Here is a 288358-nt window from a genome sequence, read left to right as displayed (position 1 = left end):
AAAATAATATTTTAATGGAAGGGCCCGACAAAGGGTCCCGAGTCTATGCGTTATAAGAATAAGTTTTAATGCACTGCAACCAGGCCCTGAAAAATACGAACCCGAGAAGTGAAGAAAGGTATAAAAAATCCCTCCACCGCAAAAATCTTTTGGTTTTGGAATGATTGATCGATCTATAACGTTATTCTCGTAATGTTGAAAGATTCGCATTGATATTCATCGCCATATGGGCGACGTGCAAACGATTCAGCATTATGTACATTTTAGCGGAAAAATATATAGGTGATGTTATAAAATTTCTTCATGACAATCGATCTGTATTTCATAGTTTACAGATTATCTATTTTTAATGAAAGTTTAAAAAAAATTTCACAAGTTTTACTAATAAAATAAAATAATTATTTTGTATAGGTATTAGGGTGTCATTTTGGAGCAACTTTTTTTTTATTTCACGAATAGCATATATACTTGCAGGAAGGTAAAATAAGATATCTGTTAAAATTTTAGCCCTTAATATTAATATTAACAAGTCGCTCATTGCAATTTTTTATTTTTTATTTAGTAAGATAGAAAAAATTGTATAACTATCTAACAAACAGTAATACAGCATTGCGCCACATAGATTTTCTGTAGTAAATTTACCGCTCTACAAAAAAGATCTCTTATCATTTTTTCATAAATTCAACTGTTCAAAAGATATTCAAAGTTAAAGTTTGATAAATTTTATAAAACTTGTTTTTGCTTCTTATGAATTTTGTATCATATCGACTATCAAAAATTATGAAATAATCAATACATATTTTTGTAGAAAATTTAACAATCTACAAAAAAGGTCTCTTATATTTTTTTATAAATATAAGGTTTAAGTTTAAATCTTAATATCGTCTAAATGGTTATATTTATCAAACTTTAACTTTGAATATCTTTTGAACGGTTGAATTTATGAAAAAATGATAAGAGATCTTTTTTGTAGAGCGGTTAATTTACTACAAAAATCTATGTGAGGCAATGCTGTATTACTGTTTGTTAGATAGTTATAAAATTTTTTCTATATATCTTACTAAACGGAAAATAAAAAAATCGCGATGAACGACCTGTTAATATTAATATTAAAGGGCTCAAACTTTAACAGGTATCTTATTTTATCTTCCTGCAAGTATATATGCTATTCGTGAAATAAAAAAAAAAGTTGCTCCAAAATGACACCCTAGTAGGTATATATAAATATATTATTAGTACGCAGAATGTTTAAGTTATCTAAACTATACAATCTATATGCTATATTTATGCATTTCATTACACTTGATTATTGTTAAATCTTTATGATCACAAACTTAAATCTAATTAAAAACAAGAAAAATAAACAAATAGTAAAATGTCTTTTGATATCAACTATATCTTTTATTATAATTCTATTATTTTATTGTTATTATATTATACCTTATTGGTTTATCAATTGTTAATAATTTTCCCTTTTACACCACAACATTGATTATAATATAAACAGTGAGAAATAACTTACTGATCCACGTTAAACGGCGGATGAAACGATTAACAAAGTCGTATATTACCCATACACACACAGGACACGATTTAAAGTGAAGGGTAACTTCGAATACCGACCCCTTCCCGAATGGATGCAACCTGTTGAATGTGAAGAGGGGTTTAAATTTTTTTATGCGCTCATATTACCAGCCACTCATATAATAGATATCAACCTGTCGAGAGAAGGGGAGTTTTTTCTCGTGTCGATCCTATTAGGTACGGCCTTGTTCGCGGAGGGGAAGAGTGTCAAGTACCATTTTTTTCTTTGATCGGCTTTAATTCGTTTGAAAGAGCTCCCTACCTCGAATTTCGAGGAACAAGTGCAATTACTTACATGATCATGGAAGAACGATAGCTTAATATCTTTATTGTCCCACTTATAACCACTTTTTTCCGCTTGTATTTTATATTACTTTTCAAACACGATCTTGTTACATAGGACAAATTGAATTTATCAAGACGGTTTTAATATTGTGCGGAGTTGTTTCTTTAAATACATTGTTAACTAAAAGTAAGTTAAAATAATGGCCTTTGACGCAAAAAATATTTTGTTTACTATATCCTCGAATATCCCTTTTTATATAATTACATATATGTAAAAAGTCCAATTTAAAGGAGTTTCTCCTGCATTTTTTGTATATCAGCAAAAAATTTCCAGCGAGAACTATTTTTTTTTCTGTCGCCACATCAATCCTAAACACAATATAAGTCTAAATAACCAAGTGTTAAGTTTTTACTATCAAAAAAAATGTATTTAATCATAATTTCGGAGAAAGTATTCCTTGATTTCACATTCTCACGCTACACTTCAAAGTTTATTTTTCAGCTTAAAGGATTACCTATACCAAGATGAATAAGCAAATAAAGAGTTGTCCTACCTTGATCAGCCCGAAAAGTGAAAGCTTTTTAACACTGCGCAAGCACCATGTTTTTGGAGCACTCATGCGGACACCCTGGGACTTTTTAATCTCAAAAGGTTTTTGAAAGCGTTTCTGTATTATCAAAAAATCTATAAAAATTCATGTATTATCTTTAAGATTTCAAAAAGTGATTTCTATACTAACATAAGGCTGAAGTAAAAATGCGATTTATTTCATGTTTGACAGTTTATCAACACATATTTTAAGCTATCTAAAATTTAAAACTTTATTTAAAAATATTAATATTTGAGCAAGATATAACAAATTACATAAAATCGTGTTTTTCTGTGCACGGATGGACGGTGTACACGATTCCGTCATTTTAGTTTTCCCGAAACAGAAAAACCAATTTTTTTCACTAATTATATTCTACTACCTTTCGCCTGACCGAGCTTTATTTTATTTCTTTTCAAATTGACGGGGAAAAAATGTTTGAATATTTTTCACAATTTTTTGCGATATCACCGTTTGGAAAAGCATATAGTTTCGAGAAACACGCAAATTTAAAATTTGAATTGTTTTTTAGTTACATATATCATGAATTTTTTTCATCTTACAACTAATCAACTATATACCTGCTCTATATAATGGACCCTTTCTCCTTAATGCCGATCATCCTCAAAGGCTAATCTAGTCCAAAAAGAGATAATCCGACTACCTTTAAACTTCAGTGATCAACGGAACAAGGTATAATGATGCATCATGTGCACCATGCATGAAACGCACAGAATGCACCTTAGGTACACAAGTCCGAACTCGAAGAATATTTTAAATATCCACTTAGGACACCTTTTGCACATTAATTTTAAAACTTTAAACTATTTTTTGAAGCAAAAAAAGTTTTCGATTTTTTTAAATGTCAAAGTAGGATAACGTCTTAAAAAATAAAGACAAACGCTGTGTGTGTGTTTCAGAGAAAAATATCACAAAGATAGTTTTCAATTGTGCTAATCCTCATTCTCGATCATTTTCTGTTATTACCCCGCTATCGAGATTTTTCATTACAATTTCTAAGCTGCTTCTCTAGACTATTTTTATCAAAATCATTGTCAATAAGATTGTGCCTGCTTGACATGTCAATATTTTTGTGCGCACTTTAACCCTTTAAAACTTAATATAAGAAAATGTTTTTTTTTTAAATGTATTTATTATACATACAAATAAAAAAAATATTATCTATAAATAAAAATTAAAAGTTAAAAAATAAAAAGACCTCACCAAATATCTCACTAGAGTGCTCGACAAGTCAAAAAACTAAAAACGGTTTAGTTTTAAAACCGGAAAGCTACTAGTAAAAGTATGAAATAGTGATTTTATAGTGAAACCACTGGAACACGAAGGGTTAAGAATCCGTAAAGTGACAAAGGGTTAAGATTCTTGAATGCTCGAATGTGACAATGGATGATCAGTTTTAATAAAAGTACCATAACATTAAAAAGCCTGGACAGGTAGTATAGAACTTTTTCGGAATGAATTCCAGTCGGAATTGTTTAGTTATTTCCTAGATTTCTATTGTGTTTTTAGGGAAGACGGAATAAGGGCCGATATCACAATCTCCGATTAAAGTGATCCTCCAATTAAACCCACTCTTCGTCTCTGTCTAGAGAGACAGTTAGAAAGAGATGCAGAGTGAGTTTAATCGGAGGATCACGTTCATCAGAGACTGTGATATCGGCCCTAATTCTCGGAATCCATTCCGAAAAGTTTCATAATACGTGTCCTGTTCTTTTTAGCTAAACTTGGTTCATCTTTCCTCTTTTTTTTTTCACGTTGGAGAGAAAAAGAGAAAAAATAAACTCATGCAAAAAGTTGAACTAAAATAGTGAGAGACAGAATAGACATTATTTTTCTCACAAATACCAATCAATTAAATTTTACATATATTTTAATTTTTTTCTTTTACAAAGTTTATCGTCCTCAATTGTACCTATATATACTATATAGTAATCACACGCCCTGCGTAACAATTTTTATGTATATCAGCAGTAACATTCTAATGGAGCGAAGAGGATGGGACATGAAAGGGTAACAAATACTACTACGTGGATACGTAAGTAAATAATATTTATTGTTATCGTTATTGCTAAGGCACTTGTTATCGATATAAAAATGTATCTCACAAATTACATTGCCAATGAGCATATTTAAATACTGACATTAAACAACTAATTGCTTTTGTGTATAATCTCAGATATTATCGAGGCGAATGCGCAGCCTAAGCGGGGAGTTCTCGATCTAAAAATCTATCTTACGCATCAGCGTGGATCGCAGAACTTATTGTGTTTTCGTCTCGAAAACGTGAAGGCACTTACGTAAGTTTCCGCGTCGCAACGCTCCCCAAAACGTAATCTACACTGAGTTTAGACTAAAAGCAAGATACAATATGGTAAATATTAATCGTTAAATTGTAATTAAAATAATACATCAAACGCGCTTGATTTGCATGACGTTCCTGGAAGACTGTCGGATCGACACCTCGTGACACCGAGAAACGCTACCGATTTCGACGGTAACGCCGATCGGGAAAGGGACGTCGCCGTAAATTCATGTGGCACAGCGAAATCGAATAAAACAAAACTAAAAGGCAGCTGAATAAAATTGGAATTTTGAGATAGGATAAAGCGAATAAAAAGGAGAAACTCAAAACTGAATAAAACTGAAAACGCGTATCCTTAATCCGGCTGTTAAAAATGGCATTAAAAATGTCTCGAATACAATCAATCGTAGGATGATCGAACTTATATATGTAAAATAAGAAAAATCACGTTCTCACACCGAGCTCGACGTGCGACGTCCCGCCTTCCAGAGTGTCGGCCCCAAAAAAAATACAGCGAATGACACAAATGTCAAATCAACGTTTACACGATCGCCCGTACTTTTTACTATTTTAAAAGAAAAGAAAAAAAATCAAGTGGTCGAAGATTCGACATTCGCACGGCCAACCAGTTGAATTAAAGAGACATCAACGCAGGAGCGTGCGAATAACGAAAATTTCTCTCGTTTCTCCGAGGCTTTTCCCGGCGGCGGGGAAAGGCGGGAGAGCCAATATTACAAAAAGTTTTACATGATAAGATTGTCGATGTCCTTAATATACAAAAAGGTGAGAAATTTACGTAACTATTTCGATCTCGTAGCAAGCGCGCCTATATTAAGGTAATACAAAATATTAATCTAATATTCATATTCAATGGACACATTTCATGTAAATTTCCATTGTTTATGAATTTAATTATATATTATTCAATTACGTAATTTTTTATTTACGTAATTTATTTACGTAATTTATTTTTATTACGTATCAATCAAGATGGATATTGTCACTTGTTAAGTGATGAAAATAGTTGCGTAAATTTCTTTCCATATATTCTCAGCTGCCTCTAATTGCATACACACGTTATCTTCTTTATCGGAAACGTTATGATTTCCGATAATAAATAGGCCGTGAGTTAATCCTCGATAACGAAAAAGTTCAATGTTAGCGGCCTCTTTTCTTTCGCACCACTCCAGTACCCTTCGCTAGAGACATGAAGGGCGAAAATCCTTATAGATAAAAAATATATAGATAAATCTATAAATACCAGATATTGTTCTCGCTCTGGTAATCTTCGTTACATAATTGTATGATAGTATAAAACGCATATGAGAATTTTACAATCTAACAGCATTTCTCGAAAAATATCAATATAATTGCAATTTGTAACAAGAGTATAGACTTTACATATAAAAAAAATATATATATTCTCATTTTGCATTTATCCACGGCAGAAATATTCAGCCGACAATCTAAAACGTTGCTCACTTTTAATAACTACTTCACATAATGTTTTATATGGACGGTTAATGCAGCAAAAAACGATGAGTAAAGTTGTCACATTAATTGATTATAAAGACAAGGCACTCTGCTTTAAAGCATATCGTTCGTAAAAAATTATACTAGAAACAGGATCGCAGACAATATATATGTTTCCAACATATGTATGCCAATACATATATGTATACATATATATATATACATATACATATCATCGGGATATGTATATGTATATATATATATCCCGCGACTTAAAAGGCTGATTGAACATTATACAATTCCGTATGTCATATTCGAAATATTGATAAACATTTATGAATCTACTGTATTAAAAACTCTTCGATCTTCGTCCAGTAAACATTACTATTGCTCCGCAACTTCGAAGATCGATGATCTTCGAGATAGTAATACGATGACGAACTTGGTCAGAATTCACAATTTAAAACCCCAGGTTGCCACCATATCTATAATTTAAACTATAATGTATTAGTATCTCTCTCAAGAATTAAAGAGCCAATTATAGCAAATAATTTTCAAATAATAATTATAGCAAATAATAATTTACTATAATTGATAACATTTGTAATAATAACAATTTTCAATTACATGCACCCAAGATAAGAATAGCACCATATCCCTCGCGCGAAAACATGCAGCAAATCGGTTCGCGTTAGAAAACTTGAAATTTTTTATAATCCATTCATAGACCGGTACTCATATAGCATCTTTAAGATCGTCTTAAGTAATGTCTTAAGATGCTAATATGGTCATTGGTTGGATGGGTTGGATGGAGTCTTAAGACTGTCTTTGACCAGACTTAAGACGAGCTTAAATATATCTGACTATGAATACCGGCCATAATTTCTTTATATTAGCTTTTACAACTAAATCGCATTCTGCGTGCAAAAACCACATAAAGATACAATTACAAACTGGGAGCATAAATATTGTACGATCTCTTGATACCATCATATGCAACAAAAATCAATGATCTGACAAGGCGCGATCGTCAAAGTTCAACGAATATGAATACGGAATAGAAATTTTCGTTGCATATATAAAATATAATATTGTTTAACAAAGAAAGAAATAAAGGAAAAAATGAAGGACTGGAGATATTGACATTTAAAGCAAGTTCGCATATAGTCTTTCACTTCTTCCTTCTTTCTTTCCTTTCCTCAGACGGCATATAATAAGATATAAAAATCCTTCTATTTGGATTTTCACAAGAGAAATGCGGTACCACGATATATTACAAAGTTACATTGAATGTGTAATTTGACTATTTCTATCACAAGAAAATATTTTTTTTTCATTCAAAATTTCTTCTAACATGTAAGCGAAGCTTCAGAATAATCTTTCATTTGATAGGCGAATTTTCCATTAAGCTATCCAATAACTTCCAAAATATAAACTTACATTTACTACGACATGTTTATACCTACTTACATGCGCATATGAACACACGTTTAAATTTATTAGAGTTTTAGAATGTCTAGGATAACTTAATGATAAAATCATTACATATCGAGCAAAAATGGGTTTATCTCCTGATAATTTCATCATATCACTCCTTATAAAAAGTTTGAGATAAAAAAATAAATATTTCAACGATAATTGTTATCGTGTTGTCGTGGTAATGCATCCTCGCAAAAATCCAAATAGAAAAAAACAAAGAAAAAAATAGGTGTTTAGGTTTGAAGTAGAGACTTAATCCTATCCTTATAGTCTAGTATAGTCTAACCCACAGTACAGAATTATGAAAAAGTAGATTGCATCATTAATTGAAAACATTAAAAACGACGCTGATCAATGTTGCAATTAATTGACCACAGGTTAATATCTAGATTTGGATAAAGTTTCCACTTCAAGAACCTGAATACCTATCCTTTTAAATAGGCCGACATCCGCCGCAGTATCACTTCTAATCCTATAGCCAAGTCAGCACGTTCTCCGGCTTGGTTGTGTTAGGATTTATGAGTGACTGCACGTCGTCCAAAATATCGGTGCTGAACTCCTCGTTCAGCTGAAACAGTAACAATTGTGGATACAAAAGACCGTATTCAACAAGTTTTAACTAGGCTTGCAACAATTACCGACATGTCAGAGAACCTACCTGAAGTGACGGCAAGAGATCGTCTGTCGAATCGATATTATCACTCAAGGTCGAGAGATCCGGCGTGTCCATCGGCGCACCCCCGTCTGAAAAAGAATTCATCGAATTCAAAGTATGACTAAACAAAATGTGATATTGTGACAAATACGTACTTATGTATTTATGGCTTCGGTATAATCGTTTCGTAAGATCATTCAACGCACAGTGCCTTTCTGCAATCGGAACAATTGCGCAAAACAATTATTCATAAATCGAAAATTGACTTAATGGCACAGCAAAGCAAGCGAAAACATTCTCTTTAGCCTAGAGTCTCATAAGCGTGATGGTGGCGATGGATTTTGAAAATGTTGCGTAAAAAAAAGGCTTGATAATCCGAAAAAATCGAGATTTTCGAACGGGCCGCTCTTACCACTCGTGCCGTCCATGTTTTCGTCTATGTTGAGGAAGTCATCGGAGGCCTGAGGTATGGAATATGCAGAACCGAGTCCTAGGCCACTGTCAGCACTCTCCTGGCGCGCATGTTGCTCGTTAATACCCGATAGAAACGGATCCATGGCGACGTCCGTGGTGCTCTGTCGCATCATCTCTTGCTGCAACGATGGAAAAGACGCGTGAATATTGAGCATTACAAATGTCACGCGATTAAGTCTCTAGATCGAAGAGCGAACGAGTCAAGATGCTAACCTGGCGCATGATTTCCTGCTGCCGCTGTTTCAAGCGTTCACGTTCCATCTGTAACGACTGAAGACGAATCTTTTGCTGGCAGGCTGCCTGTAGACTCTGATTACTTTGGATGCCGCCGGTAGGTTGCTGCAGTTGCCAGTTCTGTGGCAGCATCGCACCAGACGCTGGAGTTCTTTGGAGATGTGATGCTGAAGGAACGATTGCTTATACGATTATTCGATAAGAAATGAACATTAGTTAACGATCGAGAAGTGTTGATAAAAGTAATTCACACTGTGGTTAGTCGAAAAAGGTTTCTCACCAAGTGAAACAAATCTTTCAACCTTTGCCAAAAGTCTCGTAAAACTGTCGAGCTTTAATAGTATCTAGAGACACCATTTTTTCGATTTTTATTCGGAAACTCTGGAACGTTACGTATTCATAATTTAATTACATTTAAATCTGAATACTCATAAACCAGAAATAAACTAGAGAAATAATTAAATTCCTAGTCTCCGCACGAAAGCTGAAAGGTTGCAGGCAATCCCAATATTACGTAATAACGAAAATTTGAGAGATGCAAAGCAGCAGAAAGATTTGAATCGTACCGATCCGGTTTGATGATTGAACAGTGAGGGATTTTTTAATTTTTGGATAAATATTTAGATTCGAAGAGCTCCATTCTATGTCTCGTTCACTCTGGGCAGCACTTATAAGGGAAGCAGGAATTCAATTCAATACTTACGGATTCGCGGATCGAACCAGGAGGTGGTACGAGTCTGATGATTGATGAAATAGATCTCGCCCTCGGCTGTACGCGCCTGTTCCCATCCATCGGGCAGTGGACCGAGCGGGTTGGATTTGCTGCTCTCGACTGCCGCGGCTACCGCGGCCACACTCGCGGCTGCGGCCGTTTTCCGCGGATCCTCCCATGTCGTGGTGCGTGTCAGGTGGCTGGAAAAAAAGTCCGATGTCAGCAGGATAGTAAAAGGATAGGTGAAACTTTAAAAGAGATTTATGGAAAGATCAAGATTTTCAATCTCTGAATCTCGAATAGCAACAAGAATTTAGATTTCGAATGAGATTACGACTTTAAATAGATCTATTTGTATAGAATTCGATTCCACAACCTTTGATCAGTTCTTTGCTTAGGTACTCTTTGATGCATTTCATCGCCATAGGACGTTAAACAAACGAATAAATAAATGTAAAAAATTTTAAGTAAATAAATCCTAAACAAATATAAAAGTATGTATTATTATTACTAACTTGATAAGTTTTCCTTTACGGAAAAATACTACTGTAAGAAAGACTACTGCAGTTGCCAAATAAAAGAAGTACACGAAACTATAAGTAAATATTACATTTTGTTTGCTTTTTTTCACAACTACAGTATCTTTTTCCATATAAGGTTGTATCTATATTGATTGAAACATGGAATCCGAAAAGATGGTATAAAGATTAAGCTTCGTCATTATACAATATTGAATACATATATGTATATGTGTATAATACATATCTCTAATATGTACAATCTGTGATATAGATATAGTCTTCTTCAATTCTGCTATGAAAAAAATCATCATATAGAATACATAATTTATCCGAAGGAATCCATTCGAAATTCTTCTTGCATGATTCTTTTCTCCACAAAACTAACGATATAAAACTAACGGTGATGCGAGATAAACGATCGGTCCAGGTGAAAATATATTTATCCGACGAATTGTGCCTCCGTCAGGATGCGATCGTGCGAAATTTGGCTTCCGTTCGATGTCACATCGAACACTTTAATGCTCGCTCAAGCCTGCTCGATCCGCGGAAACTGAATACGCGGCGCGGCACGTACAGTTATCCACATATAGTAGGCGCGTGCTAAAAATACTCCCATTCAAAAGACCGAGGCGAAGCAGCGAGACGACGTGGGCTAGAGCGTAGGTTTTAACGCCCGAAATAAAGGCGATCTTTTAATCTTATATACCGATCTTTTATTGTACGGAAAACGCCCGCGATAATTCCCAGATTGTCTACAAACTGCGTCGCATACAGTTCGGATTAATTGAAAGTGAGGAGATTAGTCTTTTTACGTGCTTCATCGCAGAGTTGAGTAGATTTGCGAATATCAAACAGCAAACAGTCCCACCATCCTTATTGAGAGGAATAATTCTTTTTCATTTGTACGAAAACGCAGAATACGTCTGTTAGGAATAAATATTGCATTATTTGAAATGGAAGCGATTTATTAATAATTCACGCAATATCTCCCGTATCTTTTAATCAGCAGGTATATCCTATAGCAGCCTCGAATGCGACTTTGCTTCCAGACCGTTTATTGATAACTTATCATTCAATTCTTAATCAAATAAGTCTTGTATTCTGATGATTTCATAATTTTTTGTCATATTTTGTGTTCAAATAAAACTGTTTTTCTTTTCTTACTCTATCGGGTTTCGAGATTAGGTGAACGTGAACGAACATGACTTATAAAGCACTCGTCGCCGCAACGGCGGATTTCGCCGCGCCATAGTCCGGACGACGGCAAAGGAACTGGAGGAAGTCTGTTTTGCACAGCACGCGCATGTGACGTCATTGCGCGATTATATTTCTGCACCTACACGCCGGATCACAGTGCCACAGACGTACCTGGCGTGACACGTACCTGCCTTGCAACGGGCACGCGTTTGTAAACACCACGGCCCAACACACTCGTTCGGGTCGATTTGTTAATCAGATCGAAGCTATTTCGATGGTACATACTTACAAGCTTATAGCGTTATTTTTAGGATAAATAAGACTGAAATTGGAATCAATTTTTCAAACAAAACCATCGAAGCTCTTATAGCGAATAGTTCATTCATTATAATCACTGTCTGTGTCTAATCATAGAATATTCATATCCTAATTTCTTTTTATAAAAATATATTTTATTTTATGAAAGAACCGCGTACCCTTTATCCTCTCTCTCTCTCTCTTCCCTTCCTCGTGCTATTCAATATAAAACATAACGTTCCGTTCATAATACCTGGCGATATTACTCCAGAAATTGAAAACAGCGAAAAGCTGAACACCCTGTACAACGACGGCGCAATTGCGCCTCGCACCCTGACCGTGCTTCTATGAGCGTGGTTCTCTGTCGCTTTCCGCCGCTCTCGGTTAGAGACGGTTGGCCGCTGTCCAATAAGAGGAGCGGAATTGCGCCGCGCCGCCCCCCCACGCTTGTTACGGGCCGCTAGAAGCACCGTGGAGGGGATGAGAGCGCCGGCGGGGGGAGGTAGGGAGGGGCGTTAAGCGACCGAGAGAGCCGAGAGAGCGCTAGCGCGTTGGAGAATTATAAGAGGCTTCTGTGGTGTGGTGTGGTGTGCGCGCGAGCACACAGCACACGAACTCTACACTCTACGCGGTGTATTTTTACTCCGGACATCACGGCGCCGGACAACTCGTAAATAGACACTCTCGTATGGACGCTCACCGCTGCTCTCTGCTCTCTTTCGCCGGTTCCCGCCGGCTCTCGCAGAATCCTTGCACCCTACCGTCTTCCCTCTTTTCTCCCTTTACCGCTAAAATGTCCGCGATCTCACCCTCTTCGCCCTTTTTGTGAGAAACGGTCACTGCGATCCACCGCGGTCCAAAGACCCAAAACTCCTAATGCTCTAACGATACAACTTCGCTGTCGTTGACCCCAGAATTTTTGCACGAATCGGCCGACGAAAGATCGGGTATCAGATTGTTTGGGACGTTCTTCGTTGTTATTGGGCAGTCCCTGGTTTAAATCCTCGTAAAATTCACAATCCCTCATCACAAGAGATCTCACAATGCACAGATCCTCGGATTATACATAGGGATTTAAGCTTACAATAGGTCAGTTCTATGGGCGATCGCTTTCGGAAAGGTTTCAATAAATAGTCAATTAAAAGTTGCTCCCGAGTGAGTCTTAATTGCAGTTTCGAATGTTTTGCATTTGGATTTTTGTTTGCGCAATGCTGAAAAAAAAACAAGTTAAATAAAAGTACAAGCAGTTTACGCGCGGATAGAAAAGTGCAGTCAGAGTTGACGATGCTTCGCAAAGACAGATTACTTATATCGACTACGAATTATCAATACGAATTGTATTGACATTAATTAGTTTCGGACAATTTAATCTTCAACGATAACACGATAGATTAATCAAACGTTTACTTTGAAGGCGACATAAGATAAGTCTTGCAAGATACGTTAGTTGAAATATCATTTCAATTTGTGCCAATATGTAATTATACATGTAATATATATATATATATATATATATATATTGCTTGTACTTCAAAAATTTAATTTATGCTCCTTTCTTAAACGATTACTATAAGAAAATTGTGCAAAATTAAGAGAAATCCTAAAGAATCGAAAATAAAGCAATTCCTTAGGAAAAATGAGGAATATTTATTCTCTTTTATATTAAAAAAAATGTTTACAAAATTTAAAATTGATATTTAAAATCTTAAGCTAATTTTTAAAAAATAATTTATGAAAAATTGTTTTGCAAGTAAAGTAAGCTTTATAATAAGATGCTCATATGGTAATATACAAATCTCGTGCACTTAAAAACGTATTTTAACTGCGAATTACAAGTTGGCGAGATTCATCTCGTAGAATACATTGCTAAGATTAGGATTAACGGAACAACATACGCGATGCGATTAAGATGTCACACGCGATATTTACGATGCTACTCTACGGAAGCACTAGCGGTACGTAAAATTTAGCGATAAAAGCATGACTCCCTCTCGACCCCATCCAGATTCACATTCCCGGATAACTATTTCCCGTTTATCTGCACGTGAAATCGCTAATGTCGCGGCGCCTTACGTTCACGAAAATGAGTAACGCGTGTTGGAACTTCACGCTTTTAGTTAATGGGATCCTTATGGGAGGATGATAATAAACGAGCTGCACGTGGAGATCGTCGAGTTAAGTGCTCGCTTGATTAGTGTTATAATAAAAGCATTTCTCACAATCGCGATATATGCGCGACATTCCTGTATTATCCTATATTAACAATCAACATCCAATTTTTCAGAACTGTTCATTATAGATTTTAATAAACAATATATTTTTAACATACCGAGTTTATTATATACCTATCCCAATTTTATTGAAATAGATAAATTGAAAATTTATACATTTATTAAGACAAATTATTATTAAACTAAATTTATTTAAAATTCTTTCATTACTTTAACTTTATTAGAAATATAAATATAACGAGATATGTATACGTCTTTTTCCGTCTCGAATTTATGTCTAAATATCGCAAACAAATACATAAAATGTAGCGTTCACAGCCAGAGAGGTAGAATGTTTTTGTCCGTTTCTCCATACGCCGAGCAAATTTCACGCAACGCGCGTTGCTCACGTCGCCTTGAACTTTCGATACGTTCGCCCTGTACTCTCGACGATCTGTCCTCGTATCTGGCATTCACATTTGTCGTCTAAGCTCTCTCGCGTACAGGTGTGTCGGGGTCTTTAGCCTCGGTGCAGCGCGGCGCGGCGCGACGATGTTTCTGCCAACGATGGCGCATCATGACGCCGTCAACGATAGATTTTGCTCGAAAACTCTATTGTCATTCAAATAATTTATTGTCGAGAGAGAACCGTCTTCGAACTGATCAAAAAATTCATGATTTGATGAAAATATTATTTAATTTGCGTCCCGTATTAATTTCTTCTATCTTATCCCGACATTTTGTTATGTTTCAGCACGGCTTTGTTAATATATCATGCATTTATTGTATTTCTTTATAGCGCGCTTTTGCAATTTCACACCGCCGCATTCTCGTATCGCGAGCAAAAGTGCGGATGCACTGAAACTAGCAAGATATACGTCCGCTGGCTGGTTGACTCGACCTTGCAACAGGTCTGATGTCGCGTATTACTTTCACCAAACAAAACGTGCGGAAATATCCGGGTAAATAAATGCACCTCTATGATTTGTGACAATAAACACGTCAGTTGTACGCGAACCCTAACGAATTTTCCATTTTTGAAGCGATCCCAAAAATGATCCCAGACTAATGGCACTGCTTAAAAGGTCCCGCTTTTACTGGCGATTTAGAGTTAGACAATGTAGCTTCTAAACATTTTCAACGGTTCGCAAGGCCAAGATAAATGCAAAAGCCGTCTTTCCTTAATCAGTCCGTTATTTTCCAAGCTCTCCTGAACAATCGACCGACCGAGGTATTGCGTATTCCACTCCGATAAGACGTGACTCGACCGTAACTGCTTCGTAAATCGGCGCGAACGTCGGGAAACCTTGAAACGAACGCTCGCGCGCGTCTCCTGCCTGACGAAAGACGAGCATCGCGATAAGAACGCGCTCGAGTGCTAATTAAGAATCATTGTCTCACCTATGTCCAACAAAATGATCAAGAAGGAAACTTCCACTGGCGTCGTTAGTTATGAATCTTTGGGAGGGACTTTGAAAACTAAAAAAAATACAATTGAAAAAAATACATAAATAAAAAGTTAAAAAAGTATACAGTTTAAAGTTTAGGGTTTTCAGGTAACATGTGTAAACATTACTTTAATTTACTCAAAATTATTATTGTGTATATATTGAGAGGACGCGTCGTCCCCCTCACCAACAGTGCCCGTAAAACCTCTGATTTCGCAATATTTAAATATTCTGTATAATTGTTTGAGATACAATAAATTTTTTTATAAAAGAGTATTCTTAAAAAATACCAATTCCTAAAATTATATTCTATAATATTTCAATCAAGTATCGTCGAGGCTATATATGTATATATAAAAAGATGCACGTTTAATTGCGACGTGTTAAAATTGCATTACAAGCAATTGCTATCGCGCATTTAAATTCCCCAATAGTTAGGTCATATTAAAAAGGATATTTTCGTATGTCAGTCGGATTGTTTAAGGTTTGCTTTCACTGATTAGTTTTCATCGTAGTTTAACGTATTACCATTACCTGCTGTAGATGCTATTGAGATTCGAACATTATATTACGTACAGAGAAAATAAATTTAGATAATCAAGTAAATGATTTACGTTAATAAACTCAGTAAAAGTCATTTTCCATAATTATCAATAGATTTCGATTGATTCCGTACGGAAAGTTTTGTCGCTTTTGCGTACTTACGAAGCGTGCAGCTGTGTTATTTTCCATTTAACGAACATGACACGAGCGCACACACACTTCAAACTCAAAATTAATGTTTTCGAATGTCCTCGACATGTTGACTCACGCGTCAAATATGTTCTTTTCTCTGAGAGATGATATCGAACGAATTTTTATCCATTTAACGTGTTTAATCCGCTTATACTTATGTGTTTTCCTTTCGTAGCACTGCATAGCACACTTTTTAAAATTTAAGAATAGATTTCTTCGTAATGTCCTGCAAGTCGATCAACAGGTACGAAAAAGCAGTACTATGCGATTTTCGCGAAGTGTTTGTCGCAGTAACGCCAGGAAATTGAGGAGAATACGTAGAAGTTGAATTGTTTGTCTGGACGCGTAATAGGAAAAAAAAGATGGATGTTTTCTTCGCGCATACGGAACGCAAGTGATACCGAAATGGAGAATCGAGTTTTTACAAGAGAGTCGGATACCTTCTCTTTTTCGTAAATACAAAAATGCGACAAACAAAGGGTTTAAAATATACGAAATGCTTTCTCTCTAATAAGGATGCGCGGATATTAAATACCTACGCAGCGGCGTGCGATTCGAAATCATCCGACAAACGCTCGGCACATTCGCGGTTGAAATCACGTTTCAATTATGCAAATTAGATTCTAATAAGCCTCAGCGCTGGACAAGATCCAAAAGCTTGGAACGGTTCGACGGTAATTGGACAAACGTGTGTGGAAAGGAAGAATGAAGAAAGGTCAGCGAGTCAGTGAGTAAGTCTTCATGGAAAATGTTCAGTGTACGGAAAAAAATTAGTATAACATTACATTTAGAGCGTTAAACTAATTTTTTCTTATTGAGAGCTTCAATTTGCCAACATTTTTTTTTAAGTGACATTTAAAAAAAATGTTGGCAAACTGAAGCTCTCAATAAGAAAAAATTAGTTTAATGCTCTAAATGTAATATTATACTAATTTTTTCCGTTTAAATGACATTTAAAAAAAATGTTGGTAAATTAAAGCTCTCAATAAGTAACATAGAAGTTCCAAAGCCAATCCTTAGAAAAATAAGCCTTTTAAAAGAGTAATTTTGGAAATAATTATTTTTCTTATCTTATTATATTTTTAAATAATACTTAAATAACGTTTTCTGCCGAAGACGGGACCGAAGAAATACTCGTGTTTCTCAATGATTTTGCAATAATATCACGATGATGAGAATAGATGCACTTGTTGCAGAAATACGAATATGCCGCATGCATATTTTTACCTAATTTATATATTCTTACGTGTCGTCTTTCTGTTCGTTTTTTTTTCGATCTACACTGGCAAGAATGATCGACTTCAAGACCAAGGATGTAGAACAATACGATAACGGCACTTAATATAAAGTATGGATAGTGCAAATATCACATAATACTTTAAACCTGATTAGACATGTCAACGAAAAATATAAAAGCAAACAGCTAAAGCGTCAATTATAATTAGCGAAATATATATAATATATATTATACGAAATATATATATATACTGAAAATAAGAGAAATAAGAGAAAAAAAGAGGCAAGATCGGACAAGCTCGCAAGAATTTTCCGTAAGAGTATGTAACGAAATATATAATGAAGACCTCCAGATATATTATACATATGTATAACAGTAATCGTCGTTGTTTACATGATAGATATGGCTGCATTGTTAGAGAGAACGAAAAGAGACGGTCTTCACGCGGTCATTACCGCATAATGCAGCGAGCGTGCAACTCGCTCCGCTGCACCTTGCATCGCGCTTTACCGACGAGCTCACGCTCGCTGAGCCTCGTATTACGCCTATCGAAAAAAAAACCGAGCTCTCTGCACTCGGCTTCTGTAAAATTCGCCAACGTTTTTCGTAGAAAAAATGGAGTGCGCGTTTGACTCCAAAAAACTGAACTTTGACGAGAAAAGAAAAAGAAGAAAGAGAGCACGTTCACGTTCTTTCCAGCACGTTTTCAGATTAGTTGCGTTAGGAAACAGCACGTGCGGAGGAATGCGAAAGGACTAATTTACTTTGACGTATATTGCAAAAAAAAAAAAAGATGCGCGTGACTTCTCGCTTCTGACATCACAATTTAATGTGGCTGCGGCGTAAAGAGCCTCGGTGTAAGTCCCCCGATAAGAGTAAAAATAGATGTAGACGCGATATCGGCAATGTTTGCCGATAGCGAAATAAATAATTAATCGTCGGCGATTAAAGTGCGATAAAGCCGGCTTCCTTCCTTTCGTGAGCCTTTGTGTTCTACTTCCCGTATTGGGAATGAGGAGGCGAACAGGAGGAAGGTACTTTCAATTCGCGCATAAATTAGCGCAGGAAAAACTGGTGGCGTAACACGCGGTAGAACTTTGACGTAATGCGCACCGAAGAACCTTCTCATTTCCTCTATGCAAATTATTCGTTTTCCAATAATCTGTTCTCCAATAATCCGTATTCTAACATCATCCATTTTCTAACAATTTTTTAATAATAATTTACGCGGCATGCTTTTGCGAATTCATTAATTTGCAAAAATATACTTTCGCTGAACGAAAATTTACCGTTTTTCAATCTTCTCGCGAAATTGATTAAAGAACGTAATATTTATCCAACGTATTTAAAAACGAGTGTCCTCGTAAAAATGACTGACTCATTTAACTCATTTGATCATTTCTCATTGATCATCCTTGCGATAATGTATCAGCAAATTTCGATAAGGAAAGATACACGCAAAAAAACGCAGCGCGTAATTAGAGCACAATTAATCCATTAGCTTCGCTTTCCCTCAAATTGCTTTGTGTCTCAATGATAAACTGCCTATGGTCAATAAGCTTTACCGTGTTCGTGGCGCTATCTAAAATAAACATATCGTTATGTAATAACACGAAATAAACCATTTCGAAATTTCCTTCTGACCCTACAGGTAAAGAGATTAACACGAACTTTGGTCCAATTGACAGAACTCGTGAAAAAAGCAAATAAAAGGGGACGAGAAAACCGAAATTAAAAATAACGTCTTACAAAAAGATCAAAGATATGCCGCTTTTTATACCATCGTTTCGCTACCAAGTGTGCTACGAAATGTTCCCCCCTTTTTTTTCTTTCTTCGAAGAAAACTGTATTAGCTTGCAGTTTTATGGGCACGGTGGAAATGTAGATGTTCTTTGAAAGAAGCACGTCCTTTTACAATTTTTCAATATCAGGTAGAAAACGAGGTGTGTATGCGCCGATGAAACAGAAATGATTGACCAGGTAAGATTTTTCTGAATGAGAAGGTCAGGTAAAGGGACTATCTCTCCTCCTGGTAATCTTGAACATGTTTCTACAAGTTACATGAAAAGAAGTGCAGCATGTACAAATATTTACAGAAAATTTCAAAAGCTGACGCAATTTAAACAGTTTAATTTATATATATAAAAATCTGAACTTTATGAAAGTTAAATGAATAATGAAGGTATTCTGTCAAATTTCAAATCGCTGTTTTAAGTAGTAAATTATCAATTAAATTAACGAATCAATAATGAGCGTACATATATAACATTCTAGAACTTCGGCATCTTAACTTTAATGATGCATTTTCCGATAAATTTAAAATCAATCTTTTTCTTTAAAGGGGCAAAATACCTAGAGAAAAAATAATCTCACAATTAATAATATAAAATATCAAGCACAAAGATAAAAAGTGATGAAGTGATAAAAGTGAAAAGTATGAAGTTTTTCAAAGTAAATATGCAAAGATCATATGATATTTATTTCTTTATTTAACAACTTTTCTGACATACCTATACTATTTTTATTTAAATAAAAAAAACGTAATTATAATAACAAATGAAAAGAGATATGCAATCTATGCAAATCTGTGAATGTAAATGTAGAAATATAAATGTTTTATCATTTAAATCTTTATTTAAAGATATATATAATTTAACAGCCGACAGAAAAAGACGTGTCTAGACAATCAAAAGTAGAAACGTGTTCCGTAGAATTTCGCCAATTTCAGAGGTAAAAGGTGATGTCCGTGAAGATAATCCCATGATTTAAAATAGCGTGTCGACCACGGTAGTCTGGGTGGATAAGAGGGGGATTATTGGAATAGGGAAGGGACGCGAAGCGAGGTACAAGTTACGGAGTTTCTCACGACAGGTGACACGTGAGGACCCGGCAGTCACGGCAGTGCAGGTGGATCAGGTTGGGAAGCGGAGATGCGTGGTGGGAGGCCCAGGCATGCCACCAGAGGCATCCGACAGCCGAGAGAGAGAGAGAGAGAGAGAGAGAGAGAGAGAGAGAGAGAGACTATATCTCAGAGGTGAACCTAAAGGGTCCCCTTCTCGGGCCCTGTCTTATAGCGCCTGGAAATAATCACCGCGTTATGAGATATAGGCAATCTGCAATGTTACTTTCAACGGCAGATTTTCCAATAAATTCACCTCTTCTTAAGGAAAAAAATATCCCGGCAATATATAGTTTCCGAGATACCAACGAAATGCTTGCGAAAGGGATTGTTCGTGAGCTTCAGAACAAGTATAGCTGATAGAATTCTTATTTTTCAATTAATTCAAATTAATTTTGCATTAAGAGAATTTTAGTCGAAAGATTTTAGTTACAAAAGGTTTGCGACGTGTTGAAAAGTATAAAATTATATGAAGAAAAATTAAGTATTTTCGCTAAGAGGTAGTCGAGTAAAAATGTTAATCAAAGAAAAAAAAAGACACACTGTGTGCTGTCTTTATTTTATCACAAGTTTACTCTTTTTCTAGAAACTTTTCTCTGATTCTCTCCAATCGTCTGTCAATAAAAAATATATAGGACAAATCGTAACGTATACCGCGCTGTTTACTCGTACCACTTATTCTCCAAAATTCTTAAAATTCCTGCATCAATAATGACGTCGTTCATTTACCCCAATATGCTAATTAGCGCATTCACGTTTGGCAGTGTACGCTGCATGACCGAGTGCCGTGACGTCCCTGCTCGGTTCCGAGGGCAAGGGACGTTGGCAGCAACGAAGAGGAGGCTTCAACGGAGAGACCGAGGACGCGTCTTTCTTTCCCGTCGCCGACTCCCCGGGGCCCCCCTCACTCCCAAGCGTGATGAGAAACGGCGGGGGTCTCGGCGAAGGCGCAGCGAGAAAGGCGAGACAGAGAGAAGACGAGCAAGCCGGCGGCGCGACGAGACGATTTCGGGATTGAGATACGTGAGACTTCGGTTCGACAAAAGGTATCATTATCGGTGGCGACGTGTCGCAAAACAATCGTCGTCTAATGGACCTCGGCAACGCGCACCCGACTGGAAATTTTCCTAATCTTAGTCTTAGGAGAACAAAAGATTCTACCTGTTCGGTGTACATGGCGTCCCTGACCAAAACTACCTGTTGCCATCCCAAAGGGGTGGCACCTATTGTTAGAAGAATGACGAGCGAGTTTGAGACCCTCTCTGTACACATATAATGCATTTTCCGTCTGTACTTTTATGCGAAGGTAGATTAGGCTGACGACAAATCCGTTTGAGTGCATTGGTTTTTTTTTTTTTTTTTTTTTTTTGTTAAGCAACCTTAAGCTACGACCCTAAGAATATTTGTTCGAAGAGAAGAGGAAAAAGGTGAGATAAAGGGAGGACGCATTTTCAGGAAAGGGTTTCGTAGAATCGTATGCTGTCTCCCTATCTGCTTTTTCCTCATTCTCTTCGACCGTCTTGAATCATGTAATAACAAGGGGGAGTAACAACGCGGTGACAGTGGTGACACACGCGACTGCTGGCCGCGGGCCGCGGGGAGTCTGCACTTACTTGAGGAAGTAGATCTGGCCCTCGGGGGTGCGCGCCTGCTCCCATCCGTGTGGCAGCGGGCCCAGGTCGTCGACCGTGCTGATGACGTCGTAGCTGCGCTGCTTCTGATGATGGTGGTGACGCGCGTGCGGCTGCGGCGCGTGTTGCGCCGCCTGCTGTGCCGACGCGTACGTCTGCTGGAGGGAGGCCGGGCTGCTGTGTGCGCGGGGATGCGAAACGGTGAGGTTGGCCGCGGCGGCCACCGCGGCGGCGGCCGCGAGCGCGCTCGCGGTGCCGTTGCTGCCGCCGCCGGTGCCGGCGCCCGCGTTGCCGCTGCCGGTACCCGCGGCACCCGCGGCGTTACCGCTGCCGCCGCCGCCGCCGGTGTTGTTGCCGTTGCCGTTCGCGCCTCCGTTAGGCGCACCGGCGCCGTTCGGCGTCACCGCGACGCCGAACGCCGAATCCGCGGAGTTCTCGCGCGAGTGCGAGATCGACGGGCTCTTGCTGCCGGTGGACGGCGGATTGAAGAAGGAATCCGGCAGATTGCGCATGCGCAGCGGCACCTGCAGCGGCCGCTTCGAGTCCGGCTTCAGGACGGTGTCGAAGAGCGCCTGGAGATCGGACTCGGAATTCTGGTCGACCCTGACGACGGGATTGCTCTTGGACAACTGGTCCACGTCTTGATTCAGCGCCATTTTGGATCACAAAACGCTCTCGCGGCTCGGCTCGCACGCTCTCTTCTCTCCTATGTCCTACGCCCCGTCGCGCTCGCGCGGTCCTCCTCGTCTGCCTTTCCCCCGTCCGTATCAGCGGCTCCTCGTCGCACCTTCTGCGCCTTTCTCGTACCTATGCGTATCCGCGCGACACGGCAGCTCTATCTCGTCCTCCGTCGGCTCCGTCTTCCTCCCGCGGCGTACTCCTACGATCGTCTCATTCCCGCGGAATCACCGTGCCCTCGTCCACCTGTGCGTTTCGTCGCGACGGAGTAATAAAACAATCGGTACGACGTCGTCTCGTCGTCGTTGCCGCCGCCGTTGCCGCTGTCGGGCACCAGCAGCGTTCCCCCGCGATACCGATGGGGATAATCCCTCGCCGCCCTCCACCACGCCGACCGTCTCCACACTGCGGCTCCACTCGATCGCTTCCCGATCTCCCCCGTGCGCGTCGTTACGGCTGGCTCGCACCGTTCGAGACTGCGAGACTCGAGCGAGCTCTTCTCTCGATCCCACCTCTCCGACGCGACGGAACGGCTCGCCGCCCTACCTGCCTGCGTGGTTGGACTCGTGACGAGTGCGAGAGCACAGGAAACGAGACCTGAGAAAAAAGAGTGAGAGAAATGGAGAACGAGCGCGAGAGAGAGAGAGAGAGGGGGGGGTGAGGAGGGGAGCGCTCTCTCGATCCTCCAGAGATCCCGCCTAGCGCTTAAGCGCACGGCTGGTAGCGCTTCGCCTAGCGGTCGGAAGTCGGAACGATAACGCACGACGTTCCCTACTTCTCCGAGGTCGTCTATGCGCGAGAACGATCGAGGACGTTGATGTCCGTCTCTTCCAGGAAGTCCCCCTGAGAATAAACGCGGCGATGCACCACCACCACCACTGCTCGGGAGAGGAGTGTGGAGACGGAAGCTCCGGGGTCACTCTCGTCGTCTCCGCGCTCCACTGTTCCCCGATACGCCACTGCGGTGTTTAACGACGGCGGCCGCGACGGCGAGGAACATGATACGCAAAACGGGACTGTTCGGGATTATGGCACCGCGCGGATCCCGCGGACGCGGTCGCGCTCGCGATCGCGATCGCGGATGGTTCTCTCCGGCACCGAGAGTGAGAGCGAGAACGCCGATCGAGGGCCGTCGGGCGTTTCGCGAGAGAGGCACTTTCGAGGAAGTCGCGATCTGCACACGAGCGCGACCCGACACCCGACGCGTTGTCGCGTTAACGCGCGCGGCGGCACACCAGAGCACCAGCGCGAGCGGCGCGGGGAGCGCGGGGAAGCGCGAGGGAAGGAGGAGGAGGAGGAAGAGGAGAAGGAGGAAACACACACGGCCGACCCGACTCCCGAACTCCCGACTCTCGGCCTCTTACCGTCCCGGTCTCCGTGCGAGAACTGCTGCTCCGAGCTCCGAGGTGCCCCGTACGGCTCCGATACCTCTCTTCGTCTCTCGTCGCCTCTTGCGTTACGTTGACTCGGCCTGGCGGTGATCTGGCAACAACCTGCGCCGCACTAATGATGCCGCAGCTTTGGCAACTCCGCGCCCCGCCGCGAGCCTCCGGTCGGGAAAAAGCCGCGTGTCTCTCTCTCTCTCTTTCTCTTTCTTTCTCTCTTTCTCTTCCCCCTGTTCCCGCTGCGCGGTGTCGGATCTCGCCCCGAGCCCCGAAGCGCCGCGGCCGAGCCAACCCAAGCCAAGGCGAGTGGCGCGTCAGCCTGTTGCTCCTTCTTGGCGAGCCACTGGCTCCGAACTACTCCGAAGTAGTTGGCGCCGATGGTGGGGATGACTCGCCGGGGGAGAGAGAGAGGAGCAGGCGAATACTCAACGCGCGCGTCGACGCTATCACGTCGCTGCTCCGTCAACAGTTTTCCCTAAGGGCAGTCTCGATTAACTTTTAATCGACGATTAATTCAACCGGCAGAATTATTGTACTTAAAACTTTCTAAATATATAATTCGTTAGCCTAATTTAATTTTCGTTTTCATATGTTAAGCAAAAAAACGTTAATGATTCTATCCATTAACCAAATAGCACGATTATTTGATAAATTAATCGGTTAATCGAAATTTTAGGAATTTTTAGATATTTTTAATGGATTTTTACTCTTTCTCATACAAATACACATTCTCACTGCATTTCAACGAGAAAGCGACTTAAAACATAGAAAAATGAGCTCGATCAATTTTGGATACACGAAAATGAATTATTATCACGATACCAATATATAAGTAATAACGCGATGCGTTAACGATTCATAATTTTGACTGATATTCGTGTAAAATTTAAGCGAGATTTAAAATTTCGTGACAATCGTTTGAAATATATCGATCTGCGATTCTCGAAATATCGAAACGCTCGAACCAGTTGAAAAGTTTTATCAGGTATTAGAAATGGTCCAAGCGATGAGTAAACTTCAATTATTCTATGTTCATTTACGAATTCTGCGATATTGTGAAATATTCACTCGCATTTTTGTGCTCAAATAGCCACAATCATTGAAAATAGGCTTAAGAAGTAATTGAGCAGAGTGCAGAGTGAAGCGTCAGCGACGCGCATCGCCCAATAACAGCTCACTATCGAACGGAGCACAGCCAATCACGGTTCAGTTGCTTACCGTTTCCATTCTATAGCCAAAATGGCGTAACCAATCATTCGGCTCAACTTTCGTAGGCCTAATTCATAGCCGGCTTATATTCAAGATTATCTTAAGTTTGGTCAGAGGCAATCTTACGACTCTATCCAATTAACGAAATTACCGTATAGCATTTCAAAATTGTTTTTTCTTTTTATTTAACTTTTCTTTCCGATATGACTTTTCTCTCTCTTTCTAATCATTCATCTTTTTTTCTCTTTCTCTCTCTTGGTTATTTGTACAGAGATACGCAACACCGAAATCACCGAATCTATCTCTCTACATATCTATGCTCCAATCAATGAATGCAAACGTCACAGTAAACAAAATTTAAACCGTACCCGTCCGTACGATTGAGGGGAAGAAAGGAGTAACCACGTGCGAAATGGCCGAAATGTCGGAGTTGTACGGTGAGAGTGCGAATGATACGAAAATCGAAGAGCATCTGGAGGAGAGCTTGATAAGTCAGGATGACTATAAAAAACTGAAGCAAGAGAACGAGAGCTATCGGCAGGAGTTGCATGTTCTACGTATGAAGCTGGAGGCCAGCGATGCGGTCAGAAGAGATCTTGAAGAGTCCAACGAGGCTTTGGAGAAAAAGCTTACGCGATACATGACGATGGTAGACGCAACGCGAAAAGAGACAACCGAAAAGTAAGGGGACCATGGGATTTTCCTGTAAAAATTAATTAACCACCTGTACAAAGTGGAAACAAGCATTTGTTTCCGGAGCTTTTATAATTTTGACGCTTACAACTTGTATATAAAATCAACTGTTCGCCGTTCAATTATTATTTAGAAAAATAATGGCCCTTTTTGAATGCCTTTGATTGTATTAAATATTAAAAAGATGAATTTTAAATACTCTTACACATATACTCTTTTTTTATTCTTTTTATTTTTTCAACTAAAATTTTATTACATATTAATTACGTTAGCCTTAATGAAAAGAAACTACATATGTTGTCTTTATACATTAGGTACACAGCTGCTGAACAAGAATATGAAAATCAGATTGCTGATCTAGAAACAAACATAGGAAAATATAAGGAAATAATTAGGAAGATGCAGGATGAGCTGAGAAAATATGTGCTAAATGAAAAACCATGTCAGGAAGAACCTGCCACGGAAGAAACTTTAGTATCATATAAACAGAGTGTTGATAAATTAACTACGCTTCTCTGCACTGAACAAAACAATGTGAAGAAATTGAAGGAAAAACTTGCGAACCTGGAGGAACAGAATGAGGAGCTTAGCAATAATTATCAGGTAAAACGAGCTATGATTTGTATTTGTTGATTGTAACGCAAAGTTAATTAGTAATATCTTAACAGATGACGCTGGCGCAGCTTTTGAAAAAAGAGGAGGCATTGGAAAACGCACAGGAAACTGCTAGAGAATTAACGGCGAGTCTTAAGGAATTGGAACTGTCAAGAGTGACTCCTGCCAGCGATACGTGTAAAGGTAAAAATGATAATTAATAAATGAAAATGCAATATTTAATTGTTTATAGATTTTTCTAAAATTGTATAATGTTTCCAGGTAATTCCCTATTTGCCGAAGTCGAAGATCGCCGGCAACTGTTGTTGGATAAAATGAAAATGCTCACGAATAAGTATAATGAAGTAAAGCGAATGCTGAATACAAAAATGTCTGAAATCAAGCTTCTGAGGGCAGAGAAGAACGCCATGGCCAGAAAATGGGAAATTGATGTAATTGATACGTTGCAAGAGAACGCAGATCTTCTGAATCAGTACAAAAGAAGAATCTTCGAACTTGAGAACAAGCTGAAGTCTGAAATAATAAAAAATAATCAGATGGAAGAAATGCAATCCACAGATGACAGCTTTAAGTAAGGCTGCGTTCCGATATTTACTGCCAGCGTTGAAAATCTATATTTTATGCCACGCATACCGTAGATTTTCGATACTGGCAGTGAATATCGGAATGCGGCCTAAGAAAACATTTCTATTTAATAAATCTGGTTTAATGTATGATATATGTAACGGTAAGATGTATCTTTTAGTTACGCTCGATCATTGTTAGTCAAGAAGGGGAAAGAGATCATGGAGTTGAATGAAAAAATCGAGAGGCAAGCTATGCAGATACTAGTGCAAGAGGAAGCGAACCATAACATCTCGAGACAGCTTCGTTGTTGGCGATCGAAAGCAATGTCTTTGGAGGCGAGTATCCATCTCTGGAAGCAAAAAAGAGATCATATTTTGCTACTTGAGATTTTTTTTTAATAGAATCTCTTTTTTCTACCTTTTCTAGACTCAAATTCTGGCAATAAAAGCGCACTTGGAAGCGGAACAGACAAATGATGATAACAAAGCCCTCCTTGAAGCTATTGAGAGTTGCAAAATTTCTGGTAACGTGAATTTTGAAGAGACCAGTGGTGATTCAGGAATTACACCCGATATATTCATGCCGGAGAATAATACACATCAAGGAGATTCAACAAAGGTGACAAAGGAGCCGGTAGTAGGGGATTCCGCGAAAGAATTTGAAAGACCTGTTTGTGTACGTTTCGCTGACGATACTAAAGACGCCGAGAGTAAAGACGTCGAGAGTAAACCTTTGAAAAAACAAGCGAAACAACGCGACTATCCCGTTATATCCTACACTGAGAATGATACATGATGATTCAATTTCAAATGTACTTTTTGCTTAGAAATAGAATTATCGAAATAAAGGGGAACAATTATGTGTATAAGATTCAGATGTATTTTTTTAAGCAGTTTAATAAGAAATATACAAGTTATTGCTTTTCACGTGTTCAACATCGTGTTTTGCTCCATTACCTCTATCAGGTTTCTCTCTGCCTCTATCAATAGAGTTAAATCTGCCGCGAATTTCACTTTCTCTCGCTAGAGGACTCGCCTGTCGGCACAACTATCGACAGTCTACGTCGTCTACGAAGTACGTAGTACGTGCACGTTGGTACACGTAAATTTTTCTGCTGCATTCAAACCAGGCTTGCTCGGTTAGCTCCTTAGCTCCGCTTGTTGTTTGTCGGCGAAGAATCGTTTTCTCTTGAATTAGTCGGTGACAGCGAGAATTATCAGGACTGTGTCCTGCAAAAAGATTACGAAGCCACGTGACAGCGTCTGAATCGAGATCTTCACACTACACCGCGAGACACCAGTGACACAGCTTTATTATGTTGTCCGCAGCCCCGATTATATATGTGAGGCGATATAATTAAGGTGTTTGTAAAACTGCTGAATGATGGAGCACTCGAAGAGGGCCAGATCTGAGGAGTTGAAAATTCTCGAGCCGGTTTTAATAAAAACTGACACGAACGACTACATACGTATTGACAAAAACGAAGTAAGAAGACATAGCCTGCCTGAACAAGGCCTGTTCTTTTCAGCTGAACTTCTTGCGCACGGTTCATCTTTTATCTTTTTCTCTCCAACATGAAAATAAAAAGAGGAAAGATGAACCGTGCAGAAGTTCAGCCGAAAAGAACAGGCCTATGTCGATACCTAAAAAAATTCAATGCATACGATCAATGTGTGTAATAAATCGTGTATCTTTTAAACGCATGTCAAAGGCTACGGTCAACGTGACGCTACAAATGCTTCGAAGCATTCCTTTTCTCTTTTCTTTCAATGAAGAAAGAAAGAGAAGAAGAACGCTCCAAAGCATTTGTAGCGTCACTTTGATAGTAGCCAAAGATAGGTATCTTTACGACTTACTTTACGATGTTGTTTTGTAAGGCTTGTTGTCAAACATCTTGATTCTGCAGAATATAATTTTTTCTCTTTTTTTGCAGTTTAAAATTGGACGCGCAAGAGACAATGACGAGATTATATTGGATATCAGTATATCTAGAAGACACTGTGTCTTTAAATGTCGAGGCGATGACGAATGGACGATTACGGATGTAAGCTCTACCTCAACATTTGTCAACGACGTTGCCATTCGTCCCGGGATAGAACAAAAAATCTACCCTGGTGACAAGATACAATTTAGTCCCAATGAAATGTTCAAATATCAATTTACTTTTGCCGAAAGAGATCATTGTGCTAAGAAGCCGCGTATAGACGAAAAGATACTCGACACTGTTCTTGTAAAGCAGAAAACGTTTGCCGAAAATCAAGAATGCCAGAGGAAGGAGCTTAAAGATAAACTTGAAACAAAGCAAAAAGAGCACATCGAATTAAAGCAACAGCTCGAAGATCTGTTGACGCAACAAACCATGGCTAAAGACGACAAGGAGAATTTATTAAAACAAATTACGGCATTGGAAGATAAAATAAAGGCGTGTAATGCTCAGGAAGGACATTTGAATAGCATGTATTCTCAGTTATTGGAGAAGTTGGAGAACGAAAGGCTGCAGTTTGAAGTGAGGCTAAACGAGGAGAAGCAGAAGTGGCAAGAAGCGTTGGACATGAGCAAACAAGAAAAAGAGATGTTAGAGGTAAAAATGAGGGATCAAATGGAGAAATGGAGAGAGGAGCAGCAAGCAGAATGGAGAAGGATGATGGAGAACAAGGTAAAGGAAGAGAAAGATATTCAGGCCCAGTTATTGAACGAGAAGATCATGTTAGAAGCGAGATTGAAAGAAACGGAGAAAGCTTTAAAGGAACAGGAAGCAAAAGCAGAAACTTCGCAGACGATATTGAATGGTATGTTCTAATAAATACAAATTTTATACAAATACACAGATTGTTTTAGATAATGCTATTGTTTAATAACGTACTTTTTGATTTGACAATTTATCATTCGCTACTGAATCGTTGGTTTTTTTTTTTCAGCAAACACAAACGAAACTATCGCAAGTACATCAGAGTGTATATTTTTAAATTTGGATCAATACGAGGTTCCGGAATATGAAATAATAGATACGATAGATCTGACTGCGATAAGTCAAAATATTCTGGAGACTAATATTAAGGAAAACGTTCTTGGAAAAGTGAGCGACATTATGGATGAGCAGTTGACGTGTACCATATGCTCGGAATTATTTGTGAAAGCTTCGACATTAGGTTGCGCGCATACGTTCTGCAATCACTGCATAAAAACGTGGAATAAAAAACGGAGAGATTGTCCCGTCTGTAGGAAGCCAGTAGTATCGATGACCAGATCGTTAGTTTTAGATAATTTTATTGAGAGTATGATCGAAAATTTGCCCCCCGAACTTAAAAATAGGAGAAAGGAGATTATACAAGAAAGAGAAGGTAAAGGATCCTTTTAATTATAATAATATTTCATGCATTCACGGCACTCTTTGATTGACTGTATTTAATTTGTCTAATCTAAATGTACTTCTGTTTCAGTATTAGTTGCAGGAAAGAAGAAACGGTTTTAAGCGCGAGTTTGATGAAACGCAAGAAGACGGATACTATAACATTGTAATTTTTAATTTTTACGTTAATTATATATTAAGAAGAATATTTGTTATTGTCTAGTTAGTCGATAATCTGTACTGTGTGTTGGTGAAGTTTTGCTCTCTAAGTGCTCTCGAAAATTTTCAGGTCCTTTTATAAAATGAAATATTTAAAACATCTTTTTTGTATTTTGCCATTTAATTTGCATTGTCATATAATAGCTAAAGTATGCCGTTGTATGTGATTAATGAAATATTTTTATAAAACATTTTTCTACTTATTATCTTACGTTCTTATAATTTGTATAGATGGAGCGTGTACATCCATACATCCCTTTTCCTCTAACGATAACCGAAGTATCTAAAAAATACTTGTCAGAAGTCTTATCAGGCTCTAAAACCTGCTTCGAGTTACATATTCGTGTAATACAAAAAAAATCAATAAAAAGTTGCATAATTCAGAGAAAAATAAATTAATAGAGCATCTAATATATAAAAATAATATAATAATTCTTCGTCCTAGATTCTAAAAATTTTTGAAATCGGAATTTTAAAATTTTCACTGATAGTACCGCTTTTTTAACTAATTCTATTCTCTTTTTGCCATTTTTGAGAATTTAAATTTCTGCGGTTCACATAACCCTTTACTGCGCGGAAATATTTTTCACAATATTTCAATATGTCCTAAAACGTATAAAATACATACATTTTGTAAGTCTTTTTCAATTGCATCAATTGCACTTTATTATCTTTCTGTCAAAAGTCAAAACCCGAATATACATATCCAATTTCATTCTAAACACATAGAAGTGCAAGAAGGTACAGTTTCAATTTGGCGTTATGTCATTAGTGTGAGCCTCCGCATAAGACTTTCGTATGGTAATTAACGTAGTGTAACGAAACGTGGGTCAACGCACAAGAAACGTATCGGAGTATCAGAGTATCATGTATCAGAGTTTCCTGGATGGTAAAGATAGAGATTTTGATTATAGGTATATGTTACTAATCAATAAATATAATATAAAGAATCTATAAATATTTATAGACCCTTTTAGAATATTTTAATATAAATTTAATTAATTTATTATCAACATAATATTTTTATAATAAATTTATATGATTAAATACTAAAATATACGTATATCTCTTAATACACAAATATAATAGATAGAAATTAAATAATAATTTTTAAAATAAATTTAAATTAAAGATATTTATACCATATGTATTGTTTTACAATTTCTGATAACAACTATAAAAGTAATGGAAAGCTATGATATTTCTCAGAAATTTAAATACAACAGTTACTTTATATTATATACTTTTATTATTTGTTTTCAGCACTGTAGATGACAATGAAGCTTATGATAATGTAGAATTACGAAATCAAGATGAAGAAGAAAAGTATTTTGATTCTGAAGCCCCTGAAACCATTCTTACGTCTAATGAGTGCAATGATCAAAATGAATCTGAAGACGAGTTGGATATATATATGAGATCACTGAAGGTTAAATAATATTTTACACTTTACAATTGCCTCGCTTTTGTGTGTTGGCATTGATTCACAGTTTCGGTTTATTATTCACTACGAGCAGACTCCTACAAATGCACACTCTTTGGATAATCAGACATAGCCCTGCATACATTGGGTTACAATAAATATATTTGTACAAAAAAAGTGGTTGCATATTTGTTATAATACCACACCTCTTCCTTTCTTGCTCCATTTTATTTTATAATATAATATATAATTTTTATTTAAAAAATTAAATTATAAAATTTTATAATATAAAATTCTTTTCATAATTTAAAGTTAAAAATAAATTGTTTAATAATTTATAAAAATTATTTCTAGTTTATTATTGCCAAGTTTTTTTGTTTCTCTTTTTTTGCATGTTTGTCTTAATATATTTATTGAATTTTACGTGTTTAAATTCTGCTTTGCATTCCAATTAAAAAAATGTTGAATTGCGTTTTATAAACGCGTGACTGCAGAAAAGCAATGCAACGGGAGTCGGGAAACGTTCGATCAGCCGGTGAGCGATTATCTGTTGGCACCAAATTAATTTAATAATTATTATCGTCTAATCACATTCGAGAGAGCATGCCTCGCATTAAAGAATACATAACAATATTAAAACAAACGTATTTCTCGCGATTCATTTAGGTATCGTATTTCGAAGCTCCGACTTTGTCGTCCAACGCTGCCCGTCGGCATTCGCCGCTACCTTTTTTCTGTTGTCTAACATTATGTAGCAGCATTTTATAATTATTTATCGTTTAATCACATTCGAGAGAGCATGCCTCGCATTAAAGAATACATAACAATATTAAAACAAACGTATTTCTCGCGATTCATTTAGGTATCGTATTTCGAAGCTCCGACTTTGTCGTCCAACGTTGCCCGTCGGCATTCGCCACTACCTTTTTTCTGTTGTCTAACATTATGCAGCAGCATTTTATAATTATTTATCATCTAATCACATTCGAGAGAGCATGCCTCGCATTAAAGAATACATAACCATATTAAAATAAACGTATTTTTCGCGATTCATTTAGTTATCGTATTTCGAAGCTCCGAATTTGTCGTCCAACGTTGCTCGTCGGCATTCGCGGCTATACCTTTTTCTCGTTGTCTAACATTATGCAGCAGCATTTAAAAACTTTTTAGTGTCTAATATTGTTCGAGAGAGCATGCCTCGCATTAAAGAATACGTTACAATGTTAAAATAAACGTATTTCTCGAGATATATCCGTGTCGTTTGTCGCATTTTAGAGCATTTACTTTTCCGCAGCGACAAGCACGAGCACTGCGATGCATTCGCAGTTTATTCATACATATATCATTTAAGAAAAAGTAATTAATATAATTACATTACTAATTTAATAAACACATATTAATTTAATATTAAATTATTAATAAGTAATAGCGAAGAATGTATTATGCATTCGTTAAAACGTTTGAAAGATCATAAAAATTATGAAAAGAATTCTAGGTTATATGAGAAAAGCGAGAATCTCGAGTTTGGAGTCCTCAGAAATCGCTCCTGTTACGCGGGAAGCATGTTGAGCGAGGAGGTTTTAGTAGATATTCGAGCAGCGGCACGTCTACCCCCACTATTACCCATCGCCATTGGAACGGCGCGCCGGGCACGCGACGAGGATGCCCAGCCTACGGCCAATCAGAGCGTTGGCAGGTATGCATAGGAGGGGCAGTAGGCTCCCACGCTCTGACCAATAACAGCGTGATTACGAGGAGGCAATGTGGGGTGACAACACCCGCGCGGCGCGGCGCGCTCGGAATACCTACTGCCACCTCCTTGCTCATCATGCTTTCCTGATACATCAGGAGTAAATTTCCGTGGTTTCGCACCGCGAAATTTACTCCTGATGTATCAGCAAAGCATGATGAGCAAGGAGGTGGCAGTAGGTATTCCGAGCGCGCCGCGCCGCGGTGACAACACCCGCGCGGCGCGGCGCGCTCGGGATACCTACTGCCACCTCCTTGCTCATCATGCTTTCCTAATACATCAGGAGTAAATTTCGCGGTGCGAAACCACGGAAATTTACTCCTGATGTATCAGGAAAGCATGATGAGCAAGGAGGTGGCAGTAGGTATTCCGAACGCGCCGCGCCGCGCCGCGCGGATGTTGCTCCCCACATTGGTCGCGTTCAGTGTAGCGGTCGAACATGATTGGCTCTTACTTTTAGAACCAACCAATCGACGCAGAGTGTTGATAAGACGAACTCAACAGTTGTGTCTGCTGAACGCGTCCATTGCCTCCCTCGTAATCACGCTGTTATTCATACGTCAGAGCGTGGGAAAATATAACGACAATGAAACTATTAAGAATTAAAGCCAAAGCACCTCTTATGTTGTACAAAAGTCTGTGCTTCGGCCTTTACAGAATAGATCCTCTAATGAGTTGTTTCTATACGCTTGAAAAGGACCGAAATCTGCGGTCGAAACGTAGCGTTTTGTGATCAATACAATTTGGCCAGTTGGATCGAGCATAATACCTTTGCAAAAAGATATAACTTTACTTATGGTCGCCATGTTACACTAAACACTAAAATGTCTCTTTTTTTCCATAATTTTCGCTGTTTCAAATAATTCGACACAAGGGCTGATTATTCTTCCTCTAGAAATATGATTAAACCAGTCGTTATCCGGATTAATGCTAGGTCTACAATGCGAATCGTAAAGTCGCGAGTCGTAAGAATTGACCAATCACAATCGAATTTGAGGAGAATAATCGACTGTGATTGGTCAATTCTTACGACTCACGACTTTACGACTCGCATTGTAGACCTAGCATAATCAATAATTCTGTTGGGGTTCCGAAAAAAATGAATATTTTTTTTATTCTTTCGAGAATCGTTTTTACACGTTTTTATTGAACACGTACTCATGATGATATGTCACAATATCACTTGGTACAACCTTAAATGTTTTGAAACTGACACTTAAAAATGGTTGCATCTGGCATCTGTCATCAGCTCAATGACGTCAATGAGCTCAATCAGCTGTAACAGCACGTAAACGTGCAAGTGTGAGTGCTGAAACCGGGCTAAATATTGTAGTGACGGTCAAAATGCAGAGTTCACGTTCTTTTATTACGTGCCTCCAAATATCCAGGTGTATCAGCTCGTCCAGCGTGTGCTCGAATATCTACAGAGAAAGTAAATTCATGAAAAAGATAATCAGTGGAAGTCGTAAATCGAAGAGGTAAGTGAGACAAATAAAAAAGATGTATGCTCCTATAAGACTTCTGTTAAATGCAACTTCGAGCAGTATTTTTACGTTACAGAAAGTGGTACGACACAAACATAGATTTACGCAGTGTGAACATCAATCCGACCGAGAAGTTGCCTTGTCTGTCTACAAGGCGCAAAATGATGATGCGAGACAAACTTTTCATGGAGCATATAACAGACATGATGTCGATGGGAGAAGTGTCCGATATTATAAGAGGAAACTTGGAGATTACTCACGTGAAAATAACTCCAGATTTTAAATACGTCAATGTGTTTTACATACCTAATAACGACGATGCCACAATTGATCAAGAGGCGTTGCAGAAGTGCGCCAGGATAATCCGGCACGAGCTGTCGCAGCTTCGTGTTATAGGCATAGTGCCGCCTATCCAGTTTGTTCAAAATAAGCAATATTTTGCAGAGAAGGAAGTCGAGAGGAGATTAGCAATGATAAATTTCGAAGAGGATAGCGACCCTTTGTGGTGCGACAAAGAATTTGGCACTTCCGGTATTAGTAGTATCGATCGGACTTCACAGGAAGAATCGGTTGCAAATCGCGATTCTGAGGCAGATGAATTTTATATACGGTTGCCAGTGATGAGACACGATGTATTAGGACTGGATCATCACAAAATCATGTCCCAGGTAATCTATCTTATGTTTCTGAATTTTCTCATTGATAAGAGATAAATGCATGAAATATAATTTACGTTTAATTAATTGTTGCAGATTACCAGTTCAGTGTCTAAGGCGAAAAAGACTGCACAAAGGCGGATGTTGGATGCGAATACTACGAATGAATGCGATAATATAGATAAAAGCCCTCGCGACCCAGTCTCAAAAGAAGTCGTCGAGTTCCTAACCCGGGAAGAGCAACGAAAGATCTTCTCTGATTTTCTAATCAAAAGACGAAGGGAAGAACAACGCAGACACAAGTTGAAACGATCGGATAAAGGGTTAAATAATTTTGAACAAGAAATAGATAACGAAGACTCTGATTACGAAGATGACGATATCGAGGCTTATATCGACGATTTCGAGGATGAGACGCGAAAATGATTTCAAAATCATTTGTCTCTCAGAACAATTTTTATTAAATATAAATATAATACTATTGCTCGACTGTATGTACAATAAATAATTTATTAATAATAAATTGTATTGTACAATATACATAAAATCTTGCTGTAAGATAATACAATTAATAACAATAACAATAAGAATTCTCACTCTTCACTAGACACTACTATGGCCTGTGTTAGTAAAGTTAAGACTGTACACAATGTACACAAACTTCCATTATAGTTATTTACACCTCACAAGCATTTGATTCCTTTCGACTTATGTAAATTTCTTACGGCATGCTTTACATACAGACTTTTAACCGATTGTATTTAATCAACGATTAAAAATGATATCTTATGACAAGATCACTATTCTTCTAACACTTTCGCGCATTTGCAGTAATACATTGTCATAATTTCCATAAAATTAAAAATGGAATATATTAACGATTTTGTCGCGCAATCTTAATATACACATATCTTAATATATCTACGGTCAATCAGCACGCGACCAACGTCCGTCAGTTTGCGCTCCTTTACGTTATTACATTTTATAAATTACATAAAGCTGATATGTGTCACGCCATGAACATACATTCGTATGTTGAATATATCTCGCACACGCGTTCTTCCATCACAATATACTTATGCTTACTATATGTTTCTTTGTACCAGGTAGCAGAACCGGAATGTCCCTTTTCATGAGAATATTCCACGCTAAATTTTAATTAAATTTTTGATTCTGTCGATGATCCTGACGTATTCAGGTTTTTTTCCTCTGACCCTCGGTCTTCGAGCGCTTCATTGGGTGAATTTACTATGACATCTATCTCTTGATCGTTTATGGGTTTAACAGAGGAACGTAAATTTGACGATGTTAAGTGAGGTATCGAATCACTTAAAGCGCATGCTTCCAGTACATATTTGTTAAAGGTTTCACTTTTGTCCGCGTAAACATGATGACCAGCTCCAGTAATCACCTGTATAATAAATTCATCTTATGTAAAGACAGTTGCAAGTTGATCCGTTTTACGTAGTACCTCGTGATTTAATTAATTCTTTACCTGAACATTAACATACGACGAAGATCGATACTGTTTAATCGTTTCACCAGCTGAATTGTCAACCCATGATCTACTGCCATAAAGCAATGTTATAGGTATATCATCGTTTAATTTGTCCATTCGTTTAACAATTGGATTTTTTGCCCATCCGAAGCCTTGCATCATCGCGTGAAATGCGCTCTCGCCTCTGTGAATCGAATACATCATAGAATTATAGCGGTTAATATTTTTAAATTACACTTAGTCGTTTAGTTTGCAACTTACGAAGGTGTCTGCACGTTGCATTGATGTATATATTGCGAAATTATAGCGGTATCATCCTTCAATAGGGGAGTAAACTTCTTCACGATATCAGGTCTCGTCTTCTCAATGAACCACTGTCCTACAGATACGAGATTTTTACTCAACAACGTGAAAACAATGAGTATGCATTATTGTGTACGTATGTTTCATGGTAATACTAACCAAATGGTCCAGCAACTCGAACTGCCCACAAAGGATTCAAAGGCCGTACCGCAAACGCTATGGCTTTAACCCAGAACGGTATGTTCGTTGTCTTCGCAACGGCATCGGGTGGCTTCTCGGGAAAGCCCCATGGATCGGCCAGTATGAGGTGTTTCACTCTTTCAGGATATTGCATAGCGTAAGATGCCGCAAGAAAGCCACCCATTGAGTGGCCCAGCAATACAAAATTCTCCAGCTGCATCTCTCTTCTCCACTCCTCCACAGCGCGTACTAACTGCTCTTCAGCTTTTTGCGCTTCATTGCTAAAAACGGGTCTGCTACTCCTGCCGAATCCTAGAAATCAAAAATATCAAGTATTACACAGCTGTATTACACAGATACACGTAGTCTTCATATAATAAATTATTAAATGTATTTGAATGTTTGTGCATCTTGATATGAGAAACTGACAGGTATCCATATATCAAGTGTTGACATATTTATATTAGGTATACAGTTACAAAGTTCAGTGATTTGATTAGTCATGCAGATGAGTCACATATTTTTCAAGTGGCTAATGATGAAATAATGGCAAAAGCAGAAAGAACTGAATAGTTAGATTACATTGTATTATAATGTCATTAATGGTACATAAATTACAGATAGAATCACAGATACAATTAGGAGGTCAATGTCTATATTTTAAATGTTTATTTCTTACCTAACAGGTCTATGGCGTACACCGGTCTCTGGGATGCAAGCGCATCCAGATTCAAACACCACAATGCTACACCAGCTCCCAAGCCGTGTAGCAAAACGATGGGCACCTTCGGCGATTCCTCGTTCAACGAAATGGTCCATATCTTGTCCGCCGGACCCACGACCGGCCCGATGTCGACGAACCATCCGCGATACGCTGTTTTCAAGCCTGCAACATTTCGATCAATGTGCGTTTTGATCGGTCCAAGTTCGAGAATGTTGATATTTATCTTGTTATTTGTCTTACTTACACGACAGAATCTTCTTCTCCGCCGAGCGTAACATAGTCGAGGATGATCCAGACCAGCTAAACCATCCCCAAATCCAGCTGCTGAAGGGACAAAATTTCAATCATTTCCTTCCTGGCATGAGCCAAGCGAGAGAGTACAAGCTCATCTCGCATTGTGCAATTACATCTCAATTATCGACGAAATTGAGATGAATCAACGTTTGATAGAGATTTGCGTCAAGTCATGCTTCCGCATCGTGGCAGGTATATACACGCGTGTATTAATAGCCGTTATATCACGGACTTGCTATTATTGCGCTCCCGTCAGTCCCGTCCGCGCGTCGGCCACGTGTACCGCGAGAGATCAAGAGCCAAGAGCAGACGGCCTTGAGACGCCTGACAGATAAACTAGACCGAAAACTAAATCTTTCAAACCGTCCAGGATATCGTTAAAACGATTCGGGTCATCTTTATCGGCGTTCAACCCGTTCTTTCTTCGCGCGGCGATCCGCCGTCATCCGTCGCATGACGTAACGCCGCGATACGATCGCGACGTTCAAAATCGCGACGTAATTGTGACGGAATCTATGACGGAGGCTGTCGGTCGCGTGAGGCTGGGTCGGTTTCTCTCTCTCTCTCACCTTTTCGCCTCGACGACTTCATGGTCTGCCATGGGTGCGACGACGACGACGACGACGACGGTGGGCACCTCCTTGCCGCTCTGCCGCCGCGCGACCGGGTTCCCCTTTGTTGTCGGTTGTAAATGCGGAAGAACTCGCGCGTGTGCTGTAACGCGCGCGATACTATACTATTATCTCAGGCGGAGGCGTCCGAATCTGAATGGACGCAGAGGACGGCTCGCCACGCTCGCTCGGGCCTCGGGCGAATGCGCGGCTTTCAGCTTTCAAGTTTCTTGACAGTGCACGCGGCGCGCGGTGGGGCCCGCTAAGCGACGGCGGGGTGGGGAGGAATCAGCTGATATCGAAACGCGTGCGTGCCCGCGCGCCGATTTCTGGAGCGTGTCCGCGCCCGCGGAGATCTTTTCAGATCTTTTCTTCGCTCGAGATCCTAATCGCGAGGTCGCTCCGACGACGATGCTCGGAAAACAGGCCGATTTAATGATTATATTTCAGCCGGAGAACGTGCGCTTCTTTCGATAGGATAGGAGACATTTTCGGGGATTGTCTTCCGCGCGATATTCGTCAGCCTTTTTTGTTCGCTCTTTTTGCAGCAGGACACGTATGGACATTTTTTGGAATAGATTCCCATCGGGATTATTTCGTTTTCCATAGAAAACGCAATAGAAATCTAGGAAATAGCAATTTTGATAAAAAATCATCCCGAAAAGTTTCATGATATGATGCCCAGGATTTTGTTGCAATTCGGTTTTAACATAAATTTTTTTTTTTAGCGGTCTGATAGATCATGGCACTTTCTTTGTAAATTTTTTGAATTTTTGCAATATCTTCAAAATTGAAGAAAATATAGTACACGAAAATGTGCTGTGACGTCATATCTTATATAAGAAATGACGTCATACCCTTTGAAGTTGCTGTCATCAAAGAAACTTTAGCAAGCTATAAAACTTTCTCAAGGTTTTTTTAAAAAATTCAAAAAGTACTAAAAATCGGCTTAGATTCTCTACATTAATTATAGATACCGCTTAATAAAAAAAAATGTTAAAACCGAATTTGAAAGAGGTAGAAACATCTGAAAATGAAGTTACCGATCCGTGCTTTAGATCTTATTGTTAGAATAATGAGAATTATCGTCAAATATATCCCGTAAGCGAAATGTTAGCGATATATTGTTAGTGGTTCTCCAGCGGATTCCAAGAGAATGTTACGGCAAATTAAAGTCATCCGCTCAACTCATCGTGTTCCGTCAAAAAGAACTTGCCGACATGCTCTGACAACAGAACTCGAGTGGAGTCTAGCATCCGTAACTATTTAATTAAATGACAAACTCTGCTCAATTTCCGTATCAGAGTTTGCCATCATGTTCAAGAGATTGTTTTTTCTTTTTTTTTGCAATGAATTCCTTGCAAGTTTCTTATTAGCGTCAATAGTTTTGTAAGTTATTATTTATTTAATAACGTGGCTCACCTTTCCAGTCTTGGCATTTTAAGATCGAATATAATAATCGACGCGTGGATGAGAACAAAATTTACGAGTTAACGATTGTTATCTGGGCTTAAGATCCCGATCGCGAAAACATCGATATTTAATCTTATACGGGCGTATATATAGATAGCTATCTATTTATTATTCTGTCATACTTCTGCCGACGTCGGCCGACATTCTGTCGACAAAATTTGTAACAGTTACTCTTTTACATAATCTATTTTCGACGAATTCGACATATGTGTCTGCGCTTTTGTTTAGCCACGTGCATCAATTGTGCGTGCAACCTGCGTGCCGTTACCCGGCAACGCAACGTTGAAGGACGCGCGAAAGTAATTGTATATTGGAGAAAGGAAGGGTCCGAAGTTACCGAGCCGAAACGCCAACCGGAGCTTCCCTGCCAAGCTTGGACTCAACCGTTTCAGTTAGAGGTGGAGCTACGTTCTGGAAAAAAAAATGCGGCGAACCGACAACTCTCTCGGACCATCCGCTTCTCCTACCTTTTCGTATTTTTGAAGGCGTACGATTAGAATAAATTCAGAGACAAGAAGAGAAAAGGAAGAGAGGGCGAAGAGGGAGAGAGCGCGGCCGAAAGAAAGAACGGATCACGGCGCGGCGTTCATCAACGTGAACTGTTTTGGAACCCAACCGGAATTGTTTAATTATTTCCTAGATTTTCATCGTGTTATCTTCGGAAAACGGAATAATTCTGATCGGAGTCTATTCCGAATATTATAGTTTCATAATGCGTACCCTGGAGTCGATATTAGGATACCGGCGGGATCTCCGCCGTATCCGGCACGGCTCGCGGCGGTAAACCGGACCGGATGCGACGCGATTCTCGAATCTGGAGCGTCAGCGAATGACGTGACCCGCCGTCGGACGCTCTCGACGCTAACAACTATAACGTGAGAACGGCGTCGCGCGGTTTCCCGTTTCCGGTATTTTCACCCACGCGCGACTCGGGCCGTCTCGTCGAATCCCTTCGGACCAGAGATTGAATTCGAGAATCTGCATTCTCGAGAGTCGCGCGCGATGCTGCGACGTCGCGATACGCGCATCTCCCCGTTTTGAGATCGTCATCGTCCGATGACGCGACGTCGTCGGGAGGAAGTATGTACAATCGGTTCAAGGGTCGCGTCTTTACGTCTTTTACGTACGCGGTATATCGATGCAGGATAAAAAAGGCAGCCCGCCGATAACGCGCCGCGCGCAATTCGACGCGCGCGGGATCTTATCGCGCCGGCAATCGAGCGCGGCGCGTGTTATTGTTAAGGTCGAAATAAAAGCCCGCGCTCTCTCTCTCTGGCTGCGAGCGATAGCGGACGGCCGGATAGAGCAGTGCGGCCGTCCTCGTGCGAAGTAGACTTTGCCTTGGTTATCGCGCCCGTTAATTGCGCGAATACTGACCAACTTAATCGTCCACTAAGCGCGCGCGCACCCGATATACGCGTCTTCCAACTCCAAACTTATAACAAGCACTCAAAGTATGGACTCCGCGAATTTCAGCCGTAATCACGCCGAACTTGAATACTCGGATGAAAAACAATCAATACAAATAACGCAAAATTCTAGGCGACAGGATCAAACGAGAGGAAAAAACCGAGGCAACTGTGCTGGCTTTTCGATGATTCTCGTTGACTTTGGCGTTTTCTGAAAGAATCGCGAGAGAAAAGATGAGTACGTCTTGTGAATGCTCTTCTCCTCGTTAAAAAACGATTCCCGGAAATATCGACGAAAAATGACTCGAACAGACGTAATAATCGCGTGCGCGCTTATTTGCGTCTTGTTTATACCGATTCGTCGTCATCGAGGCCGACGGAATTGTATCAATCTCAAGATTGATGCAAGATAGTGGCATCGTTGACGCAAATGCGAGCGAACGAGAGCAGGCTGTTGGTCAAGTCAGCGACCAGCTCGCATCGGCGAGACGTATTAATACGTATACGGTATACGCGGTATACGTCGCACCCCGCGCCCTCGCATGATTAATAATTGCACAGCAACTCCCGTAATAATTGTACGGCCTGACGATACGAGGCGGCGTGCATGCCGCTCGCATTGTCTCGGCGAGTTTGCCGTAAAGATCAATTAACACCCGATGGACTTGGTATACGCTCTATTCTCCGCTGCCGCGCCCACGCGCTAATTTTACGAAAATTACAGGAGGCGTGGAATTATGTAGGACATATGGCGAACTGACGAAAGAACGAACCGCAATGCATTAAAAAAAAAATACAAAAAAAAACAGGCGCCACGTAGCGATCGTCCGTAATCGCCATGAACGATATTTATAATAATAATTATATATTTATAATAATGTTATATATTAATAATTTAGATTTTATCTTTTAGATGTTATATAGATATTTATTATATAATATAGTGATACTAGGTATATGTCAATTGCGAATAATAAATAATATTTTAACCAAGCCTCAGCGTGAGATATTTATGATCGTTGGTTTCTCGAAAGTGACAATTGTCGCGATTAACGTTTGCGAGGAAATTAATACGTCCGCGTTTTCGCGCTGCAGATGCATTTCGGAAAAAGGAGGCGTTTCCGCGTAACGTGTCGCGCTTTCGTGTGCCCGCGCGGAGGCCTCGGCAGAAAAGCACCCGAGAGGAGCACTTTTTACCCTCCCGACAATACGAGCCATTCATCCCAATCAGCACATCCTCTCCATCGCACTCGCGCATGATTCTCATTACCCAGTCCAATTGTTTCGCGAGTTCAACCGCGCGCGTCTCGCCGCAGATCGCGACGTTCATTGTCGCGCGATAAACGCGCGCGACGCGCGGTTATTTAAACCGTGATCCTAATCGCTCGCCCCATCGTGCATTAATTATCAATAATTACGGAAACGGCATAGAAACGTGTGTGCTGTAAAAAAAAACGAGCGTGTCGCGCGGATGCGTAACGTCGTTTCTGCTAGCGCGATTCGGGGCGTTATCCGCGCGCGAAAAGCGCGCGCGGAATCCGATCGCTCCGACAAAAGCCTGCGATAATTCTCGTCGACGAGAATCGCGCTACCGTGCGGACGAGACGCGCGCGTAGCCGTGCGACGCGGCCACAACGTTGCCAAACCGCAACCGGGAAACGACACTTCGATTCGTTCCCCCCTCGAGCCTCATTCGCGGACGATACGTAACGATCATATGCGAGAAACGCAGTCGATTTCCCGAGAGCGACGCGCTCGCGGTATATCGGGAAAGGGAGGAAGGAAATATGCGGTAGAGAATCTCACGTTTGGCGAGGCGTGTTTCTCGCCGAAAGGAACGGAAGGACGGACGCACGCAGGATGCGCGCGCACGCGCGTCCATGCGTACGTACATACACGCGTGCGTGCGTTGCGTATGTAGAGAGGAGAGGACACGCACACGTGCACGCGTGGCGTAGGAATACACGCGCATTTTCGGGTGTCGTCTGCTGGGCACTACTTTCCGGCGATTGCCACTCCGTTGGCTAGATATTGTAGATATATACGACGCGACGTCGAGAAGCGAACGTCGAAGGACGAGCGAATTTTCAGGCCTGGCGAACGAATGAACGGACGGACGGACGGCGAGGCTTCGCACGAGCGATCGTGACAAATGGATCGCGCGAGCGATATCCGTCATTTCGTCGCGCGAAATGAATTTCCTACGACGACGCGGCAGTTCCTCCTCCGTTTCGCCGATCTTACTGCGACTTTTTCTGTTCTACGGCGTTTTGTGTTTATTTATTTGACGTAGGATATACGAGTTTATCCTGCTTCGAGACCAGTCGGAACGTAGTTGCGGAAGTCCCGCGATCGCTATCGCCACTTTTTATCGGCGAGTTAATCGATGGAAGATTTAAATTGATGGAATCGATTAACGCGAGATTATTTATTCGGTCACGTGATAATTATGTCAGTCTAACAATTTTTCGGCATAAGCTTAATAATAATATTAATTTATAATGTTATATTAATTAATTATTAATAATATTAATTTATTGCACACAGAAGCTCGCTAATAACGAGATAATCAGGTGCAACGTGTATGAGAGATAAAAACACGAGATTGCCTTCGTGACTGCATACCTACCTACTACCTATTTGTATAATGAACGCAGAAGACGGAATGTCTGGTCTGCACGATTTGCCTAATAGGCAAAAACTCATCGACTCGCTTTTAATATATACTAGCTAGCCCAACGACTTTTAAACGTAAAACATAAATAACATGCGATTCCAATTACCGTTATACAATGTTGTACAATATACATGGATATATATAACTACGAACGATAATTGTGTCACGGTGATACAATTCTCGGTCGTGTGCGTTTCTATACCCGCTAAAGTCGCGGGTATATTTTCACAATGACGCACGAATTTATCGGCGAGAGACGAGGGGAAAGTTCTCGATGCATCCGAGACAATGATTCATACGAAAGAGGCGTGTTTCCCCAAGAATCTGGACACCGCGCTATTGTTTTAGCTCGTCGGCTCTTTCAACCCTACCAGAAATTCCAGATAAGGATCGTCGCGACGAACGGATCGTTCTTATTATTCTACGATAGCACGGGAACGCGCTAAGTAAATTTATCGCGTCCGATCGTTTATTTTGGTAACGTCTCCAACATCTCGAGACGTTTCTAGCTAGAGAAGGCTTTCTAACGAAGGGATTAAGGGACTACGTGCTTGCGACGCCTACTGCGTGTCACACCCAAAAAGCACAATATAGATCTCGCAGCCGGTGGTGAAAACGTACGGGAAAAAAAAACATTTCGGCGTGAAAACGCTCGACGACCCGCGACTCTCTCGACGTTGGCGATCGCGACGGGACCCCATACACGCCCCGTTCTCTCCCCTTCCCTTCGATTATTCATAGGAACAATTAGACGGTCGCGTCATCAAGATCGGACATCGGACGGCGTCTCGCGGTATCGCTCCGCGCGATTTGTAATTACGGAGCGCGTGCATCCAGCCGCGTATGTACGCCGGGATCGATCGCGCGCGGTTGGAAACCGCCGCGAAATCGGGTATTTTCAAATTTTTAGGTTATAAGCACGCGGTGATCGGCAGAGAGGCGACGGGGAAGTGGTGCGGACGCCGAAAAGGAGAGATACGAGGAAACGGGACTACTTCGCCGTGGCGAAGCGGAGCGACCGTGCCTTGCGCGAGCGCGCGCGCGACAGGACGCGACGCGACGCAGCGCGTCACCTGCCGGGCTGCGCGCGCAACCAGCACGACGCGAACGAACGTGGCATTTGGCAAATGGCGGCGGGGGCCGGCGGCGCGCGATTGGCCGTCCGGCAGGGGCGCGCGGTTGCTAAGCAACGGCAACACCGCGCGCGCGTTACCGGCCGGCGCGCGGCGCGGCGTAGCCGGCACACGAACGAAGAGAGAGAAAGAGAGAGAGAGAGAGAAAAAAAAAGAGAGAGTGAGACGAGTGAGTGGCTTTCGCACAGTGGCGCAGAATTTCGCACAGAACGACGTTGGCTTTCATGGAGCGTGTACGCGGCGGATTGTAAACGTTATACCGTGCGAAGCCGAGTGGACCCACTCACACGAACGGGGCGCGCTTTCTCTCCCTCCTTTCTCTCTTTCTCTCTCTCTCTCTCTTTCTCTGTCTATCTTTCTCTATCCTTCTCTCCCTCTTTCTCTCTCTCTCTCCCTCGCCCTGTCTTCTCCGTCTGTCGCGATCGCGGACGGTACGACGCACGCTCCCTTTCTTGACGTATCCCCGCCTCGCGGCCGCCGGAGATCCTCAGTATCCTCACGTCCTCACTTCAGTCCTCAGTCTCGCGGTAAAGGACGTCGCGCGAGCTTCACAGAGTTGCAGGGCGTCTGATAGGAAGAGGACACGTACAACGCACATATAACGCGTAAAGATGGCAGAGGACAAGAACGAGACTAGCCCCGGCGCCGAGGGCGAGAAGCCGCCGCAGGAGACGGCGGCGGCGGCGTCGCCGCCGGCCAAGGAAGAGCCGACGAAGGAGCGCAAGGAGGACGAGAAGAAGGTCGAGGAGAATGGCGAGGGCGAGAAGCCGAAGGAGAACGGCGAGGAGAAGACCACGCCGGAGCCGAAGGATATGCGGGCGATCGTGCTCAACGGTTTCGGCGGCCTAAAGAGTGTCAAGGCCCTGAGGAAGCCGGAGCCCGCCCTCGGCGAGGGAGAGGTCCTCATCCGCGTCAAAGCCTGGTGAGTTCTCTTTCTCTTCTCTTTCCCCCTCCCTCCCTCGCGCGCGTTCGTCCTTCCGCCCTTTCTCCAGAGCCACGGTCCATATTCCCTTCACGCACGCTTCAGCGCTGCACCGTGCCGTTAGATGGAACGCCGATAGAAGCCATATTTTCCCCATTAAACCACTGGAGCGCGTCTCGAACTCGCGCAGTTTGACCGGCGAAATATATCTGCCTGCCTGCCTGCCTGTCTGTCCGTGAACGAGCGAGCGAGCCATTGTCCGAGTGCCATTCCGCTTTCGACGTTCTGAAATTCCCCGAGAGAGAACAACTCTCGCCGATTCGGTCGATTGATAATCCGCCGTTCTCCGTCTCGCGTTAACGTTAACGAGTCTGGATTTTCGAGTCGCGCGGAAATCGATACGCGCCGCAAACTTTCGTCCCTCTCGTGTTTTCGTCAAATTCCCCGTTCGAGAGCGGAAGGTCACGTTTGGAGCGAGAGATGCGAGCGGGGCGCCCATATGGACCTCTCTCGTCCCTTTGTCACGAAAATACGCGGCACCGGCAGGGTGCGGCAGCACGGCTCGACTTTTCGGATGCCCGTCGTTGTAACGCACGTTTCGCCGCGTTCGTCGTCCCGCAACGACGACGCGAGGGGGAAGGACGTCAAAAGAATCAGATAACTTCCTCTCTTTTGTCGCGCGAGTCGCGGCGTCGGCGTCGTCGCGTCGTCGGTGTAAATTTTCCAGATTGTTCGACTCTCCCCCCCCCCCTCGCTCTCCGCGCTTTCCCACGATAAATCACACGAAAACTCGGGTGACTGCGTTACCCGGGCGCGATATGCGGGTTCGTTGAAGCCGGCGACTAAGATAATTACGGTCCTAATCGTCTAAATGGAGCGGAATTGAGAAACATGAATGTGTAAAAGCCTGGGCTATCCACGCCTCATTACTGTCGTACGTGAAACTTTTATCAACGCCCAACGGCCCGACTGATTCGTTCGTTTTTTTTTCTTTTTCCTCTCGCAGGGCAACGTCGCGCTTCGGGCATCGATCGCGTCGAGGGACGACGCGCTAAATAGTCGAAAAATACGCTCGAGTGACACTTGATACCCGTTTAACAACAATACAGAGCGCAGGGGGGGGGGGCGTGACAAAAAGCACGCCCGAATAACGATTCAATGCAACGGCCTCATGGTTGCGTTCTCATATTAGAATTTATCGATGCACTTCGCCGTCCCGTTTCGCCTGCACGCACGCGGCTGTCGATCGACGCTCGATCGTCAATGATCGATTAATCAATTTCCGAAACGCGGGCGTTTCCGCGTGAATTCATGAATCACGACGCCTTCGATCGGATATTTATTACGTTGCGTGCGAGAAGATGCCGGCTTGATTTTTCAATTATAAAAAGAGAAGAGAGAGAGATAGAGAGCTATATATATATATATTCGACCCTGGTGTACGTGTGCATCATATCCTGAAAGAGAGCGGGCTTTATCTCGCGCGGCCAGGGCCAGTCGCGATGATGATGGTGCACGGGGGAGAGATGGCGAACACATCGGATTCGCCAAAGGCTGATGGCGCGCGGACCTTTTCACGCGTGAGTCACGTTTTATAAAAGCTATTGGGATTGATGAGAAAATAGCCCCCATAGAAAGATATCACGCTGCCAATGCCGGCGAATAAATTTGTCTGCCCCGCTGCAGACACGTTCGTTAAGCTGCGAGCACCCCCGTCGTCCTCGTCCTCGTCGTCGCTCGCGCGCGCGCGCGACAGAACTAAATAAAGTGCCGTTCAGTTTGTCGTTTCGATAAAAAACGCCGATAACTCGTATCTTTTCCCCTCTTACGTCACGCGACCGTCTTTCGAAAACTCGAACGACTCCTTCTAGAAGCACTAATAATCCTCTCGAAGACGCAGATTCACTCCAGCTCCCAAGAAGCATAAATTTATAGAAGAAGGGGAATTTAGGAGGCTTTTGTTACGTGATTTAATTACGTGGACAATGTTTACAACGGAGCGCAATCGCTCCCTTGCTTTTTTTTATTTATCCTTGCCGAAGCATTCTTTTCCATTTCAGTCCGTGCGTGCGTTCCACGCGCCTCGCATGTGAGCGTGAGTTCCATTTGGGCGCATACACGCGCCCTTTGTGGTGAAAGGGTTATTCGTCGCAGGAAATGTCGAATTTAAGATGTCGCGTCCGACAGTGGAAGCAATATTAAAAGCCGCGTATCGTTACAGGGACATTTTAGATCAATACTTTTCTTTTAATAACTGTATATTTGCGAACTAGTATTTTTTTTTATTTTGTCGTGCGGAAGGCTCGATACTTTTCTATTGTTGTAAACTCCCAATAAAAAAAAAAACATCGTTCAGCGAAAGTAAGTTTTTCGGAAATTTGACGGAAATTTAATTTATCGTCTGATTGCCTTCCAAAATAATCACCAACAAAACTTTTAAAACTGGAATTTAAATTCTATAGATTTTCTTATCCGTCTTTCTTCAACATTGAAATTTTATTACGAGCGACCGCACTCACTCGCGGGTAGCTTTCCCGTATTCTACGTATCTCGTTCTTGATTACTCATGCTGAATCTATTCGCCGAAGGAAATGGGCGATTACTCCTGAATAAAACAGTCCTTCCGCTCGTGTCTACAGTGAGACAGCATAAAGTCCAATGAACCACCTTATTTCATGTATAATAGATATCCTCGACGAAAGAAAGCGAGCTCGAAGGCGCGACTCTCTTCTGGAAAATCCTCCACGAGAGTTTTAAACTCAAGCGGTCCGGAGAACCCGATAACGTATTCTCGTTTGCACGGTCGTTTCCTTTTCTAACGGAGGAAGAGAAGCGAGGACGTATATATAAACATTTGTGTCACATTTCGGAGCGGAGTTCACCCACGGCTATTCTGTAATCTCTTTACATTCCGCGGAGTACCGTACACCCTTCTCTCTCTCTCTCTCTCTTCGAGACGTCCCTCGTAAGAAATTGGAAGCGATGGGGAAAAAAAAAGGCGTGCGCGCGATGAAAGGCGAGTGTTGGAAACGCCTTAAAGCTGCGGGAGGAGAAAGCGCGGGGGTGAAGAGGAGAGAGAGAAAGAGAAGCACGCACGCGGATCGCGGTGGCGTATCGCGCCCGTCCGCTGAATGGTATCCGTTCAGAGTTTCCCATAACGCGATATTAAGACCTCATTAGCATGATAAACTCGACGGGACAGATACACAATGGCGCCTTTCATCGAGCAGCGCTTCCACGAAAAACGCGAATGTGCGCGAGAGCTTTCGCCCGCATAAATTTCGAATACGCCGGAAATTTTACATACGTGGCGTATACGCGCGTGTCTTACCTACGCGCCGATCATCGCGCGCTATTTGCGCGTAGACAGCATCACGCGGACCTGTTTATCCGCGCAACCGTGTACCAGCTGCGCTGATAAGGCGCGAGAAAGAATTATCCGCGGCTTTCAATCGCCACTCGGGGATTTTGAGTCGGAACTTTTGCAAGTCCTGGACTATACTGGTCGTCGAATCTTGGGGAGTCTTTTTGGATTCGCGAGTCGTTAGAACCTCGAGAACTTTTTTATCTAGATTTTTGAATCTTCAGGAGCTTTAATTCTTACGTTCCGATTCCACTAAGACCTTTAACTCTTAGTATTTTTTGCCTCTACGACTTATCTCGTGTCCATTTTTATTCTATTTTATTCTAATTCTTAGAACTAGAAACAGATAAAACGTAAGTTAAACCAAGATTAAAGTTAATCTGCATTGGTGGAAATGTACATCAGTAGCGTTACGATATGTCACACGCGGAATAATCGCAAAGTGCATAAGTACCCGCTGCAACTGTCGACGTCGAGCCGAGTCCTGAAGTGGATGCGCTTTTATGGATATTATATCGTTGACAATCTGTTCGACGATCGTGACGATGACGTTTAAGAAATCTTGAAATTGTTATCCCTGGAATAATAATGCGTAATATTGTGCCTCTCCAATAATTCTTTTTCTCAGAAATAATTTTCTCTGGGCACGATTAAATTAGGGATAAATCAAAGCGTGACTCGGAGCTTTTTGGCTATACGAACGATTACGTCGATTTCTGTGCGCACGCATTTACGTTGACATCCGCGTGCGTGCCGGGGCGGCGCGGGGTGGAAGGGAGGAAGGGTGGAGAAGCGAGGTGTAGAGGGTGTAGGAAATACGGGTGTGGTTCGATCAATACGGACATCCCATAGATCTATCGGTGCGTATATACGTACCGTCGGGTGATTCACACGGAAAATTATTACTTGTGTAACATGAATCATTATTATTATGCACGAAACGAGAGAGATGTTTTGCCCGAAACTTTGAAAATAAACTGCGCGTGCCCGTTATCGTTTTTTTATCTCGACGCAGCCGCACAACACGATTAACCAGTTTCTGTTTTCGATTTCTTTGCGCGCTTTAAACGTTGAAACGCCCGCGGCGTGATATCGCAGTTGCGAGGAACCTTATAATAAAGAGAGATGCCTACATATATTTTTTACATCGATTTTTGGAAGGTGTTGCAGACGTCGTTGTAAACTCCACCCGATTTTCGCGTTTTTTCGCGCGCGCGCCGTGCAGGTTCCTCTTGTGTTGCGAGATGCATATGTCACAAAGATCTTTTTTTTTTAATCCATAAAAAATTCACAAAAATCGGGATATTGTGGAAATAATAGAATTTATAATATAAATTAATAAAATTCTAAACTCACAATTTTACTGACAGAATCTATAGGATTTTGCAGAATCACTGAAATATCTCCTAATAAGATTGTATATGTAATTTTTATTCATTTTACAATATCCCGGTTTTTGTGGATTCTCTAGAGATTTTTGGAAAAAAACGAATTACACAAAATCCCTGCGACATAGATATCTAATGATCGCATTTTCCGTTCGCGTATTTGCAAACGTGACGCGTGCGATTTCGCGGAGCAAATGGACAACAAAAAGGCGCGTACCATCTAGGGAGCTCGCGCCGCGATTGCTTGTTGACATTCGATAGAGCGAATCTTAAAATAAATATGCAAAAGCAGCCGCCACCGCAGTTTACCCGTGACGGAATTTTTCATCGCACGCAATAAGCTCCTTGCACAATGTCAGGCAACAGGCAATAGGAACAAGGAATAGAAATCAGAAATCATAAATGCAGAATAAACAGTGACACAGGCAATAGACACAGAGTTTCCATCACGTTGGAAATTCTGTGCTTATTGCCTGTTGCCAACCAATCATAGCATTCGAATTTTTTAGGTTGTAATTAACGATTTTTTGGTTATTTCCTGTTCCTATTTCCTGGCATTGTGCAAGGGGCTTTACGCTCGCCGATGCATCATACGATTCACGTATAGGTATATCGCTGGCGCGGCAAAGCGGAGAAGCCGATCGGCTAATCGTCGCGTCTTGCATGGGTTATCGTCTTGATTACAAAGTATTTTCTGTTCCTTTCCAGTCAATAAGCGTAATCAACGTGATGCGTCATCTTTGGCGTCTGTATATGAATCGCCGATATATTAGATTCGTTGAGCGCTGCATCACCGCGGCGGATCGGATTCGACATTTTCTTTTGTATCGCGTACAAAGAGACGGTTATTTTTATCCGCGGTCTAACGCGATTTATATTGTACTCAATCGGAAGACTAAGGAGTCGGTTATAACGACGCCGATGGATGTTATACGCGATGCTTATCGAATTGCGAATGCGAAGATTCACGTGACTTTAGATATCGCACTGTTAAATATTAGAGGATGAAATTAAACCAATATACCTTGAGTTAAATAACATTTTGTGATTTTTAACTACCACGTGTTTCGAAATTTATTATTAACGCAAAACAGTATTATTTTAACTCTACTGGTCTAGTTAAATTAACATTGTTTTAATTAAATTAACGATATGTTGAGCACAACATACAGGAATGGTTGAAAATGACTCAAATTGATATAAGTTTGACATTTATGAATTTAACTGCGGGATTGAGGGTCAAGTCGAATTATTTACACCGCGAGGAATTATTACACGAGGCAGCGACAGTGTCGCAGAAAGAAGTGACACTTAATGTCAATGTCACTGCCACGCTGAGTCACAAAAGCGATATATGACGATACGCGGTTGAATCCACAGCTGTTGTTGCCTTACTCAACTCTGTTTGTCGCATCTGGTCGCTCGCGTCGACCGCTAGGAAACTTCAGCCGTATACATTTCTAATCTGATTCGCGCGTTATAATTATTAACGACATTTATCGTTTTGCAGATATGTGCCTCGTGTCGAAGTAGCTCGTATTGTATTTTCGATCCCGAGCGCTTAGCATAAAACGTCAGAGGAGATCTAAATCGAACACGCCGCGTGTGTTAAGAACATAGCTGCATGAGATTAGATCTTCGCGTAGCGGATCACACTTTATCCTCGCGTGCGTAACTAATCCGTGCTTTAACCTCTCCTCGGCTAAACCGGCGTGTACGTCGGCTCCACGCGTACTTTTCTCACCGTTACATCCGCCTGATTGCGATCCGTTTCGCGCGAGTCACCGTCTACACAGAGTATAATCCGTCGCGGTTTACACGAATTCGATAGACCGTCGTCGGTCGTCATATAAAAGTGCAGCAGCCTCTCTCTCATCGGAGACGATATTAAAAAAAAATGCTACAAAGAGAAACTTCTATATCGGTGTCTCCCTCGTACTTCTCCCCCCTCCCCCATTTGAAAACAATTGATAAACTCTGTCCGACGGGGTCATCTGTCGCGTGTGTGCGTACAGTAATTGGCACCGCGCATTTTTCTCCAAGTCCGCTCGCACTCCCCGTACTTTTCCGCTCCCTTAAGCTGCGCGAGCTTAACCCTTGCTGTGTTTGTTTCTGAAAGAAACGGACCGGCGCAATTGCGCGCGGCCGTTGCCGCTGAGATGCCGACGACGGAATTTCTCGGCCGGATTCTTCTCGACATTTTATCTTAGACAGTATTCGATGACATCGCGTCTCTCTCTCTCTCTCTCTCTTTCTCTCTCTCTCTCTTTTTCTCCCTCTCCCTCTTCCTCTCCCTCTCCCTCCTGCGTTCGTTCGCTCGGTGATGCAATGATAAATAATTCACCGAGCCTGGCCCGTATCGTGTCAAATTAACTCGATAACGCTGGTATCTCGAACGACGCTGACTTCATCCTCGCGTTGACTTTATTCGCTCGCAATCGCCCATGTCTACGGGAAAGATCATCATTTTCTCTTATCCACGACGTGGCTCGCGCGCGATTTGTTTATTAACTCTCCCCGCCCCGTCTCGCCCTGTTTGCCGTCCGCCTCTCCCACGTGGAAGATTTAGGTTAATGAAATCAGAGCCCCGGCTTATCTCGAATAATGAAGTAGCCGGCGCAGGAGAGATATTGACGTCGCCGACGACGTCCTGCTCGGTCGCCCCGGTCGCCTTATCCCGCGACTGTGCGAAGTAAAATCGCGAGGCGACCGAGCGCGCGTAATATTCCCCGTCCGCTCTATTTATAGTCCCTTCCGTTCCCGTGCATAATTCATACGCGTTCGCGTCAATTCGCGCGTGCCGGCCCTTCGTAGCCTAAATTGAGGTTTAATTCGTGCCCTTTTCTTTTTTTCTCGTACGGTGAAAAGTGCTTTGCTTGCGTTTTCTTTCTTTCTTTTTTTTTTTCCAATGTAGGAAAACGAGATACGATTTGGAAAATTTTGTGCCCTTGCCATTCTTGAGATAAGGTAACGACGTCACCGATGTCGATATCAGCGTAATGACCGCGGCGCGCAAAGTCGCAAATTATCACATACCGCACGGAGCACCATGCTGCGCTCGTAATACGTACCTACATACGCCGTGCAGCGTTACTTTTCCGACACGCGCGCGTAGAAAATACCGCAGCGACCGACGACGCGACGGTTCGGGGGCACTTTCACTCGCCCGGACGTCGGCTCCGGTCCGGAGTCACGCGAGATTCGCGCATTTGATTTCGCCGTACGATTATGTAGACCCCGTAGGCGCCTCGGTGTCTTCCACGACGATCGATTGACGTGTATATCCGTGGAAAACGCGCGTTCCAGGTGAGAGACGGCGCGGGTCAAAAGGCGACGGTCTCTCCTACTTAAACATCACAGTTTTATTTTTCGCTCAATGGCACTTCTCTTTAACGATGTTAGTTATATACGCTATACGTGTTTGGGACCGCGTTTGGAAATAATTAACTGTTAATTAGTCGGCTGTTAAAACCGTCAAAATGGCCTTTCTATTCGTTAATTCGAATTTCTTCCTCCTCTTTGTACGATCGTCGATCGGAGACACCCTGTATACCGTGCGTGTCTCCGCGTCGGCTTTGTGCGGCTTTGTGTGTGACCCTGGGGTGCGTTGCATGTCGCCGCGGCCGTCCGGTCCGGTCCGCCCGTTCAATTGCCTCTTGCCAAGAATGGAGAAAATTATTCCCCTCAATTCGACGCAATTTAGAGGAATTAAGCGATCGCGGAGCCGCGAGAGCACTTCTTCGGCTCCGTAACTCCTGAACCCTTCTCCTTGTCCTTGGTACCCGCGTCCTCCCCTTTTTCGAGCGTCCGTCCCTCTGTAAGAGCGAATCGTCAAATCATGGTTACTCTTGTTCCCACGGCGAGATCCTCAGGTAAAAATTACCGGCTACCGGAGGGAACAGTAGGCCCGCATTACTCGGCAAACATATTTTTCGTCCAGTTCCACGTTGTAAAACTAGCCTGGTTTATCGTATCGGCTTCGATGTTTCAAGTAATATTTGACCAGCTTCCCTACACATCGACCGAGAATAGCTCTGAACCTCAATGTCGCGAAATTAAATTAGCAAATCCCAATCGATTAACAGCCGCTCATATTGCTTTATTACGTATAATCGATCGCTTTCCTTAATTATCGCTCGTCGCTACATTATTCGCTAATTACCCGCGCGGTGGATATTATTAGCACGCTGGATACGCCGAAAGGGTTAATGACGGTACGCAGAAATGCCGCTCTCGCGGCCGGAACGGACCGTTTTTCTCCCGGCGCGCGATCGCGCGTTCGTGTGCAGCTCCGGAGTCCGGAGTCCGGCGCGCCGGAAGGAGCGGAAACGACCCTAAGTACGGCAAATTGTGAAAGTAATGGACGGCAATATGGTGTCTTACAAGGTGAATGAAAGCGTCTCGCGTTGGCGCGGGCGATCGGCGCTAAATCACCGCGCGTTATCTACAGTTAACTGCGACGACAGCGCGACGCGTCGCGACCAGAATTTCATTACGCCGCATCAGGCTCCGCTGCCGTCCGGTGCCTGTTGTTTTATCTTTGTGGGACGGAATTTGTTTTCGCCCGCAGTTGCGTCCGCGCTTTATTACGTTTAACTGTCGCATTTGCGCTCAACGAGTTTGTATTAGCGACTGATAGAACGATGGATGGTCGCGCGCGGCGGAATGGTTAAAAGCTCGCCTCGTCGAGCGTTCGACGAGCTTATTATGTACGTGTACGCCGCGAAATATCGATGTTAGAATTTCCATGGAAATTCTACGCAAAAGCTCTACATGGAACGTCGATAAACGTGACGGGCTGTCACACACTTTATTTACATATATATATATGTATATAAAATTTTATACAATTTTCCGATTCTCTCGCGCCATTATTCCTTTCCCTCAAATTTCCAAGGTCCTCGATCTAGGCATTCTAGGCGATAATACGTGCAATTGTGAATGCACGATTTGCATGCTACAATTGCACACAGACATTGGATTGCGCGGACTGAAACCATATGTTGCAACGCGAAGAGCCCAGAAAGGAGTTCCGCGTAATTTTATATATCGCTTGGCGTTTTACTGCAGAGAGGCTCGCTACATTAATCGCGACCGCGACGACCCTCGTACTGTCGCGCGCGGCACAGCGCGACCCCGGGTACTTTTTACGGTCATTTAAAATTGCTAATTTTAGAAACGATGGATTTTTCCGCCACGCCCTGCGCGCACGCGGTGCGGGGGAATAAGTAAGTCGCGCCGCGCGTCGGCGGACGGGATTCAATAGAATCGACTTAATCCAATGCGACGTGTTTCGAATTGGCGTTTCGCGGACGCCCGTACCTGTCAATAAGCCGCGGAATAGAATCATTGTGCGCTTGTACTTCGGACTCGTTTCGCTTCAATTCGTCCTTCGGCGAAGGGGAGCGCGGAACCGCGTCCACGGTTATCCGGCGCAGCCCCGGCAAACGATACCGTAAGTCGCGCGTGTTTCCCACATATAAATCCCCCTCTGTCTCTCGCCCGTCACGTTATTGGACACGCGGGTAAAATGCGCGCTTCTCGATCCGCGCGATTTATTGCGTACACCGATACGTTAAGGCGTAATCCCCGTAAACTCGTTACTTGCGTCCGCGACGTGCGATTACACGAGTTACACGTTTCGTTTCGACGTTTCTTGTTGCTTTCCGAATCCGTCATATCGATGATGAAACGATTAAATATCGTGCACCGGTCAGCGAGAGCCCCCCCTCGTGAAAGGGGGGTTCGAAAAGGGCACAATGTGCAGCTCCGCAGTCATCGTCACGTGAATCGTGACGGAATTCTGTTCCCCGCGGTGTATCGTTCCGCGACCGCAAACTTCTTTCGTTGTGTTATCGGTGAAACGCGTGGCTATCGTGCAGCGCAGGCACCAGCTGCAACGCGTCTATAGTACGGTAAAACCCGCGGGAGGCTGAAACTATACCTCTTGGCCGCGAATGATTCATTCTCTCTTCGTCCGTCAACAGAAATACTTATCGTCAACTCTTTCTGCTTCCTTTTTCTCATTTTTTATTTAGATGCAACGTGACAAATAGGCAGTACGCGCGCACTCGCGCACACGCGTGAAAAGAGGAAAGAGCGTTTGGCGAGATAGAAAAAGTGATAATGCGTAAGCGATAAGCGGCCGCGCATGAGCATTTCTGATAGGTTCGCCAACCTTGGACGAGATTTCATCGAGTACGCGGTGATTCATCACGTGGTGCTCGGTGCTCCAGGAAATTACGTGGTGTATCGCGTGTAAATTGATAACAATTTACGACATATCTCGCGCGAGGCGCCGTGCAACCGTCGGTGCAACCCGTCGAAAACAAAAGTATTCGCACTCTCAAGATAATCGTTCCGACAGCAGCGACTTTGCCCGAAATAAATAAAACGACTAAATGGAATAAATATATACGTAATATTTCTAACACTTCTTCTTTGCTGTATATTACTAATTTATCAGATTTTCGTTATTACGTTTTATTTCATTATACCTCAGTCGTTTTACCGGCTGTATTGACAATTTTCCCCGTTACCACTTTACCAAATTTAAATTTTCTGGCCTTGCACCCCAATCGTGTGCAAAACCGCGGGATGGATACGTCGACACGCGAATTGCCGTTTATTCGACAATTTTCGGCGAAATTCGTTGGCGATTTCCGTCGAAATGCCGTCGAACTTTTCGCCGGGGAGCGCCGATGGTAAATATTTCCCGATGCCGATGAGTAACGACCGCGACGGCCGTCGCGGGCGAGTTGCGTGCGACGCCAGGCATCGGTCTAGGCGTCGTGGCGCCTTCGTATCCCCCCCCCCTCCCCATGTCAGTCCGAGCCGTTAGGCACCGGCGAAGGTAAACTACACGTGCGTTTTACGCGCGGAGCTTCTCGTTGCCATGTATCCATTTCAGCCCTTTTCCAAGCGCGAGCATACTGTATGATTCTACAGTAGAGTATTCTACGTGGTAAACGTGTAGGATTTTACGGTCAGATCCTCCCGGGACTTATCCGCGTTCCGCTGAAAACGAGCACGCCCGTTCGTCCCGCGGGACTGAAATCGTAACGAAATCCTTGGCCTACGACAGCGACGTCGGGATAGTAATTTTCGAAGAACCAGCATCGTCCGTCGCGTCACGTTAGTGACGTTAACGATGGCTATTACCCTAATGGTAGCAAATGATACTATACGGATGTTGAGGTCCAGAACAAATTGTAACTGGTTTTGGTTACAGCAATTTTCGATGATTTATCCCTACTTTGTGGCTTGAAATGAGATTTTTTTTTATTGGACGGGGACCCCGATAGATTATACCTGAATTGCGCGCGTTAGTAGCAATATCTAACAAAATTTTTTCGTTTTTTTCAGCGGATTAAACTTCCAGGATTTGATGGCCAGGCAGGGCGCGATCGACTCGCCCCCGAAGACCCCGTTCATCATGGGCTCGGAGTGCGCGGGTGACATCGAGCAAGTCGGCGAGGGGGTCGAGAATTTCAAAGTAAGCACGAAACTTTTAATGAATCTGATTACGAGTGCGCAAACTTAAATTGTAAACAAGTTTGCTTCTTCGAGTTCTATGTGTATTCGGAATTTCGTTACGAGGTATAAAAATAAAAACGCGATAGGTCGACTGGTGATCGCTCACTCTCTCTGTTCTCTTCGTATTCAAGGAATAAGATTAATGGCCGTGTCGTAAATAGCGTCGAATGTTATCGGTAAATGACGTATATCGAAATGCGCGCGCGAGCGGAAATATAGATTTGCTCGCGTCGAAAACTTTTTTGCCTGCAGCCAGAAGTACAATACGTGTAACTGATTGTGAGTTGCAAGGCGCAGTCTCTTACCAGTATATCGGCGAGGTAAAATCGCCTCCGTGGATTCGACGGAGCCCAGAGATTCGATCCGTGAACGCCTACTTGGTAATGCGCTAATTCGATTCGCTCGTACGACGCGACGGGGGGACCTTGCCTTTTTGCGCATCGAAATAATAGTAGTCCTGTATCGATTTTCAGCATTGACGTCACGTTCGGTTCAACGTCGAATTATTTTGAAAGCTCTTGAAACGCGTTCCCTCGGTCGGACTCCCGGACTCTACGACGAGTGCCGTAAATAAAACGAGAGGCTACTTTCCCCTCGCGGTCGTTTCGCTTATTAAACGTCTTTACGTCAGGGAAAAAAAAATAAACGCCGAAGTATTTCATATCTCCGGCGCGGCGTGATAAAGCGCCAGGAGGCAGTATTAATGGTCGCTTCGTAAATAACGTCAAGGCGGCACACTCCCGTTATCGTATTTAACGTTATTCGCGATACGGGGAGAATCGAGCTGGCCTCTCAAGCCCGCGGAATTTCTTCGCGGCGTGTTTTTCGCCGGCTGACGCCGTCCGCGTCGTATGGAGAAACTTGTACGCTCAGGGTGGTCTATTTTCGCGACTCGCGAAAGTCTTTTTCGGGGTCGGAAGGAGGCGAGCGAGCTTCTTCGAGGCGCTTAGGGTCAGATATTCGGCCTGCCTCGTCTTGTCAAAGAGAGAGATAGAGGGGAGAGTACGCTCCTTTCGAGCATACGGGTCGGAAGTAATGTCAGCTTGCTCCTGCCTCGCCCTGCCTATCAAGATGCTTTACAGAGGGAGACCTAATTCGATAAAACGAGCTCGCCCCGTCTTCGCGAAGGGCGCAAAGTGGAAAATAGTTGAACCTTCTGCTTATCCGGTGACGATTCGGTAAATACGCGTGGGGCACAATCCTGAAAAAATCAGTGTATCAGAGAAAATAAGGGCACTTTGTCGAATTGGTTTTTAAGCTGCTCCTCATTCTCGCATCGGTCTCGATCTTCGGGATGTATCTCGGGCGTTCGCGTCTCGAATCGAAATGCTGCGATATAAATGCTCTGGCGTTTTGACACGCATGTGATGTTTTCCTCTTTTTTTTTGTTAACAGGTGGGCGATAGAGTGGTCGCCCTTCCCGATCACAAAGCGTGGGCGGAGCTGGTCACCGTCCCGGCGACGTCCGTTTTCGCGCTACCGTCCGGGATGAGCTACCTCGACGCGGCCGCCATCACCATGAATTACACCGTGGCTTACATCCTGCTCTTCGAGCTGGCCCATCTCACGCCCGGCAAGAGCCTGCTGCTTCACAGCGCCGGCGGCGGTGTGGTAAGTCGACGGGAGAGAATCCTCCTTTTATATTTGTATTTCATCCTCGGGGGAGCGCCGTATCCCTCCTTCTCCTCTCGTTCCTCTCGGGGGAGACACGGGGAGGAAGAGATGATGAATTGGACTTTTTAATTACACCTCCTTGCTCACGCTCGCGTATTCTTTATCGCGACTTGAAGAACTCGATACGCTCATGGATGTATCATAATTGTTATGTTCGATTGTACGCGATGCGGTATCTCTCTTTCTTCCTTCTTTTTTATTAATTGCTTTTCTTCCCCTTTTATTGTAAGTGCATATCAATATTAAAGATAGTGTCTTTACATTCGATCGTGCGCATTCGATTTTTTAATATCCCCTCTACATCTGTAATTATTATAAATGATTCCGCATCGTTTCAACATATACCGAGGGATTTAAAAATTTTACGCGCGTTTAAATGCATGATGGCTCGAGCGTTTTAACAATATACGATATGTAAAAGCTATTCCCTTTACCTGTACTGGACGCACGATGTTATTATCTTCGCGTATATGAATTAATATATTCTATTGTGCGCGTGATTGTATTAAGTTTCATGGCACAACGCTCGGCACGATAATGATTTTGAATTTTGCAGCGGTTCATCGTTAAAGCGACAGAATGTAGACGGGCGGAAGCGCCTTTAGCGTGCAAAAATTCTAAAATGCTGAGCCGACAATAACGCGGGTCTGCCGAAGGGGCGCTTTTGCGAGTTTAGACAGCTTTATCGCGGTATCACGTGTATGAGCGAGTTAACGTCTCGCGCAAAGATGTTCCGCTCGTAAACGCGAACGGCCGGCGTCTTCGAGGCGTGTATACGTTACTCGGAACAGTACAAATCCGATAAGTAGCGGCGTTACGACCGCTGCATCTAAATAGCTGAGAAGCGAGCGTCATTAACATTATTGCTTATACATTGCCTAGAACCGTTTTACGGGAGGAGCAGGCGTATGTCTGTGTGCGAGAGAGAGAGAGAGAGAGAGAGACGCGGCGTTCGTACGTTTTTCCTTAAATTCATTACGCTTCGTTTTAGAACGAAAATAACGGGGACTCGACGATTACGAACGTCAATTGACCGTAAGGGATTGTCGGGGAGTGGTATCTAAAGATTTTATACGATAAATATTTGTGCGCTTCTTCCTCTGCCGAGTATACCGAAATAAAATTCTCCTCCCCCGCGGGTTACTGAAATAAAATTTGCCGAGCTTTGTTTACTCACCCGTGGAGATCAGTTTAAATCCTACGCCCACGACTTGTTAAACACCTCGCGGGGTGCGAATGAAATACAAAATTTCATGAAAGCGACGGTATAGTTGGATGGCAGTCGTTGGCACAGGCCGACGACGACGGCGACGGAGGGGATCGAGAAGGTTAAAGTACCAAGGGGTATTTCCGGGTTCTTTGGCCACGCGGGGTGGTTTCTCTCTTCTCCTCTCTCTCTCTCTCTCTCTCTCTCTCTTTCTCTGTCTTTTTCTCTTCTCGTCTCAACGGCGAAAGGAGAAGGAGAAGCGGAAGAAGGAGATAAGAGAAGATGGTAGAACCGTCGGGATCAATACGACTCAACAGGTTACACCCGAAGCCAACGGTAAGCCACCCCCGCTAACCGCCTTCCGTCCCTTACGACCCCCGACGCGACGGTTGAGACGAAAGGCGAAATCTACCGGGGAATGCCGGTGTGCGGATCGCACCGGGGTGTGAGGGTTGCCAGGCAACCTTTCGCTCTCTCATCGACCACCGTCATGGACCGCACCCGTCTGAGACCATACCACCACCGCCGCTACCATCACTATCACCGGCACGTTACTACCACGTGGCGCGGCCTTAAGCTGCTTTCACACCGGCGTCCGTCGCGGCGTGCCACGTGTACGCCCGACGACCTGATCGGTACAACGTTCTCTTTCCCCTTTCCTCCCCTCCATCTCCCGCGGCTAACGATATTTTATAGAAGGGCTTAATTACAGCCGACTTCCGCAACGACTTCCGATACTCCCTGCTTCGAATAAAAACGTTCTTGAAATTAAATGAACGAGAAACGGACTTAGAGAGATATATATATTTTTTACGTCATTGTAAAGAACACACAACTTGTGTTCCTTAGATCGCGCTCGGATTTGCACACCAAATTAAATAATCGTCATTGGGTATTTAACAACTTCCTCGCAGCATTTATTTCTTTTTATGACACGTAGACAATGTGTGTGTAGTCGAGAAGTATTGTATGATTGATGAGCTTTTCCTCGCCTCTTCAGTTTCAGTTTGAAGAAGGAATCAATTAAGCGACGATTAAGCGCCGTTTCTGAAATCGATCCGACCGTTCGTTTATTTTATGCTATAAATAGCCATTGAGTGGCAATCCTCTGCCATTCTCTCATGAAGCGGGCGCATGGCAAACTCGGGTTCTCGCTGCCTTGTGTATAACACATTCCCGCACCTCGCGCGACGTGTTGGACGCGTCTGTCTCGACCGAGGGACACATGAAAGCCCTTCCGAATACCGGGATAGCACTCAGACGTTGTTCATAGAGGAAAGACGACCGAGCGGAAGAGATATGACGCGATCCGTCTGAGAGACTCGTCGAGAGAGGGAAAGTCCTCCGACGTGATCAGAAAGCGGTGTATTTTTCATGAACCGAGTGTGGTCTCTCTCTCGGAGCTTTACCACCGTATAGTACGTGACCAGCTTTTCTCGCGGCTAATACGCGAGAAATCGCGGCACGGGAGTGCCTGCTTTTCACGCGGCCGCGTTTTTCTCGCGGCTCCTCATTGTCGTCGTTGAGCATGAATTATCGCGTCTCTACGTACACGCGGCTCTCGTTCTCCTCGATGCCTCGACGGATGGGGGTGCGAGAAGAGGAAGGCGCGAACAAGGAGCGATGGGCGACATTGTTCTTCGAGTCCGCGGATCGGTTAATATTAATTAAGTCATTGTCTCTACGCGCGAGAAGAAGGCTTCCGCTCGTCTCGGCTCGTGAAGTGATGCTGATGAAGATGTAACGTCGCTATAAAGCATCTCACGGCGATCTCGCGCATTTATTTAACGTCCCGTATGCATTTTATACAATGTAACAATTTTTAGATCAGTAAATACGATAATAACGAAATGACGGAGATCTTTGAGAGGACGAGATATAATTATTGAAGAGCTGAAATATACTTTTCATGATTATTTAAGGATTCTAAATGGTCTGTTCCGTCTTTGTCTCTTTCGCTCTCGCTCTCCCTTCCTGCTCGTCTCCTTTTTTTCTCTCATTTATGCTCTTCTTCGAGCCCGGAGCGCGCTCCGGCTCGGCATCGGCTCGGTCGCCGGGTATCGAATTCTCGACAAGGGGCGGAGAGAAATGGAAAGCAGCGAGCGCGATTCTCGGAAATAATGTATGCCGCTTCTGTTGAAAATCTCGAGCGGTTGTGCACGCGGCCGTTCTTTTTTCTCCTCTCTCTTAATCCCGTCTCATCCTTTCTCAAGGCGTAGCGTTACGAGTAGCTGCCCGACCGACGCCGCCCGTCCAATTCGGCGGGTAACTGGATTTTCTCGGCAAAAAAGTAGCGTGCGTTGCGAAAAGGGAGGAAGACCAGGGGGAAGGAGGTGGCGATGAAGTATATGTTCTCGCGTATTTTCTAGCGAAGCTTCGGAAAAAGCTTCAGAAAATATGTGAGAATGTCCGTACTGTTTCTCCACGTAGCTTCGACTGACTCTCGATCTTCGCTAAATTGATCTCGACCGTATCGATAAAGAGAAATATTATTTTCCATCCGATTTAGGGTCAAGCGGTGGTGCAGCTCGCGAAAACCGTGAAGGACGTCACCATCTTCGGAGTGTGCAGCAAATCCAAGCATGAGGCACTCAAAAACGCAGGGACTATCGACCATCTTCTGGAACGCGGCGCGGACTACAGCAACGAAGTCAGAAAGTATGTGAACCCATGTGGCGCGAATAATTAATTTTTTTTTGTTCTCTTCCCGTCGAGGGTACAGTCAATATCGAATAAGGAAATTCCGTACATTTTTCATACGTGTCTCCACTTGTTTAGAATCTCCCCGGAAGGCGTAGACATCGTCTTAGATTGCTTATGCGGCGAAGAATGTAACAAGGGCTACGCCCTCTTGAAGCCAATGGGCAAGTACATTCTTTATGGATCCAGCAACGTCGTCACCGGGGAAACTAAGAGCTTCTTTTCCGCAGCGCGATCAGTACGTAACTCAGCATTGTGGATTAACTCGATCTTTAATTCATATCTCACTGGGATTTATTCGAACAAAAGTATTTTATATCTCAATAAAGTATTATGTACCTTTTAATGCTTCGCTGTAAGATTTTGTAAACTTTTACTCTTTCTCTCGAATTATTTTATTCTCTAAAGATTTTCTTTCGGGTATTATTCTTTGTCTAGGATTATATTTCTGTTCATCTTCACGCACGTTTTATTATCTGTTGTTTAGTGGTGGCAAGTCGATAAAGTATCGCCCATAAAGCTGTTCGACGAAAACAAAACATTGTCTGGATTGAATCTACGCCACTTGATGTACCAGCACGGTAGTCACGCGTTCGTTCGACGGGCGGTGAATCAAGTGTACACGCTGTGGAGCGAGGGCAAGATCAAGCCAGTAGTGGATTCTACATGGGCGCTGGAGGATGTGCCCGAGGCTATGCAAAAAATGCACGATCGCAAGAACATCGGTAAGATCGTGCTGGATCCGAGTCTGGAGCCGAAGCCCAAACCAGCTACGCCGGCTAAGGGCAAAGCGAAAGACAAGAAGGCCGCGAATCAGGAGGAGAAAAAGGCGTCTAGCGTAGAGTCGGAAGAAGGGGAAAAGAAGAAGGAGCCCGAGTTGACAAACGGTACCTCAGAAGACAAATCTGATAGCGGTAAGAAAACAGAGTGTGGCAAATTTATAAGCGTAATCGCAATAATGTTACGTTATTTCGTACGGTCTGTCGAGAATCAAATGTCTGAACACTCGCTCGTACTTCCTGTTTCAGATTCGAAAGAGAAGGAATCTAGCTGAATTAGCGATAGTAACTAATCCTCTAAGAACAAAGAAATGATACCCGTAAACATCAAGAATTCCCAGGAAAGTACTATTGCTGAGAGATCCATCGCTGTTATCCGAGAGAACGATAAAATTTGACTTGAGTAATCCACGAATGGGTGGAATATTGCGTAGAATTTACGTGCAGATGATCCACAATGAGAGAACTGTAATTCATATCGTATGACCTAATAATATAACGGGGGAAATGTAATCTGTCTCTTCGAGCAGATAAAACAACCTGTGGAATATGGAATTAAAGTTTCAATTTAGCGAGTAATTGATCGCTTGCACTGTAAGCTATACACTGCTTTCTTTTTACGTCAAAACGGATGTTCCTCTCTTTACCGTATGTCATCTGCATGTACCTATTTTACACACATTTGCGCCGAGATTAAGAGTTCATGCGAGTTACGAGAGAAGGAGAATCAACCAGCATATTGCATAAAGGACGAGAGAATCAACCAAATAGAAATAACAATCTTGATGCGGTCCACAGTAGTTTACAGAATATAAGAATACGTTATGTTTATTTTTTCACACCGACCAAATGGTTAATTTTGCGAGGAGTTAAGTAAACAACTGTTGGATACCGGATAGTTATTAAGCAGCTTGGCTACTTTTTTTTTATTATCGTTGTCATCATTTTAGGAAATGGTAACAGCATTTCCGTACTTATCAAACAACTATGAAGATGACGTAACAGAAACGCAGTTTAATAAGCAGTTCAATAATTGTATGTTGTCCAACAGCTACCTACTTGGCTCTGTCTATTTGTATCGAATACTATCGCTGCTATTATGATATATACTAACAATCTCTTACATTAATATAATATTACCTCTATTTGTAATTTAATGGGATAAAATAACATATTGCGCTAGAGTTTCCGTGGAAAAAAGCTAAACGCGGGGCTGCATTACTTTCGTATGTAAATTTTATGTATTAAAGATGTTTTTACGCCACCTTATTATTCATCGTGATGCTTTTGTCACGATGAAATATCCTTTTAAATTTTAACGATATAGTCATGAAAGTCAAGAGTAATATTTAGCATTATATATTATGGGGCATTTCGCTGGAATTTAGATATTCTTTTTTCATACTCTTTCATATTCCGTTTTTTTTATGTAAAATTAATTGTAGCCTTCAAGATTTTTCTACGTAAAAATTGAAAAGTAAAAAAAAATTAAAATCTATATGTAACTGCCTGAACATTTATTGCAATCGGTATTTTTCTATTATTGAGATTCTGTCTCTTTCTTCAAATTATTGATATGTACTGATTTCTGCAACGATATATCAACGAGATGCTTTTAAGATATTTCGATTAAGTTTTGGAAATCCGACGTAATGCAAAACTATTTAAGGATGAATGCATTCGTTAATGTTTATCATGCGCTAAAAAGTTCGGATAGCGATCAGATTTAATATCTAATCTGAATATAAGAACTTACTGAATATATAACGTGAATTAATTAAGCGAAAATGTAATTAGACTGACTAATTATGGCTTGAAATTGTAAAAGCCTAATAGAAACATTGCTCGGCACAGAGGTGCTTTGAGAATTATCTTAGCGAATGTTGGCGTATTATTATTTCTATGTGAAAAAGAGACTTTCGAATCAGTTTTAATGAAAGAAACACCGAGCGTACGTGCCCGTACAATACGCATGTCTCGTCGTTTTTATTCAGATATACGAATCGATAATGTATTTTAAAGACTCCGAGTAACTTTTTATCGTTTAAATGAAATTTTATAAACATTTTAATGACGTTGCATCAACATATGTACATGAAGAGTAATTTAATGAATTAGCATCGTAGATTTATATCGCTTTTCTTTTCTATAAGAAGGAACGACAGTCTAAAGTACGCAAAGGCCTCATTTTTTTTATTATCGCATATTCGCGTGAATGCAGTTGTGTCGCTTGGACACCGAATGCGTGACTGCAGTCCGATAAGTTGTGTTAAGGTCCGCATTGCGGATATTTTCCTCGACTTTCGAACCTTCGAGTTATAATTTTCCGACCGGCCGTGATATATAAATTGAATATATCGTCGGCCGTTCTGCGCGATTAAACAGCGAAGGACGCGTTACTAACGATTATCTGTCGAACGAGAAGGTTTCGTAGTAATATAAACGGAAGATTAAGGATCCTCGTGAGTGTTTCGAGGAGATGAAGGAAGGAAGAGGAGAAGGGAAAAAAAAAAGATCTCGAGGGCGTGTCCTCAACGGAACGCGCCTCGGTGGAGGAACGCTCGCCGATGCAGAATAAAGTGTGCATATCTCTCCGGAACGTTGGAACAATTTTGATGTAGCCGATTTCGTTAGGATTTGATACTAGCTCTGTATACCGATATCTATATTATACAAATCACTATGCGAGATGAAAAAGGAAGTCACGCGGACGAGGGGGAAGGTATGCGTCGACGATATCCCGCGCGCCGATCTCGAGCGCGTCTCGGGAGTGGCGCGCGGTACGCGCCAAGAATTAACTGCCGTATCGAATCTCTCGGTCCAAAGGTACATAAAATACTAATCCTTACTCGTCGAGAAAAAAAAACGTATCAGTCTGAAAAAGAAAAAGACAAAAAAAAGTGTGGATAAAAAAACTGCGAAAAACATGGTAAATGTGGCTGCATATTTTGAGACATCTTTTAAACACGTAACGATAACACACGATAATCCCACACGAGGCGTACACGAGTACACGCTCACACATAAGAATACGACCGACACCACACATCATACTGTATATTTTATTGTAAGGCTTTAAATGTTTCATCAAATAACTCTATTATATTATAATATATCTATATATTTGTATCGATCGTTTCCTCCTGCCCTGATTACTTTTCTTTTTTTTACTTAGGTCCGAACGTCAGAATATAAGAGTCCGGGATCTGTGCGAGATGTTACACGTGGGATCGGGTGCGGGGGCTTTGAATTTAAAGCGTAGATTGGCGCGCGAGGGAATGCCATTTCGGGATATAATTAAGTAATATTAATCAAACAGCCAAATCTTTTACGTACAACTGCCGTAAGAAATTGCGTTTCTAGAGACGTTTTGCGCTCTCTTGGTTGAAGGACGACCTCGCGAATATGTTGCATATTCAATATTTTCTGTATAGCTAGTAATATAGCTTGTGTGTTTTCAGTTGTTTCTCCCTCGACGAAAGAGAGACGAGATATTTCAGATATACTTTGCGTGATTAGCTGCCTTTGACAAAGAGCCGGAGAACAAGGCCGCGAGCTCATTACGTTGATTTGTGTTGATTATTAACGTATTTGACCGCCGTACTCTGGAAATGTTTACCTGAAGCGAAAATCTAAAAGCGGACGAAAAATCATGCGCTATCCTCCCTATATCATAGCGCTGTCTTGTAACTGCGAAACGTAATTGTAATTTTGGGAAAACGTTTTAATTAAGAGCATGAAAGCGCTACGTAAACGTTGCGAAAATGTTTTTATCAACCGAATTTCTATTTTATAACACACATACTTAACGTGTCACATTTTTGTGACGCACGTTTAGATCGTTCGATGAAGCCATTTTTATAGTAAATTTTATGAGCAGGACTCGAAGTTTTTTAAACCATGGGACAATCGGCGAAAATTGCCACTCTGAAATATGCGTTTGATATAGTTTTAAGAATTAAAAATCATGATTTTTTGTGCTATCGTCACAAGAATCGTCAAGTGATATAATTCATTACTCATTCATTTACGCCAGAATGAATCTTTGAAGCCAATTGTGGCCAAAATATACATTATAAATCATCGTCGGGAGAATGACGAAGAGAAATTGTTCGCAGTTGCTGTCAAAAAGAAAGGGGGTTGCGCGGCGGGTAACAGTTTCCAAGCTTCAGTGACAATTTTCTGCCGTTGGAAGAATAGTTTCGCTCTCGTCTCAAGGCTACGACCATTCCGTTTGGCGCGATAGAGAGAAAGTTAGAGAAGGAAGTTAAAGAATGTTGTGCGTCTTATTAGTTATGCGAAACCGCATCGTTGGAGAGCAGGACCTACAATTTCGCAAACGTGATACATTATGATTGTGTAAAATTGTAAAATTTATCGAGGGGTCCGGGCGAAAGCGACGCGCTCTTTTCGGCTGTGAGACTCTTGGGTCGCGACCAGCCTCGCCGAAGATGCTCACGAATGAGGGGAAAGGATACCTTCGCCCGCTCCCCGTCAAGCTTGATATATAGATTGTATTTTTGGCTTATTACTGTAAGACTGACTATGTTGCTATATTAAAGATTGCTTCAAAAACAAGTAGAACTTGATTGCATCCTCTTCTTCTTAGGATTCCTTCATGTGACTCGGCGATTTATTTTCAAACATATATCAGTTGTCGTTCTCGAGACGAGTTACAATCTCACACGTACTCTCACTCACAATCTTCGATTCTACACAAAGCAGTTCTTTTATAAACTGAGGAGGCATACATGAAATGAGGGTCAATGAATCAACCATTTTCACACACAAAGACATACATTCAATCCACTCCTATCTTCGAGTAAAATTAGTTAATAAATTAACCGGGAAGGAAAAAGTACTTTAGGACACATAATAATACATATACGTTTTTTATTGTTTACTCGTATAAAGGTTATAAAACTTAAAAATATGTATAACGTGTGTTAAAAATCGATTCCGTTAATATCTAAAAAAAAGCATCTATCGCGCGATACATCGTGCAGATTTATTTCGCGATTTCAATGAATCATTACTCAAGTACTTTATATATATCTATATTTTTTAAATTTGTATTGTGAAGCAGACTTCTTCATGGACGGTATCTCGAAATGTTACGCGCACACGAATGCGTTTTAAGGGTTTGTTCATCGTAATAGTGCCTGTCTATTACGTCATGTAATAAATATTTTCTGTGTGTCCTGAATGGCTATAAAAAATTGCCGTGCGAATTGTGAATAGATGACGTTTGAAGTCCAAAGTAAAAGCCCTTAAAGCACCGGTGTGACGCGTAATTACACTAACTAAAACCTAAATTTCAATATATATTTTATACCTTGTAATATACATATTTAGTGCTATGTTATTAAAATAGATCTTTGATGTTTGTCTGAAAACAGATACATATTTATACACGTAATTGTATAACTCTCGAGGCACTATCAAGGGACGGCATAAAAATCTTTTCATACACGCAAGTATGTATATATAAACAGGACGGTATCATTGTCACTTACTCGATTTTATGAATCGAGTTGGAATACATCTGTTTCTCCTACCCTACTATTTACACATTTTGCCGATCACATTAACGTCTTGTATATCTCTTTGATTGATCTTTTTATATTCGAGGATTGAAGCGATATAAAACAGAAGTTTATCTCTAAGTCGGAAATATTAACGAGTACTACGAAGGCACGATCTTCGACTGATAACTTCGCGAAATGGAATAAAAAATAATAAGAAATGATCTTCAAGATGCGAAAAGATGGAATAATTTTTTAAAAGAAGCAATATCATGTGTAGCTTATTAAATATCTGAAACTAATTATTTTTTTCGGTATACTCTATGAACACTTTTGCCATAATTCTTTTGGTAGTTATAGTTAATAGCGTGATTGACGAAAATCGCCAGCTACAACTATTACACTTGATTTGTACTTCAGATGCTTTGTCTCCAAAAGTACGATGCCCTAGCAATGTAAAAAATACAAATTTCAGACATTCTAAGACTTAAAAAAACAGGACGGATATTTGTAAATAATAATAATCGTTAAATAATACAATAAAAATGCGCGAAATTGCGGTAATATTTTCAGAAATAATTATTTTCGATCGTGCAATCTTACGACATAATCGGTTTTGTGCGTTTTATAATTCAAAAGTATATAAATAACACTACTTTCTATAACTATATCATAAGCCTTCGAGCAAGTAATAAAATATTAATTGTTCTTATTTCACTCTTGACAAAATATGATCTAAAGTATTTACTGGTGCGAAAATATGTAAAAATAATATGAAAAGATCATGAGATTTTTATAATTGCAAAATATATCCTATGCTACACAGATTGTGTAGCAAAAAGATCCTCAACACGAGTATTGTATACAAAAATAGTAGTCAAAATTACTAAAAGTGATTATCTTCATTGGAAAAAGAAATCAACGTTAAAAACTCGTTTTTATATTGGTCATTGCGCACGCGAATCATATTTGTAAAATTATATAAAACGGTTCTTAATATTTAGAAGTGAGATTCGTGGACATGTATTATATCCTGATTACCGTATCGTTCCATATTTGTTCTCCGTTAGCAGAGGCAAATCATGGCAATGGAAATGGGTAAGGTTCGAATGCTATTACCGCTAGCCGTCGCCGAATTGCTGCGTTCGGAAGTACCTCGTTAACGTGACGACGAGCGACGTGATGAGCAGGAAACCTGCTGGCGTGGTTAAAAGCCTAGCAGCATTGTAAATTGGGCAGTAGGGACACTGGGAGCTGCCGCAAACCTCGCATATATTTAATGTGTATGTAGGCAGTGCATCAAATATAGATTCGTTGAAGCGTTCTGAAATGAGAATAACGAATATGTCTCGATACGCATATCAAGCGTAATAAGCAAGTAAATTTTATATATATAATGAGATATATTTATAAATACCTGGCGCATAGTAATCGTAAACTCGAATAGAAAGGTATCGCGACATATTTGCGACCGGATACCAACGTTCCACTGTGAAGTTCACGCACGTCTCTTCGTTGTCCAGATAATCGAAATAGAAGAGCACTTTCCTTTCTTGGAAACGTGCTCTCTGGAGATTCCTCACCCGCTTCGATAAAATGTACCTGTCCAGATTTTGCTGTTGGATTATGTAACCGGTTGGTACGGCTACATCCAATACAGCCATACCGGAACGGGCAGATTCATTGAGATTCGTCCATCTGTGTGGGAATGCAACGCGTTTTTACGAGCGCAATTACAATGGTGAAGACATTTTATTACGATTGTATCCAATCTCACCTTTGACAGCTAAGATATGAAATGTGAGACTGATTTCTGCCGTGGAAATTCGCTCTGGTGACTAGATCGAAGGCTTTAACCGGCGGCTGCGTTTGGAATCTCTTTATATCCACATTGTACTGCACGTGCATCTGCAGAATAGCGTAGCCCGCACCCTTCGCCTGCACTTTCACGGTTCCCCACGCTTCCGGGATCTGAAAAATGATAATCGTGCGATTGAGCGTCATTTTACTATGTCTCGCAGAATATAAATACCAGTCTCAAAATGTTACGTACCTCAAGAGTTTGAAGCCTCGCTAGATTCTTATCGTTAACGGTCAACGTCTTGGTCTTTCCCGGCAAAGCAGTAGCCTCTATCGTTACCGTGAGCGAACTGACGTCCCTGATTCTCGATCTCACGGTATACTCCATTAGTGCCTTCATCGCCCAAACGGTATCCTGAGTGGAGGCCCATCCGCCGTCCGTCAATCTCTGCGCGTTCAGCCACTTCACTATCGGCTCTATCATGATCTCTTGCCGAGCGACGTAAACGAGCAGCGCGTACGCAGTTGTCTCTATGTTCTCCGAGTCGTACTCGTAGGGTAAACGTGGCAGCAGGAAGGGCTTCTGATTCTCCATCTTGTACGGAGGAAGCGGCACTTGTTCTCTACCCCAGTACGTCAATCCGCCTTCTCTCCGTGCGTGTCTCGTCAGAATGTTGAAGGCTTGCTCGGCAGTCGAGGCTTTCGCCACCAAGAGTGCATAGGCCACTAATGCTATCTCATAAGGCTTACCGCGATCCTCCAACAGCTTCAGGTTCCTCTCCAACCATTTGATAGCGTTAGCCGCGCTTAGAGCCACTTGAGAACCTAGGCCGCCCGTGAGGTCCTTGACGCTCTCTAGGGTGATGAGCACATGAGCGGTGAGAGTGATGTTTCGATGGGTAATTACGTCGTTTCTATAGTTCAAGGAGCTGTTCATCTTCCGATCCGGCAGCCAGGTCACCTCGTAGAATGCGCCTTCCGGCGTCTGATGCTTCAATATCCAAGAAACTGCCTGGGCGATCACCTCAGGATCAATGTACAGGTAGTTCTCCCACTCGTAGAAGCTGGCCTCCTGGAATATCCGCGCGCAGAACGCCGTCAACCAGACACTCGGCATCGACTGGTTCCAATCGGTACGGAAAAAACTGAAAGACCCATCAAGATTCATGAAGGACAGCTGTCGCTGATAGCCAATGTTCATGTAGTAAAAGCTCTCCTTCTCCTGGGTGCGATTGCGCTGGTTGATCAAACGCATATACAGAGTGGTGTACATGTTGGCGGCGAAACTGAACATGTTCTGCTCGGCGCAGTCAATAGGCAGATTCATAAGGCTTGTCGCGTTCACCGGCATCGTTGGGAAGATAGGTCCCACCACATCGCCGACCAGACTGATGGTCGCTTTGTTAGATCCAAATACGTAGTAACGGTTCTCGTCGTATGGTATAATCGGCGTCTCGGTGATGTTCACATGCATGTATTGGAATACGTAGGCGCGATTGCTGAGATCCAGCAGGATCGACTGGTGCCGATACTGCGCCACCCCATCCGCCTCGACGTGTAGAGTGCGTGTCACCGAATCCTTGCCGATCAAAGTAGTCGCGTAGACGTGCACCTGAATGTCGCCGAGTCTCACCGGTACGATGGGCAAATAAACGATGCTGGCATCCTGAGCGGGGATCCATATGAAAAATTGATGCTCGCCAAAAGAGGTGCGCGGCTTATACGATTGCACGATGCCATTGTCTTCAACGTGGACGAACTTGTAATCTTTGGAGCCCGCCAAAACCACTGTCGCCTCGATATTATAATGCATATAATTGAAAATGGATACGCGAATACCAATTTGCTCGCCCTGTCTGCTGTGACTCGGCATCTCCACGTTTATAAAGAACGGCAGGACTCCGGTATATGGAAGTGCCTTCGGCAACATACCGAATCCGATGCTGGGCGACATACTGAACGCGGTGACCATCCAGTGTACCGGTCTTCGTGGTACGTCCAAGTTGAAGATCTGTCGGCCGTGCGGACCGATGTTGATATCCTTCCACAGCCAAACATTTTCGTATTGCCTCTGGATCCGGTTGAACCGCCACTTGCGGAACTGTGCCAAGTCAGTCGCGTTCCGATCGACGCATCGCGCCTCGTCCGTGCCGTCCTCGCAATCAAATATGCCGTCGCATCTCTTGTCCAGTCTGTAGCATCGGCCGGTCAGGCACTCACCGTATCCCTGCGTTCGGTTGCAGAGATCGTGCCGCCGATGTAACACGGCGTCCGTGAAGACGACCAGACCGATGTAATCAAACGTGCGATTGACGTCGATGCCGAAGGTGGAAGACGGGAAGTACACCATCTCGTCCGGATCACCGTCGTGATACTGCCAAGTGTGCGTGTGCGTGCCGTTGGTGTCCTCGTCGAAATGAGCCATCTTTGAGATCACGTTTGCATACGTCAGCTCGTTGCCCGCCTGCATAGAGTAGAACGACCGATCGATACCTGACAGCGCAACGTAGGCTCCGGGTTCGCCGTAGATGGCCACTTCAACGCGCTCGCCCGTCCTTGCCTTTTTATTGTTGATGAACACGGTAAAGTTGTTGCGCGAGATTCCGTTCACCGGGAAGGTCAATGAATCTGCGATGACTTCGCCGTAGCGGCCCACGTAATACACCACCGCCGTTGCGACGGGAGCCATCTCAGGGCTCAGAGGAATCGCGAAAGTCTTTATATTGTGCTGCATGTTGTCCTCGCCACTCAGAAGTATTATACCTTTGGCCATGATAAGGTAGTTGAAGGCGTCAATGTAGAAGTTGGTCTGTACGTGGAATACCATGTATTCGCCGACTTTGGGCTTTTCGGTGGACGTTGATATCTTGATGTGCTTCATATGCGGAGATTCATGAGCGAGCAACAGCAGCTCGGTTTCCGCTCTGTAACCCTCGCCGTCAGTGAAGTGCGCGTGGACTCTCATGGAGGCGATGTCGTTCAGAATTTGATTGGCGCGCTCGGCGTCGTTCTCCAGCGCGAGCTGTCTCCTGAGATCCATCTTTATACTCCATACGTCCGCGTGTTCCGGCGTCGCTCTCGGGTATTGGGTATCGATGTTACGACGTCCACCACTTCGCATCTCGATGTCCGCGCGGATTTCCATCATAGCATCCCTGAGTTGCCTGGGTTGCAGCGGCGAGTTGTCGTGAAAGGATGCGACCAGATTCAAGGTGAACGGCATCGCTGGCTTGAAGACCTGTGGAGTACCGCCAAGGAAACGGACCTTCGTGGTGGAATTGAAGATCCTCGCCGTAGAGTAGCCGACGATGACCTCGTCCAAGAATCTCTCGCCCACTGTTGCGACCACGGTGACTTCCAATCCGTCAGTCGACGGAACGAAGTTCAGCAATTCTTGCATAGGATACCGGAAATGGTACGTTCCATTGAAGAACCTCAACACTGGTATTCTCTCCTCATATATATTAAGTATTCTAAACCACGATGGATAATACTCGTTGAAGTTGAAGTATCTCTCAACTGGTTCGATCGCCATTTGGGTATTGCGTATTCTCTCCAGTGGCTTGAAACTAGCCTTCAAAGTCAGATTACCCCTCACCGGCGCGCCCGAGGTGTAATTCGCCTGAACGATACCGTAAATGTAGGGATCGTTGTTAAAGAAGAACGCCGGCATCGTGACGTTGACTTCAAAACGCGTTTGATAATACTCTTCTACGAGGAATTTATTCTCCTCCACTTGATTCTGCGCTATTACTTGCACGATCCATTCCCCGAAGACCGGTTGATCAGAAAGCTGGTACGACAGCGACACTGTGCCTAAATTGCTCTGCCTGCTGAGCCATCTTCTCATAATTCTTCTGTTCGGATCCAACATGTACACGTCCACAGGATTGTTATAGGCTTTTAACTCCGTATCTATCGGGATTGTTCTGAATCGTACTGTTTCGCCCTGCATGTACATGGGCTTGTCCAACTGTATAAAAATAGTCATAGACCGTTGCGAGAATATCAATTTGGTTTCATTCAGAAAGGCTTGGCCGCCTTTCAAATTGTTGTACATCCCTTCCACGCGCAAGTTATAGTCGCCACCCACGGAAGTAGGTGGCATACGCATCAATAAGGTTTCAGGTATGCCCTCCTTCACTTCTTGGTAGTCTGTCGCTATTTCCACACCATTTCGCTGAATGGATGTACGCACTGTCATAGGCAGCGGACTATGAAGAATGTTTACAGCAACCCTGTACACTTGACCTGGTCTAACCATGCGAGATGCAACTACAAAGTACGTGCTGAAAATAAGTGAAAAATATTCATTACGTTAAATCATCTTTACATAAGGTTCTTTTTTATCATCAGACTCAGCGATACTTACGATTCTTTAATTATGACATTCTCATTTTGGCCTTGATTCCGAAATCCAAAACCTGTATTCTGATCCCAGTCAGATCCATCGTAACGATTCCATGGAAGCCTAGGGGTAGATTCCGTCGATTCTTGGGTGAACTGGCCATTTCCAGAGGCCAGGAATAATAGGAGGATCCACAACATCTTTTCTGAAATATGTGATTCATCATTCATTTATATTCCATGAAAACGTTTGAAAATACTTTTGAGTCATCTCTCAGGTGTCAAAAACCACAACGGCCGCAACGTGTCAAAAATCAGAAGAATATAAAGATCAACTCATGGGCAACGCGAGAGCGGCGATTGTAATTGAAACAGTGTCAATTACACTTAATTGTTCCCCGGCGAGATTAAAAATCCATGACGTCGTAAATAAACACAACTTTTGACACATATACCCGTCAACGCCTTTAATTAGCTCTTTACTATTGGCGGTACGCGTGACTCTCGTTGGGCGCGGTCGATTTTCTGCGTAAATTAACGAAATGGTGAATTAACGAGTAGCTCTCCGGCCGCTGCGGCTGTCTATACGTCAAAAATCACGCGGGGAGACGCGTTAAAAGCGGGATCTCTCTCGCGGGGGGGTTAGGGCTGGGGCAGCGCGGAGCGGCGGTCAACGCCCAAACGCGCATTCCTCGAAACGCGTGTCATCGGCGCTCACCTCGGGATCCCGATATCCTGGTGGTCGAGTAGAATCCGCCGTGTCAGCGAGTACCGCGCGCGACTAGCATATCACCGCGTTCGCGCGTCTACGGACGAGGATACTCAGAACAGAGCGTCGAGCACGTCGGTTACGCACATCGCGCGGAAACTCTCGGCCGGAGAGGAGTGGCCCGTTGCGAGCGAACTTGTATTTTGTCGCTGGTGATGGTGACGCGCGAGCAACGGCAATCCGGAGTCAGTGTTGCCAGAATCAGCCTAGAGAAATTCTGTACGCTGGTTGTAATTTGTGTTTCCCCAGACCTAACCTAACAATTTTTTTTTTACAATTTGTTTTTGTTCTTTGTAGGTTTATTAACGTTGACACTTTCCGCACTTGAAACGAGATAGATATAACTCGGACATTGGAGAGAAAGAAAAAAGATAAAGAGACAGGAAAACAATCAACAATTACAAAAGCAAAAGGTGTGTTCTTTGTAGCTGCACTGTGTTCTACTTTTTTGCACCTAAAATGAGACAGAAATATGGATAGATATTGGCGAGAGAGAGAGGGGAAACAGAGATGAAGAGCACAAAGATTTCAGCTAAAGAATGGACATCGTGATGTTGCGTGATGTTGCGTGGTTGGATGCACCACGGTGTATAGGGTGACGCGAATCGACATCGATCTCGCCGCGCGATTCATCGGCGTGGATTACGTGGATATCTCATTTATTATTTGAACACTGTATACGATTTTAAATAACGTCGAGGTTGGTCGAGGTGTACCATTCATCATGCGTGTCTCGAACCACGTTTCATGCCTTTTGCAGTGCTGTCTCCCGTAGATATCTGTTTACCGTGATGGATAAACCGCCTGAGAAATTACCGTGCAAAACGCTAACGTGAGTCTACCAGTCTGGCAGCTTATGATGCCTTATTGCAATAGCTCATGAAAATAATTAACTAATTAAGATTATTAGCGATTTTACTGACACTGCCCACGTGTAAAGACAAGTCATTCTACATTTTGATTGCATTGAAAGATTTTTTTGTAACGTTAGAAAAATAAAAATTTATTTTATCGATAGATAACTCTTGAATCGAGGTAAAAATTGCGTCGTTTGTTTCATTAAAAATTTTAATTAGTTAATAATGTATACGTTTAATAATAGACTTAATTGACTGAATAAAAATTAATACTTTTTTTTTTTACAAATAGAGCCAAAGAATTGTTATGCAGCAAGGGTCTCAGTAATTGCGTACTGGAGGATTTGGAGAGATCCATGAAAGCTTTGCCCAGAAGTGGAAAGAAGCATTTTGAACCTGATAACTCTTGGCTTCAAAATGTTCAAATTGAGAAAGGGCTTAAGAATCGTAGGGACTTGTTAAATATCGAAAGGGTCGAACGTATCTCGGAATTGGCCAGTGCCGAATGGCTACCGTCTCAGAACAGAGCTCTTGTTACTAAAAGATCCGGTCAAGACTGGAGTAACTTTGGTCTGGAGAAAAACGGTTTCCTATATTTGCTACCGGAGGAAGCGTTATTTCTCATGGAAACAGTAAATTTTCTACAATCTGTATAATATCTTGAATTTTAAATGTTTCAATCATTACTACAAGTTTATTTAATTTTACTTTCTTGTATTTAATATAGAATTGTCTTGAGCTCATTTGGAATGGGTTGTCATGTTCAATCCAGCAAGCATACGAGATCTTGATTGATGACTCAGCATGTACCCTGGAAGAATATAGAGTTTATAGTCAATTAACACGCTATGGCTATCGTATACAGCGCTACTTCTATGAAGAGTCAGATAAGTGCAATAGATCAGACGAACCTACTCCCATTAAACGGAAAATTATTGTTGATCCTGAGACTGGACTGAGAATGTCCGACAACCAGCCACGGAATAAGCAAAGCGCAAAAAAATCAAAACCAACTTTAGCGAAGGATGTGCCGGAGACGTCGGATAAACCTCTTGTTAGTCTTGACATAAAAGACCGTGAAAATACCACTGTAGGAGAATCTGTAAAACAAACAGTACGTAATCTAGTAGACCAAATTGTGTGTAATATGGAAAGTCATGAAAATGAAAATAAACCAGCCACTTCCGGAGGAGCTGAAAACAACGTGACAGAAAATGATACGAGCAGCGAGGAAAAAAATCGAAATTCTAAACCAGAAATAATTTCCGACGAGACTTTGCTGGGCAATATCAAAATTCTCAGAGACACACCGTGCAAGATATCAAAGTGGCCGGGCGCTCGTATTCAGCGTAATGTTAAGCAGTTGCCTAAGAGGAACGATAAAGTATCGTCTCCGGAAATTTCTATAATCGATTCCAATTCTACGGATGAAAGTCCGAGGCGTGCAGAGAAACGGAATATGCAAAATGATGATTCACATGCGAAAAAGTTCAAGCACGAGGTAAGATAGTCTCAAGTATACGCATAGTGCCCAGTAAGCTATTTGCTAAAAATAAATATGCTTTTTTCTCTTTTCAGGTGATTGAGTTGTCTGACGATGAGATCCAGGAATTACCGCACTGTATGACAAGAATGGAAATGTTGAATCTACTACCAAATATCGCCTTTCAATCGGAAATTAACGAGAAAATTTCCAAGCGATATATACCGCATAACATAAGGCCTCAGAGGAGCGCATATCAATACAATCGGACGATGATTTTAAACATGCAGGAGAACGACAAACGAGCGCGACAGAATTGCAAAGATAATAGGACCAACGGGAGACAAAACGCCTCTCACTCTAGGAGCCCACTCGCCGTTAATAACAGAAGCTCTGTCTTTCAAAATCGACGTACACTCTTGCGTACCCCATCGCAATCGTTTTATCCTGTAGATCAAATGCACGGAACGAACATTAGCTTGCCTTATGCGTACAGATTTCCGTTCAATTACCTTCCAGACGTTTATTTACAGAATAGAGTCACGCAGAATGTATTTCACAATTTATTCGTCGCTTTTGGGAATCACGGGAATCACGCTGTTCAACAAAGAAGTCTCACCATACAGATGAACAATTTCATGATGCCGATGGAGGGGTATCGAACGAGGCAGGTCTTTACCGAGAACCAACTCCGACACGGTTTCTATCAGAATGTTTTATGGCAGCAGAGATTTTGTCAGCGGAGAACGACGGAGAACGCATTGATCCATGGCAACGTGCATTCTGCTGCAAGACGACGACACGATGATGCCAATAATCTAGTCGGTCACGAGATCATTAATCGGCCTTCCTTTACGACACGTTTAGGAGTTAACTCGTGGACAGAATTGAAGAGAAGATGGTCCGAGGAAAAAACCATCACAATCGACGATGAAGATTATAAAAACAAGAGCGAAAGCGAGGAAGATTGCACTGAAGTGCAAGTCGTGAAGCTTGTCAATCCTTTGGTCGGCCCGAGAAACGCATCCTCGATGACAGAAATCTTCAGTAAGCTCGCTATAATAAAATCAGCACCGGAAAGAATCGTTAGAAGGAAAAAAAGCAAATATAAGATATCGTACAATGTGTATTCCTGTACGCATCATTATAGAAAGGCGAATCCTGGTCAACCACTGTACAGCCTGGTAGTGATAAGGTATTATCTTTTAATAAAAAACAGATATATTTCTGTGCATGTCAATCTTTGGTAATTTCCAATTAAATTTCAGGAAGGAAGACTCGATTATCCAACCTGTCGAGTTGAATCGCCTACAACAGGATGCGAAAGGTTCCCAGATAGTATTAGCATATGTGTCAATGTCAATATCATACATTCAGCCGGGTATTATAACGATGCCAAACATAATTTAACTTTTTGTTCGAGTACACTTAATTGGAATTATTTTGGAGCAAGCGAGGTGTCTAAGTATGTCAAAGTTTATCCTGTATAAGATCCGAACTTTTTTTGCTACCTTAATAAACTTTTGTATACTTATAAAAGATGTGTGTAATACTTCTTCAATTTTAAGGAGTTACATACTTTTGACAGGCTTAAAACTAGGTAAACCCCATCCCCTAAAATTTGTTTTATACCTTCTGAAACACCCTGTAGTAAACCCTCGAGGAAAATTAGAGGCAAAACCGGCCCTTTTAAAAATAAAACAATGCCTTTCCTTAGCAGCGTATACCTGTGCGCCAGTTTCTAGTTTCTAGTTTCTACTCGACAATTCGACCGCGTTCTAGTGCCTAGCTATAACTTTGTTATTTGTGTGAATTTTTCAATGAAAATTTGAGAGAATACTCTTCAAGTATCTACTATCGAAAATAAAAGAGAAATTAAAACATCGATTTTTCTGACCCTAGCAAAGGTATGAAATCTCTTGATAAAAACGAAAGAATTGATCAAAATAAACACTGCCTACATGTATAGGGATGACAGTGTTATCATATACATCAATACATGTATCACATTACATGTATATGTATGTGTGACGCTATTTATATTTATTTCCTAGAAAAGAGATAAAATTTAGATAATAAAATTTGAGTATGTGTTTGATATATGTCGAACATTGATATGTCAATATGACATGTCACTTCAATTGCTTTGAGATATATATAGTGTCTCGATTTTTTTCAATAATCATAAACAGTCACAATAATTATTGGTTACTCGAGTATTTAAATATAAAGCATGAGCTACCTGAAGAAATATTAAAAGAAGGAATAGAACTACAATCGGTCAATTATTATATATAAAATACAGATGCATACACACACACATATCACACACACCACACACACATTTACGAATCTGCGGCATCTGCGCTGTGTTTACAATGTGCGTTGCGCAGGTTGCGCTTTCGCCACTTTGGTTTGTTGATGTATCGTGTTATGATACGTACTGTGATATTTTACAAGTAGGTTCACCGATTGAAAAGAAGTGATGGAAGGTACGGCGCGAAAGAAAATTCGGAAGGAAAAACCTAGTGTGTCCAAAAACGATGGCGCAGCACAAAGCTATGATAGAAATACATTGGATTCGAATGTCTATCTAACCTACGACATTCTAAGAATTATCTTTCAATATTTAAAGGCCAAGGACTTGGGAAGTGCCGCGATGGTTTGCAGGTACAACGTGCCTAATATTAATGATCCGCGCTCGATTTAATCTTAAACATTTATTTAATACGAGCAGAATAGTATCGTTTCTATATCATGTGTGTGTGAATGGACACGAACAAGATTTGACTTACAAATAATCTCTTTGTGGCGTTTTATGTTGTGTCTTTAAAAGTGATAATGATAGAACTATTAATGGTAATATTTAATATCATTCCATCTGCTGTACTACGAAAAGTACATGGCATTGTAAGCTGAACAAACCATAAATTTGAGGAATTATTCTTTTCAGGTCCTGGTCAGAAGCTGCAAATAATGAGAAATGGACAAGAGGTCCTTGTTGTTTGCTAAAGCGTAATGTCAATAATATAAGAATTAAACCATCGGCAGGATTCTTTTTTATTCCTTTTCTTGAAACGGCATATGATGCAGAAGGTATATATTTTGTGACTATTTTTATCGTATTTTCTTTAGTAAGTACAGATACAAATTTTGGAGTTTTATAAAAATAAATTGTAAATTAATTTATTGACGTAAAAAAGTATGTAATGTATAAAAGTATGAAATGAATATGAATGTATTAATACTATTTTGATACTAATTCTTTTATTTCTTTTTAAATTCATATAGTGAACACATATATAGATTGGCTAGCTGACCATTGCAAGGCTATACAGTTATATAGTGATAGTACTATTATGGATAATTATGAAATGGAGTGTAATCCAAGTACAGTGTGTGCGTTTTTACCACAAATCCCGAACGTGAAAATAAAATTGTTTGAATCACTTAAAGTAAGAAATTGGGCTGTACAAAAAGCACTTGGAAAAGCTGCTAATTATCAGGAGATAATTAGTACAATTGTTGAGCATGAAACATCTCAAATCATATCAAATCACGAGACATCTACATGTTTTATGTTATTCTGTAATTACAAAGCTCACAAAACAGCAAAACATTGGGCCTCAGTCGTGCAACGAAGGTATAATTTATATTTAATCCAAGCACGAATACATATTCAAATTTACTATTCAGTAGTCAAGTACGTCCAATACTGTTGTACAATAATTACTAATACTTGATAACACATGTTTATTTTTCTTTACATATGTTCAGGAAAGAAGATAAAATTGTTTCTGTATGGGGTGGTATAGTGGAAGATCTTTACGTGCAAGGTACATGTACAACGATAGAGTTTCCTAAAATAATACATGCGCCATATTGTGTTGCTGTCCTGATTACTGGTCCTATACAGACGTGGTCCACGATTTTGGACAAGGAATGCAACACAAAGGAGCAGGCCGAAGCAAAATTAAAGTTATTTAGAGATGAAGTGAAGTTAAAGAAACATTCCATAGGATTTATGTTTGCGTGTACAGCTCGCGGACGTACAATGTACAATGAATCTAATGTGGAATCAACGATATTCAAAAGATTATTCCCCAAGGTACCCTTAGCAGGTTGCTTTGGCTATGGCGAATTTGGAAAAAATACTATCGTTGATGAAGTAAACGAAGAAAGTGAGTAATCTTTTTGTTTCCTTTTTAGTGAAAATACCGTCTCCCGATAGGTCGATGTATAATTCTCCTTTTGTTTTAGAAAATGACAAAGAGGAACGTAAAAAACGTAAAAAATCTAAATCTTGGTATAATGAATTCTCTACTGTGTTTTTGATAATTACGTATGGTTGATGTTTTGAAAGAAGATATATATGAGTGCTGTGTGCTACGAATATAATTTATCATTCGTGCCGTGCTAGTTTTAGGTCTTGTATTCACTCATCTTTTTCTTTGTTAACAAGACGTGAAAGCACGTGCCTCGACATTCACAGAACAAAAACATACAGCGAACATAGTAGCAATAAATCCGAGTACACAAATTGTACATTGTACCTTGTTCTTAAATGTAATCTGCGAACGCGCGTTTTGTACGAGTCCTAAAGTGATGTTACCGAAGAATAAGAAAACAAGTTATAATTTATGACAAATATATTACGTTCGTACTACACATGTTTTTCATTTTTTATTCTTCCGCGTTTATTATACTTTTCTGAAGCGGTTGTTTTAAATGCGAATTGCATCGAGCAATCGTCGATTCACTGTGATCTGCATTGTTTAAAACACATCTATCAGAAACGCAATGCAAATAATCCATGATACTGAGTTGTTTTACAATGCTTGTAAAATTATCAGTTAACTAGCCGGTTTCAACACTGATTTAGCACTGGTCGTACGCGATACGCGCACACGAAGTCGTACATTATTCGGTTCTGTACAAACCTGCACCCTTCTGAATGTAATTATAATCCCCCCGGCTTAACAGTACTTCCGCGCGCGCGATACAACGTGCGAGATAAAACAAGAGAAACTAGGCCAAACGAAAGGTACCAGCGTCTTATCGTGATACCGCCAGTATTTAAAAAGGAGTCTCCACCCTGAGGCATCAGTGATTCAATTACCGCGATTGTCGTTTGCAGTTTTAACGTGTGGTCTGCACGACTCGCGACCGATGTCCCTTGCTTATAACGATATTAAATATCTGTAAGATGTTACCGAGTCTAGTGTCGAAACAAATCTTCGTTCTTGTTACACTGCGGTATTCCGTGCAAGGATGGGAGAGCGGTTTGCGCCAAAGATACGACGGTTACGGAGAGGATTGGATATTCATGCCTGACGGCAACGGACAGCCCCAAGTAGCAGTGTTAAAGGTCCAAGAAAGCGAAAGGAGAGGCGTATTGGACGACTCGGAAATAGCCTACGTAATCTACACTCGGTATCCAATTGCAATTAAGCCCCAATGTGCATATTATTTAGCAACATGTGCTATCGCGCCGTAATATTCTACCGTTTTTTACTCGATCTCACTTTCCGTAATGCTATGTTAAGATCTAATCCAAGAGAAGGCATAAGGATGACTCTAAATGACACCACGAATCTCGCTAGCTCCGACTTCAAGCCCTCGCGAAAAACGAAATTCATAACGCACGGATGGAAGTCGAGCGCCATGAGTACCGGACTTTTGAACATGAAAGAAGGTATAGGCCACTTGTCTTTCCAATTAATTTGCGAATTAGGTCTCGGTTCATTGGCGAGGCGCACTCGCGGATAATTTGCATTCTCTTTCGAGTAGCTTTTCTCACTCATGGCGACTACAACGTTATCCTCGTGGATTGGGAACCCTTGGCCGCGAGCACATTTTACTTGGGTCCGATGCAAAACACCGTAAGAGTCGGGACTGACGCCGCCAACTTTATAGACTTCTTAGTGAAAGAGACTGGACTGAAAACAGAAGACGTTCATTTTATCGGTATATTACTTTGTATAATACATACTATTATATTCGCAATCGCAATTTCATTGCCGTTTATTTATATTATCTATAAGGTCATTCCCTTGGGGCACATGTGGCTGGGAATGCGGGCGGTGCGACGACTTCCGGGAAATTGAGCAGAGTAACAGGTTTGGATCCAGCGCTGCCGGGATTCCACGTTCTCGCCTCCGAGAAAACTCGGTTAGATTCCACGGACGCGGCATTCGTCGACGTCATACATTCCTGCGGAGGTGTGTTAGGTTTTCTTCAACCACTGGGAAAAGCTGATTTCTATCCGAATGCTGGTACGGCGATTCAGCCTGGATGTTGTTGCGTCCCTGAGATAATGGGTAAAGTATCTCTGTCATAGATTCTTAAAATAGAAATATTCTTATAATAGAAATATTCTTATATTCGTTCCATTTATTCTAGAGGCTTGCAGTCATGGACGGTCATATGTATACTTCACAGAAAGTATAAATTCGAAAACAGGGCTGCCGGCTAGGAAATGCGACAGCTGGGATTCGTATATGAATGGCAAATGCGCCAATTCACAAACAGTGCTCATGGGAGAGCATGTTGATCGGACCGCCGAGGGTCTATTCTTTCTTAGAACGAGATCGGACCCGCCTTATGCGTACATACCGGAAGTAACTAACAATAATGTCTAAATGAAAATGATATACACGCAATCATATCCTTCCAAGATGCATATCTCGATGTAATTCCCGTCACTTTGGATCCCGTTTGCTGACGATAGCAAGAACAGCAAATATAAAATATCTGGCTTTAATAAATAGTAATTACATTATTATACACATGACTGAGGTATAATAAACGTAGCGACGAAACAATCACTTCGGGATATTATAATCTTCTACCTTGCCTCAAAGAAGCTCGTAAAAACTGTACGCACCAATGTCGCGTCACTCGGGCACCTGTTATCCCGCGATAGTTAAAAAAATGTACAGCACCAACAAACACGGGAATGACTTAACATTTAAATCGGTTTGTAAAGCAAAGTTGTGACATATTTCTTGCGATAACGATGCGTGGCTGACAGGACCATCACGCTGTCTTTGATGCTCAAAGCATAAAGATGGTTCAGCATAACGTGATTTGGCTCAGGTAGAAGAGTAGGCTCACACTAAAAACAAAGCATTCGATGGCAGAAAAAGTCTTATTGAATTTTCATCGAAATATAATATTTTTCCTTTTATTAACTTACGGATAACGGTGTGTCCTTGTTGAGGATAACTTGCAACAGGTGCGGCGGCAAGATAGGTGGGCCGGTTATCTTTTCCCAAGGTTTGTGCGGTGGTATTTCTTGCCCGTACTCCGTTTGAGTGCTACTAATAACACCCTCGCTGTCTTTCGCGAGAGCTTGAAATACCTCAAAGTCAGACTGCCTTACAGAAACTAAGTTATTCTTAGAGCCCATGCCATTGTCTACAATTTTCTGTAATATCAAACCAACAGTTTCTGTATTTAACGTATGATACAATATACAAAGTATAGATACGGTGTAAATAATATACATAGAGTTATTAATTAAGAAAATAACGCTCACCAGTCCAGGATCGTGCCTCCATTCTCCGTCGACGAAAAATTTATACTGATGTTCTCCCTCTGGCAAATCAATTATTGTGACAAAATCCCCGTGGCTCTTCACCATCGGTAATGTTTTCCATCCGGTGAACGTTCCGCTGATATATACCTGCTTTCCACCTCCTTCCCACTTGAAGACAGTTGGTAGTACCTTACTGTCCGCAACTTTTGTCCCCTCAGACACTGTGTTAGATCTTGGTCGCTGTCCAAAGTCTTCACCGTCCTGCTGGCCACCCTATTTACATATTCCATATAAAATTACAATGTGACATTTCTGCGTAAATAGGTATAGGTAAATGTAATTTTGATATCTCTTGATATCTTACTTTTGCAAAGTACGGCTCTTCCTCCTCATGGGAGGACTGAAATACAAGTTTCTGGCTGGGCTTCTTGTCGAAGACAAATGCTTGGCCTTCTTTTCCTGGCGAAGGTGGAGGATGATCTTTGCTGTGACGGTGCTCTCTGCTTACCGTGGTGCCATGATGATGGCCGACAGGTTGATTGCTTCCCGCATTACCCATTATTGCGTCCAAGTTCTTGACATGTGCGAAAAAAATTCAACTTTATTTTCTGCCTTGTGTAAACGATTTTAAAGCACAAGTAAATTGGAATATTACGCAGTAAAATGGAGTGAAACGTGGATATTTAACGTAGGTTAGCCCGAGGCTATTTAACAACGTTATTCTTTTTAAGAAGGAATAAGAAACGATCGTAATAAAAAAGCTCGATCTAGATGTTATAACGTGGTTGACGTAAAATTGATTACGTCCAACAAGTGTATTCACCGTTATTCACCTGTTTGCAACAATCTCACCTGGTGCTCCGAATATACGCGTCAACGATGAATCGAGAATGTAAACATTCGCTGGCGACGTTAAGGCTAGGTCGCGATCCGACCTCGAAAAAAATTCCGATGCAATTCTATTCTTACAAATGTGTTCGGATCGACCCAAGGGCCGTTCGCGAGACGAGAATTACAATATTCCTCGTGATTATATACAACGCAGAGTCAACGCACCTATCTTGTCACAAGACTTTTTATCACTTAAAATAGTTACCTAACATCGACATGTATAGACGAAAAGATACTGCAGAAATTCGCGTTATCGCGAGCGTTGAATGTTGATATCGTAAGTCGATAAGATTGGGAACTTCAGTCACGTTTGCCCATACGTCGTTCTTAACAACGTTGATAATGTAGATTAGCGGCGATAGAAAATCAATTCGCAATCGATCGCGAGGCAGGACAAAGTTCATTCGCGCTCAAAATTCATTTGTGTTCAATATACATAAAATATCCCGCAATAGTAGCGATGAAAGAGCGATTAATCGAGATCGAAGGGGTATCAAGTCGTTAATTGCAGGGTTTGGATTTCGCGCGCACGCGCAGTCGCCATGACAGTTTCGCGCCGCGCCGGGCCGCGACGATCACGTCCCGTCCGAGCTCCTCGCGATTTTCCCGTTTTTCGCGTGGTTTTTCGCGAGTCTCGCGTCCGTGCGAGTGCCGAAAGTGTCGAGCGAACTGCCGGATCGCCGGGGACGCCGGGTCGCGTCGTTTCGGCAAAGATCGCAGTCAGGTTTCGCCGTGGGACGGCATCGAAGGATGTCGATCGGGAATATCGGGGTCCTCCGCGAGCGACGAACGTACCGTGGGCGCGCGCGCATGCGCGGCCCGGCCGCTATTTCTACAATTTCGCGCCGCGCCGCGCCGCGATAATTCGTAATTCGGCGAGAGACTTTGATCCGAAGTGAAATTGTCGGCCATGATGTTGAGTGTGGAAATCATATATCGTGCCTGTCCTCCGTCGCTCGTGGAGAAGGACAGCCATACGATCCGTCTCCTACTCCAGCTCGTTGACCGCCATGTTGTTGAGTGTGCAACCATTTCACGGATTTTGACCCGAGTGAACATGCTACTTATACTGTGGATATACTGTGCTACTTATACTTGATTCGAGAGCGAAGTGCCAGAAGTGGAGTGAAGTGTGCCGACTGATCGTCGTGACGTTTTAATTCGCGTACGCGATTGCGATCCACCGTCGCACCGTGCCGATACTCGCGAACGAGTAGTGCGAAACGAAGCGTCGCGTCGGGAGTGAAGTGCCGGGAGTGAAGCGCCGGGACGACGAAGCGTCGCGTCGTATCGTTCTAATTCGCGTATGTACTTATTGACACTTGACATTATCGTGTCTCTTAATTGAGATCGCGTGCCGTGCCGATTTTTGTGACCGCTGGTGAGAGCTCCGCTTCGCGGCTTTGGAGGGACGAGGAAACGGAGGAGGGTTCAGCACGACTGGAGCAGCCGGAGCTGGAGCTGCTGGAGGCGCGAGGGGGTTGCAGGGCGACTGCGCAGCGGCTGGTGAGTGGAGACGAACTCTATTTTGCATGCAATTAATTAGACAATTAATTGTTTATTCGTGGTCCAACTTTTTTCGGGCGTATAAGGATATGTAGCGCGGAGGTTTGAATAATGCAAAATTTTCCATCGCGTTGCGTCGCCCGTACTCGTATCTCGCCATTGCGGCGCCAGAGCGCAGCACCGGTTGGTATCTCCCACGATATTTCCGCGTGCGCCGAAAATAAAAACTAAATTAGTGGCAGGAACCGACGGACAAATTGCGACGCTTATTCGTCTCGGCAAATTATCGCAAATCGTGTCGCCTCGCATTTTTTATGAATTTAACTGAGCCGAATTGAACTCCGCTTCTCCCCACGTTGCCTTATAAAGTTATCGAAACACGCCTTGCACCGCTTGCACGCGTGACTCGTGAGCAATGTTGTTTATGGTAAAGTTATCGGTGAATATACCACTGGCTGTCGTGCCTTTCTTCATCACACATTTTTACCATTCCCCTCTGCTTCCCTCTTTCCTCTCACTCAATTTTATCTCTTCCCCCCTTGCTCCCCACTTCTCTCTCTCTCTCTCTCGTCAACTTTTTTCGCCCGTTTCCTGATGGGCGAATTTATTATTTATAAAGGCGAAAGCACACCCCGGGCGTGTTTCGTCCTTCGTAGCCGGCGGCTACGCGCGCGAGAGAACGCTTATATATCTCGTGGCTCGTGTTACCCGCTCGTCTCTCTCTCTCTCTCTTGCGGCCGCGAGGTCGGTTCGGAGGGGTGGAACCGCGGGTAAAAACGCGCCCCCCGTGTATTAAATATCCTGCAATAACAGTAATTACGGTTACGGTGCTTTGCGAAATTGCGCGGCTACCTCATCGCGCGGCCCTGCGGCCCCGGGCCCGCGCTATGTACGCGAACGCGATCCCCTTATGGGCGGCGGATATCACGTGGACAGGGTACGCCGATTCCGAGGCGAATCGGCCGCCGCGGTCCCCGAACTCCTCGAGTAACCGCAACCTGCTCATTTAGCCTTTCCCTCTCTCCCCCCCTTCGACTCGCTTGTAATCGCGAAGGGAATAGACGCGACGCGCGAAAGTATCCTCCGTGTCCCCGCTTTCGACGTAATTATATTTAAATGCACGGTGTTATACGTTTTAAATGAGGAGGACACGTCGAAATTGTAGAGCCGGCTTTACGTGGGCATTTAAGAGGAACGCACGTAATTACGTTGTAATCGCGATTACGAATCGAATTATAAATCGAATTGTTTCGTCGCGTGATATAAAAGCGTTTGTATTATCGCGTAGGTGCCTTTTCTGGATTCGATTATTCGAGATGTGTAAAAAAGGCTTGACTGCATTGACAGAGCGATAAACGCTTTTCACCCGATAACGTCTCTGACGTTTCACTTATCGAGATAGTATGAATTTCATTTACCGCAGCATGCGGTGCATATTGATTATTAAATGTATTCCTTATTTAATGATGCTGATTAGATTAGTGTAAAAGGCCGGGATTATATCTAAAGTGGGAACATCTGTTCGTGGTTTCTGATGGCAATTGCGCGTTTGTTATATTTCGTATACGCTTTGCGTGATTAATTCTTATCTCGATGGACGTATTTACTTTAGAGGACTCGGAAAGTATATATAGGATTGCGTTAAAAGCGCGACTGGTAATTTTACTATATGCACTAGTAATTATACTTAATTACAGGAAACATTTATTTCGAAAATAATTCGCAGTCTAAATTTAAAAAGTAATTAAACGATATATTTGTGCGTGTGTCGTATCGATCATATTAAATTCTGTATAACTTTATTCCGGGATAGGCCTCGTAGCGATATTATTGCTTCGCCTCTTGCGTGTATCTTTTTTGGCGTCAAAAGCATAGCTAATATCTTTATACTATTATTCATTTATTGGTTGTATTAAAAAGTCATTATCGTCGCACGAGCTGCAAGACATCTTCGAAATTAAATTGGCTTTTATTCACTTTCGACGTATTTTAATCGCGCGTTAAACCGATCTTGTATCGAACGGGCGAGAGCGGAAAGTCGACGGAAGAGCATATAAATTCGTGACGGGGGCCCCCGAAAAGTCGTCTAGGCCAGATGTCGAGCGTTCAAGATAAAAAATACCAAAGCGTATTCGAAGAGAGAAAAAAAGGAGAACCAAAGACGCGGGAGGGTGGCGAGGGAAAAGGATCGGGCGGCGAGAGGCGGTGTGTGCATGCGCTTAATCGATAATCACCGGCAAGTGGTTTCGTCCGAAAAGGGTGCGGTGGATACATCTGCGAGGTATCATCAGCGCCGCGTACAAAAGGTCGATCCATCATCGGGCCGACAATCCAAATTCAAAATTGGCCCGGTCAGTTCCCAGCGACCGCGCGTGCAATTATAATGGAGATTAAAAACAATCCAAACAGCTTCCACACGTCCGAGTAAGTGCGGGGCGGTTCGAAGACACGTCGCGTCGTCGCCGAGATGGAAGTCTGTGGTCTGTGTCCCCCGGCATAACGGGGTCCCCGTTATTTTACTCTTTTATTTATTTTTATTTACTTTATTTCGCGGTATCGTTAGGGGTGGGGGGAGGGGGCATTGTGTAACGTGATTGTAGCGTGCCGCGGGAATGCGCCGTGTTGTAATCTCGCGCGTTATTGCTACACAGTGGCGCACGCGATTTTCTGCTTACGCGCCCGACTACTGAAATATCAATGTGAGGCTGTTCATTGAGCACGCGGTATGTCAGATTGTCCGGTCCTGATAGAAGAGTAGCCTTTGCGGTTTGAGCGTAATAATAGGTATAACGTCAACGCCGCGTTTCAACATCTTGTTAAGTTTTTGGATTAATAAGGTGGCTAAGAATCAGTGGCGCTTTTCTTCTCTTCCCCCCTCCCCGCGCATTGTAATTACGAGCGATTTGGAAATTTTAATCGCGCTTTAATAATTCAATCGCGAGCAGCAGACACTAGTATGTTAAAAAGACTTTTGGGTATAATCGGTTTCTTAAACGCTCGTATTATTACGTAATAGCGCATAAAATATACAATAGAAACCAGCCGACTGCCAAGTCTCGTTCCCGGAAAGGCGAGGCAGATTGTAGATAATCGTGATGATATAGAATGCCATTTAACATTGGCAGATTTTTTTTTAAATCGTTATCTTCCGGTGCTAAATTTCGCATAACGAAGCTTGAGAGTTTTGTCCTTAGTGCGCACTTTTCTCCAAGTTATGTTCGAATAACGTAAAGGAGATTAGGATCATTTCTTTTTTATTGTACGGAAGGAAACGAGATGTGCGAAAACTAAACGCGAAGATGCGGTGCAAAATCGAGATGAACGCCGAGCGAACGAGCAAGAGAGAAAGAGATAGAGATAGAGATAGAGAGAGAGAGAGAGAGAGAGAGAGGTGGGAAAGGATTACGGTGCGTCAACGGCGATGACTGAACGGGCCGTAATCGCTGTGCCGATCTAATATTTCGAATAGTTCGCATTTACAATGGGCTTTATTGGCGGGAAAACTGAGGGGGTATTTTGAGCAGGCGGGACATCCATCACGGGGTGTCAACGCGATTGTCTTCCGCGGCGTTTGCCACGGGAAAGTATTGACGTCGGGGGCTTGCGCGCAACCGCCGAAATACCGGTCGCGCTCATCGTCGCTCGGAAATGAATAAATGTCGTTAAAGTAATTAAAATCGGGTGCCGGCTGTCCCGCGATCTCGAATAACGACCAAGTTCCCGCCCCCTCCCTCCCTCCCCCGATGCGGCGATATCGATTCGCGCGACGCCCGTCCCGTCGAGGATGACGCGTCAGGAAACGCGATGGACAGTATTACTTCGGCCAACGAATTTATCCGGACGACACGGCGCCCGGCTTCGCCATTGTGTCGTATTTAAATGAGCTTTCTAATGTATTTAGCTTGAATACCGCGTGTGGCGAAAACTACCACCCCGTGTGTCGCAGAGGCGGCGCATTTTGTCGCCGCTGCCGTCAATATCAACAAAAAGATCATTTTCGGCATGATTCAACTTTTCGTTAAAAAAAAAAACAAAGAAAAAACGCAAAAATTTGACAAATTCACTTTGCTTTTTAGTCTAACGTAAACGTAGAAGTTTAATAGTAAAAGTCCTAAGTACCATTTATTTTCATGACAATGCTGTTCAAGTTATTTTTCCGACTGACGACTTTTTATTTTTGCATTGCTCGTAGATTTATAGAGAATCGGATTTGACAGGCATTCATTCCGGTCTCCCGCTATGTCTTATGCAGGAGATAATGCGTGCGCGAGCATGCGCGCCGCAATTTGTGTATCTATCGCAATGTGTATCTATCGCGTCTGAATGTGCTAAAATAATAACGAGAAATTGCGAGCCGCGAGTATAGCTGCGTTTGCAGGGGATGCCGACGTATAATCGAGGCGCACACCCTCTCTCCCGGCTATCTGTTTTATTTATCCGATAACACGCCATTATGGGCGAATCGTGAATGCGGCTGTGCCGGTAACGATTGGCTATTTATAATAACACGTGGCATACGGGTAATTAGTTGCGCGCAAGCCACAGTGAAAAACCGAACGCGGGTATCGGTATCGAGAAAAATTACCGTCGTTTTTCATCGCGCCTTTGTCTACTTTATTTGGACTTTCATCACCTTTTTTTCTTCCCCTCCCCCCCTCCCGCCCCACGCCAACTTGCCTGATCGAGAAACACTTTCGATCGCGGTTTCGTGCATATTCTATTGTGTCGGTGCAATTAAATTTCGCATTGCACTTTGACGATTTTATCCACGATTGATTTTTTAATCTTAACTACACGAGGGGCTTGCAAATAGGCCACTACTTATATAGCGCGCCAGATGAAGCGATCATAAAAAGATAGGCCTCTTCGATAACTTTCGCGTTCAATCTCGCCGCGTTTCTATTCGATACTTTCAGTGCGGAAAAATATCGTCAATGTTTTTTTTTTTTTAAAGCCGCCGTAAAGTTACGTTGATTAAATTTTTTTGTTTACTTTTGTAAAGGATAGATCGCGTGATTTGCGTATCGTTTCAAGTAACGTGTCGCGTTTCGATATATCGAAATTAGAAAGCGACTTTGCGGCGAGTTATGAAAAAGAAATTATGAAACCGCTTCTGTTTAATTCGGAACGGCTATTCGATCAGAGAAGATTATGCCGGGATTTCATAGGCTAGGGAGGCAGAGATATGGTGGCTCGGATAAAGGAGGGCAGGGGTGGCAGGGGCAGCTGGAAAGTCTTGTCCATTGTGCCGGACCTGTACAATGCTTATCGACGGTGATTGCTTCATTGCGGACTAGAACGGGGATGCTGGATGTAAGGGCGTGATGCATACACCGACGCAGCTCGGCGTTATCGGGTTATCGGCCGTAATGCACACGCACGCCGACCACCTTTCTACTGGGTTAACATTTCAATCTGGAAAATGTAAACCATCCCATCCTCCGCTTCGCTCGCGCTCGGTCTTCCTTTCTCTCTCTCTCTATATATCCATCTCCCGCTTTCTGTCTCTCTTCGCCGACACTCGCTCGTTTGCATATCGCCCGCTTGTTGTTCTCGCCCGGCGAACGGACAAATTTGACTACGGCGACTACCGATTGATTCTGCGATTGTGATTCCAATAGCCGCGTATGCCGATGCAAAATTAAAACGGTAGAATTGGCATTCGCACGATATTCCAGCGTGAGAGCTTCGCAACGATCGATATTCATCCGCCGCGGGAGTTATCCAACGATGAAACGCGTACCGTTAAGAGAGAAAGAGAGAGAGGAAGAGGAAGGAGGGAGGAAATACGGTGAACGCGCACACGGCGTGAACATCGAAAAGAGCAATCGCGCCTGTTCTCGATGCAGTCCTCCCGACACGGGTCTGCTCAACTGCGTCTAGATGCGCTCGTGTATATTCTCTATGCGAGATGGGCAAAAATCCGTCCGTGCGCGCTCCTCCTTTTTTTTTCCACCCGCCTTTCGTTCGTAACGGCGGCGAAACCACCCTCCGCCCTCCCTTTCTCCATATAGGCGTGTAACGACGATGCGCAAACAATGACGAGGGTTACGTAACAGCTATGCACGATGCAAACACACCGTGTTGCGCTAAGCGCGTATCTGTAGCGGGGTGGGCAACGAGCGGTAACAGGGACTACGGTGGCGACGGCGGCGACGTCCAGGACGAACAATGCGTATCACACGGTGGCCTGTCTGAAAATGCCCGGGCGCTCGTTCCCCGTCGTGCCAAACCTCGCGCCAAACGCGAGCAAGAGGCGCGATATCGGTGTGCTTTCGAAAAATAGACAGGGAGGAAGAGGGGGGGAAAGGGAGGGTGAGAAGCGGGGAGCAAAGGAGCGGTATGCGTGTGATATCGAGCGTAATATCCGAAATAAATTTCCGATAATCGAGTCTGAAACTCTCTAAAGAATAGATTAGAACTCGTCGCCGTTAGATCACCCGCGCGTCATTATTTTAGCTTGACGTTTCGTTTATTTAAATCAGTCTACCGATCGGTGACTGATTTATTTTATTTCAGGCTACATGAAATAATGAGATACATCGTACGTATCGATTACGCTTATATTATTATTGTAGTTAATTAATACGAACGTGTTTACATTGAACCCATTTTGAAATTTAATACCTCGGCGACGGCCGTTTTTCAAAGTGCATACGGACTGCGCGCGAATCTTTCCGGTGGTAGTCGAGCGAAATTAGCCAGCCAAGTTTCTTAACGATTCAGTGGAGCACCGCCCGCGCACACAGTCTGTAGACTTACGGAATTTCATCGGTAACCGCAGAACAAGAGGAGGCCGGTGATCGGCACTTCCACGAGCGAATGCATCGAGGTATAGGTACGATGACGGGATTGTCCTTCATTACGCACGAAGGAAAGTGCAGTCATCGGCGCGCATACCCGTAGGTATGCACACACAGAGGCATTAGCTCCCCCAAAGCCCAGCCGGTATTAATTCCACTAATTGGACGTGGTTTGGGTCGCGGCAAACATCGGTCCCTCTGCCGATCGCCCCCGACTTGTCCGGACCATGCGCGTCGATCTCATGATCGATCGTCCTCTCGCAAGACAAAGGACGATTCTTATTCCGTTCTGAACGAGTTGCTCGAAGCTTAGCTTTATTCCTCAACTTCAACAGATAGGGTTCACGCCACAATTTATCATATATCCGCGGTAGTTTCGAAGTTACAGGAATATCAGTTTGCAAAGTCGTCTGACATAAATCTTTCTTTTGAATTATTAGCGTAGTCAGTAGCGAATTTATTTTACCGTTATTGGATCGTTGTACGCGGTTATGCGAACGATACAATTACAATAAATCGATCGTAATGTATATATGTATATCCGAATTTTGCGAGACATTAAATGCTCCGCTCGAAATTCTCCGCAATGAGTTACGATTCTCCTAAATGTGTAATGTCAATTAACATGTGAGATGACATGTAACTGTCGAGAATGGAGTTCACATCGACACGCAGGCTAGTTTTGCGAATGTACGAATAGCGATCGGGGTTTTCGCTTGCGCGCCCGCACTCAATGAAGGATAGGCCTAGGGGGTCTCGCTTCGTTTAGGGATCTATAAGGTGACGGGATCAGCTGTTTCGAGTAAGCGTATCTACGGACCGTGGAATCTGTACGTGAGCACGAGGTACGGCCGTGTGTGCGAGTGCGTACGGTCGCACGGACGTGTCGGTATAAACACATACGACGATACTCGGTATCGCGAAGGGTCTCCCTAGCGAATCTGGGTCACCGGGCCGATGAGGGACGATGAGGGGTTGACTGGCCAAAAGAGAGGAGAGAACGCTAGACTCTTTTCCCCTCCAGTCGCTCCCAGCCACGAAGCGTCTATGAGATAATCGGAGACTGGTCGGATCTTCCCTACCATGTGATATTTTTCGCATTTTGTTTGTACGGGGCCAAGGAATGTATTTAAAATACGGATTAAAGAGCTCTTGAAAAAGAAAAATTACGTTAGTCTTTCCGCTCTCATTCAAGATGAGAGACGTCGCACATATAATATTGAGTTAGTTAGCATATGAATATGAGTACTCGACACCCCTCTTCGTCAAATCCCTTTCGAGAAGTTATATCTACACTTACGATTAAGCGTCTTGTTTGTTACATTCGCTCGTGTAATTATTCGTATCCGTGTACACGGTTACGGTTTTCATCTCTGTCTCGCGAATCGAGGCACTCGATCGCGGCAAAGTTCACCTCCAGGAACTGTCGGCGGATACGGGCGCCTTGGGTATGGCACAAAGATATTAAGCACCCATACCCTAACCGTGTCGAGCTACGGAGAGCGTAGACTATCCTATGTGCTGGACTGGTGGGGATGGAGAGGCGGAGGAAACGCGGAGGCGCGCGCGGTAGAGAGGGGGCAGGTGGACTAAGGGTGGGCGAAGGCGTAAGGGGGTGGCAGAGCAGGAGAGAGATCGCAAGGAAAGCGGAGTTACCTACAGAAGAAATAAGTGCGCGCGTGTAATGCTGATGGCGAATATGGTAGAGGAGATCTGAGGGAAGAGTAGAGAGGGTGGCGGAGAAGGTTGAGGAGGAGGAGGAGGAGGAGGAGGTGGTGAAGGAGGAGGTAGAGAAGGGAGAGGAGCAGGGGCAGATAGAGGAGTGGGCTCGCGGACGGCAGAAGGGTAAAGAAGGGAGGCAGCGCGCGCGAAAGCGAGCGATCGATTCGAACGTTGGCGACATTCTTCGTCGTAGGGACAGGGAACAGTGGGAGAAAGAGGAAGAGAGATAGAGACACGGGCAGTACGTGTGTGCGCACGTGACGCAGAGGGGGATGACGGAAGAAGGAGATAAAGCGAGGACACAGGCGGAGAGGGCTGGTCGTACGAGAGAGAGAGAGCGCGCGAACTCGGAGAACGTGAAGGGCGGGAAACGAGGAGGGGCGGAAGACGAGAATAGCATCAGAAAGATAGGAAAGAACGAGAGAAAAGTGAGAATGGTATACGACCTCAGAGGGATCGAGAATGCGAAAAGTGAGAAAATAGAGATACGGAATGAATTAAATATTAAAAGTAAAATAAAGAAGAAATTATTAAACAAAGAAGAAATCGATTGCAACGGAAGTGGGAGGATCCGCGATCGAAACACGACGATGGAAATGGATGTAAACAACCGAAGAAAGAAGCAAAAGCGAGCCGAGACTTGAGGGACCGGACAACAATCAAGACGCCTGAAAGAGGAACAGCATGCGAATTGCGAAATAAGAGACAAGAGTGAAAGATATAAAAGCGAAGAGTGGGGCGTGGAGGTACGGACGCGTGAGCGAGCGAGCGAGCGAGCAAGTCGAGGCAGGAAAGAGAACGTAAGATCTACAACGAAAGAAGACAAACCCAGTGAGATAAAAGAAGAAATCCCCCACTCGCGCGCGCCGCTCGCGTCGCCGGTACGTTCCAGTCGTACTGTCCTCAGGCTCTCTGCGCGTCTGCGTCTGGTTGTCCCTCTGTGTTGGTAGCCCCCGGAACCGTCCTCACCGGCGTAGTTCGTCGTCGTCTACCACGTCGGTGGCAGAGGTTGGCAAATAGTGGGGGACGCGGGGGGCGGGTGGCCGAGCCGCCGCCACTTGGGGGAAGGTTCGAAAGGCGTAGACAGTGCGAGCCTGCCGTCCAATAGCGAGAACAGCCGCCCTGGTGGCTCCGCCAACCGGATAGTCGGTTGCGCGCACAGAACGCCCATCCTCCCCGTTTGTCGGGCTCCCACTGATGTTTTTATTTATTACATCTGTGACTGGGTAGGGAAATACTCCCGACTCGACCGAGAGAGCGTTTGCTACTTTGAGAACGAGCGACGCGCGTCCCTGCGAGTTACCGCGGCAGCCGCCTCCGTTGTCATCGTCGCCGTCGCCGCCGCCGCCACCGTTATCGCCGTCGTCTTCGTCGTCGCCGTCGTCTTCCTCCTCGTTGTCATCTCGTCATTGACATCGTCACAGTCGTATACACGTTACGGTTCCCTCGTGCTCACGCGTTTTGTTTGGAGCCCGGTGTAGTTGTCGCGATTCGCTTTCCGTTTTTTTTTGTGATATGGAGGTATCGTCGTCGTGAGCCAGTGCTAACGTCTCGCGCTGACCAACTCAGCGCGACAACATTTGTCATCGTGTTGTCAGCCTCGTCGTTGTGTTATCGTCAAGTTAAATCTTCGCGATGGATCGGTGAAAAGCAAATACGCGCTGAAAGTGGACTGAAAGTGGACCGAAAGTTTGTTATGAACACAGAAGTTCACGTGCGTGTGAAGACTGAAGAAATCGTGCGGTCTGACTTGTGCCAAGACGCACGACTTTCATTTGCAATGATAAATAGCACATTCGATGGACGTTAGTTTGAAAGGTTAAATCGTTTTACGTGCCACTTATCGGTGCGGCTACGAGAGCTCGCAAGGAGGATCGTGGAAGAAACGGCTTTAACATGCATTGAAACGATATCCACGCTCGATTGTTCGAGTCGTACCGATATTCGCCAGCGGGCGAACACAGTGATACGGCGACGTGAACGTCAGAGGCACGGAGCGTATCGCTGGCGACAGGAACGTGCCGGAGTGTCTCGTCGTCTCTACGAGTTGTAGGAAGAACAGGGACGCGCGTTTCCGACCCTCCATGGACCACGGAGCGATGGACAGCTCTTCCGACCACAGCAGCCGTGCCAGTCCCGTAACCGGCAGTCCGAAACATCCTCATAGCCCGTCGACGCAACAGAGCCAGCAACAACAGCAACAGCTCCACGGCAATCAGCATCAACCGCCGCCGTCTCATCAGCAATCGCACGGGCGCGATCAGATACGCGATCATCAGCAGCAGCAACCGCAGCATCGCGGTGTGCCAACACCGGGATCGCCCACGAGAGGCTCGCCACCCCAGGGCCTTCCTCTGAGTCCGCCGCCGTTGTCGGCCGGGGGCGGCCCCGGGGCACCGCCGGGGATGGTGCCTCGTATGCCGGGACTGCCGCCGCCGGGACTGGGACTGCTGGGCCAGCTCGGTGGTATGCTCAGCGGACACCATGGCTCGCCGCTGGAGCTAATGGCAGCCCATCACGCGGTCCTGCCACCAAGATCCTACAACAGTCCACCGCCGATTAGCACTAGTGATCCTACCGCCAATGAGTGCAAGTTGGTCGACTACCGCGGCCAAAAGGTCGCCGCGTTCATAATCGCCGGCGACACGATGCTCTGTCTGCCTCAGGCCTTCGAGCTGTTTCTCAAACACCTCGTGGGCGGCCTCCACACAGTCTACACGAAGCTCAAGCGACTGGATATCGTGCCGTTGGTGTGTAACGTCGAGCAGGTGAGGATCCTACGCGGTCTCGGAGCCATCCAGCCCGGCGTCAATCGGTGCAAGCTGCTCAGCTGCAAGGACTTCGACATTCTTTACAGGGACTGCACCACGGCCAGGTAGGTTGACGAACTCTCGTAGGTTTCGCGACGATAGGATTTTTTCTTCTTATCTGTCAAGTTTTCGTTCGTCGGTTAGGTCCGTGCGATTCGGGAGCAGGTGTTTCTAGATTAAGAAAAACTGTGTTTGTTTAATTTCCCGAACATTAAGTTCATAGCTGACGATTGATATGCAGAATATTCAGAGCAGGAGAGAGAGAGAGAAAGAGAGCAGGGCCTTTTTAAGATCGTGAATAGTAATCTCGACGAAACCAATTTTTTTGACGTTGCCTCGTGGCGATCGTGCCATATTTCGAATGTTTTTGAAAAGGAATCCTACCCATAATAGCGAGCAGCAGATGTTTGTCGACTGTTATCCATAATTAATGCCAGTCCGTTTCGATAATATGATAAAAAGAAAAAGAAGAAGAAGATTCCGGAAATAACACTCGCGTATTGGGCGCCTCAACGCGCTTCTTAGCTGCCGTTACTACGAACAGAAGCTACGATCTTCGCATACATTAATAACGCACGGTGTCGCCGCTGGGCAGCACTTTATCTTCGCCCCGTACCTTGGCTTGGCTTTCACGCTACCAGTCCGCCAAAAAGTACTTTAATTGTGTACCACCTACCGCTCCTTAAGACTTGATCATCGTCGAAAACAGCTCCCGGTGACCCTCAGGCCTTTTTGTATAGGCAGTTCACGAGCGATTCTCATCGTGAAATTGCACTTTGGTTTAGAAGAAATGCCGTTTCGAGAATAACATTATTTGCATTCAGGATAGTCGCACTGAAATGAGAGACACTATCGCACTCGGTTGTAAAATAATATTCACGAAATCGTTATGGTGCACCGTACGACAATAGAGAATTAAGATATCCGAGTCGTGTGGCAGCGGCACGTGCTCCTCGTTTCTAGGATTGTCACCGAGTTCCCGCGCCAACAGGTGTCCCTTTCACGGCAGTTTCTCTGAATGAATCGTCCCCGAATAGGGAGAGAAAGAGAGGATGCCGGGCGAGAGGAAGAGAGCCTGGTTGTACAAGCTCTCTCGCACCCCACCCACGAGGTAGACGACAGACGAAACGGAATGGTAAACGGAACGAGGGGATTTAAGGTCGTCAGGGAAAGTGTTGTCTCGACGTCGTCTATCAATCGAGATCTCATCCCATCGATCAACGTTTCGTTTTAATCGATAGGCTCGACAATTTCGCTCGATATACTCTCGATAAATTAATCATTCGCTACGTTTAACTGTCACGATACGACCGAGGTCTTTCGGTGTTCGCGGCGGGACACGAATCTCGCGCGGCAAACGGGCAATACTTGTTCAGCATGCGATGCGCAGCGGCAGTCACAACGGAAACGGATTCAACGCGACATGGAGAGAGGGACCGAGCGAGAGGGAACCGAGGGATATCCCGAGGGACGGAGTGAAAGAGCTAGAGAGATAGTCAGAAGGAGAAAGCGAGCGCGAGAAGTAGAAGGAGGAAGCTCGTAGGGATCGCAGGGATCCAAATAATCCGGAGTCACAGTCACAGAACAGAGTTCCGCGAGCCGTCGGCTCGTGCGGGTCTCGCCTTTCTCGAGCACGTTTTTTTCGTCTCGCTAAAGCCATTCTTCCTCGCGATATCAAGTTCGAGTTGAGCTTGATTAAAAAATCGTCAGTTTTTTCGATATTCTATTATCTCTGTCCACTAGACAATCTTACGTCTCTATTATAAATAATGCTATGATATAGAAAATGAAGGATTTGCTTTCTCGAATAAATTGTAGCCAACGGTTTTGAAATTCTTTCTGTAAATTATCATGCATCTAATATCAAAAACAGTTCACGATTCGTTATCAGTATTGACGATCATATGCCTAAAAATATTTGTTATGTTTATCGCGTCGCGATGATATCAAAGACGAAGCAAGCAAGCAACCTAGTTCTTGGTTCTTCAGTTTGTCTTCAAAATCCTCGGATACTGTTTCCATCCGATTTTCTGATTGCGGAGAAACGAGATCGTATAGAAAAGCGAAATGGCGCGATTGCGAAAAACAGGATGATCAGGAGGCTGCTGCGACACGACCGTTCTGTGCGGTCCGATCGCGTGTAGCGTTGACGTCGTTACATTCTGATAATACACGGCAACAGTAGCGGCAGCAAAACGGGTACACACGGCCGTGCCACATCTACGACGAGCCAAACACACAGCCGAACGCGGACGGTGTAATACGCGCGCGCATGCACTTGCACACCTACGTTAGAGAGCTGCTGCACGTCGACCCCGCGCCGACCGCCTCTACGCTCCTATCGGACCGATGCAACAGCATGCGCCCAGAACCGCACCAATAATTCAGGGGGATTTTTCTTGCGGTTTATAGCGCGCGGCGCCGGGTGCGTTGTTCCGTCCGGGCGGCCCGTAGATACAGAACCGATTGCACCGGACGCGCCGTATTTCGTGCTCACGGGCAGTAATAGTGTTAAAAAGCGAGGTATGCAGGCGACAACGACGGATGCGAAATTATAACACCGCGAGAGAATGAGAGAGAGAAAGAGAGCTCGTTCCGCTGTTGCTCCGCACCAGTCGCGGGAGACACGCGTGTCGGGACGTCCCGTGTAACGAACGCACAATGCGTGAATCGTTACTGCGGCGTGGTGTATTTTTAAATGCCGCGTTTATTTCTTATCGCGAGACTTCCTCTCCGTAGACACCGTCGTTTGAGCACGTTCGTAAGACGTGAATCCGAGACGGGGAGATCGCTATCTGATCGAGAACGCCGACAGATATTCTTGTTACAGACTGAAAAGTAATCGACTGCAATAATTGCGCGCGTCGTATATCATGGCATATAAGTCGATGCGAGCCCTACGATAATCGGCGAGGAAATAATAACGCGGCCGCGTTGCGCACAGCTAACGAGACGAGTCAATTATACTAATTAATTTGCCTAACTCGGTCGGACGGACGAACCAACGATCGCCTCGCCTCGCCTCGCAAACTGCCTTTTCAGAATTGCGTCTCTAATTGGGAATTCGCGAAAAGAGGTCGCGTCGAGGAGACAAAGAGAAAAGAAGGAAAAAGAATCGTAGGGGAGAACGTACGGAGGGGAAAAGAGCAACGCGTGATTTTTCTTCATTCTTCCTTCTTCCTATCGCGCGCGCGAGCGCGACGCTCAGTGTACCTGGTATAACAACAGCCAGTTGGAAGTACGTGGGAGTGCGCGCGGCCCTGGACTATAATTCTATGCGCTATTAGCCGTTTAATTATAAAATTGTGCATAGATTAATTGGCTCCCGTAATGGCCCTAACAATGCACAGACATATTGTGAGAGAGCGAGAGACACAGGGGAGAGAGGCGGTAAGGGGAAGAGAGAAAGGAGGGGTATATAGAGAATAGAACCAATGAAGAGAGGGGTGAGGAGAGGGAGAGCAAAGCTTGACAGACAGAGAGAGACAGAGAGAGAGAGAGAGGGGGGGGAGGGCGAGAGAGGGTGAGAGAGAAAGAGATGGCTGCAGAAAGCCGTTATTAATATTTATTTCCTCTGCTCGCTCCTCCCAGCTCCTGGTTGTTGCCGTGCGCCGATGCGTGGTTATAGGCTACGTAAGCTTTTAATATCTATGCGCTCGTGTTAACTGCACGAATACACAAATAGGGCTCGGTAAAGTCCTCGTATGAACGCGATTGTGCTTTCTCCGCGGCTATGCGCTCTCGGGAAGCGTCGCGATATTATTTGACGGACGGACGTCTCGAAAAGGGATCGCTCGATTCTTTTGCTATAGCGACGCCGAGTGGAGAATGATCATCTCCTCTTCCCCCCTCCTTTTCGCTCTCTCACTGTCTCTCTCTCTCTCTCTCTCTCTCTCTCTCTCTCTCTCTCTCTCTTTCTCTCTCTCTTTCTCTCTCTCTCTGTATACGAACACGTATCTATCTGGTAATTGTATCGTTTACAGCAGCTGGCAGGCCTCTCGGCCTTTTTTTCCCCGTTACGTATCCTGCGCAGGGAATTGGGCCGCCAGCGTGATATTATAAAGGCTCGCATGACCCCATTGTTAGCATTACTTTTCATCGAGATATACGCGCATGTTGTTGCCACCGTCCTGCATGTACACGCGCTCGTATAGACTCACCCACGACGTGCGTGAGTGAATGCGCGCACGCGTGCGTGTCTCTCCATTAAATCTGCTTGTCGATTAATCCCATAACCGAAAACGAAGTCTGCACGTTCGCCGCTACTGTGCGTCAGTATCGTGAGAATAATTCAGGCAACTCCAATCGATGAAAACCGCGAGGCGGATAAGCCTTGAACTTTATAATATACATCAGTAACGAAACACGGCCGCGCTCTCGGGCTTTTTATTGATAAAAAGCGGGAACTGTTTCGCCTCGATTGGAAAACCCGAGTGCATCGTAACGTATCCGGATGCTGGTCGTTATTGGCTATTTCGGAGCTCGTAGTCGAGCTATTTAATGAAACGGTCATGACATCGTTATCGTTTATTTATTCATTTGTTCGTTTATTTGTCGGTTTAACAGCTTCGAGATACAGTATAGTTTATCGAGTTGTTTAATTACTCGACGCCACTCGACGGAGAAACCGAAGCGCGGAGCGGCCTTCTCCATTTATGGAATTCTCACAGTCCTCGAAGCACGCGGCCAGCGGTCACTAATCTCTTCTTACAATCGTTCTTAATTTACGGAAATTAATTGAAAACACAAATCTGAGAGGGGTGGCTTTCTTCCCAGCATCCGTCCGTCGCCTCCCCCATCCCCGTTGCCGTCCGCCATCACCACCCAGCCTACTCCCGCGCTTCGCTCGTAATTCTCGGTAATTAATAATCTGCAACAAGTAATAATAAAGCCAGTAATCCGGCTGCGCGCGGCGCCGCGGCCGGGCAGCGTTCTTAATTCTGGATAATTAATGCAAAGACAAACAAGAAGGATTAAAACCGAGCTACCCGCCCACCCACCTTACCGCTCTTTCTCTCGTTGTTTCTCCGTACTTTTCCCCCTTTTTAACGCCGCTGTCCGCTTCTACGCTTCCAAAGATGGCCGAACGATGTAGCGAGACATAAGATATCCGTATCTTTTATTCCTTCTTCTCCTCAGAAAACTTATAAAGTTTGGAATACACGCGATTATGTCATCTCTATCTTTTCTAAATTCAATGCAGAACATTCAATCGTCACTCTATCGGTATTGAATGAATCGCGAGGCGTCTGAGTAATCAGAATGGCGCGTATTCTAATTGCGCGAGTACGAAGCAATTAAGGAGAGTGTTAATTTGCATCCCAGGCAGGGAGAGGAGAATATGTGTTGGCTGCGCGTGCAACGATAAAGTCACAATATTATTATCGCGATCTCTGCATCGTCTGCCGGCCGTCTGCATGCGGTAAGATGAGATCGTTTCTCGAAGAGACGATGGGAACCCGTGTACGATACGTCCAGAAAGGAGAAGAGAGCCGGGAGAGAGAGCAGGATACGAGCGGGCCCATGGCTATAATCACGGGGCCTCTTGATGGCGAGATACAAATGCAAGTCATCGGGGCCCCGTGTATTGTATCGCAATGGCGCCAGGCTCCCGTTCCGCGTTTCCCTTTCGGCGTTCCCCGATGCGTTCTTCTATCGTGCCGTGTGCTCGACGGAACCTGAGAAAGGCTCCCAATTTAGGGCGTTAAATACGCGACTGTTGCGCCGATACGGCGCTGGTATTTTGTATTTCCTGCCGCGCCGTTAACGCGTATTCTCGCCAATCATGATGGGCCGATGGATACGGTTCGATCGAACCGCAGTTAGTTTCTCCCGTCATTTCTCATTATTTACAAGACAAATCGATTCTCTTGAAAAAAAGTCGATATTGCTAAAATTATTGCTAAAATTATATATGATATGTACGGTTTTTTGAAATAACGCGTGCGAATCGTACGCTCCGCGCATGATAAAATTATATCATTTATAATTTTAGCAGTATCAGATTTTTTAACGTTTCTGTATTATTCTGTACTTATTAGATTAAAGAGGTATAAGCAGATTCAATTATCTTTTTGAATGACATTGTACGTACAACTTTTAAATTATTTTAGCGTACATTATCTGACGGTCGAATGCAGGCTATACATCCGATCTTCATATATTTTATTTCGAAAGCAGATTTTTCTGTCGACACGCAAATCGATTCTCGAGATAGGCGCACGGCAAGATTGGCGGCGTCGCGTCGGCCGGAACGTTTCGTCGCTGACGGAAGCGCTCGGGTTGCGTAACATACTTTTAACATTGGCCCCCGCATCGCATCGCAGGAGCCAAAATCGATTGTTTCTGTGCGAGCCAGTGACCCACATTAAAACAGCTGATTGTGGCAGCGGTACCCACGAGTCCCATTTCGTCATTTCCCCTCGTTGCGAACGCCGCCACCCTCGTAAAGAACTATCCCCAAGAGCGCATCTTTCTCACTCGCCCGATAGGCCGGTGAAACCTAACAACAACTCACCGAGCGAAACAAGGGTCCTTAATCCTTCTTTGTTTTTATCGTTACCCCAGATTAGAAACGTTCCTGTCGAGCAAGTACGCGAATATTCATTACACGTAGCAATAACATAACGCACATAAATTCGCAAAAATTCAAGCGATAGATTGATTGACAGATCGACAAATCTCTTGAAAATCTCTTCTCTTTGTATCAGTAGGACGATCGTGTCTCATTATAAACGATAGGACGGACTGAAAGAGACTTTTTAAGCGAAAGGTTTACATAAAGTAATAAATATAGACCGCGATAAAGCATTTTCTTTCTCCAATCGATATTGTCTTATGGATCTCTTACGGTATCGTGTCCCCGCATTACGGAAAACATTCGACGCGGCGGGCTCTTAACCATCTCCCTCGGGAGACACGTTTAAGAATCCCGCGTTTGTACATGCAATCGCGTGTTCACGTCGAGTAAGCCGTGCCTCGATAGTAGCCGGGTCTCGTCGTGGACGTGTCGTGCTACCGGCGCGCTCGGGTCCGTAAATCCTTTACGGCAACAATTTTATGCGGCCTGAGATTTAACGGAATCGATCCGAGGGTCAGTACGAATCCTATCTCGACTATATTGCTTTCTTATTATCGTAATCGCTCATATCCGATAGTAGAGATTCGCATTAGACGATTAGTTTCTTCCGCCGTCTTTTTATTCTATATTCTTTGTGTTTGTTTGCATACCTAGACCAAGTTATTATCTTCACGATATCGTTATTTACGATGTCAGTCGTGAAAAGGTAAACCGCTTGTCTCGCCTAGTGTTGCCTTGGCCATTTGAATGTTGAAATATATCGAGTTTATATCAATTCGATTCGCAACGGTATAATAAAATATCCGTTTCACATATGTAATTTATAAGTGATTGATTGGTTGGAAATGATATGAGAGACATTCCGACGAGATACGCACCGCTCGATCATCGAATTACTATTAACTAGCAAATATCTCAACTAGATAACTATATGTTTGCTGATATATATTTTCTTGTAAGCGCAGAATTACGAAAGGTATACGCGACGTAAGAGAGCTTCTTAATCGGCGAAAACGCCGCGTTGGTCGGTGGCGTTGTGTAATTGCCACAATTATGCGTCACCCGGTAATATCGCTGTGGCATTATAATAGTCGTCGTCGTCGTCGTCGTCGTCTCACGTCGGAATGCCATAGTCCGAACGAATTTCAAGTTTTCGTCGGCGCGGCGGTGGTCGAGCGATTGTATGCAAACTGCACGAAAGGCGCCCTTTCCGTCTTTCGCGAGGCGGCCTGTCACAACGATACACCGTAATTTCGAGTGATTCGTGGACGACGTCAGCGAGCATATCGCACCCCTTTCGCGAGAGAGGAGGGGGCGCCTTCGTGTGCACGCTAGCCACTCCAACTCGTTACATACGGTAATTAAACGACGCACGAGACCACCCGGAGAAGCTAGGTGGCAGTTAGAACTTGGGCGTTTAAGAGAAATCAAGTCGTTGTTAGAACTCGTACGCTCGTCTCGAGCTATATGCTTATCCGGATCGATTGCGCAAACGTCGCGATTAGCATCATACCTGGCCTGTAATTAACGTGATTTACTTTCTTCGTTTGTTATCCACGATCGTGGATAAGAGTGTTATGATAGGATACTCGCGAGTACTACCCGGAGACGGTTTCGGAGCGCCTTCGTATCGCGTTGTAGGACGATGGCATGGCGCCGAAGTCGCGATTGTTTGCGATTTCGCCGGGGCGAAATCGGTGCCGATCGTGGAGGCAGCGCGGCAGCTCAAGTCTGTTTGGCTCGCGTGCCGCCGAGTTTGGCGCAACGTCGCGCGTCAATCAAAATCGGGCTCTCGGGTAGCTGCTCCTATAGTAATGATCCCTACACTCGATGTCGAGTCGATCTTACGTACATGGACGCCTGATAGCCCCTGTGATATACCCTTGAAGGGTGCCCAAGCTGCGAGTCGTCAGCCCAGTCAGCCCAGTCAGCCCAGTCAGCCAACTCGACCGGCGTTTGCCGGTTTGTCGGGCGAGCGGACGAGGCGAGGAGGAGCCATCTTTACACGCGTGCGGTCCGCTCGCGTGATGCACGCATGCCACCTCTCCTCCTTGGTATTCCGCTCCTTCTTCCTCCGCGGGGCTCGTCATCTCTAGTTCTTTCTCTTTCTCTCTTTCTCTGTCTTTCTCCCACCTTTTCTCTTTCTCTCACTCGTTCTTCTATGTACGTCTTCCGGCGATAGCGGATACCTCAGTTTTACGCACGACCGTTTACGCGCTTTTCCCTTTCGCGTACGAATAGTAGGCTTGCGAATGTAGGCTTACGGGATAAATACCGCGTGACTGGGAGATATCGATCGAGCAAGTTACGCGAGAATCCGCGACGAAGTTAGTGCCTTTAGGTTCTTCTTGATAGTCTTCATAGTTGTTGTTGACGAGGCAGGAGAGAGCGAGATGGAAGAGGAAGGCGAGATAACCGCCGATAACTATTATCGATCGTTACGCGCGGACCTAGATTGGACGGTGATCCATTTATCTCTAGATTACGCGATTTGCGTACAATTCTGTTTGAGATTTTGTCGTTGAAAATCGGATATCTTCTAAGTAAAGAAAAAAATGGGCGATTGCATGTTAGTTTCGAAATACAGGCGGTAATGTACGCGATTGTTATCGTGGATTGTGGTACGTTTTGCGATTTCGTGATATATCGCGTATGCCAGGATATTTATTTTAAATCAACGATGAGCTCGCCGGGCGCTATTAAGCTTGCGCAGAAATATGCATTCGACAGCCGCGACTCGAGTCCGAATCGTTTTTGGCATCAGTCGAAATTGCCCTTTCATTAACACGGCATCGCGATCTCGGCGAGCCCGGCGAAGGAAACCGGCTCTAGACCGGCACGCCATTTCTGGTGTAATCTCGTGGAGTGAATCATCCGATTCCATCTTCCTTCCTCTCTCCGCGATCTAGGCGATCTCGACGAGATCGACGAAAGAGGAGGGGCACCCTCCCGTGCATGTACTCCCAATCCAAGCATAACAGCATGCAAATAATACGAACCGATTCGGTCTACGACCTCTCCGACGATGACCGAAAAAGAAGCGAATGGCGCGATCCTCCGGCTACTCCGATCTTCGATCTCTTTTTGCTATTTAAACTTCTAATTGCGATCGGGCTTTCTTCAAAGCACCGACTAACGATTGTTAGATTACCTCTTTTTGCCACTTAAGTTAAGCCTAATTTTTAATCACGGTCGACGGACGGTGAATTTCTTGCGCGGTTGCTCACCGGAAAGTTTTTAATACGTTCGACAAAAAAGTTCCATCTTAATTTACGTTTTCCAGCGTATCGTGAATTACTTCTCATCGTCGGCCGTGCCTAGCCGGTCGTCGTGTAACGCGCAACCTTTCAATTCGCTCCGCTGTGTACGCCGCGCGTACTCGAGATAACGACGAATAATATGTAATTATATCATTGTTCGGAATTAGCTGCCAGCCGTTGTTGTTACACACAGTTCGGGGGCCCGCGAACGAGCAGCCGAGGTGTTATTAACGCTTGACATTGATACATCCGACCACGTCGTGTTCGCAATGGCGTGGATATCGCGTTATCCGCTCCGGTATATCCGATCGGCTCGTCGATCGCGTCAGCGACGATTCCGCAGGCAGGTGCTCGCCATATTTGTCGCTCTGACGAGGGGCCCGAGCGATAACGAATCGCGATGAGCGTGAGTTAATTAGGGCGGATGCAACAGAGTGAATGACACGGAGTTAAGAAAACTTTTTAATAACTCAGTCTGAAAGTAAAAAGATATTATTACATTTAAGGGATTACACATAAACCCTGAGTAAGTTTATAAAAAGAAACTTATATTAATTTCAGATTACTCTTAATTCATAGCTGTTAACGTATTAAGAATGGATGTTAATATCTCAAGAATAATCGAGGATAATTTTCGATCGAGATAGAATCGAACAAAACGATCTGTTCGCTGAGAATCTTGACTGTTGCGCACGGCGAGTATCCACGAGCGAGCATAGGCATGTAATTACGCGGGATTCTGGCTCTCGAAAGCGTTCGCTATTTATCAACGTCGCTCGTTATGGCGTCTTCTCGGGGCAGAGCTATCCGGCAAAAGCGGAGAAAATGATCGCGGGCGGCGTTTAGTTTGGTTTAATTGTCAAAATCTCGAGAGAATTCGCGAAATATCGAAATGTTTGTGCCTTCATCGATCGATGAAAAACCCGAGTCCATTAAATGATTTAATCTCCAATGGCGTTACGGCATACGATACATATATGTACCGCGACGTCGGATCCCGACAAGAAGCGAGGATCGAACCGCATCGCGCTGCGAATAAATTATAGGATGATTGTGCACGATCGTGACGTTTTGCGAGAAAAGTTATGGGCCGTAGGCCGTTGAAATTGCTTCAATTACCAACTTTACGTTTTCCGACGTGCTTTGCCGATCGCACGTTCGATCGCGATAAGAACCGCGCCGGCCGCGCCGATTTCTTTTCAATCCCGCTGACGATCCGAAACGTTGAGAGCGTGCGCGTACATACATACCGGAATGCGTTCGCGAGAAGACAGCGGCGGGGGCGGCGGATCCTCGCGCGGTGTCTTGGGCGATTATTATCGCCTGACACAGGCCATAAAGTACATTTTAATTCGCGCACATCGCGCGAGATAAGACCGGCCTAGACTAGCTAACCGAGCGCTGTGCGTGCTCGAGTACGTACCGGGAGGAGGGTGTACGATACGCCGGGCGATCGTGGGACAATCAGACTTGCAAAAACGGGACTTAATTGGGCCTTTAATCGCGGCGAAATGATGATTAATCGCAGAAGAGTCTCGGGCGTAATCTGGAGTACTATACGGGGTACTCGAAAACGGGCCGCAAGATAAATCGCAGGCGTCCCCGCGGCGGGAGTATACCGGCTACGTGTACGCCAGAAAACGATCGTAACTTAAACACCTGCGAGCCTCGCGTGTAATATCCCGCTGAATTATTTATCTATCGACAGATGATAGATACCCGAACTCCCGCGAGATGCGAGAAGAACCGTACGACGATGAAGAAGCGCGCTCGCGCGCGCGCGCTCTTAAACGCATCCGAGTGTGTTGCCGTTAACTTAATACGCGGTTTCGTCCGTAACCACACGTACGATATATGAACGCCGGCTCCTCGTTGACTCGATCGTATCTCACGCCGCCAGAGGAGTTTAGACAACCGTTGCCCGCGGAAATATCAGCATTGTGTAAACTTGATCCCGCATGTTGGGGGGATTCTATACATGAGATGTGTGTGTGTGTGTGTGTGTATTACGGGAATCTTCTGCTCGGCCAATTTCGGATATGAGAGCGAGCTAAAGAAAACGGACGCAGAAATAGGAGAGCCGGAGAATTCCGTTGCGTCCGTCCGTCCATCCGTCGTCGCTCGAGAGAGCGAGTAGTTTTGTCGGCGCGGATATTGCTTACTCTCATTCTTCTCTTCTTTTCCCTTGACCGCGGTACTCTAGGCGGACCCCACCATCTGCCCCTTTTTCCCGCGTTCCTTGCCCTTTTTTTCTCGTTTTCATTTCTCACCGCGTGCGTAGACACTTGAGCGTATCGCGCAGCGTTTCGTAAGATATTTAAGATTAATTGTATACTTGCTACTAATCGAGATGAGAGTAAATATAGCACGGGACCACTTTAATCAAATCTTTAAATCTATATTCGAAAGATGAAAAAATGTACATACATACGTTACGTTCACGTGGACACGCGTCAAATGTTTTCGGAAGTTGGCTGATTTTAGTTAAATTGATCGCTCTCGCGATCGACATTCTGCTTCCGGCGAATCCGTGGCGACGTGACGACGTCGAGCCCCGAGGACGACGCGCGGCGCGGTGCGACGCGGCCACATGTATTCCAGTCCCTTAAGAAAGTTCGCAAACGAGCTGCCGCCGTTAATGAGGCGATATTTCAGTTTTTGAATAACTGACCTAGCCCGGGAGAAAGAGAGAGCCCGGAATACACGTCGAACCGGTTCCGAGAGCAGTCTCGGCCGCGTCTACCCGTGGAAACATATGTCTCAGCGACGCGGCTTTCCCCCTCTCCCCCCTCTCATTGGGCCTTTGTTCAACGCATTGTACGCGCGACCGCTCGCGAGCGCTCGTTCCCGATTTTATCGGCTCGGCGCTCATAATTCGCGCGTTGCATGCGTATCTATTCATCTGGCTTGGAGTCTTCCGCGCACCTATGCGCAGCCTTTCCCCTTTTTTCGCCGTTGCTTTTATCGGCCGCGCGTACACCGTATACGTACACGCGCATACATCATCCGGTCGATTCGGTACCTAATGGCCGTTTCAATCTCGGACGTGTACCCTACGCTTCGATCGTCTCCTCCCTGGCCTGGCCGCGAAGTTTTCTTGTCGAATCTCGTTTTCCCCGCGCATCGCCGCGCGAGCGCGATATATATGTGCAACGAGAGCGCGCGCACGAGTGCACGCGGTTTACCGTTCTCGACGCATCGGACGCGAAACATTCTTCAAACTTTTTTTCCACCTGTATTTACGCGCCGCGCGAGATCGATTTGAGATCTGGGATCGATCTCGACGAGAGATGGCGAGGCGAGGACATGCTTTTTTTCGTTCCGTATCACTGATCGTTCCTCATGTTAATAGACGTTTCATCGGCCGGACGAGGCCGAGAGGTTGTTCCTCGCTTCGCGACGAAAGGTCCGGACAAGTGGCGGGAGGGACGAAGGTGCCAGGTCGATCGAACGAGGCTGCTTCGGGCAAACAAGAAGCCGTTGCGGCTGCCGTTCGGTGTATACGCAACATAGTAGCGTAGAGAATGAAAAGAAGAAAGGCTGGGCCGCGTCGGGTATCGAGAGAGGGAGAGAGAACGAGAAAGAGAGAAAGAGAATAAGCGAGATCGACGATCGAGGGACACGGGCGAAAGAGAATTCACTGCCGATCAGATATCGACGAATCGAAATGAAAACCAAACAAGCCCACCTCCCGCCAATCCGATCCCACCCGTCCTCGCGCCGCCGCGCCTCGCTCCATCGATAATTGATAGAATAAATTAAATCATTTGTCTTGGCGGGAAATTAAAAAGGTAATTTATATAGGGATAGTCGGGGCGTACCTGGCCGAGCCTCGATTGAGAAGAAGAGAGAGAGGCAGGAAGCGAGAGAGAAACAGGCGAGCTACACCTACACACGTGGATCCGTTTGTTTCCTCGTGGTGCATTAGACGCGCGGAGGAAACGGTCCCGGGATGCATCATTTCGGAATTACCGAGTGGACCACGTGAGAAGGTGAGGTAGATGTGAGACAGAGAGTAGATATACGCGAAGGGCGAAGAGGTGGGGGATAAGAAAAGAGCGGGAACTATACGCGGTGGGTGAATCGTTTTGTTTTTGGCTCTTTCGTCTTTCGATTTATTCCTCGCTGATGAATCAGGTGTGGCTTTTTCTCTTTCTCTCTCGACCGAGGGCGAGATTACTTTTGTGGGCGGGTCGCTTTCTGTCAGTGCCTCCGAGGTTACATCCAGGTATATTCAGAGAGGGAGCGAGAGAGAGAGAGAGAAAGAAAGAAAGGGAGAGAATCTCGCGCTACGTTCGGCCTGTCTCTCTACGTGGGCAACTCTTGCGCTCCCGAGTCCTTCTCTCAGCTTGTCTTCCTGATTTGATGTAAATTGGAACACGAGAGTAGTGATGGTACTCTGTGATATCTCCTCTCGCGTGCGAACCATCAGATACTTCCAAACGCGCGCGTATATCAATCTCTAACATTGTACTTTCGTGTCGCGAACACAATCTCACACGAAATATCAGTTCCTTCGGGCGTGTCGATCCTTCGCAAGCTGAAAGAATCTCGTATCATTATGTCGACGATTGCGCGCTATTAGTCGACGTAAAAATGTCCGTTATCATTCTAAATAGGAGGTTTGACGTAGGATGCAAATGGCGCGACGTAATCGGAAGGTTAACAAGAGGTCGAATGAATTTCTTCGGGTTTGGAGTCCGCGATACGGATCGCCTATTGCGAAGGAATAAATCCACGGTTCAACAAGGTCGTAAAACGCCCGGGCACCGGGCAGGGAACGGAGCACTGGCTCTTACGAGAGAGAGATAGAGAGGCGCTCGACGGAGGCGGTCCCGGCGCGAGCTCACGTGTTTGAAATTACAATAAATATTGAGCGCCAATTAGCAGAGATGTTTTCACAGATGATACGCGCGCCTGATATATACCAGCCGTTATGTATCTACGTCCTGCGATATCCCGCGAGGGGGAAAATCGTACCGACGCCGTGCCATAATCGTCGTCATCGTCATTACTACCGTCATCGTTCTCAACGGGCAGCCAACATCGAGCGCGGCGCCTCTGATGATATTGGTTTAGGCGCATCACTCCTCGCGATTGCTAATAAATAACGAGAGGAGCTCGCCGAGCGTCGAGACGAGCGGGCGAGAGCGAGGGAGGGCGGGAGGGGGGGGAGAGAAGCGATTGCCCGGCTTTAAGGAAGAGAAGGAAGGGCACTGCGGCGCGGCGGGTCCGGGATACGTGTAAGGAAGAGAACGAGGAGGGCCCTACTTTGACGGGCCGATGGTCGGCCATGGCCCGACCGTCTGTTTTCTCAGGCAACAACAGAAAACGAAATATATGCGCGCGAAACGCAACACGCTCTCTTCCTCTCTCGCTTCCTCCCCGCTCTCCTTCGCTCCTCTCGCATCTCTTCCTACTTTACTTCATTCTACGCTCTCTGCTCCCTGTCTATCCACCACGTCGCCGTCTCGTCTCCGTCTTACCTTCCCTACCACTCTATTGGGATGCAAAGCGCGAACAGTGTCGGTCGTTAAATTTGTTTTCAGCCGAGAATGGCTTGGAGGCGATAGGCCGCCGGTCGTCATGGAATGATATCTCATATGTGATTTTTCGGTATTTAATATTAATATTATCGAATAGCAAATATGTCTTGGTAACGCGATGAATGTAAAGCTTATCCGATAAATCAATTAACGTATCCATAATTAACAGACGCGATCTACGATTCTCTCAGCTGTTTGAAGAATTTTGTTGGATAGCTCTTGATATATGTGGACGATGACACGTGGACAGGTGAGAAGTGTTGGCGAAAGGTTGACGATGACTCGACGCGCGATGCCCCTCGCGCCAGTTTAAAACGAGCGAGCGAGAAAGCGATATCGCACGGAAAGCTAAAGGGCCAACAAGAGGAAAAACAAAGCCCAGTCTCGAGAAGCGGCAGCGAAGGACGATTTGTTCGCGCCGCGGGAGTTCGGCTTAACGAAAATAAGCTAACTTCTCACATAATTCACTGGGGACTTGGTCCCGGGACCCGGGGCCCTCTCCTCCGCCTCCTCCTCCCCCTTACGAAACGAGCGAAACGGACGAATACAAATAGAAATCATTAATGGTTTTGTTTCGAGAGCTCGGTCCCGGCCCCGAGCCAGGGCGGAACGATAATGATTCGTTAATGATTGCCCGTACCCACGTCGTCGCTACGAGATTCGATTCTTCCCCTCTGCAAGGTGGAAATGACTTTGTCTTGTCCGACCGAAAGTACAAACGCCTTGGCGATGGAACAATCAGGATTTCACGCGGATCGAGTAACATTTCGTCCGGGCCGTAACATTGAGACCACGGTGTATAACGGGCGCAGAGGAAGTCGGCAGGTACGGCTTCGGACCCCTTAAAAACCACCGCATCATACATCATTGGCTTTTCAGCACGAATGTTCGAAAGTGTTTTAAACTGCGTGTGTTAAGCGATGCCATAACGTCCATATCTGACCTTCGTGATAATCTTCTCATAAACAGATCCGTCCTCATTTATTATAGTCTCAATTTATTATGTCCTCGAATCCCACGTTTGTCTCGGCTGAACGGCTGCTAAAGTTTGAGCCTCGTGAGCGTTGTAATTTGTAAAAGAGCCTTTTGAAATTCGAAGGAAGAAAGTAGAGAGTGCTTCGAAGCATTATTTCGCACGATAGCTACACGCGATAGCTTCCCACTTTGACTTCTCGGTTTTTCGAATCGGAAAATGATCGCTGGATATCCGACATACGGGTTCGTCTCTCGGCGTTAGGGTCCACAGAGTACATACGTGAAAGCATTTCTTCCCAGCAGCCAGTCGGAACGCGTCGTATCGATCAATGACAAAAATGTTTCGAACAATACGACCCCGTTTCTTTATTATAGTCATCAGTCATTCGGTATAAATATTAAATTCGCTAAAAAACTCGCCTCGACGGCTACGGGAGGTGGGGTCGAAATTGCACCGTCAGCCTGCGGCACAAAGAATACATGAGAGAGCAGCTGACCGATATCGTCGATCGAGGAGGGGTGTGCCGATCTCGGTGGATTCTGTACGATCTGAAATCGACTTTTGCGATTGCTATCTGATAAAAAGGGATTACGCGCTGTCACGACGATGGAAACTTAGCCCTATAACTCAACTCAATTTTTATCCAATACACTTGCTGAGTAATTCAGGATTAAATTACAAGCATCGCATTCAGCTTAAACTAACTCCACATATGCCACTGTTCTCTGAAAGCACATCTCTTTCACACACCATTATTAGAAGAAGCGAGTTCGTTGAGCATCTTGAAGAGCGTACTTGTGCCGTGAGTTAATGCTTTATTGTCGCCTATAATTGCACTCGCGTGTAACCAACTTGCGCTTTCGCGAATATGCCAATTACCGGATGGCCTGGATACGACGACCGAATCTCGGTGGCGAGGAGAACCCCATAAATATCCAGAAGCAACGGTCGCGTCTCCTTCGCGCCGAGTTCTCTCGAGGCAGGGGAATCATTGTGGCTGCTAGGAACAAAAGGAATTTCAAAAGAAGTAGCCGAGGGAGCCCATTGTCGTGGGAAGCGGCCGTTTAGCGCTCGATAATGAAGAACATTTGAGATGGAGAGAGAGAGAGAGAGAGAGCGCAAAGGCACGGAGAGTGCCTCGGGAGGAACAACGAACGTGTCCGGGCCGCAACTAAACGCGCGCCTCGTTCGAGCACCTACGAGAAGAGCACTTCGGCATCCAGGAAGGATAGCAGGATACCGGCTGTTCTCTCTCGTCTCGACTAGACAATGCGTTCGATCCTCGTAATAGCTTTATAATTATGAACGCGACAGAATGGATCGTGCCGTTGGAACGAAGAATTTTTCTTCTCAGCTTTGTACAGAACGAACGGTCCGGATGTACGCTCGTGTTGCGAGATATAGTCGAACTGATTTCTATCACTTATTTTGTCATAATGTGAAGAACGTTCTCAACGACTATAAATTCACTCAGCCTATTTTGATCGCAAGAAAAATGCGAGTTTCAGTTCTACAGAAGCACATAACGCGTATTAAGATTTCTACATTCTACTCGATTAAGGAGAGAAGAAATTTCCGGCGCGAGCGACGGCGCGCTTCTTCCGCGACGCGATGCACGTACACGTGTTTGCGTCCTCGATAACCAGGATTTCACGGCGGCCGATGATGGCGGGAACACATTGAACCGACCTCGCTCGAGAAACGGCGCGCCGTAATCGTTTCAGATAGAAAACAGGAAGCGCGAGCGAGTTGATCGACGAGCGAGCGAGTGAGCGAGCGAGCGGACGAATGCGCCTAGTGTCTAACGCTAGGCAACGCGCTAAATAATCGCTTCTGTAGGCATAAGCGAGCACAATGGTACTCGGCATTAATTAACGTACAAATTAGCATCACCGGGGTTAGCGAACAGCAGTGATTACATTTTAATGATACCAACCGGCGCGGCGGCGGCGGCGGCGACGGCGGCGATGGCAGCGGTTACGATTCCTTGGGTTGTTGGCAGCGCGTTGAGCTGGATAGGTAGTCGAGGATCGCCTGTCCCACTCCTTTTTTCATATCCATCCAACGTAACTTCTATTGTCTCCCTTTCTCCGTCTGTCTCTCGTGCGCGCGCGCTTTTCCTCATTCCACGCAGGAGAAACGGCGATAGCAACTTGAAAGTATCGAAGCCATAAAAACGGTTCTATATATTAAATTCTTTCGAAAGATGGCGAGTCCACGGTATTGCGAACCGACCCCCCTCAGCTGTTCTTTTATATCCTTTCGCGTTGCAGCTACTATGTTGTCGTGTGCACTTCTGGTGTATTTCTTATCTGACATTATTTTATTTTCACAATGCCTTCTCGAAACAGTGGAAAATTTATCATTATTAGAAGAGGATTGTTAATTCTTTTTCTTCCTTTCACCGAATTGAATTTATATCTTTGCGCGAGTTGATGGTTTTTTTTACGGTTGTGAAATATCGCGGAAATTCGCGGTTACTCGTTTCGGTTTCACCGTAGACGCCGTCGATGTGAACGCTAATTGCGCTAATTCGCATGTAGCGCAATCGTAACATTATTTTGAACCGCCACGCCGGTGAATGCACACGCCGCGCGCGACTCTTTTTTTCCCTTCTTTTATATTAATGTCGTTGCGTAATTTCTTAACTTTTCCGCGAGACCACGCGGAAATACTGCGCCCAGTTTTACCTAGATCCTGTGTTCGTGCGAGAACGTTACATTGTGATAATCTAACAATAAGGCGCGTCCTGCCTGTTTCTTCGGTCACGCTCTCGCGCGCGTAACATACCGATGCGTTCGCGGCACGTGGTGCACGCAAGACGTTTCAAGTCACCAGAAGCATGGCTGAATGCGTGCAATTGACGCGAGTGAGACTTCGTGAGACTCATTTAATTTCTAATTACGTACATACAGCTTCAAGTCAGAATTTTTTGCACACTTGTCGATTTTTACACCGATATCAAATTGACATGGGAAATGTTATTTTAGAGACAAATGATTAACGCTGCGCTTCGTAATTATTTTCGTGAGATACATTATGCCAATTTATTTCTGCAGGGTGTTAGAAATTTCTAATAAAGCCATCACATAATAACTTCACGCTAATGCCGTTGATAATCATAGTAGCGTGTGAGTAACGTTAAATTTTCTTGCATTTAATACTCGTTTAACTGATAACATGCGCTGCAACCGTGCGAGTTTGCTTCTTTCCGGAATCCCCGTGCGTTCTTAATTAGTTTCCTCGCCCTCGACATTGTAATGCACCTAGCGAGGTCGTTAATACGCGAGTCGTTAATACGGCCAGTCCAGAGCGCATTAGCGTTACGCGTGCACTCTTTAAGCTTTCGTGCGTTTAGGCATTTGCATATGTTCATATATAACGATGCGTTCTGGAAACTTCAAATGAACGACGGCACGGGCGATGTACAAGATGAAATGAAAAAAAATGAAACTTTATCAAATTTTATTCTTCGTATAATTATCCCGCAACTCTTATGTTTATTTCTATTAATGTAGATTAACTTTAAACTCGGTTTAACTTATTTTTTATCTTTTTCTAACTCTTACAGAACTAGAAAAAGATGAAAAATAAATTAAACCAGGATTAAAATTAACTTGCGTTGGTAGAAATAGACATTAAGAGTTTCATTTATGAGATACCGTTGCTCGTATCATCATAATGTCGATTGTGTTATAATGTCACGAAATGTTGCAACACAGAATTCACCTTTACGAAAGTATCGATCGAGTCTCTGGTAAGTCTGGGAGCGCCATATAGACAAGAACTTCCGTTTTTACCGTCCACGTCGACGGCGGCGGTCTCGCCGCGTACGAGGCACCTTAATTATTAAAGAACCCGATCCTAGATGCTGAGAATCGCGAGGCGTTACGCGACGTGCCTCCCTCCGACCGCGCGCTCCGAACTCGTTTCCTCCTCTCGAAGCTCTTCTCGACGCGGACAGCTCGTGCAACCCGCGATCTCCCCGCCTTTTACGTCCGAGAGGATCCTCGCACGATAATTAACGGTCGCATTATTTTCTCGTCCCCCGTGCCTCATTCCAGCTTCAGCTTTTAGCGATGCGACTTCTCGCGCAACTCGGGCGCGTAATGAACGGAGAATCAGATTGTCATCGAAACGACGGAAATGTGTCTCTACGCGGAATAGCGTGTCAATGATATTACACATTAGGTATACATTATGTATGGATCTTCTCTGTAACGTTTGATGTGCATAAGACAACGTACGACGCGACGTCGGCGTTTACGCGCGCGATTCCATCACCTCTTCGGAAAACAATTAGGGTTTTATTATCGCTGTGTTGTTTATTACATAATATGTTCACTGCATAATATTTAATAGTGTATTCTAAAGAATAATGAAAGTCAAGATTTTTCATATAAAGTCCTACCTAAATATCATCTGTTATTGGTTTTCACAGACTAAGTGATATCGATTTTTGCTGCATGCTCAACTGATTTTACCGTTGACGTTATTACGTACAATAGAAAAATCAGCTGAGATTCGCAAATCGATTTTATTAATAGTAGATATTAACTGATCCTACAAATTACGTAATTTTTTCTCTTATTTCAAATTTGAATAATTTATTAATTATTCTATATTTAAGAAGAATCAATAATTTTAATATTGAACTTAATATCAAATTTAAGTTTAAGTAATCAAGTTTATCTTAGTTTTACATGATTACAACATATTAAAATTAATTTATTATTATTACTTAGAAATTTTTACGTTACGGGAAAAATTAAATCATATGATATTTTAATCAATTAAAAAATTAAGCCGTATTTTTTTATGATTTAATTTTATTGACCTGATTTATTAAAATCTCACGAAACTCCTCTAATTAATGTACATAAATATTTTCTCGATCAAAATAAGGTAAATTTTATGCGTCAAGCAAACGTATTTAATTTAATTTATCTTACAATTTCTAATGCATAGAATAGAAAAGTTGGCATTTATCTTATATACATGTTAATTATTTCGTGGCGGTAACGATTTGACTGGCAGCCGTACAGTTTACACCACATCGGTGTATACACAAGGTCACGTTGTTGTCACTCACGTGGCGAGACTCGAGTGTGTAGGCAGAACTCGTGAGTCCTCCGCATTTCTCACTGCTTCTTGAAATGCAACGAGTATTAAGAGATATCACACATGATTTTTTCCTTATATTACACTGTTATTAAGATTATCAGTTATCGATCTACAGGAGTAATTGACTTGTATGTTTGAAAATGTTTTTGTAACGATATTTATATTAAGATTTTCTGCTCTAATTCACCAAAATACGTTATTATAAGTGTAGTACGGTGATTGTAAAACATTCTGTATATTGCATTATAATTTAAAAAAATTGTAGACATTCTGGGGAGTGGGTCGCAGTGTGAACAAGGCTAAGGAAATTATAATACTTTATAAATTAGCGTCGCAAAAATCGCGTCGCTAATGATGATTAGCCGTGTAATTTCATCAACGCGATACTCGCGCGTCCTTCGCGCGGAGGAAAGTCCCGAGCTCAGCCGGCACGAATAAATCGTTCGTGGTTACACGCGCTTTTTCCATTTGCGCGTGTCCGCGTACGTATATGTGCACGGGCCTCTTAAGATCTTAAGCGCGACGGAGCCTGGGAGTTATGGTAACCGTAAATAATCCCACGGGCACGGTAATGGCAATACCTGAGCGCGCGGGCATCGTGATTGTGCGCGACGCGCGGTTATTTGCCCGCGCCGCGCGACGGTTCGACTCGGGGATTTCAGATAGACACTGTGTTATTATAGACGGTCTTTTTTATCAAACGCACGGCGCCGGATGCTTATCGGCCGGTGCATTTTTCGCCGACCGTGGTAAACGGGCTGCCGGCCGCGGGGATCGAGAATACGCGTCGCGGGTACCGTATGTGCTCCACGTTAATAACACACGCCCCCTTCGATTCCGTTCGTCTCGATTGCCAACGCGCTCCTCTAGAAATTGGAGTCATCCTTCGTACTTGCGCTGTTAAATTCTACTTCGAGCAACGCGAATCTGTCGGACTTGTCATAAATTCGAAGCTGAAATTGCTCTGCAAGATAGAATTTCAGCCCTACAAGATTTCCGCGCGATCTTTAACGGCAAACATCCTTCGTACGCACGTTTCTTTCGATGCCCCTCTCAACTTACAGCCATTTAATTTTCTCCCGGTATTTCCGCTAGGTCGCCCACAACGTGACCTACATTAAACTAATGAGTTTCTCTACGGTTGATATTAAAATATACCGTCGCTCGCGTCCTCGATGAACGAGGGTGCGATGGTTTTGTTCGGGTTAACGCGCCGCATAGTCCACGGTGCAACCGGGTTTCGGGTTCAGATCGAGGTGCCTGCCCTGTCGCAATATCTCACGCGCTGCACTCTCTCGCTCGGCACGCTTGACCGTGTCTGAAAGGGCACCGCGCTCTATTTTCATGCTCCTGTCGTCGCCGTCGTCGTCGTTGTCGCATAATCGCCCCGCGGGTGTCACCTCGCGTTTAAAGAGGCGACCGATTTCACGCCCCCGTCGATCGCCACGGGTGGCCGACATTCGGTTGCGCGACAGTCCTCGCCCGGGCGATGGCTAAATGCATTCTGAATACCCTCTAAAACCTCCTCGGACCGCCTCTAGAGATAGATGGAAAGAACGAGAGAAAGAGAGGGACAAAGAGAGCTGACGCAGGCAGAGATTCTCGCCGCTGCTTACACGCTACTGTCTCCGGCCTCGTTGTCTCTATCGTCGTTCCATCTGCCCTCCTCTTTCTCTCTCCCTCCACTTTTCTCTTTCTCTTGCAAATATCGCTCACGCCCCGTTTATCGCGGTAAATAGCGGGATTTACGCATCCCCGAATTATCTCGGATACGCGCCGAAAAAAAGGAGACATCGACAGGAGGGTAGCTACCGGGTGTACGGACATGGCTTCTGTTGCTGGTACTTATTGATATATTGTGTCATCCTGACATTTATTACTTCTTTATTTACTTTATAGATGAAGATAAAAATTACATAAAACGTTGAATAAAAAAACATATAAGACCTTTTGGTCTCAATATGTGCTCGATTTATATCGGTTGCGAGCGATATTTTTTTTCTCTGCACCCAAGAATTGTTCTAGCCTTCGGATTTCACGATCCGAGTCCTTCCGCCGTGAGATATGTTTCATCAATCATGTCGTAGCGGCTCCCGCAACATTGTTCAGCGGAATCACGCGTGCGCATCGAAGAGTGCGTGTGTTCGGCCGGCCGATCCGTCCCGCGGAGAGGTGGGGGGGATACGCGTTATATCTTTCGCTCCGACAAATTGCCCTTAGCGCTATCTCATCGTAGCTTCCGGTAGCGTTGAAACTTCTGGTGCACGATGCTCCTCGTCTACACGTCTATCGCGTGCCGCGGGGTGGGGGAGAAGAAAGTAAAGAGCGCGAGAAAAAGAATCGTACGTGTGTTTGAGTGTACGTGTGTTTGTCCAAGATTAACTCAATAAATAATAGCAACGTGACGTGGCGGGGGTTCCGCCTCTTCATTTTATTATCTCGAGATACGAAGGCGTAACGGTCGCCCGAATCATCGATCGTACGTATTTTCGCGTAGATGCAGATGGTTACAGAAGAATACGAATGTGGAATTAAAGTCCTACGCTCTGTTGTGCCACGAATCACCGCTCCTTTATTTCGATATTACTATAGCTGCATCTACACGTTTATAATTGCGTCTGTAGATCACTGAAGATAGTTTACTTGTAAAATTACTTCGCAATGGTTCAAATTACTGTCGCAACATTTTCGTGACGTGATGCGCGTCGCAGACGTATATCACGAACGTTCGCTTTCCCCCCGGGGTCTGTCCGAGACTTGGCGCAATAATCGCGTTTAAAACGCATTCGTTTCAATCTCACTCCGGTGCCCGGTCGCTCGCGAGAGAGTTTCCACTCCTTGCTCGGCTGGGCGAGAGATGAAATGGAAATGCAATAAAAAGTTGTAATCGAGAGTCGGCGTCGGGGGTATACTCGGGGGATCAGGCGAGCCGGATAAAAGCCGGCGCGGCGCTTGCAGATAGAACTCGCTCCTCTTCTCCCCCGGCTTTTTTTCTTTCTCTCCCCGCGGGAGAGAGTGAAAACGCATTCGATACGGAATAATGCCGGAGCTTTATTATTTCGACGCGAGCTGTACAACGTCTAAAGAGGTCCAATTTCGCGGAGTTAATCCTTGCAAATGGATCTCGTTGACTCGCCAACGAGGTCTCGCTTTTCACTTCTCGACTCTTATTATCATTCTAAAAAAAACGGGCGATTGCTTCCTCCTCCGAATCGTACTTGGACTTTCCAAACTACAAATCTTCCTAAGATTTCTTTCGCTAGAGAATCGAGGCGTGTTGAAAAAGTTAACTGAAATATAGCATTTGATATTCGAGATATTTATCGCGTTTTAATTTGTCTCATTCTAACACTTTAGAAAAAAAATTATTTTATCTGCGTGGTGGAAAGAGAAGCTGGACCTTCGATGATCTCGTCGGCGTTCCGCTCGATTCAATTTGTCGGGTCGACGGATCAGTCGCGGTGAGTCCGGAATTGAAAAGTCCGAAATCCGACGACGAAACATCTCGCGCAGATATTGGGAAATAAAATACCTCGCATAGTCCGTACACGAACACGCACGCTACACATACATGCTAAAAGGTCGAGCTGTTTGGTCGCTTTTCGACCAAGCCGAGGACGTAGAGGTCCCCGCTTGTATTCCTTGGATTATCGTTTTCCTGGCCGTGGCGAGGACGACGCCGTGGAATTATAATACGCCGGTATACAAACGAGTTGGCGTTTTCGGTTGTAATTTATTCGAGGCCACCCCGTAATTAGCGGGACGACCCGACGGGCATACTATTCCCACTCCTGTCGCGTTCCCCGGATTCCATTTATCACAAATCAGCAGCTGCCTCGGATACCCGTGGCCCCGCTTGCGGTGTGCTGTCATGGTGTCGGACATGACATTCTGATAAAGCTCATAACCGAAATTAGAGACTACGTTTTATTTTTTACGTTTCTGATATTTTCGCCCGCTAATTGGAAGCATCAACTTCACTCCCGGTCGAAGCTTTCGGAACGTATACGAAATCGCGGATACGGATATTTTATCTTTGAAAATATACGCGCGAGAAACAATTATGCGAAATTACGGGAAACAATACTACAAATGAAACTTTATAAACAACCGTGTATTTTAATTCAATTATACGTATGAAAGAGAAGTTATAGAACAAGAGCTCTTAATTAAACAAGAACGTATATTCTATACCGTTCTACCGCACTTCACACCAACCTGTAGAACCGTATTCTCACCGGTGCATTCACGTTGCGATAAACTTAAGCGGAGTGATATATGATACGGAGAGCCGGAAAGAGCGCACGCGAAAATACCCAAAGCGAATGGCAGACGCAGGGACATTATTCACGGCGTCACGCTCACCTCTTTCCGTTTCGAGCGCCACGGGTTCGTCGAGGGTGGCTCAGTGGCATGTTGCAGGATCACGCGCGATCGCGCCTGGTCCGACACTCGGTGGAGAGTGACGAGGAATCAGGACGCCGAGAATACCTCCAATTTCCTCTCCTCTTCCCCTTCCGTCGCTTCTCGCTCGCGCTTCCGCCGATCGAGATTCCCGTTTCTACATTTCTCTCTTTGTCGTTGCCGCGCGGAGAGCAACAGCAACAGGTGTCCGCGGGGACATTCGCAGAAACTGCGAGGGATGCGAGAGGGTGGAAACGTCGAGGGCAACTGGGCGCTTCGAGAGAGCAAGGGAGAATTCCTCCTCTTTATTTATGAGCTTTTTATTCGACTTGTTGAGCTCTCGCTTTTGCCCTCCTCTCTCTCTCTCTTTCTCTCTTTGTCCCTTCCACTTCCTATCTCGTCCTCTCGACGAACGCGAGTACAAATCCGGAGAGAAAAAAAGACGGAGAGAATGGGAAAAAGGGCGGAAAGTACGCGTGGCGGCACTCCTTCGCCCCGAGAGGGTGCCGGAAATCTCTCGTTTGCCAAGGGCGGAAAAAATGCGACATTTTTTCCGCGTAGCTGGTAGGGTCGCGCTTCCTGATTTTTCGCGTAAAAAGGCAGAGCGACAAAGTCACAGCTTAAAGCCGAATATATCCACTGAGAATGATGCCGAGTAAAAATCCAGCCGTTAAGCGCAATTGTATATTAATTGTTATTAATTATTAATTCAAAACAGTAGCCTTATTTTTAGTATTTTTACTGTCACTTCATTTAATGTTGAATGTAATTTGTCGATTCTGTACTTTATTTGTCTAATACAAATATCGTGCTGACGAATGGATCCGTTCGAATAAAAAATTGATGAATGCTTCTGAAAATTGTATAGAATAGCTGCGGCCAAACCATTCGTTGACCCAGTTTTCTGAATATCAACGCACGTTTTTAATACGTTATAGCTCTCCACCGAGTTAAAGATAATGAAATAGCCGATCTTTGCACAATATTCGCCAACGATCTGCGCATAATAAATGTCGGTAGAGAGAATCTTTACAGGCGGGAGAGAGAGATTAAATCTGCCTCTAAACGAAGTGCGGATCTTTTAACGATCTCCCCTTCCTTCTTCTCCCCTCGATCGCGCTATCGCGCGCAGGTGTAATAAAATTTTCAACTCCGTTATCCGGAATCGCCGCGTGGATCTCCGGAGAAATCAAGCGCTTTGCGCGTCGATGCACGTTTGCGGCGATGCGGCCGCCGACCAACGCGATGCTGCATCCAGGAGTCTGGCAGATCGTGACAACGATACCGATCCAAACGCCACCGACAAAAGCCAGTCGGGAGGGTAAGAGGCGAGGGGGAGAGGAAGAGCAGGGGAACACCTTGGAATCCCGTCGGTTGCCTCGAAGAATACTTTCTCGCACAGTAGTGAGGGAGCCTCTCCTCCCCCTCGCTCTCGTCGGTTTTTCTACCTTCTTTCCTCTCTTCCCCTCCCAGTAAGTCCATCGGGGTTTCAGGTATTATAACACTTAGCCTCGGCTACCCGCCGATCCTTCGCTGCTGCTGCTGCTGCTGCGAGATCCTCCAGGTATATACAATTTCTCTCGGCGGCACGGGGACGCGAGAGGAGATAGATACGATTTAGGCGTAATCCGTCAAAGAGTTCTTTCAACGTCCGCCAGAACGTTTTATCTATGATCTCCATTAAAGTTCAGTTAACGCCCTCTTGGCCCTCTTTCACTTTCCGTCCAGAACCCCCTTCTTCTTCTTCTTCTTCATCTGCGTCTGCTCGCTACGCGCACGCCCAAGCACCACTCTTCATGAGAACGGATACGGATTTCGACCGGAGCGTCTCTTTTCCCTCGGCGATTCCTTTCAGAACGCATTTTTCGCACCTACGCCGCTATTATCACTCTGTTATAGAATTCAACGTATTCAATGCGTGACCACTTTATTTTTTTCACATTCTCGTTTCTTTCTCGCACTCATTTGAAAAAGTACGTGATAAATACAAAATTATAGAGTCCTTTTCTTCTCCCGAGCTTCTTTACAGTATAATAGGAATTTATTGTGATGGATGAAAGTTTGCAGAGGTATGATCCAGCAGAAAACCGAACAATTAATTAACCGCATCCGTACACTTAATTGACGTCGGAAGAGTTAAACTTTAGATACAACGAGAGATTTTTAAAGCCTCCATTCATTCGATTCCACTTGGTTCTGCTGAATCGTTCTCGTATACACACGATAGCACATTACAATAGAGTGGTAAAATTAAACGTTATCTCTGTAAACTGTCTCGTAACGTGGCGCCTCGGTGTTTTAAAGTTTATTAGATCCTCGCCACGTTTTGTTTTTTCCGCGAAAGATGTTAACGATGGACGTGCATTTCTCCGGCGTCACGCTGCCCGTTCTTCAACCCGCAACCGTTTCGACTTCTCAAAGTGTCTCGAAACAGAGCGTGGAGGAGCGATATTCGGCCGCCGATGCCGAGGCATTGTAATTAAAATCTCCTGAATAAAGCAAACGCAATCTCCCGGCTCGCGCGAGCGCGGAGGCGCGTCGTTTAATTTCACGTTCATTACGTCGCGAATGCGTGCGTGCGTGCGTGCGTGCGTGCATGCGTGCGTGTATACACGCTCTTGTAGCTGGGGGCGCGTCTCTCGACGCGCAACCCTTCCTTCTTAGACGTAGCCCCCTCGAAAGCCCCGTCTCTCTTTGCCATCTCGTCCCTCGACTCGCTACTCCACTCGCGATCCCCTTCCGCGCGCTACTCGAAAACGTATCGGGTTACCTCCGACATAATTCCGTTAATTATGATTTCGTAGTATGATTTTCCGTCGACTCGAACGAGAGCGCACGAGTTGCGACTATCCCTAGGAGAATTATTATTTGACGCGCCGCCTGTAACTTGTCGTTATGTAACACGAGTAGAATAAACGTACCTATGAATGCGTCGGTACGTCAGTCGCACTTTTCCTGTAGGTTTTATAATATCATTGTTTTAAAATTCATCACGCATTTTGTTTCCTAGTATAATCTCAAACAAATGCGAAGAAAAATTGAAGCAAATTTATTCAAACATTTCTGCCTCTTTTTATTTCTTCTTTTTTCATATTATTACTATTTGATGCTAGTTAAGAATTGTTTTCTCTAAAATTTCTTGTAATTACGGTGATTTGTATTATTTTCGGCGTTTTAAACTGCTCGTATTAGCAGTTTAAAACGACCGAGGCGATATGGAAAACCGGGAACGGATTGATCGTAACAGGCGGGGCAGGCGACGGTAGGTGGCACCAATTTAAACCTCATAAATGCAAAATCGCGCGATGATTGCGTTCATAAAGGTCTCCGTTAGTCCGCCTGGCATCTTGGCGACCTCCTTCCGCGGGTCGCCTCTTGCCGGGATAATTTACATTGATATTTATGCCGTGTCATAACCGAGCCTCCGCCGGGGGGTTGCGAAACGGATTCGTACAGCTAATCCCCGCCTTGCCGGGGGGTTGTTTTAATTGAAATCTTACTCGGTTCCTCGGATTCGCGAGCGAGGGCAGAAGACGATGCACTCCACCGAAAGGGGTTAACGAGGGAGTGTTACGCGTGCCGGGGTCGCTACGCCGGTTTACTTTACACCGTGCTCAGATACGAGGCTGGCAAATCTAATTTCGCATTAACCAAAGATATATTTGAATAAATATCAAGACATATCTAAAAATAACGTCAATAACAGCGCTGATATGAAAATTTTTGCTGTTTATCTTAAATATTTAATTAAGTATCTCGTCTTTATAACGTACCATGTAGGACTTGAATACCGCGATACGACTTCAAAAATTACATTAATAGAATATTGGATCTTTCCTTTGATAATCTGGCAACGCGACGCGTTGTACATGACTAATTCAGAATGCTCTTGGCGAATATTCGCGGGTCGCCGCGCTCACTTTTTCTCGAAACGACGAAAGTTGAGCAATTCCGCGAGATCATGCCGCACACCGAAATGTCAACCGCGAGACCACTAAAGCGAGAGAAACTTTTAATTCGTTCATTTCGTCGGGCTCAAAGGGTCGGCGAATGAGACTTATTAAAATTTATACGATCCGCCCCCCGCGTACAAGCAGCCCGTCTCTTCTCCCTCAATCGTATCGTCTACCGTTCTGTGTACAGATCTCCGGAAAATTCTCTTATTTGACGGGAGACAAGATGACCGAAGTTCCTGCGCGAGAAGGCTTCTTTTGTGGGCGAAATTTGGCCAAGAGGACTGTCGTTCTCCATAATACAATACAATACAAATTTCGCATCTTTATTATGTCTGTCTTTATTACAAACAAAAGTGCGCATAAAATTACGCAGTCATAGAAATATTTTTTCTTCGGATATATAAAACAACAATTTGTAGAACAGAAAACTGAATGCAGGGGATAAACGTTTTTTTTCTCCGGTGTAGTAGAGTATAATGTCGAGCATAAAGGAAAAAGAGGTTAGAAGATAAGGTATAAAAGCGGTCTTCGTCCTGGAGAAATTACACTTTTACTTTAATCCGCGAGACAATACCGCGGGCGGCTGTGGCCGGGAGCAAAGGGTTGCGTTCGCATCGACCTACCGCTCTTTCGCCCCTCTCCCTTGTCTTCTATACTTTCTCTTTCTTTCTCCGGGGGTCTCTCTTCTCGACCGTGCTAATACTTTTCAAGGGGTTAAAATCTAATTCCTGCAACGCAGCCCCTAACGGCAACCCTTCTATACGCAGTCTCGCGGCGTGATCCTCTGCCTTTCTCCTCTTTTTTTTTCCGTGTATCGTCGACGGCGAGAAGGCTTCGCTCCCAATAGACATAATAAAAACGCCATCTGAAATATGCATCCCTTAATAAAACTGTCCAATTAGCCAAGAATGGAATTAAGTATTTAGGGGGTGTCGGAGAAGACTTTTGCCTGGGTTCTCAGGTGCTTTCTCGCGAAAACCCTTTCGCGAAAAGATTAGATTCCCCTTTTGACCGTCGCGTAGCGAGGGAGAACGGGGGGGGGGAGAGGAACGGAGGAAGTGCGAGGGGAAACTATATTTTGTTCCTGGACAGGAACTGAATTATTTATGACGTTGAGATTTCTTCGGTCGGTTTTTCCCGTGTTTTTCGACGTCGATTTATTTATTGCCGGCTCATGATTCGTATTGTCAAGATTTTTCATCGGATTAAACATTTTTCTCGCATTTATGTGCGCGATTGATTAACTTTTTCCATGGTGAAGCTAAAAAATTAAACGAGCAAAAAAAAAAGAACGGAATTTATATTCCCCCACCAAGTGTCGCGTATCATCGGATAACGTCCCTTCGTGTCTCGTGCGAAACGTAAAAGGCAGGAAACAGCCGAAGCCGAGGTGATCGATTGAGCAAGGATCGTCAGTAGGGCTGCGGCAGGGACAGGATGGTCATTTATAAAATTAAATCCCTGGAATATTTCAGTCGTACAAATCCCACCCCCGGTGGCGTAGGGCAGGGAGGGCGGCGGTCAGGCAATCGTAAAAATTCCACGGGGTCTGGATGCATTGGAAATCCACGTAATTAACCGAAGGAATTTCAGAGTGTACGCCGGGGAGTCGATTAAAAACGCGAGCAACGCCTACAGTTAAACGGCAGGGAAATTTTTCGCGCACTCTCTCTCCCTCTTTTCCTCTTTCTCTTTCTCTCTCCCTTCTTCCGGCGCACTCGCCGGCCCATCCTCTTGCAGCTTCACCCTCGATCCGTCCGCGCGCGTTTCTCGCTTTTTTTTTTTCGTAGTCGTTGCTTCTGCTCTATACCGCTGTGCCGCCGTGTACATTTTTTCGGCTCCGATTAAAAATACTTCGGACCAATTATTCCGCAACACCCGTCCGCCGGCCTTTCGCACCGCCACTCGTTCGCGCTTTCTCTGGTTTTATTACAACTTACACTTTTTCTCCCCTCTCGTTCAGCCTTCGTATTTCCCGCGCATCGTTTTGCCTCGACGATCGTCCGTTGTCATCGTAAAATCGGACCACCTTTAGACCCATCATTTTCTCTACTTTGCAACGCGCGTTTTTCAGCCAATTTTCTTCTGGTATTCCGAGATTTTTTTTCCGACCAAATTGACGAATGGCGATTCGCTGACGCGCGAGAGAAGGCCAATTATGTAAATAATCGAGCGGCTTATTTGTACACGCCCGCGCGGTGCACCGACGTCATTAATCGTCGGCCTCGAGTATTTCGCGAAGTGACTGTAATTAATACAAATCGTCGTTATACAGCGTGCTTGAGAAACGTACACGGAGTGGCGGAAGGAACGAAAAGAAGAGAAAGAGAGGGAAAGAGAAAGAGAAAGAGAGAAGTTCGAGGGGCGTTGTGTGTACCGTGCTGCGGAGAACGAGAATCCAACGTCATTCGAAGTAAATTTATACGACTAATACACCGCTGCCGGAGGTCTTAATATCCAGCGGGGCGCGCGATGAAAGCAGGCGAGTTTAAAAAGTGCAATATCACGGAATACATAAATGCGAGATGAGGCCATTTGAATGAAGAACAAATAAATTCCGTCCGGCGACTCCGGTTCCCGCCGGATCGTGTATCCAATTTCGTTTTCACGCCGGTTTCATTTATTTTAGCCGCGCAGCCACGCGTTTCCGTCGCTCATTCGGATTTATCATGTAATTATGGGTGCACCATATAATTATATACCGCCCGTAGAAATCGCCGCGATTTGCGATTCGACATCGTGACCGTTTTTTTTTTTTTTCGATCGTTTATAAGTATAAGACGGAGTCACGTAGATACGATCGAATTCGAGAAGTGAACGCACTCATGCGGTTATCAGTCTAATATCTCCGTGCTTCCGCCTATCCGCAGGCGACAGGAAGTCGACGATCGATCGGTAATCGAATATCGTTAGCGCATTTTTTCCTTTCGCGCCCCCGTGTGCGCGCGCTGATGCACGCGTGTGCGAACGCGCGTTGCCGTATTGTATCCCGGTAGATTTCGTATTACGATGAACCCCTCCGTGTGCGCGGGCGAGAGAGCGTGCTACTTTCGATGGATGCTCACTCGATATGACACGATACGAAGTATTCTGGGGATCGAGATAAAAGAATCGAGTGGGCAGAACGTGACGAGACAATGGATCGCCGATCCACTAGCCGTAATACAATCGCATCAGCATCTCGCTGTATTGTTTGCCTCGCTTTGATATCAGCCCCGAGCTCTCGATTCTTTTCCTCACTGGCCGCGGGTTCTTTCTTTCCCAAAGATCATCTCCGACCGCGCCTCCTCCCCTTCCTCCTTCTCCCTTCCGTCTCTTCTCTCTCTCTCTCTCTCTCTCTCTCTCTCTCTCTCTCTCTCTCTCTCTCTCTCTCTCTCTCCCTGGAGCACGCCGCAGGCGGAATCCTCCTCGTAATTAACCTCGCAAAAGTAACGCTAATTACGGCCGAGTTCTACTTATCTCGCCTCGCGTCAACCTCGCGGAATCGCACTCCCGCGAATTTTTCTTTCCTCGCTCTTTCTCGTCTTTCGCTTTATTAACGAGAGGAAAAACTTCAAAGTGAGAAAGATGGCAGTGCGCAAGTAGCGGGGAATTGTAATAATACATTCGGCGTATCTTTCATATCGCGAAGAATGCATGAGCAGAGCTTATTGTTACAAGTATAACGCGTATATAAAAATACGCTCGTGTGCACTCAGCGCGCTGCCTCGTATACCTTCGTCTATCCGATTGTTGACAGTCTTTTAATTTTTTTTTCGATACAGAATACAAGTGACTTCTTGACGAATATATGACACGCATTGTATCATTGACGAGGAAAGACGACCATTAAGCGAGGAAAGAGTGAAGGCGGACGAACCCGAGAAGGAGATCGATGATCCGTGAGAGGGATAAAGAGAGAAAGAGGGAGCGAAGACGAGGCGAACATGAGCTCCAGTGAGTTCGTATAGATAGTAAGACGCGATAAATTCGTAACATTACCACATGAATATCCTCGATGTAGGCGGAGTAGGCACGGCCTCGCCACTGGCACAGAAACGCAGAGTGCATCAATTAAAAACAGCGCGAGATTATATACAAGCTTGTGAATGTGGCATCTAATTCGCGCACTCTCACGCACGTTTTCTAATGAAGTTGCGATTGCGGCTTGAGAATGTCCGGAAGACCGATTTCGAATTGCCACGCTGTCATTTCAGTAAAATGCAAATGAAAATTTCACGTCGCAGGTTTTTTTTTTCCATTTCCGCGGCGATCGATATTAATTAAAATGCGCGAAGGGTTGTTCCGTAAAATTAATTATACGATTTATTTTTCTCGACCCGCTGCGTATCCGCGTCCGGCCGTGTTTAACGCGGGACGAAGTTTCCTTCGAGTGGAAAGTCGGTAGCTCTTCGAGGAGAAGATCGGAGATCGATGATTTCGAAGATGAAACCGGCAAACCCATTTCATTCACGGTAGACTGAATCAGCATTCCGCCGAGGGCTGAAGGTGAGGAGAGATGCGTCTTGGGATATCGTACATAGCGTGTACACGAGCGTCTCTCGCGCTTTCGGAGGGGCAGGGCGGGGGGAGGCGGGCTGGAAAGAGAGCGATCTTGGAGATTAAACGATCGGATTCCGTCGTATCGTTTCCCCCTCGATGGCGGCGGATCCGCGAAGCCGGTGGTGTACCCTCCTCCGAGACCAACAAATTAGTACAATTAGAATCCCTTCAAAGAAAATTGATAAATTCCACCGGAACAATTTCGCGACTCATTTCACTAGGGCGCCCTTTGTTGTGCGACTATCGGGAAGGCGACGGAGAGTTAGGTAGCGCGGGATCCACGACAGTGAAAACTTATCGCGACAAATGGCCGCGAAATTAGCGGCAAATTGAGAGCTCATTTTTATCCCGACCCTAATTTCGTTTTTCTTTCCGTCCCACTTCTTCTCCGGAAAAGAATAGTCCTAAAATTTTGTGAAATCGTATCGGCGGAACAAAGCTTCATCGCGACTGGCTTACGTTTATAAAGATCGCTCGAGACGAGTTAATGCCCCAGAAACGGAAATATATACGTGTTTCTGTTGAACTATTTATCTCGCCGAGCGAGATGTCCGAGAAGGTTCGTTCATTTTCGCAAGGCTACATTCTTCACGGAATGATCACAACACTGTTTCCAAGAGCGTGCGAAATAACGAGTTCCTCGCCTACCGTGCGAATGCGCCGCAATGCACCGTGCTCTTATCCGAGCGAGATCGTCGGCGGCCACGCAGGAAAAGAAATTAAAAGACTCGGCCGACAATCGGACGGACGAGGGCACGAGCAGCGCGCTGCGTGCACACGAGCGTTCTTTTAATTGTATGCACGTAGAAGGCGAAGACCGCTAATTTCAGCCTACCCGGCCTAACATCCGTGATAGTCATTAATTCGCGAGGAAGCGAGGAACATCGATCCTCGCGATGTGTTTATTTCCGACGACAGCCGCCTAATTTTTTACGCCACGGGCGAGATAGGTATCCTGGCGATGAGTCGAGACACGTCGGATTCGTAGCGGGATCCGGAGTGCTTTACAAGCGAGTTGAAGGAACCTCGTATACAAGAGTTCAACCCTTCGTGTTCTACCCTTCGGGTTCTATACCCCTCTTGCGCCCCGCTCCTTCCGCCTTGGCCTCTTCTTTGCCCCGAATTTCTCCTTCGCCACGCTCCACCGCCGCTTCCGCGAGCACGGCAAACATTAAGAGCCTCTAGATTTATTTATAACTACATTTACGCGCATGCCAGCCACCCTGGCAACTCCTTCCTTCTTAACCCCTACGAACCGCCACTCCGAATTATTGCGTTTATGCGAACGCAACGGCGGGGGATGCTCTCCGTTTCTCTGCTTTCGCTACTTTGCCGCGAGGGTGCCGTCTCTGAGAAATTTACCAAGTTCCAATAAGATTCGCGGCTTTTACCGAGTTGAACGACGTCGCCTCGATGTCGACATTCGCATTAACTCTTTAATTGCTGAGAGATTTATAGAAAGAAAGCTTTCGACGCGAAAAAGAGAACACGCAGCCAATAGCAAAGTTGCTGAAATAGTAAGTCAGTGCCTTGCCTTTTCTGTTATCTTTTGAACAAAACACGTGAACACGTGAGCTGCTACTTGATTTATCTCTCTGCTGGCATCGTGTAAACGCGATGTAACGGCCTAGAGCGACTCGCCTTATTTCGAAGGTCTTTATTAACCCGACGAGTAATCAAGATCAATGTGCGAGAGATATAACTATATATATAAAGGTACAGGTCGGTGTGCGACAAGAGTCGACTCTCAACGTTGCTATCTCCGCGAAAACTTTTCCCGGTTGACGGCCCGCTACTGATGTTGATATATATCGTTGGTTATATGAGCTCTTCCCGCCCTGCCGGTGGACTCGGGGATTCCCCTGACGGCGCCGCTTGTACTTACATCGCGCCACCTCACCTCACGGAGAATTATTTGGGCTTTATATCAAGCCTTACGACGCCGCTCAACCGGAGGAATCTAATTTGAATAATACACGACTCCGCCGAGAATACTAACTCGTGCAATGCGCGTGTACGCGGTGTTCTTCGAATGTTCACCCGCGAAAGCGAATACATAACTATTGCGAGGCTGCTCTTTTTATTCAAATCGTTATATAATGCTGTCCTAATAATTCCACATTTCTTAAAAAACTCGAGGATTCAACAACAGTTATGTTTTTTTCAAAAACAATTTTTCGTAAGCCTGTAAAGTTATGTGTACAATTGTACGACTATCTAGATCACGAAGAAAGATTAACATTTGTGTTATCAAAAATAGAGTTGTCATAAGAAGCTTTTTTTAAACAGCGCTTATTCCATTTGTGTCGAGCTTAATTCCTCCGAAAACTGGGACCGACGCGACTTTGATATCGGTATCGGCAAACCGATGGTCTCAGAATAGAGTGATCGCGTGGCTATCTTGCATTGCTGCAGTCTATTAGGACCAAAGATACCGCCAGACGTCGCGCATCGATTACCGCACGCGCGTCGCAAGCTCCACGGTCGAGAGGCGCATCTCGCGCAACTCCGCTCTCGTTCGGGCGCTCTCTTCTCGCTGTCTGGAAGACAGCCGAATCGAATTTGCAAACTTGCAGATTGGATTCCAACTTGCCTATTATAGGGTGCGTCTGTTCCGGTTAAAAGCTGGGGGCAAGGGAATTAATGTCGATACGCCAAGGAAGGCCGGAGGATTACTCCAAAGGCCCGTATCTCATTGTCTTAGATGTTGCTCCCTGCCCTGCATTCAATCCCCTCCTCTTTTCGCCGTCGCCCGCCGCGCTCGCGCCGGTCCCCTGGCTCTCTCGTGGAGATAAAACTCGATAAATGGATGTTAATATTAAATATTAACCATCTTCTCAGAGTGATTATAAATCTTACTTCAGATTCTAAACAAACTTTTCACCTATGCAGCTCTCCTGTCTCGTCTTCGTTTACCTTCTCTCCGCCTCTCGCGGAAACTTTGTAATGCATTTTATTTATTCACAAAGGCAAATACTCATTTACCGCGGAGACACGGCGAGCGTCCGCTACGTTTCGCGTCCGGCAAAGTCACTGTACGAGAGTACACTCGCAGCCACTTTATCCTCGACCGCCGAGGGACAGAGAAAGAGAGAGAGAGAGAGAGAGAGAGAGAGAGAAAAAGGGAAGAAAAGAGAGAGACAGAACGGCCGTCTTGCTAAGGCACACCGAAACTCTAAAGCGTAATGCCACAATCCCTTTGATGGAGTTTCTGTAAATGGAGCCGCGTCCAGTCGAGTGTCCATGGGGCGACGCGCTCCGTCAGTCCCTTCGCTCGCCTTAGACGGTTTGAAAAAGCGGGAATTTTTAATTTCCGAGGATTACGTTTGCCGGACGGAACGAAGAAACTGGGAAAGGGCGGTGTGGATCTTTCGCGTATAGCGGTTCGTACGGCTTTTTCATGCAAAGGCATGCCTTCTGCGCTTTTTTTCCCAAAGTCTGTTTGCCACTCAACGCTAATACCTTCGCCGTAGACCGTACGTTTGATAAAGTCTCACTTCGCATACGCGTATCGTTCATCTCGAAAATATTTTACGCTCGATGAAAAATTAATCTCGCAGTTTTTCCTATCACGCGTCTCGTGTCTTTCACGGTCAACCACACGTGATCGATTCGTCCGCTCGTCACACTCGCCGCCTCTCTCTTTCTCTTTCTCGCCCTCTCGGAGAACCACTGGCTCCGTCCCAGCGGTAGCCTTTCATCAAGTCTTCATTAGGTCGTGGTAAATGTATTATGACTTCTGATTGAGTGCTGTCGAGCGTTATATCTACGTGTCTATATATAGCGAACCACTACGCGCCGACATTATACCGAGCGGCACTCTCTGCCGTCCGATGCCTCGTTTCCCCTTCCTTGTCGCCGTACTCGCAACAATCCGGGCTGTCTGAATTTTCCTACTATTTCCTACATATGTTGCTCGCGCCATGTGCAGCTCGTGTCGATGATATCGTAAATTGATAAAAATGACGCCGACGATTTATCATCTGGCTTAAGTAATTCAAAGCCGTGGATCAAAGTGTCGGAAAGTAATAAAGAGGTAATACGCGTTTTCGGCAATTTCCGAGATATTCGCAAATGGAGTTTAATTACAGCTGGCGATTTCTTGGAAGCGCGTATAGGGAACTGACGGCTCCACGGAGATTCGCCGCGTCACTTCCGTCGTCGGGACTGACTGTACCGGCGTATCGTTGACACACGTCGCTATACGCACGTATAATAATTAATGGTACCCGCGTAGGTGTGGTCCGCACACACGTATCGAAGCGGAGCGCGGCGTATATCTGCGCGGCGCGCGGGCAAAGATGTGTAATTGCGTTACCCATCGAATTCAGTTATACGGGCATGGCGAGTCTGATGCATAAAATGACGGGGCCAAATTCAGTTATAGTTCGCTTCACAAAGCGAATACGGCCGCGCGTCGTTAATATCGCGCGCCGTTGCGAACGCCGGTGTCACATTGTTACGACGGAATTTTCCGGGGCTCGAAAGTAGTCATCCAGCAGAGAGGAGGAGAGAGAGAGAGTGAGAGGGGGTCGAGAGAGGGAGGCAAGCAGATTGGCGTTACTTTCTTGAAACATGCAAAATTGGACATCAATCAGTTATATTTCGACAATCGTACCCAATTTTGCGGAAACAAGAACGATTCTTTTATTGACATTTAAAATAGCTTATGCGCCATTTTTTAGCTAAACATATAAAATTGCAGTTCGTATTCTTCAAGAGATGTTTGCCCAGGAAGGCAGATAAAGCGAGTTAAAGATGGCTAAAGAATCGGATTCTGTCTAGTATCCATGCGTTAATTCGTTTGGCGGGTCAAGAGTTTCTCCAGGACGACACCCATCCCTCGGCGAGAAATGTCTCGAGTTCATTTTTCTCTCCCTCCTTTACGCGCTATCTTTCTGTCTCTCTTCATCAACGAGGTAAAACAAGGGGGGATGAGCACGGTGTAAAAAAAAAATCGAAGGAAGAGAGGGAGAAAGAGAGAGTCCTATCCGCGCTCTACCTCTTATTTTTCCTCGAAGCTCGCGACTTAATTAATCGCATAACACAGGGCCTAATGAAATCAGAACTCCCATCCCATCTCCGTTTCTATATTCGCCCCTTGCGCTGCTCGTGCTACGTAAAAACGGAAATATTTCCCGGGAATACTTTTCCACCTCCACCGCCCTTTTCGCCCGACCTATCCTCCCCCCCCCCCCTGCCGGCTTCTCCGGCGAAAGCTGAGGGTCGGGAGATAGCGAGCGAGAAATTAATTCGGAAATCGATAAATTCATTTCGACGAATTTCTCTTCGTATTACGCGCTGCCGATGTGAAAAAATGAATTATTGCGGTGCGGCGCGTATTATCGTAAGATAATCGGCGATTTCTAAATTCCGTACCGCGCACGAGCGCTATTAAAATCGAATTGAAGAGCAGTCTATGCAGGAGATTGCTCAGTACAGCGCACAATTTAGTAGAATGTATAAATTTCAGTCAGAATTCGATTTCTCCGATATCGCTTAACGGTAATCTTTTATCTCATTGTCTTTCTCTTTACGTTACAACACAATCGTGACTAAGATCTAGGTAGGGAGCTGCAATTTTTCATTTCTCAGACTTGGTCGCTTACGCCAGAATTATCAAGCACTTTTTTTCTAATGCAACGAAAGTAGTTTCGTGTCGATTCGATCAGAATGCAACGTAAAGACGCGATTGTCGTTGATCTTCTCAAGGATAAAGGACGGACTTGAGAGGAACTCGAAGAATGTCGGATAGTCGATGGAGCGTGTACGGAACAGGCGGGATACGTCGAGTTCCTTCGGGAATCGAGGGTTCGTTTGCCGATTGCTCCTGCGGTAGTATCGAGGGCAAAGCAATTTCTTTGCCGAGAGAGTCGATCGCGTGCATGAGAGAGAGAGTCGATTGCCTCTCTTTCTTTCTCTCTCTCTTGAGAATTAATTAAAATCTCGAACGTACTGTCGATTAATCAACGGCACTCGATGCGCCTTACGGCCTCGTAACGACGATTAAAAATGCATCGCGTGGCTTACTCGTCGAGGAGAACAGAAGTTTGTTCTCCCACTCGAATTGCGAGTTTCTTCAACTTCTTTGTAGTTCGACCGATTTTACATCGCTTAAAATCAACAAGGTATTCGATCGTTTTTACGTGGTAGGAAGTGAGGGCCGACGAGTTATAAGATTTCCTTTCTATTGCGTCCGCTCCGGATCTTTCGAACTGAAAATCAAGTTGTATGGCCGTCGATAAAACCGCCTAATCATATAATTCATTAAGGTCCCCGAGACGATTGGAGGGGTCACGAAAGGCGACGCGGAGCCGACTTAGAGCACAACGGGTGCGTCACTTCGTAACGCGGGACGACACGCTTTCCGAACACCTGATCCGTTCACACGGCGCATTTAGTCGGTCGGTATTAATTTAACACCTACCGACAGGCGTCCGGCACTTCTGCACCCGTTAAAATAACAAGTGAGCCGCGATGAATGCCGGAGAAATAGGCTGGAAACCCTTTGGGAAACGCCGAATGTCGTTACGCAGTTTTCGTGCCCGCGATTAAGACTCTCATTCAATTTAATTGCTTAATTTTATTTTGCGTCGAGCTGAAACAGTCTCTCGTCTCTCGGCAAAGTGTCCGGGCGACGTCTTTGTGACGATGAGAAATTACATTAAAGCGAAATAAGAAATCGACAATGTAAGTTCAGTAATAATTAGCTGCACGATATATAATTGATTGCCGCGTATCGTTTATAGAGTGTATCAATTATGACTGGGTTACGCTATTCAGTCTTGTCGAAGTGGTAACAATTATATATTGCGCCGTGTACACACCTCTAATAATTTATGATTATCACGAGATTAAATACGTAACCGCGGGCGATTGTTATTGCTACCGTTGTGCGCTACACAAACCAACGCTATATTGAGAGCCTTCATAACAGTGTTATATCTTTGATACTCTTTTTCCTTCGTTCGCGCTATATATATGTATTCGTCCAATTTCGATGGCCTAACATTCACGCACATTCTGCCTCGGTTCATTAACCATAACATTTCGTTACGGTTAATGAGCATTTAATCTTGCCATTTCGGTTCATTGGACTAACATTCGATAACGAGCGCTTTCGAGGGTTTGTTTTGAAATCATTTGTCGGGTCGATTGATTTGGATCGAACGAATAACCAATGATAAAAGGTACGCTTCACCTTCACGGATATTCGCACACCTGGACGGGTTCACATTGGGTTCTTTTTCTAACTGGACAATTTGATATGATATTATGTTTGCACGTACTTCATACCGCGTTATTAATTCTTGCCCTTGATAACCGCGCCATTCCTCGTCGTTTCACGAATTGAATACAGTCGTATTCAAGCACGCGTGTAACCTAGACTTCGCATTTAACTGCAAATAACAATTTTACAAATAAACATTATTTTTTTTAATCTCCTACGATACGTTTAAAAAGTTCCAAGACGCAATTGGTAGAATAAATCGCGATCGTTTAGACGTTTAGAGAAATCTAACTCGATCCGGCAAGAATCTTTTCCTGATCGAGATTCGCCGGCCACAATCGGTGTAACATCACGCCACGATATTGCCGCTACGTGATACTCGTTACGAGCGCACTTCTATCTCTCGGTACGCACCGCACGCGTACGTGCTCGTCCGAGATATGCAGACGCCACTTGTCCTGAGTGCAAGCGCAGCTGCGTCTGGCGTTGTAGGACGCAGACGATGCCGGCTGACGGGAGCTTGTTCCTTAGCGGGACATAATTTTTATCGGGGCGTATTCGGGGGCCCCAGATGCCGCGGCGCCGCGGCAAATGGAAGCGGCCAATTGACACGCGCGCGTTCAGAAATAATGCATGCCGCTAAAAGCATTCGAGCGACTTCTGGTTTCGTTGCGTTGGCGTCACGGAAAGAGCGGTTCTTCTTTCCGTGCGCGAGTGCATGCGACAATCCGGTGATCTTTATTCAATTAAGAAATCGCATTAGGACTTGAAATCTCATGGCTCTATGATCAATAAAATATCACGATCTCACAACTGTTAGTAAGATGTATGTATAATGCATTTGAAACAACGAGCTGCTCCAAATTGGTAGCCGCTTGGCGAATAGATTTACACACATGTCTGTACAAACAGTTGCGCGCGTACCACGCGCGTGCATGCGTGCGTGGCTGGTCGTTAACGACGCTCGAGCGGCTCGCACCGGTACGCGCGTAAAGACGGGAATGACATTTCGGCGCGTTGCACGCGCGCTTTCGCGATAATCGCACCTGCCGTTGTTTCTTCGGCCTGGGCCGCGATTCTCCGCGTCACGTTTACGTGCGGGCGTGCGCGTGTATCGGTGCGGAAAACGACCGGCGTGTCTTCGGGCCGAGACGTTCGGGTTGAGAAGGTAGAGTCAATGAGAGAAGAAGAGGAGGAGGAAGCGGCAGGGGACGAATGTTGGAAGATAGAGCGAGGGAGTAAAGATGGAAGGAAGGTCGACGGGAGGCGGAGGATCGATAGCCTGCACCTCGGCTCGAATTGCCTCGCGCCTGCAGGCTCGGTGCGAGGGATCCATTAATTTCTGCACCTCGACCGTTCAACGTTGACCGGTAACCTTCGCGCCGCATTCTCCGGCTGAATCCCGAAATCTCGGCTACGGAACGAGCGACCGCGATAACGGCACGTGACGGAGGAGCCTCGTTTCGATACGACGTTTGATAGACATCGAAATGCGAAACAATAATGTCTCGCGGTCTCGTTTTGCTCCGGAGCTCGTCACGGAAAATACGCTTTCTCCGTTTATCGCCGTTTATCGCGAACGGCAAGAGAAAGAGGCAACGCCGAGAATCTCGTATGGTTTTGCCACTTAATAACGCCGGAAAATGGATTCGATCGAACGATTTTCATCGCGACACGAGGGAATTACGGGGTGGGCGCGTTAATCCGGAATGCTGACAGCAAGCACGGTACCTTTTCCACTGCCGACAGAATGATTGTTCGAATTCAATGCGCAGTGGCATTTGGCAGTTGGCAGTTTGGGGCGGGAACGACGGAATAAGCTGTCAGAGAGTTGCAGAGCCGATGAAAAGTCTCTGTCAGGGAGAAAACGCTTCGGTGGGCTTTCGCCATTATTTTCTCTCTTTCTCTCTGTCTGCTTCTCCCACTCCTTCATCACCCCCGTCCTCTCTCCCGTGCTCTCTCTCTCTCTCTCTCACCTCGTTTCAACGTCGTTCCATCGGGCGTGGAGGAGGGAGTAATCAGCGGAAATTCGACGGGAATATACGGATGCGCTCGTCGGATCGCGCAATGTGTTCTGACATGTTTGAGTATCGCCTTCTAAGACGTCGGAAGATGACGGTGCGCGTGATCGATAAACTCGATATGTAATTAATGGAGAATTTCCTCTCTTTGTTTGTTCCATCTATTTTGCTCTATCTGCAACTTTTTGCACACTCGCGCGTGTGGGATCCTTTCTTTTGCATAAATTCTTTTGCGATGTCCGTCTAACGCATCGTCGACTCCGCTCGTATTCACAGTGCGCGGTCGCTGTAAAATCCTTTCGCGGCGCGAAAGGACTGTCGCGAAAATATGTCATCGCGACCATGTCGAATATCCATCGCGGACCAGAAGCAAAGAAGCGTAACCGAACCCGCGATTATCGCAGAACGAAAAGGGGATCATCGGACATCGGAGTCACCGAAGTACTTTAATCACCGCACTTGAGTAAAGTAATTACAATCAGACGCCCTTTTATGGGTTATATAGCATAGACGTAGCGCTCAGCGAATGGAGAGCGGGGGTCGGGAGGAGAAGGGAATATTGGAGGGTAGGAAAGAGGAGTCTCGGGTGCCAAGGGGTCCGACATGTCTGTGGTCTATGATTAGCTGGAGGTGACCAGCGCGGAACCGACCCATACCCCACCGAGCTCGCTCACTTGCGGCGGCAGGTCTAGCTAGTGTCCAGGAGGACCCTTTCAATTAATTACCTGCCGTCGCGTTAGTTAACTGGAGATTCATCGAGAGAACTCGGTGCGAAGAACCCGATAGTTACCCCGGAGATTCGGTGAAGGGGTTGTGATTAGCGCGAGGGACTCCATACTGGCGACACGATAATCGGAGACGTCCGGCAGCGGCTATCCCTTGCAATTTCTCGTTACGCGATCCCGTGGCGCGAATTCTTAGGAAGAAGAGAACCATTGATTATGATCGACATGTATAATAACATAAACGTAACTCACGTTGTTTTTGAGCAACTGGAAAATATATACCTTTTATTTTTTTAGCCGACGTTAGTGAGAGGAAAACCGTGGAGAGAGAAAATTGCTTCTCATAAAACGCACCTGAGATCTTTTAATGTTAACTGCGTACTGATTGTAGCCGAGACGAGTTATGACGTGTTCTCCGTTACGACTGATAAGCGGTATTCTTCTTTATGACTGACTGATTAGACGACAAAGAGCGAGTGGTTTACGCGGAATATACGTAATTTGTTGTTTATATCCTCGACCACACCGAATAGTCATTACGCAGTCGCCTCACGACGAGCGAAAGCCTCGATGGTCGTAAAAATCTACTGGGGAAAACGATGAAAACGACAGAGAGCGGGCGTTGAAGAGCAATATATTAAAATTTTCACCGCGTTTTAATTATACCGATTTTATTGTTGTCGTCCAAGCAGAATTTTCGCAATTACCGGAATTTCGTCGTCGGTGCCAAGCTGCTGTGTGTACAACGTGTAATTGTAAAAAAAAAACGAGACTAAATGGATGAGCCGCGCTGTTATTTCCTGTCTCTTCCCTCTCTGCCGATGTACCGAGAGGCATAATTATTATACAGGAAGAGGGCAGCGTCGGTATACAGCAGGAGTGCAGATCCGATAGATAGAAGCCACCGCTATCACCGCCGGCGCTTCGTCTTTTCGTCCCTTCGCCCTTCTCACCTTGCACCCTTCGTTGTGTTCACTTTTGCTTTCACCTACGGCCAGTTCAGTAATTAGTTTTAGAAACACGCCCAACGAAGAGGTGTGATCTTTCTCTGAAATAGTAAAATTTCTGTATCTTTTCTTCTCGTTCGATATCTGCATTGTTTCCTGCAATTATCCCTCAATCATCGTCGTGCGAACGAATGGCTTACGTTTCGCGACGTGAGTCTTTCGTAGTCGACGCGTTTATTCCCGTATCGGGAACGGAACGAACCGGGCGACGTGGCCCGACGATAAAGTCGTCGCCGTTATATTATTATTACCGTAAAACGGCGCGGCTCGCAAGTAATTTAAATCCCATCCGGGGAAGCAAAGGCTCGGCGCTACGTCCGTATGTATGTACGTACGATCAGATTACCCGGCGAAGCGAGGCTGTATTTGCATAAGTCAGGTTGTCAGTCAGGCCGCGTGGCAACTGCACGACCCCCCTTGCCCTCGCTTGCCCCCGAAACAACCCCGTGAACCAGGCGAGCGCGGCCACGACCGACGTGCCGAGGAAACGCTCGGCGCCTTGAAACGCTCCACACCACCGAGACCTTCGAATTTATTCCGCTTCTTCCTCTTCTTCTCGCGCCTCTCGCGCCGGCGAAATTACCTGCGAGATCGTGCCCGGGATAGCTACACGCTCGATCCGAATCCGTTCCAGAGTACCGCGAGATACAAGATACGTTTTAGAAGCATGCTCTATTACGCGATATATCGCGCAGAAATTACCCAACAGCCAATTCAACTAACAACCAATGTGCTTTCTCCAATCGCATCTGGTTACCGAGAGGTTTATGATGTTCCGATTAAACAAGAAATTTGCGCTGACGTTACCGCGCGATCGTTCAGCCATTCGGTTCATTTACTCGGAGCGTATATTCCCAGTTTGTCGACGGCATCGGTCGCATTAATTTTCGTATATTGGCCGAGACCGCAAGGACACCCGGTGTGCCGTGGGTTTCGTGGTCGCTGTCTCGTGCACGAGTGGAGAAGGCAAGCGGAGGAGGTGGAGGTGGAGGGACGAGCTCCGAAAGAAAGAAAGAACGAAAAGGAGAAAACGAGAGTCGAGCGTGGCCGATTAATCATACTTTCGTAGGAATTACCCTGCTATACACGTTGGCGTTTGCGGGGTCGAAGGGCAGTCCTCGTGCTCCCTTCTCACCGGCGCGGCGACTCGCACTCTGGTCGTCTCTCTCTTTCTCGTGCTTTTTGTCCGTCTTTCTCTCTGTCGCACGCGAACCGAGCTCTCATCAGACACGTGAATTACGTAAGGGTTCCGCGAGCATGTAAAGTCCGGAGATTACGATATTCTCTGATTGGAGTGCCCTGTCACGAGTTCAAGGGGCAACCATGAAGACTCGCCTTGCCTCATCCGATAGGGCAGCGCCGTGTCGGACGCGCAAAACCGAGTTAGGGTAAAGCGCGTTTCATTAAGCCTCCCTGAAAGACGTATCGCGAGTCGCCACAACCGCGGAAGATCAACGCGCAACGGGAAGGATAGTTTCTAAACGCACAACTACGTCTCTTCAGGCGATCGTACGCACGGCCGCGGCGTCTACCAATCGCTCGCTGAAAGCGAGAAATGACGAGCGGCTGGTTCGATTCGCCATCGCCTCGTAAACATCTGGGGAAGAGACGTCGGTTGTCCGAGAAAGCAAATATTAGACGTATCGCCGCGGGGGAGGTAGCTATGCGGCAGAGATTACGGCGGGAGGAAGAGAGGGTGGACTATCGTTAGGGAAAGAGGTCGAGGAGAGTATCCGACATGCGAGTACCAGCACGCCATTCGCGAAACAACGTTAACACGCGGCCCGCGTTCTCGACCGTTGTTGCCTCTCGCGACTCCTAGGATGTACTTCTTTCATGGTAGGCGTGCGCGTGGAACGGTTGTATGTACATCATATCGCTTTTACGGTCGACGACGGTCGGGTACGGACACGTCTCGATCTCCCTTAGGTAAGACCTTTCTTAGGACAACTTTGCCGTGAAATTGCAAATACGCGTAAATCAATACCCGGTGAAATCAATACGATCCGCGATATTTTATCGGTGAAGATTATTCTCGGGCTTCTTCAAGCCAACTGATCTTAGAAAGATATAGATGACGGCCTACAAATTTGCGATCAAACTTCTGTGTTCTGAGAGATGCATTTAGATGAGATAGACTAAATGATAACCTTTTGACGTCGATTTCTTATCTAAGATTTACTCTCAATAAAGTTATACGTTATATTAAAGATTGATCGCAGTGTGCAGATGAAATTCGATGGTAAAGATATATAGGAGACTTTCAGCGAGTATAATCTACTAATTTCCGCGTTGTTTGAATACGAAATGGACAATATATGTAACGGTTATTCACGACCGAAAATGATTGTATCATGCACGATCTGCGAAACCTAAAACCTCTAACCTTGTCGAAAAGAGACGAGGCAATTTGTAGACGATGAAGAGAAAGAAATGGTTTCGCTTTGCGATCTACGGAAAGAGAAGAACGAAGGAACGTGACGGAAGGATGACGAAGGAAAGTACCGGTGAGACAGAGACGAAGTTATTTGCCAAGCCATTCGCGCGCGCGATCGCCGGGCTCGACGAAGCTTCATCGTGTCCCTCTTCTCCTCTAAATACATTCTCTTCCGCGAGACTCGATCTCTCGCGCGTCTTTCCATTTCTCTCCCACGAAAACTACGGTGTAGAAACGCGGCAATGACCTCAGGAATGAAGTATAATCTCAGTATTTGCGATCTTTGAAAATAATTAAAATCAAATCGACACGCATCTAATATTCGCAATTGGTGACATGACTCCTTCATATTTTATTTCTAATAATTCAGTAATTATACATCGAGTTAAGTAAAAGAAAAAAAATAACAACAAGTCGCGAATTACATTAGCAATTATTAAATTGGCGAAAATACCAGTTGTAACTAGACCGTCTCATCGGCTTAAGTCGACCATCCGACACCATCGCTCCTTTATGTCCACCTTCCGCGCGGTCAATTTCGACGAACCCTAAATTTCAGACTTCATCCGGGTCGGCACTTACGCAAGAAGCACCGAGAAGTACTGCGGATAGATACGATGGGGAGGAAACGCGAAGGGGGAGATGAAAACGAGAAGGGAGATGAGTGCGAGATTCGGGAGAGTCACCTCGAGATATGACACCAATAACAAAAATCATAAACACTTGGATCGTTGATTAAGTCCCTTCGCGAGGATCTTCGAGGCACTTTGCCCCGCCGAGATGAGGATCGTATCGCGAGACGAGCGGAATCTCGTGTCTTCTTCCCTCTTCCCTTCTGTGCGCCACGTAATACTCCCGGGACGGGTACGTAAGTCGACGCGTGCACACACGTATACGTCGCTGGCGGTGTATAGTACGTATGTACGTCCATCTCGAGTTTATGCTGCTTCGATTGCCGCCTGTAATTCCGACGATATGAACGCGATCGTGTTAACGCCGGTTGTTATTCGCCGTCCGCCTGCTTGCCTTTCCCTCAACTTGTATCGATCGCCTGACAGAAACTATGACGGACGTGATTTGCTTGTTCAACAATAAATAAACGTACAATTAAGCTGAACGTTAGGTAACAAATGACTCGAAATCCACATTCCGGAGGTCGAAGATTTAAAAATTAAAGTTACGCTACTTTTTTTTAGAAAATTTTCAAGATAAGCCTACATCTCTATCTCTCTATGCCTTATTCATGTCTCTCCGAGATACATTTTGTTACGTGGAATTATCTACTACCGGAAGATATCGATTCTCCGCAAAGTCGACGAGATTTCAGACTCGCGTAAATCCCGGCGATTTCAATACTGCGATACTCCGAGAGATGTAGAAGAGAAAATGTACACGTTCTCGAGCGTGCGGTCTCGATCGACTTTCCAAGAAGTTACCCTCCGTGGCGGCTTCGTGTAACGCGAGCTGGTGCGTGGCGTGCGGCTCGATCCGGCTCCTCTACGTGCGTGTACGCACTCGAGGCTCCCTCGAGGAGGGCCACAAGAGACAGGAGAGAGAGAGAAAGAGGGAGAGACAAGAGGGTATGCACACGACGCGGAAACAACGCGGCGCATTGTCGCACGACGAGTGTGTATTATGCCCGACACGGACGCGCGCTCGCGCGTCGTTTCCCGTATTCGGTTCTCATGTCGCTGCAGCTTTGTCGACCGTGACGAGATGCGATACTTGTCGAACAAACTCGGAAATATTTGCGACACCCTGCACGCGTAGGTATCCCCGCGGCGCCGCCGCGTACGTTGCCGAGAGCACCAGGTAATGCACCGCACGCATAATAAACGCATGCGCATAACGAATGCGACCGTACGGTACCGCGTGTCCGGGGATAATTACATCGGTCGAAAGAATGATACGGAATTACGTGCAAGCCGATGGCAGCGGGAGATTACGCTGGCGATGCATTTTTTTCCTCTCTTACGAGGGAGAAATTATCGTGCGAAACTGCTTACACGGCGAGGAGCTTCTTGAACGCCACGAAGCGGCACGGAACCACTTGTCTCTCTGGATTTTCGTGTTTCTCGTGCCTCCTCTTCCCCTATATTAGTCTCCAATTAATTATTTCGATATTAAAATACACACATTCAACACTTTGTTTTAATTTTTTATATTCTTATTATTCTCATCAGATTTAGAATTCAAACGGTTTCTAATTTTCTTCGTCTCTTTTTAAAACTCGTATATTTTTCGTTAGAATTAAAGAGGTATATACAAAGTTAAGACGATGTTTTAAATGGATTCCGTACTTCTGAGCAGCCTGACTTTAATCTCGACTTGAAGATCCTTTGAAGGGGCCCCTTATCGCTAAGACCTCTGCGTCTTCGGGGCCCAGTGACAGTCGTCGTCGTTGTCTCGAGTGGCGCCGACTTGATTCCAAATTGATACGAGCACCAGAAAGGATCACGTTCTCCTTGTTCAACGAGGACGAAAAGCAGACGTGACATCCATACACGGTACTTCAAAGTTACGAAGGATATATAAATAGAACGTATGAGTTTTACGCGTGCTGGAGTACGCCGACATACGACGTGCCACTTGACCATTTTTTGTCAATCCTTTAACCGCCGGTTTTAGTTATGTAAAGTGTTCCGAAACCCCCGAATTATATTTTAAAGATTCTTTGACTGCATCGCGAGTCTTCTTCGGTAGTTCCTTTCTTCTCTCATGAGAAAGAATCTTCATATATCTATACAGTCATCATTTTCTTCGCGCACCGAAGGATGTTCCGGCTGTTAATTTCCACGACAACTTTCGCGCCGGCGCGATTCTCGTTTGCATAGCCACCGAAGGTGCGAGCAACAAATAAGTTATACGTGCTATATGCCGAGGAGAACGCGGAGGACTCTCTCGGAGTGCGTGCGACTAGCGTGCGTGCCACGCGTGTGTGTCTATTTTGCCAGACTACAAAGCCATCTCTCACACAATACTGGGAGCTCGGTGCCGCGATATCCCGAGCGAGTTTCCGTTCAAATATAGAGCTGACGTGCCTCGAGTTCGTTCTCAAGCCGCAGGTGTCAACTCTCGGCGACGCTTCCGGGCGCGAGATCTGTGTCATTACCTCCGAGAACGAGCGCGTTAGCGGGCGCAGATATCCGGCACGACAGGTGCGCCCGTCGAGCTATCTTTCGCGATAAGGCATCAAGCTATCCGGCCTCTTTTGCTCGATAAGGCGATTTATGCGACAGAGCCGTAGTAATGCATTTCGTTGAGAAGGAATTAGATTTTTTAAACTGTAATTATGAGATATATATATAATCTGATATTTTACAGATTTATAGAGGTAACATATTATCAGATACAGTGTAAGACGAATATAATGTATAATGATTTTAATAGCGCAAAGACGCATTACTTATTGCGTTCTTAACAAAGAGCCAGTCGTTGCTAAAAATAGCGATGTAATTTCTTAGTAAAAAAAGCTCGCTGTAGTCATCTTTACGCACTCAAGTGTCTGCCGTAGCGAAAAAATGGCGACAGAAAGGGAGATATATAAAGAGGGAAAGAGACACGTAGGCTTAGCTATTATAGAGGGATCTTCTTCCCCACGCGACAAAGAACAAAACCGACAATTAGCCGTCGACGAGAGTTATAAGCAGGCTCGCGAAGTATCAACGCGCGTGTAGTCGCGTAATTTGATACGTTCGTGCGAAGACAGATACCGAGGAATCACGGGGGTAAGTAGCCGAGTACATTGTGTCATACCAATTAATAACGTTAATTTAATCGTTATTAAGACGGATTCAACGATCTCGTATTATTTCCGGTTCGTATAGGCTCCGTGGGGAAACATCTTATGCATTTATGCTATTTTATTTCTGCGATAGCATTTCGCGTATTATTACTGCTACAAAGAATTAATTCTTCCGGAATAACGCACTATTACGTATTTTATATCTTATTAGTGTAGCCTTTAGATCATTACACGTTCTTCGAACGGTTCAATAAAAAGACAAGAGATAGTAAATGAGGAACGCACAATAATCTCTTCATCGCGTCCTTTGATATTATTCATGAGAATCGAAAGGTCGACGAACCGTTTCCCTTTAGGAACATCGATCGTAACGTCGTACGAGCGATCGCTGACGGGACTTATTCACATAAGTATTTACCATCACGGTGTCAATAGTATCGTCAAGTGTTAACACCGCGTGCTTTAACCCCCCAGTAGTGAGAGCCGTCTAGATTGCTGATCTAGCGTTTACGATTCATAACTTACGAATGTGAACGGAGAGAAAGACGGATACGGAGAGTGAAAGCGATAGAGTAGGGGATGTGTAAGGAGTAGGAAGAATCGGCCCCCGGACCCGGACATAAACCGTTTATTTATATGTTCCATTTAATGTTTGTCTGTGCGTCACCTCATGGGACTCATTCATTATATCGCCTCTCGTACAAGGAGCGATATTGAACGGTCGACCGTACCGTTGGAACGGCAACGTTGCGCTTTCTTTCGCGAATTATATATCTTGGATTTTACAACCGTGCACTCGTAAAACATTGAGATCGGCAGAAATAATCTAGAGATCCTTAAGCGAAGGACGTTAAAGAGATGATCATTAAATGTATCACGGGATATGCGGGCAATAGGAAAACATCGACGTCGTCGTCGAGAGGCACGCTACGGGGAGAAATTCGGGATTCGCGCGGGAATTAGCTTCGCGAAAATTGCCACGCGTTGTTCTCTTCAGCAAGGCGAGATGCACTTGCTCCTGGCGTATGTCGTACGATTCAATTTCTCTACGCGATTGATCAATTCTGCGAGCGGAACGGCGCGAGAGAATAATGCCTCGACGTCATGCCACTCTCTCGTATAACGAAACAAACGAACGCAATTTCATAGGCTGCGCTCCGGCCCGGCCGTCCGTCCGTACGCAGTATTACGCAATGAAATCTAGTTGTCCGGTCAATGGATCCGCATCCTCTGACAGACGAGCAGATTCACATACCGTTCGAAGCTGGCCGGCTGCACGGCTGATTCGATGTAACCACTCTTGGTCTGCGCCACCGACGGTCTCCTCCTGGCCTAACGACGTCCACTTAACGTTAATAATTATTTTCATTGGGGGCTCCCGCGCGTACACGGGGGTCCCCCCATTCTACACATAGCCAACTTCCTGCACGAACGGATATAAAAATAGAGCTCTGTACATCGGGACGTTGCGACCGACGAGGCAATTCAAATACTTTTTCTCTATAGACCCGTTCGTATCAAGAATCGTTTATTGTATAAAGTGCGACGCTGAGTCAGAAATCGGAAATGACATTTAAAACGGATGATTCATATAGATATAGAGCGTTCGGAGTACTAATCGCAAAAAATATATATCCGTCACTCGGACGTGTGAGAGCTTGAATTTTCGCTTTCAGCGGGATTCATTCTGCGAAGCGTGCAGTTTAGCAGCGTTTTGCTTGCGGTGTCGCAACGTGCTCGGATTTCAACTCATACGTTTTGCCCAGGGGTGAACCAGGGCTGGCCGGTCGTAATTCTTCGCGAGAATACCGGGGAAGATGTAGACGGAGTGATATAACTATGCCGGGACGATTTCCGCAAATCTACCGGGCGTTCGTCGCGGACAGCGGAGAGAGGAGGGAGCGGGGTGGGAGACGGGAGGGACGGTGCGCTCGTAAATTATTTAGGACCGTGGTCCGAGGTGTCGGAGCTCGACGTCTCGATTGGCTCTCGCTGCCCAATCCGGGAGAAAATTAAATAACAACAAAACGATAAAAGACAATTGTTTCTAAGTTTTATGGCTCCCACCCCGGCTTTCGCACATGCCCTGTCCGGCTGAGCTGACGAGGCGAAGGGCGTTTTATTACTCGTCGGTGTGCTTTGGTATCGCCACTAGCCGCCCCTGATCCACGGGTTACTTTATTTAGGAGGCAAGGGCGACGGCGGCGTCGGAGGCGGCGGCGATGCGATTTCACGACACCTCGCATCGCTATTCTTCGCCGTCGTTAACCCCGATTCGCCGCTCGTTTTGAATATACGTATATGTATGCTCGTAACGCACCTCCACGGTAGAATTTGTGATCGAGTCAATCCCGCGCGACACGAACGCTCTCGATTATCGCGACGACGTGCTGTGTCGTTTGCGCGCTACGAAAGCAATTTTCAGGAGAAATCAACCAAGTGGCTTCCGTGCGAAAGAAGCCAGATCACGTGTTCTATAAAGCTCGCCGAGATTTATGCTGATTATCGGCCGGCTCGCGGAATGACCGTGACGAAAGGCGCAGGGACGCTTCATTTCTGAAAGTTTGCCGATAAAAAAGGCGGGGAAGAGATGAGTCGTGGCGGAGAGCGCGCTTGATGAAGAGGATGCCGAAATACGGTCCGTACATACGTACGCACGATCGACGCGTTCCCATTCTGCGCGTCGGGTTCTCCGTCAGGTACTTCTCTTTCTATTCATTCTTTTTCACCCATCTCTCTGTTCTTCCTGTCCTTATTCCTCCTCTCCGTCGCGCTCCTTGGCGCGAAGTACGCGGCCGAGTCTCTCTATCATCACGGCTGTAGCAATAACAGAGGGCTTACGGTTCCCGCCATATATTGCGGCCACATTTTTATTTTGACACTAATAGCCACGTGGTATCGGCCACGAGCATGACTCGAGTCCGTCCGATCGTGCTAATCCCGCCCCGATATTGCCCGTATAAATCCCCAAGTATCGCGGACGGCAAAGAGAAAAGGAGAAAATGAGAGTACGACATTGAGAGAGAGAGAGAGAGAGAGAACGAGATAAAGAGAGAGGATGAATGAGTGAGCGAGAGCGAGAAAACGAAAAGGTGTGTAGGGGTGAGTAGGAGGGGATGTGAGCGGTCGGCGGGATCGTGGATCCAATATGAAGTGGCGCCTAATGCTTTCCTGATTTATCGATCCAACACGCGCAACCAGCAGCTCCTCTTGCCGACGAAAGACTCGTATCGCAGCCAGCTAGATACATTGCGAGGAAAAGATTGCGCTCCACAAATCAACTCCGCCGCGCCGCACCGCGTCGCGTCTCTTTGTCTCTTGAGTCTCGAATTATCTTCGTGCTCGCGATCAATCGCGAGTCCAATCGAATTATCAGTAACTCCTTTGTTTTGTCTCTGCGATTCGTTTTCGCGCTCGGTAGGCCTGCAACATTATTCTCGAATGCGAAAAGGCACCGCTAATTGCTGATTACTCCAATTCATTTTGCTGATAGCAAAAAATTAATGGATCTCATTTTCTTTTTTTTTCCAGGTATGTAACGGATTGGATTCATTTCTCTACTGCATGTGGGAGCGACGTTTCGAGAGCGAGGAGGGCGGATGAAAAAACGTGAGGATTATGACACTGCTATAAATTACATAGACATAGAATATAAATTACACAGAATTCATCGTTTTTTAATCGTTACTCTGCGTTATTGGATAAGATATACGTTACTTGGGTGCGTTTCGCACGTCGCAGTTATCTCTTGCTGCGGCAACGTATTTCTCGTTCGAGGGGAAAGATGGACAAAGCGCGAGTTATCACGGGACATTGTTAGAGTGGGAGGCAACCTTGTCGTAAAACGCGTCCGTTCCCCTATACGTGCAATCATCTAAATTATTCCATAAGACGGGTGTAGCTACTGAACGGCGCGCGTATAAAGGAATCCGGCTATATGGGCAAGCCGGAAGCGAGCGACCAGAACCCGGGCACCACGTAAGAGAGACAAAGAGAGAGAGATAGATTGGGATGCAGGGGGGGAAAGAGAGTACGCGTTTACTGCTTCATAACTTGGCCCGAGCATGGACAATCGGCCGTTATGATTTCGGATGCTATTTTGAATGCTCTACTCGCTCGCCGTGGGTGGCCTGGGCAAGCGCAGAACAGTACCAGAAATATGCTACCTCGTAAAAGCAGGAGACCCTTTATCCTAACACGTTGCTACTAACCGCCGCGCGTTTGTTAAATCTCTATCAGATGTTTACTCGTACCGCTTCCCCTTGGATTCTATGGAAGATGCTTGCGTCGCGAAATCATTACAAGAATCATCAAAATATCAGATAACTCGTTCTTTCCTTTAAAACAGAAGGTGTAGAAAAAAATACTTTACTACTATTTCGATCTGATCTTTAAAAAGTTAAAAAAAATTTGTACGTCGATCGATCATTCCATCTTCTAAAGAGTGTTGCGATTTTCATAGCGAGCGTTCAGTCTTCCAAACGAATTCGTTAGTAACGCAGAATGTAACTCCAAGGCGAACGTGCGATACATCGATCTTCCTTTCACACCCTCGTTTTTTTTCTTCCGTTTTTTCGATATTTTCTTCTCTCTTTCATGAATAAATATCACGTCCTCCGCACACAAATGCACTGAAAGACGAGGAACGCTTTTAATTTCGCCCGTTCTCGCCACGTTAAGGAGCGGGCCCGCGCGTCGTAATATCGAGGTTTTAACACGACTGTCAATATCGCGGAATAACGCCCGCAGTAAACGACATTAAAATCGTTTCGCCTCGGGCCACGATCCTTAGATCCGCGCGCGTACACATGACGCCGGTAAATCACTAGTTAACGTTTCCCCATAATGCCACGGCGAGAGCCGGAGACACGCCTCGCCCATAAAAGACGACCCACGATACTCTGTACTTCGCGAGAGGTACTGACCACCAAGGGTACAGCGTTAGCGACACTTTGTTCACGGTTTAATAGCAGTCGGCGCGATCAAAATCACCGTACAATCGACTGCAGAATCGTCAAGTCTCTCGCCAAGTCTCGAGTCGATCAATTTTCTATGCCTCTATGGAATGATCGAGTCCTTTCGTCACCTGCGTCAATCCTTAAATTCCATTTGATCCTAACTTGCCGAACGAGAATCGTTAAAATTGAGAATAATTCAAATCGCGTGAAATTACTTTTCGGATATACAATTAATTTAATGCTATTTGAATGTTGTTATCGTTCAATCCACCGCTGCATTTACGCCGCTGCAGCAATTCGTGACGATCGGTATTTGCAAATATCAAAATCATATATCGGGATTATATACATGTAATGTAAATATCGTTATAACCGCGCGTTATTCCGATATGTTCTTGAATTTCGTTCGACGGCGCGCAAAGTGACGCGTGAAAATATCCGTTGTACATTAATAATAATTTGTGTACTTTGCGAATTGCATTTGAATAACTTATGGCCTGCTTGATAATTCAATGCCGCAAGAGACACGTCTCGCGTTAAATTCAACGCAAAATATAATTTGCCGAACAAAACGTGCACGCACGCCCTGCCATTTCGTCGTATTTAACAACAACCGCGTTTAATCGAACGGTTTATTTTATTACGAGTAATTATCGGCCTTTATTTGTACTGCGTGTCAATATTGTGAAACATATTAAACCGCATATAATTCGCACACACCGATTAATACCGAGGCGTATCGCCTCGTATGTACTTGGTTGCGTTTTCTGAAATTTTTCGTTCTCGCGGGACCGCGATCTCTTCCGCCTTTAAAACAATGTCGTTACGCGAAATCGCCCGCTGGAGACGACTCGCGTCGCGACTACGTCTCTTCTCGACTTCTCGAAAAGATAACTGCGACGTGCTCCGAGAGGGATGAGCAGCGTGGGGGTTGGAGGAAATAATATTAACATAAGCTTTATCTAAATGTTAATACGCGGACCATCGAATCGACCTGCCGACAAATATCACGTACAGAATTCCCAGAGTATTTGGGACGTAACCTTTCAGTGAGGGCACGCGGATCGTTTCTCTTTATTCATTCTCGCAAATCCCTGTGTACATCTATCTTCCTTGGTTGAAAGACAGAGACAGAGAGAGAGAGAGAACGAAACACAGAGAAAAAGAGCCGTTAGGGGTGGATAAGCTCTCTCGCCGCGGGCTCGGAAGCGAACGCTTAAAAATGTAATAGCGAGGCGCCCTGAACACGTCCGACGCGAAACCGTCGACGGCGCTGGGCCTCTTTATTTTCCCCATTATTCAAATATAAATGTAAATGTTGATACAAACGGATAGGTAAATGGAAAGAGAGAATTCAATTGTTCGGCGCCGTCCGTCCTGGGGAGGCGGGAAATTAGTTTATAAGGAAGCGGCGCGGCTAAAAATGTAAAGAGAAAGAGATAGAGAGAAAAAGAGAGAAAGAAAAAGAGGAGGAGGGGAGTTGAAAAAGAGCGATAGATAGAGACGCTCGAGCGGAGGAAAACCGGATCGAGATGAAGGACGAATTCTGCATCGAAAATAGAGAGAAGATGTGTTCTCATTTGCGAGCGCGGTAAATTTTTCGATTCATTTTGAGAAATTTCTTTCCGCGGAACGGTTTTTGGTGCTCGTCGCTCGATTTTTCTCGTTTCCGAAAAAAACAACGACTTTCCCGCGTGCGTGCCGGCGCATTTCGCGAGCACGAAAGTCTCTCGGACGTACCTCGAAGAGGGTCGAGTAATATCATCCGATATGTGTGTTCTCGTGTTTCCCCACGTCGGCGCATTGTTCTCGCCCTTCTCGGGCGGCATTGTGACGAAGGGCATGCCTCACGGCACCGGGTTTGGGCCGGGTAGGGCAGGGGTTGCAGCCGATGCAGAGTGCATATGCGCTGATAGCCCTGTAATGCCATCTCTAATTCCATGCGCGCGAGCTGATTCGATTTCGGCATTAAGATAAAGCGACTCTCTCTTCGGCCTTCCCTCTCGCTCCGCCGTACTCGGCACTGCTTCTCTCGTTCGCGAACAAACGCTCCTCGAAATGACGCCGGGGAATCGGAACGCTATAGCATAACTGTAATAACAATATTACTGGTCTTGAACCCTTTGGGATCGACATTGTCATTGCGCGATATATACGCTTCGATGAGGAGCTACGATAAACGAAAGCTCTAAGAGACGCATGCTTGCATATGGGATAATATATTTATTCTAAACGAAATCCAGAAGGTATTTTAACGACAAGGGAGATTATTAACGAGATTAGATAGGAACAATAAGATATTATTATAAATTATTTATTTTAGATAAAATAGAGCTGGATGAAGAGTTCTCTTATAAAGACTCGTTAGAAGCAATCACGTCTTAATCGTTGACCAATTATCCGATATTATTCCACGCGTTTCCTCCAAAGATCTTAATGCTTCTCGAAGTATGCGTGGGCAACGTTAACGTCCAGTTCGAGATCGAAACCGACTAAATCGGCGCAGCCGAGTGAATCGATGAGACATGAAGAAACTCGAGGGCGCTGATAGGTGGCAGGAAGTTTCGGTCGCTTTATCCGGATGACTCGTCCGCGCGACGGATGACGGCGACGATTATTATTTGTATAACGAGACTGACGAATCGCTCGGCTAATCTCTCGCGACTGACCACTTCGGTGGGGTGCGAAACTCGCTCTCGCGAGCGATCGCTCTTAAAAGCGATCGGTTTACGCTCGGCTTCTTTGTGAGAGGGCGAAAATATGTTCTTCGTAGCTCGAACGTCGCGTCATAATTGATGCTAAAATAAAGATATTACCGTTACTTTTATAGATGAGTCTATTTTTTTAGTAATTTTGTAGTTCCTATATATTTCTTCAATTAAGCAAAATTTTTTTTGCCTTCTATAAAATTTATGTTTGTAGATTTTCTGGTGTACGTTGCCTTCTCAGAATAATAAATATACTGTTATTGCAAAATCAGCTGTAACACAATCAGCAACGCCAACAGTGCGCGTAAACATATGCATGCGGGCAAACACGAGCGCGATTTTTACGCGCGCTCGAACGCACTCGACGAAACATGTGGTGATCGCCGTGACGTTTTCGATCACACAGCCGTCGATTTAATTCGCCGATGGACGGAATATCGGCTATAATTACCGGTAATGTCTTCTCTGAAATTTTATACCACGAACATCGTATATACGCGCGAGTAAATTTTAATATCGCGATAACTAGTTCGAACATTATATATGATTTTCTTTTTATAGCCATAGCATGACGCTTGTGATTTGTACAATATGTCGATACTTGGCGTTCACGATCGCTCTTTTTCGCTTGTTAACGCGTCGATGCATGTCGGGACACTTCCCAAGCTGGCGGTGACAGTTTTAAGGAACATTTACATTTTAACGCGCGTTATCTTCTAACGATCGTTATAAGACTGACACCTGCGCGCGTTTAACACCAAAAGCGAGATAAGTAAACAGGACGATGCCCTCGGCTGTACGCGCGGTTAGTTGGGGAATCTGCTTACACGTGTTTACGGCCGATGACAGTAGGCCCGGGACATCCTTAACGACGAGAGCTGGGGACCACCGTGGGTTCTTAGACCTCGCGCGGACATTGTTACGGGCCCTGTGGTAGCCCGGGTGTGTCGGCATGGTTGCGACCGCAGAGGTATCGGAGTGTGGTACGCCATGGGTCAACCGCAAACCGACAACCGTCCACGCGCGCATTCTCTCTCTCGGTTTCTCTCCGACTGGCTGTCGGCTGTCGCGTGTACATACATATATGTACGTGTAACAACGCGCGCGCGACTCCGGCTCTGCGTGTGCGCTCGTTCCGTGCGCTCGCGAGCGCACGCGCGCGCACACGCTCGCGTTCCACCACGACGCGACGTCGCCGTAAATCAAATCCTCTCGCGATGGACGCGTGCTAATAAGAGAGGAGAGAACGGCAGGAAAACGCGGCAGCACAAGAAACAGGATCGCGTTCCGCGCGCTGTTCCCCGGGACGGAGACGCTTCGTTTCCGCATCGCCGCGGCGTCGAATCAATCGCGCGCGTCCGCGTCGCTGCTTTTGTGCCGCGAAAAAACGATCGTTCGCGGAGAATCTCTGAGTCTTATTCGCATTGCGAGCGCTGTCTTCAAATAAAAGTATTTGTGCTGTCGTTTTCTCACACATTGATTTTTAATGTAAAATACGTTATTTATTCGAATTTATTTTAATAATTACATTATTTTGACTGTATTAATCGAGCATTAGTGACACTCTCGTAATGGCCACGCATCTTTTATTGGCAATAATTTCTCCCCCGAAGAAGTATCTCGCGATCGATCCCAGATATCAAGTATGAAATTTATCGTCGAAGAACGTTCCCTTTGGAAACGGGTGATTACTAATGCGCTGCGAAGTCGACGAGAAAAGGAAATGCGGGCAGGTGCGGTGCGGTAATTGCAAACGTTTGATATTTAATTACAATTTGCCCGCGCGTGCTGGCAGCGAAGCCTCTCGACGTTCCGTCCGATGGGATCTCCCTTTGGAGAAACAAAATATAATTCCCCAATTACTCCAGTGGTTCGCGAGCGCGACGTCCTTTGAGTTATGGGCCCCAACTTAATTACGTTATTAATTATCGCGCTTAAACGCGGAAGACCGCTCTAGTCGGCGGGCATTCCGCACGCGGTCCGCACTGTCGAAGCCGATTAAGCGGCTCGCGAGAGGACTGGAGCTCGTCTACGCGGAAAGTCCTGAAAGGAGACGATTTTTCGTCATAAACCGCGAGTGCGTTTTACAGCGCAATAAAATCAATTGCGTTACGCGATAACGCGCGTATAATTCACTCGGAATATCCGTGCGCTCTACGCGCACGTATACTAATAGTCGTCGCTCGATTTCCACGCGGAAGAAGAATTTTATGCCGACGCGTGCACCGGCAGTTTTCTCTCTTACGCAAATATCGGATCGCCGAAAGACACGTGGCTACCGATATAACGGTAATAGATGCGCGTTTGTCGTTAATTGATGGTAATCGAGGACTATTTCATATTGGACGAAACGATCGCGCGCGACGACTATTAATCGGCCGAATATGCGCTCGCACGAGGAATGTTACCGGGTGTCGACGACGATTCCGCGATTTAACGACTTAATAAAGCCGCACGAATAACGGGATGAGAGGAGAAAGAGGACCGGCCAGGCCCGGGGGAAGAAAGATCCGGGCCTTCTCGACGGAGCGGTACGAATCTGCCATAAGTCGGCGTGAGTTTATGCATCACGTATACGCACACGTGTTCGCGTGAAGGTATGCTTTTTTTTCCTCCTCCTCGCTGACGACTATCCCCCTTCCGCTTATTATTTCGATCTGACATTCGGACATACTTGTAGCGGTCATAAAAGCCAGACTAGAGCAGCGAAGGAGCGCGGAGGGGGGAAGAAGGCCCCGGAGACGGGGAATCGGCAAAGGCGCATGCAAGGTGTATTGGTTGTATCGCGTTAGTGTGAGAGCTACGGCCGTGCGGGCCTTTATTATTTATTCCGTCGCGACTCGTAAAAAAGTCCCGGACGCGGATTTATCGTGGATTTATCGTGGAAATATTGAAATGAGAGACACTGGGGCCAGGAGTCCCACCATGAGAGAGAGAGAAAGAGAGACCGCAGCCACCTTTCCCTTTCACCCTACGTCAACATACACACGAGTCACTCACCCCCGCATGGTCCCGCTCACACCCGGTCCGCCGCGCACCCGCCGTCCGACAAAAAGCTGACCACCGCAGTCGCTTTACGAGCCGATATATTTTATTCGAGGTAAGCACCGTCCTCTCTGGCACTTACACCTTCACCTCCTACTCCCTCTGCCTGCCTGCATTCCCTCCGTTATTCTAAGCTACATACGTGACGATTCTTCGAATTCGCGAGGCGACTTAACAATCAGTTGGTTTCAGATCGAAGTTTTGATCCAAACGCATTTTCGTCGGCGAATTGGGATTTTATCGCGGATTATTCGAAATTGTTGCGGAGTAGTCCCGCGAGTTCGTGACGATTTGTAACGTGTTTACGCACGTCGATTCGGTTAAGCGGGGCGGAATTAAATTCCGTGTTCAAGCGCGTCTTCACGACACGCGCGAAGATTTCGATTATTGCGCCGAAATGGAATCAAAGTTTCGCAACGCGGACGCAACCGCGTTGTTGCCCTCTCCTTCGGGGATAATCCGCGGCCCAAATTGGCAGGATTACTTCCGCCGAAGACTGGGCCACGTCCTCGAGATTGCCAGGATTACGCGGCTGTAACGCACGTCGCACGGGTAAGGTCTGTCGCGCCCGCCACGTGCAAATACAGGTATTATCGGGTATTACGCCGAGTACGTGTCGTGTGCGTGAAGGAATAACATCGTAGTCGTCGTCGTCGTCGTCGTCATCGTCATCTCATGGATCGCGCCGAGTTGCTACCGAAATCGTTCTAGGAAGAGAACCGTCCCTCCCGTGCAGACATTAAAGGAGAGATATTTCGCTCAGCGAGAAATAATTCGTAGTAAAAGTAATTTACTTGTAGAGATTTTGATTTCGAGTAGAAATTGCGTTCCGATCAGCATGCCCTATTTTGGAAGTGCCAGAATCTCTGTAACCTGCGTATAGAGATATGAATTATATTTTTAGAGACGCCTTTTATTCGTCATTCCTAGGAATGATCATCGCGTGTCTTCTTCTGAATGATGTATTTCAGCCTATTGGTCAGTAATAGAAATATTTTACACCTTTGTGAGGGTCTTCGAAATTGAAATTGGTTCACGAACCATACGTAGTTCTCGGAGATAGATATATAGCCATATCCGTCGCTATTAATGTGAAAGTCAACACCGATGGTGGTCTCACGCTACGTTTGTGGTTTCCCACAATTTTTTTTTATATATACATCACATATATACATTAATCAAATTCTGTTGAGCAAACGTAATACGTATATCTCGAGTCTAAATATAAAATGCCCAGATGTTAAAAGAACCATAAAGAACATCAGAAATGAAAGTTATTGCAATATTTCACGCGATAATATAAAGAATAATTCAAATAATTGTCGATATTATATTTACTTGTCCATTTTTAAATAAAATTATATTTTTATTCGACATAAAACAAGGCAACATTATCTCTTTAATTCACGCCACGCGCCTCTTTACCGAAAATACAACCGACGAAGCATCCGCGAGATCTTAAAACGCAAATAAGTAGGCCACGTCGAATCGTAACGTTCCCCAACGCAGCACGACATAAAAATTAAAATTAGAGCCCGAGAGATAGAGAGAGAGAGAGAGGAAAGCGCTCGCGCACCCCAACGAATATTATGCAAAGCTACGAGCAATAAAAATAACATATTGCGACCGAGAGAGGCATAAGTTTTAATCCAATATTACTAAGATAAGTCTCGAACCCCCATCCGAAAAAAAAAGATTTCTTTTGTGTAACGCACCCCAGCGTTACATTGTGGTTATTAGAAAGTGCTTTTTCTCTCTTTCTCTCTTTATCCGGCATGACGCCGAGGGGATCGAGCTTCCTTCGTTATTCCTTTTCCGTGTAACGGCACAAGGATGCATAAAATCATTCCGCGAACCATATCATATACGCAAACGCCTCCTTATTTCCACTTGTCTTTCTATCTTCCTGGGAAACTCTTGGATTTGAATGCTCACGCTACACTCGCATGGTAATTGGCGAGCGTGGAGGATTGATAGCGGTATATTTCATTACGTTATCTGACCGCGATCGCAATGGCCGACTTGCAAATGAGTCTTCGTTAACATTGTTTTGCTATGTCTGTAATTAATCGACTTTTTTCGATTGAATGACAGATCATTATTAAGTATTAAGTCGAAACGGGAAATTACAAACGCGCGTGATATCATACCGTATACAATATTGATATATCTTATAACGGTGCAATATGTAAGAGCGTATTAGAGGAATATATATATCTTCGTACTCGCACGTTCCCTGCTTCGGCTTTTTCCTGCTCAATGGACAAAATCGGACAAATCCAATCTGACTAACGGTATCACGCGGGGGAAGTGAGCGAAAGGGAAGAAACGTCGACGGAAACGGAGAGATAGGCACGTGGAATCGAAGGGCGAGTATTACGCGCGGCACTCGTAAAAATTTATAATTTGGAAAATATCGCGCGGTAGCGGCGACGGTGACGGCGCTGGCGGCTGCCGATTTTCGTCTGGCGTAGCGACCGGGTTTATAAAGCGGCAAATCGAAGGACCAGACCGTGGGAGGCGTCCGCGGAGGGGTGAAAAGGGGGGACGACGGCGACGACGATAACGGCGAAAGACTTTTGACGAAAATTGAAGTCGTTGTTATGACGGGAATTGCGCGCGACGAGGCTTTACGAGGGGACGCTCTCGCCCGGTGCTCTCGCAAGTTCCGAAAAAAAGACAGAACGCGAGAGGATAAGAGAAAGAGTGATAGAGAGAGAAAGAGAGAGGGGAAGGACTCGTGGGGAACCGACAAGGGCGGAGAACGAGGACAGGGACATGCGGAAGAGAACCGGAGAGCGCGCGAAAGACGATAATTCGGGAACAGGACGGTCGTGCCGACTATCATAATATCGGCAGCGGTTCTCAAAATTATGATCATTCCGAGGAAATCGGGATTACGTCCCCTCTAAGTTGGCGCAAATGAGTATACTTAAAAGTTACAAAAATGAACAAATTGAATAAATTTTTATACGAATTGTGGCATTATCTCATGCAGATTTTAATGTTTAATTTTTTTGAACGTCGACACGTTAGTATTATCGAAAATTTATATTTATTGTCATTCTTAAAAGCTACCACTCTCGTAAAAGCTAGTTATATAGCTCGGTTCCCATATAATAATACGTTGTCGACAACCACTGATACTCGGTTACCACTGTTACCAGCCGAATGTAAACGCTCTTAATGTCCGACGACTGTATCGCTTCAAACCAGATGTAAGGTCACACGAAACCTGACTCCGCAATATAGATCAAATACGGGGAATAGTACGGAAAAACCGGGGTGGGACTCTATGAGCCATGACTGAATCGGCGCTTTTGTGACGCGTAAGATCTCGTGGCAAAGCGTAAAGGAGCAAGCAGCTCTCTCATCGATCCTCTGCTCGAAACTCCTCGTCTCGCTGATCCTACTTCGGCTACAGTCGCGCGTTCAGAAAGATTTGACTCCATAAAGCCTAACAAAGATCTCGTAAGAGACTCTGCTCTCTCTCTCTCTCTCTCTCTCTCTCTCTCTCTCTCTCTCTCTCTCTCGAGTCCTCGAGTAGTTTACTCGGGTTATTTTCCCATAACCCAACGCGGATGGCCCTTGTTTTCAGGACGCCTCGGAGTATTTGGACGGCGCAAGACGGTAGCGGTAGGATGCGATAAGGCAACGGCGCCGTAATTCAAAGATAGCGTCGTGTTTGACCTCGGTATAGTGGCCCCTTTGTAGCTTTGTAACCAGTCTCGCAAGAGACAAGGCGCGATATTTGCGCTCCGGCTGTGGCTGGAAACAGGAAACCGGCAGCAGGGACACGTTAGACAGTGTAGTTTCATAAAATCGCGTGCCGGTGTGGAAGTCCAGAAGTTCATAGAGATAGAGAGAGCGAAAGAGAAAGATTAACTCTTCTACATATTTAAACATTCTTTTTTTAAGCGTAGACGTTTCAAGTGTTGTAAAAAAATCACAAAAGAAACCTGTAAAAGCGAAAATAATCATAGCGCTCGATCGTTTCTACAAATAAGTATGCTACGGAAAAAATATATGTAATTAGCGTAGAAGTGCTGGTTTCGTTCTCGCAGTTTCGCGCGAAGGACGATATCGTCGAATTCACGAAACATCCCATACGCGCGTTAGACGTGGACGTTAGACGTATATGAGAGACGGCGGTGCAACCGCCGTCGTTGCAGCCAACATCAGAGAGCATTTAATCCGGAATACCGAATGCGAGAGCATACCGGCAGCCCCCGAGCGATAGATTTGGGCAATGCGCGAGAACGGGGTTGCAACCCTCGTCGGTCCGAAGTGCACCCTATCCCTCGGCGGGCCATTAATAATATACCCATATTGGACACAATTCACCTTGAAATTAACCGGCAGCCGATTGGTAAGCCTGGCCAAATTGACTTCGAAATTGACAATTTACGATCGCTCGCCCGCGCGTTACTCGCCTGCCCGTTCATTCGTTCGTTCTCTCGTTCCGTTCTACTCGTCTGGACTCTTTTCTGGCAAGCACCGGGCAGCCGTGACCGACGTTGAATCCATCAAAATGCCATCGTATTCGCAATCAAGGCTCATTACGCCGAGAGATACGCTTATTAAATCGCAATGCTATTAATCGTTACTGCGATAAACGTGTTATATTCAATTACAATATGTTATACGATTTTTCAAGTACCCCAAACATTTGCTGAAATGCTAATCTTTCTATCACGTCTGGGAGAAAGCTTTTATCTTGATTTTGTTGGTAATGAGACACGGACTTCCCGTTACGTTGACAAGACACATCGACAGGAAGGCATCGTAAGGAATTCTAAGATGTATACCGATTTAATGTGGCGTACATGTAGGTAGGGTCAGGCACGCACGCGATATCGCTCGCATGACACACCACGCACCTAGCTCGCATCTTCTCTTCTCCTCCTACCCGGCACGCTCTTGCCATCGTCATTTCCATCCATCGAACGCGAAACATGAGTGGCAAATATTTGCGATAGTATGTAATTACCGTTCTGCCAATAACGAGCGAGCTTAGCGACGGAAATATACGGGAAAAAAAAAACAAAATAGCGGAACCCGATAACATCAATAGTAACGATTCGAGAAAACTAATTAACGTCGCGTCCAACGTCATCCAATTTGTCGTGTACCCAAATGAATTTGAGAATGAAGAACGCGGGCTGTTTTCTAATAGCGTATATGCGCTGCCATATTTCCTACCGCGGCGAATACACGATATAAATTAATAGCCGTAATTGTGCTCGGTATGGGAGAAACGATATTCATATCCGTTCCATTTGTTTCCGAATGAAGGAAGTTTTGGAGGCGACACACAATGGAGGGACCTCTCGCGCATCGATTTTAATGGAGGAATTATGGTTGGTTTATCGTCGGAGTTTATCGTAATGGGGCGCAGGAGCTGTCAGGTGTGCGGTAGGAATCGCGAGAAAACGCTCACGTTAAATTACAACGAGGTCGATTGCGCGCGGAGCGGTGCTGCGCTTTCCACGGAAGCGGCTGCCGCATAATTAAGACAATTAAGGTACCCGCCGCTATAAATCACACCGCGCTCATCTACTTAAGTCTAATATCAGATCGGCGATCTAAAGCGAGTACCACTTCCAGTACAGTTAAATACATGCTCGATCTATCCCCGTTCCACCGTATGCTCGATCGTTTCATTTTTTTTTTCCGCTCGATTTCGCGGATTCCGCTCGTCCGCCCGAATTCGCCGGTCAGGGTTATCACGTATCGAGACGCGGGCAATTCCACCTGCGTCCTTCCACCTTGACGCCCGACGCCTTTCCGGCGAATTCGAATCGTGAATTCGATTTGATCGATTCGATTCGATCGGCTCGCTGCGTTTTGTTGCGCCGTGTTTTTTGCCCGCTTTGCAACACGCGGCGCGACTACGCCGCGCCGGATACGCATGGACGAGCGAACGGTCGGAGGAACTAAAGACTTTTCAAAGTCGATAGATCGTTAAACGCCCCATCGCTTACGAAAGCCATGTAATTCCCCGCGAGTCGCGCCGCGCGATAGGTCTCTTTCTTTCTCTTTCTCCCGTTTTTTTCTCCCCTCGCCCCCATTTACTTCTCTCTGCATTTCGTGTTTCCCTTTCTTTCTCCACGCATTTCTCCGATCCTTTTCTTTCTTTTCCTGTTCCATCTCACCGTCGATCCGTCTGTCCTTTTCTCGCGGAGCGATCTGACTCTCCACCGGAGGTGCAACGATCATTAGGGCGGGGAACGATCAGGATCGGAGCATAGCACCTGGCCCGATTATCGGCAACTCTTAATGCCCACACGCAATTCCGAATGAGAACCCGGCCAAATACAATACAGAAGTGTGCGCGGCCGAATCTAATCGATCTATCGCACCGCGCCGCGAATAATGTACAAAACGATCGATCGGGCGATAATTTCCAGCCGGTCTAACCGTTTCGGCCGCTCGAAAACTATATATATTCGACGCGACTCGCCCGTGAATTAAGTGCGGCGGATGTCTGTCTCTTATTCCGGCCGTGTGTATAAATCACGCGACAAGAGTCGGACGGACGCGACGGACGCGGACGGCTCGAGAAACCGCGAGGTCTTCGATCTTCGATCGTTCGTTGCGATTACGCCGCTCTAATTGTGGCCTACTCAAGTGCACATAATTTGCGCGAGATACGCCGGCACTCGTAAATACTTCCACGATCGTTTTCGCGGAGACATTTCTGGAGGACAACGTCCCGAGAAGGGAAGCAGCCCGTATAATTATCTGGAACCTTCTGGCAACGGCATTGAAGTTAAACCACTTTGTTAATAATCACTTACGATCCGAGAATATCAAGGGCAATCTGTCCGAGCAAACTGGTCGCGCGTTTCTCAAAAGAGAAACCTTTCAAAATTTTTTCTCTTTTACATTGTTTACGTGCCAATTTCTGATTATCTCGTAATAAAAGTTAATTTTCTCTGTCATAACAGTTACAATCAACGTGATGTAAGTTGTCAATTAATTTCACCCCAAAAGACTGATCAGTTTCCTATAATACATACCTCGATATAAAATCAAGTGAACAGCAGCGCGGCCGTGTCGTTGTCACATTATTAGCGCTCTCTTGATCCTTTAGTCGACAGTCTGGTCCATGTCCGTCTTGTCGTTTTGCCCTGTTTCATTGTTTCGTCGCTTAATGCAGAAGATATCACGTAAATATCTGACTCGTCAGCGGGAAAAGGAAATGAATACGTGCAGAAGACGTGTATTAAAACCGTACCTTCCAACCTTTATCAACAGGTACTTCGAAGCGTCAATTTTTTTTGCGGGTACTTCGCAGTTATCGGATAAATATATTGTTTTAACCTGCTCGCATTAGATTTCTGACCGCCAAGAAAAAGGTTTCAACCCGCACACTGCCTGCCCGGCCCGGCGCGGCGCCTCGTCTTATTTCGCTGATCGCGCGGCACGCAAACAAATGCGCATTATGCGGGGTCTAAGCGCTCAGAAAGTGCGCTCGTGTTTTCGGTGTAACCTGAAGCTAAGCGGTTTAAGAGATCAACGCCGTATAAACCGGCCGTCTGAGAATCGTCTGGGGATCCCGCGTGCGTGAGAGGCGGCAGTGAAAAAGGGATAGGGCGAGAGACAAGTAGCAAGGCGAAAAAGAACGTCGTAGGGAGTGTGAGAGAGAGGGCGGGAGAAGAAGGAGGAGGACGGCCGAAAACGAAGAGAAGAGAGTGAGATACCGAGGAGAAGATGAGAAAGATTCCGGGCAACGAAGAGGCAAAGTGAGAGGGCAAGGCAGAAAGACGGGATGAAAAATTAGATTTACAAATCTGTCTTGACTACTATGAGATTGCTCGCTTACCGGTTAGCGGTGCTCAGCCTCCGTCTCGTTATTTCTTAATCGATCCTATTCCGCGAATAATGGTACGGTCGTGTTAAGAATGCGCGTAATTAAGAAAACGATCTTGAGTCTCTAGAATGACGCGCCTCGATTATTTTCAGCGTGTCATTCGATCAAAGGCGATCAAATAAAAGTTTGATTTATTATTTATACGGAGATGCATCGTTAAAGGTTGAGAACATCCGCGGACAGTTTAGGTGTTATGTCGAGAGTAAAGAAAGGTAACAAGTCCCGAATATTCCCTCGTTGAAGCGAAAGGTAGTTGTGCGTGTATTTCGTGCGTAATGTTGCGGTGTTGGTGTGGATGCATGCGTAGCGTGTGTATGCGCGCGTGCGTATGCGTGAGCGCCTCTCTGGCGCCTATCGCCTATGAAAAATGAACCTCCCTCCCTGGGCGCACCAGTATCATCGCCACTATCGTACAGATTGTTTCAACGGAGATCTTCCTCGTCTGCTTCGCCGCCGACAAAGCTCTAAAGGTGCCAGTGCTGCTCATCAAAAGAAAACGCCGGCCACTCGAAACGACTCGATTCTAAAGCTACTCTGGAGAGTAATTGCGGATCGCGGAATTTTTCATAAGATCTATTTTTACATACATCATGTAAATATAATAACAATATTTTATAATTTAACTTTTTATTACATAAGCAAGTATTTCACTATGTAAGTTTTAAAAGTAGATGATTCTCACGTTATTTTATTCGCCTATTAATGTCTACATATTTAATCATTCGTCTATGATTTTATCTTATGCTTTGAGAATAACGCGTAAAATCTAATTCTGTTTGTCAGTCGATGACGTGTTTAGAGTAAAAGCCATGTGTTATTTTCATGGATGATTTTCATTTTCCCTTAGTCACGTAAGAGTCCGCTCTCGAAACGTTCGCACGATCCACGTAGATTAGCCATCAAGGTTTTCAAAATTGGTTCCTCGGTTAGTGAGCCGGGTGTTCCTTTAATGGTTCGCGCGGCACGGCGCGGTTTCTTCTGGGATGCCCTCTCGAGTAATCTTGAAATCAGAACTCGAGATCCACTCGAGATATTGCAAATAAGACTTATTCACAGAGGAAAAATCAGCAGGCGGTCGTTAAAGCAGTCGTTTCTACATACGTGTCGTGCCACGCAGCAGTTTCTAGCTCGCAGCTCGCAACTTCGATTTATAATCATTGATAATTTCCAGTTGCGATATTCTCATTTCTCGCGATACCTAATCGGCCGGGACGATCTCGATCGCACTAATGAATCGAAGAGACTTACTTCCTTCGCGCGAGGGCTGATATTTCCTCCTTAATCCTTTCAACGATAATCGGTCGTGATGAATATCGCGACCACGACGATCGGGGTAAGACATTACCTCGATGACAGGTGTCTCTAACCACAGTAACTCTCTCTCACTGTACAGCTCCAGGCCAGGAAGACCCCCAAAGCGAGCTTCCGTTGGACTGAGCCTCGCGGCGAGCCACCTAGCCGCGGCGGCTGGCCATCATCCTCAACACTCCCTGAAGAAGCACAGAATGGACAACGGCGATTATTACGAAAACGGACACCTCGGTAAGTACCCAGCATTTTATTTCGTTTAAAAATATATATGTATACACACAGTTGCTTTAAAATAATATTAAAGCTTTTTATATATCTTATCAAAAATATTTATAATTAGAAGGCTCGTATCACATACATTTCTATTGTATTGCAATCAATATGGTTAATTTTTCGTTGTATTTTTTCGGACGGTAAAAACGTGTAAATCTGAATGTTCTGATTTTTAATCGAGATTTTTGTGGCGGAAGTATCTAGATGCATATAAACGCAGACGGTCGAGCGTGGGGTTATGCCAAATAGAGCACGTACGTGCAAATAGACGTACGTAGCGAGGGCCACGCGCTTGATTACTGCCATCCGTATATACGCTCTGGCATACGGTGACCCTACCGATCAATTAATTAGGGGAATCAAACACACTTGGAGTGAGCAAATTAACTGCGACTGCACCGTTGTGTTGCGGCCTGCGGTGGCGGTCACCGATGCCCGGGATATCGTACGATATCCCTTTACGTACGCAAATGATACTCGCGGCTGTCTTCACATTCTCCATGCCGGATTCCAATCCAGGAAGTTCCTCCGCCATTCTCGATTTACCTCGGTCGCGGCCGCTTTGCGCATCGCATCGTCGTATCTAATCATTCATTAATGATTGAACATTCCATTAATTATTAATACTTAGTGTTATTAATAACATAACGCAATTAATAATATTATAATCTCGCACAATTTCGTTCATCCTTGCGCGATATTCATCGCTCGCCGTGAACATCCGGAAGATCGATAAACGCGCATACAATATTCATTGGTTTATTTGCGCGGACTCTCTTTGTGCTCTTCGATAGCGCTTTGAAGGGTGTCCGTTGGGACGCGCTTATTTCGCAGATATATTATCATCGGGGGACATACAGAGAGAAAGAGAAAGAGAGAGAGAGAGAGAGAGAGAAAAATGGGGACGTTATTGCCGTCAACGTCGAGAGAAGGAAATCGTTAAATCACGTCATACGGCGGCGGCGTCGATCGACGTTCGGAAATTGTTTAAGCAAATAATCGCGAACACGCCGGCCGATCAATTTTACGGGCAAATACGTTTCACGGTGCAACGTTAATGAATTAATGCCGCGGCGCGTTCGCGCGGGTCCACGCCTGCAGCCAGCCGCGCTCGTTCTCTCGCGCGCTCGTCGGGGTAAACGTTGAAACGGCCGGCAATTAATTACGGCCGCGCGGTAATTGTATAATTGTTTTACGATTGGAGCCGGTCCCCCTGCTCTCTCTCGCCTCCCGTCCCGGCCGTATCCCGGTTACACTCGATCTGCTCGCCTAAAATATATATACGATCGGTTATATTATATATAACCGTCCGAGGAACAAATTAAAGAGGCTGAAAACGTAGGTAACGAGACACGGAGAAAGAGTCAAATTTTTTTAAATTTTGCTCGGTGGACGCGGGGCGCTTCTCATAACGCAATTAATAAACTCAACAAGCGAGATCCGATCGCGATAGCGGGCGCGAAACATGCGTTTCGGGAGCGCGGCGCACAATGGATTCGGCACGACGCTCGTGTGAGTGCGTAGTGCGTACACGTGCGAGAACCATCGCTTGATACGCATCCATGTTGTCTCTACAAAATTAAAAGCGACGAGAGAAATAAATAGCGGTAGATGGGCCGGAAAGAGAGAGCGCCGCGGAGGAGAGAGAGGGATTTCCGAAAGCGGTTTTGCGTTTAGCCGCGTGCGCATCATGACGATTTGAATCACAAATTTTATCGATCGTTCCTATAACTCGTTCGGATTGTAAGATGACGCAGGTCTCCGTGTTTCCAGAGATCTCCGTGATCGTTTGATGCATTGATCGCGGAAGTGTCATTAATCAAATTGACCCGGCGTAATTTATATTACGTGACCTAATGCATATCGAATTGTTTATTAGCGCGCGAACTAAATCAATTATCCGGTCGGTTTGGGCGTTTGGGCGAATGTGACGAGCATTAGCTCAAATATGAACGAATTTACTGTTAATAAATTTTCGACTTTTCCTCAAGCACCCGAATATAACGTGTCGCCCAGTCCGCACATTCGAGCAACGAACTCAATTCATCGGCGATGCTCGCGCGTTATAACTAATACATTACGTCGACGGGCGTAATCGTTCGGTCGTTTACCGGATAGAGGCGCCTCGGTGGTGGTAGCGCAAATTTCGGGTAGCTGCTCGAAGAGCATGCGACATACATACACGTGCAGAAAAGAGAGAGGGAGAGAGAGAGGAGTGGGAAGCGTGTCGCCCTCGTTGGGTGGCTGGATGGGTGGTTGGTTGGTCGGTCGGGTGGATGGGTGGGTTCGGCTGAACGGACCGCGGCTTGAAACGATGGTGTACTGCCAAGCGAATGCTCATAAAAGCATTGATTAACTGTTGGCGGTCGTAGGTCAGCCGGCACACGGCTGGCCCGTGTACCAATAAAACCCGGCTAATAGTGGCCCGACATCGCTTCAATATCATGCGTCGACCATCCCGAACATTTTCGTTGTCGCGCCCGCGACAATTTTCACGCTCGAAAACAGCGTGCGTAAAAATCGCGATCAGCTGCCGGCATTAAGATTCGGCTCATCGCTCCTAATCTCAGAAATACGCGCGTTCCGAAACAGCCTAAAGCGATATGATATTTCGGATTGTGTCGATAATATAAAAATATTCTATATAGACTCTAATGGCTCGACGATATCCAAGGACACGTGCATTCTTCTTCTTCTTCTTTCGCTTTTAGTTTGAAGAAGTATAATCCGACGTGCACGTAGAATTGCTTTACGCATTTCCGGGAGTCGCGCATATAGAAGATTTTAATTGCTGCCAGCGCGCATGAGTACTTAATGAGCAGTTATGTTTTGTTGATGGTTTGATAAGGTGAATAGATTATTATGATATCTCTCTTTTGACGACGGCGTTACTTGTGTATTCGTAATTAGATGTTATCAATGGTTGGTGGAGGAGTTAATAACTGGCGTTATTGCTAATTTGCTTAGTAATTACGACTTAATATTTAAAATAGTCATTATATAATTAAAATTGGACGCGTCTTTTTATATGGAATTATAGTTCCGTGTTAATTTTCAAATTAAATTCATCTCCATTGTAACATCGGAAATAATATATTATTAAAAATTTATATAGATATAAAGGTACTAAATATAGCAAGTAACATATACTACAATCGTTGATGCAAGTATCAAGTGTACGTATATTAAGCGAGCTTGTATAAGTTTGTATCTAGTCCTCCTGACCACGGACCATCGCAGTTCACGAAGCTGTGGTCGATGATTCCAACCAGACCAGGTAACCGCGCAAGATAATTAATGAATTGGAGAAACGGTGAGATACCGTGAGATATCGTGAGATGTGTGTATCGCGTTGATAATTTTGTCGGTTAAAGAAATACACATCGGAACACAAGTATCGTTGAAGTATCCTGGAATTATCATCCTACGGTTCGGAATTACGCTCACGCCATGAAAAGAGGGTAAAATGTGAAATAATCATTATAACGAGGACGTCAACCGTATCATCCACCCATATAAATTACAGCTATGCTTGAAATTCAAGTATAATAAAAATTTACATGGTCAAACTTATCGAACCGTTAGTAAATTATTGCTGTTGCGGGCGTGTGCTAAAGTAGTTAATTCAAAAGTGAACTAGCGAAGCAAAATGAAAGAGAGAGAATAAGAGTTCTGAGATATAATCTCAACGGTAGATCTATCATTTTTTACCTTTGTCAGAAACGTTTCGGTCGATTTTCTACCCCTCATCAGTTACAATCAAGGTTTAACTGTGCATTTTTTTTTTGGTAGCCGGCACGGTGTGGCCGCGCTTGATTGTTTTTTACGAGAGGAAACAAGCAGACGAGAAGCGTGCATAGCGCGACGAAAAAGCGGCCACATCTCGGCGAAGGCTGCGAAGGGAAACGTAAGAAGGCGCCGGGTTAATCGGAGTAACAAAAGCACCGATGTATTAAGCCTCTTCATTTTTGTAACGCCTTTATTGCGCGCCGCGTGACCGTAAATCAATCGCGTTGAGAATTTTCGCGTTTCATCGCTTTTTGCGTAGCGGGGAAAGAGCCCGCGCAAGGCCAGCAAATGAAGACGTCAACGAGAGAGGACAAAAAAAGTCGAAAGATTGCGCGCGCGCGAGAGAGAGTGAAAGAGAGAAAAAGAGAGGGAGAGAGAGCGGTGGGAGGTTTTAGCATGCGGTGATTATTAATATAGCATATTATTGATATCCCTTTTACCGTAACTGCTTCCCGCAATCATGTATCAGAAAAATACGACCGCGGGACCATCGCGTGAATGCGGAGGGATGTTCGATCGACTCTTATCTTTGATTATGAGCCTTACCTTTACAGCGCGGCGAATGTGACTAAAGCTGGCGGGAACGGCAAATCGCGGCACGTCGTATAGAAACGCCGGCATCGTCGCGGGAGACGCATTTGCAACAACGTTTCGCACGACTTGTTCTCCCGCGCGAGAAAATAAAGGAGCAGTCGGCGGACACGAGCGCGCACACGTGTATACGTACACGCGTCGCGCGTAACCTATACATTGACGCGCCGGCCGTTGCGAGGGCCGCAGCCATAAAATCCGTGCCGCCTCTCAAAGCTCTCGCGAGGCACGACGGAATTTTAGTACGACTTAATTACGACGGTCCTCGCGCTCTGCACTGTCGTCCTTTTTATTCCACGAAGACCTGAGGGCGCATTTACGACGCTCCCGCGGATCCGCCCATCCACCGTATAGGGTCTAGGATCCTCGAGGGACTCTGTTCCAAAGCTGCCGGCCGTTTGAAAATCATTACTGTGTATATCTTGCGGAATTATGTATCTTAAGTTGTCGCTGCGCACGGTCGCCGATTTATCGAGGCTTAAGTATAGCTTTTACGTTCTAAAGAATCCTCCTTTTCGCATTTCGCGAAAAGATTACAAAGAATATTTTGTTCCTTCAATGTATAGCTCAATATTTTCTGGAAAGTGTTAATCTGCATGTTTTTAATACGATTCGTGTACGGGACAGCGGGGTGTACGTTACATCGATCGCGCGTGCTCGAAACCGCAGAGTCCAACACCGACAGAGCAGGAGATCGACGAAAGTGAAACGCTTTTTGGGCAAAGTGACGGCAATTTCCTGCGATTAAAACCGCGACTAATTGGCTCAAAAATCTGTACAATTTCCGCCCCTCCGCGCGCGGCCTCGCGCCGACCCGGGTGGTGTAATGGCGATGGCGATGGTGGTGGGTGGTGACGGTGGTGGTAGTGGTGGTGGCAGTGGTGGTAGTCAACAATTTACTCGTTAGTGGCTCGACGAGTGTGCCGCGCTGCTCAATTAACTTGCGAATCAACGAGCCGGCCGCTTTGTCCGCGCGCGAATATTTCTGTGTAATTCGTATACGCGCGGCCCTCGTGACCAACAAACGCGCGCGATGCGGGAAATAAAAAGCGAGGGCCCCGGCCGAGAGGTAACCACGGTGTGGTTACAGGAGGGATAACAGAAAAATAACGGAGCGAGCAAATGGAAATCGACACCGGCCGCGGCCGTTGTTTTCCTGATCGTAAAAGGTCGGCCTGACGGCGGGGGCTGAATGTCTTTCGAGAGCGATCAAAAAATGATGGGCTCGTTTGTGCGCCGCAACCGGTGCTACGCGCGTGAAAACAACCGTCCTCGCAAATTAGCCGTGGCTTCTCGTACCTGGAAATGTCGAGTTTTACGTTCCTCGCGAGAGTCATATGCGTCGAGATCCCGGCGCGGATCCGTGAATCGTCCGTTCTTCCGCGTGAGCAGCATCATCCGCGCACGTTACGTCGCTTTAACGGCGCAGCTTAATTTTTGCTTTAATAATCGCATAAAATTGTAAACAACGTCGTCCGCGGATGAATACGCACGCGCGCAGAACGACGACGCGCGCGGCTTTAAAACGCTCGACAATTGAACTCACGTGGCGCATGTCAAAGGACATAAACCTGGCCACCATAAAAACTTCATGAATGTTCGTGGCTCTACTGCGACCACGTACACGCAATTCTGTAATGTTGCTCGGTTGTAACTACTATATCGAGCGTGACGGATTTCTTTGGCTTCCGAGAATGATTTTTTACCAAAGCAATTATTGCTGCGAGACAATCCTATTATTTATTTAAAATATTATAATTATATGTTACGAAAAAAAACATTACAATAAACTTACTATTGAATAAATATATAATTAAGGATTAAGAAAAATCAATATGATTGTTCTTTGTGAGCTCGATGATATTTTCTGGACTAGATCGTGAATAATGAAAATACCTGGCGGGTATCGTACGATCGAGAAAACCGGTACTGTTCGCTCTCTGTTTCTCTGGCGCCATCGTTCTCTCCTTCCCACTCTCTCCCTCTCTTTACGCTCGTCGATGCACAAAAGTGCTCGTCGATGCCCGTACCAGCTTGTGGGTCCATCCAGTCAGAAAATATTAATAACAAAATATGATATAATGGGAGCATCCCCTGTGCGAAATACAATACAATGTTTATGCAGAGGATTAAGCGATGTTGCGGGATCACGTGAAAAGTATCGACCCCGGTGGGACCGAACGAACGTTCGCCACGCGGATAGCCGGGCCGGACTATTGCAACGCTGGCCGGCGGCGGCGGGCAGCAGGGGCAGATGGTTCGGGAACACGGGCCCCGGGTTTGATCCTCGGTTTTGATTAGCCCGCGGGAGAGATTTACTTTCAAGATTAGGCCCGGATACGATTTTTCGTGACGGCCAGAGCGATTTCGAAACGTAATGTTTCGCCCGTTTGTCTCCGACGTCTGACGTCTCGCGCGCCTTTCAACAGGCCCCCGTCTCCCTTATCTCTCGAGAGAAACGGAATCGATCGAGACGATTGTGCTTCGCGTGCAAACGAGTGCGATCGTGCCTCGAGCGCGTCATGAGAGAACGACGGTGGTAAATGTCGACAACCGGACGAAATCAATCGGCGCTCGTACGGCGCGGCGTCAATAGTCGGATCGCTAAAATTTCGGGCGGTTTCTTCGGGCCGATAAATTTCGCGTCGAATAAAATATGCGTCGATTTATATTCGGCTGGCCGATTCTTTTTTTTCGCGAGGCGCGCTTTTAGACGCTGAGCGAAACCCGAAATCTGGCCCCGCGGGTACGATCGAGAGAGAAGAAGTGTAAGAGGTTGTCGGGGATAGATAATTTCGCGAGAGACGCAGCCGCGATCGTACCTAATTTTATAAATTCGGAGTACGCTCATCGGAGGGCTCGGCCCTCCCTCCTCGAGGAGAAGATAAACGAGGCAAAAGAAGATCGCGCGGAGAAAAGGAGGGGGCAAGGGAGTAGATAGGATAGGAACAAAAGAAGATTCAAGATCCCCAACGGCCTCCGGGTTGGCACTGTTATATTATGCAGAGCGCCCGAAGACAAAGCGACAGGATACGTCGAGGAAACCGTTAAAAAGTTACCGGACCGGACGAAAGGCCGGTGATCAAGACGAAGACGAAGGAAAGAGAGGGCAGAGATGACGTTAGCTTTGACTTGGACGACGAGGAAGGGGAGGTAGAGAATGAAGAAGTGAAAAAGGAGAGGGTGCAAGAGAAGAGGAGAAAGAGGCATACCAGAAAGAGAGAAAAGGACGAAATCTACGAGAGAGACGATCGTCTACAAAGCACGAGGAGTGTAAATAATACTAAGGCTGATTGTGGGCGTGGCTGACAGAACTCTAAAAACCTTCGACTATATATCAAAGGGTTTACTGCCCTTGGATGATTCTCTCTCTCGTAGCGAAGAAGAGACGCTGGAAGAACAAATACTGGACTGCTGCGTGTGAGAGGAGTGGGAAGAAGCAGAAGTAACTCTGGCGGCACGGACGAGGAGGCAGAAGGGAGAGGGAGGTCCAAGGAAGAGGAAGGATTCCTCGAGGATTCGGTGTAGTCTCGAAAAGGAAAGTTCTGCCGTTTCTCTCGTACGTTATTGCCGTTACCGGTGCACTGCGAACAAGATTGGTTGCTTCTTCTGCTTCTGCTTTCTGTCCCACTTCGTAACCTTCTCCTCGTAGCTTCTACTTATCGGCTGTAAGATGACTATGTCTCAATATTCTCGCGTCGTTCTCCACGACGCGACGGGAAGAGTCAAGTATTTTTGTATACATCACTACATTATGCATACATGCATTGACTAACGTCAATATTATTAATTTATTGTAAAAATTGTTACACGAATATTATTTGAGTTATTCCAGCTATAACTGTCTATTAATAAGACATAGGCTTCATCAGTCGCGGGATACCTGCATCTCAATACGTCCCATGTTATCCGATCGATCGATTAAGTAGAATGGTAGAGAAGGAAAACGAGGAAAGAGGAATACGGCGAAGCGGAGGAGGAGCAAGGAGGTGTGGATACCCATGGCATCCACTCTCTTCTCTGTTCTTCTTTCCAGACTCGACAGACGTTGGAAGCTACCTCGATGGCTGCCCGCCTGCTTACTTGCTGGCCCAAGATGCTCGCCTGGTAAGCTGGCTGGCTGGCTGGCTGGTTGGTTGGTTGCTTCGGCTCTCGATTACTTGAAAAACCGGATTCCTCCTGCGCGAAACTGTGTTTCCCGTCTTGTGTTTATGTACCCACACATGTCTGAGGAACAATATTGGTTATTCCGCTGCATGTGTAGCGCGTCCTCTCCCCGTTACACTTCATCTTATCTTTAATCGGCCCAGATTCTTGCGCTTAGATAAACGTCGCGATCGTTTACGCACTGTTTCAATAGAGTGAGAAATCGAGAGTCAGGGTTTGCGATTCGACGATCGGAATTTGGAACAGACGCGGAAGAAGAGAGCAGCGTCAGTGGTACTCGATGAGTCGCGATGTCATCGGCCCCGTAGCCGGAGGGTCGGTGTTCGAGGGTTAAATCCAAAGGTTTCGAGGGAGTCGGTGTCAAGGGTAAACGTATACTTGCCTAAGCACAAACACGCCTACACAAGTATATAAACGTGCTTATGATGGAGCAGGGCGAGCGTGGACTCCGTCGTTTGGTAAGAACAATGAACGACGGGACCGCGGATACACACCGAGAACGGAGAGGAGAAAACGGGCACAAAGGGCATATCTTCCGAATAATTTCACATGGCCCTCTGTTCGCCGGTAGTTAGTCGACCGAAAGATGCGCGCGGTCCTTCACTTGAAAGACGAAAAGAACCGCAACGACGAGTCGAAATTCTGCGACGCGTAAGCCTCGGGGGAAAATATTTTCGAAGATCAAACACGAAACTGGCTGCACTGTTCTTGAACCAGTTTTTACTGTTACAGATAAAATTTATATAAATTTATCGATGAATTTATATCGGATGAACAGTAAATTGTAGCTTAATATTAATATTGATCTCTCTCTGCATATTACATCTTTTATATGAAATACGTTTTCAAATTATATGTAGGCATATATAAGCAATTCGTAGTAATTACTAAAACAAGAACAGATTTTATGCTTAATAAATTCCATTTATTGTGCATACGTGGTTCAGCCCTTCATTCATCCGACCGTCGTGGCGGCGGCGAGTCGTAGGACGAAAGAAGAGACGTGACGAGACCGACGAGAGATACCGGGCACTCATTTAGTCCGGCAATTTATTCTCGCGTTTTGTAATTAACACCAGGAAAGAAGTAGCAGAAGTTATTCTTCTCCTACGGGCACGGGACGGCATGGCACGGGTGGAAGCGACTACTCCGGTCGGCCTGCCTCCTCCCTCTCCGTCATTTCGCTTCGACTCGCTCCACCTTCGACTCTTCCTTACGTGAAGAAAACGTACGTATCACTATTAAGCGTCAGGGCGGTTGAGGCCCGGAACCTCCTGGACCAACTTGAGAATAAGAAACAGAAGAAGAAGAAGAAAATGGAGAAGAACGGCGAAAGGAGGAGACGCAGATGAGGAGGGAGAGGAACGGAAAAGAGACGGAGAAGAATGGAGAAAAGGAAATGGGGGTGGGAGGTAAGAGATGAGGCGACGGCGGGGCGAGAGCGAAGGAGAACGGAGGAGGATGATGGAGGCCTCTCCTCTGCATGCCACCGCAGTCAGCCCCAGACAGAAAGCGGTCTGTATAATTATGGGTTGTCACCTCATCAGCTCCGAGAGGGGAAGGGCCGGGGGAGGCGGCGGGGGGGGGCGCTCATCGTCTGCGCGGGGGCATGGGACGGGGTAGGAGTGCAGTCTTTAGCTCAAATTGTGTTTTATCGTCTTTCGCATTTGGCTTAGGGTACCAGCGACCGGAGGGTGATTGAGCCGCCCGGAGCGGCCCCCTTCTTTCCGGCCTTTGCCCGATGTCTTCTCGAAAGGTGTCTGTTCTTACCAAACGCAACGCGATGTCGATTTTCGGGTATAATCGCCCGTCGCATGTCCACTCGCTCGCTCGCTCGCAAGCGGGTGCTCGTTTATTACGAACGGAATGAGTTAAACCGAACGATGTTGAAAGAAAAAAGGACGCGCCCGCGTTCGTTTTCATCTCTCTCTGTCTCTGAGGGAGACGGGCGAGAGTTGTGCGTAGAGAGTCACGCGTCAAGGACCTCGAAACGTCTTCATCGATCGCGGAATGCCGACGCTGCATGCATTGTAGTCGGTAAATACGTATTGTCAGGACTGTAAAATCGCGAAACGAGCGTTTTAGGTATCCACAATGATCGGAACGTGCCCCGACGTGCCCCCTCTTCGCCCGTCTCCCTCGCTTTTGTGCCCGTTTCTCGGTTTTGCCCTTCCTCCCTTTCGCGCATATACGTGCCAGTCTGCGCGAGGGCACATATACAAAAAGGGGCGCTGCGCGAGAAGGTACTGAGGCTAAGTGGCGAGTTTAGAGGGATTTCATTAAATCATATGGATTGGGGATAATGTATGTTATTGAGCGGAGCGTTCAAATCGCGCTCTATAAGTTGTAATAAGTCCAATTTTAGGGCCGGTCATGGGCCGGGTCTCGCAGTGGTTGTCGGACGATTCGGTCGCCCGCCGGCCGTTGGCTGCCAATTGGCCCGGGGCCGGCACGGAATGACAGTCACTGGGACCGGCGAACCCGCCACTTACTCGTCAAACGGCCAGCCGGTCCGCCGAAATCACTGCCATTTAGATAATTTGTAATGAATAGGCACCACTCATTTCATACCCCTACCCCCGCTTCTCCCTCTTCTGGTCCTCCTTCTCTCTCGTGCACGATCTGGGCCCCGAAAGTACGCGCCGGGTCGGGCTGGCAATGACAACAGTATAGTTTATCCAATATTTCATAGGTCGGCGCGGATGACGGTTCCGAGAAAGACGTAATAAATCGCGATAGAGAACGCCGCGAGCCCCCTGAGACCGACGAGTTTACCCGAGGCCACTTAGGAAAGAATTCGAGATTTCATCCTCGCCCGAGCGGGAAGGAATGACCTCGACACGTTTTAAATGGGTGTGTGCATTCACTCGCGGAGAACGCCGTGGGCAGACGCATAACGTGATTGTTAGACGCCGGAGTGAATCTACGTCATCCGAGTGCATAATATAAGATCGCATATAGATCGCCGAGACATATTCGAGGAGGAAACATATCGATATCGGCACCGCGTGTTGGCATAACAAATAGCATAACATGGCGCGCGACGTCCCGTCGTATACTTCTCGCGAGCTTTCCCCGCGACGGGAGACACGCGGCATCGATCAAAAAACGTGACTGCGCATACATTATCGCACCACGTTGTCGACTAACGAGAGAAAGAGAGAGAGAGAGAAAGGGAAAGAATTGGTCGCGCTTGTCTTGAAAAATCGAGGATTCGGGGTGACGGCGAACCACGAAGAATAATACAGGCGCGTTACCACACGTTCGATATCGAATATATGGGAAATAAGCTCGACACGGCGAGAGGCAGAGGGAAAGGGGGAGGCATCGATACAGTCAGGGCGATGAAACCCTGGCTCGGTGGTCTACCCGGGGCCCCACGGATTCGCGAGCGTATCCATCACGGTGGCTAGCTAAGGCGTCGCGCAAACACACGGGTCTAGCGGCGGACGCGCGAATCAACGCGCAGATTATATGCAGAGGCTACGCGCCGCCGCCTGTTGTGATTGATATTTGGTTAAGCGGCACGGCGATCCATCAAGCCCGCAAAAGCGCTCTTTATCCTTGGCTCGCCAGGAGCTACACGTCTCACCCGATTCCGGTGAAATCCGGATACATGGCCGCTCTCTCCCTCTCCCCCTTCTCCAGTCAGCCTTTGGTTCTCTCTCGTCTCATGGGCCTTCTTCCCGTTTCCTCTCGGCCATTGCCGCAGCCACGAAAGGCGGAGGATGATCGATAATTGAATTTACGCAGTTTCTTCGCGGGAGGGTAGGGAGAAGGGTTATAATACATCACGTTTGCGTACGTTGTTTAAATCGTACGATAACGGGATTTTAAACGCGTATACATATTCTGCTTGCAGATGTACCAAGGATGGAGAAATCACCGCTTCTGGCGAATGGATACAATCACCCTCCCACGCACCTGAGTCACATGCAGTTCATGCAACTCGGCGGGCATCCAGGTGCCGGACACACCGCCATCCTGTCACCGGCCAGTCTGCCGCATCACCTACAAGCGCAGGCACAGGCTCGGGCCGAGCAGGGTCTCAAGGTCAACCCGAATATGACGAATATGGAAGCCCTCGCGAGGTGAGTCCTCCCTCCTTCCTTTCTCGGTTCATCTCGCCGTCGCTCAGGAGCGACGAGAAACCGCAAGCGGTCGCTCTCTCGCGAGCGACGATATTCCGGAAGCGGCGCTTCCTCGCAGCGGGAAACATTTTCATTAACTTCCTCCCCGAAGTTTACGAGCCGGGGACAGGTCGTGCCGGACGAGATGGTAATAGAGGCGCGAGGAGAGGCACGGTAAGTCGACGAGGAGCGGAACTCTCGTTCGGGGCTTCTCGGAAAAGTTATATAGCTCCGAGCTCCGTTCTTCGATTCCAGTTTTACACCTGCTTTCGACGCTAATCGACGGCTCATTCGAAAATTGGATTTATTTGTTCTGAGTGCCTCACGGCGATCTCTCTGGCCGGCGAGGCCAAAAGAATACGACTTTAAGAGGATTGGCAAAAGACGGCGAGAAGCCGTGGAAATCCGAGGGGTCTTGACACCGCTTGATCTCTTCCTCCTTGCATCTCTCTCCTTGTTACCCTAGGCCCCTCCTTCTTTTGTCTTCGTGTCTTCCTTCGATTTCGCTTTCTCAGACGCCCGTCATTTACTCGGCTTGGATTACGTTCCACTGCGACGCGCACTAACGCGTCGATGATTAATCTCGTTTCCTGGATGTACTTACGATCAAGCGAGTGTTACGTGAATTTATTGAATTTTTACTGATCACGTGAAGTTTGATTGTATATAATAAATCGTTTGTTTCTGGAAAATAATAATGAAGAGAAATGATTTAATTTTGCATACTACGAAAACGTGGGGGATCTCTCGCGTTGTCTCAAGTACGCGTTTCGTACGACGTTATTATTCATGATTCGGATCGACCTTGAGATTCTACTAGCGTTTAGGTCTACCCTCTTGTGGCGTTAGACCATCTTTGAAGACGCGAAGGCCTTCTTGGGACGGCAAATCCTTGCCGCGTTACGCGCAGTCCCAAGACGAATATCGTGGCTTATTCGGCTTCGTGAAGTGTGTGTGGAGAGCCGCGAAGAACCGAGGAGAAACGAGAGGAAGCGTAAGAGAGACAGAGAGAGAGAAAGGAGCACCAAAGGAGCAGCATCCTCGTCCTTGCTCGAGGGGGTAGACGGGAGGCTAATCCCGGCATTTGTTAACGCGTTTCTAATAGATGCTCTCGGTACATTCCCGCTCGCCGCGCGTCGCGATACGCTCCCGTAGCCGGCCGGAGCTTTCGAGGATACGGAGACTCGCCTTAATTTTCGATTACATCCGCCTCGTGTAATTAGCCCCATCCTACTAACCGTTACCCCCTTTGCTCGAGCTGTTCGCTTTAGGCGGCGCACGCCCGGAAAATCGGGATTTAGCGGCAGATAGAGGGATTTGATCATTTCTTCGTTTCGGTCGGTTTTGCGATCGAGCAGCGGGGAATGATTTCTCGTTACCATGTCGGGCGAAATAACGATTGAAGACAAAGATATGAAAGAAGCAAGGTTAAAGAGATATTTTTTTCGTCGCTCGACTAGATCTCACTTACGTACTTCGGGTATAAACTCGACAAGGGCGCTGGGCAAGATTCTTAATGTGGAGCCGGCGCTCCGGATTTTTAACGCGTCTCAATCTTTCTTAACGACGTAACGTGCGTCCGTGAGCGGGTGTAGCAACGTGCGAGAAAACGTGTGCGTGTGTGCTAGCCGCTAGCGGACGCGCGCGTACACGCACACACGCGGGCGTGTATAATGACACGGCGAAGGCGGCGCCGCACGTTTCGCATTATGATTTCAGCGCTTTGCTTTTAATTAAAATGCAAATCTATCGCGGCGGAGGAGCGAGCGAGCGAGAGAGATCGGGAGGTAAGACGGATTACGTCTGGGGGCGCCACGACAAACACCGGAATATGATTAATTCAACGCAACCCCATCCTGGGACACCGACGCCACCACCGTCACCGCGTCCACCCGCCGTCCCCCCCTCTTCAACTCTGTCCTGCTTTGTCGCCACCCCTTAACTTGCCGTATCTCCTTCGTCCAACTTCCCCGGCCCCGGCCTTTCGTCACCCTGCGTTCGTGACCTTTTCGACCAGTTTCTACGGACGACACGTACGGCTTTCCTCTGCATCTACCACTCGCTTTTCTTCCTCGCTTCTCCCCCATCGTCATCGAGATCCGTTTCCTGCCCGTGCAAATACAGCAAAATTATCAACGTAAGTCCGTGGAAACCGTGTCAGGCGTATTGACATTAGGAACTTCTCTTCAGGATGATGTATTTGGATAGGCATTTTCAGAACGCGGTCGATGCCATCTGATTTCCGTTTCAGTTTTATATTACGCAAACGAAGATTCGTTCCCCCCCTGATTAACTTATCCATTCCTTCCTCTTGTATTTTTTTTTGCTTTCACGACCGGCGAAATTCTAAGTCGCAAATTAACTCCGCTCCTGCCGCGCTGACATCTCTTTTTTAATCAGCGACATCAAAGGTTCTTCATTCCCGGTGCGTTCGGCAACGGTCGGAATCGTGTCGTAATCGAGAGACGAGACGGGACGGTACGGAACAAGGACTCTTAATCAGTGTCCTCTCGCAGGAGGACGCCTCGCGATTAAGCGACTTCCACCACGATCGCCGAACGACGCGTTTCTTCTTTCGTTTCCCTTTTGGTTTGATCGCCGTTCCGGCCGAGGCTTAGGCTTTCTTTTCCATTTTGTCCGTGTCGTAACCGCCTTTTGTTTTGTGCTCCACAGGTCCGGGACGGTTTGGGAAAACTGCCGAGCTGCCTACGAAGATATTGTCAAACATCTCGAAAGGTAGGACATCCAAAACCGTATTAAAAAGAAAATAAGCAAGATATGGTGGGAGAAAAAAAAGAAAATCGTGCCGGACTACGGTCCGCGGTCTTCGCATTTTCACGTAGAAATTTCGGGTGCGTAGAAATTTCGAGGGGCGCGAGTGATAACGCCCGAGCGTGGGGGAGAGGGGGGCTCGCGCAACGCCGTTCATCCGTGAACCCGTAATTCTCGATTAGCCGGAAAAATCGCGCTACATCACGGATGGCAGCAAAAATACAGAACGCAACACGAACGGCGGGCTCGATGACGCCGGCGGCCTAGGCCGCCGCTGCACTTCCGATAAATCAGTATTATCCGGGGAAGCGGTATCGAGTTTCCGGTCGCGCGACAAGTTGAGTCCAGGCCTGACGTAGTAATGCCGACATGATTTGTATGGTGCGAGAGCTCGCGCGTAACCCCCTCTGCTCTCCTTCTCCGCACCGTGCGTTCTATCCCTCTCCTATCCGCCGCAAAATCCATCCGACCGACCGACGGCCTCCGTTTCATCCGACACCAACACAGCCGCGGCCGGAGAGCGAGCCACCGAGGTTTCCGCGTGATCCTAACCACTTGTCACTTCACGGCACGCAGATCATCGTCGCGACGTGCCCGTCCATCATTCGGGGATTAAATCATTTGAGTGCCTGCGAAATACTCGCGCTCGCCGAGCCATTGCTGCTCCGAAAGGGTTGATTTCGGAAAGGGGCTTTGCACCCACACCCCCTCGTCGACCTAGGCGGAGAGGGTGCGAAGTAGCACAGACTCTGCTTCATTATCGCTCTCTTTTTCTCCTTTGAGCTCGTTGTCGTTTGCCTCCGCAAAAACGAAAGGTTGCGAGACACAAAAAGGATGAGAGGGAAGAAAGGTGCGCCGAACGACGCATCTCGAAAATCTTCCGTTTCACCCTCACCGAAGGAGGAATAGGAGGTGCGAGAGAACGGAGCAGGTCCTCGCGCCTCCACGGTGAGTCTGGCAGAGAGCCGTTAATACGGGGGGTGAAAATCGACACTTGGCCGTCCGAAACGTAATTTCCAATTCAAAGGCAATGACCACTGGTCGAGCCCCCGCCGCCAACCACTCACTCGGCCCCCGCACGCGCTCACCCGCCGCCTGTGCGCCGCCCTTTCTCTTTCTCTCTCTCGTTCTATTTGCTTTACCGTCGACCCCACCGTCGACTTCGTCAACCGGACAAACGCGTATTGTGATTTCAGCCTTTGACTGGTGGCCGTTCGATGGATATCGCAGGGGGTGGTAAATGGGCACGAGGCCACGGGGAGCGGACCGTGGATGCTGGGAGCGGGTCGGGAGGTATGGGGGGCACGAGGGGCCGGGAAACGGAGTAGCGAGAGCGACGGGGGTGGTTTGCTGTGGAAGGGCGGCGGACCGGCGAGCGCACCGTGAATATTCATGGCGAGAACCCTAGACGAATTCGGACTTGTTGCGACTGACACTGATGTAAACCTTTGTTTATCCTGCGTGGCCCGCGCGTTCGTTCGTTCCCTCGAGATACGCGCCAGCAGCCGCGCAGCCGAGGGCGATTCTCGAGTATTTAACTGCGAGTTAAATTCTGATTAATCGACGGCGCCGGCTTTATTAATTGTTTGTCCTTTTGATTTTACAACGTTCGCAGAACGCAGCCTGCGACCGAAGACTGCGTTACTCCTTCTGCCGTTTGTTTCACCCTTGCTCACCCCCAAAACGCCGCCGCGTTTTAATCCCGATGATTTGTTCCCGCTAATCCATTTGATCTACTCGCTCGGAGGAAAACTCCGATTTCCCCTTAAGTCTATCCGCCAGTTCAGTCAATTAAATCTCGTTAATCCCGCGTCACGGTGAAGTCCGTTCACGGATGGTCCACGTCGGTGGTTTAGATGCGGGATAAGATTTATCAGAATATTTTTTTGATCTAAATAACGACCTTATTTCGCGCATTCGAAGGAGAGGAGTAACAGCTGTACAGTTGCCAATTTTTACATCGACATCGTCATAGTTGCATCCATCGATCATTTTCTTTTTCGTCACGAGTGATATCGAATATTGAATCGAATTTTGGATATATATGACTGGCGGATAAGCAGACGTTACGAGCGGATGAAGGCGGAGTTGCGAGAGACGCGCGGCTTCCATCGCGCTCCCGTCGACCCTCGGCGCGCTGCGGTGGCGGCGGCTCGCGCGTTATGAAGTAAGTAATATTAATGGTTCCCCGCAGTCAGAATGTTCGGTATCAATGCGCTAATGTCGGCTTCCTGGCTTTAAAACTACCCAGTCATTCCGGCATAATTCAGGCGCATTGTCTGTCGCTGTCCAACTACCATCCGCCATCAGTTTCTCGCTGCCTTCCTACGGGTTCCTTATCGTCAGGCATCCCCTTACGCGTTGCCTGCCTCCGCGTCTCCGTTGCCCGTCCCCTCCCGCGCCACCCTCGTTCCGTACCTCGTTCCCCCCGTTCGTCGTCTCTCTTCAACCTAACTTGGAGCCACCCTCCCCGTCGCGCCCGCGACGTCATTAATTACGACGACGACGGCGACGACGTCCTATCGTCCAGGACATCTGCTGGAAAATAATATTCATAAAGTTGAGCCTCATCGTTACGATCGACTCTTTCTGCTTCCTTTCTCTCTCCCTCTCTTTCCACCGCGCGCTTGGGGTTTGCTTCTCGCTTCCTCCTCTTCTCCGTCTTATCCCTCCTGCGCCGTGCCAGCGAGATGACGTCGCCCATTTACATTTACGGTCATGGTTTCGTGGCTGCCGAGACCGCGTCCACAAAGAAGTACACCGACGACGGACGTAAAACGACGGACACGTCGAAACGCGTCGTAAGATATTTCACTTCTTGCCGCTTTGATAACCGCGCGTGATTACCGCCGACGTCGAACGTCGAGTCGTATCTCGGGAATGGCACGATCGAGATTATCCTACTCATTTAGTACAACACTTAGTTTAATATGAACGATTCGTCTCAGTTCGATGCGCACGTTAACGTTTTATCTCATCTGATTAACAAAAAGACCAAGAATAAATACTTGAACTTGAAGTTTCATGGAATGTAAAACGTAAATTGATATTAACAAGCATTTCTTATGTGAACGTCTGAATAATATAGAATTTTATTATTATTTTTCTTTAATTAATATTAAACTGTACACGTATGAGTGATGCAGTATCACGCATCGTCATCCATTATTACATTTTAGCATTCTGATTTATCATGCCCGCGGCTAACCATTATTGTACAGCATACTATTGCCTAGCGAGTAACTTGATAATAAGAAACTTGATAGTGGAATACACGCCATTTCGCGCGAATTACGTAGGAATAGGCGTTTATCATGTAATCGCCGGATAAGCACAGGTCGAAAAAATAACGTATCTCGGCGCAAAATCGGCCCCGGCTGTCGAACGATCGGCTCGGCCTCGTCTATCGCCGCGCGACGAGCGCGGCGAAATGGTTAATTCGACTCGGCGATCGCGCGGACGATAGCCGAGAGCCGTTCTCGCTCTCTTACCATCGCGAGCGGCACGCTAATTGCGTTCAAACGAACTGTCAGCGCGCGGACAGGCACACGGCGCAAACACCTACGGAGTAACTATAGTTACACGAGCGGCACACGTACGGCAGCGACGCGACGTGCGCGCAAATACGCGCATTGTGATTAATACCGTTTACGCGGCAACCGGTCCGGGCTTCGAGCTGTCAGCATGCCACCACGAGAATCCCCATAATTACATGATGCGCCGCGACGCGACGTTTTCCGCCTTGTCCGCTTAACTGCGCGTATATCGACGCGAATTCGAATTACCGAAGGTCATCACCGATTGTTTCTCTCTCTGGCAGTTCTACAGCTTTATAATTTATTCTCTTTCGTACACCGCTCGACTGATTGTCGCGATTAATTGTTACGACGTATTATTACGTTGCATTAGCAATGATGATGATGATTGCTCCGCTGATTATACCGGTTTTCTTTTATGAATAATCCGCAAGCGCGGACATCAGAACGCCGTCTGCCGACGGTGGAGACCGTTCTCGCGTCTCAATATATACGCATAGGTGGAGGACTTTATCCGGGCAAGATTGCAAGATGGCAAATTGCGCCAAAGTAAAGTAAATTATGCGCGAGAATCGCTGTGCGATTATCCCGGCGCTGACAAAGCGTGCGTTAGTCACGCTATCACTCTCGTTCTTCCGTCTCCTCTCCGGCGCGCTGTTCCGCTGTATCGTATTCTTCGATTCTTCCACTATATGCCCACCCAGTAATTTCCCGACATAATTTTCGCGCGTAATTGCCGGTGTGCGGGCGCGATTGACTGGGCAATTACTCAGATATTTAAAGAAACACGATCTGCACCTCGTATTCAAGAGAAAGAGAAAAAGAAAGAGACGGAAAAGAGGGGAGAGGATGCACGATCGGGCTTTAGGGTCGCCTTAATTTCACGAGAGCGGGTTCGAGCCTCGCTCGTGGAGCAGGTATAAAATTCATCGCCAATCGCTTATATATTCCTCGCCTGGTCACCTTCGATCGCTCTTCGTCGATCGATTATGCTTGACGTTCCCGTGATCTAATCCCAGCAACAGACGACAATTAGCCCGACTATTTTTTGCGCGATGCGCTCCTCTCGTAGCGTCGTCGTGGCTCGCGTGATTCAAAGGGAGATCCCGCGCACGGAAATCGACGAACGGCACGGATAGTCAGCCAAAAAACAATCGATTCGCGACAGCCGCCCGGTGAGTTCGCGTTCGGCGAACTTGATCAATCGGCGGGCCCTTCTCCGAACCGATTATCGGCCGCTTATCGATGATGGCGCGCTCTAAGGACATAGGGACGACCAAGTTACGTCATGATCTTGTCGTGACCGAACGGTCGTGAAGTAGGTCCCTCACATCCTCTCTGAACGATGATAATGGATCGATCATCCCTCCACGGGACGATGTCGCAGCCGCGCGCACGTCCCGATTGATCGCGACGCGGCACGAAAGGAAATCGTAAAAGTCGCGCGTCGACGTCGATCGAAAGCGCTGAGCGAGAAAATAAAGCGGCATGGGATGGATTAATGGGATACACGCGAGTAATGAAAAGTGATATAAAAGCAGATTCCGGTAGCTCGAGCTCGAGAAAGGGGGAAGGGAAACAATGCGAGTTGGAAAGAAGGGGCACACAGGGCTAACGTGCTTGTTACATCAACGGTAAATCTTCCGACTCGTAAACTTCTCGGCCGAGCGAGTTGAAGTCGAGGTAGTCGCGCCTTCTTGAGGAAAGACGACAGGTTGCTCCCGAGGGGGAAAGCGCCGCGGGAAGGGCGGGAAGCGCCCGGGAGAGGGGCTGAGTGACATTTATTTTATTAACTCGACTAAATTATTTATCGACCGGACGTTCCAGAAAGTGCCGTGACATCGTTTGTCCGAAATGATAATTAATCCCTCAACGCTCGGGGAAACGCCGACGACAACGAGTCACTTTTATATGCAAATACTTTGCTAATATTATGCGGCATTTTGCTAGAAAGTAAAGGAATTTTGATGGATGCAATAAATAATAGAGGCAGATTATTTTTCGCGGAATAATATTATACGATACAATTTTTCTTGGGCGTGCAGCAATCGCTTTTTCGGAGTCATTTACGTTGAAGATACAAGCGAGACGAGAGGGCTCGCGGCTTTTGGTGCAAGCATCATACCACTGCGTTGCACAAGGGATGGTGGGACCGACGACGGGTATTACGGGATCGAAGGGAATCATCCGGTTGAGAGAAAGAGAAGGGGAGGTGTCATGTTGCGCCAACGTGCATTATTAGAACGTACGTCATCGGCCGGTAACGAGCCAAACCGAGCAAACTTTGGGACGCGAGCGACGTTGGCGACTTCAACGCGTCCACGTCGTCGTTGTCGGCCTCGTCGGCGCTCCGACAAAATGATGATTAATTAAAAACATAATTATAGTTCGCGCCGTCCGCAAACATGTCCCCCGGATACTCCTACCGGACACTAATGTACCGTGAAATTGTCATCCTCCTTGGTTCTCCACAGTATTTTTTCCCACTCTCTTCGCTCTCGTCTCGTTAAGTCGCCGTCTTTCGTCGGATATTTTCTCAGCGAGACGTGCGCTATTCGTGTCGCGGCATCGGTAGTGGCTGACTAACGAGCTTGCGATCATCATGTCGTTTTTTTATTTGCCGTTGAACACACCGCCTAGATGAGGCCTCCGGCGATGCTCGCAGTTTAGTCTGTTATCGCGAAATTTAAAAAACACGTTTCCCCATTTTTTATTCATTTGACTACGCGTTTGTTTAAGGTGCAGATAATGGATTGCTTCATTTAGTTTATCAAAAGTATATTTAATTTATACCACTTGCATCAAACACAAGTTTATGTACATTTTATTGCATTTTATTGCATTTATGTGTGTGATCTCTATTTGAACTCGCCTTCTTAGTTAAAATTTAATTAAGATATCCGTCTATAATTGTTTATAGACGGATATCTTAATTAAATTATGTGCTTAATCCTTATATGCTTTAATTAGAAACTAAACTAAGTGATTTTGACGTTAAAATATCTGTTTTTTGTTGCCACCTTTCATCTCATAGACGCGTATTTTTCGCGCGGTATCGCGCGGCCAGCCAAGATATATTGTTATTAAATGGTTCCCCTTCGGCGCCGCACATGTCAGTATATTACGTAGTGCGGAGCTCCGGACACGGCCGAGTGAGGGGTTACACGCGCGCTGATGTACTCTTATTTATACTCCCGCGACATGCGATTCCTCGCTGCACTTCCGGCGAACGTGTATCTTCCACGCGCTCTCATCCCGTCGTGGGTTTTTCTCTCGCTATCGATTCGGCCCTCGTAATTCTATAGGTACCAGTTTTATGGGAACTTCTGTAAATCGGAGTAAGAATCGAGATATTTCGAACGAATCTCGTTGAAGAACGGCACGTAACGAAGATAAGAAATTAAGGAGTTTCAAGCGCAGAGGTGGCTATCGGAGGAGCGGTCAACGGGGACGGGGCGGGCGAGCGGGAGCGGCAGGCGGTTAATTGAAAAGCGGCCGGAAGGGCGTCGTTAAATAAACCGCGGACGAACGTTCCTGCGGTTCCGCGGTGCTACCCATTCGCAGCCTCGGTTTCACTGGCACTTTTGGTAATGAACTAATATTTGCAGTGTTCGTCCCGCGCGGGCGAGCGTTTCCGCTCGCGCGTGTGCGCGTCCCTTACGTGCGTGCATGCGCGCGTACGTGCGTGGACACGGAGGTGGAGGTGTGTGGACACAATCGTCGGCGTGTTATCAGCGACCCTTCCGTAAATACGCGCTTGGCCCCGCGGGGTCGGACCCACACTACCCTCTTCGTCGCTCTCTCCCCTCTTCTCTCTCGCAAACGGCGGTGCATGTGCGTCGCCGTCGATGCATGCGCTCTGGCTCGAGAGCGCGAGAGCGAGAGCTGTTACGATATGCATACAGATCAAATAGCTCCGTGTGTGCTTTGCATTCCCGACGATTGCGCCCCCGAAATCAGATTCTTCTGCCTTCGTCGTCCACATTCTCCCTTCCTTCGGGGCGACCCCGCGCGCGCTTTGATCAGCGCGACGTTTTGCATGCACGAAACGCGCACGATGCGTTCTTTTGAAATCTCCAGGCTCGCGCCTAATAATTCCTCGCCAGAAACTTACGATGAAAGGGCTTACGTGAAATTAAAATTTAGTTGATATTTGAAATAATTTTTATTGACAAGTTTTTGTTAACAAATTTTTTTTATCATTTTGGTTATTTCTGGGTGTCACAATGTACTTAAATCTATTTCTTAGATTTACAAAAAGAAAATTAAAAGAAAGAAAATATTGAACTTATTGTTATAGAAGAGGAAGGAGTGAGAACGAAGAGTGTGAATCTCCCTTCCTGCGCGTGACAGCGCGACGAAAAGAGAAACGGAGTTCTCCGCTTCGGTGACAAACGAGCCGAAAGTGGCAGCCACGGTCACTCGACAAGAATAATCGTTTTCCAATTGAAATCCAATAGCAACTTGGCGTGTGACTGCTGCGGCGCCGCCGTCCCTCTCTTATGTCCTCGCGCCCCACATTGATCAACGCTTCTAAAATGTTTTTGACATCGATTATGCGGAAGATTACCGGCGCGGGAATACTTTCACCGCCGTCTGCCTTCGCCACGAGACGATGGAGGATCGCGATCACTCTCGGAGAAAGCACTCGGGGCCGGCGCATCGTCGGTGCAAAAAGCGGACTTTTCGAGAATTTAAATAATATCCTTTTATATTTTCTGTCGCGCGCGGGCTGGCACAAGTAGGGGACATCGCGCTCGTACGTTTGCGCGTACGTCGGCCGTCATAAATCCAGCCGGGCGCTATGGGAGAGAGAAAATCTACAATTCTAAAGCTTTCCATAAAACACTCGACAAAACGCTTCGCCCGCACTTTTCGAGTGGCCACCGAGCCCTCCATCGTCGCCTCTCTTCCTCCCGCCGTCCTCCTTGCCCTCCTCTTTCTCCTCTGCTTCTCTTCCCTCTTCGTTCTCCTCCGCGCCTCTCCTCCCGCGCACCATGAATCTGTTGAAATATGTAAAACCGTGTAACCTCTTCAATTTGCACAGCCGCGTTCCACGTACGCGGAGTGGCTGCCGCTCGTCACGCTAATTGATAATTCCGCGTACTGTACTCTCCCTCTCACGAGATACCCGCCTCCCCCGGGCTAGAAAATTGCGCGAGTACTCGCCAGCCAGAGCAAACAGTGTTGAATCGTGGCCGCCTAGAATCGTTGAGCATTACTGCAATGTTCGCGCACACGGTTGAAAAGATCGACTTTCTCTCGTGTTTCTCGAGGCCTTCCTATTACATAGAATCCGAACCGTGGATCTATTGATTTCCGATGTTAACTCTCGCGTACGTGCCGATTATATCATGCCAAGAAAAACCTCCCGATCGCTCGGAATTCCGCGCCGGTACACGAGACGCTTGCTTTCGCCGCGAGATGTAGGCAATCTTTTCGTCGGAAACTCGCGCTTATGCCGAGAAAAGAAAAATCCTCTTTAGAGAAATTGTTTTGGTAGCAACTAACGGACGGAGAGCCCGATAACGAGAAAGAGAGAGAAAGAAAAAGAGAGCGGGAGTGCTCAAAGAGAAAAAGAAGCAGAAAAAGGAGATGATGATGAAGCAAATGCCTCGGACGTTGTCTCACGTGATAGACGTCCATCATCGAGCACGACGAAAGCTCAACATCGGAGGCGACACATAAATATATATACGCCTGGGCGCGCTGTGTTGATGCAACTATCATTTTTTCTTTTCTCATCGCCGGTAATCGCGGTCGCTCGCTTCGTTTTCGCTTCCCTCTCTCCCATTGCTATCTCCTCTTCCTCCTCCTCCTCTTCTTCTTCCTCTTCGTTCTTTTTTTTCACGTAACGCACAACACCACGCGTGATCCACTGCGACGGCACGCCGTTGCCACTGGTATTTCGGAGCTCGCTGAACAAACAAGCGCCGATAAAAGTACCGGGGGTATACAGTACATCTGGAAGTAGGGATCATCAGTCACGGCGCATCTGTGAAGCACTCTAGTTCTCTCTTCTGCCCTCTGCTTCTCTGTCCCTCTTCTCGTCTCTCCGTTCTCTATCCGTTCCTCTTTCTCTTTCTCTCTTTTTCTCTTTCTCTCTTTCTCTCTCGCGCCGATGTCTCGGAGCGCTCACTCGTATCCACCCATCGCGAGCGCTAAAAACCATTTGTCATCGCCAGCGTAAATATGCTCCCGAGCGAAACGTGCATTCGACTTGCCTTCTCTCGCGAGAAATCGGAGGATTATTCTGGTAGTTTGACGCGTCGGCGTCGGCGTGAAATGTGATTTTACAAGACCGTGGAATTCGCTACGAGGAAAAAAAGAATAATCCCATTTTATGAAATCTTTCAGAACAAACGAATAAAATTTTTTTTATTACGCCTTAAAACTGTTGATTGTCGCGATAAAGCACGACGATGAATCGATCCGCTCGGGAGCTTATGACAAAATACACGTCGGTATCTCGTACAACGAGAGGACAAAATGAAATCGCGAGAAACGCGAAGGAGAAGAGCGAAGAAAAACGCGTTCGGTGCGGGCGCGGGGCTTATCTTTATTTAGTGTAACCACACGTCCGCGCGCTCGGGGGAGTACCTTAAAAAGTTCGTCTAATAAAACTCCACGGCCATTTGTCAACGGGGGTGCGTAGCGCCCCGGGGGCTGCTCAAATGTATGTAAAACACATCCAGTCGACGTCGCGGCTCGTGAGGCCGTAACCGCCCGCGTCTGATGGGCCGACATCTAAAATAATAAAAGTTGCCTCCGTCATTTGTCAACGCTTCCTCTAAGGAGCGACACGGCGAGTCCCACCGCCACCTCGTAATTTCGCGATGTCGCAGCTGCGGACGCGTTTGCCGTCTGCCTCTCCCTCCCTCACCTTCTTGCGAAAGACACTGTGCTACAACGATTTCGTGTGTTACAGGCTCCCTTAATTTTACGAAGAGTCGTTTCCCCCTGCTATCCTCCCTACGGAGGGAGCGCGCGATTCGTGTTACCCCTCGCGGAATAAGAATTTGAACGAAGCTCGCGCGAGCCGACTTAATGCGATAACGCGCGCGACACGATGACGTGAGCGTCGTAAAAAGCACAAGCAAGGAATCGAGCATTCATCTTCGCTCGGTTGCCTGAGTATCTTTGCTCGAAATTGTAGCAATTTTCAGGCAATATTTTTTTTTATATGTGTACGTATGTATCTATGTATATATGTATACATATATACATATTGTATATTGTATGTGCCGTCTCTCGAGTTTTTCTCTCTACTATAATTATCTGCCTCTTTGAATTATATCGGACAATCGCGTGCGCTCGCGTTAAAGATTATTTACGGTCGAACGCGCTTGCATACATACGCATCGACGGCGTGCACAGACGACGATCGAAACTTTGTATACCCGCGTTTTACGATACGTAGACGTTGGCTTAATTAAACCACGCGCATGAACGGTTCCCGAGGAGGCCGGAGAACGGAGAGCGGCTCCGTAAGGAGCGTCTCTCTCGTCGGCACGGCGCTTCGGGTATCCGCGGGGATCCCAAGGTGACGCAAAACGAGGCGTTTCCGTACTTTATGCCCGTCCGCCTTAATCCCTCGGCGATGCGAAGCGAGAGAAGAGAGGCGCGACGCGGCCTTAAAGTGAAATAATAAATAAAATAATATATCCCGCGTCCCGGTGCCGACTCGCGGACGGGGCAATAATCTAGGAGAACGAATGTGCCAGACGACTTTTATGAAACGATCCGAAGGGGCCCACCTCCACCGTAGCCCTTTTACGCGCGTGTGTAGCTGAAAAATAAAATTCTAACCCTTTCTCCTTCTCGAGAATTGAGGGAGAGATGCGCAGAGAGGCAAGAGAGAGAGAGAGAGAGAGGGGGGGAGGGAGATATGGAAGCGATGGGATAAAACGTTAAATACGACCGCTGAACACCAGGGGCCAACAATAAAATTGTCGTAAACCATTCGTTGGAATAATGCACCTGCTTGACCGTTGTATTGCATCACTGTTTCGTCTAATGTCCGTTGCGATTCGTCGACGTACAGACATGATTATATAGCTAGAAGATATCGATCGTATGCCGTAAGTACCCGCGTATCAATTCAATAAACGGGTCATGTTGAGTTTTCGAGTCGCGAATTAAAAATATTTTAAGTTTGTATGTTTACAATTTTTAAATTTATTTGTACGTATTATATTGAAAATATAATTTATAAAATAATACGTCATCTCTTGTTACACGTAATTTCCATGAAAATATACACGTTGTTCGATAAAAATGTATACGCTTTTTCTCGCCTGTAGAAAAGAAAAAAGGGCGCATTAGTTCTGGAATGGAGATCGTTCTTGTTTTCCATCGCGGATAAAACGCGGGCGAGCCTCGTGGAAAATCTCGGGCTGTCCATAAAGTCGACCTCACCCTCGGTGGCGTGTCGTTTCTGCATTGAAAGAATGATCGAGTACCCCGCGCCGAAAGGGCGAGAGCGAGCGAATGCGCCCGGTCGACCACCACCATCAACCGGTGGCGTTTGAGTGTAACCGCGCGCAGCACTCGCTTATTCCAGTTTATTTTCAAGTAACCCTTCACATTGCGCTAATGTATTTCTTTTAAGCCGCCATTCACGCCGCCCGACATTTCAATCCGGTCCATTCAGCGTCCGCGTCCGCGTCCGCCCGCCCGTCTTTCCGTGAAACACACGACTGATCGATCTAACCAACACCGCGCGTCAATATTCACACGACTTAATCCATTCCGGCGAGTGACTCGTCATCTTTTTTTTTTCTTCCACCCCTCCTCTCGCCGCCTTTCCCTCGCTCTCCTTTACATATTTCCCATGCGTAGTCATTTTGCGATACAGTTGCCGCTTTCTTCGTTGATTAACCGTTGATAACGTGGATTAATAGGCGGAATAGATCACCCGTTTTATAAAGTAGGTAATTAGTAGTGATTGAACAATAACTAAAAATTTGTTGATTATTCCATTCGATGAAGATTTTATTTATATGATTGTTTGAGGCAAGTAGAAATTTTACGGGTGTGCCATTGTGAAATATTTGGAATAGTGAACGGGAGAGAGAATTGAGAGAGGAAGAGAGAAAGAGCACGGTACTTATGTAGGGAGAGAGAGTTTGATCGAGAGATAAAAGTCCATTGCTGCGTTCGACGTTATAATAATCCAAACGTGTACGACACGCGGTGAAAAGGGGTTACACTGCATTCCTGTTCGTTTCGATGTCTATAACGCGCCGACAAAGGGGTCCACCGATCGCGCGTGGGTTCGTTTCGACCCTGTGGATCGCTAAATATTTCATTTCGCATCCCTCGAAACGTTTAATCTCGATTCAGGTATTGCGCGTATGTAGTTTTGCGCGATTCGCGCAGGTGACTACATAGGTGGGTCGCCGATTTGTTTTCAGTCCATATATTACTTAAGGTATATACACGAGAGAGTATCTTGTATTTTATGCGATTATTTTTACTGCAAAAACAGAATACAGCAGACCGTATTGACCTCGATGACATTTACGATAACGCACGATAAGAATTTTTATTTCAGCAAAAATTTAAATTAATTAAAATTTTTGCCGTGCGAGAAAAAAAAATTTATTCAATATATGCCGATAAAATAACTTTTACCGCGACGAATATAAGTAACGAAGCGTAGATATATAGAAACGCGGTCATATTCCTGACTCTGATCGGACATCGAGGAGTTTCATTATTCGGGGCTGCGGTAGCTCCATCTTCCTCATCCCACCGCCCTATCTTCGTTTACATTTATGATTTAATATGATCGTCCATTGTTACGTCCCCTCCGGCTATACCGTCTCCCTTTCTTCCCGTACAAATATCTCGCTTTCTATCCTCGTTACCTATGTAATTTGAACGGGCTTTATTGTTGCTTCTTGCCAGAAGAATATCTACCATTTCCCCCTTTTCGGTTTCATCTCTGCCTTTCGTCTTCTTAACTCGTTATCTAGCATTACCTTCTGCGTTTCTTGCAACCACGTGGCCAATTTCGTCGTATAATCGAAGATATGCTTTTAAATAACACATTATTCTTCTATGAGGGAGAAAAAAGATTCTTTATGGAATAGTTTAGAGTACAAATTCAAAATAACCCATGTTAATCACAGTTAAAGGAACGTAAATCGCAGTTAAATCGGCCGGCACGCGGCGGAATGACAGTGGCGTAACAAAGGCGGCACAAAGGGACGGTCGTGCGCGGCATATTAAATTCACACAGAATTCGACGAACTTTTCACCGGAGCATTATGGGTCGGCTATCTGGATGATGTAGCACCGAAGTTGGGAATACTTTTCCGAGCCAAGCCTCCCCCCTGCCTCCCTTTCTCTCACTCTTCTTCTGCCGGTCATATCTTTCTTCTTATTTCTCTCTCTCTCTCTCTCTCTCTCTCTCTCTCTCTCTCTCGTGCGCGCGCGCGTGTACTTTTCCTTGCTCTCCCTCTCTCTAGGCGCAGCTTCCAGGGTAGCAATCTTTTATTATTAGCGCAGGCTTTACCAGACAATGAAACGAAAGGAACGGAATATGATATTGTAGTACAGAGGCCCGTCGGAAAGGGAAGCTATTGTCGGTCTCTTTGAATTTTAAAGTCAACGATCGATACGGCTAGGGGGATGCGCCTTTAGCCATGTAGCCATATAAACCGCTTCAGTCCGCCTCCTGTCTCACCCTCCCGTTCCACCTACCCATCGTGTGCTCGTCCTTCGAAGGTCCCTTCACCGCCACCGGCTTAGTCCTGCTTCTGTTTATTCGGGATCACCCAATACGCGATGATTCCAAGCGAGAGAAACCACCTCTCGATTACGCTGTATTTTTCGCCACGAAGGAGGTGTGTTTTCCATTCGCTCGTGTGCACTTTGCTCATTTCCTTTCGATTGCGAATCTAAGGAATAATGATAGTTCGCCTGCTATTTATGATAATCCAGCGGAAGAAGTTTGCGCAACAAGTCGATGCAAATCGATGCAAATTAATAACGAGATATCGATATCCCGATTTATGTAGAAAGTAAATTGTCTAAGCCTGAGAAAGGAAACGCGCCAAGTGTCGATACTCCGACGGTAAGCGTATCTATTCGCGTGCGTGCACAACGTCCTTCCCTCCCTGCGAGAACGGAGGTCGCCGTCACCAAATTGTCGGCGGACTAATGATAAATTGCGCCCTCGGCCCTGCGGAAACGCCCCACCCGTACGAGCACGGGCGCACGGGGAATCAAATTGCAATTTGTTATTTGTAATTCCGAGTGTCGCTTAATATACTCCCGGCGCTCCCACCTTCCCTTCGCTCGCTCGGATGGCGCGGAAGGGTTAGAAATTAAGCGTAGGTTGATGAGAAAACGCGAAGGTGCGAGGCGAAAGGGTGCGAGTGTCATCTTGTTTGGCGCTAATAAACGGTGATTAAGTGCGCATCTCCTTTATTTTTATTGTATCACGTGTATCACGAGAGCTAAATGCATGTCGCACCTGAAACTGCAAATGGCGCGTTATTTTATATGGAGCGAGGTTGTTACTTTTCGATTGTCTTCAATCTTTCTGCCGTTATCTTCCCACTTTCTCTGTCTCTCGAAACGATTTCCATCGAAGAATTGACATAGGGAGAGAATCGTCGGTTGAGTAGGCAAATATTCGATTTTGTCTATTCAATTTTCCAGAAAAATGATGCGGCCGCCATCCCGGGGCCCCCTCCGCCCTTTCAGCCAAATATTATCGCTGGAACTCGAATACGCGACGAGAGCGGGGGTCACGAAGGAAAAGAATAAGTTCGATCAGTCAGAGGGTGGCAGTTACCGTTTCGGTTATGGCTTTCGGAAGCGTCGTCGAATCCTATTCTTGCGCAAACCCGATAAGGGCCCTTTTACGCGTATATTTTCGCACACGCGTCGCCTGCACCTACGTACGTCGTTGTACGCATCCAGAAAGCGAGATGAGAATATCACGAACGGTTTACCATATCATCCATATATCAATCAATTCCGCTTTAGAGAGAAATTTTTTTTGTAAATTTAAAAATCTTTAAAATAGGATTAATATCAAATCGCAAAAGAAGGAAGTCGAATCGGTAATAATTAAAGTGGGTGCAGATTATAAAAAATTTGTCACGTGCAACCATGTGACACTGAAAACTGATCTCAGAAAAAGATACCGGTTTCAAACATTCGAAAGAGGATTCTCATCAATACAAATAAGAGCACTTTTCCGTTCCACATGTCTGGCTCGCGAGAACAAAAAGTCTGTCTCGTGTCGCGCGTGCGATCATCCCTCGCGCCCTGACTTTCGATTTTTTTCTCACGGTATATTTTTCTTGAATATACTCTGCCGGATACGCAGGGGGGCAAGGTACGGCGGGTTGGCTGGCGGCATCGGCGGCTGCGGCGAAGGGGGTCGGTATCCGTGAGTTTATTTGCGTTTTGCCTGCCGGCTGAGCATCGAGGCGTTCAGGAAAGCTGGGGAGCGACCGAACGGCGGAGACTTATCGCCGTCGAACGTCGAACAGAGAATCGTGCGCCATGCTACGACAGTCCCCTCCGCCGCGCGCCTGCATCTCGCCCGTTTTACTCGGGCCTCGGGGCGACGATACGAAAAGGGGTAAATCGGAATGGAATTATTTATGTGCGCGCACGTGGTTCTGATACACCGTCTAATCGATAGCGTGCGTTGAAAGTTTCGATGATCTCCCCGAAGAATCGACGCGTTTGTTCTCTCGATCTCCTGCGATTGAAATTTCTGCGGATTTCTTATTATACGCTTTTTCTTCTGCACAAATGATCGTCAGATATTGGATTTTTTTCGAAATAAGGAATTATTATAGTCTGCCGATACGTCGGCTCAGCAAACGTCCCTTATCAGCTTCTCTGTATATTGAAATGATGTAGCTTCGATGTCATTTCGTACGACGTAAATCCGAATAGCGGATAAGGCCTCACGAGGATATACAAGCCTTCGGACGTACAGTACTTTCCGAAGGGTATCGAAGAGTTTTTTTCCTGTGCTACGAAACAGAGTCCTCCCGTTACTTTCGCGTGAAAGTGGCAGCGAAAGCAGTGGCGGGTTAGGGCACGTAAAAAAGTCCACGAGGGACTGGAATTGGGGTAAAAACGCCCCGGCGATTCGGCGCGGCGTGAAACCCCCGCAGATTGACTCTATCCGAAACCGCGATAAGCCCCATCACGCTCTATCTGCCTTTCTCTCTGCCCCTTCTCGCCCTTGCCGACCTCTGTCTATATGTATCTTTTTTTTTCTGTCGCCGTGAAGAAGAGAAGTCCCATAACGACCATCGATAGCCCTTAATCGAACGATTCGCGGAGCTCCGGCTCTCCTATTGCTGGAAAGTGATTTTTATTTTCCACTGATTCTAATTTATATCGGCCTTTATGGGCGACGTTGGCAGGACGAGAACGCGTCGCGACGCACACGTATCCAAGATTGCAGTCTCATACACGGATTGCATGCGTGCGTGCGTCCGCAGTCGCGTTCAGACCGAGGGGTTGGCCCGCGGTTATCTCTCCGTTACGCGTTGGCAGGCATATGCCCCCGATGCTGCTTTCCAATGGGGGTGGTACGAGACGCAGGACGCGCGCGGAGGCAGGGCGCGTGGGTCATAATTTTCAGATTTATGTACAAATGTTTCTCTCGCGCGCGTGGATCGGGTGCGGGGCGCGTTCCTCGTGGGGAAGATGCCTATCGTAAAGTTTCGCGGAGAATTGAAAAATGCTCTCGAGGCTTTTTCGCGCGGGCGATGATGGAACGCGGGGTGGATCAGCCGCGGCGAGAAAGCCGCCCTTCCACATCCGTGAAACGACGAGGGAGATGGAAGAAGGGTAGAGGAGGGGGAAAAAACACGGCGGTCGCGAACCATGTATATTCCTCGACGTCGCGGCTGCTGCGCGCCTTTTTCCGATGCGCCTTAAATAATACGGGAAGAGAAACGGACGAATCGGGTAACGATCGTAGTTTCGCGATTGGCGTTCTCTCATTTCCACGGCTAGTATTTTACGAGAGACCGTAAAAGCGGCGAGTATAAAAAGCGGTTCGTTAAAATACAAATTGGCCGTGTTACGCGTTGCTTAAGCTACTCGTACGTACGGATCGCACGGATACACGCACGCGCGTACACGTACACATACCTTAGCGGTAACAACGAGGTACATTCCTCGAGAATCGGGCGGGTCCGTTTCATAATTCAGACCCTTTCTAGGCACCCCTACTTCGCATACCCCCGAACGTCATTTCTGATGTATGACGCATAGTACCGGTGCACTCAAAGTGCTATCTGTTAACGAGCTTCTCTACTCGGGGCTTGTCTTACGCATTACACTTTATTACGGAAACCTAATATCTTCTCCGCTGACGCTATCGCTCTGTCCAGTCGTTTGTACAGTACATTAAATATTAACAGGAGGTAGTGTTACGTAAGAATATTATTCGGTTATTCTGATTACTCTCTCTCTCATATCCCGTGGGTTCTTTTATATACAAACGTATAGCCTTCCAAAAGTACAATTTATTCGTATTTATTAATCTTTGATGAAACGAATCATTTGGCGAATTTTAGGCCTTTTTTACTTTTAAGATTTTTACATTTTGTAAAAATCTCAATTAATTTACGATCATGCGTATAATATACTCGAAATCACGGCACGCCATGCGTGTGTGCGCATATCGCCGATCTCGTGAACAGGAGGTCTCAGAAGGTTGATTATAGATTTTCGAGTACACGCCAGTCGTTTTGTCGAGGCGCATAACATTAGCCGGGCTCCTTATCTCGCATGTAGGAGCACGTGTAAACGACCGGTCCGGCCGCTGCGTGCGTACACGCGAGGACGAATGGAACCGCGAGCGAAACGGCACGGCCGCTCAACGCGGAGCTTGCGTGGGTCGCGTTTAACGAAAGAGATAGCATCGTCTCGGTCCCTCTCCGCTTTACGCGCGCCCCGTCCTGCTATTTCCACTCTAACTGCCGTCCCGACGCTAACGGTTACGAGTACTCTCCGAACTCTCGCTAGACCGATGACAGAAAGATCGTCCTCCGCGTCATCCCGTTTAAGCGTTTGCTTCTCAAAAATTATCACCTCCTGCATTAACATTCCTGTTCCCGCGTCGTCAACGTGTCATCGTGACATGCTGGTAACATACAATAACTAACATCAACGGTATTTGTATATTTCATTCGTTTACATTTCCCGTATCTAATGCGAAATAAATGAGTATTCAGTATTCTCACGAGAGACTACCGTGATGTTAAGTCCTCCCGGTAGAATCGTCCTCCTACGGAATGAATTAACAAGATTCTGTTCTCCCGGCCGAAATCCGAGGCGAAACGACCGGGCCGTCGAAACGGTCCGAGAGTCGTTTGACTAAACAGACGGTTATCTCGTCGCTTAATCAGCATTGTCTCCTTAGCACCCCCGGAACACGTAGGTTAGTATCCCACTGCCGGGAAGGAGGGAAAACGCGACGACGTCGAAGACGGTGCATGCGGCCCCCGAGGAAACAATTTAGCTCAATCAACATTTCTAGGCGAATCTCGGGCGTCGTCTAATTAAACCGCTGTCCCGCGCGAGGATAAAGTCGGAGGTTATCGCCGTCGTCGTATCTGATCCCCTCGGCCGGGCTTAATCCAACTGCGTTTCCACTTCGAGCCCGGAGCTCGGAAGTCGCGCGGGGGGTATGCACGTATATCGCGGGGTGTCGCTCGCGTGAATGTGAACGTATCCTTTTACATATATATGTATACATGGAGCGGATAGAGGAACTCGGGGAGAGTCTCATTTCCTGTCCGCGGGGGTCTCGCAAGGGATACATAATTAGCCCGGTTCGTCGGAACGAAAGGAGGGGCCATCGCCGCCGCCACTGCCGCCGCCAATCTTCCGCTCCTCTTCCTTTCACGGAGAGATGCTGTGTTCATCGATTTCTCGAAATAACGCCGACTCTGGTCGGAATCATATCCAACCAATGCGGCTTTGTGCATCGTGAATCAATGTCATTGTTGCGACTCCGACCCACTCTTATTTCGAGCCACTCCGAATGATCAGGCCAATTTTGGAGGATCGTGGAAGATCGAGAAAACAAGAATGGATCCTCGCCAAGTTATGAAAGCGGCGTGATTTCCGCCGTGAAAACCATCTCGGAATTGTGTGCAGACGTCAAAGTCAATCGCGAGACGCGCGCTGGTAAATTAATCTCAATCGTCGGCGGGCCTCGTGTCATTTATCATGACTCGTTACGAGCGGAAAGGCGCGAGGGCGAATACACGCGGATTGATATGGAGTTAGCTACGGTAGCCTGTGTACGATTGCGTCGTGACCGCCGCTCGAATCTATCAGTCAAAACGACGAGGGTCTGGAGAAGTGAGAACTAATTTAAAAAATGCAGAGGGGCACTTGGAATGTGAGCGACGTGAAAAAAAATGTACCGAGTGTCGCGCATCATTTTTTTTTAATTTTAACGTAATAAAGATGTTTTTAACTGGGTGTTTCTGCGATCGTGTAGCGTACGTGCGTTCCTACGCATTCTTGAAAGTATAGCGTAGAGTGCAGTACGTCAGTCACTTGATACTATATCCGGCACGAAAATGCCGATATGATGTTTATGGATTTTGCGATAGCGCTGCTCTTGTTGCCGAATACCGGCGATTATTTTCCGATAGACAAATTCCAAAGCCGGAAGTGTTTATTAGAGATACATTCAGCGTTTATTCAATACCGCTGGCATACTACACGAATATCGGTACGGATGCTATTGTTGAGGATCGGACGCGTGTTTACGGAAAAAAAATTTTTTCTTGTTTTGGGTCAAGGAATCCGTCGAAACTTTTCGCGATGAATACATAACGGTTGTTTACCAACGAGAAAAAAAAGAATGAATATTAATCGCGCATTTGCGACGATATGGAATTTAAATTTACACGGTTATACCATGCCCTCAAAACGTAACGGTAATTTTCTACGAGATTTAGCTTTGAAATAGAACCGAAGAAAATCAGAAATTAATGTCAGAGAGTCAAACGTCTTACTTCAGCTACCCTATTGATGTCCGTGGAATGTCAGGCATCCACTGATTGAATTCGAGGAAAGAGCTTTCCACGGGTTGCGCATGGGTTGATAAATGTTGTCCGTCTCTCGCGATATGCCGGATAATATCTGTAAGGATCTGACGGAGAACACAGAGGATAGGACGCGCCCCGGCCCTTTTTGCCGGGGCGACGACGGCATCGTTTGTAATTCGAGTCCATCGCTCTGCGATTCGCCCTTCGCGCGAAGGAACCGGAGTTTCGACGCTTGTACCACGTCAACGGGGAATCTCCCAAAATAATTTATGGTCTCGCCGCATTCTCGAATTAAGTCTCCCATTTTTTCTCTTCCTCGCCCTTACGTTTGTTTGAATTAGATCGCGTTCTCGCTAAATTGACACGCGCATCGCGAGCCCGAAGTTTTTTCTCTGAGTCATAATTTAATAATTTAACGGAGTTCAGACTTCGATGCCGTTTGTTCGGTTGTAATTTGCACGATTTATGGTCTCGCCGTATTTTCGAATTAAGTCTTTCATTATTTTCTTCTGCACCCTTACGTTTGTTTGCATTAGATCGCGAGCTCGAAATTCTTTCTCTGATTCATATAATTGAATAATTTAACAGAGATCAGGCTTAAATGTCGTTTGTTCGGTTGTAATTTACACGATTATTAACATCAACACTTCAGAAAATACTGTCTTGCAACGGGAAGAAGTCCTTTCAAGATCGCGTTGCGTCTGCAACGAGGACACTCGTTACGAGAGTCCGCGTGAACCCCTTTCGCCTCGAATGTCACGGTCCTAAGGGTGGAATTTTCACTCCCGGACTCGCAGAAGCGCGCACTCTGGATCATGTTACGACCCTTCTCGCAGATCCAGGTCGTTTATTATTTCGACTCGGTCGAAATATCTACGAGGAAGCGACCCTCGAGATATGTATACGCGCGCGGAGAAAACGTTTTGCCTTCCTACGAACTTAATTTTACGTACAGAATTAACAAACGATTACGAAGTCTCTCACATCGAGTCGGTGGTATCATCTGGTGTACCTTTTAATCTGGCCAACTGGTTTAATTCCGATACTGCGAATTATTTCAACGCACCTCCTGAGAATTTATCGTATGCAAAGTAGACTGAAATTTTTTGACGGCGATTAAAATTTTCATTTCAATCAACGTCCCTAAAATATTTTCGTCTCGTTCGCCAGGTAGTTATGAATGTAATAGTGTGTCGATCGGTATTACGACGTTCGGGGCTTCCCGTTACTCGATAACGGGATAAACACGCGGATAATTGGGGATTCGCGATTTAGGGTAAAAAAAAATGTTTACACGCCGCGACATGCGACGACGCGTCGTTATAAAAATTCATTGGCGTATGTGAATGCTGGAACGCCGATGGCACGTGCATCGTTTATTAAAAAAGCTGTTGGACGGCCGCCCCGGATCGAAGAGCGCGCGGGGACATACCTTCGCCATTTTATAGAGGCCCTTTGTCGTGCCGAAATTACAATTGCTATCGTCATTATCGGATGCGTTATGCGCACGATGCGTTTGGTGGACGTGGAAATCCCTCCCCATTGTTTGTCGCGCGTCCCGTTTTGATCGAAACCGTCAAAGCGGCCGAAAAAACATACGTCTCCCCGGAATGCCGATCGGAAAAATATGACCGAGAGGCGGGATCCAGGGGGGGCAGGGGGGGCAGGGGGAGGAGAGAGGAAGGCGCATTATCGGATTGCTTCCACGCGTTGCTCCGTGCGTTAGATTCGCTAGACGGTGAGTGATTTCCGCCACGAGGCGATCCGCGAGTGCGATCCCGATTTCGCGAAATGATCTAGAAATCCTCCGGTGGCCTCGCTCTCTCGTCCTTCGGAAATCTCACCGCCTCTTAATGAACTCCTGCTGTTCGTGGCGGCCGTTTCTGAACGGCCGGGATAGGGAATCCCCGCGGAGTTCATCATTACCGACTCAAAATTAAAGCTAAAGATACAGAAGGGTGCGCGCTTTCGTTTTCGGCGCGGCTTATTAGTTTCGCGGCACGCAAAAGCGTGGGCGAGCCCGGGGGCACGACTCGCAAGAGTACTGCCTCCCGGCCGCGATTATTTATCAACAAATTAATAATCGCGACGACGCACAACCGAATTTAATATAAACGTTCGGCTGCACCCCCTTCCCTCGGCTAACGAGGCTGTAATTTCGACTGGTGAATACTGCGCGCCTCGTTATTCCTCGTCGAGAAAACGGTTCTTCTTCGCGTACGAGGCAACTCGCGCGCCCGTCCCTGAGGTAGGGCCACGATCACTAATTATTTGCGTATCGTAGAGATCCGTGAGCGTAGGAGCCGTATTACGCGCGTATAATGAAACCCGTATTAACGTATTCGCGCACGCGAATACGCGGGGCGTACGTACACGCGGACGCCGCGGCGTCGTAACCGTAGACGTGTAGACACGGAGAGCGCCGCGACGTCGAACGTAATATTCGACTAATTACAAATTTAATAACCTCGGTTCGTTGCCGGTTATTGCCAGGCCGCGACGTCTAAATGAATCGACTCCGCGCTGCTCTCGCGCGTCTCTTCCCCCCATTCGTTCTTTTGCCTTTTTCCTGACGTTCTCCTCCCCCCCCCCCCATTTGCCATTTCGCTTCTGCAGATTATCGACGATTTCGTCGTTGAAAAAAAGTAGAAGACAGATCATGAGAAAAGAACAAGACCAAGTTTACCGCCGGTTACCTCTGTGTCTTAATGGACTCGTATTACCAATTAAAATTTAATTATCATCTGAAATTAATTTATTATAATATTCGAACGTCCAACAGGCGCGGCGGTGTCTTGTCGAGCCATTATTATGCTCAATGGAACTTCTCATCCTTTTTTCCCCCTTTTCTGTTACTTTTATATTACGGTTAGATTTTCGTAATATCCGCGTTGGCCATTTCAATCATAAGGACGAAATGCTCTTTTCTCGTTTCTTTCTAGTCAGGGAATCTTTACATTTTGCGGCCTGCGAGGTGCGCACATAAAGGCTCTCTCCGTTTCCCTTAACACGGCCGTAACTTATCGCTCGTAGACACAGTATTTCTCTCCGGCTCTTTGAAAGCATTTTCTCATTAAAAAATTAAGGGTAGGGAGGGAACCGGAGGCAAGCGGGGGGCGAAAAGGAGCGAAGCGGTTGCAGAGGGACGAGTGGGAGTGATGGAGGGTGAGGGGGACCGAGTTCGCGGTGCAGAAACGAAGCGTGGGTCTGAGACAGGAGGGTTTTGTGGCGAGCAAGGGGACCGGGGGTGGACGGAGGGGTCGGTAAGTGCTCTGCGGCTCCCAGATGCGCCCAATATTATGTTTAATGATATTAACTTCTTACTTAATGGTCCGCGGTTCGATTCGAGGTGCGAAAGAGTCGCCCCCTCCCCCTCTTCCGAACCGCAGCTCTGAACCGAAGCTGGAAAAAGTATATACCTTGGGGAATAATTTGGCGAGTTTGAGTACGAGAAGAGTGAAAAAAATGGAAGAGGCAAGAGGCGTGTGGGAAAGAGAGAGAAAGAAAATAAGAAAAGAGAAACGGATACAGTGCGGTGAAAGAATCTAATCACTTGGGGAACACGTTTACTTGCCTCTCTCTTCCTCTTCCTCTTTCTCTCTTTCTCTCTTGAATTCTTGCAAAATAAATCCGCGACTACGATGACCTCCGCCATAAACTTCGTGATAAAAGCCGCGGTATTGGTGAGCGCGTTCCCCTTTTTCTGCGGCAATGCTGCCGAGGGTCGCTCTCTCGCCCTCAACTCTTTACGCGCGATTAAAGAATCTGTCCCTTGGCCAAAGTGGTTGTACTACGGAACTTTTTGTCACTCGAAAATTATTTCCTCTTTGCTGCGAGATAATATTATCTCGACGAAGCAATAATCTCATTAATTAGGTTGCTTCTTCGCAACGGTGTTAATAATTTTTAATCGTTTTATCAACCGCGACCTGTGATGAATCGGCCAACAAGGATCAATTATGCCTTTCGTGGTTGAAGGAACAACGTTAAAATGTAATTTTGTACGAAGCTTTTATCTTTCTCGTTTCCCGCGGCTTTACGATGGGAACTACCCGATTCCGCTCGCTTCTTAATGCGAACCGCAACATCGAAGACAGAAATCTTAACGGTTCTGGATAAGCCATGATGGAACCCGAGGGCACGAGTGCCAAACAATATAAAGCTAAGATTAAAAGTTTCTTGTGACACGGGAGCGGAAAAACGCGCTGCCGCATTAACGAGCGACGACCTCGTAAACTAGGATGCCCGAGGATATCGAAATAAAATTTAAAAAAAGGAAGCGCGGAATCTCTCATCCCCCTTTTTGGAAATTTGTTTTTCGCTCATTCACAGGTTCCGCTCGAAGAATATATCTTTGAATAAATTTGATTAATTTATCGTTGGCGACATAAAGCATGATTTTTCTTCGTGACGTCTTCGTGGTAGGTTAAATAAATGCGAGATGCGTGTCGCGGCGGACAAGGCGATTAAGGACGATAATGCGCGGTGTACAGTGATACGACCGTCGCGGTGTGAGACCAGTACTTATCTTCCTACGCGGATCCCTTGCCCAACGACTAGAATAATTATTTAATTAATACCCTACGTAGCGGCGGAGTCCACCTCCACGCTCGGTCGATTTAAATCCCCCAGATTAATACGAAACCTTTCTTTTCTCTCTTCTTCTTTGTTACAGGCTCCGCGAGGAGAGGGGCGACGCCGAGAGAGCGCTGGCTTTGGACCACAAACCCAGGGATCTCAGCTCGCACAATGGTAAGGCTACATCAAGCAAATAGTATGCATGCTCGATATTCCGAGTTTAATCATATATATTATATATAACTTTAAAAAATATATTACATAATAAATCATATATAAATATGTAAAGACTAGTGGATACGCGTCGTTTGTTAGCAACTTATAATTTAACTGTTAGCTTAATGATTCGCAATTAATATACTTCCCACTTGTATATACAAATATTGACTTACAATAAATTAATTAAGCAGTATTGATAAATCTAAAATGTTTTTATTCGATATGCAATGTAAAAAAAATTTTTATTTCGAAAGTATGCCGTGAGTTATGCCGTGTCGTAGGCATTATAGTTTCTAATACCATTTCTCGTATTCCTACCTGCCTGCCATAGCGCCTGTCATATGGATTAAGTATGTAACGCGAGATCCTTAATCGTCAGAGTTCCCCCAGGGAACACGGTCGATCGATGCGGACTCGAAGTCAAGCGGCGCAGAAAGATTTTTGACCGCGACACGGCGCGGCGGTCCGAAAATCCGAGCGTATTCGTTCTTTTCTGTATTTCTACCTTTTCGTTCTTCCCTTCTGGGTCCGTGTGTGTCCGCGAGGCGGCCGAACGACGAGCGTCCCAGACGTTTAGGATCCCGGAGATTAAGTCCAATATCGGGTTACGTCCTGGTCCGCGGCCCTACATCTCCTTCTGATTCCCCATAATATTATAATCCGTCTGATGGAACTCTTTATCTTCCGCGACGGGCCCACCTTCGCCCAGGACACATTTCGACTTCTACCTACTTTTCGCATTTTTCGACCTGTCAAATAATGTCCATACACACGCGTGCAAAAATCGATCGTATTTGTGTATTTTAATGTACACGCATAAATTAGATTTTTGAGATTAAAGTCACATTTCACGCGAGAGAGGATCTCGATTGCCGTTGATTTCGATTGGGACTCTCAGCCTTCAACGGCGGCCGGCGTGTAGAAGTCAATTTAACGTAAAAGATGTACGATTCATTAGATCGCGCCGGGGAAGAGCCGAGAAAACCGCGACCCTTCTCTTTCAACGGCCAACGAGATACATAGTGCTCCGGGCGCGTACGTGTGTGAACGGCCGAGACGCACTGTGGTCCTCTACCATCGCGCTATACATACGAGTATCCGTTCCGAGTACTCGTGAGATCACGAGTGGCCCGAAGCAATGCGTCAGCGCCGACGACCGTTGCCCAAACAGTATCTATCTATGTCAGGATTAAAATACTGGGATATCAAATACGCGCGCGGGCGCGCTTAGACGGCCGGAGCAAGGAAAAAGGGATGCGGAAAGAGAGAGAGGCGGTCACATCGGGGAGGGTTGGCGGGGGAGATTCGGAGAGTGGATAGTCCGCTTGTTCTCGTCTAAACGGGGGATGCGCGGCGGTAAATAAAATCCATCAACTTGTCAGTCCGGTCAATGGACGCGCTTCTCGTTCTTCGTAACCGAACGTTCTCCGGGAAAGATTGACGCCGCTTTCCAGCGTTATCGCGCCAAGTGGATACACGGTTGCGATATCAATCCGACTCTGATATACATCGCATACAGGATAGATATATCTTTACGTGCTCGATAGGCATGCGAATGTAAATTATATTTTTAATTGATTTTTCGCAATGTTCGTGCGTTTTCAGGCTCCTCCAACGGTCACAGCCCGGTTCTAAATCTCTCCAAAACGGCGGGAAGCGGAAGCGTGGGCGAGCAGTCCGGAAGCGAGGCAGGCGCGTCGCATCGTTCTCAAGACGACGAGGAGGAGGACGACAATCTGTCGGAGGACCTCGAAGACGACAATGAAAAGGACGAAGGTATGTTGAAGTATTTTGAGTGTGCTAGGCGGTTCAACCGCAAGCGACAGGAAAGAGATCTGCGAGTTGTCACACATTTATATCTCTGACAAAGCAATCGGTTCGAAAGAGATCATTCATGCCTGGCAATCAATTAAAACCGCACGATAAAATGCGTTCTTTCGCTTTTAACGTTCGACGAATATTAAAAGGACAATTTTGATGAGCGAGAGAGAGAAAGAAAGAGAGAGAGAGTGATAGAGAGGGAAGAGGGGGGAGAGAAAGGATTCATGCTCGTGAAATAATTATATCGATTTTGCCGGACACGCCGCGTTTAAAGACGAGTTCTTCTAGACGACTGGCGGGTCAGGGCCTCTCATCCATCATCTCTACCGAGAGAGCACGAGGGACGCTTCGGGATTCGTCTTCCATCGCGTTCTGACAAACGCACCGCAGCGGTTGCCAAGTCACAGTGTAGATTCAACGTTTTTAATTGTCTCCAGTTTGAACAAAATAATAATATTTCGTTAAAATATTAAATACAATTATTGCTTTTCAACTAATTTGTGGAACGTGTTGTGTGCCTCATGATATTGAATGGGCTTGTTCCTTTATCGGCGAGTTATCTCCAAGCCGCGCGGTTTCCATGTAAGAAGCATCACTGTCGGGGCAAAGCGATCATTAGACTCGTATCTTTGGTATTTAGTTTCATTTTTCTAATGAAAGATGGATCGAGAGATCGAATCTCCGTCTGATCTTTGTATACCGGTATCCTTCCCTGCCTTGTTCTGGCGCTCCGGATTCACCGAAGCGTCATAATCGTTTTGATTTCTAATCTACTCGACCATTGTCGCGTCGGCATGTTAATTGGCCGGTCCAATTAATGGGGCCAGAGGGCCGCTCGTAAAGTCGCGTCCCACCACGTGGGATCGATTTTGCGTTACGAATGCGTTTCTTCTACGAAAAAGAAAAGAAAGGGAGATGCGTTTGATCATCTCGCGTTGTCTTAATTAATTTCGTTTCTTTCGGGCTGCGATTTAATGCCAAGCATCGGGGTCGAGTCGTTAGGAGAAAACGCGCCTCGCGCGGTCACGAGTGATTTACGGGCGAATCGAGACACGGCAGTCTCGACGGGGGCGACGATACCGGACCGTAGGAATTCACGGAAATCATAAGATTATCCACCATTCGGTCTTCGCACTGCTAGAGGCTGGCTGGAAAACATCGGGGACCGCCGCGCGCCCGCAAAATTAGGGGATCCCGCGTGTACCCCCGAATTAGTGGGCCCGTAAATTCCACGAAATACGCGAGTTAGACGTATAAATTCCGGGTGCGGGTCGTGTACGACGAGAAGGGGGGGCGGGTAGGATCAAATCCGTGTCTCGCAGCGTGTCGTATGCAATACATGGGTACACCTTACTCACCGATGCTCGCGGGTGATCGAAGTAGAACCACGTCGAACGCCCGTGGGAGTGTACACGTTCGTGGAATGCAGTTCTGATTTAATGAGACGCGCCACTATCTCTCGTTTTCGTTCTCGGAATCTGATTCACCGCGATTCGTCGTCGATTTCGCATCCACTGATCATCCAAATCCTCTTCGATCATTTCGTTTATCTCGTCTTCGATTATCGTGTTCATTCGCTTTATCGAGAGGGATTTCTTTTTCAAGTCAGATTCCACTGACTATAAATGCACATATTGGATAACTTGCCGTCTTTCTGATTGTGGGCATTCTTCTCGCGCTCTCGTCGAGAGATTCGAAGGGTGAAGAGCGAATTCACGCGTCGCGAAAAGATTTCGAGGAGGGCGATGACTTTCGTCCTGATAATTGTAATGGCTCGCGGTAGAAAGATATAGGCGCACGGAATAACGTCGGGAGGAGAAAAGAGAAAAGAAACGCGATTTTAGGAGAGCAAAGGATCGAAAGGAAAGAAGAGGCGATGCGTTTCCCCCTATCAAAAGGTGCCGGCACCGAAGGTGCGCTGAGCATTAAAGCGACCAATGGCAATAAGTAACCGATTGCCGAGTGGCGTTGTAGGTGCGCGTAGATAATTAAAAGACGATACAATAAACTACATATCGTTGGCCGTAAAGCAGCCGGGCTGCTAAAGCCCACGGTGTGGGCCGGTACCACGAGCGATCACTTAAGCCTGGAACCCACGCAGACATCTTGTCTCACCGCCACTCTCCGGGACCCTACGGCAATAACCATAAGGCATCCTTTATTCCGACGATCCCGCTGGATCCTTTTCGCTGATCTTTGGAGAACGATGACCACGTGCGCGGCCGGCCCTTCTATAGCGCGACAAAATATCACATGTGTGTCAATACGTTTTGAATAGAAGTATTTCCAAGAAGTGTCTCAACCTGGGGTGGTCCAGTTTGATTCAGCTTCTTGATTATTCACCGCCTAAAGAGGCGGATAATATAATATTGACGATTCAATGCAGCGTTTCGAGTTTGAAATTAGTTTTGAAAATTTTTAGCGGTATTTTTTGAAAGATATATAATATTAATTTTACACGAACAATCACATAAGCGCGGCAAATTATATTGCTAGGTCATCGATAACGATACTTCGTTTCTCCCTCCGATATTTCACAGCGAGATGATGAACAGCCAGTCGGTCAAGACGCGACTAATCGTCCGAGGAACGCCGTGTAGTGTTTAATCCGTGAATTTAATTCGCCTGCGTTGACGTTAAATCAAAAAGTGGCGAAGGGTAACAAGTAGTCGTCGCGAGATTACGACTTCGAGACACGCACGCTGTATAAGTCTCAGGGCCTGCCCCTCGTACTTCGAACGTTGTTCGACGTTCGTTACGGCGAATTTATCATTGACGTTTTGCTCCCGACAACGTTCTGGTCGAGGAAGAATCTTTACGCGAAATGAGCTCCGCGCATTATGGAATAGACGGCATTTATTTATCGCCGTAGAGTGTGTTTCTCGGAGCCGTTCTTCCGCCTCGTCGTCTCAAGGATTCCTCAGGAGACGACGTAACGTGAAAATTTCACTTTCAGATTTGTCGGACGTGCCGGAGAATCTGCCGTTGCCAGCGCCGGGCTCGGAAAGTCCTCCCCAGGCCCTGAACTACTCGCAGATAGCCTCGGCGGCGGTCGCCGTATCTCAGAGCGCCCAGGACCCCTCGGTCTCGAGTACGGAGACCCTGCTGAGGAATATCCAGGGCTTGCTCAAGGTCGCGGCCGACAACGCGAGGCAGCAGGAGAGGCAAATCAACTACGAGAAAGGTCAGTGGCAGGGCTTTCTTAAGACACTTGAGGGCGCTCTCCACAATTTCATTATCTTCCAGCTCTCCCAGAACCACATTAAGAGGCATTAGTCCCTGTCCCGTGGACGAGACCCGCCACTCCCCCCCCCCTCCTCGTGCCTCTCTCTTCCGTTCTTTATCCAGCCTCATCTACCGCGTCGCCTCCCTCTCACGCTTCAATCTTTGCGCTTGACTTGCTTGTACCGCGTTAAGACCATGGATACGTGAAATGAGAATGATAATAGTCGGGGAGAGCTGGACATCCGAAAGTAAAGACCTGTAGCGTAAAGGCGCGTGATGACGAGTATCGTATATACAAATAATATTATACATCTTGCTTTTTATCTTAATGTTAATTTTTAACGTACACCTCGATACTATTTATTGACGCTTTTCTTTTTGCGCAAAGTGTTTCAATCTGTGCGTTGACGTGCGCATAGAGCATAGGATATTTATAACGTATTATTATTACGAAATTTTCTTAAATCGATACATTGAGCAATTCTTCGAGCGACGACGCAAGATAATGATTCACGGAAATATTTTGCGCAAGAACCAGCGTGATCCTCCCCGGTGAGATATCGCTCGCAAAAAACGTCATCTCCGGCGTGTTAGGATTAAATTTTAAGTGTCACCATTGCCGTAGCTGTAGCCGTGGATAGAGTTTGTACCGTAGATTGGTTACGATGAATGTAGGCAAGACCCATTAAGAAAGAGTCGGCGCGGCGCGAGATGACGTGCAGCATACGACTTCTTTCTCATTAACGCGCGTGATAAATCGGCCGGCGTTATTATTAAATATGTTCGTCGCGAGATCTCGGAACGCCGGACGAGAAGAGAAAAGAAAAAAGAGGAATGAAAGGGGTCGGCGCACGGAATCGTTTCTCACGGTGTCGAAGTTGCTTCGGGACTGAGGCGAACTTAACTAACGACATAACAGACATCTCGATGTAAATCGTCACAAGCCGTTTATTCGATATCGATCGAGTGTCGTCGCGATTTGATTGCAGCGACGATTGGCAGGGAATCGCGTTACGATGGAAACGATGATAACGCGTAAGTGGCACAATATATGTACGCATGTATTTCTATATTAATATGCTATCAATGCGTAAGTAAATGAGTTGCCATTGTAGTCGTTAGTTGTTACTGATAGTATGTGATAGTTGTATTATCGAAGGTATATATTGTTAACTTGCGAACTGTAACTGTAAGGGATTTCATGAATATCTCGTGGATGAAATTGTGGAGAATGTACGAATAAAAAGCGCTACGTAAAACGACACGCAACGTCAAGTTGATTTCAGCCGAGCGATCGCAGTTCTTCGGCGTAATATTGGTGAATCACGTAATGAAAAAAAAAAAAAGAAAAAAAGAACACGATTATATTCCCATACGAAATCCAGTTCTTGGAGCCATCATCCAATTTCGCTCGTAAACTGTCATCGATCGGCTATACATCCGCTTCTATTTTAACAACATGATTATTATCCACCATCGATTATTATCAAAGTACTCGCGTCACAGATTTGACGTCGGTTTATCTGTCCAATTTGGAATCCAGGACATAAACGTCGTCTAGAGTACAATAGTCATATTGCAAGAGATCGTACTTGACGTTTCTCATCGGGTATATTTTTCTTCTAAAATTATATCGTTATTAAGCGACGCTTCATGTCAGATACGAGATCAAACTGCCACATTTAGCGCCAAATGTAGTCTCGGCGCGCATTATCGGCGATTCTCAGATCGGCTTGGAAAGACTGACCGTCGAGGATATATCGCAATCCTCAGCGGGACGGGCGGGCTCTCGACGTACGAGCGTCCCTTATCTACGTTTTCGCAGGTTTTAAGTGGTGGATGCCCATAAACGCGCCGATCCGATATCCAACCGCGTCGGGGCCGAAGTCGCGCGTCCCAGCGGCGCGTTTAATAAATTCCAAGCGAAACGTAACCCCGGGACTTTAATTACCCATTAGCCGATACAAAGTGTCATTTTCAGAGCCGTTAACTAATGCGTTTTGCCGGCCTTAACGTTAGGAATGCCGGGCATCGCGACCTCGGCGGCGGCAGCGGCGGTGCTTAAGCAGCTCCCCGCGGTTGCATGTGCCCGCCGACTCGCAGGAGAGGTGGTTAGATCCTCGAAGCTGGGGAGATCCGATAAAAAGAAATCGACGACGCTCCCATGGCCGATGCCCCCTCGTCGCGCTCCCTCGCCCCCCGTCGCCACTCTCACCGTTCACCGCCACCCTCGCGACACACGGCGACTTAACGAACAGTTCTCGACGACCGTACCTTCCTCGCTGCGAAGTGCACGAGCACGATCCACTTGTATAATTCGTGATTTCCTTTCGGCGCTCTCGACTACATCCCGCTAACGATATCGCCAATATCGTGGGTTTCCGTTAAACGCGAGCGATGCAACGCCGGAACATGTCGTGCTAACGAGCGAAAGAATATAGTACATAATATATATTTTTTTAGTTTTTTTTTTAATATAGATATTATTAATGTCGATTTGGTAAAGATCTTTCAACTTATTCTTTGTCATGCATTGTGCTTTCGTATCGGTAGTCCGTGATTCATTCATCATGCTATGAGTGATTGATATCGCGATCGAGAGGTCGGTCTCTTTTCCAATCCACAACTCCTTGGTCGACCCAGTAAGCGCGTGGATTTTAATAAGAAGAGACACGTTCGGTCGAGCGGTCGAGAAGCAGACTCGCGGGCACCGGACACGTGAACGCTAACGAGTTCATTTGGCGCGCGTTGCGACGTTAAGCTCGGAATGCGCGGCGGTTATTGCTGATCAGCTTAACAGATTCTGCGCGCGCGTTCGACGCGAAGATCTCCATGCAGCGCGAGTCGATCGACAGGCCGGGAAAGAGGGAGGAGGAGGTGGAGGATAAAGGGTGCTGTTGCGGTATAGAGAAAGGAAAGAAAAAAAGAAGAGCGGCGGCAGTCAACGACGACGACGGCAACGACTACGACAACGACGAGGGCGGCAGGAGCGGGGCAGGGCCGTGAGGGAAGTAGTCGGAAAGAGAGTAAGAGAGGCCCGATTTAATACTCGAACGAGCCAGCAGCTCGTTTTACACCAGATGGTTTTACATACGGCCACTATCGTGTTACGAACCTTCAGCCATGGGTGCATCCGTATCTCCGTCGGCACGAGATCCGAGCGCCTTCGTATGTGCGTCTCTCGCGCACACGCACGCGGATGCACACGCGTACCGCGCCTTGGCCCGTCGGTTTTAAGCCAATGCGGACCGGGAGATGCCTTCGATGTGGAATATTATCGATATTATTCGTCTTTGTCAGCCTCTCACGCGACCGCTCGTACCGTAAGGGGATTGAGCGTTCGTTCGTCGTTGCAGTCCTAAAAAGAGCGAGACGCGAGAGTCGTGATGTTCTCGCAGGCACGTCGAAGATCTGGAAGCTTTATTTCTTTATTTATCCTCTCTTACGTCGCGGCTCGGGTTTCGTAAACGCGCTAATACATCGTGAGACGTAACGTAGATTTTATTATTAAAAAGATGCTAAGCTCTCGAATTTGTTGTACATTAGGCAATATTTAAGACAGAATACATGGATAGAATCAGAGATGCTTGAAAGCGATCGAGAACAGCTAAATTTTTCTAGCGACTGATCAAGAAGTATCTTCTAGATTTTAATGATATTTAATATTTTTCTTCGCGATTTTTTCAATCAAATTTTCGAATTTTTTATTACGGCTGTAATCCAGTCTGTCAATAGACGTAAGCTAGGAGACTCGCGAAACGTTTTCTCGCGCGGCTTAGCGCGTTGTTTTCCCTTCAAATAAAAAAGATAACTGCGACGTGAGGTCCTACCCGAAAAAAGAAATAATTTTAACGATCCCGCCTTCTTTTTACCAAGGACGCGCGATATTCTCATTTATCGTTCAAATATTTGCTCGTTACGCATGAGGCGCGCACGCATCCCGACAGCCAAGAAGGAGCGTTTCGAGAAAAAGAGGCGACCATCTCTCTCTCTCTCGTTGTCGCCGGTAAGTTACATGCCGCACGAAGGACAATATGAGCCCGCCTGGCCGGCGAGGAGCCAGCGAGCGCGGCAGCGAGGCTACTATCTTCGATCCTCGACGAGATAAGGAAAGCGTAGGAGCCACGGCGGGACCAACGGCGAGGATTATGTGTGGTGCATCGTGGTGTCTGGCGCGCGGGCCCCACGGGGCCCTCCCGGTTAAGGCTCCTCGAGCGCGGAATATAAAGAGGGGATTGAGTTGTAGCCGCGAGTGGAGGATCTTATGTAGATTCCTTGTAGATCGTGCACCCGATTCGATCGCGATCGGTTCTCAGTGCCCGGTACTGGGTTAATTAAAATTGTAGGAGCCCCAACGTCTCTTTCACTCTCTGTCTCTTTCTTCTTTTCTTTCTTCTCTCTGCGAAACTCTCCTGTCCCGTGCCACTGCCTCTTTGTGTCTTTTCTCTCTCTCTCTTTCTCTCTCTCTCTCTCTCTCTCTCTCTCTCTCTCTCTCTCTTTCTCTCTCTCTTTCTCCCCCTCTTTTTTTCTCTCTCTCTTTGTCCGCTCTATTCTCCGCCACTTTCCTCGACGCCGCGAGCGACGTCTCCCCGCTTTCTTTGTATCTCGCGGCTTCTTTTTCTCTCCGTCCTCTCCTCGTTCCACAGTTGCTGCAAACGCGGCGCGACCGCATCTCTCGCTACATAAACTCCTGCGATTTTCGGCCGCCGCTGCTTGGGAGGTTGCTCACGTGAAATCCTATTACCGCGAGCGACGATGCGGCACGACGGAAGAGGTGGGATGTGGCCGTTGGGTACCGGCCCCATCGAGTAGGTGTCTGCGTTACGAATGGAACGCGAATTACCGACGCCGCTGTCGTGGTACATAGAGATACAAACGAGACGAGATCGTTTCCCGCGCTGATCGGTACGGCATCGCGATTGAGAGCCATTACAGTCACGCAAGCAATGTCGTCAATCACGAATTCCCCGATTATCGGTGACGCTTCAAGGCTACGGTAGTACTACAACTTAAGACTTTCAGAACTGCAAGGGAAATATCTTGTACTTTCAAAACCGCGAAGTGATAAATATATGTCAAATAAAATGCATTTGTATCTCTTTGCCGGTGGGACACGACAAGCTCTCTTGTGGCAGGTGAGACGGGGGGTGGCAGACGTAAATATTTCGCAGTGCAAACAGAAACGTTGATACAAACGTCCCGAACGTGAACTTTCGAGACGTTCGAGTGCCGGTGGTTGCCTTCTCTCCGCTCGCGGTTGAATGCAGACTGATTGATTTATGCTTAACCCTGCCAACCGGCGACCCTCCTACCCTTCTCTCGTCCTCGTGCATGGAGAGATAGGTTAGCTTAACCGAGGCTATCTCTATATCGCCCGGCGAGCAGCCATTATCGCGCAAACTATGTATACGCACATATCGGCGGCACGCTTGTTTTTTTCCTCCCTCCTCGTACTCTCTTTATTTTCCACCTTCTCGTTCTCCATCTGCCTTATCTCGTACACGAATCAATAAGTGATCGAGTACTCCTTCGCTATTGCTTTTCTACGTTACAGAATTAATTAATTAATTAAGTTTAAGTTTTTTTTCCTTCTCTCGCTGTAAATGGTTGTTGCGCAGAATGGCATTACATAGCACGATAAATCTAGAAATCGCCGCTTTTACGGCATCTTTTCATTTCGCGTCTCAGCGGTTTTTTTTATTGCCGTCGACTGTTTGCTTTAATTAGCGACAGGAGGAAGGGAGGAAGGTATTGTCTTAGATTTAATTAAGAATCGGTTTATTGACCTCCGAAGACTAGCCCTCCCTTGAACGGCCGCGACGCATCTCGGGGAATCGTTATATGGTGGCGCTTAGCAATAAATAGCTGGCACTTTTATTGCCCTGTGAGGAGAGAGCAAAAGAAACCTGCTGATCTTCCCGCAGGTAGAAGGTGGAACAAAAGAGGCGCACGCCTGTACCGCGCGCGTACTGTAAACAGTTTAGTTTTCAAATTTTAAACGCCACGACGCCACAGGAGATGCACCCGAAAGGGAGAGAGAGAAAGAGGAAGACAAGAGAGCGGGGCCTCTCTACGCCATTAAATATTTTCCACACGATGTATGTACAATATTACGTGTAACATAGGTGTATGTTTACACGCATATCCGAGAAGAGCGCGCGGTGCCAGACCAGAACAACTTCCTCTGCATACATCAATTACGCCTCTCGCGGTTCCCATTATTAGCCGCCTATAATTTATTACTTTCCACCTTAATAAGCATAATAATTCCCATGCTATTCTTCGTGCCGCTTCGTATAGCCGCCACGATGGTGATGGTTGCTCACTCTTTCTCTCTTTCTCTCTCTCTCTCGCGTTGTATATATATATATATATATATATATATATATATATATATATATATATCTTTGTATATAAGTATATCCTATTTAAAAGAGAAGGCCATAAGTGTGCTCGCACAGTGCCTGTACGTGCCAACGTCTACGTTGGGCCCGACCTCTGACCCAGAGACAATCGTTAAGGTAGCGTATTGGGCTGGCATGCTCGGACCACAGATATTTAATTACCTTCGGAGCGGAACCGAGCTGGGTCCCTGTCGAGGAATTGCTAATGCTGAAGGCGCTAAGGCCAAGCCGAATAGAACGAACGGAATGATCGTTCATCGAAGGAAAACAATATTGCAAAAACCGACCAGCGGAATCGTAACTCTCGACTCCTTGTATCTTCGTTCTGCATAACTTCCACTTGCTAGCGTGGTAACAGGACTGGCGGGGGGAAGGATACGGTTTCTTGTTAGGCCCGACCGACTTGACCGTGTATGCTTTTTGGGTATCCTCCTGGGTATCGGAACTACCAGCGCAACCACCCTCCCGGGGCGCGCGACACGGGCTTCTACAACTGCGTTTATAACTCAGAAGCCCGGTCTTAGCATCGACTACAAATTGTCGAAGAATGATTTAACCGTCTATTATAGGACATCTCACGACTCCAATTTTTTACGTATCTCTTATTAATTACCATAATTTTGTTTTATGAAATTATCGATATTTTATAATTTTCTCTATATTATGCTTTTACGCAAAGTAATTTTCTTAAAAATCGAATGTTTCCTGGTAACTTCTATTGGAATCTTATTTCCTGGCGCGCGCGAGTTGGAGTACCGTCCGCAATATTCACAAGAATGGCGCCTCTAATGAGACTTCTTGCCCAGGTCAGGGTGGACTTCGTTGTTACTCGTAAATCGCAAGAAAACGCGAAGCCGGACGTAGGGAACAGCATACGCATGTGCATGCAGTGCCCACGGGACGCATGTGCACACGGTGAGAGGTATATGCGAAAGATACTCCGTACGAGAGAAAAGAGAGTAAAAATCGCGGGGACAATACGATGTCGCCGGCCGGTGCGCACCGCGGATGTCCGATACGTTCCCACCTGGGGAACCGAGCCGGAGAACACCGGTGGATTGTCAATTAAAGAAAGCGCAGGAGGAGGGAACCGGGTTCGTATTCCCGGCATAAGCCACCAACGCAAAAAGAATCGAAGAAGGGAAGAATAAACGGTCTGCGGTCTGTAATGCGCACGAGAGATGTGCTCCGAGCGAGCTCCAAACGAGCACGGGAGATGCGGAAGGCTTTGGAGGAGAAGGAGGCGGTAGCGAAGAAGCAGAGAGAAACGGAGAGGAAAGAATTTCAGGGAGAAGGGGCCCCGATGGTGTTAGGGAGGCTAATAAATTATGCCTAACACGGGGAACAACTAGTTGATTATTTATTTAACAATAAAAGGAGCCACGGGCCCTCCTCGCTCTTCGAGTCGCTCTTAGACCGACCGCGCTTCTTCTTCTTGCCGGTGTGCAAATAAGTTTCGCGTCGCCGACTCCGCGTTCGTTTCGCCACGGATATCTATGTTTGTTTAGCGGGGAAATAATTTTATTTTAATGATGTCCTAAATAACGCTAAATCCGACTCTTTCCTGAGTGAGTAGACAGGATAAGCGGTCATTTAGAAACTTCTTTTCAACGTTTGTAGATCGTGCGGATGGCAACGATACGAGATTCGTCGAGAAAAATTTTCTCGAACTTCAATCTCGGAAAAGATCTCACTTCTGCGTGGAAAAAAGGTACGAGGTACAAACGATAAACTGCGCGATGTTTTCACCGAGCGGTGGTGTCACTTAAATCCCGGATTTAACGATCGCGAGGAGACATCGATCCCGGTACTCGTTGCACCAGCCGCGCCGCCCGCCACCTTGTACAGCGCGAACGTCTCGGAATTAAGTAACAAAATGGCCGTTTGTACACGAGGGAACGGTCGAGAAGAGTTTCTCCGCGAAGAGAAATCTTTGTCTCTGGTAATTTCGCATCGACGACGATTATAAACCGAGAATTTATGGCGTCTCTCGATGCTGCGCGGTGGGACTCGCGAGGAGGACAAGGGCGGGAAACAAACGCAGTGCGACCGAGTCCTCTTATGCCGTTACCATCCGGTTGGTTCGCGACTTTGTTTCACTGTGTGGTGAATTTTATTGCCTTCGGTATTTAAATGTCATCGGGAGAAAGAGGAGAAGAAGGAGAAGAAAGAGAAGAAGAAAGAGCGCAACACACGCTTCTCCCTCGCGCGCCTTCTCTTCCCCGAATCGTTCCGATACCGCGCGATAACGATCGAAATTAATTACGCTCCCGGTGGCGTAATTTCAGCGTAATTCCGGCGTCGCGTACACGCACGCATCGCGCATTATCGCAATTTTCGTACGTATTTCCGTACGTGTTCAGACGTCGCACGGAATCGCCACGCGGTGATGTAAATTAACTCGCCGTGTTTTCCGCGGAATTAAATTAAAGCCGCTTCCGGATCGAGCTAGCTCGCGCGGATAAGATCATTGACATCGAGGAAAAAAGAAGATAGAGATTAATTACGAAGGAAATGTCGCGACGTGCGTCGCCACCGCGGTATCGACGTGGCGTAACGCTGAAAATAAAACGCGACGGAGGCACGACGACAGCTCGGACGAGGAAGAAGCGAGGCCGGGTAGACCGGAATTAAAAAAAAAAAGAGAGGAACTTGACCTACCGCAGTTTTAACTACCGTTCAATTATATAGTTTGCTTTCGGGTCGTCGCGCGGGCGAATAAAGCGTGTAATTTACCGACAATAAAAGGGCAGTAGTAACGGCCGCTCGTGAGAGAAGTACATGGAGAAGGGGAACGCTGTCTGTGTCGTTAACGACGTCGTTTATTGCCACGAGGAACGAATATTTTGTTGCAACTCGACGAAGCGACAAAGCGTTTCGATTCGCGGCGCGGCGAGATCGCGCGGAGTCGCGCCTAGAGGAGCGAGAGCGAGGCGGTTAGGGCGCGCGAGGGCACGTTTTACTGCCCGCCGAGTTTCGATAAAAGTACAATATAAGAGAACCGGATGCGCGAGAGGAAGAGAAAAAAAGAGAGAAAAGGGAATGAGAGAACGAGCTTTCGGACTAAACGTTTTAACACTATCGCGTCGCGAAAATGTCGTTGGACGCCTTTTTTCCCCGCATCCTGACGCAATAATTGGATTTCGAAACGACGCCCTCTCTCCCCCCCTCGTCAGTTAATGCGTATAATCGTGGATAATGCGAGCGATAATCCGCACCTACGACGCTAATTTTCTTGCGTGACATCGGCGAGGGATTAGACGAGGAGGCGCGGACTTAAGTGCGACGAGCACAACGGAGAGATATGTAACTCGCGTGCGTTAACTTGTACCCTCTTCCTTTTCTCTCCCAATCTCTCTCTATCGTTGCGTCGATCTGTATGTATTTAATTATTAATTTACTAATTGAGCGGTTGCGCGCTTCGCATTAGGAACTATATCAGTTCCATCTCTTTGCTGAAGTCGAGTGCCGCTTACTCGAATCGGCGCACATAGTTGGCTAGTATGTGTTGGTGCATCTAAAAAAAAAAAAATAAACAACTTCCGACACTGTCGTGTCCATAAAGATGGTATCAGCGCGTAGGTGCTGAGCCACTCGGTGATGTCTTATTACATTGGGCGGTTATTTACGATCGTACCGCGGAAAGAAAGGTAAGACGTGGAACGAGACGAAAAAAGTGCTGGCTGTCGAGAGTTGAGTCGCTTCGTCGCTTTCAACACGCGATGTGAAGTAAAATCTGTAATATACCCCTTCCCTTCCGATTTTAATATTCTCGTAGCGATTAATTTTTACTTTCAAGAGAATTGAGAAGAAAAAAAAGAGAGAGAGGTGTACTCATGTTTGTACAATATTAAAAATGATTAATTACCATTCTGGAACGTTAATCTTGGATATTTCCTATCACTTTCTAAATTACGATCATATTTGCAGTAGAAATAAGCGGATAAAGAGACACGTCATTGATGTAATTGGTGAATGCGACATCAATGAAACTAATAACACGCAGGACTGTAATATAATTTTAAATTACACCTGTCTGTACAGGGACAGTTTTAACGCCACGTGGTAAGTCCGCGCCGCACTTACCAACTTTTTATTGACGCATTCGCATTTGAAAAACGCTTCGAGGAGTTCTTTCAATATTTGTTTTTCCCTCTCGTGCCGTGCCGGCCCGTGCAACCTGTCGAGATAACGAGCGGGCAGTTCGCCGGTGCAACGACAATCTTAATGATAATTTTATACCGGGAATTATTACCCGGTCGTAATAAGCGGACACTCGATTATATGTAGGCGCGCCTCGAACCGCGTCACCGCGCGCCGCGTCGCGTCGTCCCCGTCGTGTTCGCAACTCCGAGTGTGTTGTACGAAGATGAAGATAGCCAGAGCGAATTCATTAGAACGATTGTTAATTACGGTCTCGAGTGACACGCGGGAGTTGATCGGTGAGAAAGGGAAGAAGCGAGGAGGGAACGACAGCTGTCTCTCGCGCGGGGTGAAAGAACCGGAGGAGAGAGAGAGGTGGGCCCCGATTTTTACAACTCGTGCCGTTTCCGGCGCACGCGATACGCCACCGCATGCAAACTGAGCCGGACGAGCGTGCGTCAAATCAATATATCAGAAGAATTAAGAACAAGAATGAGCTTTCTCGCTCACCGGTTCCGGGGCCCGCCGAAAAACGTGGGGTCCGTTGCAAGGAGGGAAAGAAGGGCGGCGATACCTCCCGTATAAATCGGTACGTCGTTATCGTAACGACGAAATCGCCGATCTGATTAAATTGTATACCCACGCTCTCGGTAATTAAGCGGTGGGTTAGGAAGCGGAAGGTGCGCGCTCTCGTTAAGGTATCCTCTCTTTATCTCTTTCTCTCTCTCTCTCTCTCTCTCTGTAGGTCGTTAAAGAATTATAATATTATTCAATAAACTGTGGAAAGAATCTTCGCTACGTTCGTACTGCCGAAGGTTTTACGATCACGAGCCATTAATGTCTTCGCGCTGCGCATGGTTGCATTGGCATGCACGCGCAGACAGTCAGACAGTCGTAATAATGATAAAGATCCAGCTATATGTGGCGGAGTACGGAGTACGTCGTCGGTCTCTCATCGCAGAAAGAGAAGAAAGGAAACGGTCAATGGGTTTAGTTGTTATTCGGACGTATGCATTTTCTTCTTGTTACTAATTTAGCTTAACAGTCACTAATGTCTTAAAAATGCAGGGAAAGCGTCGAGAGCGTTTGTTCATTCTTTTCAATAAAATCTTTCTTGCTTTTTTTTACGAGTTAGTCGCACTAATTACATTTTTGTCTGACTCTTAAAGATAAATTACAAAGTTTTCATGTTAAAATATTTAAGGAACTAGCTTGTTTCACTTTATAACTAAACGTTCGTTATCGTTATCGGTCTAATATCAACAGAGCTCTTGGATCGATAAAGTTTGAAGTTCTCTTGTTCGCATGTAACTCGAATGTGCAATAATTCCATCGGATATCCCGTAGGATCTATCCACGAGGGAGAGAGCGAGAATGGGATTATCTCGAAACGCGAAAACGCTCTTCGGCATATCTCTCCGCGCGAGACTTCGGGCGAAGAGAACTTTAGCGCCGAGGTATGCCGTACGACGAGATATCGATTGCTACACGATCGGCTTGTAAGACTTAATGGAAATCATTCGGACGTTTTTTAATTGCCCGGACATCAATGGACGTTTTTATTGATAAGAAGTATTCCTATTTTATCGAATTTATTTATTAAACTTAAATAGAAAAGTATGACATTACTGTCATTTTACTACATGAATATTCCGAATGCTGGCGGACACAAAAGAAAGTATATAGATACTCTTTATCTTTAAAATTTTATAGTAAATAAGACGAATTTTATTCTTTTTTATGATTTTGTGTCACAAAATACAATTTTGCATTGCCGTCAATTTCAACATAGTTCAAATGAAATTATATGGTAAATTCTTTAATTATTAGAATGAATTAAAAATAATGACACGTTTGACACGTTTTTCGAGGATAATTTTCTTCTGAACAATTCCGAGTAGGCGATAAATCGCGGCGCAAAACTGATTCGCCGTTCGTGCGAAAATAATCGGCGGAGGAGAGGCGGTTCTGCGTCCCCGATAAGACGAGACAAGAACCTTCGATAATCTGCCAATGAAGCTGTGGGCAAGAAACCCGACGCCCACCTACGTGCGCCGGCAGTTTTAGTGCGTACCGAACTCGAAGACCTAGCTGCTGCGATCTAATCCTATTTTCGTTAGATCCGTTAATGGTTAATGGGAGGCAAAGTGGTCAGCGACCGGAACAATGGCTAAGTCCGTCTTAAATCCCGTAGGAGGAGGGAAACCCTTGTAGCCCCCTTAGCCAAGGACCGTAATCCGCATGGGATAACTATTGGCTGCGCTGTTGCTTCGGCGAGGCCAAGTCAAACTGTGCCGAGTGTGCGAGAAAGTTTTAATTATTATCGACAACCTGGCATTCTGTAAATTTCGAGCGATAGGATGTGCTTATTTCGTGGAAGCACGGGGGAGATTGAATAACCGTGTGCACGGTTAATATATGAACGTAATTGGAACAGTGCGTTTCGTTAACTAAAAGTATGTATATGTAAGTATACGGAATTTAATTACAATAATTTTTGCAATTATAATAACGATCTGAGTTTTGATTATAACATTCTTCGGGAGATCGCGGAGAACACGGAGATATCGTTAACATTGGTTCGACAATTGAAATTCAGCGGAAGGGGTATCTCCCGCGAAGGACCCGGTGCCCGGAGGACAAACTAACTTGCCGGGGTATATACTTAATCATTATTCGGCTGTAATATGCAAGGGTAGAAACAACAATATTCTCGTTTCCAGCAGCTCGGCGCCCCCGCAGCGCCCCCGCGTCTTGCGGCGGATCTTCACGTAGGCAAATAGTGCAATCGGGATTAATGAGGATTAGGGTGCGAAATTTATGAAATTCGAGTTCGCTTTGGCCGGCGACGGGATCCAGGCTCCCTTTGAGAAACGCGAAACGACCGCGAAAGCGATCTCGAGAGAACGCGCGTATGCAATTAGAGAAAGAGAGACGTGAGAAAGAGAGACATTTTATCGCGAGGGAAACTTTTCGAGGGAAAACTTCCTTCGGAAGAAGAATCACGAAGGATACGCGAAAACCATACCACCGCGTGGATACCGCGATGCAAATAAGAGAATGCCAGACGCGCGCGATCCCCGGGGCTGTAAATTACCGAAATAATCCGGCGGTTAATTCCTGCCCGCGCTTTATTACCGCTCTTGATCCGTTAAAATTAAATTCATAAATACCCGCCGATCTCGCGCGCGGTCTCGAGATCCCGGTCCCCCGATCTTCTTCCGTGTATTTTCGTTTGTAGATATTTTATTCACCCGTGAAAGCGTTTCGCGACGCGTCCTCGACATTAGATGTTTCGAACAGGTCGCGAGAAGAAAAGATTGGTTGTTTCGTAGGCGCTAGGCGGGGCTTGTATACGAGGGAGAGTGAGTTGTAACACGAAAACTACATTATACTATTCAAACGATTGCGGGCCGCGCCGGGCAAGTTGACATTGTTGTTTCTGAGGGTCGCCTTAGGGCCCTGCGAATATCTTAGCGTCGAAGTGTACGCAGCTATACGTAGAGATACATACATACATTCGCCGTGAATACGTGTGTACGTGTATATTTATATGTATGCACACATAATATTTGTGCTTGTGCGTGTCTGTGTGTAGGTACACCACGTCGTGGTACAAGCCCTCGGGGGTTGTGAACGCTATACCGCAGCCTCTCTCGTCTTCCTGCGACCGTATATACTAATCAATAACCATGAATCGCTCCGGTAACAGTGCCATGCACGTTCCGTTGCACCGTTATTGTTACTACGCGAGTGCTCGCGCCACCGTGAAAATTATTATCGCCAACGATCCTAGGTCCACTCGAGCCCGCTCGCGATATCGTTCGCCGTCCGGCGAGAAACTCGTAAATCGTGATGAGCGCGGCTCTCGGAAATATATCCGCCACTAATACCGTCGAACCTCGTGACCGAGAAATGCATGTGAACATGTGCATATAAAAGCGTAAGGGACAAAAAAGATTTAAGACCTATTTAACAAACCTGATGGGATGATTCAGCAACAATTAATGTAGAAATGTAAAATATAATCCATTTGCTGCTTATATTTCTCCGTACGTCAGACTCGGCAACGAAATTGACCGACGGACAGCTTCTCGTCATTAATTACCATCTATCTGTCGTGGTTAAAGCGATATCGCCCGCAGCGGTGAAGAAAGCGCGCGTAGGGCAGAATCCTGTTTCGCAAGCGGCTGAATACGGCCGCTAAAATTAAAGATATAATTCTCGGTTTATGAGCCGGGTCGCGATTAGGGCTCGTCTAATTGACATAAGAATGATAGAACGGGCCGGGCTTTTATAACCGAACGGTGCGGCGCGGCGCGGTGGAATCATTTCCTTACGAGGAAAGCGAGTAAAGCGCTTTTCACCACGGCTAATATTAATCCCTGCAATTTTAATGCTCACGACCCCGCAGCCAAATTTCAATAAGGTCGCTCCTCCCCCACGGCGCGGCGAGGAGCGCCCGGGCTCTCGCATAATTGATTTCCAGTTTTTTTTTCCATCGCGACAAACTTTTCCAGCCATCCCTCGACGAGACTTACGCTTTGTGCTGTAAAAAAAAAACCGTAAGATCTGAGAAAAGGTGTTTTGCACATGGCATAGTATCTGCCTCTAGGCGAAAAGTAATTTGGACGATGCGATGTAGCGACATTGAATACAGATATGCTTTTAAGTTGTATCGTACATACCAATTGCGAGAGAGTCTTGTTAAAAATTGAATTTTTAGCTTTGTTTTTGAACATGAAGCCATTCACGAAGCGTAGCACGCGACGATGAGAGAAACAGGAGCCGAGATGTTCTCTCGAGATATTTCGTCGCGGCATAGATTTGAGAGGCGTTTTCGCGAGTGAGAGAAAGATAAGCGAGCGAACGGAGTAATCGTTAAAGCATCTCGGAATCAAGTCGATCCGGCATAAGCCTCGGGGTGGATGCAAGGGCTGGTGTTTCGTCGACGACGATCTCTAATAAAGTTCAATTATCCCCGGAAACGTTTGAGAGAGAGCGGGACCGAGGGAGCGGGAGGGGAAAGGCAGAATGTAGAAGATACAGGAAAGGGAGTAACGCGGGGCGGGATGGAAGGTACCCAGGGCCGTCGAGAGAAAGAGAAACCGGGAGAGATGATAATCTAAACGATCGCAAAGTGGGCTGCAGAAACGCGCCGAAATTGGCAATAACAGGGTGGCGAGGGGATAACGGGGGCTGAGGGGGGGGGACAGGAGGGAGGGGGAAGGAACACAGCGCGCGGCGTATATACCATGGGGCCCCGGCGCGAACTTCCTATTCTGGTTAGCATTCAAATTGAATCTTCGTGGCGGCCGGTCGTGAAGAGTTACCGCCGTTAATGGACCTCGCAAACGCTCTCAAATTGCTGGCAGACTGCTGAGACGACGCGGCCCTACCTAATCTACCGGCTTGATTCTCTGTCAGGCTTTGTCTGTCTTTCTCTCTCTCTCTCTCTCTCTTTCTCCCGTCACTGCTTCGGTCTGAACGTATGTCGCGTAACTTTTTGGATTCTCCACGAGAACCCGGGTCGGGAAATAATTGCTGCTAATGCGACGGTAGCGTATACACGAACCTGCAAAAGAGTCTTTTAAAAGCTTGCGAAATGCGATAAGCGGATTAAACGTTGTTTCGAATTTTATTAAACTTCCCCGATGAGGTATGAAAATGGATACAGATCGAAATAAATAAAATCATTGTCAAATTGTGTCTCAAATTTATGTTCAATTTTATGTACTTAATTTCAATTTACAGCGTATAATTTCTTGTTAACAGCGTAGCGAAAAATCTGCAAATCGTCCAGCGAGCTAGCGTGCGTTACGAACTACGTGGCTCATTGCCCACCAGTGTAATTCGAGAAGCAAGCGAGCTAGAGGAAAGAGAGAGAGAGGGGGGGAGCCTCTTCCGCCGTCTTACTTTTCTTCCGTTAAATCGAATTAGCTTGCTTGAGTTAGAGCCCGGAAACGTTTTACCGTGTTACCAGTCTAAAAAATGATTTCGCGACCCTCTAACTCCAAGAGGGCGGAATTTTTCCAAGTTCAAGCTTTATAATTCGAGACCATCATTTACACATTCACACGCACTTTAATTTTCTCATTTATATGCTTGCGCTTACCTCAGCACGTCACGTTTCAGCCACGAGAGTGACTGAAAACTGGTCACCGCATGGCGCACAGGTTTCTTAGTACCGTTCAACGAGTTTCTGGACTCGTCCTAACGACCCTCTAGCAGAGATTCGAAATGGCTAATTTAGCGCGGTGGCTCCCACGGGAACGGGGGAGTTCTGCAAGTCGGAGACGGAGATATAGGGATGAGGGGGGGAAGTCGTACACGAGACGAGAAACATGGACTAAGCAGGTGGAAGCGGGGAGACGGCGGGGTAGGGGGACGGAGACTCCATGTCTTAATATAATTCTATTAGAGGTAACTATGCGAGCTCTGGTCTGCCCATCGCCATTGGATTTAATCACGAACTCAGCCAACCGTGCGATATTCTCTTCCCGCAGCACCTCTCGGACGATGGCAGGTGGATAGCGGGGAGAAAAGATGGGTAGATGGATGGGAGACACTCTTATTGTCAAGTTAACCGCCGACTATAGTCGGCTATAGCTGATCTTCAAATCCTTCGCGTTTCCAGAATTTACGGTTAGAGAGCTTGGTCCTTCTTGACGAGGTCTCCTCGAGAAGATGAGACCATTTCTAGTAATTATTCATGGAGGATGGAGACACTCGGTTGTCTTAAGCATCTTCGCGCGAGCTAGGTAACCGAGCAATTAAAACTAACGATAGGGGAAGCGAGAACTTAAGTCAGAAACTGAATGAAGAACCGCCCTTTGCATCCCCGGAGCGGGTTCACACTCTCTGGGGGAGTGCACGAGAACGTTTAAATAAATTTCCATTATCTTGCGTGTGTTACAGCCGAGTTGAAAATGGACGTTCTCCGGGAGCGAGAGGTCAAGGACAGTCTAGAGCGGCAGCTACAGGACGAGCAGAAGGTGCGAGGTGAGTACAAGAGTACAAAGATCCTTACCTGGTCGAGATCGCGAGAGGAGGTGCGTCCTTCTTCGAAGCATCGAATCGAGACGATCGGTTTATCCGAGTTTACAAGTGGCATCCAACCCGCTCCGCGTCTCTCGTACGGTGCAGCTTTGAGAAAATTGACTTGGCCGGCAAACAACGCATTGACGGGGGCCCGAGAGCGCGCAATCCGCGACACACGGTAATCTCACGGGCGTGCATCGAGCGCCTCGGGCGGGTTTTCGAAGCCGAGGCTTAACTCGCCGATAAATCAAGAAGCCGTAGAGGTATCGCGCTATAAAATCTCGGCTCGCATCCGTCCGTCCGTCCATCGATTTCTGCGTATTGTATTATTCCACGTTGGGGGTCTCTCGCCTTAACCAACCCGCACCCCCCGTAACATTCCCTTTACCTACTTTAGGCTTGCCCCCGACTCGCGGCGTCTTCTAGGCGTCTATACATCTAATGGAAGGCAGGGATCGGACCGAAGATCGCGATCGCCTAACCGAGCTCGTATCAGATGTCAAATGGTAATAGAATAGTTACCGTTGCGTGCTCGTTATCCGTTTCCCTTTAACTCACGCGCTCAATCCCGCACAATTATTCTTGGCCCTTCGTCGAAGTTCTATCTGGTGTGATTTCCCATTCATTTTCATTAATTTCCCTGTAATTCTGTAGCGCGTAATTCTGAACCAGCGCATCAACAAAAACGAAAATTTCGCAAGTGCCATTTGTTATAAAAGCCAAACGTGTTATTGGGCGCGATGAAATATCGAACGGATAGATGAGAGGGGTATACGGATAACTCTCAATTTACGCGATTAATGCGTTACCTGTAACCCACCATGTAAATTCGAATTTGCGTAAATCAAAAGCTGACATAAGATGAGAGTGTACATTATATTATATTGTGAAATTGCTGTCGCTTTAATCGAAAATTTTGATCACTCGTTTTTCATTTCCTCCATTTTTCCACGCGTCAGATGCGTATAGATTCGGAATGACTTCAAAATACGCGAACGGGAGGGGGATGAGAGGGAGGAGAGGGTACCATACCGGGGGATCAGAACTGGATCTTCGGTTCCAGCTTGCAGATATAATATCGCGGATTTTTGAGGCTCGACAATGTCGACGTCTCTCGTCTGACGTGACAACAATGCGAGGCTCGATAAATATGTAAAAGTCGGGAAGAACGGCCACGCCATTCGCGGCTTTGCGAAACGCGACGTGCTATTCTATTCAAGAATAACGAGTGAAATGGTCTTTTGGTAACTGGCGTAACCGCACGCCTCAGGAAAATCGTGCAATTAAAATATTGCTCAGTGAAACGCACGTGATATAAAATTTTTTTCTAGAGGCTTTTTCAAGAGGCCCAAAAAAAAATTAATATATTTGACATGCGATTCCTTACGACGTCCGAAATGACTCACGGTTCGCACGAGACTGAATTTTCGATAAACACGAGACGAATGTTATAGACGCGAATGCGTTTCAGTCGATTCTCAGGAAAAACGACTCGGCGAGGCCAGGCCCTCGCGGTAACACGAGCCTGTGACAACAGCAGTCCATTAGTCAACCAGCTCGGTGTCAATACATGAATATGACAGCCAGTCTCACGGAATATCCTATCCACCCTGTCTCTCTCTCTCTCTCTTTCTCTCTTTCTCTCGCGTCATCTTCCATCCCCTGCTGCTTCGTCCTTCCGACCGTAACGTCAAGCGAGACCATTACTCGCCCTATGATATCGCAAATATAGTAAATAGTCCACCCGCATTGTGCGGCCTATCGATAACTTTATCCGTGCGAACGATGTATGCGTTCTGCGCGCGTGTTTCGCACGCGTACGACATTACCTTATCACTTAAATGGCGATGCGACGTGATCTCCGTGTATCATTGATTTATATTTTAATAATACTTTAGATGAAACTCTTCCTCGAAATATTTTCGAAAAAAATATCTTCTGCTTATTTCCCCATATTTTGGAGACGAGTGTATCTTCCAAAAATGTATTAACTTCACGTCGAAATTTTGCCGAGACTCGAGAGATGAAAAAAATTCCTTTCGTAAAAAATAATAGTTCGTTAAGAGAAGCCCTCGGTGTAATTTCGTCTCTCTGCTCAGGGCGGGTCTCGTGGCGCGGTCGCGAGAGGTAAGGCGATACGTAATTTCGTGCGCGTAGCAGCTCGCGGCTTGCAGGATTCTAAGATGATTGATGACCGGCCAGTCCCACAGATATTTACGCAGGCACTTCGTAAGACTTCCTCCTCTCATTCGACTAATGACCGTCTTGTAAGAGATACCGTGTCAACCTTTACCGTCTGCCGGCCGACGACGACGACGACGCCGACGACGACGACGACCCCGCAGCGCTTTAACGAGGGCGTATCCGTCGGCAGTTTTTCCGATCGAGTACCCCGCTGCTGCACACCCCTTTTTCCCGCAGAACGGCGCACGATGCACACGTGCGCGAACCTTCCTTGCTAAGCCATCCGGCTTGGGGTTTAAAATACCAGGACAGCAGCCCACGCGCGCGCATTCGCTTGGGTTTGCCAGGTAAACTCTGTGCGTCAATAATAAAAACGTTTAACGAGTTCAAAAATATGCGATAAAGTGTACAACGTTAATTATGAGCCAATGTCAATTTCAAAAAAATTGCCATTTCGTGGAAATAAATGTCTTATCAATTGCCCATCATTACGAGAGACGCTATTACGAGAGACGAGTGTTAACGACGTCGAAGGAAGCTCCGCTAAACGCAATTCTATGGGCAATTTGTGCGACAGAATCGAAATCGTACGCGATACAGCAGCGACGTGTCGAAGGGGGAGAAAGCAGCGTTATTAGCCCGTTTAAAGCCCCGCTTGGCATTTCGGTAAAGGTTGAAATCTTCGGCCTCCCGCTGGGTGGGTGGGTCGTATTATCTTAGCAGGGGTTGCGAGAAATCCGGCTTCCTTCCTCGGTGGTATCGCGACGGCGCGGTGCGGCGAGGGGGTTGCCGGAGTTGGATGCGCGACTTTGTCGACGGCGAACAATAAGATGACCTTTCGCAGCTGGTGAATGCACAGCGTCTCGTAATTCTGAATAGAATACACGAAAGAGCAACGACCTCCGCGTTGAACTTCATTTTTACTCAATCCTCCGTAAAAATTATAATTAGAAAATTCATGACCATAAGCGTTATTTTCAAGTTTAAGTGCTTAATAAAATACGATTTGTTGAAAATATTAAAGTTTTTACGTCATTGCTGATTCATGACGAAAACGATAATGATATGCGAATACTTTGTTCGTTTTTTATTCACTGTGCGCAAATGTCGTATGATTATAAAACGCAGGAACAGGAATGGCGTCACTGTTTCATCTTTTTTTTTCCATGTAACTGGACCATATGAGGAAGTATTGTACGCTTACGAAGTTTCCCACGTTCTTCTGCTGCTTACGCAAACGCGGAAGATTTAGACTTCGCGTTCGGATTCTTACGGAACCGGGCTCCGGCCAAGTACGCCGAACTCGGTACTTACCCGTCCGTGTTAATATTAATATTAGTATTGAAACGATACGCGCGAACGGACGAAAGAATAACAAACACGACGGAAAGAAACGCGTAACCGCTTCTGGATCCGATCCGCTGGCGGATATTCTGGCTGAGCACATATCGCGCCATCGAATTAACGAACGACGACATTTTCACGCAAAAGCAAAAAGCTCTCGACACGCGTAAACCTTCCGAACCGCGGTAGCCTGGGAACCGACAGCTGCCTTTGCCGCCGGTTTACACGGAGCTGCGGCCTCTCTGTAATTAGCCGAGCCGTTTGTCGCGAGACCCGTCGAGAGGAACACCCCTTTCAACCCCACCTCCCACATCACATCCCTCTCGCGGCAATCTACGCGAGGAGCGTTGTTAACTACCTTAAGTTGTGCCGCGAGATTTTCCGAGCAAAGAAAAGGCTCCGCGCGTGATCGTTGTTCCATCAATCATGTAGCGTTACGCGAAGCACGTTTATCGATTGCCTTTGGCACTTTGCGAATAAATGAGAAACAAGACTTATCTATTGAAGGAGTAAAGAAATTATAGACAGACGTAGCATGGGTATTATTTTGTAGATGGAAACGTCTTTGCAGTAATTCGCCGGTGACGCGCGCGACGTCGAAGTAGTTATCTCTAATGACAAACATTACGCTCAATCGTATCCGGTTACAGTTATGGGACACGCTCGATCGAACGAGCGTCGCGTCGCGCGGCTCTGATGCGAAATTAATCTCTCCGGTGAAAAAGTAACTGTAACGACCTGCCGACGCGTTATCTCCCGGCGTCGTCGGGCGACAAACGGAATTGAAACTGCACAATCAACTCGCCGAGATTTATATACGACTCTCCCCTCGAATTAGCCGGGCCGTAATGCTGGGATCGGGTGTCGGTGTAATTGGGACCCGAGGGACTTTCCCGCGTTCCAACCCCTCGGCCTCGGCTCGACCGCCGCCCACGCCAACATCGTCGCACCATCCCCGTTTGTGCCTCTGATACCCGTTTGTTCGTTCGTTCCTCCGACGTCGTCGCGATGGACAACATCGCGATCGTAGCGATCAACAGAGCGACTAAGAATTATTTTACGCCAGCATGGCGATGACTACGAAATATCGGAGGATTAGAACCGTAAAAAGTGGGTCGTTGCACGGTCGATTGGCTCGTCGCAAATAAAAATTACGAGAATGCCAGGTCGATGGCTGGAGATGATTTGTTGTACTTTTTCACGAGGGCAATTATTCCTCTATACCAAAAAACCTTAAAATTTAATTATTAAAAATATGATATTAATCTTTCTTTCGCATATTTCGTCTCGATTCCGTCTGTCCCACGCCTGTCATCTTCCACATTGGGTCGAAGGTTAATTCTCACAAGAATTGACAACGGCAAGACGAAGTTGACGACAACGGCAGCTGATTCGCCGCTTTGAAGTGAATGTTTATAGCGATTGACGGAACTCTTTCCGCTATTGTAACTACGTAAACTAGGGTGAAGGACGGACGCAACGTTGCTCGCCCCCGCCAATTGGTGACCGACGTGATGTAAACTCGCACATGCGGAAACGTGCCAATGACCATCACCCTCCTTTCGCAGGAACGTCGCGTCTCCTGCACCGAGTATTCTGATTCATTGAATCCCACGGAGCGCCAGGACCGTGCTCGGTCCTGGGCTCACTGTGCAACGAAGTCACCGCAGTGGACAAACATCGGGAGAGTCAGGCGCGCGTGGTGCGCGCATGCCGGAAGTTGGGAGGGGCGTATTAGCCCGTCGAGTGGAATGGGCGCGTTGCCATTGTCGGTAAAATGAGCACGAGGAATATGTTAAGCGGCGATCGAGGCGAAACGGACGAGTCCCCCGCCGCTCGAAAAAGGTCGAACTTTCGAACGGCGACGTCGAAACCAAAAATAACGACAACGACGACAGCGATGACAACGAGAAGGTGCTCGTCGTTGCACCGCTCCCGAATGCCCCGTGTGCGCGCGCGACCGTTTTTGTCGCATAATTCTCTGTGTACTCCCGTTTCAAATAATGACACGGCAAGAGCGTATCTAATGCACTGTGACAAAGAATTCAAAGAGAGTGCAGAGGAAAGGTTCCACCCCGATCCGTCGTTGATGACGGAAGAGAGAGAGAGAGAGAAAGAGAGCGTGAGCGAGAGGGACGCGTGAGGGGAGGAAAGCAGCGAAAGAGAACTCGCACGCGAGAGGCGCACAGAGAAAGAGAGGGAGAGAGAAAGACCGGGCAAAGGGTTCGACCGCGCTCATCGGCTTACCCCCTTTGTGGCAGTTTAGCGTTTCATGTCGTATTCCGACTCATTGGAAATTGAGGAATACAGAAGAGGCGCAAAAGGGATACGGCTTTGAGATAAAAAGAACGTTGGGCGGCGACGGTGTGCCAGCCAGCAACGAGTGCTGTGTAGCGCCACCCCGCGAAAATAAACCCTTCCCTCGCCCGGTGCCCCTGCTCGCTGACCCACCCCTGAGGTAGGAACCGGCGCGGCGATACTGTGGCTATGTCAAAGGTGTCGCCGTGCCGAACCACCTCCGCGTCCACTTCGCAGACTCGGCGAAGCGATCATCGGAAAGAATCTAGAAAAGAGGAGAGACTTTTCGCTAGCGTGCCAATTTATCAATTGAACGAGCTCGCTTCGACGGAACTATGGCTTTGGTCGCGTCGTACTTCAGTTCCCCGACTCTCCGAGAACCTCCAGATTCTTGGTTCACGATCGGTATTCCGAACGGCCAATCGACCGGTCGATGTCCGAGCCGTCTTGCCGATCGAGGTGACCGAGCTCGGAGCCCCGATGCCCGGTCTTTCCTCGCCAGAACTCAGTGAGGTTACCGTGTGTCCCAGGACCACCGAGCTGTACCGGAGTCGAGGAGTTGATGGTGGCGGCTACAAGCGGAGGAGGGTAGGTAGGTGCCGCGGTCACTTTGTGAACTAACCTGGCTTTGCCCGCTGTTTAATTAAGTCTCGCCTAGACTACTCGCCCTCTCCGTGCCCGCCCGCCCCGTTCTCGCCCTCCTCCACCACATCGGTAGGAAAGAGGAGAGACCCCCCCTTGAATTCGCTCTCTCAACTCTCCCCGGTTCCGTCCGACCAGCCACGACACTCGCTTTACCCGGCCACGACCTCGTGAATATGACACTGGTCTCTCGGACACGCAGCGAGGGTGAGAAAGGGAGAAAGAGAGAAAAAAATTAAATCACACCCACTGTTACGACGCGACCAAAGGGTAACCAAAGCCGCCCTTTCGTCGTCTTCCTTTCGGTCCTTCTCTCGCGACAGCGCGCGAACAAAGCCGGGAAGGGTGCCGAGATTCGTTAATAACTACGAATGCGAGAGATGAAAGCGACTGTCGAGTGTCGTGGAACACACAACGAAGGATAATGAAATTCTACGTGTAGAGAAGCGCGACCAAAGTTGGGTCATCTTTTCGAGAACGTTGCGTCGATCGTATATATTCCGAGATGCCGCGGTGAGAAACGCGATGCTCCAGTATTCGATACGAACCCCCGATGCATGGTATAGAAATCTAACGAGATGGTATACCGCCACCTCCCTCCTTTCGCGGTGTGCGTTTTTTCCCTCCGTGCGCAAGCCGCCTCCCGCCCCCTTCTCAGGGGGGCCCCGGAGGCACGCGCGTATGAATTCGCCCGCGCGTAACAGTGAGCTTCCGTAATATAATTGTTAATGCGCTGATGGACCTCGGGCGGCGTTTATGCATTGCGCACGCCGATGTGGCTGGCAACGCGGACGCGTCGTCGTCATGGGTGCCAGCCCTCCTTACCGTAAAAATAGACGCACGGCATCAGCATTAGCAGCGGCGGCAGCGACAGCGGCAGCAACAGCAGCAGCCATTACGACACGCCTCGCTCGCCACCTCGCATTACGGATGATCACTGATCGCGTAGCGGAGAGAACGCCTCTTTAAAGAAGTACATACGGTGTGTGCCTCGTCTCATCTCGCGCGCGACACAAAGGGGCTGCTCGCGAAGAGGAATCGTTATCCGACGGCTGCTCGGCTCGGTGTTTGCGTCAGACTTTTTCCTCTTTCACCCTGGGATATCTTCGCGTTGTACTAAAGATAACGCATCGATAGCGCGACAGCGACGCGTACACGTATCTGCGCGTCAGAAATATGCCGGCAAAGGGGTACCCGTTTTCTCGCTGCGCACTCTTCCGCGGGAGCAAACCACCCTTCCACCTTCGCGCGCCTGCCTTTCTATTTCCCTCGTCGCTTTAGTATTTTCATATGTGTTAATTTCAACGCTACTGCAGACGCGACTGTGTTGGAAGTAAACATGAAAATCTGTATTTGGTTCATAGATTCTCATCCTCATCCATTTGTTCTCTCTCAGCCAGCCGACGAGTCGAAGGGCTCGTTTCGTCACCGTCGACTTTTCAATAACGTTCTCGCATCACAGAAGGGAAATTCAGTTTGGCTAAATTCTGAGTGCTTCCGAACGGAAGCCGGCCGATGATACTTAGCTGGCTGCGAGGGCGAGGCCGAGGCTGACATGCCGGAGGGGCGAATTTCTCGGTTACCTGGGCAAGTGTTGCGCGGTGCGTAATATTCCCGGCACGGCGGACGGGAAAAATATACCACGAGCGACGATGAAAGAAAGGAATAAAACGGGAGAGCTTATTTACGCGAGGGGGGGTGCGCACGAGCGCTCCGCCGGGAAATAGGCGGTGGCTCCGGCTTTTCTCGCGGATTTGTATACGTATGAGCCGCCCGCGCCGCTGTGGGGTACGCGTGCAGATATACGCGCGCACATACTTTCCATGTACATATACGGTCGCTCTTTCGCTCCAACGCGAGATAGAAGCACGCGATTTTCCGTTACGAGCGTCGAGCTCGGAAACGATTTAGCGCGTGGAGATAAAACCGCCGCGATTATTCTACTCGAGTCACGTTATGCAACAAGAAGTTGAAAATCTGTATGAGATACCACGGATAACGTCGCGTTAATGGCACGCATGGCAGTGTCAGGTTCTGCTGATTAATCATGAACAAACCGCTGCGTGCGGTTTTTAACACCTCGAACTCGGCATCGGTACCGTAATCGCACGTTTGTATTAGATTGTTAATTTCGTGTGAATCATAACAAATTAGGATTATCCATTGTTATTCCTTTGTAAGCTTTGAAACAACGATTACTATTTTATAGCAACAGCGATGTCCTGGATATCCCTTTTTGATCCAATATAAACGGAAACCATAAACTAAAATGTCGGCTTGTCGGCGATTTAAATGCCTCGGTAGTACCAGGACAACCTCCGGGCTCAAAGTACGAAGGGTTCGACAAGTGCATGAATTAATACACGTAGGGGGATCCGCCATGTCTCGCACACGATAAGCATTCCCGCGGATATTTACGCGGTGGCATTTAGAGTATCGGTCGCGCGCACACAAAGGCTCGAATGTCTAGGATGCTTGGAATCGCCGTCGCGCGAAAAGTCGCCGAGGGACACGACACAGGCGGAACGAAAGACAAAGAGAAAAGGAGAGAGGGAGAGAGGAAAGGAGAGACACACACACACAGAGAATGAGAGAGAGAGAGAGAGAGAGAGAGAGGACCTGCGCGGTGCACCTAATCATATTTCCCAATAATGCGCCACTGTCTACGAACTATAATAAACAGAGCGAGTATAAGAAACGTACCGGCGTACATAGGTGCGCGCCACACACGACGTAGGAAGCGCGTTGTGTGTACACCCGGCTGCTCGCATAAATTCGCGCACATATATATATATATATATACACACACACACACATACACACGTACGCAAAGGCAAACGGAGCATTTGTACGGGGCGGCGCGTTTACATAGGCTCGCCCGCTCGTGCGAGGAGACGACGGCGCGAGAAATTTCGTCGCTACGGAATTTAGATGAAATTGCGCGAATTACTTGGGAGCCCGGGCGTACACGTATTTATGCTCGCGCACACGCTCGCGGGAGGATACACGCCGTCGTCGGGTTCCGCGCGGCGAGACACGATGTGGATAGCGAGAACATGTGTATATATGTCCGTGTATATGCGTGCCGTTGCACGGAAATTCTGGGCGTTCTAACGCTCCGTCTTGCCGTGGAAGAGCTCCGAGCGCGGAATGCGCGAAAACGAGGAGAAAGAAAGCGATATTTCCTAACGACGACGAGACACAGCTACCGAGGGGGGTGGCCGCGATCCTGTCGACTGTCGACTTTTACCGATTCGAAAGAACGTGGCAAGCCGCCGCATTGAAAACGGATTTTTCACGATCTCCCGCGAAATTCATGCCACGACGAGAATTATCGGTTTTCCATCGGTTTTCCTTGCATGGCGAAAGACCGCGATTTAAAAAAAAAAAACGCGAACGAATATTAGTGCGGAAATCTATCTTACGGGGGCGTGTGTAACGAGTAAGATTATTATGTGCAATATAGCGGGCAGCTTTGAATCTCTAATGCGACCCGTAACGAGATATATGCACAGAGAAAATAATGTAACGCTCGCGCTCTTTTTTTTTTTTCGTCGCGCGCGTAACCGACTTTGGCTCGCTCGCCGACCGTGCGACCGTTAATGGAGATGTAATATTTAAATGCGCGACCGGCCGGCGTTGCGTAATGAAATTATTAATAATAACGATCGCGCGCGCTGCGGTTCTCGTAGTTTCAACTGGTTATTAGATTTTAATCGCACTCTCTCGCGCCGCGCCGCGCCGCTCCGCTCCGCGTTGTACCCACAGGGAGAGACAGAGAGGAAGTACGAAGCAGGATTCCCCGGCAATTTTTTCCGGGTGCCGACAGAGGCCAACCGGCTATTTAAAAGTGATTTTCCCCCATGAGAACGGAACCTCGAATTATGCGAAATTACCCGCTGGAAGGTGTAAATAAATAAACGTCCGTACGCGTAACTAGTAACCCGTTATTACGTGTCGCCCGGCTCGGCAGCCGACGATCCCAACACCCTGAAACATCCCACCCTCCGCTCCAACCCCCCCTTCGTGTCATCACCGAAGCCTCCCCCTCTTTCCCATCGGTAACACCGGTAACACGGGTGGATATGTCAATGCGGGGAATCACGCTAAGCTCAATTCCGGGCATTATCATTCTCGCGCCGATACGCGGCCTAACCGCCCGATGAGTCCATTAACAACTACAGTTATCGTTATGCGATGGTATACGAATCGCATATACATATTTATGCGAATCCCTCGTGAGTTTCGCGGCCGAGCGCGTATCGAAGCGTCGCGCGTCGCGCGGTTATGATCTTTAGCGGGCGATTTTTTTATAGAAACGTCGCTCGTAAATTCGGTTTCCTCCAACACCGTACGAAAAATGAATCTCGCGTTACATTTGCGAATCTCAGAGGACAGCGCCGGGAACTGTCGTCGCTTAGGATCCGATGTGTGTGGCATCGGGAGAGGAGGAGAGGTAAGGGAGGCGCTTGCGTATGAAAGACGACGAATTCGCAACCCTCGTAATACGAGTCGTCGTAAAGTAGCATTCTCTTGTAAGTCCTTCTGTCGGTCGGCCTGGCTACCATCTACGGCTTTCTATTATGCATGCGTCCCTTATTGGCAGTAAACGCGCTCCCTCATCCTCCCTTCGACTGCGCCGCCGCCGCCGTTGCCGCCGCCGTCGTCGTCGTTCTACCCCATTCCCCAGTATTCGGAATTACGGTCGTAAGCATATTTCTAATTATAACATCGCGAGGAGAGACCACCACGGACAGACGGAGAATTCCATAAATTATGCAGGAGCCGAGACTAACGCCTGAGCATTTTGCCCGGCAGTAAGAACCACCCTACTTTCTTGCGCGAGGGACGCGCTGATGAACGAGGGGTGGGCGTTCGCGACGCGGAAGTACAGCCCTTTTAAAGCGATTTATTGGCAGTCGCCGGCGTAACACCGCCGCCAATAGTTAACAGCACTTCCGCAAAAGCGAAAAAAAAGGGATTAAATGTTTCGGAGTAAAGATTAAAAAGTAACGCGGTCGGTAACCGACATATCTCACACGGGCTATCTTGTAAAAGCGGATTTAATTAAAAAAGTACAAGCGGATTTAATTAAAAAGAAACGTTGTTTAACAAACGGGAGAAAAATCGCCGGGCACGCTAAAAGCGAGTATGTAAGCAGCGTAATAAACGAAAAAACCGTGAATTGAAAACCGCGCCCGGTACGTATTCATAGCGATGTTAAATGAACATTGTGGCGCAATCGGGCGGAAAGTTGATTCGAGTGGCGTTATTAATGCCGCAGCACGCTCCGCGCTCGCGCACGCTTAATTCGATAACATGCGGTGCCTTTAAATTTTGATTTGTCATAACGAGAATTAACGTCCACGTTAAATGCGTTCGTCATCGCAGCCGCGTGTGTCAACTCGCGGCGGTCGCCCGCGCGCGATCCGCTCCATTCGAGCCGCTACCAATTTGGCACCGAGAATGGTCCATAGTCATTAATGGGTCGTACACGTTAACGATTATGTTTTCGGCTGTAATCATCGGATCGATTGTACCGATCGTCGGAGTAATAAAGCGTGATAGGGAGAGGAAGAGAGAGAGAGAGAGAGAGAGAGAGAGAGAGAGAGAGAGAGAGAGAGAGAGAGAGAGAGAGAGAGAGAGAGAGAGAGAGAGAGAGAGAGAGAGAGAGAGAGAGAGAGAGAGAGAGAGAGAGAGAGCGGCGTTTTGCGATGAGCGAGCATGCCGATGACAATGATGATGGCACGATCATAATTGTTGGGCGCCGTAACTTTTGCGGTCATCGATGATCCCGTTCAATAGTCACGTTTCCGGCGACCATCATTTTCGATGAGACCTGGCTCAAGCCCGCTATTATAGCTGCCGTATTTTATAGCAGGCGTACAAACAAATTTTTGTTACATATATTTATGTGCGGTATGTACCGCAATTTAAAAGAACATTTGTGTAGCGTGAAACTGCATGTAGTATTAATTTATTGATATTGATAAAGATATCACACGTAATAGGATATTACGGATGGAAGTTTTCCCAACGATATTACAAACAAGATTTAGTCTAATAATTAACGGCATTCTAGAAGCTCTAATCTCATAAACCATTTGGAATTTGGGCGATAGGCTTCTTCGAGAGTCTCGCCTTATCGACGCGCCCGAAGACACGCTCGATTTCGCGATTACGGCATTCGAGCAATTCGCACGCGCGCGTGGCGAAAGGGCGAGACGGAGGAGGTAGAGACGAGGGAAAATCGTGGAGGTCGGGGAAACGGGGTGGAGGCGGGCTTGGAACGAGGGCAAGACGGCGGCGGAGCTAAGACGTTCGCGGTTTCGCGCAAGAGGCCGACGGAGGTCCTTCGGCGTAATTACGTTAACCGCAACCGCCAAACGCCCGGTACTACCGGCACGAGGGGGTCCCAAAGTGCCCTAACCCGCGGCTCGAACCTACCACTTCGTTTACCCTTACGGCCGTTCACCGTCGAATTAGACCGCGCGCCCTGCAAGTCGTCAGCCTCTAGTCGTCGGGATCGCGAGTTTACTAGAATTACGCGCGCGCTCGTGTCTGCAATTTATTCGCAGCTTCCAAATTAGAAGATAGCTCGCATTTTTTCCCCTTGAGAGTGAAGGGACGCATACTGAAGTTGCAATACACAAGTCGCCGTTACGGGGGGGGTAAAACTGACTCGGTTGACGCATCTTCCATGGCAACGGCCGGCCGGAAACAAGAATACACGCTCGCGTCTACGAACACTGGCCTATTGACTATTTCAAGAGGGTTGAACCGGCTACCGTGAACGAATCCCCGACCCACCGCCGCCGCAGCTCGCCGGAAACACATCTCTACGCGCACATTGAATTAGTAATGGCGGAGGTCTTAGAGCCGAAGGGACTTGTAAGCTGTAATTGCATTAATCGCGGTGATATTTTGGGCTCAGGTGCCTTCGCGCCCGCCACGGCTCGTTAATAGCTGCCATTATCGTTCCTGCTTCTGACACAGGACGAACTGCCGCTGCTGCTGCACCCGAAACTCCGCCTGTCCCAAACTTTCGCGATGAACGCCCGTGAATCGCTCTGACAGTTAGGCTTCTCCTCGGCGAAGCCTGACCCTCCTCGGGAAGTGGTTTTCGACGGTTATATGGTGAGGTTTGGTTCGCTAACGTTCGGGAAGGAAATTATTGTAACGTTTCGTTCATGGAAGCGTTTGCTCTGCAGCATCTCTCTCCTCGCGATCGTCTCAGGCCTCGTCGTGACTTGCGCCTCGCGCGACCACGACGTCGAGATAATTTACGTCTGCCAAAACATACACGATCGCCGATTACACGCGCTGCGAGGGAAGGTTCATCGATCCCTCGATACTGCCCGTGCAGGATCGAATCGGCGGCGGAAGAGAGGCGGTTTCGTGCCGCGAATCACGAAACGACATTATCTCGCCCTCGATCGCCAACGACGTGTCCACTCGCGTTCGGGGACGAGATCACGGGGGGGGGGGGGAAACGAAGGAGAGAGAGAAAGAGAGAGGGTGAGAGACGGAGAGAAAGAGGAGATCCGAAGAGAATATGCTCGCGCGCGCGTGTGTGCGTGCGTAGAACAGAGAGGACAGGTTACGTCGAAACATTAATCTCTCGCGGTGGCAATATCGGGCCGATGATATTCGAGGCACGAGTATTATACGAGGCGGTGTCATTAGTTCGCGGTGTGTGCGTGTGGCCGGGATAGAGAGAACAAGAGAACGAAAGAGCGAGGGAACGAGAGAGACGGAGAGCGCGGCGGGTGTTTGTGAAGGTGGCACGGTCACGTATGTGCGTTCGTATATGTGTGTGTGTATGCGTGCATGCGCGGGCGCGACGTTGCCCGGTGTCGGACGGTAGTATCGATATGCAGGACCGTGATAATCGATTGCCGCATTCCTCGAGACGGAGCGACGTCGCGCGCTTTGAATACGGCCAGAGGGGGCCCTCCGATCGTGCACGACGCATATGAAGCGAGCGCGGTGTGCAGATACGCCTCTGTCATATCCCTCACTTCTGCCACTGCATCCCCTATTCTCTCTCCCTCTCTGTCTGTCACGCGGCTGTTCGCACGTGTGAGCGATCCAGCGCCCACGCGATCCACTGTGAGATCCATCTCCTCGAGCTCCTGCTCCTCCTCCTGCTCCTCCAACGCTCTTCCTCTTCCTCTTCGCTTCAGGCCGATCTCGAAAATTGCTTTTTCATCTCGCCCCGTTCGCGAATTCGTCACGAGCCACTCGATACCCCGGCGAAACATCGGCGAGTATATCGGAGTGACCGAATATATCGAAAGGTCCTACCGGATTTTTTTTTTATTTATCTGTTAGTCGCATTGGCACCGATTCGTCTCGTAAGAGCCGCATTATTATCGCATAGTCGTTAAACTGTCGAAATATTGTTCTTCTCGCCTAAACTCGATTCGCGCGATGACGCGAAAGATGTGATACTGCCGAACGCACGATGATGACGCGTCATCGCGTGTATTCAGTCAACAGCTGTCATTTCGCGATCGCCGCAGGAAGGGTCCTATGCTTCTCTCTCCTCTCTCTTCTCTTCTCTCTCCCCCTTCCCTCTCTCTCTATCTCTGTCTGCGTTCGCGCTCACTCGCCGCCCTATAACACCCTACACCCTTGCGCATCTCCCTCTCTCTCTCTCACGGCTCGGTTATTGTTCACGTTAATTGATGCGTTATGTTTGATGCCGTTGTGATAGCCATTGTACGCGGGGTGTCCACTGATAACTGAGTTACCGACTGCGGCGGCCGGAGTGCACTCAAACCTAATTATCTCGGCCCAACTGCGACTGCCGCATTGCGTTGCCGCCGCCGTTCGTCCGTCCCCCGGAGTCATGCGCGAGCATTTCCCTGATGTCGATGACTCGCTCGCATTCTCGCTTGCATCGAAAGTCTTGCGTTAACGTGTTTTTTTTTGCGCGACAAAATTCGAATGAGAATCGCGAATTCGATTTAAAAAAAATCAAAAAGACAAAATCGATGGGCACCATTGGATATCGAAAAGAGCTTCTCTTCATTGAAGCTAATTTGGATCGACGATTATTCTCTTGGTAAAGAGTAGTACGGAATTTTGCAAGAAAAGATGGCGGATCGAGAAAGGATCTCTTACACCGGAAGCTGAACTATAAATAGCGCGTGGGTGGGACTGAGGCGTTTGCCTGAGACAGAGAACAAAGTCTCTTCTTTTCCACGGCGTGATTAGACAGGCCTTCCAATTAACTGGTCGAAGGTGCTTTTTGGGCGCAACCCTGTCGTAAACTCGGCTTCTTTACGCGCACGAGCGCGTAAGGACGAACCGGCGAACGGAAGCTCGCCACGATAAATTTCGAAAATCAATTCCGCCGCAGACGAGTCGTCCCTTTTGGGTCCTCTCTCGCGGGAGGGCCCAAAAATGGAGGTAAACGCCATCTTCGTAATCTCCGACGTAAAAAAAAAGGAGATATTCTCTGGCGTGGCGCGGTCGTTGCGTCGTTGACCGGACATCAGAAGTCAGCGGCATCAGAAGGCTCCCTTGGCGTGGCGTTTTTTTTTCGGCGGCCCCTTTAACGAAGAATATCTGCCCCGTCCGCCGCGCGTCTCTTTATTGTCCGGCGAAATTTACGATCGACACCGAGAGTCGCGAGGCCCCCGCAATAATTCGATCGTCGTGGGATGCGCGATGGGCGCCCGGCGCGTCTACGCCTCGAGGCGACTGCCGGCAAGCGGCCAAAAAAGAAAAAAAAACGTCGGCAGCGCGTTAAGCACTTTGTGGTAACGTCTCTTCGTATAATTCCTAAATCGCGGCGACGGCACCGAGCCGAGTCGCGAACCTCGCGCAACGACCGGTGGCGGTCCAAGCAGAGGGAGCGGCCTTTCGTTACAAAACGGCGAAAAATATTTATCGAGGAAATAGCCAATCTCTCGTTATAACCCTCCCACCGCGCGGGACTTCCATTCCGACGACAATACTTTCCACGCGCACGTTCCGGGATCTCTCTCTCACTCTCTTTCTTCCTCGTCTTCCTCCGCCTTGCGCTCCTCTCTCCTTTTTCGTTCCCCGTCGCCGTGTTCGCACACATATCGCAGAAAATTACATTTTGTCGGTTGTAAAAGGAACGTCGTAAAAATCGTAACGCCGGCGACGCTGACTGCGGTGCACGCAGGGCGAAATTGCACCGGCCCTCCGCCTATCTGTTGGCCATCAACATTGCTCCGTGCTTGATAGACCCTTTGTAAAACGTCATTCTACGGGCTTTTATGTATACTCTTGCTCCTAGGCGGACAACTCAAGCCCCGAGTAGTTCTCTTCTCATCGATTCTCGTTTCTAGCGCCGCGGCGCCGGTGCTTGCACTACTGTTCCCCAGCGTGAAATATGAACGACGACGAGGAAAAGGTATATACATAAATACAAGAATCATGATTTTGGGTGCTTTTTTTTGTAAATAAATTAGACGCTAGTAATTTAGCAAGATGTACTTCTACACGTGATCGTACTTCCGACCGTGCTTTTTGGAGCGAGCACCGACAGGACGCTCGTTAAAATCACTCGATCGCGGTTTGAAAGCTTCAAGAAGATCTCTGTTTATTCGCATCGTAATGGGGTTAAAGAGTGATCGTGGTGCTGACCACGCGCGCCCGTATCGCTCGGTCCATCCGTGTATCCGTATAGCCGGCAAAGCCCCGGTAATTAAACTCGGGGAACGTCTTAGATGCAGAATGTACTTAACACAGGAGAGACTCGCTCACCCTCTCGCTTTCGCTCTGCCGATCCTTCGGCCGACCACCGCGCAAAGGGGATCTTCCTGGTCGGTGGGAAAGGAGCGAGAGAAGAAGAGCAGTTCCAAGCGGAAAGGGATCGAGACGTTTCCTGCTGTCTTCGTCCTTTCCTCGTCGTCGGGCGTTGATGGGTTTTCCAACCCCCTCCGAACTAGGACTTGGCTGCTCGAACCTGGCCAGTTTCGACTTGAACTACGGATCTAGTTTCCAACGCCCGGTGCGGAAGTAAAGAGAGACAAGGGGAGGAGAGAGAGGCAGAGAGGGAGTGATAGAAGATGGAATGGGGCGAAGGAGCGAGAGAGGCGGAGAGAAAGTCGAAGCTGGCTTCCATGGCATAGTCTCTCTTCTGGATTTCCACAAGTTGGCGAACTCGCTACTACCGGGTAATACCGTTGTTAGTTGAGAAATAGGGACTTTCATATTTTCTTTTACATTTTCAATAACTTATATATTTTTAGATTAATACATTTAAAGATGTTTCATTGGTTTCTCATTTACATGAACATTTTTATTTTTATCTGAATTTTTCATAAACTATTATAGGATGTAAAATTATACGTATCTCATAGAATTAACTTGACGAATGGTTTTTCGAGACGATATATCGTGACGAAACGTTATAATGGTACAGGCTTTAATATTACCGAAAAATTTGGAAAGATAGAATAGAAGATGAATGTAATATCACGGCGGCTGCGTGCCTGATTTAACGAGGATTTAGAATACCAGGTGCGAGGCTATCACAGGGCTTAGGAACTAATAGAGACATATTCGAATGAAGGAGTAGGTTGGTTCCCGGGGATCCGCCCTAAGTCGTTGCCGCGACGGCGGCGGCGAGCGTTATCGGAGTGTGCTCACGGGATTGATTCGTCGGTGTGTTCGTGGACTATGCCCTGGCGGGAAAAGCTCTCGAGTGAAAGAGAGAAAGGGAGAGATCGACGAGGAGTAATAAAGTAATGGCCGCGCCGCGTCTTCTTACGCCGCACGCCGCGGCTCGCCTTCTTTCCGGCGAGGAGAATAGATAGAGTCCCGCAAAATAACGCCCAGGTAGGAGACGGTGCTCATTCACGACTCATGGCGACGCGACGGTTTCACGTTCCAAAGCGAGACACCTTTGCCGCTCACGTTCCAATGGAGACTCGTCTCTCGCCTAGTCTCTTCGTCTCTCGCCTCGCCTCGCCTCGCGTGTCAGACTCCGACGTTCCTCCGTAAGTGTCTACCGCGCGTTCGCTTTTCGAAGCGCCATGGTAGCGGTGCTTTCAGGCGCGAGACCCTCTCGACGCGACGGCGACACCTCCGCCGATCGCTGTTTCACAAACGAACTCGGCCTCTCTCCTCTTTGAATTCGAGACACCCGCCGCGCGTACAAAGTTGGCTACCGCTGATTGTAATTACTCAGCCCTCTCGGTTAACGAGACATCGGCCTGCCGCCACCGCCGCCGTCGCTGCCGCCGCCGCCGCTGCCGCCGTCGCCGTCCGACGCGGTATGATGGATCGCTCGCTATGCGAACACAGTGACGAAAATCGTCTCTTCACCGCTTCCGTGGAGAGTCTCTCCCTTGTTTTCGCATGAAGGGCGCGTCGAATAGCTGGAAAAAGGAAGAAAGAAAATTAATTAAGTCCGAATTCCGCATTTTTCGTATTCTGTCTCTTTTATCGACAAGGGAATTAAAATGTAGATGTTATTTAACAACACTTGGACAACCGATTGCGCGACGAAAGTTATTTACGACGAAAAGACGCAATCAACGTCCGCGAGACGACGACCGGCGCGGATCGATTCTCCAAACGTGTCTTGACGGCGTTGCGGCATTAAAGGGGTAGGCCGTTCGGTAATTGTCGGCAAATATTAATAACTGTTGGTGGGGGGCGCCAGCTCGCGCGCGCGGATTCAAAGAGAGCAAGGAGAGGAGCGAGCCGCGGCGGCGGAGTGGAGGAGAGACGTCGACTACTTCGCGAGGGTGAGCCCGTCGAACCGGTTATACTTGAGAGCAAATACATAATGCCTCGATGATTTTCCCGCCGGAGGGAAGAGCCAACCGTGATTGAAATTTGGAAACTCGCTTTGACACAATTATCCGAACCATTCTGCTCAGGAAAACACCGTACCGGGAAGCACCGTCAACTCCTTCCCGAAAGAGAAATTACTCTATCTTTCGTGAGAATAGACTTACGCAACAAACTACGCTTGTATCGTTCGTGATGGATTTAACCAAAGACCAAAGTCTAATCATCCAGATCAGCACGATGACAGCTGTCGAACGTCAACGTAGGATCGATACCTGCGTGCGAAAGCAAGGGGTAAATTGAACTTCGGTTCTTCACGAAATTCCACGAAACTCGTTATGAAAGGAAGCCCCAGAGGTGCGTATCATAAGAAGCCCTTCTCCTCACCCTCGAAGGAACTTCGTACCGGACTTATTCATCGCCGATCATCGGCGTCACGTTCGTGATAGTACACGACACTCCGTGCAAAATAAGACGATATTAGTCATATCCGTTGTTAGTCGAGTTAGGTCTCGCGTATTCTGTAATTGCCGGGATCAATAATTTTCCTCGAAGATTCGACGAGTGGATGACAGAAGAGTCCAACAATTATAAATATAATATTTTATATCCGATAAAAACAAACGTTTAAACGATGATAAATCGCATTGTTTGCAAAGTTAGAATCGTGGAGTACAGAAAGCGTGGTAATTTTGCCAACATCACAATTTAATTTGATTATATTCTTCCCTTAATATAACCGCAACCACGGACGTTGCGTGCGGTGATTGTTGTTATTCGCTAATACCTGGATACTGTTACGCAGAAATATTCTAGGCGTACGTGAATTCTTATCAATCTATTTATCCATCGATAAAGGCCCTCTCTTGTCCATCGATTTAGCGATCTATCCACACCGCACATCCTTCCCCGCTCGTTTTGTTCATGAAGGAGGAACGGCACGACGATACGCATCTCGTTTATACGTAAACAATGTACCCGCGGCAATATTATCTGGGTAGATTGTACCGAGGCACACTCGGCTACGGGCACGAATGTAAAACGATTCGTTTCCTTCGATCTACGCGCCAGCCACGCGTGTAACGCGATATCGTATACCTGGTGCACGACGGTGTCGAGATGCCGATCGCCGGGGAGGTCGCTCGTCTTCCACCTGCCATAATTTCGTAGATCCCCGTGCTCCTCCCCGTGCGGTCTCTCTCTCTCTCGTCCTCAATGTGCCCTCTTGAATTTCGAAACCATTTTCGGGCGGAGCGACCAGGCGAAAGGATGCGAGAAGGAAGGAACCGGATGTCGAATGCCGATCGAACCGACGGCGAAGAGACGGGAAATAATCGGTGACGATAAATGGAAACGATTGACGTCGTTCACTCTCGGATAAAGTGACTCGCGAACGGTCAAACGAACGGAAGAAGGCTAAACGTAAATAATGGAGGGAGAGAGAATGGAAATGGAACGCAAACTCTTCCTTTCCACGTGCAGAGAGGCGGAGAGAGAGAAAGAGAGAAAGAGTGCGAATGGAAATCCTTTCAGTCGTGAGCCGCGGCGGCGTCGCGCAAGGGTTGAAATTCCCTTTGCTGGATGTTTAATGCGGCAATCTAGGGGCGTGATAAAGTGCCAAACAAATGCCGAAAGGGAATCGCGAAGTGAGCGCCTACCTCACGGCACGGCACGGCACGGTCGGTACACCGCTAAACGTTTGGTACAATGCTGGCACAAGCTATTACATTGTATAAACACGGCTCTCTGCAGCACCCGCCCGAAGGGTGGCGGGCGAGCCACTTCAGAAATTGAAACGTAGGAAGAGAAAACTGTGGTTGCACTCGACAATTGAAACCGCTTCCACCCTTCCACTTCTTCCCTCTGCCCGATATTCTTTCTCTCTTTTTCTCTCTTTCCCCTCTCTTTCTCTACCCCCTTTTTTTATTTTCTTTTTCTCTTTTTCCCGACGTGAAGACCGCAAAGATTTCGTTCCCTTTGCCGCAGCACTTGAAAGAACTCTCTGTAATCTTTCGCCTTTCTTTTTGGTACGGTCCGTCCGCTCTCTAGCGCAATAGACGGTTCCTCGCCACGAAAAAGTCACGCAACGAAAGTCCATTCGCTCCTTTAACAATTAGTTCAAGAAGAACACAAGCGCGTGTCTGCGCCAGCTCACGTTCGAGTTATCACGATCACCAAATTTCTCAGAAAATTGCCGCACTTTAGTCAAAATTCATGCAAAAGTAGCCACGTTCGAGCCACTTAAGAAATAATGTAAATTCTGAAGTCTTCCGTCCCACGACCGTCTGTGCCCTCGTCGGGCACCTATTTTTCCGCTTTTTTGAATCGTGCGTCGATTTAGAAGAGAAGAATAACGTTCCTTGCATACTCCCGGATTAAAAGGCAAACAGTCCTCTCTCCATACCCAGCGGTATGGGAATATACGTACCCGTTGAAAGGAAATTTATGGGAATTAATATTGGCTCCCTAGAGGGAGAAGGGGAGTAGGCGCGGGTAGGACGGTTCTAGATGTCTCGGGGACTCGCGGAATGCGACTTTCCGGCATACATCGGAGGGAACTTTAAGAATTTAATTCCTACGCGTCGTGCCTCTTTCTCATCTCGCTCGCTCGTCGCTCGTCCCTTTTCCCCCCCCTCTCTCTATCTCTTTCTCTATCTCTTTCTCTCCGTCTGTTCTTCGTATGAAGAAGAGACACGCGGGGCTTTCAGCGTCTTACATGCCCGCCGAAACGATACTCGAGCGAGCTCCACGGCATAATTTCATTCGCCGCGCGATCTCGACCCGCCCTTTGTTCTCCTCTCTTCCTTGTCTCGCGAGACAAAAGAGTTACTTTTACCTTAACTTTTGCCAGTAGATAGAATTCGTATTGTTTCGAGAATCGCGACAAGAAATTATCCAACCACATCGAAATTTAGGGATAAAATCTCCTTCTCCAGCAACATTGTTTTGATTTTTCATATTCTTGAAATTAAGATAAAAGAAGAAGTTTCGCATCGTGGAAGGGATAGAGAGTAAAGTTCTTTAAGGGAACTTCGCGACTCAAGATTGCTCGCTTTTCGCAACTTTAGTCGCCATGACGTGGCGGAAAAATCCTCCTCCGTATCTCCGAGAGAAATGTATATCGCCTGACGTCGCCCGTATTGATATCGTCACGAAGCGAGAACGACTGCGTAGCGACAAAAAATCACCATTAAGCCGCCGTACGTCTCCCCGGGGATGGACCCTACATCATATAGGTGGCGGAGGAAGAGGTATTAAACGTACAAACGCGATAAGCTAAAACACTTCTCGTCGATGCGCTCCACGGGGTCTCTTCCCTACGTCTCCCCTCGAATTCACCTCGGTCGTGCGCGTCGTGTTCTCTTATTCTCTTTTTTTTAGGCATTTAGGGAAAAATGCCTAGGAAAAATGAAACGTCATCATCGGCTCGATCACGTGTCCCGCCTACGAAGGAGACAAGGGAAACAGTAGGGAATGCATGCTGCGCGAACCGTCATGTTGCCACGAAGTGTTCTTTCCCGAGGTGCGAAAAAACATGCCGTGGCTTTTAGTTGAATAAACATCGCACAGATATCGCATAATCTATGCACGGCTGACGTATCTGTTCGGGGAATCGATATCAATTATATACTGGCTGTATTAGGCGCTGTATTAGGATTTATATCCATTGCACATGTCTACGCTACTCTACGTTAACAAAAAGTTTTCTTTTAATCTTTTTTTTGTAATTGTTAATTATAATACAATCGGAAGAATAATCGTTTGCAAATTGTAGTTATCTGCCACGAGTAAAGAGTTGTATCTTATAGCATGAACGTATAATCGCAATGGATTAAAATTGTAGAAAAATATAAACATCGAAGTACATATGTATATACATATAACTATATATCATATATATGTATATATAATATATAACGTTTCTCTCGCGTATATGTATTATACGGCACGTCCCGTTTGACGGCCATTTAAAGAATACCCGGGGATTAGAAGTCGTCGCAGTCATCTTATTTTATCGACTCGAGGAGCGATTATGGCGATAACCATCTAACCAGTGTTTTTCGGACTCGGCATCACCATCACCTAGCTCTGCCATCTCGGCATCACCACCCATCATCACCACCACACCGTCGCGCCATAGCGGACGGCAAACATGATCCGTTTGATTCGACTATCATCCCTCTCTACCCTTCCACCCTCGTCGCCGCTTTCGCCTTCGCCTCGCCTAGCCTTTCCGTGCCGCTTATTTTCTGCCAGAAAGCAATATCCGTTATGGCCAATAAACGCAACCGTATCGAAGTAACTGACGATCATTCGTCTGTCCACGTACGTCGAATGTCCAGCGAGAATTACGCTCCTTTTAAGAAAGAAGCTAAATCAATTGCCTTTATTATTGAGAAAATTAAATTCTGCTCTCAAAACGTAATTTAAACTTGGATATTCTTTAGTATTTAGTTAAAAACAATACAGCCACAGAAATTCAATTTTATTATTATTGTTGTTTTAAAATATTTTAGGAAATTTTAGAATATTTTAAACATTCTGCGATATCTGATAATGGATTTTTAGCTTGCGCGGTTTTTGATAGTTTTTCCTAATTATCGTCGTCTCGGAACTTTGAGATGGACCGAAAAAGGGAAGTTCTTTCGGCTTCGACAAGATTTGCGGAGGTGTAGAATCGCGCCCTGTAATGTTTTTGCCCTTCGCGGAGGGTTGGCACCCTCGTGCGCGTCGCGTTCTACCCTAGCCACACGTATCGGCCGCACTCTCGGCGCTCCTCCTAGTCTCACCCGCGACGGAGCACATAATCCTGATATCTGTCGGTTTTCGGGCAATAAAACACGCGTCCCATACAGACGGAACCCCCGAGAATCACTACTGCTTCCGACTGATAAAGAAACGCGCGGCAAGATATCGAGTAATCGCGTGGCCCCCCGCGTCTGCCGATGTCATCGGCTTTCGCCATTTTCTGAAAATCAGCAGTCGGACGGAATGTAACGTCGACGTACAGAGTCTCTCTCGATTTTAAAAAAGCTTGAGAAATTCGAAATAAACTCCGTAACCTACACCAGACTGAAATTAAAAGATAAGTATTATTACTGAGAAAATACAGTGATCACGACGCGAAGAGCGCGTTGTTTAGGTCGTTTAGATCCTTATCCGTTCGCCTATCATTGAATATTACGCTTATCGTGATTACGTCTGTCCGACGCCTATCCCACACCTTTTGCGCGAGGCATCGAATCGGTCGCGCTAATGCATTCGCACGTCGCAAAATACCCGGAATAAATCTATGATGTTGCACGGACGTGCATCTTTATTTCACGACATTACAGTATCGGGTCGCGCGAGCGCGCGCAAGCAGTGCGCTGTTGAAAATTATTGACCATCCTGGAACGGCCTACCTAAGACCTCCCTCCTCGGGTCCGTGAATACTTATCGGGCGGATCGAAGCGCTCAAAAGATCCGCTCGGTGGCCGCAAGGCAAAACGCCAGGCTATTCGGCTATTACGTTTCTGCATATACCGGGAGAGAACCCGGTAACCAGATCGGGTGGTCTCGAATGACCCGCGCGGGCTCACCCGGGGAGTAAATATTTTCATATTATTTTACCCGTGTAATTCAAGCAAACCTGGCGTCGATCGCCAACTTTCGGCCCTGGCTTCGTCGAAGATTCTCATGTTGTAAATCAAGATTTGTGCCTTACATCCGTTTCCTATCGGTAACGAGCCCCGATGATTCTCGATCGGCGTGAACGGTGTCGTATTCGCGCGACGCGACGACTCGCGCGAGTTCTCTCTCAACACTCGCAATCCGAAGCGTTATGAACGCGGCAAACAAAATCGCAGCGCGCGCCATTAAGCGGACGAAGTTAAAATACACGGCGGATGTTAATAGGATAAATTAGTTTATCCTACGAAAACATCCCGGCGAGATGAAACAGATCCGCCGCGATCTCCATCTGTATATCGCGCGATAGATTCGGCCTCGGGCGAAGTCGAGTCTATTCAAGACGCGGCGGATATTCCTGTGAATATCGCCGGATGCCGCTACCCTCATTTTTCGGATCGGATAAAAGAATAATACGCAAAAGCGAAAAAGCTTTCGACTTTACGACGGTTTATACCGCGGAAAGACCGGTGGGGATAGGGGAGAGCTCGAAAAAAGGGAAGAGCGGATAAGACGGCTGACCCTCTCGGGATGTTTCCACTCGCAAACTGGATTTCGATGACCGATCTCCATTTCCATATGGGTCGGAATAGCGAGCAGGAGGGTGGCGAGAGCCGCCGAGAAGTTGTCACCGGGAAATTGATATTTGAACGAGGAACGCAGCCCCATCGACCCCGGCGACGCGAAGGGCCGGTCGAGGAACTTTCGTTCGCGTCGATTGTCCTGACTCGCGAAGCTCGAATTCTGAATCGGTCTCGAAATCGATCGATCGTCACGCGCACGGGACACGTCTTTCTCCGCCGATGTTACAATTTTATCCCGTCGACTTCGATTCTTTTCGCTTCACCGCGAATCGACGTCGGCGAACGGAGCACGCGTCGTAATTCTTCTTTCGAGTTAGTTTCGAACACGGAGGGGGACCCTCCGAAATTAGCATTCGCACAGGATGCACGGTCTAACTACTACTATCGACGTTGCCTCCAACTATAATCGTCCGAGTGGGTACGGGCTAAGTGTAATATTATTCAACACACAGCTCACAGTATGGATATCGAGAGCCGTAGAGCGCAGATGCTGTCCGTCGGAGAAGAGCGCGCGAGCGCGCGCTCGTTGCTGGAGCGACCGCGGCTTTTCTAGTAGGTGCCTAAGAACCGTTCTGCACCCTCCCGTCACGGATAACGGGTGTTTCGGTTGGTTTTGGGGCCTCGAGAAACGCGTCCTGTGGAGATTACGAGCTCGTCCAGACGCCGGTCCGTCCGCCTTCATGAATCGTAATTACGCGTTTACGGTGTACACGCTCACCGTCTTGCCCTTTTACGCAAATCGGATTTCTTCGAGGGGTAACAACTCATAACCGTCGCCGTTGTCCGACGTCGTTCGCGCGATTAATTCGCGAATATGGATAATCAACGAGCGACCGCGCCCAGATCGAGCGAGCAAGCGAACCAGTTTGACGGACAGACGAAAAAAGAAAATTGTCATCGAAACGGAAAAATCGTCGGGTCCCATTAACACCGATATCATTCGTCGTGGCCGAAGGGCGAAACATTCAGACGGAAACGCGCGGGAAAGTAATTATAAAATTGCGATTTATATTGCGCGCGAGGTCGAGTTGTTGCGAAAGGAAAAAAAATGTCGATCGGTAGCTGGCGTTACCGCGGGAACGGGAATGGTAATCGATTTTAACAAACCCGAAGGCGAGCTATTATTAATTTTTCCGGAATGGAAGCCGGTCATTCTTGGCGCAGCCCGGGGGCTGCGAAGGAGAGCGAGTGCTGCAGGTGGCGAGAATGGTCAATATAACCACAAAATGTAAATCATATTGCTATTCCCGGAGGGCTCCTTACACTCCCCCTCTCTCTCTCTCTCTCTCTCTCGGCTCTGGGTATTAAGCACAGTCCGGGTAAGACGCCCCGACTCTATATTAGTTTCCGCAGGTTCCTTGATTGGATTCGGCTATTACGTTTCCTGCCCCGCACTGATTGTTTGTGCGTCCGGCAGACACGATCCCGAAGCGTTATCCGCAATCGACCGCGACGATGTTTCATATCATTCTAGATGCATAAGATACATCTTGAAATTTGCCTAAGAGCAATTTGCCCTCCTGTAGTTACAGCCCCGAAGAATCTGCACCACTCGGTGGAAACCAATATGTCGATTTCGCATCGGGGACGATTTGACGGTATAATTTGGAAGTTATTCGACTCGGGAGGAATCCGCGTGGAAATCTCGGAATAAATCAGTCGATGCCGGGGTGCTTCCATGGTTCCGAGGTTAAATAGCTTCGGTACCGCATTCTCATACGGAACCCGGCGATTTCTGACCTTATCCGCCGCCGCGGAACTCGATATCGGCGATCGAGATCTATCGTGTCCTGTCGGGCGGGCGAGCGTTAAACACACGGTGAACTTCGGGAGAGGGAGTGAGAGAGAGTCACCAGCCAACGAGTCTTCGACGTGGGGAGTCCACGCCGAGAGCGGTCAGAGGATTTCTGAGCGAGCGCACAGTGGTAGCTGATGTATTTTGACGTGCCCGATGAGAGAGGCCGCTCTCTCTGTTGACTGCATTATCTAATGGACCACCCTCTCCGCCTTCGTTCCCCCCTCTGTCTCTCTCTCTATCGCTTGTCCATCTCTCTCCCGTTCTCCCTTCGTCGTGGCCTTCCTGCCCGATGCACAACGACTCGGCGTTTCAGCTATCTGCGATCTACCGCATCGGGAGGCGACCGTTCGGCGAGTTGCATGCACCTCGGCTCTGATTTCATAATCGACCGCGAATTTCTTTTCTTTTCTGTTACGCGCCTTATGTAATCACCGATGTCATCGGTGCACGCACGTATGTAGTAGTCGGTCTCGACGCGTCTAATTTGCATGGAAGGTCCGAACAAAAATATTTTTAGAACTCTTAGGAATATATGGATAGGACGTTCGGCGATCTATCTAAAAACACGAATGTGGGAATGTTGGACGACATACGCGTCGAGCTCCAAAGTATGCAATTACATACGCTGGGGGATAATTAAGATCGCGCGAGATACATAAGAAGAGGATAGACGCGGATGATAACGATCGAATACCGCGAAGTTTTTCCTCCGACGTTCGTAGGAATGCAAGAAAGAAGCCACTGCGTTGAAATCCCTAAGACGATATTGCTCAGATAGTTACCAGCCCGAAGAGCCGAGCGCGAGCTCGATTTGGTCGGGAAAGAAATTACGCCGAAGTTACATCCAAGGCGAAGTAACGCGCAAAAAGCCCGAGTATCTCCGATGAGTACCGAGAGGAGAAAGAAAGGAGAGAGAGAGAGAGAGAGAGAGAGAGAGAGAGAGAGAGGGAGAGGAAAAGAGAGAGAAAGAGGCGAGCCATGGAACGGCAAAGAGTTTTTCGCGACCGGCAAAGTATTGTCCGCCGTCGTACTCTCGCGTCTCGTCGAATCTCGAGAGCGAGATCGTGCGACCGTGACTCTGGAATCATCCCTAAGACCTTAGACCCCCGCGCAGCAACGTCCGCGCCCAGCCATCACTAACACTGTTCCGCGATCCCGTGCAATCTCTCTCCCCGGTATCCGCTAACATCAAATTACCAGTTCCTCCTCGATCTACGACCCGCTGTTGTCGTCGCTCGATTGGTACCCTTCGAGTGACGCACCATGTCGGTGTTTTCTGTCGAGTTTGCGCGGCGGTCACGGATGAACTCAATTAGACACAACGATCCCTGTCGTCGAAACAGCAGCGCGGATTCGGTATACACGATGATGCCCCCTTCGTTCCATGATGCTGCAAATAAAAAGAAAAGGAAAAATATATAACGCGTGTCCACGCATTAAAAGAATATTTCCGGCTGGATTGTGTTTAAGAAAAATCGAGACAATGTAGTCAACCGGATAAAAGGAGTCCTGTCTGAGTTTACAATCATGGGGATCGGCGCGAGGCTCTCACGCGATTGCCTAACAAAATATCACGGAAGAAAAGGACTCGTCCTTCGTCGCGAGACGGCCAGGAACGCAGATCTGGCGGATACATTCCTCGTCCTGGCCTGACACCGTGGACGACGTCGTCGGATCCTTGGAGCGAGCAGCCCCATTCGGGGCAATTCTTTGCCGTTTCGCGTGTATCCTTAGTATGCAACGTATGCAGTCGGTTGTTACCGAAGGAGTGGTTTGCTGAGCGGCCAATGGCGAGTGCTCGAGCTAATTCTAGGGTGCCGCCGCCGCGCCATCTTTGCATCATAATGCTGTCCCCCCGTGCCCCGGCGCTCGCTCGCTCGCTCTCTCTCCCCCCGATTCCTCCTCACCGCCCCTCCCGTCACTGCGAGAAGTCTGCCCCCTTCTTCCTCCCTGCTGCTGCCGTCCCGCAACCTCTTCCCTCTGCCCACCTCGTCCTCCTGTCCGCCCCCACCCTCTCCCACTTTCTCTCCACCCTTGTTTCGTTTCGCGTAGGACAGAAAGAGAGAAAGAGAGGGCGAAGGAGACGAAACATCAGGTGAAAGAGAAAGAGAGAAAGAGCGAAAGAAAAGGAACGAAGAGAAACGTCTCGGAGGCGCGTTATGCCAAAGTGGATAAGGAGAAGAGTGCACGAGAGGGAAACGGAGAGGTATAGAAGGAAAAGGAGGGGCACACGGCCATGGCGAAGAGGTAGAGGGGACGAAGGGGTTGTCTGCGCCTTGTCTGCCGGGAATCAATCACGTATCAGTGATGCTCAACCAGTGGCCACCTGCGAGACACGATCGATAGGATCGCGATACCCACTTACGATGGCTCATCGATGGTATCCGCTGTTACTTCGAACCATAGAGTCACGACAGATCCGTGGACGTTCAATTTCGATCCCGAAGACCCGAGCGACGAGAAGGACGACGCTTCCGCGACGTTTAATCGCGCGCACGTATACACACGCTGCACATACACACGCGTGCGCGAGCGCGCGCAGAGATTTAAGAGAAAAATTCTTGATATTCTCGAGATGTCGGTGTGTGGCCGAATGAGAAATACATTTGCATCTAAAGTGGATGGATGCCTTTGCACGGGCTCACGACGATTTACTTCCACGGCGGCAATACGATCCTCTTATTACCGTTCCAGAAATGACGCGCGAGTGGAGGGCGATTAAAGCCGCGTGCCCTAATCTCCATGCTATGCCGGCGCGAGAGCGAAGGGAAGGTATGTCGTCGTACTCGAGTACGCCCACGGCGACGTGGTACCTACGCCTCGCGCTACCGTTTTACCTGTCAAGGTAGGGTAATGTTAAATCGAGAGAACGCGAGTAGGAGCTACTGTCTTCCGCCGAGCCTATATACCATCCTGAAGAATCGCGACAGATCCATTTCGGTACATTAACTGACTGCACGAAGATCTTGCATATTTGCACACAGGGTAATACGCGTAAATTATTAACGTCGAAAAAGAAGATTGTAATTCAATATGTTTATTTTTTTTATATATATAAGAACCTTCGATACTTTAACGTTAAAGAACCGTGCGTTTGCGATATTGTTGTTGTCTTCAACGGCGTCTCGGAAGAAGGTCGAAGAAATGGAATCGAGGAGGCATAATCGATCGAACCCTAATCTTTTTGCCCCGGGGTACCCTTTCGCGAGATTCGAACGGACGCAAGAACCGGTCAACGTCTCGTCGGACGGGGACGCCGCCGCGCCGTGCCATTATTCGTTGAACCCGGCGCAACGAGGAACGATTAAGGCAGAATCGTCGTCGAACAAAGCCGAAGCCCGCGAGAGAGATCGAGCCAAAAGTGTCGAGGGCCGAGATGCACCCGGGAGAGGATACAATGGCCGGACGCGCCGGTTCACAATGACGGAAAATAATTAAAGCGGGCAGGGGGAGAGGGAGCCCGTTCAAAGACGCCGACGCGAGGGGTCTCGACCGATCAAACCGATCGACCTGTATGCTGTATCTGAGCGAACCTACGTGCACACCCGTTGCCGTGACGAATTCGCGCCCTCCTACACGTGTATCTAACGTTGCGCGCGCGCGCGCGTGCATGTGGTTTGTATGCAAGTTCCGATGCAAGATTGTGTGCGCGCGCGCATCACGGTGAATTGATTTCGTGTACGTCTGCATTGGCGACAAAGAACGGGACGTTGGAATCCGGAAAAGAAGTCTGAAAGTGCAGCGACCACGACCGGAATGAATGGTCTGACACGAAAGAGCGGACAAGCCTACCTGCATTGTCGTAATACTTGTGGTCAACAACAAGTTGCCTTGGAATGCTCCGTGACACAATTTTAAAATAAGTACGAAGAGAAACTTTAGATTGATTGAGAGTCTGTCCGAGTCTTAGATCACGTTCTAAATTCTATGTTGAATTTATTCTCTGGAACTAAAATCGTTTTGAAAAGTATATTTTATATATATATATATATTTTTTTTTAAGTATATTTTATATTTACATAAAGTATATTTTATTCTCTAACTTATTTTTTTCATATATTTTGTCTTAAATCAATTACCTATTTCTCGATACGAGAACCTAAATACTGTCAGTGAAATAAATGAAAAAAGCTGACGAATAATAAAATGCAAAGAGCAGTTTTTTATTCTCTTTCTTATTGAACTTTTTATACGTCTTTGCATATATTCACATTAGCTCAATACTCATATATTATGCAAACGCGGGAGTCCGATGCAACTCCCTGTATCTTTTTAGCGGCGTGACTCACTGTGAGAAATCGATAAACGATTCGTCTCGGGCGTTCGACTCGACCGGCTACCGTCGGATCCGCGCACGGTAGCTGACGAGACGTTCGGACCCCCGCTTAGACGTGTACTTTTAGTTTTGGGGCCCGCCGTGCTTGGTGTGAAGCCCCCCGCTGTAGAATGATACGCCAGGATAATTCCGTCGGACTCTGACCACACCGGGGTTCCGCCACCCGGGGGACGGAAGATGGTCAGCGCGAATTTGGCGCGTATTCTCGTCGCATCACTCTCAAGCGCGTGTCAACATTCGCGAAACGTATTACAAATAATTTTTATCAGTCACATTATAAATGATCGTTATTCTTTGTTACAGTGGTTTATCAGAAACGGTTAAAGAAGGAACGGAGAGCGAGGAAACGGCTGCAGGAACAGTTGGACCTGGAAATCAAGAGGCGCACACAATTGGAGGAGGCCCTCAAAGCCACGGGCGCATCCTCGGAGCAAGTCAGAGCGATCACCGGTACGTGCGAATCGCCTTCTCTATGAACAAGTTTCCAGCCTGGCAAATCTATAAAAAGTATCATTTACCTAAGAAGCTTATATTTAAGAGCTTAAAGAGAAATACTTAAAACGCTCTGTTCTCGCGCTCAAAACTCTTTGCTAATATCTGTTCTACGCCATGGTGGAAAAAAACGTCTCGATTTTCATCGCGAGTATAGATTAGACGCGAGAGACGCAGACTATCGCTGCAAATGGACGGGTTTTCTTAGGATTTCGCGAGCTCGTCGTCAGTCTCTCCGTTAAGAGCCCCGGGGCCAGCGGTGATCTCGGAATAAATTAATTAATACGCCGAGGCAGAGCAAACAGCCTGACACCCGGCAGAATATGATTCCTTACTTATCCCCCTGCCGGCGGTGCAATCCCTCTCCGTCGTCGGCTGGCTGATGGCAGCCTGTTTTCCCCTCCCCTGTTACCTCCTCTCCCCCATCGCTCCAGCACCTTGACTAGGCACCGCGCGTCTCGCCCCATGATCCTCCGGCAAGTAGAAGTAGCAGCAACAAGCGGCACACCACCCTTCTTCCTGTCACTACCAAAACTCAAACGCGAAACCCTTTAAGTGAAATCTCTTATTCCGATATAATGTTTCGTCCTGGCTCCCTTCACCTCTTGCCTCCCCACCGTCTCTTCCACCTCATCGTTTTCGCGTTACCTCTCCCTCCCCTCTCGTTGCTACCGCTACCGTCGCCTCCGTCGCCGCCGCCGCCGCCGCCGCCGCCGCTGCTGTTGCTGCTGCCGTCACTGGTAGCGCTGATTAATCCTGTCAAATCCAGAGAGTCGCGATACTAATTTCAAATCAAAAGGCACGCCACTCTGCCACTTTGGCGTGCGACGGGGTGAGTCGCGAGACGGTCACGATCTTATGGGTTACATATACAGGGAAGGATTTAGAGACGGAGACGGATTTTTTTTAACATCGCGATAATCGGGCGATTGCTATCTTTCTGTGACGCAGAGAACGTAACGGCGGAGGCGCGCACGAGTTCGGAGCCGCCGGAGGCTAGTCCGGTACATTCTCAGTCGCAGCAGCAATCGTCGCAGCAGCAACCGCCGCAGCAACCCCTTCAGCAGCAACAGGCAGCGGCCCAGCAATACCGGGAGGCGCAAGTGCCGCGTCCTTCCCAGCAACCGTCGACGCCGGAGAAGCCCGCATGGGGATACGGGCTGGATCTCATCGGTAGCCAGGCGTCGGCCTTCTGGCAAAATTACCAAGGTCAGTTCTTCCAAACGGCACGCTACTTCACCCTCGTCGTACCCCGTTACGTTCGGGTCGTCGATTCCACGCGGTTCCCACGGTATTCCACGGAATTGCTCGCGGAAAAATAAACAAGGAGTACTTAAGCCACTTATCGTTAACGGAGGATCGCGATCGCTATGTTGTTTCTGCCTCCGCTTCTTCCTCTTTCCCGATATCTCGAAACGTCCCGGCCGTGTCCCAATACGTCATGTTGCCCCTTCGAGTTTCACTGTCGAATTACATTACCTTGGCGAAATATTTCGAAAAGAATTTAAAGAGTCGCCTGACGGGAAAGAATAAAATCGCTCAGGAAAGCTAGTCTGCTATCTACATTGTAAAGTTTACGGTAATTCGAGAAAGTAGCAGTCGCGTGTTAGAAACTTGAGGTCAAGGGAGTACGGGAAGGGAGAAGGACGATGCGAAGATTCAGGCCCAGAGCCAGCGGCGGGATCCGCTAATTCGGATAATCGCATTCCCGTATTAGGATCCACTCAATTTTTCTGATCTTCCGGCCGAGTGCTTTCGATCCTCGATTACCCTGACAAAAAAAAAGTGAGAGAGAGAGAGAGAGAAGAAAAGAGAGGAGATTGACCCCGAGGGCGAGAGAGAGACGGCGGTAGTATGTCGTGGTGGTATCGTGCAAAGTAAATTATTCGAAAGATCTCGAGCGAGAGCAATCACGCCGCCGGCAATAACAACCCCGTGCACGAAGAGGGTAGGAGGAGGGAGAGAGAGGGAAGGAGAGGGGGGAAGGACCGAGCTGGTCCTGACGAGGAAACACGAGGTATTTGAATAGGGTCCCGCAGCCACCCGGGCATCATGATGCGGAATCCATTTGCAATAAACAACGGAGATTTAGACGGGGGTGACGCGGGAGAGGAGAGACAACGAGAGACGAGTCAAGCGGTAGCGTCAAAATGGGAAGAGGGGATGGGAGGGGTGACCATCGGGAGGAAGAGACGGGGAAAGAGGTGGTTCGACGTAACGTCGTCTGAGGTGGATACTTACGCCACTGAGGGGACCTCAGGGGCCGCCGCCGCCGCCGCCGCGTCTTCGAGTCATGCATTCTATACGAGCGATGGCTCTCATTCTTGTCACATCGTTATCGAAGAAACGTGTTTCTCGTAAAAACCAAGCTTTTGGTCGGTGACCGATAAATCTCCCCGCAAGTTTCAATCTGAAAATTCCATTGATCCGGTTATCAAAAAGTATTTCGCGTATTAATTCTGTAGCAGATTGTTTAGGTCGATTCTTCCCTTCAAAATCCATTCTTTGCCGCTTTCAGTTTGATCCTAAATCCCGACCGCCTTTGGCTGTTAAACCCTTTTGCGGGAGAGCACCTGGTGCTAACAGCGTCGCGTCACACCCCCGACCTTCCCAATCGTGCGATCGCGGTCTTCGCGACCGTGACCGCGTGTTCTCGCGCGTGGTGCGCTCACATGAGCGCCACTGGCTGTAATGCAGAGTTTATGCACATCTCTCGCAAGTAAGGAAGGAGCCGTAATTTCCCCGGCGGCCAACGCGGCTCTCGGTGGCGTTACCTGTCCTCCCTTCCTTCTTCCACTCGCGTCGTTCCCTCCGCGCTTCCCTTAAACCTCCTCAGCCCCCTGCGCTACCTCTCCCGCCCCCCCTCTCACGTTGCCTCTCTTCCCTTTCTCTCTCTCTCTCTCTCTCTCGCGCGCGTGCATACGTGTACGATACGTACGACGTGGTGTACGTGTACAAGTATGCACGACGCGCGATTCCTCCACGTCGTCCACCATCCGCAGAGTACGACGAAGCACTCCGCCACGCTTTAATATTCAGACTATATGCAATAATTTCGCAGCAACCATAACCTCCTTCCTCCTACCCGTGCCCCTGTCCTACCTCCCTCCTGATTTCGCAGCACTGTTGCTTTCTCCGTCTTTCTCTCTCTCTCTATCTTCGTCTCTCTCTTGCTCTCGCTCTTTCCATCCTCCTCCTCCAACCACCATCTTCAGCTTCGCCGTCTCTATCGTTTATTCCTTCCCCCTTATTCCCTGTTTCTTTCCCCTTCCTATCCTGCCCGACCGTGTTTCTTCCACCGCACGAAGAGACGTTGGCACGTACAAACACACCCACACCGAGACTTTGCGAGATTGCTCTACGGTGTGGTGCACTGTACCTCCATCTTCCACCCTGCGACCGCAATCACTCTAAATCGCCGCGCGGGCATTAATATTTGATGGACGAAGTCCTCGGGAATTATTCGAAATGGGAATAATCGCGATCGAGGCATCGAGGCGCGCCGGTATCATTTTTCATCGACGTCTCGTGAGATCAGCATCAGCATCAGCATACGGCTATGGCTTTAACGTCGTTAAACGCTAAACCCTTTTAGTCTTTACACGCCGCGCTCGGGCGCTTCCACGAATGAATTAACCTTGAATACCGTGCGGTCTATAAACTGAAAAAGGGAGAAAAATGAAAGTCAAACGTTGTCGAGAAGTAAAAAGTTTTAAGCTTCAGTCCCGCAAATCAAGCGTATCGCCTCGGGAGGAAAAATGACGACGACGACGATGGACGGGCACTGCTGAACGCTCGCGCGCGCGTCGGATTATTTCCAGCTTTTCAGCCGCCCACGCGGTCGAGAAAATGCGAGCGTCGCACCTGCATGCGTACACGTGCGTAGACCATTTACGCGGAAAGACAATAACCCCGCGGAAGAGTGATAAAGCGTGACGCGTGTGCACGGGCGATATAAAGGCCGAAGGAAGCCGACGCGCCGACGTGGGCGACGGAGGTAGGGCGGAGGGCTTGGAAACATCCCCCCGCCTTGAATATATCCACGAGGTACGACGACGTGGTTTTCCGGCGAACAAGCCGGGACAGAAATCGGGCGGGGAAGACAGGAGGAGAGGGAGGAAGAGGGAGAGGGGCGGGAAAGAGAGCGAGGGCAGCAGAAAGGTAGAGGTTTCGATCTCAACGCGATGGTAGCTCGCGTGGTTGCAAGCTGACGGTGAGGTAGGTGTTGTCAGCAATATTAGGGTTGTTCCAAGACCTTCCCCGCACGGCGACCACGACTTGGTCGAAGCGTTTTCTTACGTGTCTTGAAGAATGACGAATAACAAATCTCGAATAACGATATCTCAGAAATGTGTTAAAAAAATTTATATATTTTAATTGCTGTAATGCGTAACTTGAATGTTATACGACAAAAAGACGAATTGAATAATGGCCAATGCTGTTTTCGCAGACTATTAAGTCTACTATGAATACACATGAGAGAAAGAGAGGGAGAGAAGTCTGTCCCCGACTTATGATTTTGCGTCGCCGCGGGCGCCGATTGGAAAGGCGCACGGATTGCGAGGGGATTAAATTCGTTACTGGAGAGCTTCGACGCGAATGGCATACGGAAGAGAGATTTTTATGTGGGCGGGAGAAAGAACAATTACCGAGCGAGACTCATCGATCGTCCTGGATATCGTGTTCTTTTTATTTTTTTAAAATATTGACGACATCGCCGAGGTAGACTTTAGACAATAAGTCGCGACTGAATCGGGAATTAGCGGCGCGTTTGAATCGACACAGACATCTCTTAGTACGACTTTGTGATATGTAGAAGAAAGAACAGAATGTGTGGGCGAAAAAAAAAGTGAAGAGACGATGGTGGATGATCGTAGTTAACGGAAAATTGAAATTATAAGATTTGCGCGATTCGAAAGTGAGGGAAAGAGACCCGCGCACCGGAGATTCATCCTGCATCCTCTCTCTCTCTCTCTCTCCTCCCAGTTCTTCCGCTTTTTGTGTCTCCGCGCTGCTCCATGCGGCTCCTTGATTCATACAATTTCATGGTCGGCTTGGCGCTCAAGCGCCTATCCCCAGCCCTGTTCGCATCTTCCGTTCACCCTCTCCTCCCCATATCTCGCTTTCCGGCCCTCTGCTTTCCGTTCGCTGCTGCTGCTGCTGCTGCTGTGCTGTTCCTCTCTGCCTTTCGAACCTCTTCTGCTTTACATAAAGATCAGAGCATTAAAAACGCGATGCTACACGAAATCAACCCTCTAGATGCTCCCGCGCTTCCTCTTTACCTTCGTCCCGCGCCCTATATCCCTTTTTGCTCGCGAACGTCACTAACCCTCGGCTCCTCGAGATGCTCGAGTGAGCAAGAGCATTCAGCCAATTACCGTCATTTCGATGTGATACTTAAATTGCTTTTTTCGCCGTTCGCGCAAGAACGAAACATGTCGAGTGCACTCATCACGTTGACGATTATATCCGATATCCGGCGCCGCCGCGGCAAATCCGGTTAAATCCCAAGGCCGTCGTTCTCGGGCAGGCTCACGGAGGAAGCTTCTCGACTGTGTAATCGCAAAAAACTCCCGTGGAATAAGGTGCGCGCGAGCGTCTGGCGAGAGAGTGCTTATCAATCGCGAGTTATTGGTCTCCTTCGTGGAATCCATCTCGTCGAACCGGGTTTTAAGGGGAATATAATAATGAAGTTGGCGTACGAGAGCGAACGTGTATTCTCGATCCCCGGGCGAACAATGCGCGGGAGTTTTTCCAGTTCTTGCGAGAACCCGAGACTTGCGAGACCGTGCCTTCCCTCTCGCATTCTCGCCCCGTCCTCGATTTCGATTCGGTTCGTTTTCTTCTTCTACCCGTGAGGCAAGGTGGCCTCTCCTCGCGGTCGGCATTGTGCCGGAGTTAATTACGTGCGGATAAATGCGGAGTCATAGAGGGGCGAGAACCACCCGGGGCCCCCCCTCTCTTCTTTTTCAGCGGACGTCTTTTTTAGGGGGCCCTCGCCTCGCGCCGCGCCACCACCCCCTCCAAAAAGCCAGGGCGATATGGCGCGCGATGCGATGGCATACAATACCAACCGTTTAGGGCCCCGGCCGAGGGGCCCCGTACGGCGGCCACGGCCTGAAATTGTTTTCATTGTCCGGACGATTTGTCAGGGTGTGTAAGACGGTAGCGAAACTATTAGCGGGCTCATTCTTCTTGGACTCTCGAGATGCGCTGTCTGCAGAATTCCACGGGATCCATCGAACGACGAGCTCTCTTCTTTCTTCATTCGATACGCCACGCACGCAACGATATCCGCGAGAAATCGCGAATCTGGATTTCCAAGTCGTCGTCGTTGTGCACATCACTTTCTTACGTCGGACGGATCGACGGACAATATGACGGTGGCGAATGTCTACCAAGTTATTAGAATGGGAAAAAAACGAGAGACGAGAGAGAATCCCTCCTAAAAAAAAGAAGTATGCGCACAATCAATCAAATCGCTTTTTCGTGCTCTTTATCTCGGCTCGATACAACAAAAGGGTGTATTCTCGACCGTTCCGAATGAGGCAAGAAAGTTTCCTTAAATCGGCCCTTCGCCTCGAGGTTCGCCCCTTCCCTTTCTCTCCCCCGTTCACCCTCCTCCTCCGTGAGACTCGCCGAGCGAGCGAGAGGCGTTATATATCTGGAGCAGTTAAATTGTCATTTGGATATCAAAGGGACGCGACACCCCGCGCGCGGATAAGGGCGCGAGAGGTAATTTGGCTCAGCGAAACGCAAACATTGCTCTCCGTGTGCCCCAAAGTCGTGGAATATAACGGCCCTGACGAACGCACGAATTCACACCCACGTGCCACGAAACAGCCCTCAGCTATTGTTGCTCAAAGCATAATGGAATCTCGGCCCCGCCGTCTCTAGTCCCGGCGATGAAGATGGAGCGGGATAGACAGCGGGGAAAAGGGCGAGCGCGGGACAGAGAGCACTGTCGATGCCGACTCCTCTCGCACGTCCGCGCGCACGCCGGTTAACCGAGACTTAATGGCCTCGCAATTGGATTTTACCATTGCTCTTTGCTCAAGGAGGCGCCATTTCACGCTTACCGATCAGATCCACGTCCTTTCATCGCGCGCCCGCGCTACGTAATGTTCTTTACCATCTTCCTACTTAATTCTCCGCTTATGCGATTTTCAATTGCAATCGATAAATAAAGATGATTAAAGACGAAATGTAAAAATTCTTTCTCTCTTCAGTCATGATATCGACCGGATCGCGTTCGAGTTTTTAACTCGTTAATAAAGTGCAATTAATTAATCATGAAAAATAAAAATGTCAATTTGTCTCGATATAACATATTCTTTCTCGAAGAAAATGGCATAATTTCGGTGTCCGTTGCATAAATCGCTCGAAAGGGCAGGAGCCGAGACGCGTGTGCCCGGTTAATTCGGCGCGATATCATTAAAGGGACATTTTCCAGTTTTCACCCTAATCCTTGCGAAATTCAGTGAGCAAACCCGCGGCCCTTTCACGCCTGCCTTCGTCCGTTATCCCGCTCGTCCCTTTTCCATCCCCCTTTTGCGCGCGGCTGACGGTAGCTGCCGGTTTTGCACTAATTACCGCTTCGTTTCATCCTTCGCGCGCGTGGTTCACGCCTCGTCGAATCCGCGCGTCGTTCCCGCCGCGCCGTCCGTGCGCGTTGCGAGCCGACGGACTTCTCTCCTCGAGGCGATTCCTTCAACGCTGTCGAGGCAGCGGAGCGCGTTATCCGAACGCCGATATTAATCTTAAGCCCGAGAACGCTAGTGAGACTACATTATGCGCGTTGATTACATAGCGGAACAGTATTGTATTATGTAGGCTATATTATAAATGCTATATTATAAATGCTTTGCCACACACAACACACACAACGCACACACACCCGGTCGTTTTGTTGCCTCAGTTGTCTGTCAATTTTGTATGCTTCTTTTTTTGTCGCAGAATCGCTGGTGCAGGAGCTCGAGCTGGAGAGAAAATCGCGGCAGCACCAAGCGGCCGAGAGGGACCAAGTCAAGTCTCCTCTTCAAGGTGCGTTGAACGAAAGCACGAAATTATTTTCGCGCGTGCGTACCCCATAGAATTTAAAGTCGTTCTACTTTATTTGTACATTCTCTTTATTTATTTTACCATCGTAATAGTCGGCATCTTCATGCGTATACGATAGTACGGTATACTTGTGTGTGTGCGATTTCAAAACATTTCTCTCTCAAGTTCTCGCATTCGGAGAGCGCAGTTTTCGTGCAGTACGCGTAGAGCGATTTCTTGCTATACGGAATAAAGTTCGGATCTTTAATTAGAAACTCTTCAGGGGCGGTCGCGTCTCGAGGGAGGGTGGGCGAGGCGGCGGTTCTTGCAAAGGCGTCAGCGGCATAGCCCCGGCATATTCGAAACTTGGCCTCGCTCTCCTCCGTGGAAACTTGTCCGAAGGAAGTTTCCAACTCGCGCAAAAACTATATCCGTAGCGCGATTTCGATGCTCCAAGGCCCAGGCCGGCGTGACGTTGCACGTAAATAATCGTTTTTCGACCGCCCGCCCGCCCGTCCACCCTCTCGGGGGCTCCCGAAAGGAATTAACAAGTCTGCTTAATTGGCAACGTCCTTGCAAAATCAACTCCTACATCTTGGCCCCCAGAGCTTTTTATCGACAGTAATGTTACTTACAAATCTATCGCAAGAAGAATGAAAGTGGCGAAGTAGCATTTTCACAAAAGCGCGGACGGTATCAAGTTTGTCTTTCATTAAGAAATTTAACGATTTAAAATTACTATATTATATAACAATGTTATCGCGCGTTAAAGCTCAATCGTTCAAGTTTTCTCTCTTCGCCGAGTGCTTAGAACCGGCCACTGAGAAAAGAATAAAATATCAACACACGCATGTTAATTGAACAAAATAACGTGTCCCGAGAGAGTCAGGGCGGGCAGATTGAAGCGGCCCGGACGATAGATGGGCGCGGAGAGAGAGAGAGAGACGAGTAAACCGAATCACGCGGACTATTAACGTATAGTGATTTTCAATCATAAGCGACAGTTCGATAAAAAGTAGAGTGGCGGCTCGATCACAAAGGCCGCGGCTAAGGCCGATGACTCGGCCGGACTTGTATTTACGAACGTGTGCGTACACGATAGGGCTCCGACTCCCAACTCCCTCCCCCCTCCCCCCTCCCCCTCTACCTCCCCTTTATCGCCCCCTTTTTCTCGACTCTTGGTTCGTCCATCTCTTCATCCACCTCGCGCGTCCCCCCCGCGTTCATCTGCGTCTCGAGAGCCAGCGATAATTAGTGAGCGGCGCCTTCTTCCCAACGAACGATCATCGAATGACCCAGCTGGTCCACCTTCGCCGTATCGCGCCGCAACGAAGGCACCTACCGCCGAATCCTCCTGAGCTCCATCCCGTAGCGGAATTACGCCCACGACCATTCATCTCCCGTATGCATCTTCATCCGCGAGACATCCGCTCCTCTCTCTCTCGTATTCCCATTAAGAGTTGCGACACGCCTAACACTCACGCTACACCGGCGCTGTATAAGATCTAAATTTAGCGCTCTGTACGCCCGCCTTGTTCTCATCCCGCGGCCGTTATTACTGAAACATCGCGAGCGCGGGATGTTTCATATCCGATAAAAGTAAAATTCATCAGCCGCGTACGCGCGAGCACGGACTCCAGAGTGCACCTGCGATCGCTTCTGTTTCAGAGTCGCGGACGGGTTACTACAAAAACTCCGTTCTGTTTACGAGCGCGACCTAGAAGAGGCCGGACGACGGCAGGCGGGGGCAGCAGGCAGATCGTGCAGCGAGCAGCCGAAGCGAATGATCGATCGGACGAAGTAGGAAGCGCAATTCGAAGCCACGAGAGCGGACCCACACAACGAGAGACGAGCGGGCAGAAGCGGCAGAATCGTGATGATCGACCGCGAGAAGAAACCGTACGGATTCGACGAGGAAGATCAAGACTCCGAGTGAGACGATCTCGCGCAAGTGTCCGCGGAGACTTATGTATAGCAGTGCGAACGCGCGAATGCCGGGAGGCTCCACGAGAGTATCTTGTCGTCGGGAGATTCGTAAGTTCCGGACACAGTATCGATACGAGCGTGCGCTAAGCGATGGCAGACTCGATTTCGATGAACGAATTAAAAAACCGCGCGGCTATTCATGCGTTTGTACAGGGCCGCGATCGGCCGCGTTTTTCGACGCTCGAGGGGGCAGGATAAGCGAAGCCCTCGAATCGAGATCGGTCCGGTCGGGATTCGCGAACTGGGAACCGCGGACCGATCCGCACACATATCAACGACGCGATATTCGCCCGATCTCCCAAATTCGCGTTCGCGGCGATCGTGGGGTCGCGTCGTTCGTTCGACGACGGCGGAACCCCCGGAAGGAGACAATTCTCTAAATGTACGCACCATCGATTGTACCCGTTGACGGATGATGACCGAACATTGCGTGACTTTCGCGATACCGCGACGATCGCGGACAAGTAGGCGGAGGGGGACGGTAAAGGAAATCGGGAGCAAGGGGAGAGAAGGAGAGGCGGACGAGAGAGAGATATAAGAGAGGCATATTTCTAAAGACTGCTGGAGAGTGCGTGCGTGAGTGCATGCGTTCCTAGAGGTACCTATCTCCTAATTATCGAGCGAATTAATTAGATTAATCGTTTTTAAGGGATTCCAGGCGATCGGGCGCGGCCACGCCGTCGTCGCGCGCATCGTGAGGCGCGCCGATTTCGAGTATTATTATCATTATTAATATTATTATATACGTCGCCGCGGCGGCGAGCGCGAGGCCCAATCCGATCGCCAGCTGCGAAACGAATGTCGAGTCGCGGGCCCTCGTCGCGACCGGCCCATTCGATATATCCCGGAATCGGCGTCTTCGGTGGCGCCGATCGCTGCGTCTCGATGTCGCGACGATTTTTCGCGAGAATGCAGTTCTCTCTCGCCGGGCACGTCGCAGCGCCGAGAAATGCGTCGGCTTTTTGTAAAATGAGCGTAAGAGCCCGAAAATTGACGAGCGAGTCTCTTCTGGATTCGACGCGGAACGAGATTAGAGCCGCGACTCGAGTGCTGTATCATAGAAAAACGAGAGAGGGAGCGAGGCAGAGAAAGAGAGAGAGAGATATATATATAGAGAGAGAAAGAGAGTAAGAATGTCTCGATGAAAAAATGAGCGAGTGAAAGAAAGAGCGAACGGCAGATATATAGAGAGAGAGGGAAAGAGAGGGAGAAAACGAGAGCAAACGTGATAGAGTCTTACGAGTATTTGCGTGCGTGAGTGCGTGTGTATGTATGGTAAAAAACAGAACAACGGAGGATTCTCTCCTAGCGTCTTAAATCGTAACATCTTATTTATATAAATAACTTAGTTACTACCGAAACAAGTAAGTCTAATCCATATTGCGTGTGTCCCGCGTTTGCGTTGACCGCCCGAGAATCCGGCGAAATATCTCTTGGCGCGTGCGAAAATAGATAAAGCGAGGAAAAAGGAAACGGCAGCGGAAAAGAGACATCCGAATTCGACGATCCCGTAAGACGCGCGCTCGCGCCGATACAGAGCGAGGAAGGCGCCAAGGATATTTCTCCGGGGACGGTCCCCGTATTTAAGATCCATGTACAAAGTCTTTTGCCGTAAGGTTCTTGTGTTGTAAAGTTCACATAATCATAGTGTCTAGTATCGTACCAGCTAAAGCCCGTTAAGACGATGCTAAACGTAGAGAAACGAAAATTTAACCACCGATAGCTGATCCGCATTTGCCATCGCCGCTACCGATTGACGGAGGGAAAGGAAGGAGGGAGTGGTAACCGTGAGGGGGGGGGGGGTTTGACACGAAGGGCATTCAAGTAACGTTTTTCACGATTGAGAACCGTAGGGATTGACTCTAATCGGCAAACGCCGATCGCAAGGATGACTTTGGCCGACGCCAAATAGTACAAATTAAATCTCAAGAACAGAGATTGACGGAGCGAACCGATTGAAACGATTTCTCACGCGAGACAGGCAATATTGACGGCTATCGATCACGCACAAATTTTCACGTAAATAAGTTCCGAAAAGAATAGCGAATATATTTCAAATCGTTTAGTTTCCGATGCAACAAAATGAATGTCGAAATGATCGCCGAACGTGCGGTTCTCGGTCGAGAAAAGCGATACCGAGGTGTTGAGAGTAAAGGTGACATGGACTGCGCGAAGAAGAGAAGTGCAAGACGTTTGCGGGGCGGAGTTGGGAATGAGGAGAAGGGGGGGGAGACTTTGTCGTCGCCACACTGCGAGTCACGGCGACGGTGACTAGTGACGCCGATTTCGCGACCGGACTTATACAATCTAGTATCGAGGCAAGAAGTGTATTCATTGTAATTCAGCATTATTACCTATAAATAAATAGTTGTTATTGTAAATCGGGTTTCTTTCATTCGATCACCATGCGATCCTCCTGTTCCTGATGTCTCTTAGGAGACGTCTTCTATCTTTCAATCTTGACTTCGAAGTGCAATTTCATTCTCTTACGTTACACTCGTTGCGTGAAAGCCCTGTCCCAGGAAATACAAGATTTCGCTCTCCCATAAACTCTTTACGATGGAAAAATTTCCCGTAGTTAATGGGATCAGACTTTTACTCCGTTTTTCAGCTCGTCGAAGCGCGTAAAGCGTACACGTGTTTCCTCGCTTCGTACGCACGTCAGATCTTTTCTATAGGTAATAGACAAATTGCAGGCCCTTGAAGATGACGACAAGAACGGCGTGATAAGGCGACCGCCCTGGGTGCGAATAAAAATGTATTCCGCGTCCGACATCTTCGCTCGGACGTAGGAGAGCGGGAGAGAGGGCTAATGAAGGGCCGAAGGGTACGGCGATGTATTCTTATCAATTTGCAGGTTCCGTAACGACCCGAGGCACGCGACGAGAGCCCATTGGTCGAGACAGGCTCCACCCTTTCGGAGCGAGGAATATATTTTAATAGTAAATATAACGATAATACACCACACGAGCACGCTCCGCCGAGGCACCAGACACAGAGGGCTTCTTAATTGAATCGGTCATACAGCGAGATCGCTACGTCGATGTCTTAATTGCTCATTCCCGCGCGTTAATTAGACGTTTTCATTTCATTGTCGATGGCCGAGTGGCTGGTACAGCGCCAGTAGAATCGAGGCGAATCGCGCCGGTGCTAAAACTCGAGGCTAATTGTAGGGAATGCCCAATTAGGGACAGTAATTGATGTTCTGATCGATCAATTAGTCCAAATGTGAAGTAACTCAGATATGATTTGCTAATGCACCAGCTTCGAGTTATTTTTCATTCGTAAAAGCAGCTATAGCAGATCTGGAAAATGTAACTTAAAATCTTCATATGTTTTCTTGTCTTTTTGTATATTTTATTATATATTTTTTACTCTTTTCTGTAATATAATAATTCGATTGGACAACGATACAAATACGCATTAATTCAAGTACATATTTCACCGCTGTTGAAACAATGTTGATCACAATGCGTCGTCGCATTCGTGCGTAAGGAGACGAAGCCAGAGGGCCATGTCTCGATGCAAATGAAGGGCTTGACTCTTGTCGCCGAGGATTGACGAGCCTTTCCCTCCCCCTTCTCCCCCCCCCATTTAGGTTCCCGGTTTCACCGTGCTTCTCTCTCCTTCGCCACCCTACGACGACGACCGACCCAAAATCATAAAGATAACCGAATTGCTCCGGCCCGGCACTTTTATTCCGAGGACATATTGCCCGACAATCATTCCGGCATTTGCATAATTATCGAATAAAACGGGACTGCGCGCGAGAGCGGGGGCCGAGACCCCGGGGCGCGTCTAACGCTCTCCTCCATCGCGAGTACGGCTAATTTCGTGCTCTCCAACTTTTTTTCAAGCCCGAAGGGTCGTGCCCCTCTCTTTCACCCCCTCGCTCCTTCGCGTCTTTTGGCGTCTTTATTTCCGACCTCTCGCTATCACTCCTCCGCGAGAAACGCGCCTCGCCTATCTCCCTGTCGACGGCGATTAGACTTAATTCGCCGGCGGAAACGGCGGTCTTCTAATTAGAGTTGCAACGGTCTCTTCATGACTCTCTTCATGACTCGTGTCACTCCACTCGTGTACGGCCAATTTTTCTCTTTTTAGCTCAACGAATGTTATCGTGAATGGCATGCTATAACGGTAATAAAGTATCGTTATACGTATTGTTCCAGAGTATTGTTCCAGATATTCACTAAATTGAAAATAATAAACGATAAACTATAAAAATTAATGGTCATTTTAAAGATCTCTCGTTGAATAAATAGTGGCGAATTTTTCTCTCGCAATTTTGGCAACATGTTCAGCTGCCTGTAATCGGGAGACAAAATAAATATATACTTCTTATAGTTAAAACTTATCAAGAGACACACGGTAGTGTCTCGCGCCAAGTATAATTAAATATACTACGCGGAAGAAAATAGTGACAATTAAGCTTCTGTTGCTCAATTCGGCGAATGTTTTTCCAATGAAAGCTCGAAGGGCGAGTAAATTAAACGAATTAAAAAAAAATCGACCGCGCGGGAAAGAAAGAAAAAAGCTTTTCATCAAATTCTTTGTCAACGAAACAGTCTGCGGAATCAGGGGAGTAATATTTTTCAGCAACACGGCGACGTTAATTTTAATTAAAGCCTCATTCGCGCGAAAAATACGGGACTCCCACGGGATTCTTCGCGGCCGTTTTCACCGTTCTTATTTTCCGGCCTGGCCTTTCGTCAAGATGTCACCGCGGCTAACGAGGAGAGTTAAGCGGAGCAAAACAAGGCATTTTTGTCGAGCAGCAAGCAAGCGAGCGAGCGAGCGGCGCTGGGACCCTCTCACAACGCAACGTCCTCGAATTATGCTAAACGCTCTTAGCCGGCATGTCCGCCCCGAAGAGACGTTCGTACCTCACGAACCAATGGGGACGTCGGGGAAAAAAACGAAGCGCAAATTCGCGGGAGGCGAGAGCGTCGAAGCCCGTCATTCCCAGTACTTTCCGGGGCGTCGCCATAAAACAAGCACGTGTCTTCATACCTGTCGGCATCGAGAATTGAACTCGCTGAAATTTTATTTGAAAATTTGAATGATCGTTAAAGCATATCTCGTTAATAATCATGAGACGAGCGTTTCTGGACACAGCGTTTCTCGACGAAATTGTCCGAAACCGAGTTTTCGCGACGTATCTCCGTGTCGGGAATGAGAGAATTTTTAAGAATAATACTTTGACAGGCAGATCGGGGAGATACGCGCCGCGGTACACAATAGCGCGCAATGCACACGAGGTAAAACACACACTTTGTAACGTCAGGCGGTGAAGGGCGTCAGAATAGCCGACGTTGTTACCCCGGCGCTGCGTTGCGGCGCACAAGGAGCCCGCGAGCTTCTCTCGCCCGATAGCCTTAAGTGCCGTATCTAAGTGAGAAGCGAACAAAAAATCTCAAAGAAGTTAATTTACGCTTCCGCGAAGAGACTAAATGCAAAAACGGAACGGGAGAGCGAGGGAGCGCGTAACGGAGCGCTGCGATGAGACGGCAGCAGGGGGTTCGATTCTTTTGCACGAGCGCATGAAACCAGTAATCAGAATGTCCGGACGGGACGAGATGAATCGTCCCGTGTACGCGCGTCACGATGAACCCCGGCGCTGAACTTATGAGGGAGGGGGACAACGTGACTTCGGGCGGCGCGGCGTCCAAGTCCGCGACTGAAGATAAATCCTTCGGTAATTCGACCCCTCGATGCCTCGGCTATGCATCGTTCGTGTTTTCGCGCCTCTCTTTTTCCTCCTGAAGCGCATTCGCGCGGATAAAAATTAGAATCGAAAGAACACCCCCTCGCGATGTCAGCGGAGAGTTTTTCCTTCGGGGCGAAAGGACAGGATGTCGAAGGTCATTTACCGGCTAGGGCACCTATAGTTATCTACCGATCCGAGTGCAAACGAGCGGAAGAGAATTTATTTTACGTTATTTCGGTCACGGTCCGAGACGGGAGAAGCGTGCTCTCGCGTACGGGAGACCATCGAGGACGAGGACGAAGACATCTTCGACGCGCGAGAACGAGCGGGATCGAGCGCGCGGACACGCCAAGAGCGTCTTCGAGAGGCCCTCTCGCGATTGGCTCGGACCCACGGACACATAATTACACCCTTGCGCGTCGTGAGAGCGATTGAGAGGGCGAGGGAGGGAGAGAAATGGCGAGAGGAGACGGGGCACGGCTTCTCGTCCATGCTCAACACTTCCCAACACGCCGCGCGAGCAGACACGAGGAATTTCGTAGTTTGATTTACAGCTGGCCGGATCCCGCCGTCGTCCATCGAGGAGTCCGTTTTGATTGCGCTTCCCTCTAATGGAGGGTAAACGCTAGGACGTTCATGAATTTGTATTAGAGAATTGGTTCCGAGAGCCGATTCTGGCCCGGGAACGATCCTCTTATGCCCGACGTAGTTTCGCCGAAACTTCGTGCGCTGCAAACCGCGGAGACCTTGACGGAAACCGTTAAAGGGCCGAGGGAAGAAGCACTTTTCGACGCCGTCAATTCGGATACCTGAGAGTATCGGATAATTATTCGCCGCATCATCTGCACGTCCGTTTTTAGGCGGTTTTCGTCCACTTGTATCCCGATTGCCTCGAGGTTGTTGCAGCTCGTAATTCTATAATTGAAAAGTTATGAAGAAGAAGAGGGAGAGAAACAATAATTGTCGCCACTGCATTTGAGTGCAAAAATAACGATAATCAATACAGATGGAGGAGATGTAATAAATAAGATATAGATATAGATATTAAGTAATAATAAATAAAAAAGTTTTATTTGATCTTTAATAAAAATTCTACTGAAACGAAAGAAATTTATTAGTTTCTAATCTAATATATCGTTTAGGAATTGCACTTGGACTTTTTGTACAAAAATTTGACAAGGATATTTTGGATGACAAGACTCCAAGAAGGATTAATTTTCTGGAACGAGGATCGCATCGGAAACACATAAGATGCTCTCCCGGGACCGCCGCATCGCTAATCTGTTTAAATAACGAAACATCCCTCCCCTAGGGGGGTGTTCACGGGCAGAAGGGACCCGTCGAGACGAGGAGACGACGGCGGGACGAGAGAGGCGGGTAAACGAAAATCAATGCATCCGACACCGAGCGAGGAACGTCGTTTCGCCTACCTAATGAAACGTACAACGTACTCGAGACTCAAGTTTCTCCGCTTTGGATATATTCCTCCCCCGAGAAACTTTTCTTACTCACTCCGATTCTTCGTTAAGTCAACGAAGAATTTTGATATCAAATACTCATTTCTCAAAGTCACTTTCGCAACGGGAATGGAAAAAAATCTGAAATGAAAAAATTTTATATTTGTCACGATTTTACCACATAACGGACGATCGTGTCGCATCTGAATGACCGGTAATGTCGCTTTGCCACGTCGCGGCACACGCGGCGACTCCACGACGGAATAAATTCCTTCGTCCCGCTCTTTCGTACGGCAGGGTGCGGCACTTCGGGCTGCGAAAGCGTATAGAAACAGCGCACACATGCGCGTACACGGCAAAACGAGTCTTACGCTAGAAGAACGCTCGCTAAACTAACTCGCTTGGAATGCGGCACGAGGGCGGGATGGCAATGCAAATTTATTCAAAACTCGAAAGAGCCCTCGGCTCGATCCACATCCCCCCCTTTACCTCCCCGTACGCGTCCCTCCGATTCCAGCCTTTCTCCCTCGGTTGCCACTCTTTCCCGCCGTCTTTGCCCTTCCGGGGAAGACGCCCGCGGTTATCGGGACGCTTGGTTCACCGCGAAAAACGGCCAATTATACGCCAGAAAATTCGGGGTTCCAACGATTCGTTCCGTTTCGACCGTTAAGATCTCATTGCCGCAGATGCGCGATAGCGAATCGAACGAGACCGCCGCGGAATTAAAGGGCGGAAGGGCGCGCGCGAGGAAATCCAAAAAGCGACCGATGACGTATTGTTTGAGCTTTGCGCAACGTTGCGCGTCTCGACGCGCGAGATCGCGGCTTTTACCGTATACATCCGCTGATATAACGCAGGTCGCGTCGTACAGGTCCGCGCGCAATCTGAGAAAAATGAGACAAGAGCCGAAGGTATCGGCTACACGTAGACTGCCCGCGCTGGAAGTGAGTTTCTCACGGAAGAGATTTTTCCGTCTGCCCCCGATTAAGCGCCGACCACATCCGGCGGTCGTTACGAGCCGTGGTGTACCGCCGCTTTGCCCACACACTTACCGATCGCGCCGCATTCTTGCGTGTACCCCGGCTCGAAACACGACCCGGACCGATGGAGAAGAAGAAGAGGCGCAAGAAGAGGCGCCCGCCTTGTCAAGGTCTCCCGGGGCGCCACCGATGGAAAAAACGGCGCGTATGCGGCGCGGATCCGTGATCCGGCCGTCGTCGAAGAGACGGACGAGGCAGCGGCGCGCCTCTCCTCTTCCGCTCCCGTCATCGTACATCACGTAATAAACGATCGACAGTCGTTTAGCGTCTCTTACACGCGCATAACTCGCGCAAAAAAAAGAAAAAGGGGAAAAAAAGGAAAGGGAGAGAAAAAAAGGAGAAACTTGCCCGCGTTCCTCTCTCGCCTCTCGTTAATTCCCCGCAGCCCATTTTCTGCCAATCATATCGCGCACCCGCGCCCGCGCCCGCGCCCGCGCGATATCCGTTCTCTCTCATAAGCCGCGTGTGCGTGAAAAGGTAATGCATCTAATTACCGCGGGAAGGCACCCGCGCACGTCGCGCGGTGGATAAATTGTAACGCCCGCTTTTCATTAGTTTCCTAATTATTTTCTCAGTCTGATGCGTCCCGCGCGCGCGCGTTTGCCTCGGCTACCGTGCGAATGCAACGTGGACCAAAAACCCGGCGAATCGTAGAACATGCAAAGCTCGCACGAGAAGAAATTGCACGCAGTTCTCTCGCCGCGCCGTGCAATTTTCACTCGTAAGGTAAGGAGCTTTAATCGTCGCTCTGATTAACGCAGGTCACGAGAGCCGCAACGAACGGGCGATGGCAGCCGGGGGGGAGAGGAGGCCGGATCGTTGCTTCCTTTCGTCTCCTCGCGGTAATTGA

At 46.6% G+C, this 288358-nt stretch overlaps 12 protein-coding genes across 22 annotated transcripts; 8 read left to right on the top strand and 4 right to left on the bottom strand.

The window, feature by feature from the left end:
• Positions 1-4512: 4512 nt before the first annotated feature.
• Yki (Transcriptional coactivator yki) lies at positions 4513-24409 on the bottom strand. 5 transcript variants are annotated; one of them, XM_071784408.1, is made up of 8 exons: positions 23426-24408; positions 21967-23259; positions 9801-10009; positions 9077-9264; positions 8802-8982; positions 8545-8604; positions 8393-8478; positions 4513-8302 (listed from the first exon to the last, which is right to left on the bottom strand). In XM_071784408.1, exons 2-8 carry the CDS (start codon positions 22638-22640, stop codon positions 8207-8209), a joined length of 1494 nt encoding a protein of 497 aa, XP_071640509.1. In that variant the 5' UTR covers positions 22641-23259; positions 23426-24408; the 3' UTR covers positions 4513-8206. The 5 variants fall into 5 exon arrangements, with proteins under 5 accessions (XP_071640509.1, XP_071640589.1, XP_071640666.1 ...); XM_071784488.1 differs by having other exon boundaries at positions 24027-24408; XM_071784565.1 differs by having other exon boundaries at positions 4513-6740; positions 21967-24408.
• A 1151-nt stretch (positions 24410-25560) lies between these two features.
• On the top strand, positions 25561-28054 carry Spindly (spindle apparatus coiled-coil protein 1 spindly). Its single transcript, XM_071784288.1, has 6 exons — positions 25561-25937; positions 26264-26552; positions 26618-26747; positions 26826-27135; positions 27310-27466; positions 27558-28054. The coding sequence occupies exons 1-6, from the start codon at positions 25669-25671 to the stop codon at positions 27924-27926; spliced, it is 1524 nt and encodes a 507-aa protein (XP_071640389.1). The 5' UTR covers positions 25561-25668; the 3' UTR covers positions 27927-28054.
• Positions 28055-28207: 153 nt separating this feature from the next.
• LOC139816941 (uncharacterized) lies at positions 28208-30905 on the top strand. The gene is made up of 4 exons (XM_071784788.1): positions 28208-28616; positions 29065-29920; positions 30050-30472; positions 30572-30905. Exons 1-4 carry the CDS (start codon positions 28512-28514, stop codon positions 30601-30603), a joined length of 1416 nt encoding a protein of 471 aa, XP_071640889.1. The 5' UTR covers positions 28208-28511; the 3' UTR covers positions 30604-30905.
• Positions 30906-35074: 4169 nt separating this feature from the next.
• LOC139810764 (uncharacterized) lies at positions 35075-36559 on the top strand. The gene is made up of 3 exons (XM_071774610.1): positions 35075-35350; positions 35433-36024; positions 36109-36559. Exons 1-3 carry the CDS (start codon positions 35217-35219, stop codon positions 36436-36438), a joined length of 1056 nt encoding a protein of 351 aa, XP_071630711.1. The 5' UTR covers positions 35075-35216; the 3' UTR covers positions 36439-36559.
• Positions 36503-40073, bottom strand: Puml (pummelig). Its single transcript, XM_071774570.1, has 7 exons — positions 39581-40073; positions 38962-39041; positions 38673-38879; positions 37973-38305; positions 37772-37889; positions 37508-37694; positions 36503-37423 (listed from the first exon to the last, which is right to left on the bottom strand). The coding sequence occupies exons 1-7, from the start codon at positions 39610-39612 to the stop codon at positions 37172-37174; spliced, it is 1209 nt and encodes a 402-aa protein (XP_071630671.1). The 5' UTR covers positions 39613-40073; the 3' UTR covers positions 36503-37171.
• Positions 40074-46533: 6460 nt separating this feature from the next.
• On the top strand, positions 46534-69013 carry LOC139810739 (synaptic vesicle membrane protein VAT-1 homolog-like). Its single transcript, XM_071774558.1, has 7 exons — positions 46534-47236; positions 59354-59483; positions 60920-61135; positions 64915-65063; positions 65184-65343; positions 65593-66019; positions 66134-69013. Exons 1-7 carry the CDS (start codon positions 46926-46928, stop codon positions 66157-66159), a joined length of 1419 nt encoding a protein of 472 aa, XP_071630659.1. The 5' UTR covers positions 46534-46925; the 3' UTR covers positions 66160-69013.
• Positions 69014-70760: 1747 nt separating this feature from the next.
• Mcr (macroglobulin complement-related) lies at positions 70761-78415 on the bottom strand. Of its 2 annotated transcripts, none has more exons than XM_071774492.1 (6): positions 78275-78415; positions 77582-77762; positions 73463-77498; positions 73187-73380; positions 72827-73107; positions 70761-72733 (listed from the first exon to the last, which is right to left on the bottom strand). In XM_071774492.1, the coding sequence occupies exons 2-6, from the start codon at positions 77755-77757 to the stop codon at positions 72531-72533; spliced, it is 4890 nt and encodes a 1629-aa protein (XP_071630593.1). In that variant the 5' UTR covers positions 77758-77762; positions 78275-78415; the 3' UTR covers positions 70761-72530. The 2 variants fall into 2 exon arrangements, with proteins under 2 accessions (XP_071630593.1, XP_071630601.1); XM_071774500.1 differs by lacking the exon at positions 78275-78415 and adding an exon at positions 77906-78202 and having other exon boundaries at positions 77582-77757.
• On the top strand, positions 78408-82204 carry Tsen54 (tRNA splicing endonuclease subunit 54). Its single transcript, XM_071774512.1, has 6 exons — positions 78408-78544; positions 78623-79157; positions 79475-79814; positions 79910-80683; positions 80761-81860; positions 81934-82204. Exons 2-6 carry the CDS (start codon positions 79117-79119, stop codon positions 82073-82075), a joined length of 2397 nt encoding a protein of 798 aa, XP_071630613.1. The 5' UTR covers positions 78408-78544; positions 78623-79116; the 3' UTR covers positions 82076-82204.
• An 834-nt stretch (positions 82205-83038) lies between these two features.
• Positions 83039-85331, top strand: LOC139810753 (F-box only protein 22-like). Its single transcript, XM_071774583.1, has 5 exons — positions 83039-83335; positions 83619-83761; positions 83957-84308; positions 84443-84846; positions 84926-85331. Exons 1-5 carry the CDS (start codon positions 83151-83153, stop codon positions 85015-85017), a joined length of 1176 nt encoding a protein of 391 aa, XP_071630684.1. The 5' UTR covers positions 83039-83150; the 3' UTR covers positions 85018-85331.
• A 540-nt stretch (positions 85332-85871) lies between these two features.
• LOC139810760 (pancreatic triacylglycerol lipase-like) lies at positions 85872-87306 on the top strand. Its single transcript, XM_071774595.1, has 5 exons — positions 85872-86098; positions 86212-86360; positions 86456-86632; positions 86710-86985; positions 87068-87306. Exons 1-5 carry the CDS (start codon positions 85872-85874, stop codon positions 87304-87306), a joined length of 1068 nt encoding a protein of 355 aa, XP_071630696.1.
• Alc (5'-AMP-activated protein kinase subunit beta-1) lies at positions 86621-100109 on the bottom strand. 4 transcript variants are annotated; one of them, XM_071774652.1, is made up of 5 exons: positions 99956-100109; positions 88570-88779; positions 88206-88478; positions 87864-88094; positions 86621-87782 (listed from the first exon to the last, which is right to left on the bottom strand). In XM_071774652.1, the coding sequence occupies exons 2-5, from the start codon at positions 88762-88764 to the stop codon at positions 87636-87638; spliced, it is 846 nt and encodes a 281-aa protein (XP_071630753.1). In that variant the 5' UTR covers positions 88765-88779; positions 99956-100109; the 3' UTR covers positions 86621-87635. The 4 variants fall into 4 exon arrangements, with proteins under 4 accessions (XP_071630753.1, XP_071630744.1, XP_071630735.1 ...); XM_071774643.1 differs by lacking the exon at positions 99956-100109 and adding an exon at positions 89029-89255; XM_071774634.1 differs by lacking the exon at positions 99956-100109 and adding an exon at positions 89039-89255.
• A 219-nt stretch (positions 100110-100328) lies between these two features.
• On the top strand, positions 100329-281682 carry Dac (dachshund family transcription factor). Of its 3 annotated transcripts, none has more exons than XM_071774535.1 (12): positions 100333-102002; positions 173478-173620; positions 186072-186300; positions 189013-189075; positions 214389-214465; positions 216116-216286; positions 219288-219515; positions 237022-237105; positions 269087-269233; positions 270227-270484; positions 277232-277318; positions 278984-281682. In XM_071774535.1, the coding sequence occupies exons 1-12, from the start codon at positions 101212-101214 to the stop codon at positions 279034-279036; spliced, it is 2331 nt and encodes a 776-aa protein (XP_071630636.1). In that variant the 5' UTR covers positions 100333-101211; the 3' UTR covers positions 279037-281682. The 3 variants fall into 3 exon arrangements, with proteins under 3 accessions (XP_071630646.1, XP_071630636.1, XP_071630626.1); XM_071774525.1 differs by having other exon boundaries at positions 173472-173620; XM_071774545.1 differs by lacking the exon at positions 270227-270484 and having other exon boundaries at positions 100329-102002; positions 173472-173620.
• Positions 281683-288358: the final 6676 nt, after the last annotated feature.

Source organism: Temnothorax longispinosus, chromosome 1 (genome assembly GCF_030848805.1).
Source record: "Temnothorax longispinosus isolate EJ_2023e chromosome 1, Tlon_JGU_v1, whole genome shotgun sequence".
Taxonomy (NCBI): Eukaryota; Metazoa; Arthropoda; class Insecta; order Hymenoptera; family Formicidae; genus Temnothorax; species Temnothorax longispinosus.
Note: the sequence above shows the minus strand (reverse complement) of the source record. Positions and strands in the feature narration are given on the sequence as shown.

Bases quoted from the DNA above. Each gene is read 5' to 3' on its own strand.
- Yki (XM_071784408.1), bottom strand. From the start codon at position 22,640: ATGGCGCTGAATCAAGACGTGGACCAGTTGTCCAAGAGCAATCCCGTC. The intron at 9,265-9,800 runs GTAAGTATTGAA...TCGTTCCTTCAG, and splicing joins CTGGTTCGATCCGCGAATCC to CATCACATCTCCAAAGAACT. The intron at 8,303-8,392 runs GTAGGTTCTCTG...TTACTGTTTCAG, and splicing joins ATCTCTTGCCGTCACTTCAG to CTGAACGAGGAGTTCAGCAC.
- Spindly (XM_071784288.1), top strand. From the start codon at position 25,669: ATGGCCGAAATGTCGGAGTTGTACGGTGAGAGTGCGAATGATACGAAA. The intron at 25,938-26,263 runs GTAAGGGGACCA...TTTATACATTAG, and splicing joins CGAAAAGAGACAACCGAAAA to GTACACAGCTGCTGAACAAG. The intron at 26,748-26,825 runs GTAAAAATGATA...TAATGTTTCCAG, and splicing joins TGCCAGCGATACGTGTAAAG to GTAATTCCCTATTTGCCGAA.
- LOC139816941 (XM_071784788.1), top strand. From the start codon at position 28,512: ATGATGGAGCACTCGAAGAGGGCCAGATCTGAGGAGTTGAAAATTCTC. The intron at 29,921-30,049 runs GTATGTTCTAAT...TTTTTTTTTCAG, and splicing joins TTCGCAGACGATATTGAATG to CAAACACAAACGAAACTATC. The intron at 30,473-30,571 runs GTAAAGGATCCT...CTTCTGTTTCAG, and splicing joins GATTATACAAGAAAGAGAAG to TATTAGTTGCAGGAAAGAAG.
- LOC139810764 (XM_071774610.1), top strand. From the start codon at position 35,217: ATGCAGAGTTCACGTTCTTTTATTACGTGCCTCCAAATATCCAGGTGT. The intron at 35,351-35,432 runs GTAAGTGAGACA...TTTACGTTACAG, and splicing joins GGAAGTCGTAAATCGAAGAG to AAAGTGGTACGACACAAACA. The intron at 36,025-36,108 runs GTAATCTATCTT...TAATTGTTGCAG, and splicing joins ATCACAAAATCATGTCCCAG to ATTACCAGTTCAGTGTCTAA.
- Puml (XM_071774570.1), bottom strand. From the start codon at position 39,612: ATGGCAGACCATGAAGTCGTCGAGGCGAAAAG. The intron at 37,890-37,972 runs GTTAGTATTACC...TCGTATCTGTAG, and splicing joins TCGAGTTGCTGGACCATTTG to GACAGTGGTTCATTGAGAAG. The intron at 37,695-37,771 runs GTAAGTTGCAAA...TTCGATTCACAG, and splicing joins TGCAACGTGCAGACACCTTC to AGGCGAGAGCGCATTTCACG.
- LOC139810739 (XM_071774558.1), top strand. From the start codon at position 46,926: ATGGCAGAGGACAAGAACGAGACTAGCCCCGGCGCCGAGGGCGAGAAG. The intron at 47,237-59,353 runs GTGAGTTCTCTT...CGTTTTTTTCAG, and splicing joins CTCATCCGCGTCAAAGCCTG to CGGATTAAACTTCCAGGATT. The intron at 66,020-66,133 runs GTAAGAAAACAG...TTCCTGTTTCAG, and splicing joins AGAAGACAAATCTGATAGCG to ATTCGAAAGAGAAGGAATCT.
- Mcr (XM_071774500.1), bottom strand. From the start codon at position 78,007: ATGTGTCAAAAGTTGTGTTTATTTACGACGTCATGGATTTTTAATCTC. The intron at 77,499-77,581 runs GTAAGTATCGCT...ACTTATTTTCAG, and splicing joins AATGTCATAATTAAAGAATC to CACGTACTTTGTAGTTGCAT. The intron at 73,108-73,186 runs GTGAGATTGGAT...ATTCCCACACAG, and splicing joins TCATATCTTAGCTGTCAAAG to ATGGACGAATCTCAATGAAT.
- Tsen54 (XM_071774512.1), top strand. From the start codon at position 79,117: ATGGATAAACCGCCTGAGAAATTACCGTGCAAAACGCTAAC. The intron at 79,815-79,909 runs GTAAATTTTCTA...TATTTAATATAG, and splicing joins CGTTATTTCTCATGGAAACA to AATTGTCTTGAGCTCATTTG. The intron at 80,684-80,760 runs GTAAGATAGTCT...TTCTCTTTTCAG, and splicing joins CGAAAAAGTTCAAGCACGAG to GTGATTGAGTTGTCTGACGA.
- LOC139810753 (XM_071774583.1), top strand. From the start codon at position 83,151: ATGGAAGGTACGGCGCGAAAGAAAATTCGGAAGGAAAAACCTAGTGTG. The intron at 84,309-84,442 runs GTATAATTTATA...ACATATGTTCAG, and splicing joins GCCTCAGTCGTGCAACGAAG to GAAAGAAGATAAAATTGTTT. The intron at 84,847-84,925 runs GTGAGTAATCTT...CTTTTGTTTTAG, and splicing joins TGATGAAGTAAACGAAGAAA to AAAATGACAAAGAGGAACGT.
- LOC139810760 (XM_071774595.1), top strand. From the start codon at position 85,872: ATGTTACCGAGTCTAGTGTCGAAACAAATCTTCGTTCTTGTTACACTG. The intron at 86,633-86,709 runs GTATATTACTTT...ATTATCTATAAG, and splicing joins AGAAGACGTTCATTTTATCG to GTCATTCCCTTGGGGCACAT. The intron at 86,986-87,067 runs GTAAAGTATCTC...CATTTATTCTAG, and splicing joins TTGCGTCCCTGAGATAATGG to AGGCTTGCAGTCATGGACGG.
- Alc (XM_071774652.1), bottom strand. From the start codon at position 88,764: ATGGGTAATGCGGGAAGCAATCAACCTGTCGGCCATCATCATGGCACC. The intron at 88,479-88,569 runs GTAAGATATCAA...ATATGTAAATAG, and splicing joins AAGAGCCGTACTTTGCAAAA to GGTGGCCAGCAGGACGGTGA. The intron at 88,095-88,205 runs GTGAGCGTTATT...TTGATATTACAG, and splicing joins GGAGGCACGATCCTGGACTG to AAAATTGTAGACAATGGCAT.
- Dac (XM_071774525.1), top strand. From the start codon at position 101,212: ATGGACCACGGAGCGATGGACAGCTCTTCCGACCACAGCAGCCGTGCC. The intron at 214,466-216,115 runs GTAAGGCTACAT...GTGCGTTTTCAG, and splicing joins GGATCTCAGCTCGCACAATG to GCTCCTCCAACGGTCACAGC. The intron at 237,106-269,086 runs GTGAGTACAAGA...TCTTTGTTACAG, and splicing joins GGACGAGCAGAAGGTGCGAG to TGGTTTATCAGAAACGGTTA.